This window comes from Acomys russatus, chromosome 2, assembly GCF_903995435.1.
Source record: "Acomys russatus chromosome 2, mAcoRus1.1, whole genome shotgun sequence".
Lineage (NCBI taxonomy): Eukaryota > Metazoa > Chordata > Mammalia > Rodentia > Muridae > Acomys > Acomys russatus.
In genome coordinates this window covers 96,906,009-97,194,366 of record NC_067138.1, presented here as the reverse complement: position 1 = coordinate 97,194,366, position 288,358 = coordinate 96,906,009, and the positions used below count along the sequence as shown (strand labels likewise).

The following is a 288,358-nucleotide window of genomic DNA, read 5'->3' as shown; positions in this document are numbered from 1 at the left end:
TAAACCAGAGCTCTCTCACTTCTATTAATTACTTGCATTTCTATTTGGGCTGCAGCTTGTTTCATTGGTTGTTGTGTTGCTTGTCTGCTTGTTCGTGTGTGGGGGTGTGTTCTGTCGTGTCTGGTTTGGGGGAGGTTCTATTCTGTCATGTTTGTTTGTAGACACTTCTCCTTGTCTGGGCACTCTCTGCTCTTTAGCTTTTTAGAGAGAAAGACATTGCCTTAGGTCTAAATCTGTTCATCAAGCTTCACCTTCTGACCCTTTGCTCTCTTTTAGTGAAGCTTTGTCTGAGGGAGATGTCTGCTGACCGCCATACCTTTGGAAGGGCAGGCTTGGGATTAAGACTTGCTTAGTTCTGTGGAGAAAGCACCACATCAGTAGCATACCTTTAAAAGCTTGCAAAGTTGGATGCTGGAACGATGACTCACCAGTGAAGAACATGAGCTGCTCTTCCAGGGAGTCCAAATTTGGTTCCCAGCACCCACACTGGACAGCTCCTAACTACCTGTAATTCCAGCTCCAGGAAATCTGACACAGCTGGCCTGAGAAGGCATTGCAGTTCATGTACAAACACCACACACACACACAAACACACACACACACACACGCACACGCACACACGCACACGCGCGCGCACACACACACACACACACACACACACACACACACACACACACCACGTACTAAACCCATAGCCAAACATAAGGCAGAGATTGGGGAATCCTATGGGAGAGTGGGAGGAAGGATTGAAGGAGCCTCCTCCTTCTCCCTCTTCCTCCTCTTCCTCTTCCTCATCCTCCTCTTCCTCTTCCTCCTCCTCCTCCTCTCTCTGTTTTCTGAGACAAGATTTCTCTGTGTAACCTTGGCTATTCTGGACTCACTTTGTAGACCAGGCTGGCCTAGAATTCGCAGAGATCCACCTGTCTCTGTCTCCTGAGTGCCCATCAACTCTCAATAGGAGAAGATGTGCCTAGTCTTGCTGAGGAAAAAATATTAATTATAATAAAAATTCATGCTAGTGAAAAAACAAATTTTAAAAACTTGCAAACAAGAGTCTCATGCTCTACCGACTGAGCTACCCTGCACTCCCTCAGTGGGGCACTGGGACAGATGCTGGGACTCACTATTGGGACTTCAGGTGAGAGTGGTATAAAAGAATAGGGAGACAGAAGGACCCAGAGGGTCCAGAAAACCCACAAAAAGACCATCAAAGCTGGCGGATCTGGACCCAGAGGGGCCTGCACAAAATGCTGTACCAACCAAGGACTATGCATGCAGTAAACCTAGAACCTCTATTCAGATCTAGCCAATGGACAGCACATTGTCCACAGTTGTGTAGAGAGCAGGGGCTGAATCTGACATGAACTCTAGTGCCCCCTATTTGACCACTTCCCCTTGGTGGGGAGGCTGATGGCACTCAGAGGAAGGGGAAGCAGACTACCAAGATGAGACTTGATAGGCTATGATCATATGGTCGGGGAGGAGGTCCCCTTCTGTCACAGACCTAGAGGAGGGGAATAGGGTGAAAGAGGGAAAGAGGAGGGAATGGGAAGACACAAGTTAGGGGATAACAATTGGGATGCAATTTGAATAAATTATGTAAAAACAAAAATAAGCATACCACTCACAAAGAGTAAACTGCCAGATTAGTAGCTTTCCAAATGAGAAGATGACAGAGACAGTTTGCTGCCTGAGCAGTCACTCAAAAGTCTCTATAACATTGGAGCATCATCTTGAGACTTCTGGCCCAGTATATCTGACAGACATATTTGTGAGGCAGGAACTGTTGAGGACTTGCTTAACCTGTCTTGGCAGAGTTTGGCCCTCAATTCTGCCTGCAGGTAATCAATTTTATTCCTTCTCAAGCCTCTGATGGAGTTGAAGACCAGATAGTCTAGTTTTACAATTAAGCTTAGTTGTTTAGAGATTAGGATGTTTTTAGGTCTAGATAAATGTTTTAAGTTGGTAATGATGAGATATGATAGATTTTTATTTACATTCAGAATTTTAGATGCACCAAGATAGGAAAGATGTTTCCTCCAAGGCTGCTAAATACAAATAGCCAAAACACTAAGAATATAAAATTTATATAATTCCTGATTGCTTCATGGTTCTTCTTGCTATAGGCAGTTTAGTGTGTGTGTGTGTGTGTGTGTGTGTGTGTGTGTGTGTGTGTAATAATATAAATGTATATGTAAAAAAATAAAAAATATTTAATAAAAAAGAGTAAACTGCCAAAAAACTTGCAAACAATACACCTAAATGAAGGCTGTAAGACCTTTGTGGGAGGGTTTTCCTATTCATGTATGGCCATATATGAACTCTGTACATGTGTGTTTATGTCTACATATGTGTGTTTATGTCTACATTTTTATGGTACTAAATAACCTATAAATGAGGGCTCACATAAATTTAAATTGTGGAATTGGTCCATATTCCTTTTATTCCTCATGTAACAAGAATTTTAGGGCAACAGCCCAGCTCTGAAAGTTGGCCAAGCTCAACTTGGCCACCTCTCAGTATCCCAGTTAACGAGATGTGTAATGGACAACAGCAAATAAGGAAAGCTTGATCAATGTGACCACATCATGGGTAATGCATAGGGTGGATGAGGACCTGTATGTCTGTCTTCAGGTAGTGTCATAAGCTGTGGATTTAAACATGTACTGGGAGAAAGAAACAAGGGATACACATAATTTACATAGTCCTGTTCAAGGAATGGCCTCCTTAGTCATTTGGTCAGTTCCAACCCTGTACATTTGTCTTAAAAAAATCTGTACTACTGGAGGGTACAAGCAGGCTCTTGAGAACTAATTCTTGCTGCCATAGGGTGTGGGTTTGCCCTCATGGATAGCCTTTCTCATATGAAGGATGGTCTGTCCTAGCTTTCAATGTTTTCAGAAAACGAAGGTGGATGCAGCTTTGGGATTCACCTTTGGCAATGTATGAAATGGATTGAGACAATGGTGACACCAGTCCTTTTAAGGAGTGACCAAACAATGCCTGGTGTAGCTGGAGGTCCACTCCACAAGAGGAAGCCCAGACATGCCATGGCCTGGATGGCCAGGAACTGGAAACTGGATAGCCCAGAGATGTAGACTAGAACCAAACAACTGGCAAAAGAAAAAAATAAGTGATTCCTAATTTTGCTATACTCACAGCTCAGTACCTTGTCCACTCATCATCAGAGAGGCTTTCCTGGCAGCATATGAGAGTGGGTGCAGAGACCTACAACCAGGCCTTGTGAGAAGAGAAAGTCTAAATTGGAGGTCACCATTGGGTTCCCCCCACCCCCCAGGAGATCTGGGATGCCCAGAGAAGACATGGAGGAAAGACTGAAGGAGTTAGAGGGCATGGAGAACATCAGGAGAGCATGGCCCATCAATCAACTAAGCAGGGCTCACATGGCCTCACAAAGACTGAAACAGCAAGCATGGGCCTGCATGGGTCCGCATCAGGCCCTCCATGTATGTGTTATGGCTGTTATCTTGGTGTTTTTGTGGGACCCTGAAAGGTGGGAGGACGTATATATCTGACTCTTTTGCCTACTATTAAGATTCTTTTCCCCCTAGTGGGTTGCCCTATCCAGGCTCAATATTAGGGCTTTGCTTTATCTTATTGTATCTTGTTTTGTCCTGTTTGCCTGTGGTCTATTGGGGGCCTACTCTTTTCTACAGAAGTAACAGAGGTGCAGTGGATCTGAGGAGAGGGCATGTTGGTAGTAACTGAGAGAAGAGGAAGGAAGGAAAACTGTAGTCAGGGTGTATTATATGAGAAAATAATCTGTTTTCAATTTTTGAAAAATGAGGAAAAAATCCAATCATTCCTAAAATTAGAAGTAGCTGCTGTACATGAGGCTACAGCTATTAAATCCTATCCAGGAGAGAGAAAAATACAAGCAATAATAAATTGTTTTAAAAGCTCCAAGTGTCAAATAAAATATTTGATAGAATACAAATGACTGTAGGCACTTGGAAAATATAGAGTCAGCCAGGTTAAAGAGAATGACTTTTTGTTAGTGGTGATGGTGGTTAAACTGCTAACCCCATCCGCTGCTGTTACTTCTTGAAGACATACTCTGTTCTTGGTTGTCTTAACTTTGGTGATAACACTCCTATTATATGTGATATGTAAATAGCATATCAAAACAGTGGCTAGGAAAAAAAAGCAGATATGATCACTACGAGTGTTAGTACAATCCAGAGGCTACTTCCTTAAAGACTTTACCAGCTACTTTACACTCCTGAAGACTGCTGTCCTGCCTACCCAGCCTCTCTCCTATCAGACTCTAGGAGCAAGACAATCTAGAATAGTACACAACCCCTTTGGCTTCTCTTCCACAGAATGTGATTGCTGCCCAATAGGGGGAGCCGGACGCTGAAGTTCCCACAGCAAAGTCATTCTAGTGTAAATTTAACAAACTCACTGACTCATTAGAATTTTGTAAATTCAAAAGGAGGAGAGATGGCTCGGCAGTGAAGAGCAGTTGCTGCTCTCTCCCAGAGGACCTGGGTTAGATTCCCAGGATCCACATGGCTGCTCACAACTAGACGCAACTCTCCATCCAGGGAATCCAATGCCCTCTTCTGGCGTCCACAGGCACCGTGTATAACAGTGGTGCAGAGACACGCATGCAAAACAAACAAAATTTTAAAGGTTTATTTTGAAGATCATGTAATCAAGTTATACCTGTAACCTTTCTGGGGTTGGTTGGCTATTAGTTTAGAACCTTAGAGACATCCCACTCTTACCGTGGTTTGCTATATGACTCTGCCAAATTTGTTTCTGGGAACTTCCTGTAGCTTCTGTGTCTGAGTAGTGTGTTTGTGGACTGCTTTCATAATTATAGAAATTTTCCCTTCTGTTTTCTATTCTATGCTTATGTTGGGCATTTATTTTGTTTTTATTGTAGAAGTGACAGAAGCCAAAAGATTAAATGAAACTACAGTGCAAAAACATTACCTAGGAAATCAAGATTAGAACCCAAGCTATGTAGTAAGTGACTGCCTAGCTTGAATGCTGCCTTGAATTTGATTCCCATTATTTCCCACACAAAAGGACGAGCACTCTGACCTCATTCGTCCTACTTGGATTATTCATGATGCACAATCTCTCTTGTAAGCGCATTCATTTCAAGCACAGTCACTTATATTTTAGTGCCCCCGTACTTGATTTCTAATAATTAATTCATGAATATTAATTAATTAAACTAACAAAATATTAAATCATAAGAACATGATTTTCTTTCTCCAAAAGTTGACATATTAATGTAAAATTAGGATTTCTAAAATTGACCATACATCTTATATTTCTACTGTAATTATTTTAAGATAATGTAAGTTGGAGTATTTGGAAAACAGATAAAACAACTAAATAACGTATTGTTCCTTTTGGCTGGCAATATTAGAACTCAAAATGTGAATTTTCCAAATTCAAGACCCCCTCATCCAAGGCACAGCCTTTTAAACAAATTTAGATTATTATGGAATTTGTTCTTTTTCATACCAAGTAATTTATTTCTATATTAAGACTGACATTATGAATCACAAGATATTTTTACCAAATAAAAAAATTAAATGATTGAATATCTCAACATTTCATTTTACAAATACAAAATGCAGATTTTAAAGATAGATTCAACAGTGTTTTTTGTAACTCTAAATGGTATTTTCTTTTTGATTTTTCAAAACAGGGAAAAAAAATTAAGTGAGGGTTTGTGTGGCACACAAGTGAACACAATTAAGGAGACCCTCATTGTTGTCTTCTGAATAGACTTGTCACATAACTATTCACAGCTTTGTCTACTGACAGTAGAATATCAAAAAGATACTGAATACTATAGCAAAAATCTATTGTGCCTCTGAGATCTAATCTTTGTCTGAATGTAATTGCCTTATTAAAAGATTTGCAAGCTTACTCTTTCTGTGATTCTAAAATAAGCCAAGAAAAACTATGCTGCAAAATTGCAACTGCAGTCTCCATGATATGACAGCAGCATGTAAGTCAAACTGAAATTAAAAGCCTACTGCACAGTTCCCCAGGAATGGCATGGATGCCTCTAGTCCTACAATTATCCCTGGTGGTATGAGTGGCATTTGGAAGACTTTCTTCCCATGAACTGAGCTTAGAATGCCCGAGGAACTGCCTATGTAAATATGAATATCTCATTTAGATTGTAATTTATGTTATGTGGCAGTTTCTTCTTCTTCTTCTTAGTACCTGTTCATTATAGCTAATGGATTCAGGATGAGCACTTTTGTCTTCCCCACTCCCCTCACCCTCAAACACCTTGCTACAAGCCTTCCTAGTGGCAAGAACAGATTCATCACTCAGTAGAAGAAATCGCTATACGTACTAATGCCAACATCACTCACCGATGGTCAGCTTTGGTCAGTAAGAAACTTCTTCCACTGCTGCAGCTTTCCCTTTCAAACAACCCCTCTGCTGATCAAACTGCAATGCTTTACTTTTATGACTTAGTGGAAGGCGATGCTTTCCACTTCCCTCACTCTCTCACCCATATGCAACAGTAAGATTTAGTGCCGAGCACCAATTTGCTTTCATTGGGAACTAAAGTTATCCAGGGGAGGCACAAGTAACAACCAATCTCGTTTTCCATAATTATCTTATTTAGGAAACAGTAGACAGTTCATTGTAATTCCTCCAATTACAGTGGGTTTGGGTAGAAGAAAATGGGATTGGGTGTTAAATCCAGACATGTTTTAACAATGTGTAAGTTCCATGACTTTTGTTGTTCTTCTTTCAGGACTGGTAGATTTGGGGCATATGTTACGTATGTATAAAGTGTTATGTGTGAAAATTAAAGGTTTTCTTTAACCACATTCTTCTCACTTCAATAACGTGGAAACACTCTATTCAAATACAGTGAATTTATATCCATTTGTCTGTCAACATGAAAGAATAACCTGGGTCCGCGCAGAAGCTATGACTTATTTCCATGACCAGCAGTGAACCCTGAGTTAGTGCCAAAAATTGCATTTGAGAGCATCATGAAAATACAAACATTTGGCATACCAGTTACATAAGATGGGACTGTCATTCAAAATGCTGCTGAAATTTCAAGAATGAAACCGTGTTTCTAAAACTAAGCTTTTTCTCATAAAGCCCATTGTTGATTTTACTGTTACGCAACATTATAACTACATAATTGTCTTTAAAAGAGCAATTTTACTCAAATTATAGGTGTTCAAATTAAGAAGACGACACCCATTTGTCAATAATTGGTATGTCTGTGGCCTCTCTAACAGTACTTCTCAGAAGGCCACTTCGTGGTACTTTTTCCTTCTTTAATCTTCATTCAGTTCCTTTCTAAGTCTTGTATTTTTATAGTTTATAGAGAAAGATAGGAGGTAATAAAAAAGTAAATTGTATTGAGTTACACAGTAAGTGTCCAGTGAGTGTCCTTGGACAGCAATGATGTAAATGGGAAAGTACAAATAACCCAAGTCTGTCAAGTGAATGCACATTGTTTGAATGATACAAAATTAAGGAGTTAAAATATTACAGGTCTAATCTCATACAATGCTAATATAGTGTTCTGGCTTAGCTGGAAGGAACATCCGTCCCTCCTGATTCTATTTTCTCTCCACCTACCCTAGCAGGATGGAGCAGTGAAAAGCATCACTCAATGCTCTAAGGTTTCAGGTCAAGATGGTGGCATTTTAATCATGAAAGGCATTATTAATATTTATAGTAAGAAAAGAAAACAATGTAAAGGTGTCTTTCTAGTTCTAATTCTGTCGTGGTTTGTTGTTGTTGTTGTTGTTGGTTGGTTGGTTTCATTTTTAGCAATGGATAAAATATATTCAATACTGAAAATATAAAATTTGATGTGAAGACCCACAGCTTCTTTTCCAAATTCTGGCTCTAACTATATATAAGTTTATTGTGTTGTATAGACTTTGGGTTTGGTTAATTTTGGTATATACTGTTTTCACTTATTTTTCAAGTTTCTTATAAGTTTTTTTTTTTTCACCCAAAAGAAGAAAAGTAAAACTTATCCTTAAACTCACATGGAAATGTAGCCTTCACCCCTCATCAAAGAAGCTTCTCATTGCAGCAAAGACCATTACAGAAAACCATTAACTGGTCCAAAAGCAAAGATCAACTACTTGTGGAGTGCTTACCGTCAAATGACACATCTACAACATGACTCCTGTGCCTAAGGACCAGGGGACATCACAGAAAAGAGGGCAGAAATATTGTAAGAACCAGAGGGCCAGGAAATCTGCTGTGAGATTCCATCTCCTAGAAGTGACAGGGAAAATTCATGAATCCTCAACAGTATGGCTGCCTAAGGAAGACCTGAGCAAGGACACCACCAATAGGCACTAGATAGACATACCAATATGAGAAAGAAACTCTCACAGAGTGCCACACACAGGCAATCCAGTACCAGATAATCAGCTCTGAAAAGCACACAAGCAACAGCAGACTCAGCAGTTTGTCCTTCTATCCATATGCATCTATATGCGACTGCAAATAATAATCAAAGAAAAAGAGGCCAAGGATTTGGAAGGGAATTGGGGTTGGGCATTGAGAGGGATTGGAGGGAAGGGACATAGGAAGAGTTGTAAGGAGGAAAAGAAATGGGGGAAATGTAGTTATTTTTAAGTTAATTTTTTAAGAGAAGACTGTAGAAATTTAATTTTTCAAGATTTTAAGCTTTTTCTTTTTTTTTTTTTTTTTTTTTTTTTTTTTTTTTTTTTTTTTTTTAACCCAGAAGCAGAAAGAGTCAAATGGTATATACTCACTTATATCTGGACACTAACCCAAGGGGCATGTCCCATGAAAGTATTCACTTAACAGGAAAGCTTTTTCAAAAAAAAAAAAAAAAAGATTTTAAGCTTTTCACCTTGAGGATAAAGATACTGGAATTGATCATTTCTGCAGTCTCTTTCATATTTAGAATTATCTTTCATGAATTTGAAGAATTGAAAGAAGGGGGAAACAGTAAATGTTACTTCTTAATATTAAAAGGTTGGTTATATTAAACATAAGATGGCTCCACTTTCTCCTCTTCTAAATGTGAAATACTTGAGGGCACTTTAGAATGGGCACATAAAGTTAGTTTTTAACTACTGAGAAGGAGAAAAATAACTTTTTTTACTAAAGTATATGAGCCAAAATTTTAAAATGCATTGTAAGTGATATAAATATTGTCATAAACCTATCAAGGTTTTAATATCTCAGAGGATGAGAACTGACAAGATAATTACACATGATTTTTATTTTAATCTCTTCAAAATGACACGGACATCTCTCCTCTTCTGGGTTTACTTCCTTTGGGCCTATTATACCTTCAGTTATCTATTTTCTCCTCCAGTTTCTGAAATAAATTATTTTATCTTTATGATTTTTAATATTTCTTCCTCAGCATGCTATATAGGTGTGATATAAGCAAAATCAGCCTGGTTAAAGTTTTAGTTGAAGGACATTTTGTAAAAAGATGTATGTGCCTTATAAATTTATTCACGTTAAAAGATCAGTTCAATCTTATGTTCATTCTAAATTCTTTCCATTTATTGACATCTCTCCTCTTTTAGTATTAACCTTGTGCAATAAAAGTGTGACTGTCTTCAGAATTTGTGCAGGACACAGTGTTGCTGCACACTGCTCTGTGAGTGTGACAGCTGTTAGGATCTGACTCAAAGCAGCTGTGACCACTCTCAAGCACCACAGAAGCTCCAGCTGGCTGTCAGGAGGATGGGCAAGGGAAGTTATTGGGCCTTCCCTTTAGATCTGGACACTTTTTCCTGTTCTTTCCTGACACAAATAATTCTGTTCCAGTGGCACGTGGCCTCAGCCTCAAGATCTGAGGGTCTTGAGATAGTCCTTTCAACATCTGTACTATTGTAAAAGTCAACAAGAGTGTTTGTATACCATTGACAAATTTTAATCTACATCTAATGTCAATGCCCATCTAAGAGCCAGTGTATTCCTTGCAAACGTGTATATTTTTCTAAATGAAAATCTGTAAAACATAAGTTGCTAACTTCAATATCTTGTAAAAAATGAACTCCTCTTTGAAATCTTGAGGTTTTTCAATACTATGTGATGAGTCATATTACTCTGCCTTTGTTTCCCCAGTATCAAGACTGTTGCATTAAGCACTCATGTGAGCTACAGTACAAAGCACATAGTCAGGGAAATGCTGCCTCACCTCAAGCTTCCCTGCAGACACCCAATACTCTCTGGCTGACTTTATAATGTATGTTGATGTTGCCATAAAAATATAATAATTTTATGTTCTCAGAAATCAATCCGAATTAAATATGAACATCACTTACATGTTCTTTAATTAACCTGATGATACTTATAACAATATTTTTAATTTTATGGTATTTTAAATTAAAGCTATATATAGAGCTGAGCTGAAATCACTTCTGCTATGGCTTTTCCTTTTAAATATTTTATCATTTTCATTATAATGTTAACACACAATTATATTCCAAAATTGTAAAATAGAGTAGTACAGAGATAAAATATACTGAGCATCCTAGCAAATAAAAACAATCTTAAGTATCCTTTTGGCAATTTTCCTTCCAGTTTTTATTCCATAGATTTTTCAAATATTATTAGTTTAGAATTTTATACATAAAGTCTCCCACTTGCTCCCTCCCTCTATCGTCCCTCCACCATTTCCCTCCCCAACTTTACGTACCTTTTTTAACCCCCCTCAGTCCACTTTGTGCTGCTTGTATGTGTGTGACTGCGGGGAAGCAATTTTTCCACAGATTTTTAAAAACTGGTTCTAATTATGTGCATAAATATATATCCTGAACTTGTCATTCAGTGTCATATATGTCTCATCTCAAACTATACTGTTCATGAATGTCAACTTAAGGAAACATGACAATTACATGGCCCTAGAATAGTTAGATCATGACATCAAGAAACTACATTTTAGCATATGCTTGCTAATAGCTTTATAATTTCTTAATATACCTTATTATAAAGCTTTATCAATTTAAATATGATTCTCTGATTATTAAAAGATAGTTAGCATCCTTTCTTTTTAGCCTTATAAGTAAATAATGCTTCATTTAATAAATGTTTTACATTCAGTTTTTGGTGTACCTTGCTATATTATTAAAAAAAAGATTTCCAGAATTGAAGCACACCAATGAAAATGGGATTTACATCGTTCAAGACTTGGTAGTTTTTATGAAGTTTTACTAGTTTCTTCTCTCACTCAGAGATGTAAGATAAGCTACAATGTCAATATTCAAATTTCTTAGTACAGTCTCACATTTTTTAATTCTTTTCCCAGTATAGCTATTGCTAATGTCATATTTTGTTTTTGAAGACTATATTTTTTGTAATTAACAGTAATGGAAAAGACAATTCAAACAATTCCCCAATACTTCTTAACGGATTTGTGGAGTGTTAACATGTAATTGCACTTACCTTATTTTTTGTGGAGTGTTAACATGTAATTGCACTTACCTATTTTTCTTTTTCTCTGTAGACACAGCCATAATTTTCCTCTGAAATGTTTGGGAGTAAGTTGCATAAATGATACTATTGTATTTCACAAAGTGAAAGACTATGCCTTATATTTCACACTGTTTGACAATTTGAAACCTCATTTATTCTGAATCTCTGCCAATTTAGTAGATGGAAATAGCATCTTGTTTAAATTCTCATTTTCCTGTTAAAAAATAGAGCATGCTTCCTTGTATAACTATGTCTGATCTTTGGTACTCATCTAATGGTGTTTGCCTGTCACCAACAACCTTTACTTACATATGCGCTCACCTCCCATGTAAGAGCAAGATAAAAAGTACTTCTTAAAACTGTAAACTTATGACCAGGTTTGAGAGTAAAGGTATAAGATAGTAGTAGATAGACATGTCTTATACATGTGTGTGTGTGTGTGTGTGTGTGTGTGTGTGTGTGTGTGTGTTATATATACGTACGCCATGACAACTGCAAATAAAATTTTACAAATAAGTACCATGAAAGAAAATAGATAAAAGAGCAGTGTCTCTTGCAAATAAGTACCATGAAAGAAAATAGATAAAAGAGCAGTGTCTCTTGCATAAGATGAACGACTCAGATGGCGCTAATTCCCTCCCCCTTTCTTTTCATCCTCCAGGTGAAAAAACTCTACACGTAAGCAAAGTATGTTAGTTATCTTTCTCATAGCTCTGGTCAAATACCTGACAAAGATAGCAAGTTAGGAAGAAAGGTTCTTTGGGGTCTTGCAGTTTAAGAAGGGATGTAATCTGTAACAAGGTGGTAAAGGCTTGGTGGCAGAAGCATGAGGTGGCCTGTCTTGCTTTTAGAGAAAGTGAGAACTCAGCCTCGTCTATGAAACCCCAAGGTCGGCAGGTCAGTGCTGTTCCCCTCTTTAAAGTTACATAGCTTTCCAAACTAGCACCATAGCACCACAAGCCAGGAACCAAGTGTTCAGATATTTCATGTTTAAACCACAAATGCAAGCATGGTGGCACAAGCCTGCAACACAGCATGCGGAAAGTAAGAGAATTAACTAATCCAAGGACACCACAGCATTCCAGGCCAGTCAGAGCTTCATAATGAGATATTGTCTTGGAGATTTTAAAAAAGAAAAGTTTAAATTTTTCCAATTGATTCTCCCTGGAAGTTGTTTGCAAAATATCAAAATAGAATCTTGGCTTTCTTTTTTGTTTGGTTTGGATTTTGTGTTTCTGAGATAGATTATGTAATCTTGATTGTTCCGGAACTTGCTCTGTAAACCAGGCTGGCCTTGACCTCACAGGGATCCTCCTGCCTCTGCCTCCAAGTTCTGGGATTAAAGAGGCGTGCCACATGTATGGTCTAACCTTCCTTTTTTTATAGTCAAGATAAAAAACGAAGTTTCCTTTACCAAAATAGAATCACAGATTTTCTTTCCAAATGAATATTTCTATTTTGTTCACAATGTTTCTAAGAATAAAGTTTATGTTCAACGGTGACATTCCTAAGAGAGTCATTATGTGATATTCTGCCTAATGGCATCTCTTTCTTTATCTCCTTAAATCATGAATACCAATTGTGTCAACTGAAATAATCTCCTGTGCATATGGAATTTTGCACATAACTATTTTGCCATCTCTTTGTCAAAAGTGAATAAAGAATAAGTAAATTATATTAGCTGAAATGGCCCAGCCTTCTTCCCCAAATGGCTGAGAACTAGATCCCACCTGGGAGTGGGAAGAGGGGGACATTCAAGCCACTCTAAATCCAAGTCTCTCTGCCAGTAACAACTTTTCATTGAGGAAATACTCTCCTGGTCTCCTCCAGGTTCACACAGCCCTCTTGTCTCTCCCTTCCTAAAATAATGTTGTTATCCTATTAAGACTTGTGCTGGTTTTATTCTCTAGGAAATGCTTGCATTTTTCCTTTTGGTTTCTCTGTCTCCATGATCTCTGCTCATAATAGATACACTCCTTCAAGGGCCACATCGATCCCTCTTGGAAGGGCTCTTCTAACAAAGCTAAGACATCCCCCAAAGTAATTCCCAGTGGGTTTTGGCATGCTGAAAAGCCCTCCATCAGCTTCCCGGTCTATTTGGTTTATATCCAGATAGCAGTTGAAATTCAGCTTGTACACAAAATAATTTTAAGTTTGAATTAAATATTATTATTTTATTTTCTTTATGGATGTGTGTCCTAGTTTGTGCCTCTGTTGCTGGGATAAGACACTGGCCAACACCATCTTGGGGGCGGGGTGGAATGGGGCATAGTTTATTTGGCTTGCATCATCAAGTGACATGAAGGCAGGGTTGGAAACAGAAACCAAAGAGGAATGCTGCTTACTGGCTTGGACCACCTTGTAGGGATGGCACCACCCACATGGGTTGGCCCTTCAACATAATTCAAAATTAATAAAATGTCCTACAGATATGGCTACAGGTCAATCCCCAATGCAGGCAATTCCCCAATCCAAGGGCACTCTTCCCAAGAGTATCAAATTGAAAATGTAGCTTAGTAAATGAAATATCTCTCATTTGCATTTTATAATACTATACATTTGTACTGACCATTCGTGTGTGTGTGTGTGTGTGTGTGTGTGTGTGTGTGTGTGTGAAGCAGCCATTCTTTTGCTTGTTTTTATGTAAGGTTATTTGGGAAATGTTTTGGTTGTAGACATGTTTATATATCTTAACATAAATTATCACATACACACAAACATACAGAGAAAGAGATCAACAAGGTGATTTCCCTCTGTGACTTTCCATTTTAATTAATGGCTGGTGATTTTGCTGAAATCCAGTTTATCATCTCTTCTTTTATGTTTAGTAATTGTTGTTCTCCTTAAGAGTCTTTGCCAGAGAGATGGCTTCGTGGTTAAGAGCACTACGGCTTAGCTGGAGAACTGCAATTCAGTTCTCAGCACTCACATGGAGTAGTTTATAATCTTCTGTAACCTCAGCTCAGGGTTCAAGGTAGGACACCCTCTTCTGGACTCTGTGGCCAACAGCACACATTTAGGATTCACTTACGAAGCTCACATAGGCATACATACACAGAAATAAAATCAATCTTTTTTCAGTGTTTAAAACGTTATCCTTTTCTGAGTTTATAAAGAAACTACCCTATGTTCTTTCTAGAAGTGTTGCATATTTATTTTTTACACTCATGTCTGTTATCCATCTGAAATTGATTTGAAGTACATTGTAAATTTGGGATTAAGCCAAGTTGTTTTGTTGTTGCTTTCTTTTGTCCTAGATATTTGTTCAGTTGCTTTTAATAGCACTGACTGAAAATGCTTCTCTTTCTCCCACATGGAGGACATCTTGATTCTATGAGAGTCCCCAGACACACAAGCAGTGAAACCTCCGGCCAGGTCAGAGGAAACAAAAGATACACAGATGAAATCAAAGCATAACACAGAGAAAGGTGGAGGTGGGATGCGGTATTATACACTCACATATCTAGGATGTAGACATGGGCATAACAGAAGCCCCACCCTGCCTGGACTTTCATGTTCCATCTCTCAGTCTGTGGCCCTCATCAGAATTCCTTGTTGAGTTTGAGCAGCTGATTCTCAGTTAGCTGGCTGGGGAAGGACTTCCATAGCTCCATGTGGACAGTCAGTCTGAAGCGCAGTGTCTAAATTAGCTCCTGGGATAAGGATACTGAAGTTACCTACATGTCACCAGTGAGTAGCCTGTTTACAATATCATGTTGCCTGGGCAGGAGGGCTCAGACCTGTCATCCCCGCACTTGGGAGGATGGGGTGTTGATTGATATTCAAGGTTACTCTGGGCTATATAGTGAGCTCCAGGACAGCTTGGCCTTGGAATAAGAACATAATTCAAGCAACCCAATCAAAATAAAAAGAAATTATTTCATATTTCAGTAGTTATACAGCTTGTGTCTATAATGCCTATAAAGATCCCATGTCCCTGTTATCATTTTAGTTTTTCTATCTATAAGTTATACACAGTCAATTCTTCCATCTTTTTTATATTCATGACATACCACACATGTTCCAGTGCATTTACTTTATTTTAACAAGCTTGTTCTGTATTTAATTTCATCTAGCCATTGTATTTGCTTTCCTTATGCTTTGATAAGAGGGATCAGCATAGCCCGCCATCTGTTTTTGTAAATTAATCTTAGCATAATACAGCCACAGTCATTCATTTCCATGTTTATAGCTGTTACAAATGCTGAGTCAAGTAGGATCAGTAAAGAGAGGGTAGGTGGCAATTCAGAACTATTTACTATATTGTACTTTAAGAAAAAGTTTCCCTAACTCTTGTTCTGTAGAGAAGAGAATGCTGAGTAAACATTTGTTGCAAATAAAGTTCACATCTATGGTCCGATTCTTGGACTTTCTAGTGTTTCTTGTTTCTCTAAAAATTTACCACTTGTACTGGCCCCATATTGGTATGATCACAGAAGCTTGAAAATGTCATTAAATCAAATTAGGTAGATGTAGCACCATGGTTTTCCTTTCTTATAATTTTTTTGTTAATTCTTGAAGAATTCCCTACAATGTATTTCGAGTTCATCTATCGCCTTCAACTCTTCCCCTTAGTACCCCCACTTATCCCTTCCCACCAACTTTGACATTACTTTTTCTTCTTCTTCTCCTTGTTCCTCTTCTTCTTCTTCTTCTTCTTCTTCTTCTTCTTCTTCTTCTTCTTCTTCTTCTTCTTCTTCTTCTATCACCTTTCCCAAGCAAGCCCAGCTTGTGTTGTCAAGCTAGTCTTGGCACTGGAGTCTTCTCTGTTGTGTGATCAGCCTACTGGGGAACAGCTCATTATTACATATATATATATATATATATATATATATATATATATATATATATATATATATTCATTCTCTTAGAGAAGCTATCAAATGCTAATAGCATCTGAGCTAGTATTTAGATTGTGTTTTATAGTTTCTGTCTTGGCCCACGGGACAAATCAAAACAGGGTTCACCTGAAAGAGGAAGTGGAAACCGGGCATAGTAGCACATGCCTTTAATCCTAGCACTCGGGATACAGAGGCAGGCGGATTGCTGTGAGTTTGAGGCCAGCCTGGTCTATAAAGGAAGTCTAGAACAGCCAAGGCCACACAGAGAAACCTTGCCTAAAAAAAGAAAAAAGCTGAAAGAGGGAGTGGGGATTGAAAGTGGGGTACAGAAATGCGAAAATATTGAGTGAAGTCTGGAGATTTCTGATCAAGACTCTCTTTAATGCAGGTGAGTAGACTTTATCTAGCAAGGCCACCAGGATCTATTACAATTTCACTTCCCCTAGCCCCCAGGCAAGAATACAATCCCCTGAATAGCTCCACCTAAGAACTTCCTTAATTCTCTGGGTAGTTCCCAGTAAGAACTTCCCTATTTCTCTGGGTAGTTCCCTGTAAGAACATCCCTATTTCTCTGGGTAGACCATCCAAAGATGTCTAGAACACAAGACCTCCTTCAGCAAGGGTCAACAACTCGAAGGTCACAGTATGCAGCCCAAGCACAGGATTTCTTTTTTTTTTTTTTTTTTTTTATTAATTTATTCTTGTTACATCTCAATGTTTATCCCATCCCTTGTATCCTCCCATTCCTCCCCCCCCCCATTTTCCCATTATTCCCCTCCCCTATGACTGTTCCTGAGGGGGATTACGTCCCCCTATATATTCTCATAGGGTATCAAGTCTCTTCTTGGCTACTTGCTGTCCTTCCTCTGAGTGCCACCAGGTCTCCCCCTCCAGGGGACATGGTCAAATGTGAGGCACCAGAGTATGTGAGAAAGTCGTATCACACTCTCCACTCAACTGTGGAGAATATTCTGACCATTGGCTAGATCTGGGAAGGGGTTTAAAGTTTACCTCCTGTATTGTCCTTGGCTGGTGCCTTAGTTTGAGCGGGACCCCTGGGCCCAAATCTGCCTATCATATTGCTCTACTTGTAGATTTCTAGGACCCTCTGGATCCTTTTATTTTGCTGTTCTCCCATGTGTCTCTCATTTAGAGTCCCAATAGGATGCCTTCCCCTCTGTCCCAGTTTCCTGGTAAGTGAAGGCTTTTGTGGGACATGCCCCTTGGGCTAGTATGCAGATATAAGTGAGTATATACCATTTGATTCTTTCTGCTTCTGGGTTAACTCACTCATTATGATCATTTCTAGCTCAATCCATTTATCCACAAATTTCGGGAATTCCTTGTTTTTAATAGCTGAGTAGTATTCCATAGTGTAAATGTACCACAGTTTCTTTATCCACTCTTCTACTGAGGGACACTTAGGCTGTTTCCATGTTCTGGCTATTATGAATAAGGCTGCTATGAACATGGTTGAGCAAATTTTCTTGTTGTGTGCTGGAGCATCTTCTGGGTATATTCCAAGGAGTGGAATAGCTGGGTCTTGAGGAAGCCCTATTCCCATTTTTCTGAGATAGCACCAGATAGATTTCCAAAGTGGCTGTACTAGTTTGCATTCCCACCAGCAATGAAGGAGTGTTCCTCTCTCCCACATCCTCGCCAGCATGTGGTGTCGCTTGAATTTTTGATCTTAGCCATTCTGATGGGTGTAAGATGGAATCTCAGAGTTGTTTTGATTTGCATTTCCTGATGACTAAGGAGGTTGAGCATTTCTTTAAGTGTTTCTCAGCCATTTGATACTCCTCTGTTGAGAATTCTCTGTTTAGTTCTGAGCCCCATTTCTCAATTGGGTTATTCGGTTTGGTGGTGTTTAATTTCTTGAGTTCTTTATATATTTTGGATATTAGACCTTTGTCAGATGTAGGGTTGGTGAAGATTTTTTCCCAGTCTGTAGGCTGTCGCTTTGTTCTCTTGACAGTGTCTCCTGCCTTACAGAAGCTTCTCAGCCTCATGAGGTCCCATTTATTAATGGTTGACATTAAGGCCTGGGCCGTTGGTGTTCTGTTCAGGAAGTTGTCTCCTGTGCCAATATGTTCCAGGCTCTTTCCCACTTTTTCTTCTAAGTGGCTTAGTGTCTCTGGTTTTATGTTGAGGTCTTTAATCCACTTGGATTTGAGTTTTGTGCAAGGTGACAAATATGGGTCCAGTTTCATTTTTTTACACATAGACCTCCAGTTAGACCAGCACCATTTGTTGAAGATGCTATCCTTTTTCCATTGAATGGATTTGGCTTCTTTGTCAAAAATCAAGTGACCATATGTGTGTGGATTCATATCTGGGTCTTCGATTCGATTCCACTGATCAACCAGCCTGTTGCTGTGCCAGTACCATGCTGTTTTAAGTACTATTGCTTTATAGTACAGTTTGAGATCAGGTATGGAGATTCCTCCGGAGCATCTTTTATTGTACAAGATTGTTTTAGCTATTCTGGGTTTTTTGTTTTTCCATATGAAGTTCAGAATTGAACTTTCAATGTCTTTAAAAAATTGTGTAGTTATTTTGATAGGGATTGCATTGAATCTGTAGATTGCTTTTGGTAGGATGGCCATTTTACTATGTTAATTCTCCCGATCCATGAGCAAGGAAGATCACGCCATCTTCTCAGGTCATCTTCAATCTCTTTCTTCAGAGTTTTGAAATTTTTTTCATACAAGTCCTTCACTTGCTTAGTTAGGGTAACTCCTAGATATTTTATATTGCTTGTGGCTAATGTGAAGGGTGTGGTTTTCCTAATTTCTTCCTCTGTAAGCTTGTCATTTGTGTATAGGAAGGCTACAGACTTTTTGAGTTAATTTTGTATCCAGCCAATTTGCTGAAGGTGTTTATCAGCTTTAGGAGTTCTCTGGTGGAGTTTTGAGGGTCACTTATGTACACTATCATATCATCTGCAAAGAGGGATAATTTGACTTCCTCCTTTCCCATTTGGATACCCTTGATCTCCTTTTGTTGTCTTATTGCTCTGGCTAGAACTTCGAGTACTATATTGAAGAGATATGGAGAGAGTGGGCAGCCTTGCCTTGTTCCCGATTTGAGAGGAATTTCCTTGAGTATCTCACCATTTACTTTGATTTTGGCTATTGGCTTGCTGTATATAGCCTTTATTATGTTGAGGAAAGTGCCTTGTATCCCCGATCTCTCTAAAACTTTAAACATGAATGGGTGTTGAATTTTATCAAATGCTTTCTCTGCATCCAAGGAGATAATCATGTGGTTTTTTATTTTCAGTTTGTTTATATGATGGATTACATTGATGGATTTCCGTATATTAAACCATCCCTGCATGCCTGGAATGAAGCCTACTTGGTCATGATGAATGATATCTTTGATGTGCTCCTGTATTCGTTTTGCAAGTATTTTATTTAGTATTTTTGCATCTATGTTCATAAGAGAAATTGGTCTGAAATTCTCTTTCTTTGTTGAGTCTTTGTGAGGTTTAGGTATCAATGAGACTATGGCCTCATAGAATGAATTTGGTAATTTTCCATCCATTTCTATCTTTTGGAGTAGCTTGAAGAGTATCGGTATTAGCTCGCCCTTAAAGGTCTGGTAGAATTCTGCACTGAAACCATCTGGCCCTGGGCTTTTTTTGGTTGGGAGACCATCGATGATTGCTTCTATTTCTGTAGGGGAAATGGGACTATTTAACTTGTTTATCTGTTCTTCACTCAACTTGGCAAGTGAACTTGATCAAGAAAATCGTCCATTTCCCTTAGATTTTCAAATTTGTGGCATATATGCCTTCAAAGTAGGATCTTATGATTCTTTGAATTTCTTCAGTGTCTGTTGTTATGTCTCCCTTTTCATTTCTGATTTTGTTCATTTCAATACTGTCTCTCTGCCTTTTAGTTAGTTTGGCTAATGGTCTGTCTATCTTGTTGATTTTCTCAAAGAACCAGCTTTTGGTTTTGTTGATTCTTTGGACTGTTTTCTTAGTTTCTAATTTGTTAATTTCAGCCCTGAGTTTGATCATTTCCAGGCGTCTACTCCTCTTGGGTGTTTCTGCTTCTTTTTTTTCTAGGGCTTCCAGTTGTGTTGTTAAGATGCTTATGTGCGATGTTTCCAATTTCTTTTAAAGGCACTTAGTGCTATGAATTTTCCTCTTAGCACTGCTTTCAATGTATCCCACAAATTTGGGTATGTTGTTTCTTCATTTTCATTGAATTTCAGAAACTCCTTGATTTCTTTCTTTATTTCTTCCCTGACCCAGGTGTCATTTAGCAGAGAGTTGTTTAGTTTCCACAAACGTGTAGGCTTTTGTTATTTCTGTTGTTGTTGAATTGCAGCCTAAGAGCATGGTGATCTGATAGGATACAAGGTATTATTTCAATCCTCTTGTATCTGTTGAGGCTTGCTTTGTGACCTACGATGTGATCAATTTTGGAGAAGGTTCCATGGGGTGCAGAGAAGAAGGTGTATTCTTTCTTGTTTGGGTGAAAGGTTCTATAGATATCTGTTAGATCCATTTGACCCATGGCATTGGTTAATGATGTTATTTCTCGGCTTAGTTTCTGTTTCAATGACTTATCCTTCAGTGAGAGTGGGTGTTGAAGTCTCCCACTATTATTGTGTGGGGATCGATGTGTGGTTTAAGCTTTTTTAGGAGATCTTTTACATATGTGGGTGCCCTTGTATTGGGAGCATAGATGTTCAGAATTGTGATGTCATCTTGGTTGACTTTACCTTTGATGAGTATGAAGTGTCCTTCCTCATCCCTTTTGATTAATTTTGGTTGAAAGTCTATTTGTTCGATACTAAAATGGCTACCCCTGCTTGCTTCTTGTGACCATTTGCTTGGAATATTTTTTTCCAACCTTTTACCCTGAGGTAATGCCTTTCATTATGGGTGAGATGTGTTTCTTGGATGCAGAAGAATGTTGGGTCTTGTTTATGTACCCATTCGGTTAGTCTGTGTCTTTTTATTGGAGAATTGAGGCCATTGATGTTGAGAGATATTAATGACCAGTGACTGTTAAGAGTCTTAATTTTGATGTTGTTTCCAGTCGAGCGTTTGTGTAGTTGTGTTTTTGCCATGGGATAGTTATCTATTTCCTGAGTAATTTTGGTTGTAGCTTGACCCTTGGGATGGAGTTTTCCTTCTAGTACCTTCTGTAAAGCTGGATTTGTGGATAGGTACTGTTTGAATTTGTTTTTGTCATGGAATATTTTGTTTTCTCCATCAATGGTTATTGATAATTTTGCTGGGTAAAGTAGTCTGGCCTGGCATCTGTGTTCTCTTAGGGTTTGCAGGATCTCTGTCCAGGCCCTTCTGGCTTTTATGGTCTCTGCTGAGAAGTCAGGTGTAATTCTGATAGGTTTACCATTAAATGTTATTTGGCCCTTTCCCTTGCAGCTTTTAATATTTTTTCTTTGTTCTGCATGTTTTGTGTTTTGATTATTATGTGGCGGGCAGTTTTTCTTTTCTGGTCAATTCTATTTGGTGTTCTGTAGGCCTCTTGTATGTTTATAGGCATCTCTTTCTTTAGATTGGGGAAATTTTCTTCTATGATTTTGTTGAGAATAGTTTCTGGGCCCTGGAGTCTGATGTCTTCTCTTTCTTCAATGCCTATTATCCGCAAATTTCTTCTTTTCATGGTGTCCTTAATTTCTTGGATGTTTTGTGTCAGGAGTTTCCAGATTTGGCATTTTCTTTAATGGTTGATTCAATATCTGTGATTGTATCTTCTAGCCCTGAGATTCGTTCTTCCATCTCTTGGATTCTGTTAGAGAAGCTCACCTCTGTGTTGCTCGCCTTCTTCTCTGAGGTCTCACGTTCTCGTTTTTCTTCTGTCTGTGTGTTTATCATTGAATCCATTTTCATTTTCAGATCTTGAACTGATTTTTTTATTTCTTTCATCTGATTTTTTGTATATTCCTGAGTTTCTTCCATTGCCTCTTTATAGGTCTTCAGAGCTTGAACCGTTTTAGTTATTTCTTTCATCTGGTTGTTTGCATTTTCCTGCAATTTTTCCAGTTCCACTCTATGTGCTTCTTTTATGTCTCTCACCTGTTTGTCTGCGTCTTCCTGCATTTGATTACGAATTTTATTTGTTTCCTCCATTATCATCCTCATTACTAAGGATTTGAGGTCATTTTCTTGTATTTCCGTTGTATTTGAGTTCTCTGGGTGGTTTTCTTTGGGATAGCTGGAAACTGGAGACGCCATGTTGTTTTGGGGTTTTTTGCGTATGCTTTTTCGTTGTCCTTTAGACATCTTGCCGTCTTTGTTTTTGTTGGGTAGCTTCCAGAGTTGAATGGAGGGTGTCTGATGATAGATTCACTTGTTTTCTTACGATTTCCCTAGGCTGCGAGCTCAAAGCTTCACTGGTGTGGATGTTAGGATGTTAGCCCTGTTGTTCTGGTCTCTCACAGCCAGTGATCCTCAGTCCCTCTCTGCTGTGGATCCTGCAATTGTTCTGGGTCTCTGAATGAGCGTTGGGTCAGGCCAAGGTATCCACAGCCTTCTGTGTTCCCTGCCAAGTCCAGCCAGGAGCACTGGGACCGAACCACGGGCAGAACTCAGCTAGATTCTCAGGGCCAGAACCGTCTGCCAAGCTCAGCTAGGGATTTTGGGCCCAAAATGCACACAGGGCCCAGCCAGAATTTTTGGGCTGGGACTACGCATCAAGCTCCACTAGGGCCTTTTGGCCCAAAGTGCGTGCTGTGGTCAGTTATTGACTCAGGGCCCGAACTGACCACCAATCTCAGCCAGGAATTCTGGATTCAAACTGTACACTGTGTCCAACCAGAGTCTTAGAGCTGGTGGAACCGAGAGCTCTGTCCAGCCTGTGCCACAGCAGGAGAACTGCGGCTGCTCTGAGTTAGCGCCAGTGGTGGAACAAGTGCTCCGCCCGCACTGTGTCCCCGCAGGGGAGCTGCCGCTGAGCTGAGGTGGTGCCTAGGATGGAACCGAGCACGTCACCAAGCCTGCGCCACAGCAGGAGAACTGCGGCTGCTCTGAGTTAGCGCCAGTGGTGGAACAAGTGCTCCGCCCGCACTGTGTCCCCGCAGGGGAGCTGCCGCTGAGCTGAGGTGGTGCGTAGGATGGAACCGAGCACGTCACCAAGCCTGCGCCACAGCAGGAGAACTGCGGCTGCTCTGAGTTAGCGCCAGTGGTGGAACAAGTGCTCCGCCCGCACTGTGTCCCCGCAGGGGAGCTGCCGCTGAGCTGAGGTGGTGCCTAGGATGGAACCGAGCACGTCACCAAGCCTGCGCCACAGCAGGAGAACTGCGGCTGCTCTGAGTTAGCGCCAGTGGTGGAACAAGTGCTCCGCCCGCACTGTGTCCCCGCAGGGGAGCTGCCGCTGAGCTGAGGTGGTGCGTAGGATGGAACCGAGCACGTCACCAAGCCTGCGCCACAGCAGGAGAACTGCGGCTGCTCTGAGTTAGCGCCAGTGGTGGAACAAGTGCTCCGCCCGCACTGTGTCCCCGCAGGGGAGCTGCCGCTGAGCTGAGGTGGTGCCTAGGATGGAACCGAGCACGTCACCAAGCCTGCGCCACAGCAGGAGAACTGCGGCTGCTCTGAGTTAGCGCCAGTGGTGGGACAAGTGCTCCGCCCGCACTGTGTCACCGCAGGGGAGCTGCCGCTGAGCTGAGGTAGTGCCTAGTGTGGAGCAGCGTGCTCAACTAAGCCTGCGCCACAGCAGGGGAGCTATGGCCACGCTGAGTTAGTGCCTCAGGCAGAATTGTTTGCTGGGCCGGGCCAATACCCGGGACTCTGGGGCCGAACTGTCCGCCGAGTCCAATCTGGGTCCAAAGGCTCCACGCGACCCAAATCCTGCCCCGAGTCCCCTCTCCCGCAGCAATTCCCACCAGCCACCACACCAATCGCCTCCACCGGAAGGCTATGAGCTGCAAACCTCAGCCGCCGCTGCTGGTGCCGCTGGTGCTGCCGCCTCTACCGCTGCCGCTCCGATCAGAGAAAAACCACGCTCCTCCCGTGTGCAGGGGCACGCATGTCCTCCGCACCCTGGTCCCTCCGAACCGTGGAGCACTCCCGCTGCCGTGATGTTCGGACCTCGGTGTTCCTGGCTCAGAAATCTGTGCAATTCCCTGAATTGTTCACTGGAGCCTCCAAACGCGGTCCACACTGCTCGCCGCCATCTTGGATCCTCCCAAGCACAGGATTTCTAACATGGCTGAATTTAGCATGGCTCCCCCACAAGTTCCTCATTCCACTGTGCTGTGCTGAGATTTTTATCTGGATTGAATTTATGTAGATTCAATTTTGTGACTACTAACACAAACACTGTGAGTTCTCTGCTGCCTTGTTGTTACAATTTTTCCATCTCTCTTCTGCAGAGATCTCTGTGCCTTCCAATGAGTCACAAAGGCCTGATTTGGGGTAATGAGCTCTCTAGGACCAATTGGGGTTTGTCTTAATTATGTTTCTATCACTGTAAAAAGACTTCATGATCAAGGCAACTGTTGTAAAAGAAAGCATTTAATTGGAGGCTTGCTTACAGTTTTAGAGGGTTAGTTCATAAGTATCATGACAGGAAGCAGACAGGCATGGTGCTGGAACACTAGCTGGGAGCTATACATCCTGATCTGCAGGCACCAGACAGAAAGAAAGACCCTGGGCCTGGCATGAACTTTTGAAACCTCCAAGCCCATCCCCAGTGACACACTTTCTCTAACAGGGCCACACTTCCTAACCTTTCCCAAACAGTTCCAATCCCTAGTGACTAAGCATTCAAATATATGAGCCTATGGGGGCCATCCTCACTTAAGCCACCACAGTAACTTATAAGAGAAAGCATTTCACGGGAGCTTACAGTTTCAGAAAGTGAGTCCATGGCCATCATTGCAGGGAGCAGCAGCAGGTTGCGGTAGGCATGACACTGGAGCATCATGAGAGGTTACATCTGAGGCACCAGCATGAGGCAGAAAGAACTGGAATGGCTATGAATCCATATGGATCTTTCTCATTTAATCCACCAGAGAGGTCTCTGTGTTAACTACCATCTACGGCAAGAAGTTTCTCTAATTAAGGCTGAGAGATGGTCTAACTTCATTGTTTTAGCCATCCTAAATATTTGTCATTTTAGAACCAACTTGTCAATGTCACAAAAGCAGGTCTTGGGATCTGACTGGGGCAGCACTCAATCTACGGCTAATTTGTGTAGAAGTGACATTTTAACACTATGAAACCCCTTATACACTACTTATCACTTTATTTCCCTAATTCCTAAGTTGTCAGCATGGGAATGCTACACAAATTTCATTAAATTGATTCTAAGTATTCTGTGCTTTCTGATACATTCATAAGTAGGATGGGCTTTCTTTTTTCTGAATCACTTATGCTAGATGCAGAAATGCAATTGCTTATGATATGTTGAACTTAGACCTACTCTGTTTGGTTATTAGTTTTACTGGTTGCATTGTGGATCATGTCCTTGTTAACTTTGTGTCAACTTGTTCTCAGTTTCTGACAGTAGCATTGATGTCTTCATCTTTGGTTGTGGATGTATCTATTTTTCCCTTTGCCTCATTTGGCTTTCTATTATTAGAAGTATACATGTTTATGATTGCTATGTATTCCAGATGAACTCACCTCTTATCGTAATATATAGTTTATCTTCGATAATTCAGGTTTCTAATCTTCTTACCTGATATTAATTTAGCTATACCCAGATGTTAGAGCTATTATATATTTTTATTTATATAGTATATATTTTCCTACTTCTTAACCTTCAAATTCATTACATCTTTATATTTAAAGATCACTGTCACTGACAAAATAAAGTTAGATCTTGTCTTTTATCCAGTAATCTCTACGGTTTAATTTTCTGTCTCAGAATTAGTATATATTTGCTACTTTTCTTTCTAGGACTCTCAGTTACGTTTCCCAGTTTTCTTCAGGGGTGAAACATGATGGATAGTATTGGACCAAAACTCTAAATTTTGTTACAGTCCTATAAAGAGTTTTGAGGGTTTTGTTTTATCTTCCTCCTGGCATAAAGTTAACTTGGTAAGATCTAGACTCCAAAAATCTCCCTGGGGACAGACAACAGCTTCACTCTTGCTCATGTGTGTGTGTGTGTGCGCGTGTGTGTGTGTCCCCGTCCCTTCCCAATTTGATACCCACCTGTTTGGAGTTCTCTTCATGCCTGTGTCTAGTGCAGAAGCTGACCTACAATGTGAGATATTTGAGGTCCTCTTCCTATTGTGAACTCCGCTTTTACCTCTTTCATGTCATTTAGCCCTTGTATTTTCTTTTCTTTTACTGAAAATAGATTGTTTTCTCACATAATATATCCTGATTTGTTTCCCTTCCCTCTAGTACTCCCAGTTCCTCCCCACTTCCCCTCCCATCTGACTCCCTTTCTGTCTCTCATTAGAAAAGAACAAGAGGCTTCTAAGAGATAATATTAAAATAAAACAAAATAATTAGGTAAAACATCAACTATCACATGGAACTTGGACAGGTCAAGCCAACAGAAGGAAAAGAGACCAAGAGAAGGCCTAAGAATCAGAGACCCATTCATTTGTACATTCAGGAATCCGATAAAAACAATTTTGGAAGCCATAATATATGCACAGAGAACTTAGTGAGGACCCATGCAGGCTTTGTGCATACTGCCTCAGTTTCTGCGAGTTCAACCTTGCTCATGTTGATTTAGAGAGCCTTGTTTTCTTGGTGTCTTCCATTAGACTTTGCAGTTTCAAGATACCATGCTGGCCTAGTGTTCCATCTCTAACACTCTAGCAATTATTCTCTAGGTTTTACTCACATTCTTGCTAAGCCACATTGTACAGATGAGACAGTCTTTAAAAAAATGTCTGCATGAATGTAATTGTTTAACAAACAAGTTTCTTTTGAGTTTTGTTGTCACTACTATTTTTTTCTTTTAATTAAATGCTGTATTCTTAAATATATGTGGATTCTTAATTTGAGTTATAGTTTAAAAATTACTACATGCAGACTGAATTCTAACACTGGATCCTTGGCTGTTTCTAGAACTAGAACTTAATTATCATATAAAACGCATCAAATTTTAAGGCAGCATTTTCCAATTTTTGTTTTGTAGGACACAGATGCTACCTTAAAGTAAACAACCCATTGGATATATTCCCAAATATTTCCTACATAATGCATTTTAGATATTTACAATTCTCTATATGCAATGAAGGACATTCCATGTCCATAAGTAAATCAAACCATTAAACTTCAACATAGTATTTCATTGATTTAATAAATATTTATGAAGTTGACATTTTGGTTTTTTCCAGAAATACTTCCTTTTTCATTTTTGTTTTATTTTTATAATTTTTGATGTTTCTTAATTTAGTGTTCTGTGCAATATTTGTTGAAATGCTACATAAGGAATTAAGGACTTCATTTTTTTTTTAAATTCTCTACTCCCAAAAATTGATCTATTACTCCTCTGAGAACGTAAGTAAAAACAGTGGCAATCTTTCCTACTATCTTTCACAACACCTAGTACTAAAATGATATCGCTTTTCCCACCACATTCAACTATACAGGTCATTCCCCAGAGGTCAACAAATGAGTAGGTCAGATCTTATAGGTTGAAAGCTCAATGTCACAAATGGTCCCCAGTCCAAATACCAATCACAAGCCCTGGGTTGTTTTGCCTTCACTTCTTATCAGTTAGCTATAAATTATCATTCAATGGAGCACCAAATTATAATACATTTGTTTACTAGAGTCCCTCACAGAACTGGGAAAAATATTTTCATTTATCGATTTATTATAAAGGATACATAGAGTATTCAGATAGAAGGTGAGCATGAGACAAACTATAGGAGAAGAGGCAAGAAGCTGCTGAGCCGTTCCCCAATATACTACCCTTTATGACTCGAATCCTCCTGTATCCAAATACTTGGAAGCCATCCACACCATTCCTTTAGGGCCGCATGACTTGATTGTACAGTTAGATTCTGGAGATTAACAATCTCTTTCCTGCCCACAAGTTAGAGTTGTGTCTAATCCTTCAGTTCACATCCCCAGGCAACCAACTCCTATCCTGAGCCCACCAAGAGTTGCCTCACTAGAACAAAGCTATTCCTAGCACCCCCGTCATTTAAGACACTACAGGAGGTTTATGATCCCTCGGCCAGAAATTGGGGGCAGAGATGAACATATGTATTTGTTTCTGTTCCAAAGCCCATAAGCATATCTTTTGTTTTCTACCTCCCTGATTTTGCATAGAATTATTGTATCAATCAATACATGTCTTCTCTAATGTGTAAATGTGTATTTATCAATTACTTCACTACAAAGACCAATCCTTGTTATTTTTAATACCCAAACCAGCATCCCACTAAGATCTAGGAATGCACATAAAAACATTTTTCCCATGAGTAGAGCAAATATTCACAGAGCATGCAGAATAGCAATGATACCAGAAGAGCATGTGAAACAAGCCGTCTTTTGTTTGTCTCTCTGTGACTATGAATATACTCTTAAAACTTTCCTGTCTCCTGACTAGAACAGAGTGACAATTCCTTCTACAAAGAGATGGCAGTTTCTAGAAAGGTAATGAAACTATGGTAGATGAGAAAAAACTTAAATGGTATCAACTGTATATAATGTATGGACTGAATCCTTATTACCAAGCATTGCAAAATGAAAAGTAGTATTGGAAGCAAAGGCAGGTCGATCTCTGTGAGTTTGAGGCCAGCCTGGCTACAAAAGAGTGCAGGACAGCCAAGATAACACAGAGAAACCCTGTCTCAAAAAACAAAAACAGGCCGGGCTTGGTGGCGCACGCCTTTAATCCCAGCACTTGGGAGGCAGAGGCAGGTGGATCGTTGTGAGTTCGAGGCCAGCCTGGTCTACAAAGTAAGTCTAGGACAGCCAAAGCTATCACAAAGAAACCTTGTCTCGAAAAACAAAACAAAACAAAACAAAACAAAAAAAAAACCCAAAAAACATAAAAAACAAAACGAAATTAAAGTATTATTGGAAGGAAAACAAATATTCATAATAAATTTAAGCAAATTGCTATCTTAGTTATGTAAAATTAAGAAAAAACCTTGTACTTTACAATATATACTGATGTATTTACGAGTGAACTTATAAAACATTTGGATTATCGTATCAAGAAAAGTGGGGATAAGGGGAGTCTATCACACAGTGAAAAACAAACGAGAATGCTGCAAACTGTGGAAGACAGACAACAGAGACATAGACGTTCATTAGACTCCTCCATCCACCCTTGTGTATGTGTGTGTGTGTGTGTGTGTTTTCTGTAATAAAACTCTAACTTGGAAAAAGAAAGCTTTCCTGGCTAAATCAGTAACATGTGATCATCTATCACAATTTTGGGTGTAAATTTTTCAGGCAGAATTTGGCTGTCCACTTCTCAACACCAGCAAGTGTTACTCAGGGATGGTCAGAAAATGTTGGGCTCGTCCATAGGCTTAAGTGAATGTACTTACTTCCCCTGTACCATGATAGGCGTAGCTGCAAACTGGGAGCCGCCTGAGCTTTCTCTAGCTCCTGTAGTCTCAGAGGTTCCCTGCAAGACATCACTTGCTTTTCTTCACCGTATCTGAGAGGACCAAGGGGGACTGAACTGGAAGTTTCTGGTTTCTGTGAAGACTCAGTTGTGTCATGTGGTGTTTTGCTGGAAAATGTCTCGCGAGAGGGCGTGTGATGTTTTGTTGGGAGCAGACACATGAGCGGGCACGTGATGTTTGGACAGTGGAGGATGTCTTTGCTTTGCTATGCCACCGTTCAACACTTCGGTGGTCTTTGTTTCTCCTCAGAGAGAAACATTGCAGAGAACTTCTCATGGTGTTCCAGCTGATTCTGGCTGCTTCCACAGACTTGGGCCATTTGGGGGGAACCTTGTTGTTTCTGCTGGATTGTGCCAACTCTAAGGATTTGTGTTGCTATTTGGTGTTGACTATTGGACTGGATGGCTAGTATTCTGACAACGGAGAGTGGAACTGACCCAAGAAACTACTGCTAAAAAGGTCCTCAACCCCTTTTTCCTTTTAACATTCTTTCTCCCCTTCCTCCAGTCGGTGGGTTAGTAGTGAGGTTGAAGGGTTAAGAACCTTGAATAAAGTAGTTTGAAAAATCTAAGCCTACGGGGAACTGTTGCTGCTCTTGGAACCAAAGCCCAGAACCAGCTAGTGCTCCTTTGGCCTAGTCCTACTTATCATACTTACTGTCCCAGATTACAGACAAGGGAATCTAAACTTCACACCCCACAGGAAGAATGTCAAAGAAGGTGTGATCACCTTTAGTTTCCACAGCATTCTCTGGTAGACATTTTGGCCCAGCAGACATTTGCAGAAAGTGCTATGAAAGAAAGGGATGTCTGGTCTATCCCAGAGTGAAAAAGATAGAGTCATTGAACTCACCAGCCCTGTAGTTATCAAAAAGAAAATGATTAGAGATAATTAAGGTACTAAATGTACATAAGTACATCATCATCAACTTTCTGATGAAATATTTGACAATTTAAATGACATTAAAGCATAAATTAAACTAAATTTTATTAAACTGATGCAGTAAAAAGAAAAAGATGAAATTACTATACTATTTTAAAACTCTTATTTTTTTTAAATCTGACCATGTAGAAATGTCTAGATACAAAGGGCACATGAATGAAGCAGGCAAACAAACATTTTGGGAGTAAACCTTTGCAATCATATGCAAGCTTTCCAGAGAAAAGCAATATAAGAAATAATCCCAACTCTTAGGTCAGGATTGATTATCAGCCCCTTGAAAAACTTATAGAGATGATTTCATACCAGGTGATTTCTATAAAAATATTTTCTGTGTATGATAATGTTAAAAAAAAAAAAAAAAACAAGGTTAGTATTTTGTTTCCACAAACCCAGGGTCTGGAATATGCTAAACGAGATCCCTGCCTTTGCACTAGGTCCCCAGACCTAGAAACAAGAATGTACTGTTTTCCTCTTCTTGGTATTGCTATTTAAAAAGTTTTTGTCATTGCCCTTTTATATTCTTCCCTTCACGTTTCCTGGTGAGAACCCCTGCTTCGCTGGAATTATTCTTTTGTGATGCAAAAGTGAACAAAGGAGCGGTCTGGGGCAGGAATGGAAGAGAGAGGCCCTACTGCAATTGTTACATCTATTTCCATAACAAAGGCCTGGAAAGGGCAAGAGTGAAAGATTTGGGCATCTGGGAAAGTTTGAGGACTTCTCAAGTGCCTTCTCCACAGAGACCACAGGGTTAGTAAAGGCTAAAGTGCAGTTTGTGAATTCACATTTGATTCTCCTATTTGAGCCATTCTTATAAGGAATGCTTGAAATTACTGTCTAGTGATTATTGTAGTAATAACTGTTACTACCGTGTTAATCTTTGCTGATTTTATCACACCTCAAAAATGGGTAATACCAAAGCACTGCAGCTATCATGATCTACTGTTTTACAGTAAGAAAAGGCTACTTATTAATCAGAATAAAAGCTGGAGAACTCATCCTTGTGAACTGAGAAAATCTGGCTTGATTTGAGTTCCAAAATGTAAGACTGTCAAAAATGAGAACTAATCAAAGAGTCGCACTCCAGGACCCCTCTGCCATCTTGATCCCTGCTGCTGTGTGTATACCATCTCCATGATATAAAACTTGAACATAGATATGAAACTCAAAGAGAGCATTATATTAGTATCAAGGATCCATGAGTTTAGCCGATTTTATTGACTTTGGGGAAGATTTGAGAAACAGCCTTATATACTCGTAGCCTACTACCAAGGGAATATTGATTCTGGATTATGTTTAAATGTTGTTCTGCCAGTCTTTTACAGTAATGCTATCCCAAGTGTTCTACATTCGTCTAGAAAGCCCTGCCTCCTTCCTTCATCTTTTTCTTGGGCATAGCAACTTTTCCTCTTCTGATAACAAAAACAACAATAGCTATATTTCCTGTTTCAGACACTATGCTGTTTTGTGGGCATTACCACAGAACTCAAGCATCCTTGAGTCATTAACAACTAGAACTATCATCCTATCTATAAATGAACAAGTGAAAAGGTCTAATAATGTTTCCATGATCATACAGCTAATGACGTAGCTAAAGTTTGAATTAATGTAGCCTGACTGTAGGACCTATCTGTTGAACCACCATGGCATCCTGCTTTTCACTGTAACCTCAACACCTTTGACACAAATGCATTGTATTTCAAATTAATTTTTACCCAAAATCTATTTCACCATGAAAGGAATTCTGAGTCCAGTTATTAAAGTGATAAAAATCTCTTGTTGTCTCATTCTACTTTTTTTTAAAGTGTGAAATAAAAAAAAAAATTGGCATAAAACAAAGTGAGGAAAATATTATTTGATCATCTGCTTATTCCGATATTCAAGTTATCACTCAAATCAAGATGATCTGTCTGAGAAAAATAGAGGGAAAGATGGAAAGCAGAAAGTATTTAAAATTGTCATTAATGAGGGGACAGAAACACAGATCTCAGCTGCCACCCTCAGTACCCTGAATAGTTACCCTAAGCTTTTCGAACCTGAACTTAGGCCAAGCCAGGGTTTATGGCTTTGAGTGGAAAGAATTTCATGATTAGCCAGTTCATGAAGTAGAGTTGTTTTTTTTTTTTTTTAAGTTTTAGATCGTATTTTGGATTTTTTAAAGTTGTAGATTGTATTTTATGTGTGTGAATATATTTTTTTAATGTGTTATGGGAAGGGCTTATTTTAGCTTACACTTCTAGGTCACAGTCTATCACGGAGAGAAGTCCAGGCAAAAACTCAAGGCAGGAACATGGAGGAACGGCTACCATTTTTTATACATGGAGGAACGGCTACCATTTTTTATACATGGAGGAACGGCCACCATTTTTTATGCAGTTCAAGACTATACTCTTAGGGCTAGAACAACTCAGTGTGCTAGACCCTCTCATTCAGTCAGCAGCTAAGCCAAGTCTTCACAGACAAGGCTACAAACCAATCTAATCTAGGTGATTCAATTGAGATTGACTGTTCTCAGTCGACTCTTGGTTGTATCAAGTTGACAATAAAATTAATTAATCAGCTTAATTTTTTTTTTTAGTAATGATAGGCCAAACATTATAAAATCTAGATGAAAGGGGTACATGTCAGAGGACACATGCAATCATATTGAACCATGATCACAGATTGTTGAAAGGTACATACGTGCATATGCATAATCAAAATACACATAAAACATACATATTCAAATATAACTATATGTACAAATGTACATATAAATAACCTAAGATACCTTTTCTTTTTACTGAAAATAGATTTTTTTTCTTCACATAGTATATCCTGAGTGCAGTTTTCCTTCCTCTCCTCTCTCCAGTTCCTCCCCATCTCCCATTTCATCCAGATCCACTTCTCATCTGTCTCGCATTATATGACAAACAGGCTTATTAAAAGATATAATGAAATGAAATATAAGAAGATAAAACAAAACAAACATATCAGAATTGGACAAAACAAACAAACAGAATATAAAAAGCCCAGGAGAAGACGGAAGAAACAGAAACCCACTTATTTGCATAATCAGGGATCCCATAAAAATACTAAATTGAGAGCTATAATGTAAACATGGAGGACATGTGGAAACCAGTGCACGCTCTTCAGCCTCATATGAGGTCTGCTTATATTGATTTAGATAATGATCCTTGCTCACTTGGTGTTCTCCATCCCCTCTACCAGCCCCCCCAACCCCCACTCCCAGCTCTTAAATTCTTCCTGTCTCTTCTCCTGCAGGGTTCCCTGAGCCCTGAGGAGATGGATGTACATAGGAGGAGAAGTGTATGTAAATTTATGTGTATGTCTTCAATTTGAGTCCATTGATGAATCTGTTTTGTGCCAATACCATGTTGTTTGTATTACTATAGCCCTATAGTACAACTTGAAATCAGGGATATTGATATGTCCAGCACTTCTTTTATCATTCAGGGTTGTTCTAGCTGTTCTGGCTTTGGGGTGTGTGTGTGTGTGTGTGTGTGTGTGTGTGTGTGTGTGTGTGTGTGTGTGTTTGTGTGTGTTACTTTTTTTTTATTTACTGGTCTGAGATTATTTATTCTTTGTGCTGTCTTGGGTGCGTTTAACCTTGTTAAGATGGAGTTTCTCTTCTAGTATCTTCAATAGGGCTGGATTTATATATAGATATTGCTTAAATTTGGTTGTATCATGGAATTTCTTAAATTCTCCATACATTGTGATCGAAAATTTTGCTGGGTCTAATAGTCTTGGGTTGCATCTGTGGTTTCAGAGTCTGTAGAACATTCCAGGCCCTTCTGGTTTTAGAGTCTCCACTGACAAGTCAGACGTTATTCTAACAGGTCTGTCTTTTTTGTTACTTGGCCTTTTTCCCTTGCAGCTTTTAATATTCTTTCTTTGTGCTGTACATTTAATCTTTTGATTATTATGTGCTGAGGAGACTTTCTTTCCTAGTCCAGTCTATGTGATGTTCTGGATGCTACTTGTACTCTGCTAGGCAGCTCCTTCTTTAGATTAGGAAATTTTTCTTCTATGATTTTGTTGAAAATATTTTCTGCTAACCTGTGGTGTGTGATGTGGTGGTGTGCATCTTTATTCCCAGTACTAGGGAGACAGGCAGATTTCTAATGAGATTGAGGTTTGAGCTACACAGTGAGTTTCAGGGAAGCCAGGGCTATGTAAAGAAACCCTGTCTCAAGAAAGAAAAAAGAAAGAAAGAGGGAATAGAAGTAAGGAAAGAAAAGAAAATAGAAAAGGTTCTGTCCCTTTGACCTGTCCTTTTTTCCTTCTATTCTTTTTGTTCTTATATTTTGTATTTCCATAGTGTCCTTTTTTTTTTTTTTTTTTTTTTTTGGAATGTTTTATGCCAGGCGGCTTCTTCTTCTTCTTCTTCTTCTTCTTCTTCTTCTTCTTCTTCTTCTTCATAATGTCTGGGATTCTTTCATCTATTTCTTGAATTCTATTCATGAGTCTTGACTCTGAGGTTCCTGTTTCAGTTCCTGTTTTTTTTTAACAGAGTTAATTCACTTTATTTTTCTTGTATAAAACCCCTATGTGGTAGCCACAGCTGGAGCCTGGGTCCTCTGAAGAGAGACTCTGGTGTGGGTTTTCACAAGATGATCAGTCAACTCTTGATAAGGAGACTTGGTGAACACAGTTTCTTTCCAGGGATGGGGTGTCAGGTAGCTGTAGGTCTTGGAGATAGCATCAAACATGGCCTTGGCAAAGTTGCCCAGGGTGACAGTACAACCCCTGACTAATGTGTAGCAGTCATCAATACCGGCACAGAAGCAGAGACAATGCCAGTGCCTCTGGAGGCAGGTTTGAGACGCACAGAAGCAGAGCCACAGGGGCAGAACAGTGTGTAGCTTGCCAATCTTGTAGCCTCTCCGCAGAGGGACAATGGAAAGCTTGGCAAAGATGATGGCTCCTCGGATAGCAGTGGCTACCTCCTTGGAGCACTTAACACCAAGACTAACGTGACCATGGTAGTCTCTAACAGCAGCAAAAGCCTTGAACCTGGTCCGCTGGCCAGACAGTGTCTGCTTCTGCAGAATCGTCCACGGAGGCAATCGCTGCAGCCTTCTAATCCTAGGCCGAAGTGTCCTCAGGGCCCTGCAGCTGTGCCGATGTCATCCACCATTTGATATTTTCCTGAGGAAGAAGAAGCAAGCCCTAAGGTTTTTTTAAATCTGAATTTCCTTCATTTTGGATTTACTTTATTGATTCTATTTCTCTCTGTTGTCTTCAATTTGTTTTTTTCATTTTGTCCCACTATTTGTGTTTTCATAAAATTTTTTAAAAGGGATTTATTATTTTAAGGATCTTTATCATGTTCATGAAGGCTATTTAAAGGTGTTTGTCTTATAAGTTAGCTGTTTTAAGACTTGGGGCTTGCTATGGTATTGATTCTGGGCTCTAGTGGAAACATATTGCCCTGGTTGTTACTGATCATCTTTTTATTATGGCATATTGCCTGGGTTGATGTCAACTAGGCACAAGCTAGTGTCATCAGAGAGGAAAGAACCTCAATTGAGAAAATATTTCCATAAGATCAAGTTTCTTAATTAGTGACTAATGGAGGATGGCCCAGATAATTGTGGGTGGTGTCACACGTGCACTGATAGTCCTGGTTTCTATAGGAAAAAAGATTGAGCAAGCCATGTGAAACAAGGCCAGTAAGCAGCACTCCTCCAGGGCTTCTGTATCAGCTCCTGCCCCCAGGTTCCTGCCCTGCCTGAGTTCCTGTCCTGACTTCCTTTGGAGATAAACAGCAATGTGGAAGTAAAAGCTGAAACATAAACCTTTTCTTCTCCAACCTACTTTTCAGTCATGGTGTTTCATTGAAACAATAGAAACCCTAAACTAACACATCTGGTGTCTAGGCATCTGGGTTTGGGGAAGACTGTAATTCTTGGCCCTGCTGTCTGGTTTTGTCTTTGGTGAGTGTTTTGTTCCTTAGTTGCTTTCTCTTGCTCTTAGGAGAGTGAGGTAGCTGTGGTTTGCCAGGTAGGAAATTCTTCTGGTCTCTTGATTGGTGTGACCACTGGGCTTTCCGGGTAAAATGTGCTTCTAGGTATTGGGAGCTGACACTTAGGAATAGGGATGGGCTGGGTGGGCTGCAGGTGGGCTGTGGGTGGGCTGCAGGTGGGCTGCGGGTGGGCTGTGGGTGGGCTGCAGGAATCCAGAGGAGGAAGAAAAGAAGTGTGTTCCACCAGGATCTGCCTAGTCCCCTGGGAATGGGGGCAGAGGGTGAGAAGAGGCTGCAGCAGGTGGTCAGCTACAGAGCTGGGGATGAGGTTGGGAAATTGGAGTTGGAGGAGAGGAGGGAGGGGTGGAAAATCTGCAGTCAGCCCACCTTCTTAGCTGCCAGAGCAGTCTGAAGGTTCCTGCTGGGGGTGGGAGCTGGGACAAAGCAATGATTGGCACAGGGGAAGAAGATTCACTGGGCACGAGGGCAGAGATAAAGGGCAGTCAGCATAGATGGTGTGCCACAGAGCTGGGCATCACACTGGGGCCAGGGTGTTGGATTTGGAGGAGTTCAGGGAGAGGTGGGGATCTGTAGTTAGCCTACCTGCTTGCTTAGCTGGAATAGTGTGTTTGGATATTTTATCTGCATGTATGTATGTGCACTACATGTATGTATACGCACTACATGTGTGACTGACATTGCAGGCGTTAGAAGAGGGCATCAAGTCTCCCGGAACTACAGTCATGAGCCAATATATGAATGCTGGGAACTGAACCAGAGCCTCTCCAAGAGCAACATGTGTTCTTAACTTATGAGCCATCTCTCCAGCCCCAGGATTCTTTTTAAAAGATGGTTTAATACAAATATAAGTATGAGAGGCACTTTGAAGAAAGTGATGCACTATGGGGTGTGTGTTTCCCAAGAGAGAATAGGGGAAAGTAAAAAATGCTGGAGTCTGATTGTGGGCTCCTCGAGGGAGAGAGAGCAAGTAATTGGCTTAGCATCAGCCATATGCACCATTTAGACTACGCTGAGGTTACATCTCAACCATCAAGTAATCTCACTAACCAGCTGAGCCAAGAGGCAAAATCAGCTCAAAAGGTTGCCAGAAACCGTTTTCTCTTTCTTTCTCTCTGTCAGTATCTATCTCTCTCTGTCTCTGTGTATGTCTCTGTGTCTCTGTGTCTGTCTCTGTCTGTCTGTCTGTCTGTCTCTCTCTCTCTCTCTCTCTCTCTCTCTCTCACACACACACACACATGTAAGGTGGCTCTGTAGGTGCCTTGGATGGAATTTATAATCTGATAAAAATAAAACTAGCATCCACTACAATTACACGAGGAGTTTAGAACATGTCCTTTCTCTGTAAATGGGGTTTCTGGTAAGACTCCCAGAAAATGACCGGTTTACAGTTGGGAAGGGAGAAAGACTTTAAGTCATCTTAATTGTGCTGGAATCCTTGCTCCCCTTCTGGCAAGAGGCTTTGTGTGGATGCCAGGGACCTGGGTTTCTTTCCCTTTCTCACATCCCCACGATCTTCCCTATCTTTCTATCCTGCCTCAAAATGATATGTGTAAAACAAATTAGATCCCAGGAAACTTGCCTTGGTTCCAAGTGGGAAACGATGGAAATAATGTTGAATTCTATCTGAATATCTTTGATATGCTCAACCTGTTCAGTGGAGATCAAATCCAAGACACACAGAAGCATCTGTAATTAGAAGGAAGAGTGAGGTGGTAAACTAGTAGGGATTCACTGTTTTATATAAGGCCAGCAGCGGAAACCATTAACATAAGATTCAAGGCAGGAGATAACTCAATTGAAGACATACACCCACGGAAAGGAACTCCGTGGAGTATAAGTATGTGAGCTGAAAATGAGAATCACACAGGCATCCAAGGGCATTTCAACAGTCAGGTTCTGGGGTAAGAAATGGAGACTGACTAATTAAGAGATGTCCTTACCGCATGGTAGGTGCTAGCAAGTTTAAAATTTGAAATCTGTACAACAGGTTGGCAGGCTGTAAACCCAAACATGACAACACAGAAAAAGCTCAGAACGTGCTTTTTAAATGCTAAATTAAGTCAAATCATCTAGGAAATGTCATTAAAATGCAGATCACTGCCTTGTTCATTCTCTGTATTTGTGAAGAAATCTGCATTTGACCCATCGCTCCAGGTGAGGCTGATGTTCATGCACGTCATACAATGACAACTGAGGAGAAAATGAAGCAAGTGACAGACACTTAGCACACGGCTAAAGAGAATATGCATTCCTAAACATAACACAGTCTCCACAAGGACTTACTGTCACTCACTGAAGTGACAGAATGACCATCTAAACCTGAACTGTGTCACCCGGCAGAATGAAGATAAGCATCATAAAACAAAGCGAAATGATAGCTTAGATTTGCCAAGCAAATTTAATTTGAGAATAGCTATCTCTGAGCATACAAATGGAATCAGAACAAATGACCATTGAAAGCCAATTCAGGATATGGCCTGTACCCACTTCCTAGCCCTGTTTTCTTCCATTTGTTTCTGTTAATGAAATTGGAGTGTATCGCAGAGAAAGAGAACAAACTGCAATGCTAAGTGAACAGTGTGTTCTCTGAGCCCACTTTTTCCAAAGTGCTGTTGTAGGCAGTGCTGTGCGGAGGGGGCTGCGTTCTTTTCTTTTTAGCAAATGATAGGTCCCTCAGCTTGAACGCCTGGTGTGGAGTGTAGCATCAGAATGCACGCATACCAAACAGAGCTTCTGATAGAAGAGAGGAGCTTGGAGCGAAATTTTAGTGGAATTACTGTTGAGGATAGAGAAGAGAATCAAACTTTCATCTTACAGTCCGAACCAAAGGATAGGTACTGTCATGTGCTTGAAATGGCTCATTCGGCTACTTGAGGAGAAAAATCAAAACTTCTCTCCTTTGAAATGTCATCTATTTCATAACTGCCTTCCAAGGCCCTACACCCAGTTTCTCATCAGTTAGAATCATGGATTTCTAGACTGTTCTCTTCATCGGTGGCTTTGCTACCAAACCCATTTGTTCATTATTAGCGAAGCAATCCTCCTATACAATAAACTGGCCAAACATCTGCCAGCCTGGGCTTTAAAAGTATGAACAATGGGAAAGAGTGACGCAGGGAAAGAGTCCTGTATACTGGCGACATTGATTTGGAAGACCCTGTGTTACATGGATCCCATGTTCCTCAGTCTACTTTCCCAAGGTAATCCTCACCCCTGCTCCACTTTACTCGCTCCTGCCTCCCCACAAACAGACAGTGATCCACACACACAAACACACGCATCTTTATTAAGTTTAGGATAATATTTTATTTACCATATAAAAATGACTTAGCCTACAGATTATCAGTAATTTCAGTCTTTGTTAAGAAGGGTCTGGATTGCTAGGTGTGGGTCCCATGCAGTATGGAGGCTGAGGAAGAGAGACAAAAAGTTAGAAAGACAGCCTAGGCTACACAGCAAGACCTTCTCTCCAAAGACAAGCAACAACCAGGAGGGTCGGGAAAGAAAAAAGAGAAGGAAAGAGGAAAGGCAGAAGAGGAAGAGGGGGAAGAAGAAGCAGAGCTGAAATTGCATAAGGAATATGTTTTCAAGTATTATGAAGTACTCCCTCAAAAAGAAGATGATAAGCTTGCTCAGGGGTTGAGAGCACATACTTCTCTTAGAGAACACCAGAGTTCTAATCCGAGCACTCCAACAGGCCCACAGCTGCCAGAAACCCCAGCTCCAGGACAGTGACAACTCTGGCCTCCTCAGACATGAGCACTCCTGTACACACTCACACACATAGCTACACTCATAAGCATAATTTAAAATGACAAAATACATTACCTTTTTTCTTTGTTTGTAGTACAAGCAAAAAGGCCCCGAGTAAAGGGCTCAGGCAAAGGCAGGCATGAGAGCACACATCTGCAGCGATAATGCTCCTTCCATCTTGATGGGTAGCAGACAAGGGAATGCCTGGACGCTCGCGGGCCAGCTAGACTATCACGTGCTGCTGTGAACAATAAAGAGGAACCTGCGTCAAACAATTTGAAAGGCAAGGATGGACACCTAAAGTTACCCTCTGACCTTCACACATGCACTCACGCATACACACACACACACACACACACACACACTGTGGCAAGTGCACACCTATGTATACACATGCACACACGTGCACACATAATACATACTTCTTTTTCTTCACCAACTATTTTGAAAGCATCTGAAAAAGTGGGAAGCAGAAATGCAAGTTGTCACTAGAATGAAATGGGTGTGTGCAGTGGATGAAAGCCCAGCTTCGTGGCTCCTCACTGCAGAGGGAAAGATTTTACAATGTAACCTTGTACAATTCCATTATTTAAAGTGGCTATTCTGACCCTACACATTTTATTACTGCATAAAATGTGACCTAGCAACTACTCAAGGTCTTTAGTACTTCCTATATATACTAATACCCCCAAAATACTACAATAGATGAGCTAAGATAAATAACGTTTAGCATTATTTTAAATGTTTCTGTATCTATATTTTCAGGCTATTCACTTACAAAACTACAGTTCCTAGAATGTGTAAGATTTTTAAGTAGCATAAAATAGTCCCCAAGTTTAGGGCTATTTGCTATTTTTACAAACTGTTCATTTGCCTGCTTGTTTGTTTGTTTGTTTGTTTGTTGAGATAGGATTTCTCTGTGCATCCCTGGCTGACCTGAAACTCTCTCTTTGTAGAACCAGGCTGGCCTCAAATTCAGAGATCCAACTGACTCTGCATCCCAAGTGCTGGGATTAAAAGGTGTACACGACCACCTAGCTAATTTTAGAGACTTTAACATTTTTCTAGCCTTACTGCCCATGAAATTTTTACTAAAGCATTATTTACAAACGTCCTTAGAGTTTTCTTGAAGGTTAGCACAACCACAGCATAAAGCTCACAATCCTATTTTCACAGAATCTATAATAGTGTAAAGTAACTTTACTTTGTATCAAAGAAACATGTCAGTGTCTTACCTACACTAGTGACCAGCTGTGCGAAGATGAAACATTGATGTCTCTGAGCCTCTCTTTTCACTGTACATATCACTTATAGTATCACTGTGTTATCCTATCGTTGTAAACAGAAATTGATATGGGTCATATAATAACATAATTGGCAAACATAAGGCTCAGTAAATCATAATATTGTTGTCTTTAGGAGTTTTTTGTAAAAATGCATAAAAATTTTTTAGAAAAAGTACTAACATTATCTAAGCTGGGGTGTAGCTCATTGATAAGAGAACTTGCCTAGTATGTACAAGAACCCAAAGTTCACACCAGAAAGAAAGAGGGAAAGAAAGAGGGGTGGAGGAGGAAGGAAGAAAGGAAGGAAAGAAGGAAGAGTTTGTTAGTGTCCATGCAATTCTTTTAACTATACAACTTATAAATATATAAGTGTCACAGATTTAATTTAATATAAAATTCTTAAAATTATTACAAATTTCAAAAAAATGTTTCTAGAATAATTACTGCTTTTTACATATATATAAAAATATGTTTTAAAAATATTTTATTAATTTATTCATATTACATCTAAATTGTTCTCCCATCCTTTATTTCCTCCCATTCCTCCCTCCCTCCCATTTTTCCCTTACTCCCCTCCCCTATGACTGTGACTGGGGGACCTCTTCCCCCTATATATGCTCATAGGGTATCAAGTCTCTTCTTGGTTGCCTGCTATCCTTCCTCTGAGTGCCACCAGGCCTCCCCATCCAAGGGACATGGTCAAATATGGGACACCAGAGTTCATGTCAAAGTCAGTCCCCACTCTCCACTCAACTGTGGAGAATGTCCTGTCTATTGGCTAGATCAGAGTAGGGGTTCGAAGTTTACTGCACATATTGCCCTTGGCTGGGACCATAGTTTGAACAGGACCCCTGGGCCCAGATCTGCCTTTCATAATGTTCTTCTTGTAGGTTTCTAGGACCCTCTGGATCCTTCTATTTCCCCATTCTCCCATGCTTCTTTCGCCTAGAGTCCCATTAGGATGTCCTGCCCTCTGTCCCTCTTTCCTGGTAAGTGAAGACTTTCCTGGGACATGACCCTTGGGCTAGTGTCCAGATATAAGTGAATATATATCATTTGACTCTTTGTGCTTCTGGGTTAACTCATTCATTATGATCATTTCTAGTTCAATCCATTTGTTCACAAATTTAGGGAATTCCTTGTTTTTAATAGCTGAGTAGTATTCCATAGTGTATATGTACCACAGTTTCTTTATCCATTCTTCTACTGAGGGACACTTAGGCTGTTTCCATGTTCTGGGTATTATGAATAAGGCTGCTATGAACATGGTTGAGCATATGACCCTGTTGTGTGGTAGAGCAAAAAAATATATGTTTTTACACACATATACACACACACATGTATGGGTATATGTGTGTGCACATGCTTGTGTGTCCTATGGCCTGTGTGTGGTGGGCAGAGTACAGCTCTTTGAAGTCACCTCTTTCCTTCCTTCCATACATGTGGATTCCGAATTGGTACTGCATCCATAAACTAATAAAATCAAATGTAGGGTCTGTTTGCTCAGGCATCCTCTCAAATGTTTTCCTTATTAATTGCTTAAGTTTAATATATAATCAAAATGGCTAGCCTGCTGCCACAGGATGCTGGCAGGCAGAAGACACACCCAGAAGCCTGCCCACCACCATGTGGTACAGATAGTTGCCACTATGATGAGCAAGTATGAGGTGGAGAAATGGGAGAGAAAGAGAAGAGTATCAGTTTGTACACTGTGAAGAGGAGTGGAACTGGAGCTGTGAGGGTGGTGAGGATCAGCTTGATGTGAGTAGCCTATAATGCCACCTGAGCCCATGGTGACATGCAGGCTTGTGCTGGCCCCGCCGAGGGTCATGCCTGAGTCTGTGGCCCTGAAGCAATGTGTGTCTATGTCTATGTCAACGTCCTTGTCCACATCAAAAGCCATGCGGACATCCCTGGTCTGGGCTGCCACCTGGGGCCATACTGATGTGTGAAGGCTGTGCAGAGCTGGCCCCACTCCTCTCCTGGGCAGTGCAGGAGAGCTGGCCATGGTGGTATGAGTGCAGGCAATAGCCAGTCCTGCCACCTGCCATCTACTACAGGCAGGAAAGCTGCCCCTTCCTTGGGCAAAGTGGGAGGTGGCTGGTTGACCAACTCAGCTACTACCCAGGCCCAGCTCCAGGGCTTTGAGTTGGCCCACCCCAACATCTTCCCCATCCATTGTCTGCTGGAGCATGTGAAGGGGTCTGACCTACAAAACTAAAGCTGCAGGATCTTCAGGACACAGGGCAACAGCAGGAGTCCTGGTGAGAATACAGTATTGACAGTGTAGCAAGAGCCAGAGACCTCGAACCAGACCAATGGCTCACTGTAATGAACATTTGCAAGCAAAGGCACGTGAACAAAGCAGTGTACTGTGGGATACATGGTGCCACTCCGCAGCTTCCGCAGTGAAAGGGTTTGTCTTTGCTGTCGTTGTTTTTGTTCGGTTGTTTGTTTTCTTTTGGAGAAGAGGTTCAAGGGTGGAGGAAGGATATGGAGGGATGAGAAGATGAGTGGGATGGGGACACATGATGTGAAATTCACAAGGAATCAATAAAAAATTTAAAGATTAATATGTAATCATTACATTTGCATATACTAATGCTTACACTCATATAACATAATGAACATATATACATACAATTACATTTATTAGGACTATTTTAGGACACAAATATTTGTACTGAATGCAACACATTCAGTACAAACAGAAAATGTTGTTTTAGTCAGTGTTCATTAAAGTTTGTTCTACAGTTCACTTTGTTTATGAATTGAATTCTGATTTTCTGTTACCTAGTACAAATAACTCAACCTGTAGTAATTCATCAAAAGAATGCTCTGCCCTTAAACTCCAGTTGGCTGGTGCATGAATGAAAAGCACTGGGCCCAACAGATAATCTGTTAAGTTCGCTGGAGAGCTCAATAAATACTTCACTATTTGACTGAGTTATCTATCCAAACCAAAGGAAATGACTGTGACCCTAGTTACATCCAAATGTTAGTGTTTTCTGTTCGTTATCTTCCAAAGCCATCCCAAGGAAAGACTTTCCTATTTAAGAGTGGATCTTAGCTAATAAAGCACAAAGCCTCCCCACTGGTTGTGAGCATTCGTGATAGGTAACAATGTCCCTCTCGTTAGAGATGCGTACAGAAAAATACTGAAGTATGTAAGGGTGAAATGGCAAATTGTAATTTCAATTAAGTGACTCCTCAGCAGATGCATGTCAGAAACGCACAAATATGCTGCCAAAAGACTTGTTCAGGAACACTGATGGCAGTCCTGTTTCTAATGTTACCCCTGGAAAAAGACCAATAAACAGTAGATTTTTGTACACGAAAATACGATATAACAAGAATGTGTGATTGCAACAATGAGCAGCAAGAGGGGTACAGTGCCTAATAACCATGCTAAACAAGTAAAGCCAAACAGAGACACACATGAGGGACCTTTTCATTTGTATGAAATTCCCCTGCTGTCCTGAATTGGAGGGTGATGGGTGATGACTGGGGAGGGGCAGGAGGGGCATGGAGGTGACCTGAATTTCTACCAGTGTTTTACTTATTGACATAGATGTTGTGGTTTTCATTTACATGTTCTTTCTATAACTCACTACACTTTCAAAGAGACCTCGTGTAAAATATTCTACACAGAACACTTAACATAACAGCCTGGTTGAAGTCTTAGCTGTCACAGAAACTGGATGACGCACGCATGGGGACTCATTTCACTTTTCCCTCTACTTTTATATCTCTGAAATTTTTTACATAAAAGTGTAAATATCGTGTGGGCACTGGTGGCACAGGTATTTAATTCCAGCACTGGGGAGGCAGAGGCAGGCAGATGTCTGTGAGTTCTTGGCCAGCCTTGTCTGCAGAAAGAGTACCAGGACAGCCAGGGATACACAGAGAAATCTTGTTTTAAACAACAACAAAAAAAAAAAAAAAAAAAAAGAAAGAAAGAAAGAAAGAAAGAAATATAATAGAGAAAATGCTATGTCATTAGGTGGGGACTCAATCCAAGAAGACTTAATTTATTACTCTTTGGATGGTGGGCTCAGTAGAATACTTCCCTGGTAAGCATGAGGTCCTGGATTTAATAGCCAACATTGGAAATTAGGATAGACTCATTGGCAGCTCCTGCATGGCTTCCGATATTCTAAAATTGATGGACTCGTCAAAAATACAGATTCAGGAATAAGTTAAGATGGTTAGGCATCATGGCACATGCCTGAAATTCTGGCATTTGAGAGGCTGAAGCAGATGCATGGCCACGGCTGCAAAGCTATCCTGGACTCCTTAACTATAAAGAAAGATTCTGTCTCAGGGGGGAAAGGGATAATGTAAGATAAACATATGTACATAAAGGCATATATATAGAGAGAGGTATAGTACACTGAGTCTTAAACATAACAAGCTTCTGCCCCAAGTGTTCTCCTACACGTAAAAGTTTAGTAGCTTTGTTTGGTTTTTTGTTTTCTGTTTTTTCTTTTTTTTTAATTTGGTGTTTAAAACAGGTCTCAGTATGTAGCCCTGGCTTCCTTGGAACCCACAATGTGGACCAAGCTGGCCTGAATTCACAGAGACACACTAGACTCTGCTTCCCAAATGGAAATTAAAGACATGTGCCACCACACCCTGTACATAAACCACTACTATTAAGTTAAGTTGAGGATGTTAGAGATGGGCAGGCTAATGCGTATGCAATCCATATGGATTCCGGTATTTTCTCATTCACATGTCTGAAGAAAGCAAGCTAATTGCCAACACTGTCAATGATGCGGTGCTACATTTTTAGTCTCTATAAGAGAGATAACTTAAGGAACTTCAGAGATAAATAATGAAGAATGCCTTACTTGGCTCACAGTTCCAAAAGATTCAGTCATGGGGCACCTAGATCCGTGGTTTGAGGTCTGAGGTGAGTCAGACCATAGTGGTGGCAGCGGTCTGTGCCTCAGGAGAAAAAGCGTGCAAGCCTCCTCCTTCTTCCGGTTCCAGCGTGGCCTCTTGCCCTTTGGATGAGGCTGCTCACATTCATGGTGAGTCTCCCCTCCCCCGTAAGCCATCCTCTCCTGGCACACCACCACAGGCTCACCCAGAAGTGATTACTTTAATCCCTTCTGCATCTCTCAAGGCAATCAAGTTGACAATCAGGATGAACTGTCACAGATGGGAATCTTCTCTGACACCTGGGTGAACTGTTGCTATGTCTTTGTGATTCTAATGTCCATTATGTGCATTCCGAAGACTGACTCTGAAAGGTCTGGAAGGAAAAGAAAGAGAAGGTGAATCTCATGGGGCCATCCACCTACCACTGTCAGCAAACAAATTACTTTTAAATTTCGCAGCAGAGTTGGACAAAATATCATTAGGCTATTAATTTGGGAGGTAAAGAAAACTTTAGCCAGCAAGGAACAGGGCAATGTGTCATGGTGTCAACATGAAATCTCAAAAGTTTGCCAAGAAGAAACTCTTGGATATGCACATTAAAGCCACTGCCCATCAAATTGGGCCATTTTTATGCCCACTATGAGAAGTTCTTAGGTAAGCCTATGAGTTTAAAAACATATCATGATGACACATGAAGAAAAAAATTATTTTCCTTGCTCTGTTTTATTTATATGAATATGCTTTTTATTTTAGATATAATCAGAAAACTTGATTTCTGAGGCAAGGCTGAAAGTTAAGTGCTCTAAGAATTTGCTGTCATTTTTGTTTGTTTTGTTTTGTTTGTCTTCATTTTGAATCCATTTGTCAGATTATTCGTACTTTTTGTGCCTAACTTGAAAAAAAATTTATGGCAACCAGTTACAATAGAAGTCAGTTTCTTCTCAAGCAAACTAGCTCTGCTTGTTGCTACTTTTTTGTTAAGTCTCAAAAGGATTTCACACCTAGTCACTGGAGCATGCATTGTAGTTAATAAAAATTTTAGTTTCTGTGAACATTATGGTTTTTTTACTATTCTATATTCCTGAAATTAATTTTAAAATCCCACTCCATTGAGTGCAAGTAAAATAGGCTTAACAGTGAATAATTGCTGATCATTTTTGCCAGATATTTTTATTAGAATTACATGGTAACCACTAACATGGGTTTGCATTTGCTTCAGGAACATTCATTTTCGGATTAAATAAAATACATGGTCTTATTTTAAATCATGCTCGTATTGTACAATAGACCAATTTTTAAAAATGAGCTACCCTACACTTAATGTCATTAGTAAACAATACGTTTAGTCACAGAGGAATACCAGGCTCATACATTTAAAACGCTTCAGCATCTCGTTACGCCAGCTGAACCCCTACACAGTGAGGAAACCTAACAATAGCTATCTGTGTAACCAAATGGGTACAGAAGCAAGACTTCCCAGCACAGATGCTGCCTCTTGTCTAAGGAAAAGTCAAAATAGCAGTGATTATTTTATATGTGAAATCTCCTTGGCACTCTTGAGGAAAGTAAAAAATTGTTACCCTTTTTTTCTCTCCTTTTTAAAATTTTTTTTCAGAATTCTATAGAAAGTCTTCTGAGGGAAAATGTGCAGTGTTTTTAGCTCCCTTGAGCTTCATCAAAGTGTGTCATGTGACTTATCCTAAATTATGCCTATTAAGCATAGAAGGAAAATTCTAAAATATTAGCATAACTCTGCCATCAATAGCTAGGATTTATTAACCACACACAAGAAATGTACTAAATCTTTCATATGCTTAATTTCACTAAAGACAAAATTTGTACAATAATTTAATTTTTGTTCGCTTGTTTTTTGTTTTTGTTTTGTTTTTTTTTTGTTGTTGTTTGTTTTTTAAGATAGGTTTTATCTGTGTAGCCCTGGCTGTCCTGGAACTCTGTAGACCAGGCTGGCCTCAAAGTAGGAGCTCTGCCTTCCTCTGCCTTCCAAGTGCTAGGATCAAAGGTGTGAGCCACTAGCACAGAGATAATTTTTATATATTTGACTTATTTGTGGGAGGGGGGGTCTTTGCTCATGGCATGCTTTGCCTTGGGTTGTAGAGCTTTGAGAACAGCTTATAGGATTTGATTCTTTCCTTCTATATTTGTGTTCTAAAGATCAGACTCATTTTATCAGGGTTGGTGGCAAGTGCCTACACCTACTAGGCCTATGCATTAAATTCTATGCCTTCCTTTTGCAGGTATAAAAACTGAGACTGAAAGAAAGGAAGAAAGAAAGAAAGAAAGAAAGAAAGAAAGAAAGAAAGAAAGAAAGAAAGAAAGAACGCTAGAAGATGGCAAACTGGAGGTGCAAACTCAATTTGGCAGAAAATGACGATATCCATCATTGTAGCCTCTGACGTCCCTGGCTTGGTTTCTCCTCTGTCTTCTTTGTTTCTCTAAAGCCTCTAAGGTCTTGGCATTTGCTGACACACCAAATGCTCTCTCACTGACTAACTCCACCACACTGAAAGCGTATATGCAAACTATCTGTAAGCTGTCGATTTTCTATGTTCGAAAGAATCATCTAATGGTGAAGCATCCGTAAGACCAAGCAGTAGTAGGCTTTAAGACTAAACCACTATAGCTCCCAACTGCATTGTTAGGTACTTAACTTTGTATTCACAGAAGAGTGTAGCCTTCAGCCTTCATCAGGGAAGCTGCTTTTTGTAGGATATGGAGAACATTACAGGAAGGCACAACTGGTCAAAATGCGGAGATCAACTGACCATGGGGTGCCTGCCTCATATTTAAAATACGTCCTCTATACCTAAGCTTAAAGAAAAGCTTGGTCTAGGAAGAGCTTGAACAATTGAAGGAGCCAAAGAACCCAAACAGGAAAATATGTGTGTGTGTGTCCCTGGGGGGGGGGTGGGGGTGGGGAATGGGTGGATCAGTGAGAAGTTGAGGGGTAGGAGCTGGGAGTGAATATTATGGTCAAGATATGTTGTATGAAATTCTCAAAGATTCAATAACCTTATTTTAAAATAAACAAACAAAAATTAGCAGTGCTCAAAATTGCGGTTAAATTCAACTTCTTAATTACTATCAGTTATCTAAAAATGGTTCATACCTTAAAGATTATATAGAAATAAACTATATATATATATATATAATATATAAATCAGAGACACATTATAGGTAAGAACATACAGGAATCATCTGGTCCCTTTCTGCTTCAGTCACACACACACACACACACACACACACACACACACACACACACACACACCACACCACATCACACGCTCTGTAAGCTCAGCAGGGTTACTCTAAGTGGACCATATTTGCTTAATTGCTCATTGTCTCAGACTGCTTTATGTTTCTTTATAATAAAATCTCTGAGCCTACTTTGTTCCTAAAGAGAATGAATGATTTGGCTACAGTTTTTGCTGCTGGAATATCCAAACAGCATGCGTGCTGCCTGCTGTCTTAGTGATAGTCCCATGGCTGTGGCAGGGCAGGGCCGAGGAACAGACAAGGAAGCAGCAGTGTGCAGAGGGCCAGACGCATGGGGCATCATCTCTATAACCAGTATTAATCTTGTAATTAACAAGACTCAAGCTCTTACAACCTAACTGCCTGCTTCCAGGCCTCGCCTCTGAGAGGGACAACACTACGCTGCAGACTGACTGGCCAGGCACATGGACTGTTAGGGAACAAAGCACATCCAAGCCACTAAGTACTCAACAACACACAAAAAAAGCTTTATCCATTTCCTGGTAGGGAGGCAGTTCTGATTGCCTACATTTCTCAAAAATTAGTACTTAATTCACAGTCTTACTGAGTCAGGTAGTTAAAAACATTTTTTTAAAAAGGTCAAAAATAGCAATTACATCAATAAACAAGGCATCGTATCACTCCTTCTTTTCATCCCTGTACATTTTTTATCTTTCTTTAACTTTTTAACTGTGGCTCAGATGCAGTTTTTTGGAAAGAACATGGACACAGACACAAGTATATTTTCAATGGATATATTTAAATGGGAGTTTTTCAAAACATGACACATGTATAGCTACCTCAAGAAGCGTCTTGTGACTTATGCCCTCTCTGGAGGTTTAACTAAAATATGCACAATCTGTAAGTATTTCTCATTAAACACCTCACAACCAGTTTTCCTGCAAAATGTCCAATTTTACATGAAGCATATTTGCATATACACATAGATTCACATGCAAAAATCATATCATAGTACAGGTTGCTACAGAGTGCAGGCTTATCTTGCGAAAATAAATCAAAGACCCTCTAACTCTCTGTTCAGAACTTTTAAATAATAATTAAATTGCATATATATTTAACAGGAAATAATTTAGTTCATAGATTGATTATGATAAATTTCTTAATGGCATGTTAGTGTGTTGTCATATCAAAATAAATCAGGTAATAGCAGTGATATCTGAGCTTTTCCTCAAAAGGAACTTAGTTGATATAATTACATACATTTGTGTTTACTTGTTTGAGTGTAGGGGCAGGGGGAGGAAGAGGGGCCTGGTATTCACATGCGTAGAACGAGTGTGGAGGTCAGAGGGCAACCTGTGGTGGCTAGTTCTCTCCTTGCACCCTGTAGGTCCTGGAGTTTGAACTCAGGTCAACAGCCTTGCCATCAAGTGGCTTTATTGGCTGAGCTATCTTGCGGCCCCTCATTTCCAAATCTATAGTACAATAAAAGATTGCTTTTTCATGTGTTTCTGCGAATTCTTGAGATAAGAAGGTGGTGAAAAACTGTCTTTGAAATACACTTCACACTTACATAGCAGACCTCAAATGCTGTTACAGAGATAAAATGTCTTTGCTAATAAGGCAGAACTGATTTCCTGGTCTCTTCATTTACAATATTGAAAGGCATTCTGTAGTCAAAGTTTTGGTTTCTTTTATGTGGTTCTTGGTTTGGTCCCAAATGTGGAATGTGGACATGTTTTTAGCTCATCCTCAGTTGAAAATAAACTCATGAGGGGACACATGATCTTGGTCAGCTGAAAACAGACTCAGAAGAAGCAGGTGACCTTTGTATCAGAAAACAGACGTGCAGAGGGCACGTGATGTTTTGCTGGAAACAGACACATGAGAGGGTACATGATATTTAAAAAGAATGTAAACAGAAGCCCACAGCTAGCGAGACAACATTTTTGCATCCCTATGCCTTGCAATGGTTTACCTCACTTCACTGGTCTTTGCTGGTTTTCACACTTCACAGAGAGAAATGCTCCAGCTGATATTCCGGCTGATTCCTGCCACTTCCGCTGGCTCAGGCCAGTTCTGCAGAGCTTGCTGTTTCTGCTGGACTGTGCTGCTGATCTTGTTGCTGTTTGATGTTTGCTATTTGACTGGACTGCTGGCATCCTGACAACTCCAAGTGGAACCGTCCCAAGGAACTACGTCTAAAAAGGTCCACATCCCGCATCCCTATTAACCTCTGTTCTCTCCTCCCTCTGGTCAGTGGGTTGGAAGGGATAGAGTGGTACATGCCTTTGACAATAGTCAAGAGGCAGAGACAGGAGGAGCTCTGTGAGTTCGAGGCCAGCCTGGTCTACAAAGTGAGTCCAGGACAGCCAAGGCTACCCACAGAAACCCTGTATCGAAAAACAAAAACAAACAAACAAACAAAAACAAAACCCCAAAAAAAACCAACCAAACAAACAAAAAAGAAATAAAGAAAAAAAATGAAACATGTAAGAACCCTAAATAAAGTAGATTTCTGAAACATCTAAGCCTACAGCATTCATTGCACAGTAGGTAACTGAAGAACACAGTCCATTAAATTATTTCAAAACCAGAAAGCAACTATAGTTACCGATAGTTCTATCTACATGTAATTCCACATATTTTTTCATTTTTAAACAAAATATACAATATTAGTAGAATAAATAGCTTAATTAAGATATTTGTTGTAGAAAAATATATTAATATTTAAATTTTTATTAACACTTCTAATTATTCTTGCTTATATAAATAAAAAATACTAAAAGTCATCAAAAAAATTTATGGGAGACTTGGAGAAATGATTGCAGAGACCCGAGTTTGTTCCAGCACCCACATGACGACCCTAGTCCCAAGGAGCTTGACACCCTCTTCTGACCTGCACAGGTACCAGGCACACATGTGGTAAACAGACAGTTATCAGGCAAAACACTCACACACAAATTTTAAAAATCTAAAAAAGGTCACATAAAAAAAAAAAAAAAGATACTCTCTGAAGTTAATGGTTTAAATAGTACCAAAAATAGAAATATTTGATCTGTTTAATTTTTGATGAAAAGTAATATGAAATAGTCTATCAATGAATGAATAATCCATTATAGGAAACTCTTTAAAATATAATTTAATTATGTAGATAAAGTACAACTATTTGCACTAATCCTCCTACAACATGAAAAACATTTTTAGTTAAATGTGTCTGCAGGATGCACTTTGAACTCTGAAGAATGGTGCTATCCAGTGCTAATTCAAATCTCTCAAATATAAAGTCACAGAAATACCACTGAAAATCTAAAATACTTTTATATGTATTTAAAATGTGAAAGATCCCCTGATAAGCAACTTAATGTCATATTCAGACAAACTTGAGTATGTTCACAGTGGTATGGCTATAGACCTAATGTTATAACCAAAGAAGAAAGAGAAGAAACTAAATCCAAACGTTTTGTACTAGGAATAAGAAAGAGTAGATCAGAAGTAATATGGCAGACAGCAAAGAAGAGGAGGAGGGAAAGAATAAAAAATACTTTCTTGAAAAGATATATAAAACTAAAATAACTCATTGCAATATCAGGAGAGAGAGAGAGAGAGAGAGAGAGAGAGAGAGAGAGAGAGAGAGAGAGAGAGAGAGAGAGAAGGAGGGAGGAATATAAAGGAAATACATTTAAATATAATAGAAAAGGAAGGAAAGAAGGTGCTAAGCGACTATTGTGAGCAATTACACGATAATAAACTAGAGAATAACCAAGAAGTGGATAAATTCATACACACACACACACAACCACACACACACAAACACACACACACACACACTTTCCTATCTTGGTGTGTCTCAAATTCTGAATGTAAATCAGTATCTATCATATCTCATCATTATCAACTTAAAACATCTACCTAGACCTAAAAACCTCCTAACTCCTAAACAACTAAACTTAATTGTAAAACTAAGCTATTTGGTCTTTAACCCCATCAGAGACTTGAGAAGGAATAAAATTGATTACCTGAGTATGTTGGGAGTACAAGTTAGTAGCTTCCCAAATGAGAAGATGACAGAGACAGTTTGCGACCTGAACAGTCATCCAAAACTCTCTCTAACATTGGAGCATCATCTTCAGCCTTCTGGCCCAATATATCTGACAGACATATTTGTGAGGCAGGAACTACTGAGGACTTACACTGTCTTGGCAGAGTTTGGCTGTTGACTCTGCGTACATCCAAGCTTGCTCTTTTTAAGGCAGAATTCTGTCTGTGGTAGAAATGAGGACATTTTTCCAACTGGCTTGTTTGCCATATTTGAAGCCATCTCCATAAGGAGATTCTTTGATGCTGATCACACTCTTACGGAATCATTGTTGTTTGAGTAGTTAACAACTGAGTGAAAAGGAGCACAGTGGTATGCCTTGTGTTTCTTGCCTTTACTAAGATTACAGCCTTTTGAGAGCTTTTGTGGTGGACATTGTAGTAGACATATACCTTCTTTGAGGGACAGTAGACAAAAGTTTCGCAGTTCCATCTTGTCAGGTTTGTCTCCAGTGGCATGGAACAGTGGAAGAGTTTGACTGTAGAAAGTTTGAAGCTGTAGGAGAAATGTGTGATATCTCTTCTGAAGACTAACTTTGGACCTAAAAATTAAGTCACCTTTTAGAAATTAAAAGCTTATAATTTTAAGATATGTTGTATTTGAAGTTACATGCCAAACTGTATACACTTAAAGTGATTTTTATGTTAAATTTATGGAAAGGTAAGTAGTCCCTTAATCACTGAAGGACAACATTTATTTATTACCTAGAACAATTGTATAACTTTTGGTTAGAAATTTAGGTATGAGGACATTGGTTACATGGGTTATTGTATAGTATAGAGTTCTAAAATACATGTGGGAAAGAGTAATTTCAAATAAAAGTAAATTTGAAAATGAAGGAGGGGTGAATACGGTAGAGCACCTCGCTTTGCAGCTTCCTTCCTCCTTTTTGCTAGGGGCCTGCATGGGTTTGTAAGAGGTGTGCATGAGGTCTGTTCATGGGCCTGTACACTCTGCATAGGTGTTACCGATACCAGCTTGGTGTTTCTGTGACACTCCGAACAGTGGAAGTGGGTCTGTTTCTAACTCTTTTTGCCTGCTCTTGGGACTCTTTTCCTCCTATTGGGTTGCCTAGTCCAGCCTCAATACGAGGGCTTTTGCTTTGTCTTATTGTATCTTGTTTTGCCCTGCTTGGCTGTTGTCTCTCGGAGGCCTACTTTTTTCTTAAGGGAAATGGATCTGGGGGAGGTAAGGAGGGGGAAATGAGAGGCATGGAAAGGAGGGGAAGCTAGGTTCAGGATGTATTGTGTGAGAGAAGAATCTATAATACACACACACACACACACACACACACACACACACTGTTAACCCCTCATTGGTTCCTTGCCAATGTCTTCTCCTGCAGTTGGCTCTGACGTCATTACCACTTTCCTTCTGAATCTAGTGGGCTCTTTTGCTTTTCTTTCTTAGTAAAGAATATCTTGTTCTTGATAGTATTCTGAAAAGACATGATGAGGCATGGAGTCAAGTGTGGAGATCACCCGGGCTTGCAAGAGAAGAGGTGGAAGTGGGCTGTTTGCAAATATGACCTCCAGGTGCTGCTGGGTGATGAGGCTGAGCTCTTCTGTTCACCCCACATTGCCGCCTCTGCATAGAAGTGTAGGGGTGTGTGACTCTGGTGGTGTTCACTGTCCTTCTTGATCTTTCTGATGCCACAAACATGCTGCTGCTGTCTCTACTGACTGGGAAATTTTTCACTCTATCAATCCAGGACACTGTTTGTAAAGTTCTATCCTTTGGTGGGGCTCCTCAAGTGAGAGCTGGGTGGGATGCCTGTTATTCTATTCCAAACAGACTTAACATAGAGACTGTTAAAAAAAAAAAAGGAAAAAAAGATATTTTATAACACAAAGATGTCTCTTCTGTTATCTCTATTCACCACAACAGAGGCAAACTTAGCCAGAAATATTAAAAAAGGAAAAAGCACCTGAAGTGAAAAGGAAGAGGTAAATTCATCTCTGAAGAGAGAAAATTAATATCTGCAGAAAACTAGAGAGCTTAAACACAACAAAAATATTAGACCTCATAAATGAATTCAGTAAGGACCCAGCACACACAATTATGGAGAAAAAAAAAAAAAACTACCAGTAACATTTCTATGTCCTAACAGTGAATCAGGAAAAAATTAACTAAATAATATTTTTTATAATGGCAAAATACAAAACACACAGGGATAAACTGGAACAAAGAGGCAATGGACTTGGACAATGAAAATTATAAAGCATTGAAGAAGAAAATTAAAAGAAGTCATGGGTAGCTGGAGAGATAGCTTATGCTTGTGAAATGGAAGAATTAATATTGTTAAAATGTACTGAATGTCCAAAATGTTCTATGGACTAAATGCAATCCCTATCAAATTTCCAATAACATTTTTCAGAGATAAGAAAACAATCTTAAAATTCATACAGAACACAAGGGGCAAAGGATAAGTAGTCTCAGTTATGCAACATGAACGAGTCTGGATATCAGATCTGCAGCACAGTGGCTGTAGTTAATACTGTTTTCTACACTTAGAAATTGGTTGTGAGGGTAGATCATAAATATCTCAAAATAAAGCATGTGGTGAGTGGATGAAGTCCTGAGTGAGTATGTAATGTGGACATAGTAATCCAATAGCCTAGACATATGTATTTGGAATAGTAAGGCTTTATCCTTGTCCAAGTACAGTCGATAATGTGTGTGTGTGCAGAAAGTACCAACCTAGACGACTAAAACAGGAAACTGACCCCCCTACAGAAAGCCTCTACAGAGATTAGCTCACCCACCTGCTTGCTCAACTGTATATAATACACACTTACACATAATAAATACAGAGTTTCAGTCGGGTATGGTGGCACATGCCTTTAATCTCAGCACTTGGGAGGCAGAGTCAGGCAGATTGCTGGGGGATTGAGGGGGCAGATTGCTGGTCTACAAATGGAGTCTAGGACAGCCAAAGCTACACAGAGAGACCCTGTCTCGAAAAACCAAAAATAAATAAATAAATAAATAAATAAATAAATAAATAAATAAATACAGAGTTTCTGGGCTGCAAATGCATCTCCACCAGAAGGCATGACTCATTAGAGTGCATAGCTTGCAAAATACAGCTTTTCTGTACATGTGTCTAATTGAAGAGGTTCTCTGCCTTTAATATTGTGGCCCTTTAATATATTCATGTTGTGGCGACCCCCAACCTTAAAGGTATTTTGTTGATACCTCAAAACTGTAATTTCCTACTGTCATGAGTCATAATGTATCTGATACACAGGCTATCTGATATGCGGCCTTTAAAGGAGTCTTGGCCCACAGGTTGGGAACCAGTGGTCTATTGTTTCTTCGCTCCCCGCTGCTCCGTTCAGGAGAGTCCCAAGGCTTTAAATTAGTAGCAATAACAGATAGAATGGTGGTTACTGGAGGCCAGGGAAGGAGCAATGTGGGGTTGTTTAATAAATCTAGAATTTCATTTATACAATAAAGAAAAGTTCTAGAATTTTGTTTAACAATAGTTGATACAACATTTGATATCAAAGTAATACATTTGATACTACAAACTGTACACTTGAAATGGTTAAGATGGCAAAATTTATTTGTGTTTTTTACAACAAAAATTCAGAACCAAATACTAAAACATTTAACTTTTTTTGAGTATTTAAAATCATTCTAGATACTTAGTACAAATTGGTTTATTTGAACCTTATAAAACAAGGATGTCGGGAGAGCTCACGCTGTTTTTCACCGTGGTCCGGAAGTTATGCTGCTCTGCACTGTGGCCCGGAAGTCATGCTGCTCTGCACTGTGGCCCGGAAGTCATGCTGCTCTGCACTGTGGTCCCAGAAGCCTCTCTCTTCGGTGGATAGTAGCTAGTGCCGAGATATGTAGCTTGTCAATGTGCTGAGTGTAACTAACAGTCAACGATCAGCTGTGGATGGGTCACTTCACACCCGGAGAAAGACACAGGGCAAGAATGTAAAATCCAGCAACGGGGGAGGAGAACCATGAAGTGCTCAGTCCCGAGCATGGCGTGGCTGTTACTGGCATTAGCTCATAGCAGCTGTGGTCACCTGCACATGGTCAACCCAGGCAGAAATCCAGCATGCACCTCAGCCTCACCCCTACTGGAGGAGCCATTGGCAACTGAAAGTGATTGAGGGCAGGCGAGTCACTCTCCTTTCAGGATGTGGCTACTGATAAGTTGCTCATCTCCCACTGGATAGCCACACCCCCATCTACATATAGGCAACGTTAACCGGACCAGGGTGGGGATGATATTTATAATAAAAAACAAAATGAAATGAGAACAGGAATCGGGGAGGAAGAGAGGATGGGTCAGTAGAGGGAGCGGGGGGGGGGGGGGGGGGGGAGGTAATGGTGGATAGATAAGATCAGAATACATTGCATAATCATATGGTATTTTCAAAGGATAAAAATATTATTTAAAAATACGTAAATAAACAAAAATGTAACGTAAAAATGAATTCATGATAACTAATGCTGTTATCTCAATTTTACAGAAAAAAAAAAAAACCTAACACTCAGAAAGTTTAAAAACTACTAACTAGCTTTTATCTTGTGAGTCACTTGCCTATTTCTAGAATCTGTGACTGAAAATGCAAGCTTAGACTCCTTTGTCTACTCCAAACCAGTCTAAGGATAAATGAATGTCTCAGCTAGATCAAGGCTGTAGAAATTGCTGAGCACTGGGAAAGAAGCAGTTTCCTAGGAGAAACATGTTTCACTGGTGTAAACGGGGTTTGAAGGATGCACATCCTCTGAGCCCAAGAAGAAGCAGACACAGATGAAATAAGATACTGCCATGTTTGATGGCTAGAAATATTACTGTTGTGTACTTTCGTTTGGATGCTTTGGGGTGGATATAGGTCTTCATTCTTAATTGAATAAATAAATGGAAACTGAAAAGTAATTTTCAGATGCTTATGCAGGGCCAGGGTCTAGGAACAGGGGTGGGGGGTTGGGGGAGGTATTTGCTTATGTAGGGTTTTGGGGATTTATTAATTTGTATTTTTACATGTATGGATGAATGTTTTACCTGCATGTATGTCTGTGCACCATATGCATGCAAGGCAATGACTATGGGAGAGACTGGCTCATATCTCATAGAATAGGAACCACAGACTGTGTGAGCTGCCATGTGGTTGCTAGTAATCGAACCTGGATCTATGGAAGAGCATCAAGTACTCCTAAGCCCTGAGCCATCTCTTCTCCCCCGCTAATGTATGTTTTTATTGGGTTATTAAAATGTTCTAAAATTCTGATTGTTGAGCTGGCAAGATAGCTCATATAGCTCATGAGGTAATCATGCTTTGAAATAAGAGTATCTGGGATTGATCCTCAGAACTCAAACACTGGAAGAAAAACAGACTCAAGTTATCTTCTGACCTACACACACGTATCATGGGGCACTTGGGCCTACATAGATAGGTAAATAAATGAATGTAGAAATTTAAAAGAAAAAGAAGGAAGAGATACCCTTGGGAATGGTGGAATAGCTCAGTAGATAAAGACCTAAATTTCATCCTTGGGATCAACATGGTGGAAGGAGAGAACTGAGTTCTCCTTGGACCTTTACACGCATGTTGCGGCATGCCCTCACAAATGCATGATAGGTGATAGATTGATTGATTGACTGATAGGTAATGGATAAATAAAGGATGATGTTGATGGATAGGTTAGTAGATAGATAGATAGATAGATGTAATAAAATTCTGATGGTTGAAAATTCTCAAACTGTACTAAAAGCCATTTAATTGTATATTTTTAATAGGTGAATTCTATGATGCCTGAATTATATCTCAGTAAAGCAGTAAGTGTAAAAATTTAAGAAGGTGCCCCAACACAGTAATCAAGATAAATAGTTTAATGCAAGAATTCTGAAAATAAAAAAATATTGTAAAAATAAATTATGCTGAACAAAATATCAAAACTTTAAGTAAAAACAAGCCAGGGCTGCGTGTGGTGGTGGATGCCTGTGATCCCAGCACTCAGGAAGGCAGAGGCAGGTGGATCTCTGTAAGTTAAAGCCCAGCCTGGTCTACAAAGTAAGTCTAGGACAGTCAAGGGTACACAGAAAAACCCTGTCTCCAAAACAAAACAAAACAAAACCAAGATAGACTTTGTTTTAACTTTCCCTGTCTCACTAGAATAGAAAAATCATTTCCATACAGCCCTGTTTTGGGGGCAATATAGTACTCTAGTCAGCATTTTGTCACTGCACCAAAACACCTAATAAAAACAGGTTCAGGGGAAAGAATTGGTTAGCTTGTCCTTTCAGACTATGTGTTTCATCGTGGCAGAAGGATGGAGTTTAAGCAGATTTCTTGCCTCATGACAGCCAGAGAGAGACAGAGAAGAATAAGAGCCTGGGAACAGTACAAGACCTTCAGTGTCATACCTCATGACTCACTTTCTACAACCCGTCACTGCCTCCTTTTTACTCCCACTGCACAATAATGCCATCAGATTATGAACCTGTCAATGGATTTGAGCATAGGTGTATTTAGAGGGCCCATGTTCCAGCCACTTTCCCCAAAGCCCATCAGCTGGCAACCAAGCTCTCGGTCCATGAGTTTTGGGCAAATACTGCACGGAGAAAACATGATGATTATGTGTCTCTACTACAGTCTATATTTAAAAAGGTTGACAGTGTTCCTTTGTGTATAGTCATTTGATATAGCTCCATGTGGAAATGTTTTGGCTTTTATTTATGTAGTTTAAAACATGAGAAACTGGTTTCTGTTTTGTTTGGGGTTCTTGTTTTTTTGTTTTTTGTTTTTTGTTTTTGTTTTTTGTAAATATGTGCAGGTGTGCACATTTTTCTTTTCCTTGGGGTGTCAATGTTGCTCACTTAGAAGGAGTTTTCACTGGGAACCCTGAGAGAATTTGAACTATTTTCTGCAGAGCGACTACACTCTACACTACACTAAGTTTGGAGTGTAGGAAAGAAGTAAACACATGGATAGTGAAAACTAAAAGAAAAAAAAAAAGTCTTCTGTGTTGAGAGAGGCTAGCATTCTGCAGATTGGATTGTAGGGCAAAAGATTTGAATCCACAGAACAGTGCAAATAGAAAAGAAAGCCCCAAGTACGTCTCTCCTTTGGTCTAAGATGATTGAGAGCAACTGGCAGAGAATGAAGTGACACACCACTGAGTCTCTTTCTAGACTCCACTGCTTGGGAGAGGGAAGGCACAATGAGGCAGGAAGGAGCCTACTGATGGAAAATATGGGTGCTGGCTGCATTTGGTGAGACATTTGAAGGGGTCTCTAGGAAACCCACTAGGGGAGTCCACCTTAAACTTATCAGCTCCATTGTGCAGGAAGGCATGACTCTTAGAAGTAGTAAGTCCAGTCTGGATATGGTGCTGTCCACTTACAATCTCAGAGCTTGAGGCTGAGGCAGGAAGATCACAAGATTCAGGCCAGCCTGAGCTACATAGTGAGACCATGCCTCAAAAGGGGTGGGGACACTAGCCCAAATGTCTTGTTTTTCCTCATCCTACCAACTACAACACCGAGGGCTTCAAACCCAGCACATCTTGAGGGGGTGCATGTGGCGGCAGAGGAGCAGCTCCCTAGGGAAGAAGGCCGTCACACCAGAATGTTCCCATTGCCCTCAACAGATCTCCAGGTTAGTTGGAGAGAAGATAAAAGTTGTGTGTCAAGTCCACTTTGAATGGTTATTGCCCAGATTTTGAATAATCTGTGTGGCAGGAATTCTCATGTGTTGTTGACAAAGTGACTATGGACTCTTGTTTTCTCAAAGGGCCTAGGACAGTCACAGAGGGCTTCCCTATAGGCAGAAGATTCCACCTAGGGACCGAAGAACAACACGCCAATAAGTAAACTTTAAAGGAACAGAGGGGGAAATAGATGATATTTTTATTTTTTCTCATGAGTCAGTTACATACTGATATAAAATGAAATATTAAGCACAATTTTTTAAATGTAGCAGTTGAATATGTATTTATATGGAATTACATTTAGACATGTACGTATTTTAAACATTCTAAAACTGTCTATACTGATGATACAATTTACATGAAAACTAAAACGTGATGTGGAAGCATAGATCAGTAGTAGAGGCTGCCCAGATGAGCAAGTGTGATAGATGTTTCATTTTCCAGCTCAGAAAAAGCCCGACACCCCCCCCTCTCTCTCTCTCACACACACACACACACACACACACACACACACACACACACACACAACCATCTCCTGAGAGAATCTTTATTGGTGATAAAGAGGAAGGTGAGATACTTGCTTTTCACATGCATACACACATTTGTGCCTTTTGCATTTTCTACGGTATAGTGATCATTAAAAAAAAAAAAAAAATGACATTTCAGCAGGTGAAAGCTCTTTGCACCAAGTCTAAGATCTCAAAGTTTGGTCTTTGAAACTCACATGATAGAAGAGAGAACAGATCTTTACAGCTTGACCTCTGACCTACACAGATACATGCCATGGCACAGACATGCACATACACATACTCACAAAATATAATGATTTTAAATAAATAAATAAGAAAAAATAAGTTTATGTTTACATGTAAAGATGATCTAATAAAGGTAAATTAAGAGACAACAAGGAAATAGAAAAACAATCTGTCCTCACCACCACCACCCCTAAATTATTTATGGGGCAGAGTGGAATGGATAAAAGCCATTTAAAGAACAGAGAAGACTTGAGGTTCAGCAGATTGTTGTTGGTTGAATGAGGACCTGAGTTCCTTTTTGCTAAATCCCAGACAAAAAGGCAGCATGTGTCTATAACTATAAAGCTAAGCAGGCTAGGATAGGGAGGTCCCCAGAGTTTACTGGCTTGCCAATTTAATTGATGAACTTCAGGTTCAGTATAAGACCCTGTAGGGTAACCACGTCCTCCTAGACTGAAGTCTTGCAGCCTGCATGGAAGCTCCTTAAGCAGGAAGGTAAACAAATCAAAAGAGCTTTAGGAAGTTCCTGAAACTGAACAGATTCTCTAGACTCCTTCCTCCAGACTAAACAATAAAAGCCCTTCTCAGACAAAGGAAGCTGAGCTGCAAAGAAGACTTCAGAGGGGTAAAGCTGTAAACAAGACTCTTCAGACCAGCGCAGCACCGGGAAGAATCAGAAACCAGCAGAGCTACCCAGAAGATGTTTACACCAACTGGCGGACCTGAAAGGGACAATGTCTAGCCTGTTGTGCAGTGTGCTCTAGGCTCCTGATTTTTGTGAGCTGTCACCCGTGATGGGGTGAGGTTTGATGTTGCGGCTGCCTTTGAGTCGTTTCTGTTCCTGGAAACAGCACCTCACCAATATTGTAAGTAATCCTCTCGCTCCTTCCCCACCCCCCAACAAAACCCTGATGATTTACCAAGTTGGACTTTGGTGTTATCTGTACTTTGATCTGTTGTGGGGTTCCCTATCTGGGGTGAGTAGACATGTGTTGTATCTCCAAAAAAAATTTTTTTTGTCGCAAAACAGACTCTGCCTCAAAAACTAAGATGGAGAGCAGTATTTAACATCCACAGGTACACACACCAGGGAGAAAAACAGGAGGAGGTAGAGGAATCTAGAAACAGTATGAATGTCTCAATCTTAACCGTAACGTAAAGTCTATTGATCGATGTGGTAATCTACTATTACAAAGTCTATTATTTATATTCTAATCTCATCTATGTCCACATAAAAATAAGCATCAAAAGTAGATGTCAGCTTTTCTTTCTCCTGACTGGCTAGTGGTAGAAACTAGCCCACCGTGCCTGTCTGCCCCGCCCCCCCCCCCCCCCCCCCCCCCCGGCTCTCCTTCTCTCTAAGAAAACTGAGGCCTGTACTGAGAGCCAACTAGCTTAATTCCAAGCATGTCCTCAGTGAGAGTGAACTGTGCATTCCTATAGTGCCTGGAAAGGCTTCCTCATCCCTGGTTCATTAGAAAACTTGTAATGAAAAGTTCAAAATTATGTCAGAGCCCTATGAAGGGAAAACAGCAAGAAAAAAAAATTAGTATCTAGTCACCAATGTCAGACAGTCCCTAAGCACCTGTAATACCAGCGTCAGGGCATCCAACGCTGCCTTGTGGACTTTGAAGGTTACCTGACTTCTAAAACCACACACACACACACACACACACACACACACACACACACACACTTCAAAAATAAAACAGCTTTGACCAAACCTAAGGAAAAGCATAATATGAGGAAGTGTTTCTCCATTTAAATTAATTTAAGAAGACTAGAACAAAAACTCAAAGATGAGTTAAAAAGTGGAAAATGGATAAAAAGTATTATGGAGTAAAGGAAACAGAAGGCTGGCAGAATATCATTAAAAAACTAGCAATAAACTTCAAATGCAAGAACCCCCTGAGATAACCAGAGTAAGAACAGAATTTTAAAAAGAAAAGACTGGGAACTACAGTGTGGAAAAATTCTATGTGCCGTAATAGGTGGAAAAACCCAGAGGAACACAGCAATGTGTTCAAAGAAATTCCTTTTAAGTAAAAAAAAAAAAAAAAAAAAAAAAAGAAAGAAAAAATAAATCCCTGATTGAAACATAAGTGTAATCTTCATATTGACAGTGAGTGTGCCTTTCAAGGTCATTTGCTTGTGAACATCCAACCTTGAGATCAGTCCTTAGCGAGCCTTCATCCTCAGTGAGATGAAGTGGTAGAAGCCACTGGAAAACATGTAACCATTATTAAAGAAAAGAAAGACTGTCCCACAGTATAACCTTAAAAAGTATGCAGAGTATTGCCGGGCATGGTGGCGCATGCCTTTAATCCCAGCACTCGGGAGGCAGAGGCAGGCGGATCGTTGTAAGTTCGAAGCCAGCCTGGTCTACAAAGTTACTCCAGGACAGCCAAGGCTACACAGAGAAACCTTGTCTCGAAAAACAAAAAAAAAAAAAAAAAAAAAGAAAAAGTATGCAGAGTATCATTGCACCAGGTTTATGCCCTGAGTGGAGCAGGCAGAAATCTTCACACTTAAAAGAAGCCTGAAAACAGCACCCTTTGCCTCCCTCCTTCCCTGCAACCAGGCCAAAGCAGACCTCAGCCGGCAGACACACACTGCCTATTAGGGCAAGAGGGCCAGTGGGAAGAAATGTGGACAGGCGCTGGGGCAAACAATGATATTAATTTTATGTATATTCAATAACTATAAGAATATGTTGGTGACATAGAAATATGAGCAAATATAAGAAAGAGGTGGGAGGAAGGAAAAAGAGGAAGCTAGGCTCTTTATTGGGGCTGTTACTGATGTAATATAGCAAAACGTTTTAAGACTAAAGTTATGACCTCAGTATCTTCATATGTCTAATAATCTTTTCTTAACTGTACATGAGTCTACTAGGAAGTGATGTACCTGTTCTGAATACAACATTAATTTGAAGTTTAATAATGTATTCCAATTTATGTCAGCTTAATTTGTCTTCTTTCTACTTTAATACTTATTCATAAAATAGCATGTTTATCGTAACATCTATATAATTCCTAATCGTGTCGTGGTTCTTCTTGCTATAAGTAGTTTGTTGCATATATGTGTAATAATATAAATGTATATGTAAAAATTAAAAAATATTTAATTTTTTAAAAAGTTAAAAAAAAAAGAATAACAACAAAAGTAGCATGTATATCAATAATGGTTAAATTATTTTAGGTAATTATTTTTTGGGATTTTGTTGTTGTTGTTGTTGTTGTTGTTTTTGGTTTTGGTTTTTTAAAACAGGGTCTCTCTGTGTTAGCCTTGGCTGTCCTGGACTCACTTTGTGGACCAGGCTGGCTTCGAACTCACAGTGATCTGCCTGCTTCTGTCTCCCAAGTGCTGAGATTAAAGGTTTGTGCCACCACGCCTGGCCTAGGTAATTGTTTTTTATAACCTCTTTTTAACTCTTCTGTATGACATGAACTCATCATAATGCAAAAATGTTATATTTACAAAATCAATAAAGTAATATTTTGTTTAAAAATGAACAAGAAAGATAAAAACAGAGACATTTATTTTCTTTCAACAAACGGATTTTTGAGCCTAATAAGCACAGAATTGTAATTTAATTATATCTCAGACTTAAGATTTTTCTCTGCACTTGGATACATCTCATCTCCAAATTCCAAACAAGAGCCTCCATTTGAAAATCCTTTGGTTCTGTAAACAGAATTTAGCATGCAGAATAAGTCCCAGCATTTAAATTACTGCCTTGGCTGCTAAATCAACAACATAGATGGGATCTAGGGTTGGAGCCAGAGAAAATAATGAAGATTTAAGACTGAGAATTATTACATTATTATAAAAGTTCAAAAGAACCCACTTTGACTTTCATAAGCCCGTCTTTTGTTCCATTCTTTTCTGCTTAGTCCTCGATGCCCATTTCATTTGTTTCCTGTTTCTTTCCCTGTACATGGATGTGTGTGCTGATGCCTGTAGGTAAAAGCCAGTACCTATAGAACAGAAGCTACTCACCCACCCATGCTTTTACAGTGACAGACATGCTTATACAGGCTATTGCATAGCAACACCTCTGCCCAGCTTCTCAGAACCTTTAGTAGAGTATGTAGATTTTCTAAGGACAGAAAACCAGGCATATTTTTATGAGTATTTTGAATCTTAGGTATTCTTTACATATACTGACTTAGCATCATAATCAGTTTCCTTGCTGTGCATGTTAGGTTTCTGCCTTAGTCTGTCTACCTGTGATGTCACTGCTTACCTGCCACAGGGGCGTGGCCCTGCCCTGGGCCATACAAAAGACACCCTCCATGTGGCGCTTTCTCTCTACCTTTCTACTGCCCTCTCCTCTCCCTCTCTTCTCTCTCTGGGGTACTCCCTCCCCCCTTTCTTTCTCCCCTCATGTTCATTTAATAAACTTTGTATAACATAGTACCTGCCTGGTACCTTGTATTCTATCACCTGCCTTAATCTTTAATTTTTATATATAACAGTACAAACTTGAGAAACAAAATAATGCCCCTCCCAGCAGTGTCCACCTTACCACCTCAAAAGTTTGTGGATGTATTATATGAATACAGACTAATTCAGGCTGTAGGCAGAATTAAAGGTGATGATAAGATGGCCTTGGGATGCAGAGATACTTCTGCATTGGGGTCAGTGCTATCCCAAGAGTCCTGTAAGTAAGAGGAAGGCTGTCACAGTGATACAATGAAAGAGAATCAGGCCCTTGCTCTTAGATTTGAAGAAGGAAATGGGCCCTAGCCAAGGTGCCCATTTCTAGAAGACATGAAATGTCTTACCTAACCATACTAGCAGAAGGCCGGCTGCTGTGATGCATGCCTGTAATCCCAGCACGCAGGAGGCAGAGGCAGGCAGATCTCAGTGATTTCAAGGCCAGCCTGGTCTACGAAGTGAGTCCAGGACAGCCAAGGCTAACACAGAGAAACCTTGTCTCGAAAGAAACAAAAAACAAACAAACAAAAAGACAAAACAAAAGAAAAAAAGATGGCAGAAGGATCATATCCCTGGCGGGGGGAGGGGGCAGGCGGGTGTTGCAGGGCAGGGGTCTGAATGAGGGCCCCATGGGATCATAGGTCTGAATGCTTAGTGCCCAGTTAATGTAACTGTGTGGGAAAAATTAAGAGGTATGGCCTGGCTAGAGGACATGTGCTGCCAGGGGTGGACTTTGAGATTTCAAAAGCCTATGCTATTCTACTTAGTTCTCTCTCTGTCTCATGGTAGTCTCAACATATAAACTCTCAGCTACTGCTCCAACTCCATGCCTGCCTGCTCCCATCCTCCCCACCTTGATGGCCATGTACTAAGACCCTGAAACTGTTAGTGAGCTCCCAATAAACTCTTTCTTCAATACGTTGCCTTGGTCATAGTGTCTCTTCAGAGCACTAGAAAACCTGCAGCGTATACATTAAAAGGGGATCCATTCAAGTGGCTCACAGGGCATGGCCTGAGTAGTCACACAATGGCTATCTCCTGATAGAAAGGCAAAGAGCCAGTAGTTGGTCAGGCCACAAGACTGGATGTCTCAGCAGTCCCAGTCTGATGCTGGAGCCCCAGGGAAGTCCGGCAGAGATGTCAGTTTTCACTGTGCTTTGGAATCCCGAGGAAGTAGATTCCAGTGCTAGCAAAGGAATGCCTTGGCAACAGGATGGATGAACTCGCCATTAAGAGTGAGGACAGGCAGGCAAAAAGCAAAATCTTCTTTCTTCCAATTGGTCTTTCCACCTCAAATGAGTTGTCTTAGTTATGATATTATTGCTGTGAAGAGACACCATAACTACTGTGGCAACTCTTATAAAGGAAAACATTTCCTTTGGACCTGGCTTAGAGTTCAGAGGTTTCATGGTGGGAAGCATGGCGGACGTGGTGCTGGAGAAAGAGCCGAGAGTTTTACATCTTGATCCACAGGCAGAAAGGAGAGTGTGTGTGCCACATTGTTTGTAACTTGAGCATAGGAGTCCTCAGAGCCCACCCCCACAATGACATAGTTCCTCCAATAAGGCCACACCTACCCCAACAAGGCCATACCTCCTGATAATGCCACTCCCTAGGGGGCCACGCTTTCAAACACATAAGTCTATCCGAACCATACCTCTTCACCCAATCACATGAGCCAATCAAGAAAACCTTTCACAACGGTGCCCAGCTCCTTGGGTCTTAGTTGATTCCAGATGTAGGCAAGTTGATGACCAAGCCCAGTCTCCTCGGTCTCCCCTTATGTAATTCTTTATGGACATGCTCTCAAAAACACACTAAGACCTGTGTGCTTTGCTCATTTCCTTGGCATTTCTCAGTCCAGTCAAGCTGACAATCAGGATTAACTGTCACAGCAGGCAAACCCTACAGGAGGAGAAAAAGGCATTCTCCAGGAAGATACAGTGCTTAGATTCAGGAAAGTGGAATGAATGGCAGGTATCAAACACAAGCACAGGGGATGAATAACAGCTGTGCGTGCCCATATGGATTAATTGTAAAATAATCTAATTAGCAGAGAAGAGGTAGTTGGTAAGGAGCCTAATTTGATGTGAAGTTAATCCACAGATGCTTCTTACCCAGAGCTTGGGCTCGTGAAAATAAGACAGAGCTGAATGATGTGCCCACCCAAGACCCAGGCCTGGCAATATGAGCAGGATGCAGGCTCATCACTATGTACTTGGCTGCTGTCAAAATCTAATTCCTCTGAGCTTTATTTAGTAGATTTTCTTGGGTGAGAAGAAATGTAAGCAGATAAACTGTTTCAGGCAGCATTAACACATTACAGATATATTTCTTAGCCTTCATTGTTGGTGGATTTAGGATGTTCTTCATTTGTTGTTTTTATCATACATAGTCCGTATTATGTAGCCTAAGCTGGCTTCAAACTTGTAATCCTCCTGCTTCAGCTTCTAAAGTGCTGGAGTTAGAAGCGTTCACCACGTGCCCAGTTCAACTGTTGCTTTGGGTTTGTTGTTTTAAATACCTACACAAAAAGACTGGACAAGATGACATTGAACCTTTCAGTAATAGTGTTTGATGCTAGCAACTGTTCTCATATGAAACCTTTGTCAAAGAGATTTGCCTTGAAGGTGTGGTTTGAAAACAAAACAGAATAAAACTTGGGTGGCTCTGTTATATGCTACCCCCTGACCACATTGTACTACCAGATGGATTGCATCCATCTACTGTGTTGAACCTGCTTACATAGAAATAACTCTGAGCATACAGCACAGTAAGAAACATGGACAGACAGTTTGTACTGAAGGGAACCAAAATCAGACTGAACACTGACGCCAAAAAGTAAAAGAGGCCATAGAAAACCACAGCCATGTGCTAGAAAATGCGTACAGAATCTGAGACGAGAAACAAGCCATGAAACCATGGGAGGCCCACTGCACAAGCTGAGTCCAGCATGCACCACCAGAGAAAAGCAGCTCAGCTTATGGGCGCAGCTCTAGAGGAGGAATGCAGGAGCCTAAAGTTGAAAAACTGTGGAATGCCCATCATCTCCCACCCCTGCCTGTGCTGATCAGAGTGTGGAAAATGGTACGCCATGCAGACCCACAGATGCGGAGCAGGACCAACTGTGGAGGTAGCAGCAAAAGTCTGTTAAAGGAATCTAAAGAGGGAATCCTAAACACAATCCCTGATAATATAGAGGAATATTAATCACAGGAAGTTTGTGATGGAAATTGATGCATTCCCCTGTGTATCAAACATATAGAGGGGCCCAAGCGAAGTGTGAAAGTATCTACTCATGCAGCTGACACTGGAAATGTTGACAAATCATTACAGTTGTTGTAGACCCCAGCTCTCCTCCTGAATATACATTCAAATGAAGACAACCCATTAGAAAGGCTGACCTGAGATACAATGTCCAAAATAGAGTGAGAATTATAAACAAGAAGACACATACACTTCAATAGATGCACAAGTCATATCTAAGAAGACAAAACTTATGAGACAACATTCCACTATGACACCACACAAGCTCAAAATGTCTCATAAAAAAATAAATGAATAAACAAAAATAAAGAAATGATTGGAGGGGCAGAAAAGTGTTTCAGAGTCCTACACTTTAAAAGTATCAAAGAGACAATACAAATGAATCCTTTAATTCAGGACCTAGACAAGAAAGTTACCAAAGTGGATGAAAGAAGCTGTAAGTCAGAGGAAAATACACACACACACACACACACACACACACACACACACACATACACACATACACACATATACACACACACAAACACATACACACACACATACATACACACACATATACCAACACACACACACAAACACATACACGCACACACATATACACACACACACACATATACAAACACACACACACTCACACACAAGTCAGCAGTGACATGGACATGCTAGAGAAGAATGAAATGTTTCAGGACCTGGACTGGAGAGGCGGCTTAACAGTTGAGAACACTTGAGTTTGAAGGAGCTGAGATAAAAATCAAGTAGCTTTACAATAAAATTGTAGAAGTCTATAGATTTGCAGAATTTTGCACCTACAGAAAGAAGCACAGATGGTATTTAGTACCCTAAATAGACCTGATCAGGGAAGAACCTCTCCACAACATACTATGGTCAAGATAATAAAAAAGAGGAGCTGAAGAAGTGGCTCCACAGGAAAGTAGGAGCCCATTGCTGCTCTCCAGAGGGCATGAGTTCAGTTCCCAACACCTACGGGATGCAACAGCCGTCCTCAGTTCCAGTTCCAAAAACTCTGACTCTCTCTTCTGACCTCCAAAGGAACTGCATGTGCATGGTAAAAAGACACAGGCAGAGTCGGACAGCCAATATTGTGTGTGTGTGCATGTGTGTGTGTAATATATATGTACAATATATATTATAAATATGTCTCAGCTGGTCTTAACTCTATGATATTGTAAATAAACACCAAAATAATCTTTAAAAATAGGTCACATATATAAAGAGCTGGAGACTTGGCTCAGGGAACAGATGGCCAGAGAGGTTGCTTTTGGAAAGGACCCAGATTCATTTCCTAGCATACTGGTTTATAGTAATCTGTAATTCTAGTTCCAGGCAATTTGGGGCCCACTTCTGGCCTCTGAAGGCACCAGGCACACACATGGTACACATACATACAAACATATAGACAAAAAAATTACACATACAAAATGAAAAATTTTTAATCACACTGATATGAAACAAAGAAACAATAATAAAATATGTAAGGAGAAAATACCAACTACCATACTTGTTTTAATAAAAGAATTGCCACACAAACCACTCAAGCACCAATCTCGGTGAGATATTGATGGTTTATTAGAATGCTACACCCCAAGACTGACCATGACCAGGGACACAGTGGACTTGAGCCAAACTGTGACCCTGGTCTGTTTCTAAGGCAGGTTTTTATAAGAAAAACCATAAGTAGGTAACAACCAGGTAACCACATGGGAAGCAAGGGGGAGGGCAGCATGATATCATTTTGATTAGCTTAACACAAGAAGAATCAATTTTGTTCCAAGCACATTGTATCCAGGTGGCTAGACAAAGCATTTTAAACTGATTGGCTAGGATGTAGGTTGGGGACTTTCCAGTTCCTCACTGTTCTGGGAGAAGGGAACATAGCAGGATGTAATAGTCATAACTGTAATAGAATATACATTTATATTTAACTCAAGCAAAGCATGCATTTATCATGTCATTTTATCCTGAGCAACAAGTGTTGAACCATCCTGGTCTCAGGCATGTAGGGCCTGAGAACTTGAACTTAATTTCACCTTATGATCAAAATGGAGAATTGGAGGCAAAATGGCTTCTGATAGGCTGAAGGCTACAGCAGGTGTTAACAGAGGAGGTGCAGTCATGCTAAGAACTAAAGTAGGTCTCAATGGAGGGACTATAGAGTTTAAGAAGGTGACAACATACTATCTTAGTTTTCTGTTTCTCTAGGGAACTCTGACTAGTCCATATACAGAGGCAGAGACATGAGAACAGCATCAGCTCTGCTCTCAGCAACCCTAAGAGCCCAGACATCTTGGAATCATCGATTTCAAACCCTAAGAGTAAGTAGCTGGCAACCAAAATCACTCTAGCCAGAAGTTACCTGTTAAAATGGCTGGAGAAATAAGGACTTTTCAAAACAAGTACATGTGCAATGGATCCTCTTGGTTGGCAACTTGAGTTTATTGGAATCAACTAAAACCGAAGCAGCTGGTCACACTTGTGAGGAATTTTCTTGATCGGATCATTTGAAGTGAGATGACCCAACCTAAATCTGTGCCACACCTTCTGGTATCGGCTTGCATAAAAAGATACGGGAGAAGGAAGCTTTTGTTTTTTTGCCTGTTGGCCCTTATTTCTGGTGATGAGTTCATAGACGCTGTTGTGGAGGCATTCCTTTGCTGGTATTAGAACAGGCTTCTTAGAATTTCTAATGTCATAGATTAAATCTCTATCTATCTATTATCTATCTAGCTATTGAATAATCTCTATCTATCTATTATCTATCTATCTGTCTATCTATCTATCATCTATTTAAACTATATCCTGTATGTGTGTATATAATATCTGTATAATGGCAGTCTGTTCTGTACCTTTAGAGAACTCTGACTAATACAATAAGTTAAGAGAATTCAGGACATCTAAGCCAGCATGCTAGATAAAAATCTTAAAGGAATACTGTACACGGAAGAGAAATAAAAGTTTCATCCATGAGAAGACAATAAATAATGCATTAGATAAATACAGGAGAAGTGGAAAGGAAGCAGCCCAGAAAGCATGTGTTACTATCACAAGTTGTAGTCATCCACCACATACACATATACATAAAAAATAAGTCCAAAAAACAAAAATCACCTTAGTGCTACCTTTAGGGATTCATTTCCAACCTTCAAGTAAAATCCTAAATAAAAAAAGCAAACCAAAACCTTAAGTGATTAAATAACTATTCAGATCACTCAGCTAGTTAGTAGTAAGGGTGGGGCTCAGAAAATACTCTGTCTAGATCAAGAGTTGACGTCATCATCTGGCACTATTTTGTCTAACTACTCTAAACAGCTGGTAAAACGTGACAGTACTACAGAAAGGTGTTTGACCAATTAGACACTCAGTATATTACAGACTAAGAACCTTAGGACAGAATGGCAAGGAAAAGGTGAAGATGGAACATCTGGTTTATTCAAAGAAAGCGTAGCTGAAATGTAGTTGCAAGATTGCCATGTTTGCCTAAGGGGGTGAAGGAATGTGGAGCCACCCAAGCAGACTGGGTGGGGACTCAGTTGAACTGCATCATTGTTGCCACACAGACCTCTTCAGACCTGCTCCAAGTCTAATCATTCTGTGTTAAGTCATTGCTTTATTTTAACAAAGCAAACAAAAGAAAAATAATCCATCTTATCTAGTTTGTGTGTGTGTGTGTGTGTGTGTGTGTGTGTGTGATTTCTCAGTTTAATAGATTAGACTCTTGTCTAATTAGATAATTCCCTACATCAAATCTAAACTTAGAGTACATACTTGTGAGCATTGCTATAATGCTATCATCTCCTATAATTGTGATTCAGGTTCTGAACAGAATTCCTAAAGAGAATATGAAAATGTATTTGGTGCTATGACAGTAAACTGGGGTAATTAGTGATAGTGTTTCATAGTGAATGTTTTTAATATTCCAATGTAAATACACTTCTACAACGAGTCTTGTTGCTTAAGAAAAAGAGCAAAGTTAAATAAGTATGGTGGTCCATACCTGTAATCCTAACATTCTGGAAGCCTAGGGTAGGAAAAGTACAAGTCCAGTCTCAGGTATAGAGGAAAGAAAAACAAAGGGGAAAAGTAATTGGATTAATATTTTGATTCAGTTTTAGAAAAATAGTTTGGACAAATTTACTTCCTAATTCAGTAGTCACCTGGCTGTAGGTGGTCTTTCAACCAGACTTCCATAGTGGCTGACATTCCAAGCCATACAAATAGTCATTTTGTATGATTGCAGATTGCTTTTAAAAGCATAAACCCTCAATAGCACAGACATAGTCAAGCTACAGACTATGGAGCTAAATATGTTATGAGTAAAAAGAAATGTCTTTTATTTTAAATATATAACAACAACAACAAAACAAAAACAAACTTACAAATAAACAGAAGGACAAGCCATCCAAACCCTATATGCTGAGGTAGATAACAGATACCCAGATAGTTTGTCCCTTTCCTCACCATCTTGCAGAGACTTGCTTTTCTCTTTTACAAGTACTTCCTAATTACAAGATGGCTGCCCCATCTCCAGACAGGAAGACAGGAGTAGGGCAAACAGAAAAGAAATGGAAGCCGTTATGTTTGTTCCTTCATCAGAAAGGGTAAAATATTTTCAGAAGACCCCAGTAAATATGTATTTAATGTGGCAGACTATGCTAAACAGCCACTACAAGCTGCAAAGAAAACTGGGAAATTAAATATCAAATTTCCAGTAACCAAATGAGAGTAAGATGAGAGAGGAGAAAGTTGAGAATTCATGTTGAGTTAGCCACATTATAATGTCTGTCTCAGCAGGCTGACATTTTACTAGGCAGTATGTTTTCACACTTCGCATCATTAAATCATCACAATTGTGGGAGTTGGTCTTTGTTCTTTTAGTTTTGTAAAAGTGGCAAGTGTAATCTAGAGTGGTTAAGAAAATTGCTGAAGGAAACCAGCTCATGCGCACTGGCATCAGTTTCAACAGGATTTAAGGAACAACTGCTGTCTAACGTGGGCAGAGAAAAGGATAGTATTCGAACAAGGGCTTTCCCAAGGGCTGAGCCTGGAACTCCCCAGAGGCAGCTCGCAGTGCTGCCTTTACATCCTACACACTGGTTGTGTCCTTACTTGGAGATGAACAAGGTCACTTGGGATTTGCCTCACTATTCCATTAGTCACCCAAGCTCTCTCCTGGAGCCCAGCATTCCCCTATTGGTGGGAGATTTATAGACAGTGAATTATTCACTTAATACCCAGTCTTTATTTGTTCCAGACTTGATTTGCTTTTATTGATCATAATGTAGCCCTTGATATATGCCAAAGAAACTAGTTTGTCCTCTCTTTTCCCCTGCCATGGATAGAGAGGAGCCTTAAATAAATTACACTAATCATGTTAGTGAAGACAGAAAATAACACACATGCTCCGGTAGTGAATATCTTCTTTTTTAAAGTTGTAATAACACCATATAGATATGACAGAATAAGCCTGATGCTTTGGTTAGGATAAAGAATTTCACAGGATTGTAGGAATTTTTTTTTTTTTTTTAAAGAAGGAATCATCTATTTTTAACATATCTGTGGTTTTTCTTTTGTCTTTTCTTCTTCTTTCTTTCTTTTTTTTTTTTTTTTAGGTTTTTCGAGACAGGGTTTCTCTGTGTAACAGTCCTGGCTGTCCTGGAGTCTATTTTTTGTAGACCAAGCTGGCCTCAAACTCAGAGATCCGCCTACCTCTGCCTCCCGAGTGCTGGGATTAAAGGCATGCGCCACCATGCCCAGCATCTGTGGTTTTTCTTTGAACTCAATATCACTTTTACCTCCTGGGAAACTTTCAGTTTACATTCAGATGTGTAAGTCTTGCAAATTCAGTACAATTATGCTCACACTATGCTCACCATCTCCTGTTGGAGTTCATAAAGCTTAATAATCTTCAACTGTGTTAACATCTCCCAGGTGCAACCTTAAGCTTCACAAAGTTAACACATTTAGTATGTAGATTTAGTGAGGTTTTTTTATTGAAATTTAAAATTATTTGATAAAAATTCTAAATTCATTGTTATTCTCTTTAGTCTACTAGTCAAAATATCAACAAAGCTACCAGGTTTTGTTTTTTTTCCTCCCTAGTAATTCACATTCCTTACTTTTATTTTCTCTTTTCCTCCTCACAACCTCCTTGGTCTTTTGAGACAGGGTCTCACTATGTAAGTCTGGCTGTCCTGGAACTCATTACAGGCTGGCCTCGAACCCACAGAGGTCTGCCAGCCTCTGTCTCTGGATTGCAGAGATCAAAGGCACGCCCAACCATACCTGCCTGTTTTCTTTCTTTTAATAACTGAAGTTCTATACACAAAGGACTGAGAAGGGAGATCAAACAAAAAGAACTTATCAAAGAGAGCGTTTTCCAGGAGGTCTTCAAAACTGTTGAAAAGTCAATTGCAAAATGAATAAACCACTTGCCAAGTCAACTGATGGTCAGTGTCCCAAAGTCTTCCTTACAGTTTTCCCTTCTGGAGACAGTGGTCTGAGAAAAATACTTAGTATCTTGCCTAAATAGGTTTAAAGGAAACGGAGACCTTTGCTAATAACCCTTTCTTGTTTGTTTTTTTGCTCTCAGTGAATAACATACATCCATTTCCCAGCTTTGCTCTCAAGTATTTTGTAAATAGAGGTACCTAAGCAGTACAACAATGAAAGAGGAGATGTTGAAAACAAAAATTTACATCTGCCCCTGAGAGAAGCAGGCTAGGGCTAGCGAGTTAGACTGCTAGCTGGTTTTGTTCTGTTTGTTTGGTTTTGAGTTCTGTTCCCTGGCACCCATGCTTAGGGATGGGGGCACTCACAACAGCCTGTAATTCCAGTTCTAGGGGATCACCTCTCCTCTTCTGGCCTTTGAGTGCGCCCACATGTGTGGGCAAATGCAAAGGACAGCAAGAGTGCACACACGTGCGCACGTGCACACATGCACATGCACAGTCACACACACACACACACACACACACATTAAATCAATCTTTTTTTTTAATGAGTAATTTAGTCAGGACTGGTGACACAAGCAGGAAGTGTATAAATACTTGGAAGATAGGGGCTTCTCTGAGAACTTGCTTGAAAGATAGAGAAGAGAAATTTACATAAAAATAGTTATTTTGCTGATTCCATATAATATAAGGAGTTCTTCTAGACAAGCTTTATTAAGTTTATGATACTGTTAATAAATTAATTTTTATTTTTATTTTTTAATAATTACCACTGATCTTCATGTCCCTCCCCATGCCTCCACTTCTCTATTCCTGCCACTATATTCAAAAGGAGGGGCTGGGGTTTTGGAGCTGGCTGCCTGCCAGAGCTTGAGAGGCAGAAGAATCAAGTGTTCAAGATCACCATAAGTTACAATGTGAGTTTGAGGCTAGCCTGAGCTCTGTTGAGATCCTGTCAATGAATACATGAACAATGGTTTTAAAAGAGGAAAGACTTCTATCGCCTTACAGAGAGAGGACCTGAGAGGTCATGTTATCAGTACCCCACTTTTCCTGAAAGTTTTTCAAGATTCTCTGTTTGCATTTTAAGGGTGGTTTCATAGCTGGGGTAGCGAGTGGTTTGTTTCTGTAATCAGGAGGCTGAAGACAGGAGAATCACAAGTTTGAGGCCAGCCTGGGCTACAGACTGAGTCTATGGTTAGGTTGAGGCCAGCCTGGGCTACAGATTAAGTCTATGGTTAGCTTAAGGGCTTCGTAATTTGTTTTAAAGTTTTGTTGGTTTTTAAAGTTTATGTTGGGAGCATTTAGCTGCTGATACTTCTCTTTCCCTTAGGACCAGAAGTTTTTTCAGGAGAGGCATAACATTTTCAGTGATTTTCCTGTGGTCTAGAACCAATAGAAAAACCCACATACACAGAGTTTAAGTGGTAAATAATAAATAAATAAATAAATAAATAAATAAATAAATAAATAACTGACATAAAGAAAAGGGGAGCCACTCCATTAGCCATAAATTCTGTTTTCTTTCTACTTCTTGCCTTCTCTTTGCTACTGTTAAGGCATCTGTGATTTTTAAAAATCAAAAAACAAAACAAAACAAAACAAAACTCCGAGGCAGGGAAGTGGTGGCTCACTAAACTCTAAGAGGAAGGAATAGATTCTCTCCACGAGGTTCTGCAGAAAGTGCTCACGGTGCTTGGAAGGTTCATTGAAGCTGCATCAAGATGCAGATTCACATTAAGTTAGAAATGGAAAGTTGGGTGTAAAACAGAAGTCTATTTGTCCACGCAAGGAAATCAAAGTATGGGTACGATTTTCCAGTAAGTGGCAACCCGAGTCTACAAACTACGGTCCTTAGGACCATTAACAAAACTGAAAGGAAAAAAGAAAATATAGTAGCTTGGGGGGGGGGGGTGTTTTTCACTTGAAGGGAGCTGATGGGAGGCTCCAGACTAGCCGGCCGGAGCATCTGCACCTAGCTACAGTGCCTGTGGCACACCTGCGGGCCAGGGCGGCGCCCACCTGTGGGCCAGGGCGGCGCCCCTGCATGCACTTCCCAGCAGCCCGAGCGGGTTCCCCCAGGGGGGTCGGCGGGCGGGGTGCAGACTTGCTGGAGCAGCTTTTGAGCACCTTCGCGTCTCCAGAGGGACAGGGCGCCGGAGTTCCAAGGCGCGCAGTCAGCGCGGGCCGGCGCCTCCGAGAGGTGCGCGGAATCGACCGAGCGCTCCGAGGACAGGTGCAAAGGTTGGCCCGTTCACTCCCGTGCGTCTCCTCCAGCAGCATCCCACCGTCCTCGCCCACCCTTGTTTCAGTTTTAGGGTCCTCTTAGTGTTTGGGTCGGGCCACTGTATATTGTGTTGCACTGAGAATGATCCGATGGGTTTTCTACGTCTTTGAAAGCTGACTGCAGAAAATGCCTTATAGGGAATTGGATTAAGAGGGACGACGGACGGACACACACACACACACACACACACACACACACACACACATACACAGAAAGAGAGAGAGAGAGAGAGAGAGAGAGAGAGAGAGAGAGAGAGAGAGAGAGAGAGAGAGAGAGAGAGATATGGGGGGGTGCTTTTTACCTCTAGGACAGACAGAATGATACATACTGTCATTAACAGTTTTGACCCACCCAGACCCCACCCTTCGATTGCATCCATCACAGTCATTACAAAGGGGCCGCTCTGTCTCGAAGCTTGCCCGGTTCCTGGGGCTCTCGGGCTGGCTTAATGAGGTGCACCCAGCCGGGGCTATTGTGCAGCGCGACCGAGACGGGAGTGAGACTGCAAGGATCCTAGCAGCTGCTTGCAGCAGCCTGGGCTGCAGCAGCCGCTAAAACCCAGACCTCAAGTGGATGGATGACTCTGGAAGTGTTTTCTTGAAGGAACCCGCCAGGCTTTGGAAGACGTGGCAGGGCTAGCGAACTTAGATGGGGCTTTCCTGTTGTGCACTTGAACTGGCTGGAGGCAAGTGCGGTCGCTCCGGTAATCGCGGGGGTGTTGAGGGCGGGGTTGGTGCTAGCGGTTTAAAGCCAGTCCTCTGTCAAAAGGGAGGCTAGGATCAATTTCCCCTCCAACCACTCAACTCTCCCTCTTACCTTTTGTTAGCTTGGCTTTCCCACCCCCTCCTCCTCCCTGGTGTGTTCTGAACCCTGCATCTCGCTCAGGGGGTTGATTGTGCATTTACATGTAATTCTGATTGGTGAATGCTCTCTCCTTTTTGTTGCGATTACTAGAGATACCTTAGTCCTGCCTTCCCAGTTCTGCGCCCAGCAAAAGCAGTTTTGAAAAATTAAGTGCAAAAAGCATGACAAAGCAATATGAGGTTGCTGTGGTAAGTGAACTTTTAAACCAAAAATTATCATTTTTTTTCTGGTATGCTCTGTCTGTGGGTGGTATACTGGGATTCACACACAAAGAGTTGGGGGTTGGGAAGAGGGGGTGACTGAACGGACAGAAAAAACCCCCACTGTTTCTGATTTCTTTAATTTTTTTTCTCTCTTGGCAATGGTCAGCAGACAAGTTCTGTGCTTTTTTTTTTTTTTTTTTTTTTTTTTTTATACTATTGGGTTGGCAATGGCCTTGATGCATTTAAAGTGGGTGAGAGTTGACAGTGTGTGTGTAATGGGGGGAGGCACAGGGTAAGAGTTGACTGTGTGTGTATTGGGGGGGGGGCACAGGGTGAGAGTTAATCCTGTGTGTTTATTGGGAGGGCACAGGGTGAGAGTTGACAGTGTGTGTGTTTGGTGGGGGGTGCACATGGAAGTATGATATTGTTTGTTTTCAAAAGAACCCTGAACCTCTGACCTAAAGAACTTAACAGACTCTGGGGCGATGATTCTAACAGAGAACAGAACAATAGGGTCTCCTACAGTCCCTGACGCTACCTCAGTCGCCTCCCCTGTGTGCTGCCCCCCCCCCCCCCCTTCTTCCTCAGGTAGCAACATCTCTCTTACACAGATGTTAAATCCTGAATAACAACAAATAATGCTTTTGAAAAGTTGTGGACTTAAAAGGTTAGGGAAAGGCTTTCCTTCCGCCTTCCTTGCCACAGCAGCCTTTAGTGGGAAAATGCATAGATCCTTTCAACACCATGTCCTGAGTTGCTTTTATTTATTTTCAGATTGGAAGTATATTCCAGGGAAGAGTTCTTCAGTTTTACTTTTTTTTTTTTTTTTTTTTTTTAAATCTCATTAATTTTTTGAGAATGGCTATCCAATACAGTATCTGTGGTGTGGCAAAGTTAGCAGTTTTCAGTTGGGTGAAGGCTCAGCTTCTACTCTGGGGAAGTTTAAACTGGCTCGATCTTCTTGTATGGGAAAGAAATACTAGAGCTAGTAGTCTTGACCCCTTTTTATTATTACTGATGTTGTTTATTTTGTGGGACGAGATGCTTTTTTGACTGAGATACCCTATATTGGTATGACCCTGTACACTGTCAGATAAGGAAAAGCCACGTATTTGAGTCTTGACATCTGAATGATGCCATAGAAACAAAAAATGCCTCTTGAAGGTTGTTTTTGTTTTGTTGAGCCTCTGGGCTTTAGTTTCTCTGTGTTGATGAAATTGCATTCTTATGATTCTCAAGATCTTTTCTAAACATCCTGTGAGCCTAGAAACAGCAACAACAAAAATGCTTTTAGCATGTATTATTGTACAGATGAATGAATTTCTGTACATGTCTTTAATAACTATTTTAATAAATGACTCCCCCCCCCCCCATTCTACGAAGTTCCTGTTCCTTCCCAGTAACTCTCTCTCTCACAGCAAGGAGCTTCCTTCCAAAGTCAGCTTACCAAGTCATCAATGCTACTGTTTTCAGTTAGAGCTTCTAAACTCAATAGCTAACTAAACTACTTCCCATGCCCCCCCCCAGATCAGTTCAGTAAATTATGTGGGGGAGAAAAAAAATCCCAGAAACTTAGAATTCGGGGTATTACATGTTCGGAGTGTCAGGACCTCCGTAGGGAAGTTGGCTTTTCTGTGGACCTGGAAATGGACCACAGACAGCCAACCAGCAGCGTTTTACAGACATAGTTCACTTTGGCCCTTACTATTCCCATTTCCTTGGTGATGTAATTATGTGGTTAATCCCAAACTATATTAGCATTATCTGGGGATTTTAAAGAAATATATTGAACTGTATGTATGTATACAGTATGAAAGTAAGAATCCATTATCTTCCAATGTATAGGTAATTGTAATTAAATATGTCTCCTGTACGTAGATAAAAATAGATCAGTTTGATACTCTAATTTAGAAAAATACCCTTAATTAAGAGTTCTTTTTAACAACATTCCATCCCAAATAAGTCTTCAGCTTTACTGTGGGTTCCCCACCTACACATTGAAAATACTGTTTCAGTTGAAGACACACAAAAATATTATTTGAAAGAGTTAGGTAACAAAATAATTTCTGATATTTTCTCTCAGTAATTCTGTAGTTCTTGTGCCAATGTTAAGGCTGCTGAATGCATATTGAAATTTCTTCAAAGAAGAATATAATATTATAATTTGCTGGTTTTTCTAAAAAAATCAAAATAGTTAAATATAAAGTATAAATATATTTTAATTAAATATAATGTGCTTTTAGGTATTATTAGCATATTATATATATAGATATCATATCCTAATATTTTTCCCTCAACCTTAGTCTATGCAAGAACTTTTTTTCTTTTGTTTTGCTTTTTTGCTTTTTGTTTTTGTTTTCCTTTTATTGTTGTTGTTGTTTGGAGACAGGGTTTCTCTGTGTAGCTTTGGCTGTCCCTGACTCTCTTTATAGACCAGGCTGGCCTCGAACTCACAGCAATCCACCTGTCTCTGCCTCCTGAGTACTGAGATTACAGGCATGCACCACCAAGTCCTCCTCCAAAAACATTTTAAAGTAGCAGAAACTTTATCATGCTCATAAGTAAAAAAAAAATCCCTTATTTTATAAGGTTTGTGTATTTTATGTATATGAATTTTTTCCTGTATGCATGCAGGTATACCACATTTGTGATTGGTGCCTACAGACGTCAGAAGTGGGTGCTGAAACGCCTAGAACTGAGTTAGGGATCGATATATGAACCATTGTGTGGGTACTGGGAACTGAACTCCGGTCCTCTGCAAGAGCCACACGCTGAGCCATCTCTTTAGCTCCCAAAAGGAAAAGTCTTAAATGCTTTTGAGTCTGACAAATAGTCACCGATTCTTTCAATATGGCTATTTTGAGTTATTATTTACATACCTTATAAGTAGATGAGATGTAGGAAGTAGAGATGGGTGGGCAGCTAGACTACCTCTTGCTACATCAAATACATTGGAATTTTGACTTCTTGTACAATACCTAGGGACTGTAATGTACCTAGGAGCAAGGAAGGAAAGTATGACCGACTCAAGTAATGCTATCAGTTCTTTGGTGCTGGGGATTGTACCTAATACATGCGAGACAAGATTTCTACCACTATGCTGTTTCTTCAGCAACACCAACATTTTTTTTTTCATTTATTTACTTGTATGTATATATGGGGATGCAGGAGAAGGATACAGTGTGCGTGCAGATGGTGAAAGACAGCTTTCATGAGCCGGTTCTCTCCTTCCACCATGTGGGCTCTGGGGATTAAACTCAGGTAGACAGGCTTGGATGTACGCACCTTTATACACTGAGCCATCTCTTGGGCTCCACTAAGGTAAAAAAGTAATCTTTATTATATTATTAGCATTATATTTAACATTTTATATATCTTATATAATCACTATGTAGTCTAAAATAGCTGAGAATTTATTAGTAGTCAGGATCCAGTCATATGGGTGATTGCTTTGTATACGTACGTGATCTCAGCTAGCGTTCAGAACTCTTGAGTTGCAGGTGTATATGGCCTTGATACTTACATATTTAAGGTCAGACATGTCATCAAACGTATTAGAGGATTTGAATTAAAACCTGTTACATTCGAGCTGGGCATGGTGGCACACGCCTTTAATCCCAGCAGAGTCTGGTAGATCACTGTGAGTTCGAGGCCAGCCTGGTCTACAAAGTGAGTCCAGGATTTTCAAGGCTATCCAGAGAATCTCTGTCTCAAAAAACCAAAAAAAAAAAAAAAAAAGCTGTTACATTCCAAACTTTGGTCCAAAGTGAAATAAACTGTTTATCAAACAACAGAAAAAAATATGAAATCCTCTACTAGACTTAAAAGACACTTAAATAAAACACATAATCTCTGATACTTGATACCTGATAACTTTTTTGTTTGCATGACAAGAACCTTTTTTCAGAAAAAAAACATAAACAACTCTGAAATACTTTTAACTACATCTCTAGCTGGTTTTAGATGCGGTAATGCCTAGTTTGGTTGGTTGTTTCTTCTCCAGAACTTTAGTTATGGAGAATTTGTTTTCTTTTCTGTCCTATCTCCCCACTCTGGCAAAACAACCAACCAAATAAAACAAAACCAAAAATAGAATGCTTAGTCATTTATAGTGGCAAAGTATCTTAAAATAAATTTCTACAATTCCTACTTAAATAAAAGGAAATAATAACTGAAATCTTAATTTTCCTTAAACTGAAACTAAGTATGTAAGGTGTTTTGTTTTGCTAGCAACTTAAACAGGATTTAACTTTTATTTTAAAAGACTGGAACATTGAGTTATGATAGTACTTTCTAAAGAATAAAATCCTATATGATTTTGTAAGTAAGAGGATTATTCTATGTTTAGTCATACTTCCTAAATTAGCATTTACCTTGACGTTGTCAGCCTTTGTCTCAGTTGTTCAGTGATAGCGAGCTCTCCATTTTATAAGCTGTCCTTGTTTGGTGAACTAAAAGGACCATAAAAGCAGAAAGATACACAAAAAGTTAAAAGTTTCCAATGGAACCTCATTATATAGTTCCTTTTTAAACAATAAAAGATGCTCAATCCTTAGCCCGATGTGATGTCTTGCAGACCCTAGGCAGCTGAAACAGTCATTGAGTTCAAACCAACCTGAGCTGTAGTGGACAACCCTGCCTCAGTCTACCCCAAGGCCCTCCAGTGGAGAGACTCTCTATAAACACCGAGAGAACGCCTTCACATTTGAAGTGCTTTTAAAAAATTAATCTTTGGTCCATAGATATTCGGTCTCTGTATTTGTTGCCTATATGGCTAGATCCATGAAAGTGGGGGTATTTGGATTTTATCAAAATAATTAAGGCAGGTTGTCCTGATTTTCATATTGCCCATATGGAAATATGTTTAAGGACATCCTTACAGCCAACCAGTAGCTGCTTAATACTTCATTTTTACTTGAAGAACAGGAGAAGCTTCCAGAGTAAGTCTGGTGACCTTATACAGTAAACAAGATCCCTAGCTTGTTTGGGTAAATACTTATTCTCTTGTAAAAATTCAGAGAACTTGTTTATTAAAAACAAACAAACAAATAAAAAACAACCATGAGACGGTGAGCAAGATGGTTCGTCTAGTAAAGATGCTAGTGATGAAAGCCTGGCGGCCCGAGTGTCATCACTGGAACTCATATGACCGCTGAGGGAAAGAAGAGACTTGACAAGTTGTCCGTTGCCTTCCACACGTGTAGCCTACATACTGTGTACACATGCACACAATAATAAATACACAAATAAAGCAGTTGAAAGTGGGTGAATTGGCACATACTTATAACACCAACCATTTTCAAGGCAGAATCACAAGGATCATAGATTCAAGGCCAATCTGGATGACATAATGACACTCTGCCTGCCTTAAAATCAGTTTAAAATTATACACATACACACAGGCCATTTATATTAGTGATCTGGCTAAGTGCAGAACTTTTAAAAAAATGAGTGATCTATCATTTACATTTCCAACTCTTTTAAAGTAGAATCATCTAGATTTACCACAATTAAAGCATATTATAATAAAATATCAATAGATGGTTTTCAAGTCAGATAATTGAACTTTAGGGAAGCAAGCCATAAAGGAGAGACTCATGAGGCTTGAATATGGATAATATTTATAATCCAGCTTTACCTTTTGGCCCTGGAGCACATATCTTGAAAGACAAAGACTAATGTTTGTACATTAAACAAATAAACAATTAAACAAACAACAACCTTACTAAAGTTTAGTCTCTGTTTTTAATGCTAACAACTTTTCATGAATTTTCTATTATATCCATATTTTAGAAATTTATATTATTATGTATTTAAATAAAAATTCTCTGTCTATCTGGGCAGTGGTGGCACATGCCTTTAATCCTAGCACTTGGGAGGCAGAGGCAGGTGGATCCCTGTGAGTTCCAGGCCAGCCTGGTTTACAAGGCAAGTCCAGGACAGCCAGGGCTGTTAGACAGAGAAACCCTGTCGAAAACAAACAAACAAACAAACAGAAAACAAAAAACTCTGTGTCTAGACAGTTTTTCTTTCCACTCAAATTCATCAAAATGCAAAATCTACCCATATAAATAATAAATACCTATAAGTGTGTATATAAAAGCTGTGGTTATAGAAATGCATAGCAAAAGAAAATTAAATTATTAAATTCCCTTTTCAGCTTTAAACTTAAAAGATAATAGGCACCATGAAAATGAGTTTTTAAATAACAAGACTATTTAGTATACTTAATATTGAACTAAACACTAGGACTATTCTAGGATAAATGTATGAAACTTTTCTTCTTAACCTCTCTGATACTGCATTCTCACAACTTCATACAAAGTTATAATGTCTTTAAAACAGGAGTTGGAAAAATATTAAGTATCTTTAAAGTAAGGAGAAAAAAAAGTCAAAAGTACCTTAAAATCCTACTCTGGTCCTGGGATCCTCCAGCACTGCACTTCAGGTATTCCTATAAATTCTTTGAAGAGAAAACCATTACATGTTGTGTTGGCTATGGTACATGTTGTGAACTTTCAATATCTCTCAGAACAGGAATGCTTTTCCAGGAACTCATTAAATAATGCAAACTGGATGCTACTACCATTGATAGATACTGGGAAGGCTTGAAACAGAGTGGCAAAGGCTTAAATTCCTTAAACTAGAGATTATAAAGTTAATAAGACTGAAGATCATTTCCATTAAGAAGGAAGAGTCCAACTTTTTGAACGTTTCCAGAAAAGTAGTTTAAAGAACTGATTAATATTATAAATATTTAACACCACCTTAAAAATTACCATTATCCTTTGTTAAAGATAATGAGAGCTGAGATTGCTGTAGAAATCTAGGCTTGCATCTCCAATATCTCAGGACTTAGTCTTTCAGCACTGAATCTGATTTTGTGGCACTGATTGTATTCAGTATATGTTTGATTATTACTGTTGAGGCCACAGTTGAGGCCATTGTACCTGAGAATACAAATGAATGAAAGACTTTGCTGCACAACTATTAGCACATGCTGTCTAGTTAAACGCAATGATAGAGCATCCATGAGCATGCCCCGATTGAACATAGGACCATGTCGTCAATCAGTGGGCAGCCCGTCTCTGAGAGAGATACCTCACCTAATGATTATGTACAATGATAGCAACAATGTCAGAAGTCTGGACAAAGTTCCTTGAGGGAGACAGGGTGGTTCCACCAGAATACCTACAGTTACATTACCCTGGCATTTGTGAAGGCGTCTCAGTTTTACATGTGGACTTTATGTTTTCTTTCTACTTAAAAAAATGAAATAGGGCTGGAGAGATGGCTCAGAGGTTAAGAGCACTGGCCATTCTTCCAAAGGTCCTGAGTTCAATTCCCAGCAACCATATGGTGGCTCATAGCCATCTATACTGAGATCTGGTGCCCTCTTCTGGTGTGCAGACACAAATGTGAGCAGAATACTGTACAAAAAAACAAAAACAAACAAACAAAAGACATAAACTTCCACTGGGCGCCTTTAATCCCAGCACTCAGGAAGCAAAAGAAAGTTGACTTCTGTGAGTTCGGTGCCAGCCTGGTATACAGAGTGAGTTCTAGGAGAGCCAGGGCTACATAAAAAAACCATCTTGGAGGAAAATCCATTTTAAAACAAGGATGTTTTGTATTAAAAATAAAATGGTGGATTTTCAAGTGATATGCAGGAAGATGGAAGTATGCATTTCTCTTGTCTTTACATAGATTTGTGCACTTATGATGAGGAAGAGCATACTTCCTGCATAGGAGGCTGTTTCAAGATTCATTAGTGTAATTCCTCAGACACACTGCCTTTGACAAATGTGCACAGCCAGGAAAGCCTTTCATATATTGATTATGTTAGTGTTTTGTTGTTAGTGGCATAATGGATTCAGCACAAGCTCCATTTTTATTCTTCTGTGTTCAACCAAAAAGGGGAAGAAGAGGAATAAGAAGAAGAGAAGAAGAAGAAAAAAAAAAAAAAAAAAAAAAAAAGGATCCAGCAAACTGTACAAGGGACTCACAAGGGAAGTGCTGAGGGAGATGACCTGTGAGCTGGGATGCGGTGAGGAAGGGGATGCAGTGAAGAGAGCAAGGGAGGGCAATTAATTTAAACAATGCTCTAAGGTGGTTTCCATTTCTTTGTATTGTTGCACATCTGCCTGAGAGGAAGGGAGCATTGCTATGTGAAAGTTTCCTTACTTGTGATTAGTTTTCACTGTTGGTCAAGTACAAACCATCCTGTTTCTTTCTGAGGCTCACAGATGTATGTAGTTTTCTGTGAAAACCCTTCACTTCAGACGAGTGTCCAGAGCATCGTATAGTTGCTCACTGATACTCCCAGAAGGCACTCTAGCCCTTCCTTCTGGGATTCTCGCCTGGTGACCATCTTTCATTTTATTTCCCTGTGTTCATTTTTAGGAAACTCAACATTGTTCTGTGCATTATTTTATAGGAAGGAAGTATGTAAAATACTCTTGAACTCACTTTACTTGTGAGCTTGAATAGCATTCAGATTAGAATGATTTCCCCAGAATTTTGTAGGCTTGCCCAATCCAGCTGTATATTTTATATGCTAATGTAAATTCTATTTTTGTTCCCCTTGGGGGTTTAAGTGATTATAATTGTTGCTCTTCAAAAGCCAAACAGATGATGATTGCTGCTTCAGGAGTGTACCAAAAGAAACTGGCTTTCATTAAACCTGCTCATCCACTTCATAATTATCTCCATTTTATCTAGCTAAGAAGCAGGAAAAAAATGGCAAGTACAGTTCATTGAAGCCAGTTCAGTTATTTAAACATCGCTTTATTGAACTAGCAGGAGGTGTTAAAAGTAGGGGGAATGTTTTCGTTCTAATGCTGATATGTAGCCAGTGGCTCAACTCAAGAGTTAGTGAAGCATCAGATGCCAGAGGCCACAGAGAGGGAGAGGAGTCCTCTAGTGGATACATTAAAGAGTACTGCAACAACAGCTTTTCTGAAATAATCTTTTCACTTGCTCTTCTTCCAATATGTTTGAAACGAAGTTCTCTATTTACTATCCCGTGAGAAAGACCTAACATGCATGCTAAATAATAGGAAAATATCCTATAGAATATGCAAAAAAATGGAGTTGACAGATTGTAAGAGTGTGACACCCGAGTCTGACATCAAGGATCTTGCAAGAAAGCGACACTATGAGCTTCCACATTGGACAATAGGTCAGAAGAGGCTGTCATTCAATGAGGGTGATCCTCTCAGGAGGGAGACCCAGTGAGTGTGGGCGTCTGCTTTGTAGTTCTAGGGTGGCCTAGGAGTTCTGTTGCACTGGACGACATTTCTGACCACATATCTTACGGAGCTGCTTTCCTGGTGGTACAGTCAGTGTGTCCTGAGCTCTGACCCCAGGAGACAACAAAGGCTACAGCTGATGCCTCCATCTGTGAGAAAACAACTCACTGCCGGTAACATGGAAACTCTCTCGCTTTATATATAGGCAATGGAACATGGGCCTATCAGCCCCTCTCGTCTACAACTTAATCAGCATCTCCTTGATCTATAACAGCTTGTCAGAGCATGATGCTAAATTATATCTAGACTGCAGAGTCATTCTGAAAGCCTGAAGGTAGTTTGCCCTCAGGGAGTAAGCATTTTCGCAGTGAGCTCCTAGGTAATCCATGTAATTTGCATTCTTACATCCAGGGAGAGTATATCAATGGCCTGTTGTCCGGAAACTCTGAATTACAAACTCTGGTAGTGTGATTACCCCAGAGTTTCCCTGAATTCCTATGTATAGGTATTCCAAGAGATATATCACTCTGGTTTAAAAGGCTTGAATCTGAGAATGTTCTAGCTGTACCCAGATCAGCTCTGACAAAGACAGGGTGTGTTCTCACTTTTCCTGCACCTTGCCTTCCACCTCTAGGACTTGAGGCTCTGTTTCCCCCTTAACTAATATCGTTAAAGCCCCAAATCTACTAGGAAAATATCTCCGTTCCTTCCACTGGTGGCAGGCAAGTTGCTAATCTAATAAATTCATTTAAAAACTAATGAAAAGGTATTAAGGGTAGTCTTGTTGTGTTTAATAAAAAGTCATTGTGAATCAAAAGTAACTTTTAGAAAATTCGTATCAGGATAGCATACAGGAGAGGGAGGGAGAGGGAGAGAGAGAGAGACAGAGACAGACAGACAGACAGACAGAGACAGACTGTGTGTGTGTGTGTGTGTGTGTGTGTGTGTGTGTGTGTGTGTGTGTGTATTTCTTTAGTGGTTGCTTATCTTAACTGTGTGGGTACCTTTACATTGAAAAGACTGTTTACTGATCTTGAAGTAAAACAGTTATAAATGAACTAAATAAACTAACTGAACAGAAAAATATGACTCTGAAAAAAATAATTTGGTAGTGTTGACTCATCTGCTTCTGTTTATTAAATAAAAGTAAAGCTACAAACATAGCTGGCACTAAAATATATCTTTGCTGGGAACGATTCTGTAATTTCCTGGGGTTATCTTTCATATCTGTTCATTTTACTAGCAGGAAATGGTTCTTATTTCATGCAGCCATGCGATATAAATAAAGCCTTAGGATATACCAATTAAATGTCCTTCAGCATCAGGAATAGCATCACAGAGAGAGCAGAGCCAGAATACTTCAAGCAACATTTTACAGTCTCCACAGTAATGGACCAAGGAGGTGAAATCTGTTTTGATTTTTAAAATTCTGTGTTTTTCCCTCTGAAGCAGTGTTTTATCCAAATCCCTTATGAAGTTTTTTCCTTCTTTTCTCCTTTCTCCCTCCCTTCCTCCCTCTCTCCATCCCTCTCTCTCTTCCTTTCTTCCTTTTTTCCTTTTTCAATAAACAAGTGTGTTTAGAACTCACCCCAAAAATTAATCAGTGGCATTTCTTGGGGTCAAGACCAGGAAAAAAAAAAAGCCTCTCCTCGGGTAGAAAGAGGCATAGATGCACAGACCTGGGAGGTGCAGTGGCAGACACTGTCATAAACAAAGACTTTTTTCTCTTTTATACTTTATTTTTATTTTTGGAGACAAGATTTCTCTGTGTAGCCCTGGCTGCCCTGGAACTTGCTCTATAGACCAATCTAGCCTCCAACCAGAGATGCTCCTGCCTCAGCTTCTCAAATGCTGGCATTAAAGTCCTGTGCCATGACACCTGGCCAGGGAACAAGGGTGTTTTTCATTTGGGACACTCACTGTATGCTGAAAATGGTGACTTCAGTTTTTCTCGTTTAATTATCCTAATAATATCCAGATAATATAGGGATAGTCTGATTTTATAGCCTTAGAAGAAAGCCATAGTATTCATGTGAAAAGTGACGTGGTCGAATAGGTAAAAGGAACCTTAAAATTATAAGTAAAAATGTTTTGCTTTCCTTATGTAAAGGTCACTTCTTAACTCAGCTCTTAATTCACAAATTCAAGAACCTGCTGTAATTTCCCTGCAGACTTTACTAAGTTAGGAGGCAAGGCTGGAAGAATGTGAGCTTTCTCCCAGGTCAATTCCTCATGAAAATATTAACAGTTCCCCCCAAAAATAACTTCCTGTAGATGCAGTTTCCAGAGTGGACTGCGCAATTTTAGCATCCTTTTCTTTCTGATTTAGGGATGACACCAATATTTTAAATAGTGATGACTCATGTCTAGGACTGGAATTTGTTTTTCATGAGTTTATCCATTTTTCCCCTTGAATTGCACCAAAAATGGTTTTTTAATTGGCTTTAACTCATGCCCAATAAATTGGATGAGAATTGATTGCTGCAGTCCTGTTTGGTTTAAAATTATTTAAGCCTGTGCTTTGAGTCAAATGAGTGCATGAGTGAAGGCAGCGGCATTTCTGGTCCTCTGCTTTGACAAACATGGCTTTGAAAATAGTTATAGTTCATAGCTAAAAAATTAATATAGATATGGTTTATAAAACTTTAAGTATAGTAACAGAGCACTTTAAAATACATCATATTACAAAATCATTTCTCTAATTAGGAATTGTTTCTTGATACCATTTTCTGCAGGCTTAACAGTACCACAAATTTAGTCGACATTCCTTTAAGATCCTTAAGGTCTGCATCACCTCTCTCTCGTTCAGAGCCATGCCAGTGGTTTTAGAATATTTCTAAATAGTGCAATGAAATAAGAGATGAAGCAGGAGCTGCATCAGAGATGCTGCATCATCCCACACAGACACACCGTGAGCCACTTTCCCCTTCTCTCAAGAGTGATTTTAAAGACGGAAAAATTAAACAGTATGAAAATTGAATTAACTTGGGCGATTGTTCAGGGCACTGAAATAACAATTCACTAAATGCTACCTGTCAGCAAGCCAGTTTTTGTTCAGTTTCGTTGTAATTACTTACTGTATTATGGTTTTCACTTACTTATGTACAATAGAAATATAAACAAGTCATTTTAAGGAATTTTTTTTTTTCTGGTTGGCAAAGATTTGTTTTGTGAGATTCTTTACCTGTGGTGGGAAAGTGTATAATGGGTAAAAGATAAGATTAATTAATGAGGAAAGAAATATCCCTTGGTCATAATTTAGATAGGCAGTAAGTAAAGGAAATAGTTGATTTTCCTTCTCCAGTTAGTACCAGTAAATTCTAACTGAATGGGATAATTATATGTGATGTTATCTTAAGAAATTGGGAGAACACTTTTATTTTACTCTGTCATACTTATTTTTCATCTGCATTAAATTTAAACATTTGATTTTTGTCAGTGGTTTTTGGTTGTTTACGTTGTTGTTTGTTTGTTTCTGCTTATAAAGCTCAAGGCTATAGGTCTGTCTGACTTCTCTCTGAATCAACGCCCTAAGGGACTTTTCTGGATCTTACCACTCTGTATATAGCGGCTGCCCCCACCTGGTGGCTGTAATGGCAGAAGGTTGAGTGACTGACTTTTACATTTTTTTTCTTGTTAACATCCCATGCTGTTTGTCTGTTCTGTAAGAGATAATGTCTACTTAGAATTTTTCCAAGAGCAGTAGTGCAGAAAATGTTGTGAAAGAATTAACTGTAAATCTAGAACTTTTTGTCTCAAATTGACTTCTGTTTAATGTTGCAGTGAGCATCCTCTATATAAGATTTAAGAAGGTTGGTATTTCAAGAAAATCTTCATATCTAATTAAACAATAAATATATAGCATCGTTTCAATGGCTTTATAGCTATTTACTATACAGTTAGGGCAAAAACTCCTCCAAATACAAAACAAAACAAACAGAACCCCAAAACCTAAACATTCTTCAAATTTCAAAGCAATATTGCCTGATGTTGAGAACATCCTAGGGCAGCTTATAGTTTTTAAAATTCTAGTAATATTTCTGAATCACGTTTACGAAGCAGTTATCAGTTTTGTTTGTTGTCTGTCAGTAATAGACAAATTGCTGCGAGTGTAAGGCATATGAGTATAGTTACTTTTGATATAAAATAGCTCTGCCTATTCATGTTAATTAAATATATATTCCTTGTAATTTGTTCTGTTTCAAGTAATTTGTGCTGTCTTTAAAGATGTTGGATTTTATATGTAAAAGATACAGTAAGGTTGTTGTACCAATCAGTATGAAAGGACTTAGGTTCTAAGGAGACTGTCAGTTTCTATTTGTGTATCTTGGGTAAATTGCTTAATTTCCTCAATGTCTTCAACATTGTAAGGGTGTTGTGATGCTGTCTGAGTTGGAGAGCCACAGAGCACATAGCTCATGTTGTTATCATTATTGCTTAGTACGGGAATCACGAGGCTTACATGAAAGGACTTGGTGAAGGGAAGCAGATAGTCAGTGGGATAAACAATGGCAGGACTCATGTTTCTTTTCCTTAAGTCCAGGAATTTTGGTGACCATCACAAGTTGTATCTGTATAGCAGAGTTTTTAGTGGCCTTCCCAGGCACAAAAGTGTTTTAGGGGAATCCAAAGTGAAGCTGGGTTGCTGGCCACACAGACTCTGGCTCCATTTTTCTATTGTACCTTTGGCTCCTTGTTGAAACATGTTCTTTGTTCAGAACTCTGCCCCTTTTCTCGGTTCTTAGTGGGTATTTTCTGACCATCAGAACACTTTTGTTCTTAGGAGTGTCATGCGCCCCTCTTCAGTACCTGTCAGCCTTCCCTTGCTGTCTGTTATTCTTTGATCCTGCCACTTCATTCCAAGAGGTTCTGAATTTCAGATGAACTTCAATTTATGTTCCTGTGCTTTCCAGCCCCTTCTTGTTCAGCACTTCCCCAGTTTACAGTAGTCAATGGTACATGGCTTGTCTTGGTACTTCTGCATCGGTACCTCCCTCAGTTGGGTTTCAAAGCCAGCAGGATGAGACTTAAGCATACTAAACCAACCTGATAGCTGTGCTTCCCAGCCATTGCGTACACTGTAGCTAGCAGTCTGCCCTTCACCACAGTGCTTTAATTGTTACCTCTGCAATGTCTTCCATTTATCCTGAGCAACACTCCCTACCCTCTGCAGTCACACAGTAGGTTTGTATAAAGATCCTTCAAATTGAGGATGAACACTGTAATGCCTATAAATAATTGTCTTCTTTATACAGACTTTATAAAGAGACTCAAGCTTTCATGAATTATTTTGATATGATTAAAACATAGATACGCCTCTTTTAGTATTCGTTTTGCATTTAGGAAATATTAGTATTCCAGAAAACACAGTGTTCTATGAGTCAAGTAATGAGCATTGACATAAAAGAAAGGCTTTTCTTTTTATTGTCTGCACAAGGAATCCAGAAATATCAGCAAGAGAAAAAAAAAAAGTAAATTGTGTCAAAATAATTCAAAGAAACGTCTATTTGTTACTCAAACAGCTTAAACAGTCTGTACATCATTCATTTATGTTATAATTTCCAACTTGTGTTTATAAAATCAGATACTTTAAACAACCATATTCTCTAATTCCTAATGCCACAATAATAGTGACAAAAGAAATGGGATTTTATTTCTGTTACAACAGTATCTTTGGATCCAAAATGTTGCTTGACCAGAAGAGCAGATTTTTTGACCTAATCATAGCAATGGGTGTCTTTAAGAGACACTAGTGTGAAGGAGCAGTGGGCTAGGACATTAGCCACTCTGTATATCTGTATACACATTTCTTCCTGGTGCTAATTACACTTCCTCAGGAAATCTGGTGGTCACATGACTAGGCTTGACCTTCAGTAGGTCAGTCTTATCAAATTATAAGAAAGCAGATACCCACTGAAGGTTAAAATAAAAAGCATCGCATCTGCTTTCCACTGTGCCCTACAATGAAGTAAGACCTCTAAAAGTTTACATTCATTCTATTTATAAAGCTGAAACATTTTGTTTTCTTCTCATTAATGACTCAAAATCCTCGTCTGTAACTGTATCTTTATCAATCCATATCAAAGGAAACCAGAAGGAAACTGCAAAGCTATAAAGCATAAGCGACTTTTATTGGTCTTCTGGTGGTCTGGTTTATGACGTCAACTTGATATTAATTCTCCACTTTGTTTTATTCAAAACAAATGAACAAAACCTTATTAGTAAAAGCTCTTTATCCAGTCTGTCTTTATATTCTTTTGGATATATATTTGTTAGATTTTTTTTTAAAGCACAGGCAACCAAAGACATCATAGCTGGAGTAGAAAGTCCTATTAGTCTACGTAAATTGAAAAAATATAACAGGATATAAAAATATATGTGGAAAGGGCGAATGAGCCTAGAGACAGGCTAGTACAAGTGCATTGGAGCCATTTTCTTTCCATGTCATAAATAACTAATAACTTTTCAAATTATGTTTTAGTATTATGTGTATGCATATATATGTACATATATATAATTGAATAATCAAGTGTTTCCACATTAAATCAAAATATCTTAAATTGGTTTAACTTCAATGGTGTATATTTGATTAAATGTGATTCCATCAAGTAATTAACTGAATTATAAGCTATACTTAATGCCAAACACTAACATTTGAGCCTAACTAAAGTAACAATAGCCATAATTAATGCCAACGAGAGAACAGACTGCAGGAGGATCAGCATTCAGGAAACCTGCTCTCTGTTTCTATTAACCTTAGAAATGTTACCTAAATTCCTCATGCCTCTGCAGTGCTCCTGAAAATGAGACATAATTTATGTCTCTCTCACCTCCGGGGGTTACCATGATAAATATGTAAAAGTGCATTGAGCTTTTTGTGATAAAAGGCACTATAAAAATCTAAGGTGTTTTTATTATTATATCAGTCAAATGGGATCTCAGACTCAGTTCCTTTTTGAAGACCCACAAGTTTTTATGGGTGAATCATGAGTTTGTATTGGGAAATATATTGAAGTCACAAAACAGGGCAGACAGAAGATTTTTATGTCTTCTGGACCTTTTAAAACTTGGTTACAATTAGAAATGTGAGAACATATTTATCAGAGAATATATTAGGTAAGACACTAATGAGAGCAAATGAAAAATATTTAAGAGGCCAGATGCAGGGCAGGAATTCTGGCTCTACGAAAATAAAGTGCCCGTGATTCTAGTGACTGTGTATTGGCCACTTCATCCATGCGGGAATTTTGACTCTTCTGTGCTTACGGTTATATTTAACCTCACAGTGATATAAATTGATCATCACTATCATTGCTTTAGAGATCAGAAAACCAAGGCTTTTAAAGGGCATAAGTGGAAGCAAGCAGCAGAGTGAAGTAAAAGTCAACATGTGCTGAAGACGTGGCTCAAGCTCTTAACAGTTGCGAAACTATAGCCCTCTACAAGGGAAGTATTACGGTACCTACTCCACGGAGAAAATGGTGATAAACTTACAGTGCACAAACATTTAGGAGACTAAACAGCAGTAACAAAGGACAAGAAGGCATACTGTGAATATGTTTTATGTAACACATTTACTGAGCTATTTAGGTTTTCTAATTTTCTCTTTTCCTCCTGTTTCCTAAAAGCTTAATCTGATTTCCATTAAACACTTACAGTGTGTAACCCTGTCCTGTTACTCTGGAACATGATGGGCTCTCAAAAGATGCTTGACTCAAATTGAAATGAGCCTTTTGTTAAAGAGGAGGGGTAAATATTTAGGAACTGGATAACTGGATGGATTGTCACTTATTTGGCACTTACCTTATGATAAATGCTGTAAGTGGAAAGCTGTAATAGCTCCCACTGATCTTTTTGGTAGCAGTTTCATGATCAGTTTGGTAGCAGTTTCATGAACAAATATATTACAGATTTTGGGTATTTTAAAAGATTCTAGTAGTTCTGCCTCTGGAGTCAAAGACTCTCAGCCTTAACTGTACGTTGTCTTATTTCCTGCAGAGAATTGATTCTAGAAAATCCTTAAAAAATTTTTTTATACGCTTGACTATTTTGGTAGTTTTCATCAGTGATAATGAATTGATAGTCCTTCATAAATAACACACACACACACACACACACACTTATTATTAGTAATCAGTGTCAAAAAAGAGACTGGAATGGGTTTCACATTAATTTCAACACTAAAACCTTTTTCTATTCAATGAAAAAACTTAGTTACCTTTTAGTTTTAAAATGTTATTATATTTTAAATTCATGAACTGTCTCACCTCATAAACTTGGAATTCATCTTTTAGCTTTGATGCAAATTCTTACCTTTAAAAAGTTTTACCTGTATCAATAAACAATAGTTTAAGCCATCTACTGTATATGTATGTTTGCATAAGAAAAACAAACAAAAAACTCATAGCTTAAATATTCATAAAATCTGGTAATTCAAAGTTGTCTTTTTGCAACAAGGCAATATCTTGTTTGTATGGATATTGAAATTAATACTGTAGTGCAGAAATACAGGAATTTATAAAAAGAATTTTTCTCAGCATGCTTATATAGTTGACATTATGTAAACTTCTATAACTTTATAGAAGAAGACACTGTGGAAAAGAATTGTTTATATAACCATACATTTCTGCCTTATTATAGATACCCAAATCTTTTAGTTGTTCACAGACACACTTGGCTTTTTAAAAAAAGGAACAACTCAAACATCTGTTCTCTCTGTTACGTGGCATAAAGGATTTATATATACAGGCATTCAACAGAAGTGTCTTTGAGATCCTGTGGCTGATACTGTATTTATTTGCTGATCACACAGAGTTCACTTTAAAGTTTAGAAGAATGCCTTCACATATGGAAAAGAATTTAGTAATTACCAAAACATGTAATAGTTTCTTTAGTTTTTTTTTTTTTTTTTTAGCCCCTTTCCTAATAAATTTACCTGTTTTTCCTCACCTCAAAGTGATTAAAACATGCCTTATATTTTCAGTCATGTGTACTCTGGCGTTGATCTAAATTTTAGGGTTAAACAAAATAAACACAGATTGATTTTCTGAATCTGGATCAGCTATGTGTTGTAACTTGCTGGTACTTTTTATAATGTGTCTATGACAGGATATAAATACTGTGGAAAATGTGTGTGCGTGTAGCCATCATAACTGGACACCCATGGCGTACTTACGGTTAAGACACCCAAGAAACAAAGCACAAGGTCCAGAGCCAGGCTGTTTATGGAATCAAGACAATAATACATCAGGGGTTATATGTTGGTCTTTATGCATATTAAACTGTGAGGTAGCATTCATTCAAATAATGTTTCAAACCTCATAAGCAGGCAGAGGGGTGTAGAAATAAAGCCTGCTGTGTTAAAAGCTGGACTCTTACAGCACATACCTGGCATGGACTTTCTTCAATTATCCTATTGTAATGAGCTGTGTAAAGGGGGAGGGAGTTGAGAGACAACTTGTTATTTCTGCAGACAACTAAGTGGATTTCTTACAGTATTTGATGATTTCTCACGCTACTCTAAAAGCAGGCAGTGTCCCCCTGAGCAGGGAGGAGGCCCTTCAGCTTAGAGACCAAAGGTCAGGTTAACGGGTGGCTCTGGGAAGTCCGGGATCCAGGTTGATGTCTTTTTCTTATAGTGGCAGCAGAACTTTGGAGCCTATTTGGAAGCCAGACCCCCGTGGTCCTCTGTCCCCTGCTCTGAGCTAGAGCCCACTGTCACCTTCAGTTGTTTCTAAGCTCGCACTCACCAACTTCATGCCTGAACACTTGAGTCTCTTTTCCACCACTGACCGCATCCCTTGCCAGAAAAATTTAAAACCTGTTGGGCTTTTCCCTTCCCTTCCCCCAACACGGTATTAAAAACAAAACAAAACAAAACACAATATCCCCACTGCAGGCGCCCCCTCTCTGCCTTCCAAAAGCATTTTAATGTCAGTTTGCTTTCGGAGTCTATCAGCAGCCGGCTGCCTCTGCCACCTGAATTTCAATTTCTTAATTCACAGCCCAGATGAAACAGAATGGAGCAGGATCCGGGCTGCCCTCTACATTGGGTTGCGCTTATCAAGCGTGAAGTTTGGCGCTTTGCAAACCTATTCAAGCGATTATCTGTTGAGGACCTCTCTAGCCATCTCCATCTCTGCGGCGGGCTGATAAGACAGCTGTTTCACTAGCCTCGGTCTCCCCGGGCCTCAGTCTTCAGATACAAACCCTGCCTTTGTCACCGTGCCCCGGTGCTGTCGCTTGCTCTGTGGGGCAAGGGTTGATCTGAACACACGTTGGGAAAAAATGTGAGTGTGTGTGAGAGAGAAGAGAAGGAAGGAAAAAAGGGGGGGGGGTTGGAGACCTGAGGGAGCTAGGGGCAGGGTGCTCGCCAGGCAAGCTGATGGCTGTGATTGACTGGCTGGTCAGCTCGGCTTTATTATTTCAAATTAGACGTGGATCGCACACAAGTGAAAACATAAATCTTCAATATAAGAAAGAGCCTCTGAGCATTGGAAGCAGAGAAACCGTTTCTTCCCAGGTCCGGGTAAAGGGGCGGGCAAAAAGACTGATTGCTACCATCTGAGACAGATGGTTTCCTTTAACTTTGGAAACTGCTATTTTTAATTACTTGTATTAATTTTGCATGAGCTGTATCGGCTGCAGGAGGAAGCTTAGAGAAGGCTGTTAACATCACTGAAACAAACGGACACGAGGCTCTGATAAGCCCTGTATCACCTCTAGTTTTTTACCCTCCCCTGTTCGCTTGGATGCTCCCCTTCACCTGGCAGAGACGCGAGTTTATTTTAAAAGTTCCTACTGAGTTAAAGACGGAAGAAAATCTGTGGATATTCGTGGGAGCGTTTTCGTAAATGATCTTTGATCGCAGGTTGAAACACAGAAGGGCACGTGTGTGACATATCTTGGTCTTAAATCGACAGGCAAAGGGCTAAAGGAGAATGTGACTCAAACAAGAATTTTCCCGGGCAGAGAGAGACAAGTGGGGTCACAATGTTGGATCATCTCCCAAGATTTACTGGAATGAATATGAAAACACACACACACACACACACACACACACACACACACACACACACACACACACACCACATGAGTGACTGAAACAATTTACTTATCTCTTAAGGTAAAACAGAAACCGGAGGGATTCGCCTGGAGTATGTTCTTGTATTTTGTAGTCTTTCTCCCTGAAGATGAGTTTAAAGACAAGAAAAGGCTGTTTGTGAATTTTGCTCCAGCGTTTGCAAAACAGTCTTGAGGCACTCAACTTAAGGGCAACAGACTCTTTGCCAGGGAGTGAAAGCACCCCAGAAAGAACTGCTGCTATTATCACTGGAAAATTTCAGCATGAAGAACTCTGGAGTAGGCTTGCCAGACTTACCCAAGATTACCGGGATTTGCACTTATTTTGCAAGAACACCTTGATGAAAGGAATGCTCCTCCCGGCCAGTGGGGGGAGGGTGTGTAGTAGAGGGAGACTGCACACAACCAGCCTCTAACTCGGGTCCGTCACAATGGCCGAGCCCTAACAAAAGCGAGCCTAATTCCAAACAAATCTGTTTCTACGGAGGGCAGCCACCACCTCAAATCCGCGCTATAAAAGGTTCCCCCGACGTGCTCATACCGCGTCTCAAAGGGAAGAACAGAAAATACTGTACCCAGCTTGCTTAGCAAGCTTCACCCTGTCTGCTAGCCTAGTCTCTGTCCATGGTGCTAATCCCTGCCTCATTCTCCTGTGGGCTCTCCGGACCTAAACTCACAGAAGTGTCCATTATTTCCACAACTTTTTCTGATTTTCCAACTGAAAAAGGCTGACATATTTCTTTCAGAATAGAAAGTAAAAAAAAAAAAAAAAAGTAGTAATGGGCAGGTTATAGAATATCAACACTTCCTATGCAGAATTTAAATAGCATATTTCCCATATTATGAATACAAAGGCTACCCAAAGCTCGACAATCAGAAAATAGTATTCTAATTCATTTGAGAAGGTACACTATTTAGAATTCCCAATCCAAATTAAACAGTAATTAATGCACATAACTGAACTACTCCATTCACTGCTTTAAAAAGTTACAAGGAGTTTGCAGAACCTTCGATTATGTTCCAATCAGCCCTTCTCCTATATAAGGGAGTTATTATTATTATTTTTTTTATCTTAAACAACATTGTCCACAATGGCTTCAAGTATTCCTGTGAGGGACATGTTCTTGTATGAGAAAACTTTAGTAAAATAGCCAGTTGAATTCTTTAGTTTTCAGTTTTGAAAAGCATTACTTTGCAATTTTATCAACACCCTACTTGTCTCCAAGCTTTCAGCAGCTCACCAAACTTGCCCCTGTCTACCTCAAGTCAGAATAGTGCTAAGGCTTTGGAGAGGATGTCAGAGCTAACATGACTTAGTCAGAATTCGAGTATCTTGCAAAGACTGTTTATATAATGCAGGTTCAGGGGCTGAGGATAATTCTTTTTTCTTAACTCTGAATCAAGAGGTGTTGATTAAAATTTGTGCTTAATTTAGGTGGGATGTTTGCACATAGTCTTCCTTAGTTGCTAGAAATACAGTGTACCTTTATGCCTCAGGGAACGACATGTGAATTTCAAAGTGAAGTCTATATCTAGGTACCACTGTCATTGAATTTTTAAAAGTTGAAAAACTAAATGTTGCTTATCTATTTAAAAATTTTAAAAATTAATAACTGTCTGATTTAAGGAGTAAACTACCATTTAAAAACATTTCAACTCCCTGAGTAATCTGTGTTATCTACAAAGCATAGACAACATGTTGAATATAACAATATTCTGAAAATATTTCCTCCTCTCCCATACTGAGAAAAAGCATATATACTGAATCTACAGAATTTAGTATTTTTTCATGTTAATGAGCAGCTTTATTATTTCCTATGTAATGTCTTTATTAGTCTCCACCCATAAAAAGGTATTTATATATTTACCAAGGTAAGGATTTTCTTCAAAGTGCTACAGTTACATAAATGTACAAAACTAATCAACATCGAAGTGTTAATATGGTCACAAGGAGAAAATACAGTTCATTTCATATATAACTAACAGAAACAGTACTATACTTTTGTCTAAATTATATTTTTTTGATACACAGAGCAGGTAGGTAGGTGAGAGGAGTTGAGGATTATATGATAGGAAACCCGGTCTCCTGTTATTTGTACCTCTATTGGAAATAAGGATCCAGTCTTTCTTTTATTTAGCCTCTTGGCTTCATTTCTTCAAGCTAATGTTTTGTTTTTCTAAATTTGTGTCTGTAGTTTCACTGGAGACTAGTTAATAGTTTTAGTTGAAATTAAGCCCCAAGGAGGTATTGCCATATAAAAAGTTGGACGTGGGAGCTAGGAAGTGATGATTATAAATGGTAATTATACATATAGATTTAGGCTTCTTGTCTAACCCCAGTTGTTGTTATGCAAAGTAATGTCCCTTGGATACTGTTTCACAGGTTAAAAGGGAGATAAACAAGTCCTCCTTCCTTCTTCTCATCAATCTTGTGTCAAGCTCAAGGACCCTGATTTACTTTGCACTTCCAAGTCGGTTTACTCTCCGACTCGCTTTCTCCTTCCCTTCCGACATCCCACCTTGCTACAGTCTTTCATTTGTCCTGGTGCCTTTCCTCTCTTAACATTATCAAGGACAGAGACTAGTAGCAAACAAACATGTGAAATGTTTTTTGAGAAAAGATAGATTATGTAAGACATGTATGTACTCTTTAGGAAGTTGATGCTGTCTGTCAGAACTGAACAGTTCCATCTGGAAATTAAACTAAGGTGCATATTGTTTATCCTTATAAACAGATGTAGGTAAAACCAGTGACCTCACTTTCACTTAAAGGAGGAAATAAGTATGAATAAACCTGTATTTCAGCCTCCTGAATATTAATAAAACATGAGCTCGGAATAAAGGAATCTTCATCCATAAAGCAAAGACATAGACAGCACTTGGTCTGCTGATAAAAGTTTTGAATACTCAACCCTGGTAAAGGCTGACCTGTCTTTACTGTCAGCAATCCATGTGTGGTCCAAGAACTGTATTGCCAGCAAATGCAGAGGAGTGGCTTGTTCTAATTTTATATGCAGCTGCTCTTTTTACCTTCAAGTAAAGGACCTCATTTCCACTCAATACCTGTTTTTCTGTACAGAATGTAGATGCTACCCCTTTTCTATTCTGACATGAACTGAAAGCTAATTCAAACAGTACAGCTTCAATTGAAACCATTTTTTATTTCATTTTTATGAGAGAGAGAGAGAGAGAGAGAGAGAGGAGAGGAGAGGAGAGTGAGAGAGAGAGAGAGAGAGAGAGAGAGAGAGAGAGAGAGAGAGAGATGTGCACACATTAAAACAGAGAAACATACATACAGTTACCTAATATTTGATATAGATTTACAGGAACACAAACCAGAAAAGGCATGCGGACAAGTAAGGGCTGTGCGTTCATCCCTCTCAGTTCAAAGAGAGGAGCTCTTAATGACTCATACATACCGGACAGTTTACTAATATAAAGAAATATGCCAGATGCAGCCGTGAGGGCAAATAAAACGAATCTTTCGGAAGCGGAAAGACTTTAGAGGAAAACAGAAGGTGCCATATCGCAAACTCTCATAGTACAGTTCCACCCTCCCACGTTGCTCTCTCCCATCTCCTTTTGCTTCTTGCATTTCTCTTCGCCACCAACGTTAAGTGTGCACCTCCCCGCACAACTTACCTTGAAACGGGACTCCATTGAGCTCTCAAGAGTGACACCAGTCTCTAGCCAATCGCCTAGCAGAGCTTCGCCTGGGCGGCCTCAATTGAAGCGTCTGGCCCAATCAAAAACCTGGGGCGATGAGCAAGTTGCGTTGTGGCGCGACTCGGCGTATACTTCCGCGCGTGCTGCCCGGGATAGGACTCTGGCAGAGCAGCTGCACACACGGCAGTGCGGAGGCAGAGAAGGGGTTGGTGATACGGTGCTATAAATCTGTGGTCCAGTCCACCTCCCTTTTAAGACGTCCTCCCCCTTTATTTCTGTTCTCACTTAGAGATGCAGCAGCTTACTCCTGTAGCGATCTACTAAAAAGCAACAAGGAGAAAGACATCGTCTTTTTGGAAAAAAAAAAACAAAACAACAAAACGTTCTTTCGTCTCTTTTCTTTGTTCCTTGGTTTGTTTTTCTTGCCCCTTTTTGTTTAGTTGAACGGCAGTAGGAGTAGTCTCTCCGTCTTTTTAAACTCTCTTTTTTTAAGTTTCCCCTCCCCTTTCATATTTTTTTTCACCATTTCTTTTAGTATTGGACTTTGGGGTCGAAAGCATTTCTTTTTATTTGCTTCTTTTAAGCCGAGCACAGTTTAGGTTTCGTGCTGTCTTAAGAGAACTATCCAGCAGCTTCTTGCTCATCCTTATTGGGAGAACTGCACCGTTACTTTAAAACACACATACACAAAAACCTTAAGGGAGAAAGGTAAGTTTCGGTTTGGTTTCTTTAATCATTAGTTGCAGCGATGCGCTGGCAAACCCAGAAAACCTGTAAGTGAGAGGAATACAGACTGTGAAGTTAATTGCACATGTTTGCCTCATTTCAAAGCGATTGCTTTGCTTTAAAAAAAAAAATTTATTTGATTTTTTAATTATTGAGAGCCAGACTAAAAGACAGTGGACGCATGCTTAACATACTGAATTTTCGAAAATGTCACTGGCAGAACTTATAACTAGTAACTGTGGTCAGGATACAGCAGGGCTACAATGGGAGGCAAGATGCTGAGTGAGCTTCGGGGTTGAGGCTGGAAGTTCATTTCGTGGGAACAGAGGGATAACTTGAATGTTGGGGGGATGCATGCCTCCACTTTCGCAAAGGAATCAGAGGACTGGGGAAATCAGGACTGGGCTTACTTGTAGATTAGACCAGGGGGAAAAGCCCTCAGCTTAATTGCATTAACCAGATAGCATGTGCTGGGGAGGTGGAATTGCCAGATGGAATTTATATGCTGCACCAGGCAGCGAGTTGTAGTTGACTGAAAAAAGTACATACAGCCTGGGGGCTGGGGCAGGGCTGGGGCGGGGGTAGTTTAGAAGCTGTCGAAACTCATCATTGCCAGGTACGAGGACTCTAATGGATGGATTCTAATGACCGTAATTCAGATTTAAAAGAAAATTGCCAATTTGGGGCCGAATCTTTGAGCCTGTACCGGATATGAGATTCCCTTTGTTCAGAAAAGCGTAAATAGAGATCCTTAGAGCTGTGTGTGTGTGTGTGTGTGTGTGTGTGTGTGTGTGTGTGTGTATTGGAGCTGTGTGTGTGGTGTGTATGTGGTGTGTGTGTGTGTGTGTGTGTGTGAAGTGGCGGCTGATCGGGAGCCTTGCTGTACTGGGCGCTAGGCAGTAGATTCCAAGCCCTGTCCTTGGTCCTACGCAGCGGAGCCCGCCTTCCGGGAGAGGGGGACTCATTGGCAGCCGCGAGGCATCGCTGCTACCCAGGGAGCTGAGTCGGCTGCCTAGCCCTCAGCCCCTCCTCGCAGCTCCTTCCTCGAGTAGCTATTGTTAAAACTGACGCCGGGAGAAAGATGGTTGGGGACCAGACGCTGGGCAGACAGGCACATGCTTCATTTTAACTTTTGTGATTTCTCCGGGTGCAGGGGGAAACCAGCCGGCTTTCTACTGCGAAAGAGCGAATCCGGGTAGACGTGGGAAAGGGGGAGGATGCTCGCCAGGCGGGGAGGGCGGGGGTGGTGGCGGACCCGAGGTGCTGGCTTTGCCTCGGAGAAGTTTAAATTATTGGCACGAGGGGGTGTGGGTGAGTGTGTGCGTGCGAGCGTTGAGTGGTGCTCGAGACGCAAAGTATTGGGGGGCAAGGTACAAAGCTGGCCCCGGGTGGTTCATTTCTCACTGCTCCCTACCCCACCCACACGCTGGTTCGAAAAGCCAGCGCTCTGCTAGCCCACCCCGCCCCCACCCCCTCACCCCCGTCCTCAGACTTGACTTGGCCAAGGGCGTGGGGCTAGGGATGGCAAGGTGGCGATGCCCACCCTGGAGCTCCGTGGCAGAAAGGACTTCTCGTGGGCATTGTTGCTTAATTTATGCCCAGCACGTTGCTACGGTACCCACCTATTTCATGTCTATAAAGAATTAATAGGAGAGCTGTACAGCTGTGGTAGATTGGAGGAGGTTTATGGTCCCGTTTTCCATTTTCAAGTATCTGTTATCAAAACTGACCTCGAGATTGGTTATCGTCTCTCGTAATTACAGCTTCAGATTTGGGCTTTATGGTGGCGAGGGTGAGAGAAATAATCAGCCGTTTAGTGTTTATTCTTAACGCTGCTGGGCAGGGATGAGAGTCCATGTACTTCAACCCTGAAATGCATGGGTCTAACCCCTTCCCACACTCCTGCCACGCATTCCATTTGGCTAGGATTCTAAGCCTTCAACCTTTCTCCACACCCCTGTTTCTTAGAACTATTCCCAGGATAGTGGGATGGGACACGCATGTGTTTTATTTTCGGGGCCTACTATCAACTGCAACCTGGCAAGGTGGGCTTAAAATGAAGGAGGGAGGGGGAGGTACAACATGGACAATAATTACCCAACAAATAGCTTCCCAAAGGATAATCTCCTCCTAAAGGTCAGGAAAAGGTTGCTTGCGTTTTTGTGGGGATAGGTAGGTTAGGGATGTTTGAGTTCCAAAGATAATCCTTGTAAAATGGCTTCTTGATGGGACCTCTGAGAGGTTTGTCAAAATTGAGCAAAGAAGTCTGCGAAGAAAGAAAAATGCTGAATGTTTCAAAGTCATCTTTAAAGAGATTAATTAAGAAGCATTTTCCTTTGGTTATCACTGCTGTTCCTTGAAGCTGTCTTGGCAGACCCTTGCCGTCTCCCACTTCTGTCTTTTAATTCAAGGGCTTGGGCATTCCCATTATAAAGCGAACGGTTCTGGAGTTCTGTAGGAGAAGGAAGATTGTAGACCGAAGCGGTTTAGCAGACTTGGAAAGTATCTGTTGAGAGAGGTCTCCTAACTCTTCATCTTCAGAAAGTAGAGTGAAGGGCATTGGAAGGGTTTCAGGTCTAGATTAGCAAATTGGGTAGGCCCATTTCTCTCCAACATTTCAAACCTGGCGTTCTTAGCAATAATGCATGCCTGGCACGGGAATATTATAATTAACTGTTTAGAGGGAGGTCAAAGAGGCACAGGCGCTTTGAGCAGTTTTCCCAGGAACCCGGCACAAAGTCAGTTAAGGTCACTTAATTCTAAATCTGATTTGGGGTGACACAGAATTGCTGGTATTGAATCAATTAGCTATTTCTGGTGTCCCCAACCAGGGTCTCCCAAACTGAGGAGGGCCTGTCTCCATTTTGACCCCCAGCTCTGGGTTAGAGGAGTCCTCCCTCCCCTCCCGTCGCGTGGGGGCGGGGAGCACTGGGCGCCCTTAGCGAACCTTGCTGCATCAAACCCGCATCATGTCCTTGAAGCTGTAACCTCCGTCACGTTCTTGCGGCGACACGATCGCCCACTGTTCAGTTCATTCCTCCTGCCTCCTGCAATTTCAGGTAGGTATGACAGGTGATGTTTTAAAATGTAGTTTTTTAGAGGGAAGGGTTAAAACTGAAACCTTTTCAATAATAGGAAAAAAAAAATCCCAGTACGACAGGTGCTCTGGTAATTAAGCCTCCAAGCAGGTGTAAAAAACGTGCTCTGCTCTGTCTGCCAGTCTTGGGTCTGAGTGCAGGGCAGACGCAGGTTTTTCTGGGAAAGGGGGATTGAGCCCAGTGTGGGAGCGGGCTGGGGATGGTCAGCATTCGGACGCCCCCTCGGAGGTGGGCCTTTTCTCAGCTGGTGTAGGGGCACGGGAGGATGTGGTTCACGGCAGGTGCATGCATGGTCGAGTGCAGGATGATTTCCTATTCACATCTGAAGCAGAGTATAGCACCTCGCACAGGTACTCAGTGCTTATTTAGACCTCCGATTCTGTCTAAGGAGGTGGGAAGGCACAGCGGGGCTAAGCTTTTAGTTTTCCGTCTAGGGTCTGCACCTTTGGAGACAGGGGGCGGGGGGAGCCTTTAAAAATTCTTGAAAAACACGTATTTTTTTTTTTTTTTTTTTTGTGTGTGTGTATCTAGATGTACACTTGGTGCACCAACATATGCCCAAAGTGACCTCTACACTAGCTGGGGTTTCCTGGGTCGGTTGCTCCGAACCTTTCGGTGTGCCTGCAAACTTGCTCTGGCGGCCCGGGGAAGCCTAGCGGTGGAGCCTGGCGGGAGTCTCTGCCCCTGAGGGTGGCGGAGCTGGGCACACGCGGGCCGGCCGGCGGCACGGCGAGCTCGCCTTGGCCCCGCCTCCTGGCGCGCTGCCAAGCAAGCCCCGCCTCCCCGCCCCGCTACAAACGGCGGGACCGCGGCGCCCCAGCGTCACTGAGGCAGCAGCCGGCCGGCAGGGCGGGGTTCCGTCGTGTTCCAGTCCGCCTTCCCGCCGCCGCCAGCGTGACTCCTCTGAGTGGTGCTGTCGGCCGGCGGCGTGAGCCGTGGGAGCTGCAGCCTAGCCGCAGCAGGCAAGTGTGTGTGGGGGGGCGTGGGTGGGGGCGGCCGCTCCAACGCTGCCTCCAGCCGGGACCCTGGGGCTCGGACTCGGTGCCTGTCGCTGCGCTAGGCAGCGTCCGGCTCGCCTCCGCCCCGAGCGCTGGCCGGGCGGGCGACAATCCCACTGGCGACAGCGGAGGCTGCACCCGCGAAGTTCCTGCAGGGTACCGGGCGCCCGGCACCGCCCCTCCCGTGGGCCTGGGGCGGCGGTGGGGTGGGGGGTGGGCGGGCGGCGGGAACAGAGCCGGTCTGGGAGCGGTGCGGGGCTGGTGGCGCCAGCCGCGTGCACGGGCGTGGACGCACTCTGCGCCGCGGCTTGTGTAGCGCCACCGGGAAACTGCGCCCAGACGCAGGTGAGTGCATTGGAGGGAGCGTGGGGGGAGGGGGCTTCCCGCCCCAGCGCCGGCTTCCTGTGGAGCCTCCGGCCGCCTTGCGGGAGGACGTGCAGCTGCTCTTCGTGCGGGAGCTCGGCGGTGGTGTCTGGCTGGTGCCCACCTGGGACGGCGCCTGGAGACTTGTAGAGGCCACGCGGTGTGCCTGGGTAGCGTGAGGCCGTGGGCGCTCGGGGCGGGAGCCGTGGTGATCCCTTTTGCGTGTTGGGCGCAGCCGCATCCCTGGTCGGCCTGCGCGCTAGTGGCGCGAAGCGCGGATGGTCTGCTCCGCAGGCTTCGGGTTTAGCTAGCTCGCTGGGTTTAGCTAGCTCGCTGGGTTTAGGTAGCTCGCGGTATTGCTGTATTCACTCATCCGTTCGCGGGGCCAAAATATCTGAGGCCTTAGTGCGAGACTGCTGAGCGCACTGGGGAGACTGAAGGAGCCTGGAGGACCAACCGAACTGGGTTTACCAGCAGGTGCGGCGGTGACAATGATCAGCAGTCATTCCATGGAAAAGCAAGCCTACCACTTATACAGGGCTGGAGCGCAAACACCGTGCCTCTAGGCGTGAGCTACACCTGGAGTTTTACCTGTCCAGTTTGTCACTTAAAATTGTATGCATACTTACTATGTCACCTTTATGATGAAAACTTCCATCTTCTCTTTACATTTTCTGAAATTGTACGAAAAGGTGAACTTGCTACCAATTATGTGCTTTCTTTTAATTTCTTACCCCAAAGAGCAGTGGTTAAGCCTTGCCCTGGGAGACAGTACCTTCCAAAAGGACAAAAGAGCCTTTAAAAAACAGTTTTTCTTTCCATCTTATTCTTAACCTTAATTCTGCCTTCACAAAAAATGTAGTCCAGTGTCACAAAAATGCAGAAAGTCCATGGACTTGAGTGCCAGTGGAGGGTGTTTTCCACATTCCCCTGTTTGGAAATGCTGTTTAGTTGTTTTAGACTGCAGCCTTTTCTGGAGCCGTTCGCCCAGATTCCCCGAGTTTCATATTTGTGCTAGGGGCTGATCTTTTGGCGGAAGCTGACCTGGAGTCTCCATTTTGGTGAGCCAGGTGAAAAGCTCTCCAGGATCTTTCTCTTCTTTCTCACCTGGCACTCTGGGAATGCAAATGGAGCCTGCTTGCTGGATGACTAGTCCTGTGCTTACTTCCCCCCCACCCCTCCAGGTAGAAAGATCCATAAAGAAACACTCTCAGCCCCGGCACCAGCGCGCAAACCCTTTTTTTTTTTTTTTTTTTTTGTGCAATTAAAGCTGGTTCCTTGTTGCCCATTTGCGTGACTGTGTTGTCACTCACAAGGTATGGTTTTGTTTGTTTTGTCCGTTTCAGAGGGACCCTTAGGTGTGTTAAGCCTGTAGTTCCTGGCCAGGTCTATGTGTTTCCTCCATAGTGTACTGCATGGTGTTGGGAATTAAGCCTGACTACTGGCTGGCTGCTCGCTCTACGTGTGTAGAGTGAATGCTCAGTACTGGCCAGTATCTGCCAGCCCACCTGTTTACCTGTTCACAGAGGGACCTTTTTATTTACTTAGCCCTAAGATACGCCAGTCATCGGAAGTCTGAATTGGTTTTGACTTTTGGTTAGTTATTTATAGTTCTCTTCAAAGAAACAAAGTTTAGTCCTGGGTTTTGTGATTTTAATTAAGACTCCAGGCCTAGTAGGTTAAGGGAGAGCTTCCGGAAGCCACAATTCTCCCCCCCCCCCCCCCAATGCCTTGGCCTTAGTCTCCCTTCTCTGTGTGGACAGGTGGCTTTGGCCGAACCCTAGGAACTACCCTCAGCTTTGGTGCTTTTCTTGTTAACATAACATTTATTTTTCCTTCCCCATTTTCTAGAAGCACGTCCCAAGTTCTCTTAAAGGACACAGCAGAGCCATGCAGAAAACCCTGACTGCTAGGTTAGAATCCAGTGTTTCTCTTGACTTGAAAAGGTTTTTGAGCCAGTGACATTTTCTGGTATTATTCATATAGAGTATGAGCATTGGCACATCACAATGCTGAATTAGCTTTCCGTCTTGGCCTTTCCCCCTCCCCTCTAAAGGACCATACACTCTGAGGCACATTGGTCGTCTTCCATTGCTCGTCTCACTGGGAGGGTCAGTTCTTTTGCTTTCATTTGAGGTTTTAAGTCCTGCCACACTGTCACATTCTCATTAGCACCTTTATCCACTGTGGGTTTTATTTGAAAGGGACAGAGAGGCTGAAGAAGCCTTAGCCTGATTGGGCTACTTTCCTGTTAGCGTTGTGTGGGGTAGTGTTGCCTCTGTACAGGTGGGCTTATCTTGGGCCTGACTGTTTGACTACCCTCAGAAAAAACGTGTAGGGAGTCCAGCCTAGTTCTTCCTGTTGCCCCGGACCTTCAGCCAGACAGAACACGTACCACATTTCTGACGGTTTTGTTTATAATTTAACATGGCGCTTTTTAAGAGTCATGGCTGCTTTATGCAGCCTGGGATCTGAACAGTTTTATAACTCCCTGTACTTGCTCACAGATTTTAGAATTAAGTGTTTTTTATTAAGGGCACTTTTTGTGTGTGTGTGTGTGTGTGTGTGTTGGGACCTACAGATTAGTTTACCCTGGTTAGGTGCTTTGTGTGGTCCTTCTATCGATAGCTGTTTGCAGGCTTTGTTTACTTAAACTGGGGTGCCACACCCTGCTCTGGGAGACACAAAATCCACAGACTGTTCACTTGCTTGGGGTCAGCTCCATTTACTGATGGTGCTCACAGAATCCACATGTTGTACATTAATGGTAGGTCCGCTATTGCGTAGTATTCTGATCTTGGAAGAACAATTGTTTGCTTACTTTCTTCAAGACGCCAGCGTGCTTATGGCTAGTTGTTATTATTTTCAGCTTTTAAGAAACACAAGTGGAAGTGGAAATGGGGAGCTACATAAGCTTAAAGAACAGTATTTTAAGAGTTTTTGCACATAAAAAATTATGTTTTAATGTAAGTTTAAATGACAATTTTCAGAGTCAGTAGTAGAAATTATATATTGTAAAATCCCAAGTCCTAACTAGCGTTTAGGAGAAACTTTGGTAAGAAATGAATGAATTCGGTATTTATTTAGCTTGGTCATGTAGTTCATAACTTTCACTGTGGCAAGGTAACTAGGAAGATGTCTCATTTCAAGGGAAAATTCCCTTGCCTTTAACCCATCCTTTGAGCCTGTAGTGCAAAACCCAAACGCAATTCTTGTGTGGCAGCACTATTCTCGGTTTATTCTCAGCCCACCCCCAGCACTAATTCTGAATTTCCGGACATCCGTGTTTATACAGATAACGTGCCTTCGACAGGGTCCTGTTTTCTGAAACTGTATGTGAGGCTTGGAACGCGTCAGTTTTACTGGTGCTCTTAACTCTGTTTCCTTTGTGGCTGTTGCTGAGTAGTTAGTGCAGTGAGAGGTTTCCTGGTACGACACCTTCATACTTAGAAGGAATGTCACATGGAAAACAGCGAAGAAGGTCATAAGAGTAACTGTCAAGGTATTAAAACAAAATCAGTTTATAGTTTATCTCATTAACAACAAATTACTGTGGTTTTCAAAAAATGTTTTTTTTTTAAATAAGAAGCTTTTTTTTTTCTTCTTATACATCTGTAGTACTAATTTTCATGGTATCACTTTCTGGCTGACTGTTAATAGCAAGTTTGACAGGCAGCTCCTATTTCCCACTCCTAAAAATTTTTTAGTTTAAAAAGTGATGTTTTTCCTCAGTAAATGTATTTGTATTTAAAGGGTAAAATGATTTTTTTTTTTTTTTAAAGAAACAAACTGCGTGTGTGCATTTCTCTAGTAAGATAGGCTTACAAGCTTCCTAAGGTTTGGTCTCAGTGCCATGTACAGTTTGGACTCATAGGTGGAGCTTTCATCTCTGTTTTCTTCCTACTCCAACTTAATGGTGATAGATTAATACCAGACTATTTTTTCTCTTAACTTAAAGGAGTTTGTTTCAATAGTTTAATATTTTAAAAAATCGAAGAAAGAAAGTTGAAACAGCTATCTTTTGTTGTTGCTTTTTTTTTGTTTTTGTTTTTTGTTTGTTTGTTTGTTTTCTCTTCAAGACAGGGTTTCTTTGTGTAGCTCTGGCTGTCCTGGAACTTGCTCTTAAACTCACAGAGATCCGCCTGCCTCTGCCAAGATTAGAGGTGTGAACCACCATCACCTGGCCGCTTTGCCTTTAAAAAAATTTTTAATACCATTTTTTTTAATAGTGGGAAAGAAATTCTGTCATTAAAGAAGCAAATTTATATTCTAATTAGTTCTTTTTCTTCATAGTTCCTCTTGCTGTGGGATGCTTATTATTTTACCAACTTTAAAGATTGTATTAGTGGGATATCACCAGTCTCTATTTCTATAAACACTAGGCGGGTAAGCTTTTTATTCAGGATGGCATCATAACTCTGTTTTTTTCCCACTTTCTTTGAACCATGGTCAGAGTTACTTTAATGCTTCCTTAGACACTTACTGATTTTACTTAGAACAGGGCCGTTTGTAATGTTTTGCCTTTTCCGTATGTCCTTATTGTGGAGTGTAGAACATGGCGATGTGAACTATTTGGTACCTGAGAGGAGCATTTGATCAAAGCTTGTAGGCCTGTCTTACTAGAGAAAAGCACACACGCAGAGGATATCTTAGCACTTCTACCTTCTTGCACGCCGGAGCAAATCGGAATTGCAGTACGCTGACAAGAGTGGAGGGGTCCATCTCTAGTTGAGGTGTCCCTGTGGGCCTGCAGCTTTCTTTGAAGAATGGCTCCGTTTGTTTTAGGGCCCGTCCTGTGTTTGTCAATAAATACGGCACACTGCTGCCAGCTTTCTGCTGAGCTGCTTTGCCTCAGTAGGTTTTGTCACTTAGGTTCAAATTCTTAGCTTAGCAGAGCCAGTGTTTGACTTAAGCGTTCTTGATTGTCCTGGATCTTTTAAACACCTCTTCCCGCCTGCCCAGCCTCAATTTCTTCATCTCAACGACCAAGATGAACGCATTAAGTACAAGTGACTAGTGAATTGTGAAAGTGGTTGTAGGTGATCACTCCAAGTTAGTTTTATATACTTTGGGCTTTCATTGTGTTGAAGCGATCCAGTGCCTCTGTTTTTGGTGCCTGGGATTGAACATGGTTTCACATATGTTCATAGTGCTTTTTACACTTGCTACATCTACAGCCATAGTACACACGCTACCGTGTTTATTACTTTCCCCATGGAAGAAAAGCAAAATCAAATGCTCCAGGATTTTATTTATGCCTTGAGTGTTTCGGTACAGACTATAATATAAATATATTGTTTGTGAGCATGGAAGGAGAGTTTAAAATGTACTTTCCTTGAAAATATATGCCAGGAATACAAATTTTAAAATGTAAATTTCCCATCTTTCTCTCAGTGAGAAATTAGATTGTTAAGCTTATGTTACGTTACGTTTTCCTGGTTTGAATTTGACTTACTTTCTTATTATTTCCTACATCACAAAATGCAGTTTATGGAGTACATTTGCCATGTTTCTTTCAGTTCCTCCCCATCCAAGTGACAAACCACTGATGGATGCCCTGCCAAGAAAGTCACTGGAAACTGATTACTGGCTCCATTCTTAAAGGATGCTTAGGACTTTTTCATTCTTCAGGCATCATTTTTGTATATCAGAAGTAACAAGAGATATTTCTCAAAGCAAATAAGTCACAGTGTATTTGAAAATAAATGCAGCGAACTGGGTAAAGAAGGGAAAATATTCTTGGAACTGATCACACTTAGTCTTGTTCCTTAGAACTGGTTTTCAAAATAGAAAGTATGACTTTTCTGTTTCACTGGCTGCTTTACTGTTGGGGCCTCTGGTGGCTTGGTGTGGGAGGGTCACCTACTTTTATTGTAGAGCGCTCCTGGCTGTGTAACATGTACAGTTTGTTACAGGTGCAAACACATTAAATGGCCCACATAAGGCATACTCCTGTAACCGTTTTTTTTTTTTTTTTGGCCCTGCTTTCCTCCCCAGGCACTGCTCACGGAGGCTTGTTGCCTTTGTGCTTAGGTCTGTGGCTGTGAATGCCTCATGGTCTGTCCCCAAGTCCCAGGTCATCAGGACATTTTGACTTTCTACCATCCCTTCCATTTTGGTAAATGAACCTGACCCAGCCCCACACCCTCTTTCTGTGCTCTTTGACCCTGTGCATTAGCAAAGGTCCCTTATTTGTACTTCTGAGCCTTGTTCTAGTTTTCCTCTGAGCTTCTTAATCTCGGCCAGGGTCACGTGACACTTAATTACTTGTTACTTTCTTCTCCTGTGTGTCCCTTTTTATCATCTCTGATGGGTGTTCATGCATTTCACTCAGTGAAGAATGTCTTCTGCGACTAACTGAATCTTGGCTGTGAGAAAGAGAAATGTGGATTGATGCTTGTCCCACACGTGGTGCACAGCAGGTATGAGCTGCAGCTATTTTCATTTTGCCTGTACTCTGTTTTTATTCTTCCTATTTTTGTTTTTTGAGACAAGGTTTCTCTATGTAGCCTTGGTTGTCCTGGAAATCCTGCTCTGTAGACCAGGCTGGCTTGATCTTAGAGATCCTCCTGCTTCTGCCTCCTGATTGCTGGTATTAAAGGCCTGTGATACCACTGCCCCATCAACCCCACCATCAGCACCACCACCATCATCTTCCTTCATCATCATCATCATCCTTTTTCTTCTTCTTCATCATCCTTTTTCTTCCTTCTCCTTCTCCTCCTCCTCCTCCTCCTCCTTCATCGTCATCATCATCATCATTTTAAATAAGGTCTCATGTATCCCAGGCTGGCTTCAAACAAATAAGGTCTCATGTATCCCAGGCTGGCTTCAAACTTTCTGGGTAGCCAAGGAACATCTGGTCCTCCTGTCTTCACTTCCAGAATGCTGGGGCTGTAGTTTATATGGATCCCCAGCCCCAGGGGGTGTGTGTGCTGGACAGACACTTGACCAGCTGAGTTGCATCCCCAGCCCATGAGTTGTGTTTTTAAAAGTTGAGTCCCCACCACCATCATCATTGTTATTACTTGAGTTTGGAAATAATCATATACAGACCTATAGCTAAATTCCATGGCCTCATGGGAAATGGAAGGGACCCATAGCTATATTCCATAGCCTCGTGCGAGATTGCAGGGAACTACACCTGAAGATTAAGCATGGTTCTGTTGATTTTGGAGTAAGTCACCACTTGCTCTTTGCAGATACTTGAGATTGTGACTGAAACTATGGCTCCCAGAGCCCCAGGAATTCAAAAGTCGACTCACATAAAGATTGTGTGTTCTTTTGAATTATTCTTTTTTTTTTAATGTTTGAAAATCTTTGACTTATGTTAGATTCATTAAAAATTTAGATCTTGTTTCTTTTAATTCAGTTAGAGACATCCTGTTTTAGTCTCCTTTGCTAACTTTTGGTTGAAACGCAGTTTCTCTTTTAGGAGACATGTGCCTCTTTCTTGCTGTTTCCTTTTTTATGTCCAGGGCTGTTAGAACTTAGAACCCTCTTGCCCGACGCTTGCCTAGCTCTATATTTTTAAGGATACTTTGCGGGCAGCAGAAGGTTCCTGGCATTGGCAAAGCTAATAGGATGTTAGGAGCCGCTTAAAAGAGGCTCCTGGCCTCCTGCTAGTCTCACTGCTGATGGTGTCAGCTTAGAAAAGGCATGTTCTCCTCTCAGATGGCGGCCAGAGGAGCTGATTGGACAGGCTGCCAGGTGTGCGGCTTGCGCTGTTCCCCTCCCTACCTCCCCCTACTGTTCTCAGCCTCTGGCCTCCCCCCCTTCCTCTAGAAACAGCAGGGCACCTCTAGTGTGCGCTCTCTCACGTGGGCAGTGGGGCAGGCTGGTGTGCCAGCAGAGTGGCAAGAGGAAGCACATGCCATGTCTGGACCAACGCTGTAATTTCATTTTACAATAAAGAAGGTGGATATTTATTAATCTACTCCTAAGCATAATAGCACGATTTGAATAGCAGAGAGCAACTTTGGTGTGTGCTAATGTCTAGTGAGATGAATGCAGGTGAATGCTAAGTAGGAAGAAAATGTCAGTGTAGAGGCTTCCTTTTGGTGGCTGTAAGTACTTATATTTCTAGCTAACTTTTTCTTCAGCCTGGCAAACAGATATGAAGGCCTATTCTGTCAAGCCGGCATTAATGCAGCTCCTGAGGATGAACAATGCCCACAAAGCCCTGCTCTCCTGGCAGCCACTTGAGCTAGGCCAGTTATAATAATGACTCAGAATGTGTCCCTGCGTTGAACATCTTAGAGAAACTCTTTGGAATAATAGGAGCTTAATGCTGGCAGTTTATAAATTGGTATAGCCTACGTGGACCAGCTAATTTTTTTTTTTTTATGTTATTTTGAATGCAAACAAAAGTATATAGCTTTACTTTAAAAGTGACTTTTGTATTAACTATTTAATTTTCAGTTAGTACATATACACCCCAAACTTAGCACTTAAGCCTTAATTAGCCATATTCCATGATGACCTGATTTGGAGATGAAATTGTTGGTTGTGTTTGATCTTCTCTGTAGTGTATAGTTGAGATGTCTGCAGGGTGTTTTGGCCATTAGGTGCTATAAAAGAATTGAAAATAGGTTTAACACCCCCTCTCCCAAACACACACCGTAAAACAAAAACCGCAGAGGTTTTGTCTCTCTGAAGGAAGGTTGGGAGGGGCTCTCACTGCACTAAATGACTTGGATCCATGTGAGCTGGTGGGTACCTTGTACTCCACCTTTATAAAGTGCATCTGAAATTTGTACCTTTGTTTTTTCTTTTTTTTTTTTATTAATTTATTCTTGTTACATCTCAATGTTTATCCCATCCCTTGTATCCTCCCATTCCTCCCTCCCCCACCCCATTTTCCCATTTATTCCCCTCCCCTATGACTGTTCCTGAGGGTGATTACCTCCCCCTGTATATTCTCATAGGGTATCAAGTCTCTTCTTGGCAACCTGCTGTCCTTCCTCTGAGTGCCACCAGGTCTCCCCCTCCAGGGGACATGGTCAAATGTGAGGCACCAGAGTACGTGAGAAAGTCATATCACACTCTCTACTTAACTGTGGAGAATATTCTGACCATTGGCTAGATCTGGGAAGGGGTTTAAAGCTTACCTCCTGTATTGTCCTTGGCTGGTGCCTTAGTTTGAGCGGGACCCCTGGGCCCAGTACCTTTGTTTTTATATTGGCAAAATACTCAGAAGCCAGGAAGGTTGTGTAACACTCTGTGCCATCCCGCCACCAAGTACTTAGATACGAGAGCTTTGCAGAAACTCATACAGTGTTCCTTAAGTGTCTGCTTAGGAGAAAAGACAGAAAATGCTAATCAATATCACCCCCCACAAGCATCTCCCAAGGCTCCAGGAATTTAGAGGCGAAACTGAGTGAGAAATCAAGAGAAGGGGGACTCATGATTGTGTTCTGGGCATCAGTGAGCAGATCATACTCTTGCACACCTCTCAGGGGACGGAAGTGTGGCTCTTTCAAGTCAGTTTTATTTATGTGTTTATTACCGTGTTTGCTCCCCTTTCTTCCTCCTATCGTTCTGCTCCATTTGAATCTCTCTTGTATGTGTGACTGTTTCCTGATTTGCCCAGTACCCAGGTATAGCTGAAAAAGATTTATGCAAAACCTGCCAAGTTTTAAGTTGTGGCTGCTGAGAATGTCTGATTCTGCTGTTGGCTCAGAAGAAAGGGTCCAGAGCCCAACCTTTCTCCCAATGGTCTCCCACCGTTATGTACCAGCACCTTTCTTTGGTAAATAAGTTTTCTGTTCTCTTAAAATAAAACTAGCTCTCTTGTTCCATTAAAATTTGTTTATCTATTTAGTGTGTGTGTGTCTCTCTGTGTGTGTACACGTGTACATAGTACAGCATTTGTGGAAGTTACGAGGACAGCTCTGTGTAGTCTGTCCTCTCCTTTCCACTCTTGCTGGGTTCCCAGATGGAATTCAGATGTGTGGCTGGTTTCTCTGGCCCACAGTTGTTTCCCCAAAACTTTTGTAAAAGCTATGTTTGGTACAGTCAAGAGACAAACAGTAGATCAAATACTCGCTTGCTTTATGGAGGAGGGATTTGCACATCTTTATGTTTTTCTCATGCCTCTTCCTCCAGGAGCAAATGTTGGGTGTGGCATGGGGTGTGGCTCCCTGTAGCCTTCCCCTGCCATTTTTTAAAAACTTTATTTTTATTTTATGTGCATTGGTGTTATGCCTGCATGTATGTCTGTATGAGGGTGTCAGATCTTGGAGTTACAGACAGTTGTGAGCTGCCATGTGGTTGCTGGGAATTAAACCTGGGTCCTTTGGAAGAGCAGTCAGTGCTCTTAACTGCTGAGCCACCTCTCCAGCTCCTCTCTTGTCATTTCTTGTCCTCCAGTGTGCACATGGTCTTTCTGTAGTAATAGCATTTCCATATGCCTATTTAATTCTGAGAGGTGTTTGGATGGCCTGTTGAGAGGCTACGTTGTATTCTTGCTTCTTGGTTTCACTCTCACTTGAGTTTGGCTGACTTCTAAGACTGCTCTGTGCGCAGTAGGGGGTCCATTCAACTTCCCCAAACAACACAGTGTTTAGGGTTCGGAAAAAGCAAAGATACCTGTTTTGTTTTTCCTCTTCTAGAACTGCTTTATTGCCTGTCCCTTAGAGCCCAGAGAAGACTTGGCCAGGTTGTCAGTGTTGAGAGATGGGCAGCAGGTGACATTGGGTGTATGCTTGATGACGTGATGTGCATCCCAGGAAGACAGAGCACCTGGCATAGCTCAGCAGCAGGACACTCGCCTAGTATGTAGAAGGCCCTCAGTTCAGTCACCAGTACAATAATAAACAAAACTATCTATTCTAGATAAAAAAAAAACCTCTGCAATCAACAATTAAAGGGTAGTAAGTCATTGAAAGTGTTTTTTGTTTTGTTTTGTTTTTGAGTCAGGAGGTAGATGGAGTGTTTTCAAGCAGTGATGAATTGGTGTGGAGCCTTGTCAGTGCTGCTCCGTAGGCAGGCAATCAGTCAGCTTATGACTGAGGAGTGTGAGGCTCCAAGAAAGCAGTGCAGGAGTAGGGAAGGAAGGTTCTGACTGACTCCCAAATCCAGGGACCTCCTCCCGCCAGTCACCCCTAGGTCCCCCCCCCCCCCCCCACCTGGCAGTTTTGCTGGCTCTAGTGCGGGAGGCCAGAGCCATCCACAGGCAGATTTAAAGCTTGGAGAACATACACTCCGCTGTGAGTGTTTGTGATGAAATGGGTCACCCAGCCGCAGTTGTGCCTCATCTTCGTCCTAATTGCTCTGTCCTTCAGTGGTGGGGCCAGCTGTCCCGGGCTTTGATTTCGGGTCTCTGCAGCACTTCAGAGGCGAACGACCACAGCTTGTTCCTTCGGGCCGGGATTCTACCCGGGGTTGTTACGTCTGAGACTAGGTGACTGCTGGAAACGGTTCCTGCCCAGGCTGCTCTCGCGCGTCTTGGTGCCAGCTGGCAATCCTGACTTGCAGAATTACTTTTTGGAACTGTATGAAGTAAGGATATGGGTTGTTTTCTATAAGTGAGGGAATGAAGCCATCGTCTGCAGACTTATTTTTGGATGCTGCTAAGAGAGAAGACTGAAGTGCTGTATGATGTGTTCTCAGTGAGAGCGACTTTTGATAACCCCGACCCCTGCAGTGATTCTGGGAGGTGAGAGCGACTTTTGATAACCCCCGACCCCTGCAGTGATTCTGGGAGGTGAGAGCGACTTTTGATAACCCCCGACCCCTGCAGTGATTCTGGGAGGTGAGAGCAACTTTTGATAACCCCGACCCCTGCAGTGATTCTGGGAGGTGAGAGCGACTTTTGATAACCCCCGACCCCTGCAGTGATTCTGGGAGGTGAGAGCGACTTTTGATAACCCCGACCCCTGCAGTGATTCTGGGAGGTGAGAGCGACTTTTGATAACCCCTGACCCCTGCAGTGATTCTGGGAGGTGAGAGCGACTTTTGATAACCCCGACCCCTGCAGTGATTCTGGGAGGTGAGAGCGACTTTTGATAACCCCCGACCCCTGCAGTGATTCTGGGAGGTGAGAGCGACTTTTGATAACCCCGACCCCTGCAGTGATTCTGGGAGGTGAGAGCGACTTTTGATAACCCCGACCCCTGCAGTGATTCTGGGAGGTGAGAGCGACTTTTGATAACCCCGACCCCTGCAGTGATTCTGGGAGGTGAGAGCGACTTTGATAACCCCGACCCCTGCAGTGATTCTGGGAGGTGAGAGCGACTTTTGATAACCCCGACCCCTGCAGTGATTCTGGGAGGTGAGAGCGACTTTTGATAACCCCGACCCCTGCAGTGATTCTGGGAGGTGAGAGCGACTTTTGATAACCCCGACCCCTGCAGTGATTCTGGGAGGTGAGAGCGACTTTGATAACCCCGACCCCTGCAGTGATTCTGGGAGGTGAGAGCGACTTTTGATAACCCCTGACCCCTGCAGTGATTCTGGGAGGTGAGAGCGACTTTTGATAACCCCTGACCCCTGCAGTGATTCTGGGAGGTGAGAGCGACTTTTGATAACCCCCGACCCCTGCAGTGATTCTGGGAGGTGAGAGCGACTTTTGATAACCCCCGACCCCTGCAGTGATTCTGGGAGGCCTGATCTTTTAAGCTTGCTACTTTTGTGAAACAAATGTGTTCCAAATCTGGTGGGCTTTTAGAAATATGACTGTTTTTATTTCAAGAAAGGGGGGAAACCCAAGTTGGATGTTCAGTAAGATGCAGGATGTTCAAACATCTCTTCCCTCCAGGAAGTATCACCATAGCCTGTTTTCATACCTCGGTCTGTTTGCAGCGGATACTCAGGACATCTTTGCCAAACTTGTGTAAACTCCAAGTCAAGAATGTAGATGATACAGAGATGATATGGATTTTCAGAATTACATCAAGGATGTTTCAATTGCATTTGTATCAGTATTTGATTCACTATAGGAGAATTTTAGCAAAAATAGTACTTTAACCAATACCATAGTTTACACCGTATTCGAATCTAACTTTGACATGAACTCTGGCGCCTCATATTTGACGACCTCCTCTTACTGGGGAGCCCTGCTGGCACTAAAAGAATAGGCAGGCTACCAAGATGAGACTTGATAGCCTGTGACCATAACATGGGGAAGAAAACCCCCTCATGGACCTAGAACGGGGGGATACAAGTGATGGGAAAACAATTGAGTTGTAATCTGAACAAATTAACTAATAATAATTAAAAAGGAATATCCATAAATGTGAGTTCACGTCCACCAAAGCTGTGAAGCTTTTAGCTCATGTTCTGAACCGAGAAGCTGAGGTAGCCGCGTGCTGACACGCTTTTTGGTTTCCACCTCTGTGTGTCCTTTATTGCTTCTGTCTGTGTGTGCCACGTGAGGCTAGTATAAACCTAAGTAAGGGCTTCAGGTCCGACAGGTGTGCCTCGGGCATAGCGTTGGCCCAGGGGGCGGGGCAGGAAGGTGCCCTGGAGTGGATGCAGCAGGTGGGGCCCTGCTCAGGAGGCTCCACACTGCTCACCTGTAACTTACAGCAGTACAAGATGAAGCACGAGTCAAAACACTTGCGGAGAATTTAAAGCTGGGTAGAATTTTACATCCTATTTTATAGAACAGGACAGCTTTACTTCTTCAGTTCTCTGCATGTATAGTTTTTTTTTTTTTTTTAATTAGCAAAGACTACCACAGATTTTAAGAAAAATATTTTTCTCTCCTTTAAAAAAAAGATTTATTTATTTATTATGTATACAAATCTCGTTATAGATGGTTGTGAAACAACATGTTGTTGCTGGGAATTGAACTCATGACCTTTGGAAGAGCAGTTAGTGCTCTTAACCTCTGAGCCATCTGTCCAGCCCTATTTTTCTCTTCTTAACTGTTTTTTTTTGTTGTTGTTTGTTTGTTTGTTTGTTTGTTTTTTGAGACAGGGTCTCTCTCTCTCTCTCTAAGGGGATTCACTTATGTAGATCAGGCTGGCCTTGAACTCAAAGAGAGCCTCCTGCCTCGGCTTCCTGGCTGCTGGGGTTAAAGGCTTGTGCCACTATGCCTGACTCTCTCTTCCTTAAGGAATTTTATTTCTTTTTCTTTTTTTCCCCACTTTGGCTGATAATGCTTTCTAGCTTTCTGTCACTGTAATTATTGAATGAGGGCTGTGGAGCAAACAGAAAGAAGAGAGGCTCACCACCTGGGATGTGAGGGTCTCCCACAGTCTCACATCGCATTCGCAGAAGCAAGACTTTAATGCATGCCCCCCATTTGGGCCTCTCGTGCGAGCCACAGCAGTAGTCACTCCTTGAGTTCCGTCCTTAGCGTTTGCTTTGTCGTTGGCTTAAAGAACCAGGGTAGATTGACTGACACTTCATTATGTAGCTTGTAAACGTTTGAAAATGTCCACTATGCCTTTTGGGCAACTAAAGATTTTACTGGTACCTTTTATAGTTTTGTGTTCTAGACAGAATTTGGGGGCGGGGGGAAGCTTTCCTCTTGGTCAGAAAAGATGGCTCAGCTGGTAACAGCGTTTGCCACCAAGTCTAATGACCTGAATTTGACTGCTGGGGCCCACATGACAGGATAGACTGTCACAAGTTTTTTTTTTTTTTTTTTTACAAGTTGTCTTTTCACCTCCACATAAGGTACTTTGCTTATGCACCCCTCTCCATACAAAATAAATGTAGAAATTTGCTTTAGGGCTCTAATTTTTTAGGTTTTAAGCTTTATGGTTTTCTTGTGGCTTCATGGCTTCTGAGATTTTTTTTTGCTGTCTCCTTGATTGGGCACCCATTTGTCCTTTTGATTGTTGACCCAATTTCATTTTGCTTTATATTAGTATAAAAATGATTATATACATGGCCAGTCTTTTGCTTGTTTCCTGGGCAAAGCTAATCGGTGTATAAACACTTGAACTTGTACTGTGTGCTATCTGTAATCTTAAGTACTGAGGAGGTCTCTGGTGACTTAGAACTCAGCATTTATTGCAAAGGGCATATATGTGAAAATTATTGTGCAGTTTATTGTTTACAGTTATGATTTGTGCTGTGAATGTAAAGAGGCTGTGAGGTTTCTAACCTGGTAGGTGGTGCTCAGGGAAAGGCATTTGCTGATGGTTCTCTTTTCCCTTGCTAGTCCTCTGGATGTACACAAAGGCAGACCTTCAGTTGAAAAAATGTGTTAAGTAGTAGGGTATCAGGAGTGATAGGGACCCTATACTTTTTTTTTTTTGGTAAATTGGTGAACTTAGAGGCCCAGATCTAGTTTGCAGCACCTGGTTTGTGTCCACTGTAGACCTTGAAATCTTTAATAGCTGAGTTGCAAATTTTAGCGTTCCTTTAAAGACAACACCATTCGGCAGCTGTTGCTCTAGTAACTATACAGTGAATACCAAACCTCTAAATCAGGTCTGTGTTCCTACATCTTTTACCCCTTCACTCATGGACCTGACGACAGGCTGTCTGTGTCTGATTTTGAAGTAAAATAAATGCTTTGTTTTCCTTCTTTCTCTTGAGACAGGGTCTCACATGTATCTCTGGCTGGCTTAGAACTCCCAATGTAGACCAGAGTTGCCTCAGGGTCACAAGAAGTTGGCATGCCTCTGCTTCTAGAGTGCTGGGATCAGAAGCGTGTGTCAGAAATGGCTCGAACAGCGCTTCTTAATAGTTGCTTGTTGAGGGTATTGATTCAGGCAGTAAGAATGTAAGTAGGTCTGTTGTTCTTGCTTAGCTTAAAAGACTTCATCAAATCATCCAAAGTTTGATATTGCCATTGACGGAATTGTTAGTTTATGAAAAAAAAAAAAAAAAACATTTTACAATCCCTCTCTTTGCCAGATCTTGCTTGGCTGGTCATTTTATTTCTTTAAAATTTTGTGTCCCTGTGTATGCTGCCACAGAGTTTGTGAGTGCCTTGTTTCCTTGGTGTCTTCCATCCACCAACTCTCTTTCTGCCTCCTTTTACTAAGAGTCCCCAGGGGAAATAGCCCCCATCCCTAACCCAGTAGCTATCTCCAGTTGGTAACCTCTGACAAAGGAAAAATTGCTTTTCTCCAGTGGAGTCTCACTGAGTGCTCAAGAGGGCAGAGCCGTATCCAGCAGTAGATGGCCCACACAAAAAGAACTCCATAGTGTTTTTGGAGGCTTTTGTTCTCACAGTGCTTTGCTTAGACATTTTTTTTTTTCTTGGAAATCTTTTGCTTATATATTAAGAGTTTAGTTTTTGTTTTTATGGGTTTTCTGTGATTGTGCAAGTGTCTCGGTGTCTGTATGTGCTTCTTGTACTTTGACTTGCGGCCCCCCCCCCCCCATCCTTGTTTTACTTTGTCCTATTCTAGTTTTTTATGTTATGGTTATAATTCTTATATGCTTGTTTGGATGCTAATGAGAGAAAAGGCTTTGGGTGGGTGGGAAAGTGGGCAGGATCTGGGAGGAGTTGGGGAGAGGAGACTAGTGAGAGTATACCCAGCATTCATTTACCTTTAGAGGGATTTACTATCCTTGTAATTGTCTTTGAAACCATTCCTGCAGTGTAGAGGCTCAGGCAGTATTGTTTGCAGGAATCCTGAAAGACTTTTTTCTTTCTCTGACTCTGGAATGTGTGTGTGTGTGTGTGTGTGTGTGTGTGTGTGTGTGTGTGTGTGTGTGTGTTAGTTACACATATTTAAGGACAGTCTTAATCAGTCACTTACAGTTGCAACCATACATTTGCCATAAAATGACCAGAGCGATGTCACGGCAGAAAGGACAATCAGAAAGTCAACCTCCCATGACTTCCTTTATCTACAGAGATCAGAAGTAAGCAATATAGTGAGTGTATGGCAAAGTAGTTTTCTGGTTTGCTTATCTTAACATCATATTTAGCTGAAATACTTTTAATTTCCTTGGAGAAGTTAAAATCGATTTCTTTAAAAAAAATATTACCTGGCTTTCTTTGGGAAGTAAGTTAAAACTTCGGATTTCTTTACTTTATACTGTCTGTAACTGATGTAACATAGTTATGACATTTTTTTATTTGGATTTTATTTCATCAACCTTTTCCGTTCCAGGCTTATTTTTCTTAGGCGTGCAGAAAAAAGCCTCTGAAACTGTACATACTAACCTTCATTCTTCTGGATAGTTCTAGCTCTATTTGTGACCTGAGTAAAAGAGGTGGAATAGGGGAGCTGGTGAGCTGGTATGTCAGGACTGCAGGCTTTAGCTGGCTTGGATGTCTGGACTGTTTCTAATGACTAATCGGATTTGAATTTTTGGGACGCTCCTCACTTGCTGGGCAGCCACTTCACCTGTATTGAAAGTTTTATCATTAACTCTGCCTTACACCTGTTTTACTCCTGAGGATTGAGCCTGCTGCTTGGCTTATGCTAGACAAGTGGGTGAGTGCTCCACCTTTGTGCTCCACCTTTGAGCCACACCCTAGCTCCTTGCTGTACACTTTTCTGTTTTGAGATAAAGTCTCATCCAGTTGCAGCTCAGGCTGACCACCTTGTTTTTGGAGTCTGGGCTTCCTGCCTCAGACCCTGGTTCTGGTTCTTTAGCGCTGGGCCTCGTTCAGTCTTGTTTCTTGGTCCCAGTATTTCTTTCAATGTGGTGGGTTGTTTAATTATTTTACTTTATGTGCATGGGTGCCTTGCCTGCATGTAGGTAGGCCTGTGTCCATATGCATGTAGTGTGTGCAGAGCACAGAAGGAGTTACAGACTATTAGGAGCTACCAGATGGGTGCTGTGAATTAAACCCATGTCCTCTGGAAGAACAGCTTAATAACTGAGCCACTTCCAGCCCTGGTATCTATTTCTCCAAGTAAGTAGGTAAGTAAGTAAATAAATAACTAAACAATTAAATAAACAAATGATGTAAAGTTACGTAAGGGTAAATATGTCATGTAATTTTAAAAACTAGCATATTCAACCTTGTTATTCTGTTTATTGTAAAACCGACATTACAGTATACATATTTGATTAATTACAGTTAATAAAGTCCTTGATATTTAAACAACGAAACATTTCTACATTTTAAAGGAACATGTGATAATAATTAAATGCCAGTTTCTGTGTAGGGTAATATTTTAAAGTGACTTTTGTGTTAACAGCACTGTTGGGTCTCATCCATCCCTGGGAATAATTAAAGCTTTACTCTCTCCCCTAGCTAGTGAGTTTGGACAGTTTACCTGAGCCACACAGGAAAGGAGCTCGTGTGATGGCTCTGTAAGTACTTTGAAACTTCGTCTTTTACATGAATTTATGACTAGTTTATACAGCTTCAGACTGTGCTATGTTAAAAAAAATATGGACAGCTTTAGGGTTGGATTGAAGAGGCTGTGTTGTCAGGAGTGTGGAGCAGGCTCCAGGGATGACCCTTGGGCCAGTCATTTAATAGACCTGTGAGCTTCCTGTGGCTGTTGGAAGGGCAGCTTTCCGAGCAGCACCGAGTCCATGTGCACGTAGATGGGAGTATTCTGAGGTGATGGTCCAGGTCGCCTCGTGCAGTACGCCTTGGTACACACATGTATGCACACAGTCTACAAAGCAGCTCCGCCTAGGATGTTGTAGGACTGCCCTGTCACAGAGCAGTGTGTTCTAAAGCATCTCATTTTAAAGCTGTAATAAGTTACACAGGCAGCCCTTTCTCCAGTGCCTCTGGTATGTTGGCAGTTTATCAGTCGCAGGGTTGTGATCCTGTCACTTCTCGTTAATGAAGGCTTTTATTTAGCTTAGCAAATCATATCTCCTGTTAACATCCATGCTCACAAACTGTAAACTCGAAAGAGATGTTTGTGACTTTCTATTAATTAGTAGCCACCAGGGTGTTTTGGCCCTTGCTTGTACCAATTTAGCTATATTTCTCTATTCATATGTGGTTTGTTTTAAACCAGGAAGCCCCTGGATGCCTATAAATCTTCATTTTTTTTTTCCCTTTTAAATAAGACAGGATTTCTTTATGTAGCCCTGGCCACTCCAGAACTCACTCTGTAGACCACACTGGCCTTGAACTCACTGCTTCATGAGGGTTGGGATTAAAGGTGTGTGTCACCACGCCGGCTTAAATCTCCCTCCACCCTCTCAGACAAGAGTTTTTCTTTGTAACCTTGGCTGTCCTGGGCAATCTTTGTAGACCAGGCTGTCCTGGAACTCACAGAGATCCCCCTGCCTCTGCCTCTTTCTTTCTTTCTTTCTTTTTGTTTTTAAGCAAAATAATCCTCTAATTTTTTTTTAAGCTTTTCAGTTAGGTGACATCTCCTGTCTCAGTTTGACTTCCTTTTTAGACTTCCAAGTGGGGATCTTATTTTATCAGAGCTCTGACTCTACAGAACAGCAGTTCAACTCTCTTAGCATTTGTTTATTCCCCTGTGTGGGCTGCCCCAAAGAATACTCGTTCTGCCATCATACTTAAAGCGTGCTTCTTACTACAGAGGGTTCAAGGACACGGACGAAGGTCCCAGCCAGGAGGGCCCATACCCACAGTGTTGAGCACCTTACACATTCTCTGTTGGTGCTGAGTTTCTCATGTTGCCTGGTGTCTTAGGATTCCTGATGGAGACTTCAGGCGTGTGCTGTTCACTGACTTGCTTTCATGCCTCCAGAAGGCCTTTCCCTTGGAATTCCTGCATGACTTCCTCTTTCAAAATGTGGGTTCATGCTCCAGAGGGATTGCTTATTTGTTTGCTTGGTTTTTTTTAACGCCCTGTCTGGGTATGGAGGTACATGCCTTTAATCTCACCAGTCCAAGGCTGAGGCTATCTGGTGAGTTAACCAGATACCAGAAAGTGTGACCTGTCAAACAAACAAACAAACAAAAACAAAACAAAACAAAAAACACCAGTTTTGACTGAAATATTGATAGCTTAAGGGTATATTTTTGTTCTCTTGTGTAAGATATTTTTACTATGAGAACTGTTTGAGATAGAAATGACTGTGAGTTGAGTTGTCTTGTTGTATAGTCATCTGTAAAGCAGCGACTCTCTAATGTAACACTATAGAAAGCAGAAGCTGCTTTGAGAAAGATCAGTGTCTCTGTGTTCAAGCGTTTGCTTTTTTGTCATTCATATACATAGACTAAAATAAAATCTCAATTTTTAAAAGAATCAAGTGTTTAAGTATGTCAAAAGTGCATCATAATGTAACCTGCTCCTACAGCAAAACAAAACTCCATTTTCATAAATCATTCCAAAAGCACCACATACGCTTACACTTGCTCTGAAGTACTCAAATTGTGAAACTCTCTGTTATCGCAGATATCAGTTAAAAGTTATAAACTTAAATCTCGTAATTTGTAATGGAGTTTTTGTAATGGGGTTTTTGTATCAAATATATAGTCCTTAATGGGTAAAATGGAATCATTAATTACTTCAAAAGTTAGTTTCCCTTGTAATTTTAAGGGCATCTAATAGATTGTTGATTTTTTTTCCTTGCATCTAGATGCTGATTAGTGCTGACTGCCTCTGGGGAGCTTGGTGTGGGTCAAGGTTTGGAAGGGCAGAAGAAGCAGGGTGTGGATGCCACTGAGTATTGAATCTAGCCATAAGCACTGATCACAAGAGGGGCTTTAAGGATAGCTGCCACAGTAGCAGGGAGAAGGCTTCTAGGGCTAGGTGGGAGGGAGGGAGGCTCTGCTGGAAGGCTTTATGTAAATGGAGTTTTGTTTTGTTGTAGGAGCAGAAGGTTAAGTATTATGTATTATTTATTTATTTATATTTTAAAGATTTTTATTGTCTTTTATAGATATATTTACTTATTTTATGTATATGAGTGTTCTGTTTTCATGCACACCAGAAGGACTCTCATTCCATTATAGATGTTTGTAAGCCACCATATCATTGCTGGGAATTGAACTCAGGACCTCTGAAAAACAGGTAGTGCTTTTGACTACTAAGCCATCTCTGGTATACTTTTGATATATTAAGCACTTGATTCCTTAAAAAAAAAAAAAAGTTTTGTTGTTTTCTTCTAAACAGAGTTTTCCTGTGTAGCATTGGCTGTCCTGGACTGTTTTTGTATACCAGCCTGGCCTTGAACTCACAGACTTCCACCTCCCTCTGCCTCCCTGAGTGCTGGGATCAAAGGTTTGCACCACCCTGCCTGCCTAAAAAAAATTTTTTTTTTTTTTTTTTAGATTTTATCTTGGACAATACTCCCCTGTGGTGCACAGAGACACGTTCAGGCAAATAGTCAAATATATAGACTAAAAATAAAATCTAAGCTTTTTTTTAAAATTAAAAATTAAAAAAAATGTTTTTTAGTCTGTATGTATGACTGCCTGAGTGTATGCCTGTGCCGCACATGGGCGTGGTATCCAAGGAAACCAGAAGAGGACGTTAAATCGACGTGGATAGAAGCCCCTTGTGAGCTTCCTTTGTTCATCTTGAGAATCAAACCTGAGTCTTCTTGAAGAGCAGCCAGGGCTATTAATTGCTGAGCCATCTCCGATGCTATCGCGCTCCTCCACCTGGTTTTGAGGCAGGGTCTCACTGCTCTGTACTGGCTGGCCTGGCACTCACTATGTAGATCAGACTGACTTCAAACTCAGACATCCTCCTGCCTCTGCCTCATAATCGCTGGGATGAAAGGCGTGCACCACCACACGCTTTTAATTCTTAAATTCTACGTGTTTTCTAGAAGGCCTTGCCATCCATATGGATTTCTTGTTTGAGAGACCCACACTGGAGAGACTTCTGTAGGATGAGTGGCTGGGGTGAGGGAAGAAAAGCGGCAAGTGTCTGACTGGGGCCTCCTCCAGTGATGCCCAGGGAGAGGTGCTTCTCAGCAGCTTACACTTAGGAGAGACCCAGAGAACACCTAGCATTTTAATAACTAGTGTATGCAGCGTGAAAGCATTTGTCATGGTTCTTTGTAATATCTTCCTTCCTTGCTCCCTTCCTTCCTTCCTTCCTTCCTTTTTAAAAGGTTTATTTATTAAGTATACAGTGTTTTGCCTGCATATCGACCAGCAGGCCAGAAGAGGGCACCACATCTCATTATAGATGGTTGTGAGCCACCATGTGGTTGCTGGGACTTGAACTCAAGACCTTTGGAAGAGCAGCCAGTGCCCTTAACACTCTGAGTCTTTCTCTTTTCTTGATCAAAGAAGTTGTGGTGATTCAGTTGATTTGTTTTTCACTTTTGCTTGTAAGTTAGTGTGTTAGTTGCTCAGGAAAGCAACAGTTAGCAGTCTAAGGTTTATGTGTGCTAAAGGAATTCACTAAAAAGAAAGAATATTTGTTGACAAGTTATACAAAGATTCACAACCCATGGATCTTTTAATATACTTAATTTATGCAGTCCATTGGTGGCCTTTTGTTTATGCAGGTTATACTTGTCAGTATTTACTGTACTAGTAAGAAGAGAAAGTTTAATAATAGGGAAAAAAAGAAGGCTAGTAAATATCAGATTTTTTAAAAATGGGGGATCTATGTATGTTTTTTCTCTCCTAAGACAAAATGATAAGGATAGCACAATTTTGCATTTTTAAAACCCCTTTAATTAAGGCCAAAGTGGAGCTCAGCTTTATTCTCTTATGGCTACAGACTGAATGCAGAAGCAATGGTCTGTGCATTTAGACCGTTCAGGGAGTTCTGGTTTTACATTTATTGGAATAAAAGACTTTGTTTCTATTTCTTAGATCTCTTGAAAATGTCTCAGGAAGGCTGGACTTGGTAGTGTACACCTTTTAGTCCCGACACCAAGGAAGAAGAGGCTGGTGGCTGATCTCTGTCCAGTTTGAGGCCGGCCAAGCCTACATTAGTGAGACTATGTCTTTCAAAAACCACTGCCACTGCAGCCCCTCACTCTAAACCCTGGAGTCACAGGGAAACGTTCTAGACTGTACTTTGAGGACTGTTGAGTTAGACGCATGGCTTCTTGTAAGATGTAAGGCCAGGCTCATCTGAGTCTTAAAGAGAAACTTAGAATTAGTATTTTAAGGGCACAAGTCATCTCTCAAAGGAGGAAATGCAAGAATACGGTGTGGAGTGCTGGCTAGATGCACCGTGTGGCCCTCCAGCCGGGCTGAGGCATGTTTAAGTGTGGAAGTGGAATCCTTGGGGGTGAAAATGCTGCAACTTGGGTTCTGTTCTGTTGCTGGTAAAGTCTGCATTGGTTCAAGTCTTAGGTATTGCTTTCCTTACCTAAAAATTGAGGCTGTGGGCTAATCTTAAAAGTGTGAATGTTCCGTGATTTATGCACATTTTTTTTATAGTGCTCTCAACACTTTCTTTCTATAAATACACACATGCCCACACATTGGCTTACACATACAAGGAGCATATTGGAAGGTCACATGAGCTAAAAATGCACCTTGGAGTAGTTCACCTAAGCATTTTCTTTTTTCCTTTATCGGCTTCATTGTCCTATTTTGTTTCTTAAATAGAAATTGACTAAATGGGTCCGTGGGTGTACACAGAGTCCCTATCTCCTTTGTTGGTTATTGCGCATTCCTGCAATTAAAAAACAAGCCTTACTGTGGAGCCTCCGCACTCCTCACCCGCCATTAGTCATGGGATCAAGTGGGAAAGGAGGAGAGAAGTAAGGTGTCAGTCAGCAAAACCCTGTTGTCAGATAAATGCTGATTCCTGATTGTTGGGAGAAGAAACCCCACCACCACCCCAGAGAGGGGTGGTGGCCGGGGACACACTGTTTATTTGTCTGTGGTTCAACATTTAGTGATCTGGTAGAAATAATTTCTTTCAGTTGCCAAAAATGTACTGCCTTAGACATTTTCTGCTTTTTGATTAGACTAACAATCTGAACACTATGTTGTTAAGTATTAACACTTATGTACCTGAAGCAGATTGAGAAATGTTGCTAATGGTAGCATCCAGAACTCCTGCTGATGACAATTTCTATTTAAAACGAAAGACTTCTGGTGAGGGTTCCTCTGCTAGGCAGGTGGGTGGTGGGGAGAAGTACTGACAGCCCGGAATTTCAGATTACAAGAAACTTACCACCTTCAGAATAGACACATTTTTATACTCTGATGGTTTTAGTATGTGTTGAATGGATGGCAGTAAAAATTCCTTCAAATTATGAAATTCAAGATAACAAACATTCCCACTTTTCCCCTTATAGCTATAAAAATGAAATCTTTAAACTGAGAGCTTCAGCCTCATTTAAAAAAAATGAGGCATCACTGAATTCTTAATTTTTTTAAATATTAAATTTGATACTATTTCCAGTTGTGCTGTTTCTTATTTTACATTTATTCATTTATTTGTGTGTGTGTGTGTGTGTGTGTGTGTGTGTGTGTGTGTTGCTCCTGCTATGACATGCATGTGGAGGTCAGAGGTCAGCTTTGCTGGGTCATTTCTCTCCCATGCCTACTCCCCTCTCCCTGCTTCCTACCTATCTACCCTGACCTGGGCTCTGGGGATTGATTTAGGTCTCCAGAGTGCACAGTGAGTGTCTTTTACCCACTGAGCCATCCTCCTTGGCTCTGTTTTGTGTTTCTCCTGGGTTTTGTATACATGTATGCACAAATATGGGGAAGTCTGAGGTCAGCCTTAGCTGGGCTTCCTCAGGAGTTGCCCCCCTTAGTTTTTGAAACAAGATGTCTGACTAGAACCTGGCTCTCTGATCAGGCTAGGCTGGCCAGTGGGCACCAGTGTCCTGTCACCTCATCACCAGGGCTGGATTACAGATGTGTGCCCCTACTGCCAGCTTTTTGTCATGGGTGGGGATTGAACTCAGGTCCCCATACTTGTGGGGCAAGCACTTTTTTGACTGAGCTATTTCCCCAGAAGCCACTTCTGGAGTTTTGTATGTGTTTCACACTTAAAAGTGTTCCAGGGTGGTGTTTTCAAAGGCAAAGAACTGCCTTGAGAAATGAAGTGTGGAGAGGTGTTGAGTCTGTCCTGTCAGAGAGGAGGAGAGATCGGAGGAAAGGAGACTGCCTTCCATTCACAGTGTTTGCGCTGGACTTGTACTTCTGTCCTGGGTCCAACTGTGAGTGTCCTCGTTATTAAGCATGCTCTTGGCACTCCAGAGCTAAGGGTTCCCCAGAACAGAATGTCAGCACTGTTCCTCCATGACTTCTGTTTAATACACAATAGTGGGATTAGCTGAGGAGATTTACAAGGTTATTTGTTGTCCTGGGAAGTACCCTATTGAATCAAGAGAGAGGGAAAGTCAGCATTCAAATTAAAAAAAATTTAAATCTTATATCCTATCCCAAAGTAGATGCGGGTTTAAATGTTGAATGTAAAATTTGACTTGTCTAACTTTAGAATTTCATTGCCAGGGCTGATGCTGTACCAGTAGCCTTCAGTGAGACCAAACATTCTGAAGTAGCTGTTGCCTCTGACACTTAAGCTAAAAGCAGTTACGGTTAGTAAAATGGGGAACAATGGCTGATCCATGTCCTTTGAGGGGCGTTTTAAATGTTCCTTTTAGTTGTAATCAGTAAACCAGAGACTAGTGGGCAATGGCATGGCGTCACACTTTTATAATTCATGTGCTTTGGTGATACTGGCAGGAAGATTATGAATTTGAGGCCAGCCTTGTGAGGCCTTGAGTATGGACACTGTGCCTATCTGCCCTCCCCTTGTTCATCACCAGAGAAAGAGGGAGAACGCGAGCGAGTGCGAGCACAAGAGAGCGCTAGCTATAGCTAGCGGGATTGTATACCACTTAAGGTTATCCTTGGGGAGAAGATGGAGCCTGGGGTGGAAGGAACGCCAAAGAACAGTCACCAGGAATTGGGTCACAGTGGCACTTGCTTATGCTAGCTGCTTTGGGCTCTGTGATCTTGGTATGAAGGGCCACTCTTGAGCCCCCGTGTGAGCCAATAAGACTGAGCATAAGGGATGGGTAACTGTTGGCATTCCATAACTTGGTGGTTGGCTTCTTCCTGGGTTCCTCAGCCTTGCCAAGCTCAGGATCTACTGAGGATGCTGACGGATGCGTTAAAGCAGTGGTGCTCGGCCTATTGCCGTGACCGTGGGAAAACATACGGTTCTGCTGGTCTTAGGAATGGAGACACCACTGCTCAGTAGCAGTGTCACAGTGAGGAAGTGGCAATGAAAATACATTGATGGTTGAGAGTTCCTAAGGTCGTTGAAAATACGCGTTTTCTTAATCTGAATAAATTAATAAAATATATTTAAAAAAAAAAAAAAAAAGAAAATGTGTTTTCTGATGGTTGTGACCCACATGTTGAGAACTGCTGCTTTGTAGGAAAGCAGCAGAGGTGAGGCTTCGTGTTCTCATTCCTGAATTGGAATATTTTACAAGACTGAGCATATGTTTGTTCGTTTTTTGTTTTTTGTTTTTTCTTCAGGAGACATTGCTAACTTTGAGAACTTAATTTATACAATAGAATTACTTAAACTTTGATACAAGGCCAGGTCTGTCTTCTGCATGCACAGAACCCTGGGACAATTACATTTTAAAAGCAAGGACTTAGTTTCCACTCGCTAGAAGACTTCTCGTAACTTTTCCAGAAGGAAAAATAGATTCAGCAAAATGCAAAAAGGCTTAACTTTTCTCTTTTCAGTGGTAGGAGATGCTTCAGGATTTTCTAACTGTTAATGGTTCCTCCACCCCAGCTGTGCCTGTCTTGTTTGGCGTATCATGCCTGTAAAGAATCTTGGTCAGGCCGGAAGGGACTTGGGTGTGGCAAGGCAATTAAGGGCTCTCAAAAGAAGACACACTAATTAGTGAGCTGTATCTCTTTCAAAGAAGAAGAGAAGTGTTGGCTGCGGGGAGTAGCAGGAGTTACTATTAAGGATCAGTGACTAAGAATTAATCTTATTTGGCTGCAAGTGGGGATAGATATTGTAATTAGATATGAGAGCAGTGGTAATCAGACTTGAAAATATAGGCAGTGAAAACCCTTCCATCTCTCCTCATCTGTGGGCGGGGCTGTTTGCCATATTGCTTTGGTGCTGGTTGTGGTTTTGACCAGAGTGTCTTGGGAGAGCGCTGCACTCTGCAGGGTGCTTTTCTCTCTGGAATGGGATGGGAAACAGCACAACTCTAAGGGCTGAATTTCCAGTTTAAACATCTACAGTAGACCGTAGATCCGGAAGAAGGTGTTGATCCGCAACTCTTACTTTCCTGCCCTGAGAGACAGCCTCCCCTCAGCCCTTTTGTTGTTGTGATGAGTCGTTGTTTGGAGACCCAGGTTGAAAATTATAATGAAAAAATTGCTGTGAATAAGATCACATTAGGTTTTGTTAGGCTCGGCATGCTCAGGTTATGGCTGTCATAATTGGGTGATAATTAGCACTTTAGGAAGGCTATTATGATAAGGATTTATTAGTTTTTCTGCTGCTCTTCACTTTATATGACCACCACCTGGGAGAAAATTTTGTGCTCTGATAAGGAAGAAAATGATCAAGTTTTGGATTAAGAATCTAATTGTTAAATCTTGATTAAATGATGCCTATTAGGTTGTAATTATATCTATCTATAAAAATGGGTGATATTAGATTTGATTGCTGGATTTCCTAAAGCAGCATTTTAAGATAATGAATTTTAATTATATGTGTGCCTGGGAACCATTTTAAGCCGTCTAGAGAGGGAAAATGGGCAAGGCTGCCTGAGAAAGTGCTCATCTTGCTGTGTAGCTTTCAGCTCGTGGCCTGGGGAAGGTAGACGCAGCAAAGTGTGCCTTTCTCCACTCTCCTTCCCACACAAAGCCTTCTGAGCCCACAGAATTAATCCTATTCAGAATACCCAAATAACATTCACCTGATGTCAGTGTCAATGCTATGTGGAAATGCTTATTATGTCAGCATCATTTAAAGGGTGTGTGTGTGTGTGTGTGTGTGTATGAATGAATGAATGAATTTAAGAATGGAGAGAAAGTCCGACCTAAAATTTTCCTCCTAAGCAACCTGCCTGCCTTTCCTCATGGTCTCACGTTTCCCTGAGTCCACATGTGCGACCTGCAGCATCTCAGACTAAGTGCGGGCCCAGAGGTGCTTGATGACAGGGTTAGAGCCTGCGCTCAAGAGCCCCTAGTTCTGGCGAACCAGCTTGAAGTCTAGACTTCTCTGTGTCCCAGTACTGTAGTTTAATTTTAGATTAATTAGTACAGTTGCGCTTTTGTAGCTTTGGGCACTAGGTTTATGAATTATCTCCTAAGATAAATATGACCTTGCAGTAATTAAAGGAGACACAGGCTGCTCACCCTTGCCTGAAGCTTTTAGTGGCTCCTTGTTGCCTGTAGAGGAGTTTTAAGAACTTTGAGGCATTCACAGTTCCCCATTTTTGGCTAGATACAATATTTTACTTTATGATGTAGCCAAGCAAATTTCCCTTTAGTAAGCCAGTCAATTCTTACCTCATGCTTTGTGGTCAGTATAGTATTTCATTATGGTAGCCCTAAATTGTGAAATTGTGACTTTTTTTTTCCTGTCTTCTCTCAGTCTCTCCCTCTTGGTGTCCCATTATCAAGCATTCCTCATTGCAGCACCCTGTTGTCATTTAAAGTATTTCAGTTTTTAAATTGTGACTATGTGTGTGAGGATCTTTGTGTGAGCGTGTGTACATGACTTCTGGTACTCGTAGAAGCCACAAGAAGGCATTGGATCTCCCGGAGCTGGAGTCACACGTGCTCGTGAGCCACCTTCCGTGGGTACTGGGAACTAAGCTGCAGTCTCCTGGAGGGCCAGTAACTGTTTGCAACACCTAAGCCATCTTCCCAGCCCCCCCCCCCTTTTACATACATTGAATCCCTAGGTGTAGTTGAGGGTCCTATAAACGTGCGTTGCACATGTTTTGTGACGGATGACGTTGCTGCTGCTGGTGGTGGCTGTATTTATTTATGCTGCTCCTAGTGAGCGGACACATATTTAAAGGATGATTATGTTTCATAATCTAAGAAGTTTTAGAAAACAGTTCTTTTAGTAATAATTTCTTGCAGCAATTTTTGGAAAGCATTTGTCATTGGCTTCTTTTAATGAAGGGATTTAGATTCACTCTGGGGTGTTAAGGGAAGAGTAGATTCTCTTTGGATTTTGGTTCACTCTTGCAGAATATCCTTTGCTATGGTTAGCTGCTCAGGACTTGCCTGGGCAAATGGTAGCTGTTAGACGTAGCAGAATCTTGAAGCTTGAAGGACAGGCTAATTCAGCTCATTTCCGCTTAGCCAGATTGGCTGCTATGTCATCAACCAGCTTTGCAGACTCCTGTCCCCATCTCATTCATTATCACCCAGCACCTCTCAAATGGCTCCATACCATTGGCCGTGTGTCATTTGGGGTTACAGGGAATGCTAGATAAGCCAGAATTCGTTCTTCTTGAATCACATGATCACGGGTACTGGATCAGTCTAGTACGCTGTACTGAGAGCCCAGGAAGGGTGCTAGAATCCTGTTGCATGTTTGAGATGGTACTCTTTGCTTTGGAGACGCTCAGTTACGGGGCTATGATAATAGTTTCTTGTGCAGTGTTAGTATTTATTTGCCATGGCCAGTGTTGGGGCTTCTTGTAAGGCTGGTAAACCCTGGGTCCTTACAGCAAGTCACTGCCCTCCTGTGGTAGTCACACATCTTTGAACCACAGTGACTAAGCAGTAGAGCTAGAATCTGGCAACTTGGTGGGTTTACTGTTAGAGTGTGAAGCTGTTTTTGCCTTTGGGCAGTACTTTGCTTTCATCAAGATGATCTCAGCTTTCATTAAGTTTTCATCTAATTGAAAAGATTGATTTTTGAGTAGGTGAGAGTCCTTTTATGTAATGTCTCAAAGGACGGAGTGTGGGTCAAATCAGTCTTCAAATGGATGGTAATTGTGAGGAAGAGGCTTTTCAAATGGAGATCGCAAGTTACCCAGAGCTTATTGGAGCTAAGAGCTTTTATACGTAATAAGCATCCACATTTGTAAATAGCAGGAACTGGAATAAGCTAGTGAAGGCTCCAGAGTCCAGGGGTGGAACCACAGTTATGAGATGCCATCAATCACCATTGTGACCTTGTGTTTAAGAGTAGGACCTGGACATTTGTCACTTGCTGTTTGGCTTTTGGGTCAATCCTTCCTTACATCAGGGGATTGATTTACTCTTCTAATTTTTGTGCCCTTTAAAAATGAGGCACAGTAGAGAATCCAAGAATAAATGGGTTCTTTGCTTTTTGTACGATACTTTAAAATCTGGTGGGGGGAATATTGAGATGAAAGAAGTCATCTAAGCATTCTTTTCAGTGTTTCAGTTTGTAAGGAGGTGGTAACACCACAGAGCAGCCTGTGAAGAGGAGTCAATACTGAAATGATCACTTAACTCTTGGAAATACTTTCTTGGAAGCACTAAATAGCAATAAATCAGCTTTCCAGGAGAAAACACATCTCCATTAAATGCCTTGTTTTTGTCTCAGGGTTGTAATGAACAAAGGAATATTCTGCTGGAGGAGGAATCTAGGGATTTTAAATTTTACTTAATGCCAACAACTTAGTTTCATCTTGGCCGTAAGCTGTATTGTCTTTTAAGGGTCATTTTATGTGATAACTAATGACTCTGCATGTTTTATTTCCGATTCTTAAAACACTGTTCTGTTTCCCACAGTTATTGGGATCATGTGCTCTTAGAAAACCTTCATATAAAATATAGAAAAAGAAACAATCCACTTCATTCAGGTTGGTGACGATCGCAGGGGCCATGTTGCTCGTTGTTGACTTTCAGCATATTGCCTAGAAATGTTTTACAGTGTAAACATACTAATTGTGCTCTGGTAGTTTGATAGTTGATTTGTAGCAGGTACACACAGGGGTGTGTGTGTGTGTGTGTGTGTGTGTGTGTGTGTGTGTGTGTGTGTGTGTGTGTGTGTGCTTCTGTGAGATGGAGATTTGGTTGAAGGAAGTGTTAATAGTCTTTTTAGGTTCTTTTTTTTTTTTTTTAAAGGAGTTGTGTATACTGGCCAGATGCAGGGCTGTACTCTGCTTGTCATTGCAACGACAGATGAGCAGGTTAAAGTCTGCTGGCGTGTTTATATTCCATTGGTCAGGGCTTTAGGGAGTAACTAGGTGGTATATTGGCTCTGACGAGATTACATTGCATTTAACTGTACTCACTTAAAAAATATTTTAACAGTGGACTTTGTCCATACAAGCTTTTTGCAATTTTAGTAATTACTCTTTTATGACTAATGTTCTTATTTAAAGGTGCCTGATATTTTGGAATTCTAGGAAATTGTAAAACTGAAAGCATATTATTCAGCCTTAAGTCTTGAGATAAAGGGCTATCTATTGTGCATTAGAATGCATCTTTTTTACCCCTTCCTTAAAAAAATCATTGTCCTCAGAAGCTTTTAAGAACTCTGGCAGGACAGCTTGCTTTTTCTCTTCGGGGCCTGCTGTACATGTGTTTAGCAATCAATCTGTCATAGAAGTGGGTGGTTCTTTCCCCCTCTTGATGGGAAGCCCAGCCCTCTTGGGCACTTAATGTTCCAGGAAATAGTCACAGAAGTCTCTGAATGTTACACTATTGGCTCGTGCCAGCTTCTGGGCCCTGTTGTGGATCCGCTGGCCCGCGCTCTCTGTTCTATCATACCTACAGTAGATGAAATCTGTACGTGCGTGCTTGAGTGCTTCTGGCTGTTTTTTATGGACCTTGGGCTACCTCTCCTTGCTACTGATAGGAATGTATTTTATTTTGGTCAGAGGGATGGAAGAGCTAAGGTTCTTCTAAAATTTCAACCCTCCATAGAAACTGTCATAGAACTGAAGTCCTTGTCAGGGTCTCAATGGCTGTGTATCAAAAGAGCTCTTTGAAGACTCTGCCAAATTTGTTACAGTGATGGTCATAAGTATGCATGGGGTCTAGTAGGGAGAAGATGTCAGCTGGAGAAAGCAGCTATGAAAGTGTGAGGCAAAGCCCAGGGAGTGGAGCAGAGGCTCTTCTGTCAACATGTAAAGCCTGCTGGAAGCTGTGGTGTCTTACTGTGTCTTGCTGCCGTGTAGTTTAAATATGTAGGGTCCAGTGTGATTATGAAGCTCAGTTACTGTCTCATAAAAAGATTGGAAAGGTTTGTGATGTTCTTTGCAGAACTGGTGGGAAGTGATAGCTGGAAACTGGAAACATCAGAGACTGCCAGTGGGAAGTTTTTTTTTCCCCTTATTTAATATTTTTAAAATTTTAAATAATTTATTCAGATTACATTCCGATTGTTATCCCCTCACTTGTATCTTATCGCTAGAATTGAGTGATAGGTTTGGGGAGCAAAGGTGTGAGTTGCTTTCGTGGCCTCCAGACCTTATGCAGAACTCCTGATGGGCTTACAGCATGGTGAAGCCTGTGAGATCCTTTGCGTTGAGTTAAAGTCACATCTCCCCAGTTTTCTGTGAACATGGGGCTGAAAAATTTCTAGGCTGTCACAAGTTGACATCCTTTGCCCTAAGATATAGCATCTGGTCTCTTTTCACAAGTGAGCCAAACCTTCATGGGTTTTCTGTTTCCCTTCTTTTAGAAGTCAGGGACGTGCTAGGAAATTCATGATTTTCTTTTTCTTTTCAGTTTTTTGAGACAGGGTTTCTCTGTGTAGCCTTGTGTCCGGGACTCACTTTGTAGACCAGGCTGGCCTCGAACTCAGAGATTTATGTGCCGCTGCCTCCCAAGTGCCTTAAACTCAAGAGCTCTGCCTCTTGTGTGTTGGGATTGAAGGTGGATGATTCTGTTTCTGCTCATCTGTAAGCAGCTGGCAGTATGATTTTGGTTGAAATCAAATGCTTATTCAAATAAAACCACCAGTGTATCAGAGAAGCCCTTGGGGGGAGTTTGCCATGGCCCCCTGTCAGAGCTTAACACTCCTCCGAAGTGCATCTCTTCAATCCACAACATAGTGAAGGAAATAAACACAATGGTTGTTCTAAATCATATGCCAATGAGAATAAAAAGCAAGGGAAAGAGAAATTGTAAGAGGTATCGATAGGGTGGTTATGGCCCCTTTTGAACGTGTTCAGGTTTTTTACATGGGAAGTTGGGGAGAAATACTAGGGTGCCTAAATCAAAATAGAAAAAGGCTCTTGTAGCTGGAAAGATGGCTCAGCTGCTAAGAACTTTTGTTGGTTTTCCAGAGTACTCAGGCGAGGTTCTCAGCACCCACATGGTGGCTCACAGTCATTTGTCACTTGAATTCCAGTGCCCTCTTCCAGCCTCCACAGGCACCAGGCACTCATGTACTGCACATGCATATGCGCAGACACTCACACATTAAAAAAAAAAAAAAAAGGCTACTGAGAAAGAATTTGGGGATCCTATTGGTCATCTTGGGCTTCTATAACAATACCAGTGGTTAGGTTGGCTAAGCATAAAAGTTCATTTTATTACAGGTGTAGAGGGTGAGTCCAAAGTCAAGGTACTAGGACACTGGTGGTGAGTAGAGGCTGCTTTCTTACTGTGGTGTGTATTTGTGTGTGTGTGTGTGTGTGTGTGTGTGTGTGTGTGTGTGTGTGTGTGTGTGAAAGAGAGAGAGAGACAGACAGACAGAGAGAGAGAGAGAGAGAGACAGAAACAGACTGAGAGAGCGAGAGCGCACATCTGAAGTCTCTTTTGTGGGAAGTAACTTGATTACCCTCTTTTTAAAGCGTTTGCACATATATAGTCAATTTGGGGGCCTAAGGCTTCTGCATCAGGATTTTGTAAAATGCAGTTCATCCACATACGGATATTTTAATCCTTCTAGAGACGAAGAGAAATGAGTGTCTTTTCCCTGAGTTTCTGGTCTCCAATCTTCCATCCAATCTCCAAGGGAACTGCTTTTTGTATGTTCACATTTTTACTCCCATCCAGCAGTTGGGTGTTTCCAACCTGTAGGTGAGTGAGTGTGTGTGTGTGTGTGTGTGTGTGTGTGTGTGTGTGTGTGTGTAGAACAGTTTCTGACCAACTCTGCCATTTAGAATTGATGCTGACAGTTGGTATACAGTTGATTACTTCTTTGACTTCTTCAGTGTTACAGTGTGACCTCTTGTTAGAAATTGGCTAAAAGTCTTCATGTTTATGCTTTAAAAGCTGCTTAAACAGATCAGGCATTTAAAAGGCACCGTGCTCTGCCGCAGGTGCTAAAGGGGGTCTTGGCGGTGCTTTTACAGAAGGTCTGTAGGTGTCTGCCTTGCCGAGCTGCTGGGCAGCTGCACCTGCAACCTGTGGTGTTTATGCTGACACATGAGGGTAAGGTGTTTTGTGTTATTTTTAGTCAGCGTACTTAGCCAGATCATGTCTCTGAAAACATGGCTCCTTAATAGAGCCCTGGTTTTCAAACCGCAGGGAGAGCCAGCACTGGGATCCTTGTATCTAAAGCACTCATATATAAAAAGCACAAAACCATCACTCTGGCTCCCATCGCTAATTAGTTTATGGTTACTGGTGCTAACCTAGTTAATGGCTACTTGCCTGCCTTTCCAGGGTAACCATGGAGTGTCCTTTGTATTTCTGAGGGACAGCAGTGGGTCTGGCAGCCTTTTTTATTTTTGTTTTTTAAAGCATTGAGTCCATAGGTGTCGGTGAGGTGAGAGCAGATTTCATTCTAGTTCCTTTAGTCAGGTTTTAGTGTGACCTCCTTTTGGTTCAAAGTGAATTCCCAGAGCAGCTGATGTGCCTTTAATTAATCTTAAGCAGAAAAATCCATTCCAAAGTACAGAAATATTCTTGTTTTACCTGCTAGGCATAGAGGGGTGTGTGGGCCCCTGAGAATGAGTCCAATGGCTTGGCAGAAATGCCCACTACCTTTTCATCCAACCTGGTGGTGCTGGGTATTTTTGTGTCTATCTCTCTTCCTCAGCCACAAAAGCTTATGAGCTTGTTTAAGAATTCCTCTGTGGCCTCTGACTGGTATTTATTCACCCTGTTAGATCTATTTTGTTTTCAGTATAAAACACAAGTAAGCAGGAGCTGGACCTATCACATCTTTTAGAGGCACGTCTCTAGCCAAAGAGTGTTGTCGGAATTCAAAGTGTCGCCTTTGCAGAAAAAGGCCTTTAAACGCTTTGATCCGGAGCTCCCATTTTGTGTCTGCGTTAGTGGGTTATCCCAGCATTCTAGATGTTCCCTTCAAAACGAAACAAAACAGTCTTCTGGTGCTGGAGTGTACATTCCAGGAATGTTGTGTACCTCTGACCTCAGAGTACAAATGTCTGCACTGAAGAAAGGGTTAAAGGAACAACTTAAGGGTATGGGGGTGAACACCTTTAACCTCAGGAGGGGCAGACAGATCTGAGGTCAGCGGTGGCTTGGTCTACATACCAAGCTCTACAACAGCCAGGGCCGTGGACAGGGACTGTCCCCACCACCACCAAAAACACTTCAGATCGTCACATAGCTTTAAAAAATTGTGATTTTTTTGCAAGGGCTTAAAAGATCCAAGAAATTATTTTTATAGTTTCCTTCCCTCAAGAATGTTTACTTTTCAAAGGGAAGGGAGGAGAGGCACATTAGTCTTGACTCAGGGTTCCACCGTACTGACTAGAAGCATTAGCTTGTAGACTATAGCAAGAGAGAGAGCCCCTCTTCCTTCTTACTTTATTTTTTTGGGGGGGGGGGGTCAGAAATAAACTAGGCACCGGATAACATGACTGCTTTGCTGATACGGCACAACGAACATGTAACTTGGAGCCTAATTGAACCGAGTAGGCAATCTTTTGCTGTTCTGGGCAAGTTAATCTCTTGTAAGCCCATTTCTTCATTTGAAAAACAGGGTTAAAACAACCCATTTGATTCAGTTGTGAGTATCATATGAGGCTAATGCTTCCCAAAGGGGCTTAGCACACTGCCTGGCGTATCCTGGCTTAAGCCACTAAGAGCCTTACCCCATCCAGCATTGTGGTCTCCGTGCCCAGATGCCCATGTGCTCTCTCCAGCGCTGCCCATTTATCGCCCTTTACCCATGTTTTTGAACACTTGTCTTTCTCGTTACAGTTTATTTACAGATCCAAGGGCCTCAGTGGAATTTTAGCCTATTGCATACTGAAGTAAAAACATACATTTGTCTCTTAAAACCTACTAGAGATTAAAAAAAGTTGCTTCTGAAAGAAAAATGAGAGAAACAGCATCAAAACTTCTTTGAATAGAAAGGTAAATGGAATTACGCGGGTGTCACTTTGGATTTTTAGTGTCATGGATTTCTAAAATATGCCTCGCACTTCCACTTCCTTCACTCTCTCCTCTCACGGTCTTCCCTCTTCCCCATTCCTCTCTTAACCACCGAGGCCGTACGTTATTGTGAAGACTATGTTTACCTCCTCAGCACCTTTCTAATTCTTTTATTTTTTATTTTTTATTTTATTTTTTGGTCTTAGTAAGCATCAGCCCTATGTTTATCTTGAAGGTTAATTCTTTTCCTTCCCATTTCTGATTTAATATGACCTTCTGAGTAACACAGTGTGTCACCAGTCATAAAGGCCAGATCAAGATCAACACCAGTTGAAATAGCTGTCTTTTGAATTTTAGGAGGTAGATTTTTATTAAAGGGTATTTTTTTTTTAAATAATAAAAGAGGCTGTCTCTCAGAATTTCCATTGCTAATTCTTCTAATAGTCCAGTAATTACCTTTGGGCTGTCATCGTCCTCCATAGCTCAGGGCCCATGTGCGTTTCTGCATCACTCATGTCTTAGAAGAAATCAGTGTTCACCTGAGTTTTTTGCCTAAAGTAGTCTGAGCTGTATTGCTTCTCTCAATATAAGTTAGATCTTGACGGATTATATCAATTTGATAAAATGAGGTATCAGGATTTTAATTGTCTTACAGCCCCCTTGACTTTCTTGGTGTATAATACCATTTTGTTGTTAAAACTGCATTTTCTTTTTCAAAGTACGTGCACTATGGGCTGTGACTGCGTTCTTTTGGAAGGTGACTTTCCTTCGGGAACAGAGATGAATGCTCAGGTACAGACATGGCTCTGATGTCCTTGGGAAGGTTTAGAAATCCCTCAAGTACAGCGAACTGGAGACAGTAGGTGTCTAAAATAGAGTGCAGCATCAGTGAGGAAGCCAGTTGGGCTTCCAGTTTATCAGTCAGCATCTTGGGTGACCTTATCTCTTCGTGGGTGACCTCATCTGTGACTGTCAAGGGCACATTGCAGTTTGGAATTCTTACTTGGGGAGTGGAACCTAGTCTTTGCACCTGCTCTGACAACTTCCTCAACACTGGGATTGTTTTCTTCTCTGTTGCCTTTTCAGTTTTGATCTATTATTTTTGCTGAGGCTGAAGCTGGCCAGTACTTCAGAAATGCATATTTACAGCTTGACCCAGACCCTGAGATGCTTCTGTGCTCTGTGTTGTAGCTGATTGGTACTGGAGGATAGGAGTTGAGGGAGAGGAGGCACTGGGGGTGAGTTGCAGTGGCTTCACGAGATTTCTCTCTTGTTTTGACTATTTCTGCAAAATACAATGCAGTTTTTGGGAAAATATGTGATTAAAGATTAACGTTTCCTCTTGACAATATTTGATTTTTTTAAAGGGCAGTTGTAATTGAAAGACCCTAAATCCGTTTCTTTGTTTTCTTTTTTTTGGGGGGGGGGTCCCCTAGGACAGAATTCATGAAAAATTCATTGCATACTTTGCTTTATGCAAGGCCTTTCTTATTTTGTGGCTGTTGGATGGAGGTATATTCCTGTCTTCTTGTTTTCAGTGGTTGGCTTTCAGGTACAGTGTCTCTGCGAATCCCACTGGTGGCTTTCTTCATTCCCAGCTCTTAGTAACAATTGCTCCTCCATGCTCTTGTTTCTCAGGTGGGTACAGTAAGCAGTAAAAGTGGTATGGGGCACTGTGTGCCAACTCTCTTTCTCCAAGGAAAGGCAGTCCGTATATCACCATGACTCCCTGGACTTCAGACATCCAGAAGGACGCGTGCAACGTTAGAATAGAAATGGAATGTATTTTATTTTGTGATTTTTGTGAAAAACTTAACCACATTTCTCATCTTACCTCAAATGTATGAAACTGTTTTTCTGTACATTCTAGTGAAATGCTTGGCACCTAATCTGTTTTACCAGAAGTTAGCAGGTGTTAATTATTTTTTACCTACTTTCCAAGCTCCAGCTTTTCATGTGAATTATCTGATTGAAGACCTAATTGGCAGTTGCATGTCATGGGTGTGACAGGCAGGAGCATCCTCTGCCTACACCTGGTTAAGGGACACTGAGCCAGTGTCTAGGCTTTGTTTCCTTCACGTCAGCAAAGAAATGACTGGACATGGATGGTTTCCTGCTTTCTAGCTTAATTTTCTGTAGTTGTGACAGCTCTGTCTATAGAAGCTAACACATGGCATGCGGCCAGTCTTGGAACAGACTGCTCAGGCCTCACAGTTCATCTTGCCCCTTCCCATGGTGCCAGCATGCTGTGCCCCCAAAGGTGAAGTAGATCTAAGATGTTTCTCCTTGGGTCAAGGCCTTGGTTCAAATGTCACTGCTCCAGAGTCTGTCTTCTTGTCACTCTTCTTGTTTCTGTAGATTTACTGAATTTCTTCCTAACCTTGGAAAGGGAGTGGAGGCACAAACTGACCTTTGGCTTGTTTAATACCTGTGCCTCCCGCTACATTCCCTGCGTGCCTGTCTTGTTTCTGCTTGCAGTCCGCCCAGCCCAGTGTCTGAAACATGGCAGGCATGTATGGAATGGCTGAGTCTGTACAGACCCCATCCCCGCTTTGAACAGTGGGCAGCACACAGCTTTCTGCACATGTACTTGCTCTGTTAGGGTTTCCTCATATCACCCCAACATCATCCCCCTTCACACTGCAGCCTGCACCCTGTGTTGCGGTTCTATTTATGTGTTCTGTTCTTTGCTAGAAAGTAAGTAGGGACTCCTTGTCTGAGTCATCCTGATACACAGCATGTTGCCCTCTGTATTATGAGATTTACCTATTCGAGGAAATACAGATGCCTGAGTCCTTAGGATTTATTGATATTTGAAGCACATTATTTTATTTTATTTTAATTATTTATTTATTTATTTAGGTCCTTTTAGTTGTGACTAAAGCATATTTGGAAGCTACCATCTCCCAGGTTCTGTGATGCCTCATTTCAGTTATGAACCTACTGTTTTCAGGTTTAACTATGGGCAGCTCTGTGTCTGCCCAGAGCTGTATTGGTTTGCTGCGTATTTCTTCGGTTTAGGAGCTGTTGTTGCACATGTAGTTACGTGGTCTAAGTGGTTCCAGATTGTGGAACCACTTGCTGCCCTTTCTTCTCAGCACTTTGAGAATTTCCTTTTATGTTTACCAGCTATTTCTGTTTTAGAGGGGTGTAGTTTAAGAGATGAAGTTAAAAGTCATTATGCCCTATGAATCAAGTGGAATTAGGGCAAGTCCATCTCATGAGAGAGCAAAGGTCAGCTACCTTTTACGACTATGGACTGATTTCTCCGTATTTTCTGCCCATGCCTTGTGAGTTTGTTGATTGCCTAGATGAGGGGTGCTTTTCTTTGGCTAGGTTAGTCTCTTGGGCTATCCGGAAACTCAGCTGAACTCTCAGATAAGAGAGAGCATGAGAGAGATTGGTGAGCAGTTGAGGTGGAAAATGAGAAAGGAGGCTGATGTTCGAAAGCATCAGGATAACTGGGATTCCTTCTGGTTTTCTTCATGGTTACCTTGTCCAACCTCCCTGTTGCCACCACCGCCCACCACCTTGGCATCACCATCTTTGTGCATTTTCTTTGTGCCCAGGTTTGTTTACCAAACTGTGGTGGTTAGGGTGGTTTTACGCATAGCGTTTCTTTCATCAGTAAACACAGACAGAATTGTCTCATCCAACTATACCAAGAAGCATTTGGCTGCACAAAGCGATTTTCTCAGTGTGGGATGGTTCAAACTAGTTTATCTTCAGAATTAATCTTAGTTCATGGCTTAGCTCTCTAAAATGGCTTAATCTCCTGAGTGACTTTAAGAGTACCAGGCAAGTAGTATTAATCACAGCTTACTGACAATTTGTTGACCCTTCTGAGACCCCCTGTTAAGCACTATGCTAAATTGAGCAAAAACGTCCACTGTGTACTTTGAATTCTTACATAGTATTATATATAAGGTACGTTTCTTAAAATGCCATCCAACTCTCACTGTTAGCTGATCAGTAATAAGGTGTTTTGATTTGGCTATCTGCATGAATATTTTTATGCTAAAGGCTTTTTTCCCTTAAATAATTGATGGTGTGTGCTATAGTGGCTTAAATATTTTGTGCTTAGAATATGGCATTTGATAGATGATAAATGGTCTGCTTGCTAGTCAGTAAAAGTGTTTTTTTGAGTAAGTGAAGAAAATATATCCTAGTCTGTTGGCATAGTTTATGTACGTGTGTGTGTGTTGTATTGTGTCACATACACACCATAACAATACCTTACTTTGTATAGTACCTGGGTTCTTTTTTTCCTCTCTCTCTACCCACCCCCACCCTTTTTTTTTAATCTTACCATGCAGCCGGGCTTGCTTTGTAGCCAGGCAGTTCTGACTGCCACTGAGAGTTTCATTCCCCTCTCATGTCTCCAGAGGACTGGGTTTATAGTCATGTACCACCACACCCAGCTCTGACAGTTTTATGAGTTGTGTTTCTTTTTTCTTCTTTTAAAAATATGACTTTTAGTCAGATATGGTGGTGCGTGTCTTTAGTGCCAGCACTGGGGAGGCAGAGGCAGGTGGATCTATATGAGTTTGAGAACACCCTGGTCTACAAAGTGAATTCCAGGACAGCCAGGACTAATGACACTGAGAAACCTTGACTTGAAAAGCCAAATGTATATATTTTTAAAATATTTATTAAATATTAAACATTTAATATTTAAATATATTAAAAACATATATGTGTATATATTTTTAAAACAAAAAATGAAAAAATACTTTATAGATAGGAGAAATTACCAAGCTTAAACATTTTTTTCAGAGGTCACCAAAGCACTGAGGTGTAGATTCGGAACTGGCCACAGTTGTCCTTGGACCTCCTGTAGACTTTCACTTCTCTCAGGTCTGTTGTCATTGTCTGTTAGTTTCAAGCTAGGGGATTGAGCTCAGGCTGTTAGACACTTGCACAAGTACCTGCTGAGCCATTTCACTGTCTAATATGAAATTTTTAATTCTGATGAACTGAACTGATGGCTTCAATTTAATTTTATTATTTATATAATTTTGGTTTCTGTGATTGAAACTAGAGACTTGCACATGTTAAGTACACTGTCTACCATTGAACTGTATCTTCCAGCCTTTGAAGCTTTTGTTTTAACATAGATGCATGCAATCACAATCTTATTTTCTTAATATTTATTTAAAAAATTTCTGCTGTGTGTATGCTTGTGTATGGGTCTGTGCGTGTGAGTACAGGGGCCTGAGAGACGAGTTAGCATCCTGGGGTGGATGGTAGGTACTGCAAGAACAGCTCTTAATTATTGAGCCTTCTCAACCTCAACATCTTAGGTTTTCAATATTGCAAATAGTGGCTATATTTGGGAACTGTACTGTGTTACATGTGATTATTTTGATTTTATATTGATACAGTATATTTGCTTCTCTCACCTTGGTCCTTAAAGTAATAAGAATCTTTACATGGACAAGATAGCTATGAATATGAATCAAAAGTTGTCCCTGTGTGTGATATATACATATTGTAGAATTTAACACAAAATGGCACACAGTAACTTGACCAAAATATAGCATAAGAGAGTGACTATACTGAGCCATATTAGGACTTAATATTAGTAAACTGTATTCAGTTGGAGGTATTCCTTTGTGGAAAGCCAGACCCATTCTTACTAGATTAGAAATTTATCATAAGAGTTAATGGCAGCCTTGTACTAAGAGACAACCATGCCTGTGTGCCTGCGCTTAAGTGAGCATCAAACACGGCAGTTCGTTTTAGTATGTTCTCTTCTGTTGTGTAGAATTCTGTGTTTGAATCTCACATGCCAGGTTAGCAAGCGGCTGTAAAATGTTGGAGCATATCAGTATTTAATGCCAGTGCTAGTCCTTCCTCAGTTTGTAATTGGCCTAGGAAGAGAAGACAATGTGTATCCATTATGAATATGATTTGGAGGAGTGGAGCCTTGCTCTCTACACTGGGAGCCATGTTTTTCTTCAGATAAATTGGACAGAAAACACATTTTTTTCCTTTTTTCTTTTAAGGAATAACTATAGATTGGGGGTGGGCTGAAGACAATAGGTTTAAGGTAATACTATGCAACTTTAAAGGTTCACAGTTGGTGGAGAATAATTTAACATGCCCCATAAAAACTTTAGTTTTGGAGTTTGTCCAGCTTTTTATTTTTAGCTGTGGCTTTTTAGTTAATGAGAGGCAGTGAAACCTATAGTTTCCTCTAGTCTTTGCCTGGAATTATGGAAAACTTTCAATGCTGTACAAGTTTAAGAGATTCTTGGAGACCATCATTATTTATTGTGTGGTGGTGTCTTCTCTTTGTTCAAATCTCTATTTCTAGAAAATTCTATTTCCAGAAAATGGTAAATAATAACTTATATAGGAGTTAACAGCAGATTGGAGGAGGCGTACAGAAAAAATACATTCACCTCCAATATTGTCTACACATACTGCTGTACAAAACACGGGCTTTAGGCAGGGCTTTGCCTTGGAACCACCTTGGCTTTGTGGCCTGCCCACTTTGCTGTTCTGAAGCAAGCTTTCATGGCAATCTATTTGAGTTAACTAAAGGCAGGAGAAAAAAGTATGAATTAACATTCTTTACACTGCTACTCTGTCTTTAGGTACCCTCTTCTGCCTGCTGAAATATAACTTGTAGTATGTCATGAGCAGCTTTGAACTTGAGACACGGCCATTGTGTGTAGCGTAGGCGTGAGAGGCTGAGCCCTCTACACCAGTCTCTCTAGTGCTGAGGATATAGCTATGAGCTCCAACGCCCAGGTAGAAGTGTGTTTAATATTAGCTCCAAGGCATCTAGTATATGTGAGATGATTATTAGTTTGCCAGGGAGGGGATAGTGATTGGGGTCAGTTTTCCTCTTCCCACCTTCCATGCTTGGGAGAAAGCATTCCATGCACGCCTCTTTTTCTGGTATTAAAATATTTTGTTACCTCTGAATTTACTTTCTTCTTAGCCCCTGTCTTTTTGTTTTGTTTGTTTTTTGTGTTTGTTTGTTTGTTTTTTAGTTTTTCTCTGGATATTCGTGACAAGTCCTGGAACTTGCTCTCTAAATCAGACTGGCCTCTAACTCAGAGAGCCACCTGCTCCTGCCTCCTGATTGCTTATGTCACCAACCCCTGGCCCTTAACACCTTTCCTAGTTCCTTTTTTCCCCCCTGTGAAGTGGCACTTTGACCCAGGAAACTTACAAAACAGAGCATTTAATTGGGGACTTGCTTAAGATTTCAGAGGCTAAAGTCTGAAGTGGCCATCATGGTGGGTAGCCTGGCAACAGACAGGCAGTCAGTCATGGCACTGGTGCATCTTATCAGCAAGCATGAGAGAGGCAGACACAGACACACAGGCACTAACTAATTAGGAACCATGTGGGCTTTTGAAACCTCAAAGTCTATTTGCAGTGACATATCTGGCCAGCTAGGCCACACCTCCTGATCCTTCTTAAACAGTCCACCAACTGTCAGAATAAGTGTATTCTCATTCAGATCACCACAGCTTCCTATAAGGGAGAAGACATTCCTAATTTGTATGGACAATCTGGGTGTCTCCCAAAATCCAGGAATGCAATAGTATGCCAGTGGGTCATATTTCCAAGTGCATTTAACACACGTTGTGGTCGTAATAGGATATTGGTAATATAGAATTGATGCCTCTGTTTTGCGTGTTCCATGGAATGATTAGACCTAAGGTTAAAAATCCCTAGTTTAGGCAATTAGGATATGTCTGAAGTGCATGGAATAATTCATTCTCCCCAGCTCACTGTTGATATATCTCTGCGCTGTCTCTGTGGTATAGTCCCAGGCCTTTGATGCTGGAGGTACCTGTACTTCCTTCCGATTCTCTGGTCTTCTGGGCCTGTCCATGGTGCACACTTTAGGATGTTTTTGCCTCTAGGCTATGGTATTATTGTAATTGGGACCTAGCCTTAGCGGGGTAAGCTGGAGAGGACGTCTTCCATTCATGAGCAGCAATGGTGTACAACAGTTCTGTGGGACTGTGGATTCTGTTACAGACCCTCCCTGTCTTAGCCAATGTTCTATTGCTGCGAACCAGGCATCTCATCTGGAGTTGCTTACAGTTTCCGAGGTGTAGGCCATTATCGTGACAGTGGGGAGCGTGGTGGTTTGCAGGTCGACGTGGTAGAATAGAGGTAGCTAGTCTACATCTGGATCTGAAAGCCAGCCCCCCAGTGACTTACTTCCTCCAACAAGGCTGCACCTCCCAATTTCTCTTGGCCACTCTCTACTGACCATGCATTGAAGTCTGTGAATCTGTGGGGGCTGCTATTATTCCAAAGCCTACGCTTCTGTAGACCCAATCTTTGTCTTATTTTCTCCTTGTTAGGAGAAGGAAAGGGGTGAGAGAGACTTAGACCAGGCCAGTGAGAGAGTTCAACGGGCAAACATGTTTATAGCTATGCCTGAAAGTTGTGCTTTGATGGTAGATGTATACAGACACACAGTAAACAAATAAACAAAGCCATTTTTTGAAAAAGCGTCTTCTGCACAATGGCAGAAAATAAGAGGAGAGGCCAGTGAGGTGACTCAGTAGGCAATGCTCCTTGTGGCCAAGCCTGAAGACCTAAGGTGTTTGATCCCAGGAACACAAATGGTGGAAGAAGAAACACAGCCTCGGTGTAACTATTCCCTTCACACAAATAAAATCAGTTTAAAAATAAGTAATGTTACAGAAAGTGAGCATCTATTTTAAATGTAATTGGTGAAGTCCTAAATGTTGGATATGACTAATAAAAAGACCAAACACCAAGTTTGCTTCTTGTGCCTCTGTCTGGCCTGCACGTCTTAGAGAGCATTATGGGTCTGTCTGGCCTGCACATCTTAGAGAGCATTAAGGGTCTGTTTGCCTGCACGTCTTACAGAGCGTTAAGGGTCTGTTGGCCTGCACGTCTTAGAGAGCATTATGGGTCTGTTTGTATCTTTCTTCTCATCTTGGTTTCTTATCCTCTTGGCTTTTCCCCCAGGAGACATGTGTATGATCATAGGTTTTTACCTGTGACTTTTAAAAATTCTCTTTACAGCCCTTGAAATTTTGCAGAATCTTTTAAAATTTGTGCATGAGTTATTTAAGAAGATATTTTTATTTTTGGTTTCACTAACTGGCCATCTAAACTGCCATTTATTTGAATGCATAATATATTATATCATACTATATTAAGACTGTTGATTCTCTCTTGCCCTAATGTGAGCTCATTCTTTTCTAATTGCTGGTCAGGGCCGTGCTTGGGTGTTATTTACTGTGCTGTTAGATGTGTGATGGGCTTTCTAACAGCGACTGTTTCTGTTGGTGCTGTTTAGCAGGACTTAGCTAATGTATAGAATACAGTGCCTTGTATTTTAATTATTTTTGTTTGTTTTAATGATTTTTGTTTATTATTTTATAAAATATATTTTTATTTTATTCTTTCCTTCCCACCAGCTTCTCCTAGACTACCACTTCTCTATCTACTCAACTTTATTCTTTCTCCCTACAGTCTCAAACAAACAAACAAATAAACAAACAACAAACACACAACAAAAACCCCAAGTCAAAACAAACAAACCCCCCAATAAGATAAGCAAAACAAAACAAAAAGCATGCAAAAAAACCATTGTTTTAGTGTTGGCAAACTGCTCCTGGGCTTGGGGCCTGCCTTGGGGTGAATGATCAGTGTCCCCACTTTACAGAATGATATTTTTCCCCTGCAGGTATTAACTATTAATAGTTTCTTGGTTAGTGGTGGAACTTTGTGTTTACCTCTCTGTCTCCAGGTTGGGAATTTTTCCTGGTTTGAACCTGTGCAAGTCTCTTATATGCTGTCAGTATATTCATGTGTTATATTTGTGTTTGTATATTCATGTGTTAGCAGTCTTTTTATGTTTGGAGTCCTTGGAGTCATTAATCACCAGTGGCTTTCTTTCCACCCGTTCTTGCAGGTAAATCTCTGAGCCTTGGAGGGGGTAGGGGTTTGAGGAAGACATCCCATTTAGGGATGTGTGCTCCAAAATCTGTCACTCTCTGCCTGTTGTCCAGGAGTGGGTCGCTGTGCTATCTGCCATCTATTGTGAGAAGAAGCTTCTCTGATGAGGGTTGAGTGAGACCTAATCTATAGGTGCAGCAACATGTCATTTGGAGTCATTTATTCTTGTGCTCTTTTAGCGGTAGTCCTAGATTTTCTACTAGGACCCCATGACCTATCTAGTCTCAGGTTCTTGGCCTCTTTAGCAGTGTCAAATATGGATTCCACCTGATGGAGTGGCCTTAATCCAATCAAAAAATGGCTTGTTACTCCCATAACATTTGTGCCACTAGCTTGTAGGCAGTTGCTGATTTTGGTGGCAGGGTTTGTAATGGGGGGTGGTGGCGGGTATTGATGATTACTTTTTTCTTCAGGTAATATGCAGAATACCTTACTGCACCACGAATTCTAGTCAGTAGATTCCAAGCTTCTAGTTGGTCACCAGCTCAGTTTGTCCAGTTTAGTGTCATAAGTAAGTGTTGTCAGCATTAGAGCCTTACCATCAGCTTGTGGAAGGTAACCAGTAACCTTGGCAATAGCCTGTGGTTTTTAGGTTCAGTTCTATGGGACCCTGTTTGACCAGTGACTCAACAGTATGTAACCCATTCCTAGCCCTGGGATGTATTTCAGTTCTTAATGTAGGAAGCTACTTCTCTTTAGTTCCAACAAATGAAGATGTGAGTAATTGTCAGTAGGACAGAAAGGTGCTGGAGAGGGTCTCCTGAGCCCCGCACAGTGATGCTGTGGAGCCTGCTCTTTACCTGACTGTTCTGCAGCTCTGAGCTTCGGTACTGTTACAAGTTTCCCCCTGTATTCATTTACTGCTGTTGCTTCTGTCTCCATGACCCTTTGTGTGTCCTCCAGGCTCTGTTCCTATAGTGAGTGCAGAATTCTAGCACACGCAGTCTCTGTGTTTTTGGAGTGCATCCTGGGTATATGCTTGGCAAAGGTGGGGCAGTAGATTTATAAAAAGTGGTATGTTCCCCGAACACTGATTCTTAACAAGAAGTTGTCAGAGGAGTATATCTCCACTGTGTTTACAGAAGTGAATAAACATTTTGAGACGAAGTTGGAGACATAATTCTCTTCAGAAGAATGCTTAGGCTCTTTTTTGCCAAGTTGTCCAGATTAAAGTAATAGGAGATGGTGAGAAATCTTCCTTCCAGGCAGGGTTGGAAGAGCTTGGAGCCATAATTGCTCTAGACTGGCATATTACCTGGTGCGCAGTGGGGCCTTCTGAAAGTCTTGTCAGTGATGAAAGACCAAGTGGTTTGCATGTGCAGTCTACTGTTCTGCCAGAATTCCTTCACGTTACATAAGGCAGGCTTGTAGCAGGGAATGACTCTCAGAAGCCGAAGGAGAAAATGTTCGGCCAGTGGGTGCCGTGTGCACGCTCCTGCTACTCTCTAGAACTTTAAGCACTGGGAAGCAGGTGCCTCATTCCTCCTTGATCACATACATGTCTACACTCAATTGTTTAAGTCAGAGTTAGTTTCCGTAGCAGCGGGTGAGTTTGCCCTTTTATGCTTTTCTTAGTGAAACACTTAGCATAGGTGAGCCAGAATGGCTAGGTGTTTTGGAAAGTTTCCTTGTATTCCTTTAATTTCTTGGGGCTCAATGCTACTCAGGAAGAAGGGAGTTGGGATGGTTGTACTTTGTGTGTAGCTCTGTCACTCCCATCTGGCATAGTGCCTGGTTTTACCCAGGCTTTTGGTACACCTGCTTTCTGCCTCTGAGTGCCTTTTCCAGCCGTCTTGGTCAGACCTTAGCTGAAGGATGCGGGCATTTTAGTTCACATGTGGTGTTGGCTTTATTTCTACATCTTTGTTGAGATCTGCTTACTTTGGATTGTGATGCAATGGCAATATGACACATGTACCTGTCCCCTTGGCTACTGAAGAAGCCTGGGTTCTAGTGAAGCCTCACAGCTAGCTTCTTTTATTGTCAATATCTGTTCTCCTAGGAGCTTGAGCTTATACTGCATAGTAGTTACTGAAGAGGATACGTGTATGTTAGTCGTGGGCCATGGCAGCCTTTCCTTTAGAGACAATCTAAGATGGCTTTGACTTATGCAGGTGTATGAGGCTGTGATAGAGAATCTTTTCCTCTTGGTAAGGAATGCAAACCTACATAGTTAAAGGAATGAGTGTTTGCCTGCTGCCTTGACTTGTTTTCATGGCTATTGTTCTGCTTTATGTGATTTTTTTTTTTTTTTTTTTTTTTTTTTTTTTTTTGTGCTATGACGAAAAGACAAAGGCAGGTGAGGTGTATACAGGACCTGTGGACTCCTGGAAGCACTGGGTGGTAACTGGCTGGCCGAGCTCAGTGATCCTCAGAATTCTTGCTGAAGGCAGTGTGTCCCCTCCTCTTAGACTGGCACTCCTTTTAGTCAGAAGAAAGGCAGTGCGGATGTCGCGGTGAAGAAGAAAGGTTGAGTAGAGGCAGAAAGCCGCCTGGGAGTGGGTGGGACTGTGGGGGATTTGTTACAGTTTGTTGTGTGCCATGGGAGCGGTGGGCATGTGATGCAGAGGGATGTGGGAACAGGTGCAGTGGGAGGCCTCGCTTGGGAGCTGAGACATTGCTTTGTAGACTGCATGGCGTCAGCAAAAAGCCTTGCAAACACTAGCTGTGGGATGGGCGCTGACTGTTTGGGGGAAGCTCCTCGTAGCTGGGCACTGGAAGGTGGATGGCAAGAATGGAAGCAAAGACAGTTAAGGGCCTTTCGATGGGCTCCTAGCCCTGGTTCCAAATCTCGGGTTTTTTGCCTCGTGCTTGTGTATATTGCTGGGTCTGGTGGTTCAGGCTTGCTGTCCTAGTTCTTTGGGCAGTGGAGGCAGGAGGATCATAAGGCCTGCCTGAACTATAGTATGAGTTTCAGGGCAGCCTGAGCAACTTAGAATAGACCTTGTTTCAAAATGAAAAGTAAGATGAGGGTTGTGGTACAGCTCACTTGGTGCAGCACCTCCCTGGGAAGCACTGGGCCTGGTCTCCTTCTGTTTTACCAGTTTATAAGTTACTCATTTGTAAATGGAAGATCATAGATAAAATTTATACTGCACATGAAGATTAAATGAGATTTTATCTTTAAACTATTTGGCATAGAATAAGTAATCAATAAACGATTACCTCTTTTTCTTTCACTTTTCCCTCTTTTAGTCAAAGAATTGAATTCTACAAAAGGCAGTCAAGTTCCCCAACAACCTCTTTTGGTACCAAAATTATGCAGATTCTGTGGATGCCTTATTTTTCTTTTAATTAAACATCTCAAAATCACAGTTAATTCAGGCTTATAAAAATCATGTTTAAATTCATGTTGGCTTGACAGAAGAAACATCATGGTAGAAGAAACATGCTGAGGGGATCCAAGTGGCCCTGTGTGATCGTGTCATTTCCCTAGTTGAGAATAGTCACCCCTCCAGCACCACACGACGAGCACATTATCTGTTCCCAAGTAAAATCCTTGAAATCCTTACTTGTAAAAGAAGCATGGTGGGTGGTAAATTCTGTGTATTAAAGTTATAAGAGGCTAAGCAGTTGAGGGTGAAAACACCAAGGCTGGAAAGAGGAAAACCAAGTGCACTTTTTTCTTAAAGGAGGGAGGAAGGAATGCAGTGTTAAAATTAAGGAAAATTATTAAAATAGATAAAGCTGTAATTCAGATGTGAAATGCTTGAGTTATCGGCACCTTATATATTTAAGTATAGTGTTGGAGATATGAGGTTAAAAATTGTAGCAATTTAAGTAAAAATTCCCTTTGTTCTTAGTCACAGTTTGTGGCTGTGCTAAATGTAGTTTAACAGAGCATCTGCTTCTGAGGCCCAGGGCAGGCGACGGCACTCATGATTAGGAAAAGGGCTTTCTGTCCACAGTATTCCTGTTTCATATGAGAGTCTTCTGAAAGTCTGAAATCATACTGCCCATTTAGATGTTGGGAGTTGCAGAAGGGGTTATCCGAGCCTTACCCTGAAAGACTGACAGATTTCCTGTGATAGCATTTGAAAAAAGCATTTGCCTTTGTCTGATGGTAATGAAACCAGCCTCATACTCATTAAGCAGTTTAGTTTGTAAAGTGCTTTGACATGTTTTCTACTTAATATTTGTACATAGCGAAAGCTTTTAAGGAAAGTTGGCCTGTTTACCCATCTCCCCACTTCTCTCTTTCCAGAGTATTGATAATTCAAAGACTAAATGTGTTCATGGTTTGAGTCTCGGGGTACTTTTCTTAGGTTTAAGGAACCTGTGATTACGTCTCTACCTTCTTTCACCCCTTTCAGTCACCGGGCGACAGATCCCGTTCCCACTGACTTTTGGGAATACGTTTGTGTATAATTACACAAGTGATACTGCACAGAGAGACTTTTACGCACTTGTCCCATTGCTCAGTTCTATCCCTGTGAACTTGGAGTGACCCCAAGCATGTGTTCCGAGTGTACTTTGCACTACTGATGTGGAGAGAGCAATGGCATTACAAAGTCCACAGACTGGGCTTGGGCGTGGAAGCTTTGCTCTGTGAGAGGGCAGAGGGCATTGGCATGCCCTGAAGCACCTTGACTTGTTTTCCTGTGAAGAGGGATCTCTGGCCATGTGTGTGGTGGGGTTAGTGAAATGTGACGCAGAGAAAAGCCTTCCTGCTGGTGGTGGTAGCGTTAGCCTTTAGAGCTTTAACTGCTGTGTGCATTCTTAGGCATCCTGTTAACTCTACAACCATCTTTGGGATGCTGGCCTTCTATACGCTACTCTCGTTGGAATTACAAACAAAAATACCTAGTTAGTTGATTGCAAAGTTTTGAAATGTACTCAATAACTAGGATTTTAATTACCATAACAAGTCACTGAAGTACCTAAGCCATTTTTCCTAGCTAGGATGTAGGTTTTAAATAAAACTGCCATTAGGGAAGAGAGCAGCAGAGCTAGACCAAAAGAAATAAAATAACTTTTCTTGGTGATGAATCTTGTTTTTAAAGATGCCCAAACTTACCTAACTAAACAAATCATAGTTATGTGTCTAAACTGAATGCACTTATCCTTTGGGACTTCACACAACTTGGAAGAAAAAGTTCCGTAGGTAAGTAAATACCAGTAAATGACATGGTCCACTTTCAGAGATTGGGGTGTAGGTTACCATGGACACAGAAGAAGAACGGCATGACTCTGCTCGCCACAATGCCTTATTATAAGGCTTATGTGTCCTAGGACTTTATCTCTTAGTTTTCAGTTTCTTTAAAGTCTTAACAGAAATATTTGTAACCTTTCAGCATTAATAAGAAAATGAATATACCTTCTTCTATAAGCTGACATTTCAGATGCCTTTATTTGATTAAAAACCATTTGGGGTTAAGCACTAACTATAACATTTGAGCGTTTTTCCTCCCCTCTTTTTTCCTTTTAAATGACAGTGAAAACTAAAATGTTACCCTAAGTGGCCAGATGGTGGACCGTGGCCCTTTTTAACAATTGTGAGTTAAAAAGTGGTATTTCTGTCCATAAGTGATCCTTGTCTTTTATATTCCCTTTAAGATTAAGCATTCCTCCTGTTCTGGTGCTTAAATATGACAAGAGTATTTTAGTGTCTCTATCTTGCAGAGGAACCATGTTTTTAACCTACCTTAGGAACACACACACAACTACTGCCATTAATTTGAAGATTTCCAATCAGCCTTCAGCAGCGTGCCCTGCCCTAAGGGAGTTCCTGATAGCTGGGATTTCTGTAGAAGAATGTGATGTTAGTCCAGCTTCTGTGCTGATTACTATGTGAGGTGTCCTAATTCAGCGGTTCACGTCTATCTGCCTGTATGACACAGCCCTGCTGCAGAAACAGAGGCAAAATTGACTTTATTCTCATTATACTCATGCTCCCTTTTAGGTTCTGCAGCCAAACAATGTCTTGGAAATTAATTAGGCCCACTGAGGGTGGGATGAAAGAACAAGATGGCGGTGATTCCTCACCAGAAGTTAATAGTTTAGTATGTTCCATGCTGCAGCCAAGACCCAGCCAACCCAGAGCTCCATTTTGCTGTCCACAGTAGGACCTATCTATGGTCCTGTTGAAAAAGGGTGTACTTACCTTTTAGAAAAAAGACATTTATTAAATGGTGTCTTTAAACTTCTGTGGGGAAACTGAGACTTTGCTTGTTTTTGAATCTTGTATAATTTAAATGGACTCGTAGTACAAATCAACTTTTTTGGGGGTGGTGGCACTTCCCCTCTCCTTTTTCTTCTGGTTTTTTGAGACAGGGTTTCTTTGTTTCCTTGGCAATCCTAGATCTAGTTCTGTAGATTAGGCTGGCCTTGAACTCACAGATAGATCTGCCTGCTTCTGCCTCCTGAGTGCTGGGATTAAATGCATGTACCACCATGCCCAGCTGGGGTAGGGGGTGCTTTAAGACCAGGTCCCATGAAGTAGCCCAGGCTGGTTTTGAACTCATCCTAGTCCTTACACTTAGCCACATACATGGGCTGGGTTTGCAGGCATGTGCAACCATGCTGTAAGGCTTCAAAATTAAGTGATTGTTGAGTTTTGCATGTCCTGTTAAGTGAATTGGATGCTGAATTATTGTTTGAAGAACGCACTATAAAGAATACTTGGAGAGAACAGCTTCATTTAATACCCAGTTTTTAATGCTCGGTTTCCTGAGACTCTTTACCCCTCTCTTTAAGGTTCCTCTGTATAGAAACCTTTCTTTTGTTTATTCTTCTTGTATTCTTAGTCCCTGGCACATAATAAGTGCTTTAGTGATTTGTTTGAATGTAAGCAGTTAGGATGTAAACCAGTTTTGAAAAAAATTTTTTTTCGATGGATTTTGGCAGTTGCTGGTATAATTAAAGTGTAGCCCTTGAGCTATGTGTGCTTCTCCTGAGCATATCCAGAATGTGATGGTGTGCCCCTGACAGCACCTTGGTCAGAGCCATTGTCGTCCTTGTGTGCCTGGGCTGCTGTGTCTGCCTGTCCCCTGGCCTACCTTCTCCCGGAATTGCTGAGCGCTCCTGTTGTCCCACAGGAGCCACAGACTGCTCTTCATTTTGAAGCTTTCCCGTGGTTTCTTTTCTTGAGATGGAGGACTTCTGTGCCCTCTTCATCACTTTACACAGCAGCCCAACCTTGTCCTGCCTGGAATATTTCTCTTGACGACAGTCCAGCGGGGGCTACAGTTGTTCTCTACATGCCACACTGCCGTAACATAACAAGTGCATGCCACGACCTGACAGCGCTGTAGGTCACATGTCCATTCAAAGTAGGCCCGAGCCAGCCAAGATGAAGTTCCCCTCCGGAGGCTTGGAGGCGGAGTGTGCCCTCATCTGCTCTGCATGCTAGAGGCTGACTGTGAAGATGCTGTGAGTTCTGGACAGGGGGACTTTCCCACTCCCTTCATTGCAAGAGTCATTGTTAACCCTCTGCACCCACCTGGGTGATACAGGACAATCTAATGTTTAGAGATAAATTGGTTTGCAATCTTAACTCCCCTTGCTGTGTAACAGGACAGACGCACAGACTGAGAGCAGTGGGGTGTGGGCATCTTGGAGGGCATTATTCTCCACACACAGCAGCCAGGTCACTTCTTTTTGAAATCTTGGCTTAACACATTTTTTCTTTGCAGTGAGATTTGCTGTTCATTACTTGAGACTACCACCATTGCCCACGTTCTCAACACCACGCCCTCTGCTCTACGTTTCCTTAATTTCAAAGGATGCTTTCTCTAATATACCACTCTCCTGTATGTCCCCTTCTGGCCCAGCTCTTCATATCTCCTGGTGTGTGTGTGTGTGTGTGTGTGTGTGTGTGTGTGTGTGTGTACACACACGCACACGCCCTGGTACTTTCTTCTTCTTGCAGTCACTTCCTCCAGTGCCTAAAGCTTTCCCTAGATCCTAGGAGATACTTGCGGCTGTCTGTTGGATGAGCAGGATGGAAAGGGTGAGCAAGTCTTTCTAATTGGCTCTTTATTTTCCCACTGACTAACATGATTGACTGTAATAAGCTTAGAACAAAGGGATGGATTTGGGGCCCTGCACTCATCTTAATCCACAAACCTTAAAGCCTTTAATCCTGCCCGCTCCGGAACTCCAAACCTACAGACTGGCATCTAGAGAGATTTAACTTGTGTATTGAAGCTGTAAAGGGCCAACAGATAGTCCTAGCTGCTAAAGAAAGTTTCTTGTGGTATTCCTGTAGCTGGTTGGTCTTCTGTTACCCTTGAGGCCAAATATCTGAGTCTGACATTGAGGAATTCATGGAGCTTATGAGATAAAGTGGTGGGAGGTTGAGTAGAGAGTTGTCTGGAGTTTTCATGATCCAGGGGATTCCATAAAGCTTAAAGACCAATTACTGTTTAGGACCTGTGAGAGAAAGAGGTTTAACGAGAACATACCAACTGTTTATCCTTTTACCTCATGGGTTCTTTCTGTGACTTAAAAGCTTGACTGAATATTCTCTTGTTGACGTCAACAAATCCAGCAATGGATCACGAACACGTCACTGTAATGATTACAACAGGAATGATAGTGCGTTCACTGCAGGAATGGTGACCCCTCCATCCTCAGGCTCGTTACTCGGCTGTCATCATCCTACTTTATGTGTTCCAGTTTCTGATGCTGACTTCGCTGAAGGGGGAGGTGTTTGGTCAGGATTGTACCCTTGCCCCCAGCTTTATCCTTTAAAGTTTAGAGATACGTGCCTTCTTTCCACCTCGTAACTTGAACTTGGTGCTTAGAGGAAATCTTAATGTACCAAGGGAAGAGGATACCACATGGATTCTGCCCTGGTGGTGCACATCTGGAGGTATTGAAATCTCCTAGCCCCAAGTGAGTGCGGAGTCCAAGGTCATTGTATCTAAGCTGGATACTTTAGTCTGAGAGAGATGCTGGTCTTTGCCTCTAGCCATGATTTTTTTTAAGAGACAATCATTTTTATTTACCTAGCATTCCTAGCCAGTATCAAATTAAAACCATTTAAGACCTGTAACTTAAGAATAATGGGTTACTGCGTTTCCTCTGTATCAAAATCTATTTTCTCTTTGCATTTACTCTTGGCTTTTGACCATTTTGCTAAGTAGTCCCTAAATCCCATATGGTCTGTCTCTATAACTGTACTGCACAGAGGCATGGAACTTACCTGTGCCATGTTTCAGGCTTTGTTTTGACTTTTGAGCTTTTATAGGTGGCAAGTTGAAATGACAGGTTCTTGAGACAAAAATCACACAACTGATCACTTCAAAGATAAATGGTTTCCTTTGCTGAGCCCTGTAACGGGAATTTGGATTTCAGTGGGTGAGGGTGGCTGGTGAAATGTATCCAAAATGGAAAGTATGCTTTCATTGTTATGTTTATTGTGAAATACTTGAGTTGGGGCAGAAAAGCAAGCTATTGAATTTGCCCATGTTAAGGATGGTGTGTACCCTTTCAGTCCCTAATTTTTGAAGAAAGTGCTCTTGTTCTTTCCTTGTACTGATCGCTGGGATTTTAGAGAAGACTCATGAGCAAAGGAAAAGAGTAGGGCATTGGGCTTGTTTGGGGGGACAAAGAGGCTCGGATGCTCAAGGCTGACAGTAGTAAAGGATGCAGGGTGCTCACCGTCTGTATCTAATATCTAGTGTTTGATCTGACAGGCAGGAGGCAGCTGTTGGTGGTTTAGGTAAAGCTCCCTGGGAAAGTTAATGTGACTTAGGATGAGGAAGGACCTTTGGAGAGGCTGTAAGTAACTTAGTGCTGCTTTGGGGGAAGTATGAGCCCAGGTCAGGTTTACTTAGCTCCCAACCCCCTTAATGCAGTGGTAGTTACTATATCTCCAGGCTTAGCTCATGATAGACCAGTGCTGTACCACTGTGCCAAAGTTCCTAGCCTTGCAACTGGTATGAGGATGGTAAACATAGCAGTGGAGTGGGATGTTAGGGCAGACTGAACCAGCGCACTAGGAGCTCTGGAATGGTCATTTCAGCATGATGCTATGCCTGACGTGCACAGGTCTGGTCTCCATATCAGGTGGTATTTAGACATCAGAATCCTTTTTTCCCAGCTCAGTCATAACACCAGGTGAACTTAAATGAGATTCTCAGGATTTTTAAAGTTTTTTGTTTTTTGTTTTTAACTAGAGTCTGTCTTACATGGTGGCTGTCTGGAAGAGGTTTTAAAATAGCAAAGAAGCTGATTACCTTAGTTTACAGAATGTTTTTGCTGTTGTTTTGTTTTTACCCGGGGAGCTGACAAAATGGAGACGCTTCATGGTTTTCTATGTGGTTGTGAAACGGTTGGGCCAGTTTGACTTTTCATCTTCTTCCTGTTGCCAGATAGCAGAAATAAAGGGATAGTTTTGATCTCAGATCTCCACTACTGTAAGAACCTGTTGGTGCAGAAGTACACAGTAATCTTAGCATGAAGTACATATAATTGAAAGAAACAAAAAAAGGAGGAGGGGAGAGAAAAAAAATAAAGGTGGAAAGCTTTAGTGCGTGTTGTAGCTAAATTATACAACCATGAAAAGATAAAGCTCCCTTCTTCCCTCCTGTGTGACCCCTGCTCCTGTCAAAGTGTTCCTCACCATTATCGCTTGTAACTCAATGCGCGTATAGAATATTTTGGATTGATCTATGAAAGCGCCTTTTTGTAAGTTAGTGTGCTGAGAATAACAGGACAAAAGCAGTCTGGATTGGCACAGTTGATGTCTAAATTAAGAGGTGAACATATATGAAACATTATTTTTCTAAGCCTCAGAATTAATGGCTCTGTTTCAGTGGAATACAGCCTTTCCCCCCCACTCCTTTCCAAAGTGCCCCAGAGCCAGTGGATTCTATAAATAGTGCACAGCCGGGTTGTCTGGTAGACTTGAGTGGAGCAGAATCACCTGTCCTTAAGTGAAGGGGAGGCAGCTTTGCATTTTTAGTAACGGAATTGTTGGCCAGCATAAAGGTAAGGGCCATGTGAGCAACTTATTTATAACTTCCTATAGAGGTGTGCGAGAGGAGAGACTGTCTGGGTGCTGGGAATGTAACTGCGGTGGAGTTGGTTACCATCAGCAGCCTTCCCAGCTCAGTCGGGGTTCAGTAGCGACTGCTCATGGCCCTGGGGCCTTGCAAAGGAGGGGTGTCAGTGGATCAGCTCGTTAGTGCCTCTCTCCTATGGAATATAGGGAATGAGGCCATTAAATCAGGCTTTACCCGTGACTTTAGGTAATATTTGGATATTAACTCCTGAATGGATCCCGGACATAACAGTTGGCTTGGTTTAACCTGTTGGGTGTGGTTGTCCTGCCCAGAGTTGGGCTCTTGGCAAACTGTTTCCTGGACATAGAGCACTTTACTCTGTCTTAGGTTAAGTTTAACTGTAAGATAAAGACAGCAGGGTCAGAATGAATTCCCTGGCTACAGTGCGGGAAAGGAAGAGCAGTGAGGCATTTGCATGCATCGTCCACCAAGGGGTCTTTAAACCTTTCCACAGGTGCGGGAGTCTGCTCCGTGGTCACAGCCCGTGTGATTGATGTACACAGTTAGGCTCTTAACACCGACATTGAAGTGGTAGATTACTAAAACAAAAGGAGATTTTCTTTTTTCAGCCTTGCTTTGTTTGTTGTCTCTGACCCGAGCTTTCCTATTGTTATGCTGGTCATATATAGCTAAAAAGTAAACTTTGGCTTTTGGGCCGCTATCAGTTTTGTTCAGTTTCCAGGCAAGGTGAAGGCAGGGATAAAGGACTTGCCGATGCTATTGGAGGCCCCGCGACACACTCATTCCAAAGCATGCTGGGCCCACAATTTATATGTTATAAAAACGTTCACTTGATTTCATTCACGGACAAAGCTGACATCCCATACAGTCATTACTCAAAAAAAAAAAAAAAAAAAAAAAAAAAAAGCTATTTATTGGTCTAGTTATTTCACTTGAACCATGCTGGTTTCCTGCTTCTTCCCTATACATGAACAGTTCTTGGGGAAGCTGGCAGACACTGATTTGACTGTAGTGGCAGAACAACTTCAGGGGTTTTTGATTCTCTTTTAATATGAAGTCCCAGAATTAAAGGATCATTTGCAGTATATAATGTAACAGTGTGGGCAAATACAGCTTCGCTTAATGCCCCTTTGATATTTAGGAGAGAGGGTGCTTTTATGCAAAACAATCACTTTATGAAGCGCTTGACTGCTTTTCTCACTAAAATCTCACATTTCCTCCCTTCTCCCACATTCATAAGAGAGGACTGCATGTAGTATTTTCATTTTATTTTTTTTCTTTAATTTTTGAAGCGGAATTTAGGGTAGTTTTTAAAGATGGATGCCAAGATAACTAGGTAATACTGTTTTAAAGTCAGGCTCTTAATTATAAATACTTACATTTATGCAAGAAAACTACATGTTAAAATAAAATTGGAAAGATTAGATTGGAATTGCCTCAAAATTCAATTAAGCCCCACTGCATGGACGTGCTGCGACTATGAAGACATTCACTGTAATCTGTGCAAGCTGACGTGTTGCATTCATTACCTTGCTCTACTCTAACGTACGGTACTTTTTGTGTCCATATTGCAGACGGCAACTCCAAACTAACATGGCAGTCAGACTGTGTGATGTGGCCTCTCTGCTTAGAAGCGGTTCGTGGGCAGCAGAGCCTTGGACCGGGGTCTGTGGGATTTTTCTTAAATTCTGTAGGCTACTTTTTTTTTAGCATGTTGCAGAAGTGCCGAGGCCATACCAAACACTTGAACCTTTAATTTGGCTACTCATTCTTGCCTACTATGGTATGGCCATCATTAAGGATTGAAAGCACATTGCAATTTTAACTGTGGTGGTGTATGTAGATCAGAACCGTGCTGTTATATGTAACTGAAATGATCAAAATTAGGATTTTAGTGCAGACTCAAAAGAGTGACAAGCTTTTTTTAAAAACAAAAACAAAAACAAAAACAAAAGTTTTGGTATGGTCTGAATACTAAGTTACCGTAATTCTTTACATTCTGTTTACTATGTATTTTTTTGGTTACTACATTTTGAAGTTGTTTACAATTCCTGATGCTAAAAAAATTTTGAAATTGTAAATCTGGCTGAAAAATATTTGCCCAGTAACTGTTGGAAGACTGTGTATTCTGTGAACAGTTGTGTTGAGCCTATCAATGGAATATGCATTATTTGGAAAATATAGCACATTAGTATCGTTTTATTCAGAGCAGATGGTCCTATAGCTGAGAGATGCTGTGATTTTCAGTGCACACAGCCTACTACAGCTGTTCACTTGAATGTTGGCTTAGGAGCTCATTCTTGCCACCTGAACATGGAAATAAATGTGCAATTAAGTGAGAGTGTTTGTTGTCCTTACTGCACCCTGCTAATTTCAGTCAGTGAACATTGATACTTCACACATCATCCCGATGAGCTCTAGCCCAAACCTCACATTTGGGCTTCTTGTACTTTGTGTGCGTACCCTTACTTTTGAATGGTGGTTTATTTTAATGGGCCTTGGCCCTCCCTCTTGTAGTTCATTGTTTTTATAGTTACTGAGCAGAGGTAGCCTTACGGGAATTTTGCTGTGAAAAGAGTAATTTACAACTAACCCACAAACTGGAACAGTCACACTTTTATTAGAAAATCTGAAGTCCCCCTTCTCATTTTTCAAGTAATTTGTCAGTTATAATCTCTTGAAATATTTTGATTATTTTTATTTCATACAGATGTCCAAAGATTTCTTTATTATCCTTTCCTTTCTTAAGTATTCACTGAGAATACCTGCCCAAGAATAGTAGTTTAAATCTTGAGGTTGGAGGGGAGTTTGTTTCTTTGGGAAAAAATTAAAACTATTGAAAGGTTATAGGTTTTCTAACTCCTCTGGCCTGAGTCCATTTTTATCCTTATCGCACTGCTGGCTCTGTCCCTCACCAGTCTGAATCTGGTCAGGTGACCGGTCTGTCTGGTGCTGCTTTCTTATGTAAACATCTCTTAGCAATAGAGATTTTGTATCCATAGTTGTACCTTTTATTTTTTTCTTAGGCAATTTGCTTTTGAAAAGTCTTTTTCCCCATTCCCTTATAACCATCCCTCTTTCCCCTCCACTTTGCTTTTTTCTTTAATCAAGTTCTTTGCCTTTCCCACATTAAGGCCTCCTGAAGCTAGCATGCCATCACTTGGAGCTGTGAGGGTTGACCAGTTCTTTGGGGAGCTGTGAGGTGTATTGGATGAGACAGAGTGCAGTCTTTCTGTTGATGCTTTGATTTTGGATTCCCCCATAGTCTTGATGTCCAAAGTGGGACAGTTACTGGAAAACACTTTTGGAAAGTTTTGGGGGCTGTAGTTTGTGACTCTTTTGTTCAAAGCCCATCAGATTGCTTTTTAGGGAACTATATCCAAAATTGTATAATAAGTGATTTTTAGAGTAGTTGGAAAAGTTTGAGACAATTTTTCCCAACTCTCTTTATTCTTCTGTTGTTTGGTTTATGGCACCTTATCACTAGCATTTTCAACAGTCTTGGGCTGGCTTGTTTGGAGAAGCTGGTGTGTTTATACTGTTGCCTTGGTGTACTGGATATTAGTTTTTGGTCTTGTGTTCTTAAAATTAGAGCCATAGCAAAATATTATCCTGAATTGTTTGTGGATTCTGCTGTGATGCTTTAGATCAGTTACTTGTTGGTGGTCACCAGCTGCCAAATTGACAAGAATGGTTGAATAGAGTATACAAACGCAGATGGAATATTCATAGTTTTACTCCCAAGTTAACCTACCCTTTCATTCCTGAATATATAACATCTGTAATTTTTTAATTCTTACCAATGATAGAGGTACAAAATAATGTTAATCAAAAAACATTTCAGTATGTAACCAAAACAGTACATGTTGACAAATTTTTATTTTTGAAAGTACCTTTGCTCCTTGATTTTGCTAATGGATGCCTGTCAGTCTTAGATAATTGACTCTTAGGAACTGAAGAATCCTTTTCAGACTTAGTATGTCTTTTTTTTTTTTTTTTTTTTTTTCATTGTTTGTTTTGGCAGCATGTTAAGCATTTTTTATTTTCTAGAATGATTTTTAGTCAGGACACAGTTCTGTGCCCTTTAATATTAAATTGCTTCCTCTGTGGACACTGCAGGTGAGTGAGGGTGTATGTCTAGACCCAGCATATGATTCTAGAAAATGTTTCAGATTTAAATTGTGCTTATGTGCATGTATGGAATATGTATGTGGAAGTATAATTGTAGCCTTAAGTTGAATAGCTTAATATAAAGCACAATTAGCGTGGGCGTTGCACTTTTTGTTGAAGCTTTATTGTACTCTCAGCAGAACGACTGGTGTTTAGTGACAAGTGTTTAACTCATAGGTGGAATCTCTAATAGGTTGTGAAATATGAATTCTGACATTTCTTATTTTCTCTGTTTTTAGCAGGTAATTGCTGCCATGGAAACACAACTGTCTAATGGGCCAACTTGCAATAACACAGCCAATGGTCCAACCACTGTAAACAACAGCTGCTCCTCACCAGTTGACCCCGGGAACACAGAGGACAGCAAGACCAACCTAATAGTCAACTACCTTCCTCAGAACATGACACAGGAAGAACTTAAGAGCCTTTTTGGGAGCATTGGTGAGATAGAGTCCTGTAAGCTTGTAAGAGACAAAATAACAGGTATGCAACTTTCTGTGGACGGTGGACATTTAAAGGAGTAGGGGTCAGGATGTGAGAAAACAACTGTGTGTGTATAAACCATGCAGTGTTGATGCTTTACATGTCTACAGTCTCCGTTCCTGTGTAAGCAACAGGAAATGAGTTTAAAGTTACTCTTTTAAACCATAAAATGCTTTTGGAAGCTCTGATGTATTTATTTTTCCTACTGTTGTTTACAGACAAGGTGTCACTCTGTAGCATGGGTCAGCCTGCAGCTCACTGTATCATCAGGCTGGCTTTGAATTCATGGCAACCCGCAGTAGCCAACTGAGTGCTGAGATTGCAATTGTGAGCTACCGTGCTTAGATAGCAGCATGTGTTTTAACTGACCACTGGTTATATTCTGAGATGAAGGACACTGTTCTTGGGAAAATGTGTGTGTGATAGCAAGTTTCAGGTCAGCCTTTGTTTTTTCAGTACCCCTGAGCTTGCGTAACAGAACATGTCAACAGTGAGCTATAAGGAGAATATTTTGTTTTAGAAAGAGGCGAGAAAACCCCTTACAATAGTCTTCCATTTAGTCACTTTGGTCCTTCTATTTATACTATGTAAGATGAAGTGTTGGCTACCGTTTCCCAGGTATATGCAACTGCACTGATAGAGAATAGTGGTCCTTCATGTTCTGTTTCTCAACAAGGAAAGGAGATGGGCATGTGAGGATCCCTTTGATTGTAAAGATGAAGAGGAAAGGATGGGAGATTGGACCTAAATGATGCCCCATTTGTCCAAATTTGAGTACTAGGTAGTTGAAAAATCTTAGTATGCATTTAAAAAAATCTGAGTAAGTTTTTACTTAAGCCCAGACCTACTTAAGGAGCATGGTCCTATGACAGGAGTTAGTGGTTCCTGCTGGAATGGTTTTAAAACACTAAAACCATATGACACTAAGCATAGCTAGACCCTGTGGGCCTTTCATGTTGTGAAATTTGGTGGAGCATACAGCTGCTTTATACAGTTTATAAGCAATTGTATCAAGCTAAGTTTTGAAATGAGTATTGGTTGCTTAACAGTGGCATGAAGGGTGGGGCCAGGAGCTTGCCTGCCCACCTGAGCATGGAACCATGGCCACGTTAGTTCCTCAGTTTAATTGATATTGAGGGCAGAGATCATACTGGGGTCATTTAGGACTTCTGCCTAGATACTTTGAGCAGCTCTGTAATTGAGGCTGAGTCTCAGTTTTTCAAGCTCTCTAAGTGCCTGAAGCCAGCGTCTGTGCTTGAACCTCACTGTTCCCTGAAGCTACAGATTGAAGACCATAGACGGCTCATTCTATTCACGTCAGGTTAAAGAGAAGCTTTTGTCTCTAGGACATAAAACAGACTGAATAATCCCATCTTTAGCTAATTAACGCTGCTTCTGTGTTCAGTATCTTGCCAGGATGGGTCACCTTTTCCTCCAGCCCTGTGTGTGCGAAGGAGACCCGGGGGGGGGGGGGTTGAGCGTGTGTGTGTGTGTGTTAGGAACAGGGATTGAATCAAGGTCTGCACACAAACTGTAGGCAGGGTTTTATACTGAGCTGTATTCCTGGTCATTTTTAGGATTCATTTGCACTCCAAGGACTGGCAGTAAATGAAAGTAATAGAGCTTTTGAAAAGTTGGGAAAGGTAGAAAACAGTTCTGTCCCCTATACTGGATTTTACCTTTAATTTTTTTTTTTTAAGTAAAACTATTTTTTGCATGTGTGATAAATGGCCTATAGGCTATAACATCAATTTCTGTGACTTTTTGTTCCATTGCTTGGTGGCAACCCCACTGTTGTAGGGTGGAAATGCTTGAGTAGTGTGTAAAAATCACTTTTTTAAAATGATAATGGGAGTGGTAAGCGAAAATATTAAACAACTCATCCATCTTTCATATTAGGCATTTATTTGCTGCAGAAAATATCTTAGGGGACTTTCCATATCTTATCACTGACTGGGCAGACTTGCATCATCTTATTTTTCTATAAAACCCTTTACAGGGCTGTTATGAGGCTATTGTGGGGGTAAGTTAGAGTTCTCAGTCTTCGTACCTATGGGTTCTTCGGCTTCAGTGTGGTGAGCAGTGGTAATGAAAACATACGGCTTAACTTAGAGACACAGTTAGATGCTGACATGGGACTGATTCTTGATGGGCCTTTGCTTTACTATCTTTGCAGTCGTGGAGATTTCCAGGACTGCATAATTTCTATTAAAATACCAGGTAAGTATATGAACTCACAAAACCAGTGCAAGCCCAAGCTAGATCAAAGCCAACATGGCAAAGGGAATTGGGCACACACTCCCACCTTTAACTGGAGCTATTTGCAGTTAGCTGCTGAGACAGTAAGGGTCAGTTTTCTCTAAGAGGGTAGCTCCCGGTAAGTTGACTGTATTCCAGTGGAAGACCACACATTCAAGAATATTTTGGGCAGCACATATTGGTCTTAAAGGGTTTTGAAAAGGATACAGAGTTGGGTGGATAAGAGAAGTCAAGGCATGGATCTGGGAGTGCTTAGTGGGGTGAATATGATGAAACGCATATGAAGAAACCTGCCACAAACTAATAAAAACATAAAATCAGAGTTGGCCGTGGTGGCTCATTCCTTTAACCCCAGCACTCATGAGGCAGAGGCAGGCCAATCTCTTGAGTTGGACACCAGTCAGATCTACACAGAAAAAGTTTCAAGACAGCCAGGTCCACACAGAGTATTCCAGTCTCAAACTCCTTTAATCTCCCCCACCCCCAACAAATAATAATAAAATAAAATTACAAGACCCAAGATATTTTATTATGGAATAAAATAAGCATCTGCCATTAGACATCATTCTTTACACGCGTTGCGTGTGCTCATACGATGAACATGTGCTAGGGAGTGTAGGGTAAGAAGCTGAAGAGCCAGTCGAGGGTGGCTAAGATCCTACTCTTCTCGTTACTTGCCTAGGCATTTTTTCTTTGCCAGCTCTCGATGGCAAGAGCTCACTTTGGAAATTAACCACAGACCAAACAAACAACAGCTAGAATACAACTTTTACTGGGCTACCAGTGGGACATCTTGTGGTGAGGGTATGGTGTTTGGAAAGGGAATGGAAGGTTTTTGAGGTCAACACTGAAGGCTTTCCACAAGGATAAGAACACCCGTGCGCCTCTCACAGTTGGATGTGTGGCTGTGTGCTTGAGTGTTTTGGATCAGTGATAACCCACATCTGGCAACAGATTTACCCGAGGGAGTTAAAAAGAAAAAAGCAGCCAACCTTAGGCTGCGGATGCTTTGGATCTGAAGCCAAAGACATCCACCACAGATTCTAAAGCCTCAGGAGCTTCTTGAACTGTGGATACCTAAGTTGTGGAGATTCTAGAAAGCTGCAATTTAGGGCCTCATTCAGACTTCCTGACTAGGAGCAATCCTGAGGGAGGTTCAGAACACTATAAAAGCCTGTGAGTTACCTGTGGAATGTTCTGTAGTTCTTCAGGAAGACAGAAACAGGAGTTTGTAGGCCTTCTACTTGGTTGGACTTAGAGTAGTTGAGTGAGGTGCTGCAACTGAGGTGCCTGCTTCATGGCTAGCTTCAGCTTCAAGGGTCTCTTCATGAGCATTGATCTCTGATGAGTTGAGATGTTAAGACTCGAGATTTGAGGGCTCTGTCTTTACTGACCACCTGCCCCCACATGTACCCCTCATGAACTAACTTTTCAAAGCGCTAGGATAGTTCTTTCGTAATCATGTTTCCTTTCTTAGAAAAGAAGGGCTCTTAGAGTTGCAGTTAGGGGCCTCAACTGATGGGGGCTGCTTGTTTTATCTTGGTGTACTGCCTCACTCTTACCCTTGTAAGAGGCGACTTCTGTGCTGACTTCATTTGCATCCAGTCGGAAGCTTTTGCACGGACAAGAAAAAAAGACCTGATGCAAAGCAAACAAACAAAAAGTCCAGAGACCCAGAGTCTTTGCAGGTGTTAGTCACACATGATTAGGTATAAAACACTGACTGGTACGTATCCCTTGGACTAGTGTTTTGATATAAGTGAGTATATACCGTTTGTCTCTTTTTGCTTCTGGGTGAACTCACTCACTCATGATAATTTCTAGATCAGTCCATTCGTCCACAAATTCGGGAATTCCTTGTTTTTAATAGCTGAGTAGTATTCCATAGTGTAAATGTACCACAGTTTCTTAGTCCATTCTTCTACTGAGGGATACTTAGGCTGTTTCCATGTTCTGGCTATTATGAATAAGGCTGCTATGAACATGGTTGAGCATATGTCCCTGTTGTGTGGTAGGGCACTTTCTGGGTATATTCCAAGGAGTGGGATAGCTGGGCTTGAGGAAGCCCTATGGGATACGTACCATGAAAAACTTTACTTACCAAGAAAGTGGGTCAGAGGAGAGGACATCCTATTGAGACTTTAGGCAAGAGTGGCATGGAAGAATGGGGAAATAGTAGGACCCACAGGGTCCTGGAAACCTACAAGAAGAACTTTATGACAGGCAGATCTGGGTCCTGGAGTCCTCCTCAAACTAAGGCACCAGCCAAGGAGAATATAGGCAGTAAACTTCGAACCCCTACCAAGGCCTAGCCGACGAACAGGATATTCTCCACCATTGAGTGAAGAGTGAGATCTGACTTTCACATAAACTCTGGGCCCCTTTTCTGACCATGTCCCCTGGATGGGGAAGCCTGGTGGCACGCAGAGGAAGGATAGCAAGTTACCAAGAAGAGACTCGATATTCTAAGAGCATATATAGGGGGAGGAGGTCTCCCTCAATCAAAGACATAGGGGAGGGGAGAAGGGGGGAAGTGGGAGGGAGGGAGGAATGGGAGGAAACAGGGGAAGGGCTAACAATCGAGATGTAATATGAATAAATTAATTAAAAAAAAAACACTGACTGGTAATGGAAGGTTGTTTTCTTTGTGGGGGTAGTGGGTGTAGACAGATTCTTAGCTTCCTGAGAACTTTAAAGCTGGTTTTTATCTTTGTTTATTCTATCAGAACACTGTGATTTTCAAATATTTTATAATGGGAATATCCCCTCGTTTTAAAATAAATGCAATCTTAACTCCTCAAGATTGAAATAGATGAGTGGAATTTTATTAGTCTAATAGATACCTTCGAATTTAATAGAATTTGTCTGCTGAATGAAGTTAGTCATGGCAGACACAGGCTGTTTTGACGAATGTTGACTTGAAGATCAGTTCTGTATGCAGTTATTATTTGGAGCCGATAGAGTGTCAAGTGATCAAGAGTCTGGACAAGTAGTTGACAACGTCAGGTGGCCAGACAAGTGGCTTGGAGCCTCTGGTGTTTAATCACAAGGAGAGCAGAAGGCTGCATGTGTTTCCAGGTCTGAAGCGGGGATAAGCACTTTGTAGGCACTTGTCTAGCCTATGTAATTTCTTTCCATGTTTTAGAGTTAAATTAATATGAAATGAAATTTGCATCAGATTTATGGACCTATGGTGAAAATTGAAGCATCTCTTGTGGATTTTATCAGTATATCATTAGACCTTATTATTTTTCATGTACCTCTTTCCTTTCTAAAGGTTTTAGTTAATCCGTTATCTCAATTTAGGAGATTTAACACTACAAAAACTTGTAACATAGGGTTGGGGAAGGCTTTTGAATTTGTTCTAGATTCATTTTTGTTGTGTTACTCAAAGTGTGTGTGTGTGTGCGCGCGCATGTGTTGGGGAGCATGGTGTATGTGTGTGTTCCTGAATAAGTATGAAGGGCAGAGCAGGATCTTCTCCACAACCAGAAGCTTGTCCACCAGCCTTGGTGGGCCAAACGGGGAACTCTGAGGATCTGCCATGCCTGTTCCTTTATGTGGTTTGACCATGCCAGGCTTTTTAACATGGGTGCTGGGGAATTTTAACTAAAATTCAAATCTTGCCTGTTGAACCATCTCTGCAGCCCTGTCTGGCCTAGGTAGTTTCAAAATACTGATTTTTAACTCAGGTATATATGTATGCCTACAGGAGTTTATGCTCAACCATGTGCATGTAGGTACCTGCCAAAGCCAGCGGACTTTGATTTCCCCGGCGCTGGAGTTCTAGGCAGTTATGATTCACCTGGTGTGGTTCTGGGAACTAAACCTCTGGGTCTTTGAGAGAGTCATAAGCACTTTTTACTGAGTGATTTCTTCAGCGCCTAAACTAAGTATTTTTATAGAACAATTTTTAGTGTCAGTGTTGGTTAATGCCAGTACAAGATTACTGAAATATATATTTGTGTGTGTGTGTATGTTTAAGAAGTTAGATAGACCATTTTACCACTGTCAGAGAGGAAAATCTTCTCATTTGTTAGGTTTAATGTATGAATACAGGAAATAAATGAAATTCAAAGAAGTAGCCAGACAAGGGAGTGAACACAGTATTTTTAGAAAGGAAAATTTTGGTCTTTGAAAAATGGTAAATTACAGCACAGCGTCTAGGAAATCTATAGAAACAAAATGGAAGAAGAGTTGTTTTAGCAGGTATGTTTATGTGCACTGTCTCGTGTCTGCCATCTGTATGATAGCGGTCATTCCTCTGTGGGATGAGGAACACACAGCGCCTGGGGGCGGAGCTATGCGAGAGGAGAAGAGACCTCTTCTTGCTTACCTATGCTCAGCTTACATAGTGCCTGTGGAAGAGGACTGTTCTGTGAAGATGATGCTCGCTGGGCTTCCCCTCAGATACCAAGGTGAATTATCTATGTTAGTTACTTTCCTATTAGTAAGATAAAACACCATGAAGAAAGCAGCTTACAGAAGGAAGAGTGTATTCTGGCTTGTCGTTCCAGAGGAAAGTCCATGATAGCTGGCAAGAACAGTATTGCCACAGGTGGCTAGCTGATCACATCTTACCATAAACAGGAAGACAAGAACCAGCCGGAAGTGGGACGGGGTTATAAATTCTCCAAGTATGCAAATTCACATCCAAAAAGTTGATAACCTCTCCATTGCCATCAAATACATGAGTCTGTAAGGGACATCTGTCATCTAAACCAAACCTGCCCCCTCATCTCTCTAAAATCAGTCTATTTTCTCTCATTCATTACCTTATGACTGGACTATTGTAGCACTAGCCTTTGTTTTCTTAAACTTTGGAATTGACTTGCACATTTTAAAACTTCCATCGGAATATTTCCATTGAATATTCCTAAGAGGACTACTTGTCACCAAAGCTGGAGTTGTGCTTCAGAACTTGCCAGCTTTGTTCAAGCTCCTTGTACACTAATTGACTTTGACTGGAGCGCGCTGCTGCTGCTGCTGCTTTCACTTGGAGCACGCTGCTGCTGCTGCTGCTGCTGCTGCTGCTGCTGCTGCTGCTGCATTCTGTTGTGAAAACGCTTTGTGAAAAGGTCAGCTTGAACAACTATTTCCTGGCATTTTATTTGTGAATGGCACTTGACTGGTTAGTTCTATGTACAGTGACTCACTTTTATTTTTTTACTCCTTTTCTTATGCTTTAGAATGCTAAATTTTGACATCATTATGGGCCCTCTTTATTGGACTTGCATACACACAATTTTTGTAGCCCCTACTGGTCTTGAACTCATTGTGTACCCAAGGCCAGCCTTCACTACTGTAATCCTCCTGCCTCTGTGTTTTGAGTCTTGGGGTTACAGATGGTGCACCACCATATCCAACTTTGTAGTCAGGGGTCTTGAGGGCTTTAAGCAGTCGAATAGCACTGGTAGACCTTACGGGTATTGTGAAGGAACGGATCTCAGTGACAAAGATACATTGGGCTGTAGCTGCACAGTGACCTCTTAGGTGAAGGACCGCCTTCACTCCAGTCGCGTTTGAGGGCTGACCATAACTATAATTTCAAATAAATATTCCTATTTGGTACTTTATACCTCCTCAAAGGACAGGTTTTGCAAGGTCCGGTTATTTAAGCTGTTAGATGGGTGTGATGTGGATTTACCAGAACTTTCTGAACACTAACATTGTTCACCTTGGGATTACTACTAAAATGTTGCTTCTTGCCAGAGAAGGTGGCTTTATTAATGCTAGTTTTGAAAGTTTTAGCATATAAAGGCCGTTCTTGTGGGCTAGGGGGATGGGTTAATTGCTGAGAGCACGAGCTGAGCAAGTGTAAGAACCTGAACTCAGTCTGGATTCCCAACACTTACGTGAGAAGGCTGAGTGTGGCTGTTCACACCTGTCATTCTGGTGTCCTGGCGTGACATAAAAGTATTTCAGGATTTGAGGGGCTCACTGGCCACCCAGCCTAGCTAAAAATCAGCAATCTCCAGTGAGAGACCCTGACTTGAGGGAATTGGGTAGAAAGTGATCTAAGAAGACACCAGACATCGCCTGGCTTCTGTACCTGCACTGGGCACCCAAACGCATGTGCACACATGCATGTCCTTACTCACACTACATTTTTTTTAATAGTTTCCCGTGGTCTGGGAGGACTATAAAGCTTATTTTCTAGCCTCGGTGTGATCAGCATCACTAGGACGTTGGACAAAGTAGGAAAAAGAAGTTAAAGGAGCTAGGTAGGTGACTGATGACAGTATGCCAGCCTTGATGAGCTAGATGCCAGCTGGGTAGGGGCCACTCGTTGTGGGGGGTGTGTAGGGGGTGTGTGCGCGCACGCGCGCGTGCATGCTCATGAGTGTGTATGTGTTGGTGAGTGATGGTCTGACTTACAGCTAGACTCTCCACTAGGGCATTACTGACCTGGAAATTGAGTATTGGTCACATTTAGCTGAAGGGTGTTGGTTAGTAAAGTGTCAGGAGTGGCTTGCTTGCACTGTTATTGATGCCTTGTTCCTTCAGCTGACTTCCCCTTTAATGTAAATCCTAAGTACCATCTTAACATTCCGATTTCGTCAACTAAGGCATTCCGATAGGGAAGTACAGAGCACAGTGACTTGGATGTGAAGGAGCCCAGTATTTCTGCAGTGTTAGCAGATCACAGGACTTAGAAGAAGGGGGAAAATATGCTGTCTCTTTGTTTTCTTTTCTGTTGAAAGAAACATTCATTGAAAACATTTGAAGCATTGCTTCCTTCACTCACAGATTTTTACAGATTTCCATTTGTGTGGGGAGGAGGGGTGATTTCTGTCAGGGCATGGTTAACTTAGCAGATGCAGTTTTACATCCTGTTTTCCTTTTTTGTTAAGTCCTTATGCATATTGTGAATTAGAGTTTATTTTTAGTTCTTAATGAGTCCTTTTCTCATCATTGTACTTTCTGTTGGAATTCTCAACATTGTGTGCTTTGATTTTGAAAGGAGAGAGTGTGTATGACTTACCAATTTCATATTACACCTCCTCCAGCTCAATTATAAACGTCTGTTTCTTGGTGTACGGTGATAGATGCGCTTGGTCCCTTCTAGCTTGTGTGACCTTGGACTCCATCTTTAGGAAGTTAAATTGTCCTTTTAAGGAAAAGAGTAAGGGAGATATAGACGCAGGTAAACAGTAGACCGGAATCACTGTGTGGTCCTCAAGGTTACTGGAAAGTTTATGTCCTCCTGTGTTGGTGCTTTAATGTCCTCTTGAAGCACTGATCATTAATGGCAGGTTCTGCAATCTGCTGTCCTCTTAATTCTTCCTGACCTGGGTCCTGGTCTGAGAGCTTTTCATCACACAGCTGGAATGAGTGCGAGTTGCTCTTAGTCTGTTGGAAAAGCATCCAAACAGGCTGACTGTGATGTCAGACCTCTTCATAAAGGAAGACTCCTAATGGCATCACAGGCTTTTATCCCTTGGAAATCCGACTTTTCCCTTGCAATCCCTTGCAGCCTCCCTACATGTAACGCCAAATACTTCTGTTCTGTTGACTCACATAGCACTCACCTTCTCAAACAGGACAAAATGAGATTCAACATGTTAAAACCTCAATGTTTCAGCCTGTGAGTTTATTTAAAAATTATTTGGCTTTACATTTAATTAAGATAATGTTGACTAGTGACCCAGAGCCCTACAGCTTAATTGAATGTTTGTGTAAATATATTCATTTTATGTCCCCTGTTTACATTTGTTCTGATAACAGCAACAGTGAAAACTCAATAGAAAATATGTGATCATGTAGAAGTTCTCAGAGAACAAGAGCCCAGGAGCCACTCTTCTCCAATTAGATACCTGGCCTTTGCATCTATGTGGACTTTTTCTTTTTTTTACTATAGTGCCTATTATTTTCTGAGTGACAGCCCTTTGGTGACTGTTCATTTATAGACAGATATACGGACAAATGCTGAACTGATGGATACTTAAGACTTGCCTACATCCTGTAACATTCCACTTCTGGAAGACAAGAGGCACCACTGGCTAGCATCACGTTCTTTTTCAAGGTGTCCTCTGTTAATTTGAAATAAAACACTTTAAATAAATTCAACTCCTTATGTTAAAAAAAACCTCAATGTTGCAAGTCTATTTTAAATGTCTAAATCATTAGGGTTGCAAGGGTCTTATTTGAGGGATACATTCCTAAGTATTAGAGAAGATGAAAATACAGAAGTATTAATGCTGATTTGTAATATATATATATATATATATATGTATATATATATATTTCATTTCTTTTTATTAGACATTGGAAGTCAAAAGCTTTGACAGAAAGCTAAGGTAGCATTTGGTAACCCATATTTTCAGGTTCAGAATATCCAAATCCAGACCTGGTTAAAAGTTGATACGGAGGGGCATAGCAGTTAAGAGCACTGGCTGCTCTTTAAGAGGACCTCAGTTAGGTTCGTGCCTGCATAGTGCGGCACAACTGCCTATTTCTTCAGTTCCAGAGGAGCTGATGCCCTCACCTGGCCTCCAGGGCTACTAGGCAAGTTCGTGATACACAGACAGAATACCTATAAACACAGAATAAAAAACAAATAGATAACAAAATAGAGTCAGAATAATGTGTGCTTGGCTTCCTTACTGCAGAGTATATTTTAGTCCTCTGGGTATCTGGACCTGGTCTTCACACAAGGCTGCCTCATGTTCTTCCCTGGCTTCGAGCCCTCTTTTGGTTGTTAGGGGTAGTGAGGTGTCAGATTTCCCCAATGGGAAGGGGCAACTATGAGTGAGAATTTCCTTCTGTCATTTGGTTTCCCTGTTTACAAGCCCCTTTTTCCTTCTTTCTACCTTTCAAGAAATCTCTCCTAAACCCTCAGAGCGGACCCATTCCCACTCCCTCAGACAGTAGGGGCAGTTCTGTAGTTCCTAATTCAGTATCTTCTTGAAGCTACTTTGGCGAGGCAAATGCTGATATCTGTAACCTTAGGAACATGTGGTCAGCGGCCAGTTTGCATCATGCTGACTTCTGTCACTGAGTAGAGCAGTCTTCCTTTTAGGTTTTGAGTCTCTGCCTTTCCACTCCTCATCAGCTGTGTGCCGCCTGCTGCTGCTGCTGCTGCTGCTGCTGCTGTGTCATTCCACTCTCAGTGACTCCCTGTTCTCGTTTTCAGGAGTTGACTATGGACAGCTGAAAAGCAATTGCATGTGTTGGGGCTTAACAGAAACCCCTCCTCCCATTGTATGAATCAAAAATAATGATAGTAAAAATCTAACACTTCTCAAGGTTAAAGTCTTAGATTTTTAAAAATTAATTTCCCTCTCATGCTGGGGATTGGAACCAGGGCTTTGCAGATGTTACCCTTGGGCGAGGGAGGAAGAAACCTGTTGCTGAGGCTGTCTATCATGTGTCTTACTTGGTGAGGAGGGTCCTGCCGAGTCAAGTAAGCTGCTGGCCTTCAGCCTGTGTGAGAAGGTCGGCTGTGCGTGGGAACATCTGCTCTGCCGCGCTTCTGACTCTGGGCTAATGGGAAGGTCAGGCTTGGGGTAAGGTAGAGGGCAAAGAGCGTTCAGAGGAGGAAGGGTATATAGAGTGTTCCAGGCTTCTGTTTGCTGTGCTGAGCTGGAGTGTGGCAGCAGCCTTGTGTGGTTTGCTAGTGACCTGCTTATAACAATGGCTTTTGGTTGTAGTCCTTTATGTAGAGGTGGATTTCTGTTTGGTTTAGATGGAAAGATTTTTTTAAGGAACTTTGTGTGTTCAAGGCCGGGTGGCCTCATTCTTTTCTTTTAATTAGGGCCATTCTACCTGTGACTTCTCTTTCTGTGTATGGCGGGTGGCTGGCATGTCTTCCCTGAGTCCGCTACAGAAAGCAAGGCCAGGAAAGGACTCAGAGTCACTTAGGCAGTTTGCCCCAGCATCCAGGTTCCGTTTTGGATTTTGCTTTTGAAGACACTGTGTCACTCTGTACCAGGCCTGAGGCCCAATCTAAGAGCAGTTCTCCCCAACCCTAGGGGATGCTGGGATTACGGGCAACAGCAGATGGCCTAGCTGGACCAAGGCATTTGAAGAGTCAGTGAAAGGAGAAGATTGAGGTGGACACACTGTCTTCCTGGTTTGATGTCTCACTAACTCCGGAGGCTGCTTTATAGCTGCCTCCTCTTCCTCCCAGACACTTCTGTGTCTATTCTGGTAAATTACCTTTTTTGCTAATTAGTTAGAGTAGATTTGTAGCTCTTGGTTTATGCTATAATGAAACGTGCTGTGTAATGCATACGTTTGATTCTGTCAGAGTTTGGCTTTTGAGTACACCTTAAAGGAAAGTTGTTTACTTCCTCATCTACTGTGAGAGTAACTTATAGTTGTGTAACTTATAGTTGTGTAGCCTGTGTGTACCTTACGTGAACACCTTAAACATGGTGTATTCCATCACTCCCGTTTTTGCTTCATATTGCCAGTGTTGTAATAATTTGGATAGAAGAAGCCGTGTTTGGTGGCACACGTCTTTAATTCCAGGACTCAGGAGGCAGAGGCAGGTGGATTGCTGTGAGTTCGAGGCCACCCTGGCTTACAAAATGAAGTCCAGGATAGCCAGGACTGTTACACAGAGAAACCGTGCCTCAAAACGCACCCCCCCCCCCAAATCGGATAGACTTAGGCCAATGCAGAAGAGGTACAGTGAGGAAGCTCTTTGTCCAGGATATCTCATGGACACCATCATCCTTGCTTAACTGTGTGTTTTCATCCTGGGTTTCATCCTTGAATATGAGCACTAATAACCGGAGGAATGAGAGGGAGTGGAGTCCGCAGACCTACAGGTCATTTAGAGTGTGGTTTCTCCCCCCGCCCCCTTTGTTCAGAGGTTAGCAAAGTTTTACAATTTCTGTTGCTTATAGCAGCTCCCGGTAGTAAAACCAGACTACACCTCTGGATCACCTTTATTCCTTTTGCTTATTTACACATCAGTAACTAAAGCCTTTCTGTAGCTATGCACTGGAGGAAATGTGTACACTCGAAGGCATTACATTTCTCTGTCCCTTGGGTTTGGTGGTATATGTCATTGTTATTCATTTTAAAAGTTTTTAATTGGTATATATTGTACATGGCAGTGGATTTCATAGGTACATTTACAAACAATATATGACTTTGGGCATATTCCACCTCTATTTACCACCTCTCCCCTTCTCCCACTCCTTCCTCTCATTAATTTCTTGTTCCTTAGATGAGTGTATGTGTTCATAACATATATACATACATGATTTTATGTATCTGTGAAATCTAGAACCTACAAGTAAGAAAAACTTGCAATTCTTGTCTTCCTGAAACTGGTGTAATTTAGTTTCTGTGTTTTCTTCAGTTGTGCCTATTACTCTGGAGATGATACAGTTGTTGTCATTGTCACCTGAGTCCACCGTGGTTGTCCCTGTCTTTCAGTCAGGCTTAAGTTCTCTTGGAAGAGACTTAAGTCTTACTTTATCTGCAGTGTGCCTTTTCCTCATAGGTCTCTACGGCCCAATCATCAGCATAATTGTTTAAAAACAAATTGAGTCAATGTTAAGCTGTCACCTTGCAGTTTGTGTGAGTTTAAAGAAATCAGATAACCTGTTCTGATGGCTTTACCTGAAAAATCATTTGGGGTTGAGGAGTGGGAAGGCTGGCCAAGGTGACACAAAACTTTTGGAGGTGGGGAAGAAAACCGTGCAGAAAGCCTCACTTAAGTGATAAAATTTTCACTTTAAAACAAACTGACAAACAACGGAAGTTCTTTGCAATTTTGAAAAATTTTTTCCTTAGCTCCTAGTCACTTAATGAGTGGGTTCTTAGTTGCTTGTTTTTGAAAAACTTATTTTACTTATTTTTTCCCAACCTCAACATACAGCCAAGAATGACTCTAGACGTTTGACCTATTTTCTTTTTTTGTTCCTGTTCCCAGTGTTGGAATTACATGTGTGTTCTTCCATAGCCATTTTAACCTTTTTCTTTTTAAAAAGAACTTACTTATTAAATGTTCATATGTGTCCGCATATGGACATGCACATGTGAGTGCAGAAGCCACAAGAGGGTTTTGGATGCTCTGGAGCAGGAGTTACAGGTAGATGTAAGCACCTGACCAGGGTTGTTTTCAGAACAGTGCACTCTGCTAACACCTCCCTATCACCCTCTACTTTTCTTTTCATAATACTAGGTAATGGTGCCAGAACAAGTTACTTTTGTTAGGGATAACGTAATCAAGATTTGGGGGGTAACAGTCAAGACTGAAAAGTGATTGTGTTCTGTTGCTAAGATTCCACATTCCACTTAGGACAGTCATTGGATAAATTTTGATGCCCGAGATTACCTTTAGGTTTGGTTTGCTTGTTTGTTTCTGTTTAGCCCAAATGCTGAAGAATGGCTAAGAAAGTGAAGAAATCCTGGGTTAACTCCCATGTTGTGATGAGTAGGAGAAATAACATTGAAGTTGTTAAGTGTTATGGAATAGTTGAATTGAATATAACTGTAATTTGTCACATGCTGGAGACTTAAAGTCTAAAGAATGCCATGCTGTTGCCTCAGTTCCAGAGCTGGAGGAAGGAAGACCTTGCACTCAAAGCCAGCTTTGGCTACAGTGGGACACTGTCTCAAAATAAGTAATCAATTAGAGGTCAATCAGAGGTTAATGGCTACTAAAACAACCTTTATTTCCATCTCAGCTAATTAAGTCACACCTGTAGATGTGCCAGACAGCTTTAGCATGCCACAAGTGCTTGATACTTTTATTGGCTGTGATTTGGGTGTGGGTGTAGATAAAGAACCCTATACAGTTTATGTGGGTTTTTTTGTTCAGATCCTTTTTTGGTATATGTGTATGGTTTTGTTTTGGTTTGCTTTGCTTTTGCTGTAAAATATCTTGCTTGAGAAAAACTCAATAAGTATTCTGAGTGTAAGTGAAATGGCTTAATGACGATGCTAACTAAAGAACCTAGAATCAGAACTTTATAGCTTGTATTGATTTGAGAGTAGGACTCAACTGATAAGAGGTCTGGCAGTATCACAAATTAATTCTGTCACCCTTAAATTTAATAAAAATCATTTTGTAATCATTCCTGTTCTTTATTGGTAGCATATAAGAATTTGTCAGCAATGAAACCAGAAAATTGCCTGACACCAAAGGTGGTTGAGTCAGGAAAGACTGGAAAGATTGGCACTTAGTAAACCCATTAGTTCTTTGAGTTTACTTGTGCTTAGTTGCCAAATGCTTTGTGTGGTGTTCTACCCTGTAGAACGTTCTTTAGCAAGCCTCACTCTAGCACATAGAGCTAAATGTATTTTTGGAAGGTAATTTGACAAGGAGTAGGGCAGATGGTGCCATTGTGGGCATAATCATTAGAGAACACCCTTGGCGTAGCCTTTGCTCACAGATGAGATGTGTTCACTGATGTAGGCACTGAATTCATAAGAGTCTTTAGTAGGGAGCCTTACATTTCTAGCTTGAGAAAACCCACCTGTCCTTGTTATGCTCTTGAGATACTTATTTTTTGCAGAATTTCCATGTGATGTGATCCAAATAGCTGGGCATAGAAGTTACAGCACATAGAGTAAATAAACCACATGGCTTTTCTAGTGTCAAGTGAGCAGAAGCACTCTATTTCATACTCTAAGATGACTTAAGATTTAGGTGATCACGAATAAGCCTCATCTTAATTTCTATCCGGTTGTAGATTCATGGGTGTACTTGAGATGATAAGGTGACAGTATTCAGAGTTTTCTTGTTTCATAGGGAGTGTAAGATTGGAATTACCAGTAGTGGTTGAATGCACTTCATTCTGGCATGAGATTAAAATATTTCACTGTCACCATATGACTAAAAGGTAAGCCTCCTCCGCTTCTGTACTTCAGCAAGGGTGATTTACTAGGATGTGGCTGTAGACACAGCCACAGTACTCTGTGATCTAATGAGTTATACCCCCCCCCCCCGAGTGTTAGTTTCTTTATTATAGTACCTCTGTGGATTTTAGATTTGGAGGTTTACAATGCCTCCTCTTTCCACCTTATAAATGAGGTAATTTTGGGGGGAATGTGCAGTCATGGTAGGAACCGCACCATTTTGTATTTCTTCAGAAGCCATCTGTTGGTTGATGGGCGTACTGCCGCGTGGTCTGAGTGGTTTGCTATAACCTAAGGTGGTCCCTTAGCAAAGACAAAATGTGTATGTATTTCCATCAGGGTACTTCATTGGCTGAGTTTGTAGCCATTTTCATCTGACCCACAGACTTCCCCACTTACGAGTGAGTACTGCCAACTTCCTTGACAGTTGTGATCCACTGGGGTTAGTCCCCTCTGCTGCTTCAGACACGTTTTTCCTGAGCTCCCAAAGGCTGTGTCTGCAGTATTTAAGTAGGTTTCCTTGTACTCAGTATTTATACTCCAACCTTCTCAAACAATGCTTTCATTGGGGGATTTCTTCTAGATATAAAATTCAGTGCTTTTGCATGACTATTTTAAATTTAAGGGAAGGAAAAATAGGTTTCTTATACTCCTGAAAAATGTTAGCTGTCTTTGTTGATCAAATATAAACTAAGCAAAATGTTCCATACAAGAAGGAAAATCATGTTATTTATGCCTAAATCTTTGTGTTGCGTGAGGACAATGACAGTCCTTGGGAAACTTACTTCTTTATCTTTGCTAAAAATATCTCTAATTGAATCCTGCTCTTTTTGAAATAAAAGGAACTAAAGTGGGCACTTATCCCCAGGTAGAGCTTGGCATATGTCACTTTGTAGAGGTCACTTTAAGGTGAACTGAGGCTTCTATTTCATAAAATTGTCTTAATTGTATGATCTTACCCATTATTTCTCCCGTAACCACCCTGCCTCTTTCCATCTCTAACCTGTCTTGACTTGGCATCACCTCCTTATTTGTGATGAGCTTAGACTTGGGTTAAGTATAATTTGTCATTCTTGTATGCAATATCAAAATAATGTCTTCCCACCTTCTGTCCACTCAGAATAGCATCGTAGCTGGTTGTGGGGAACTTCCACATCCACGTAGTTGGACATCTATATAAAAGAGGCTTCAAAAGCTCTGCCCAGGGTAGCCATCTTTAACTTTGCCTTTTGCAGACGTGTTGTCTGTCTCTGAAGGATACATGATGAGAATAGTTGCACAGCTGTGATAGTAAGCTCTACTCACTCACAGGTCAGCAGGTTTCTTGGTGTATTTCAAATGTGAGATGTTGCAGGGAGGTACAGATCTCTGGGAAGGATTGGCTTCTTAGCTTCAACTGGATTCGAAGGCGGTTGCAGGACAGGGTCCTGCAACCCAGAAGTTGAGTGTTCAGTGAAAGGAGGCTTGTGGAATAAGTGTTTTTGTAGACGAGTACAAGGTCCTCATGTAGGCCTGGGAAGCTCCTGGAGACTTGGGGAAGAAGGGTGGGTTTTTATTTTTTTTAATTAATTTATTCATATTACATCTCAACTGTTATCCCATCCCTTGTATCTTCCCATTCTTCCCTCCCTCCCATTTTCCCCTTACTCCCCTCCCCTATGACTGTGACTGAGGGGACCTTCTCTCCCTGTATATGCTCATAGGGTATCAAGTCTCTTCTTGGTAGCCTGCTTATCCTTCCTCTGAGTGCCTCCAGGCTTCCCCATCCAGGGAACATGGTCAAATATGGGGCACCAGAGTTCATGTGAAAGTCAGTCCCCACGCTCCACTCAACTGTGGAGAATGTCCTGTCCATTGGCTAGATCTGAGTAGGGGTTCGAAGTTTACTGCACGTATTGTCCTTGGCTGGTGCCATAGTTTGAGAAGGGTGGGTTTTTAATCACTCATCTTAGATCAGCGTTTTCCTTGCGACTGCTGCAGACTGACTGTTCTCAGGTCTCTTTCAGTGTGCATCAGTGGTCAGTCTGGTGAGTCTCGAATGCTATTCTTCCCCAAGGCTAGGTCTGGTTCTCAGGGAGAGGCAGTTCTCTCTTGTCTCTCTATGTTTAGTGTGTGGTGTACTTTTGTCCCGATCAAATCTTTTATGCTTCTCAACAAATTTCCTCATCTTCCTCTGTGTGCTTTTCTTTATCCCCTTTCATTTCTTTGTCAAGAAAACCCTGACTTTTACCTGTCTTTAAACACTAGACTTCAGCTTTTCAGGTTAATCATTTGTTAAGTAAAACTCCAGTGACCAATCAGACTTGCTCCCTGTTCGTTACTGGCACCTGCTGCTCTTCTATTTGTGGTGGGACTTTAGATTTTTAAGTGTATTAGAGAGCAGAGGCGTTGCAGAATTGATCCCACCTTCTTTTCTATAGCCAGGAAACCATACTCCCAAGTATGGAAGCATTTTAAGCAATCTGCTGAGGAGAGATGTGTCTTGTGTGGGAGACAGTTTTGGCAGTAACAAGCATGTTTGGCTTTAGTCATAAGAATTGCTTTCTGAGCTTCTGGAAGAGGAGTGTGTAAATCAAGCTTCATTTAAGATGAATCTTGTTATAATGCGGATACCTCTCATCTATCTGCTTCATAATGATGGATTTGTTTTGAGGGCTTAAGTGGTTTCTGCACCTGCAGGATGCTATTCCTTTTCTTTTGTGTCCCCCCCCCCCCCCCCCCCCGCACGCCCCTTTCTCTTCCTTTTTATATGTGGTCTTTTGGATGGATCAGGAAAGAACGGTAAAGTTTCAGTCAGTTGATTACACAACAAAGGGCAGGAACTCAAATGCAGGTGTATTTGGAGATGGGTTTTCTAGTTGGAGAGTTGTGATATTCGGATGCACAGGGTCTTCGAAGTGATGCCTAGGCTCCTGAATGCTGCAAACTCGGAGAAGTTGAATTGGGAAGTCAAACTGGTTTCCTAGCTTCCCATATCCATTTGAGCAAGTTAGTATCATCTCTGAACTCCACATTCATACCTATAAAATGTCTGTAAATGTGTATACATAGCATTAAATGCAATGAATCTGTGTCGTGTGTGCTGCTGCATAGCAGTATTAGGCAGTGCAGTATTCTTTGTTTCAAGGCAGGTAGGTCAGTGTTCTTAAGGGCTATTGGGAATGGACTTTGCCCTTAAAACTTACAGACCTCTCCACAGTAGAGAATTTAGAGTGTTGACACTTTTGAATAAGACGACTTTTTTACAAAGTATGTGTTCATGAAGAAAATTTATCTCCAGAAGAATCCTTTATCACACAGACCTGGTATGGTTTGCATAATCTGATGTTCCTTACAAAGTTTGTATAATCAAATGTTTCTCTTTGAAAATTTGAACAAAACAGCCTTCCTAGTAAATTGCAAGGCTGACACAATGTCAAAGAGGTTTCTGAAATAATTATAGTGCTTAGGGGCTTAAATTTTTGGGGGTGGAGGGTGGGGTGCGGTATCTAAATAAAAATGCTATCTTCCTGAGAGTAAAAGCCATATTAGGAAAGCTGCATTGCTTCTTGGTGGACTGCTCACGGGTTTCTTTGTGTGAATGTGTGCATGCACCCGTGCGAAGATTGACACCAGCTGGTAGAGCAAGCAACAGCAGATGCCCTTTTTACTACCATGGTTGTTAACTGGCTTCCTGCTTTGCCACAATACTATTTTGAGGAATATAGTTCCTCTGCCCTCATCTCAAATGATATTTACTTGAACAACCCCGTTGCCTTTTAAGCAAGCACAAGAAAAGCTTGAACGGACGTCTGCATATGTTAATTATAATGAAGAAGGAGAGGCTATTGCAAACCCACGCCTTTAACTGGGAGTACATCTGACATTAGCTCAGAGCTGTTGGTGTCCTAACTTTGAACTATAGGGCCTGAGTTTTTGGCTACCTGCCAGTGTCTGCCTTTTGCTCAAATCGCAGCAGCAGCCTTACTAGTTGAAGGTAGAGCTACTGATGGCTCTTTTTGAGCAGCTACCAAAATGGTGAGTGGGGAGTGCACTGGCTTTTGTCCTCCCTGCCCAGGTGCTCTACCATATTACTCTCTTCCACACTGGAAAACCTTTTAAAGATGTGGAACACGAGGAACCCACTAATCTTCTGTCTTCAGATTGAGCTCATTTCCCCCTAATCTTTCCTGTATTAGATGCGAGACAGTCATAGTACTTGGTGCAGCATTTGAATGTTTAGAGGACTTAATATTCTCTCTCTGTTCTCCATAAGCTAAGAATGAATTGTGTGGGAGTTCTTAATGCTGTCTGCAAGGGTGATGTATTCAGAACCCACACTTTCGCCAACTTAAACAAGGTCACACTGCATTGCCAGCAAATTCATAATTACTGGGACTGGTACTGTAGGAAAATAGAGCTTTACTAGTTGTGTAATCAGGACAGATATGGCCATTAAAATTAACTCTCAGAGAAGATGCCCTGGTGCAGAGGACATTAGCCAATCCCCATAGAATTAGGCTGTTTAAGTAATATTTACCAAATAATCACTACTTACAACTTTGATTTCAGCAGAAAAGTTACAATTTAAACTCTTTTTCTTATTATCTCCATCTATCTGAAGTTTCAAAAGCCATTTAAAGTATTAGGTCCTTTGAGTCTTAGGCCAGCTTTATTAGCATTTGGGGAGAACACGAGTTGTGGAGCGACCCATCTGTTCTCTGCTTTGTGTGAACGGCTACGTTAAATTCTCTGTCCTGGTGCTAATCCTTGGTAATGTCCTTTGGGAAGCTGGTCAAAATGCTCAGTGTGGTGAGAGCTGGCTTGGACTGTGTGACAGGATCCTGCCAGCGGCCCCCTCCGCATTTGCTCTTACTCATCAGAGGGCAGCAAGGAGCTTTTTGGTGTGACCCAAGTTAGTGGGTTGTCCCAGTGGAAAAACCTGGTGCATCTGGAGGGGATGCAGGGCTGAGAAAGGGAAGTGACTGGGAAGGATGGCGTCCCTCCGCTCTCAAGGTTCTCTCTTCCCTTTCCGGGCTGTGTGGCACCCATGCGGGGAGATATTAAGAAAGCATGTCAAGTCTGGAGTTTGCCACTCTGATGCCAGGGTTGCAGCACACAGCCTGTCTGAACAGACACACATGATGGGTGCCCAGGAACAGAAAGTCCATCTGAAGAAAGACAACACATTTGCAACTTTATTGTGTATGGAGAGGAGGAAGGGAGAAGGGCAGAGAAAAATCTCCCCGTTAGAATTCAAATTCTCCAAATCTTGTTTTTTACTTTTCCACCCCTTTTAGTTAAGGTGTTCAATTTTACACAGGAGCTGTTTAGAGAGCACAAATCTGTTTTCTTTCTTTCTTTCTTTTTTTTTTTTTTTCTCCCCAAATGTTTTATTGTTAGACTTCAGGTTGCAAAATGCAGGACCATCAGCAGCAACCCGTTTCTGATAACTCTGGGATTTTAAAAAAGATCCATGCTGCTTTTATTCTGTTATTTCATAAAACATTACTACTTCTCTAAATGAAATAATAGATACACATCAATCAGTGGAGTCACCTTTTATTGTTGATTCAACTACCAGGTTTTTACAGAATTCACTCTGCATTTTATTTGACTCATTCATGAATAGTCTCAGCAGACTTAATTATATTAGTGAAAAAGCACTTTCAACAAAATTATATGCTGACATCTCATAATTCATACTTACAGATTTGTGAAACAGATTTATGTAAATCTATCAAATTACTCTATATAACATTATTTTTTAAATTGAGATTTCATTTTAATGGTATTTATAGAAATTTTTCATGAGAAATTTTACATGAACTATTTTAAAAAAATAGCTCATATGACTCCCTTATGAAGACAGAATACAGTAACATTTGAGCATTTCATCTCCGTGTTCAGTGGTCCATCTGGTACAAGACGGGGCAGAGGAACATGCTCCTAGGGGCAGCTCGATTCCTAGCCACACACTCGCGGAGTGCGGATACTACTCTTAGTAACTTCATCATTTGGTCGCTGAACATTTATTTATAATTTATTTATAGTATGTGTTTAGGCCTTTGTCAGAAACTGAGGTCCATTTGCCCTATCTTGCGCAGTCCCAAAGTGGAATGATTTGCCTATATTCAAATTAGCCCAGCATGCATCCAGGTTGGCGTGTGTGTGTGTGTGTGTGTGTGTGTGTGTGTGTGTGTGTGTGTGTGTGTATGTATGTATGTATGTATGTGTGTGTATGTATGTGTGTGTGTATGTATATCTGTCTATCTATAGAGAACTACTAGGGAGAACTAGTCTTCAGTCCTAGTGATGGACACTGCACATTAGGAGCCAGGCATGTGATAGCAGGAGGAGCTTAGGAGCTTTCACAGATAGTCTCAGGCTTCTGGAAGTGTGCTCCAGCACTGGCACCCGAGTGTGCGTAGCTGGGCATACCTGTAGGACCAGCAGAAGCCCAGCTCTGGTGGAAGGAAGTAGGAAGACCGTGGTTATCTTAGAAACCAGGGCATGGTCAGGTTTGGTCTTTTAGGAGGACACTATGACAGTAGTGGAGGGTGGCCTTCATCTTGGATTCCAAAGCCCTGGGAAGAGCGAGCATAGAAACAATATACCATGTCAGAAAATTAATAACAAAGGATGCCCAGCTGAGGAAGAGAGGCAAATTTAGCTGTGCAAGTGGGCAGCATGCCGATAGGAGGGTCATCTTGGTCACTGGTCCAGGCAGGACCTACTTCCTACTGGTTGTGTATCAGATAATACTGTCAGGATGAGGCCCACTCTACTGTGTTTAAATTGCGGAGCTACCTTGGTCTCTGTCAGTGTAACCTCACTTGCTGTTTCTCCTTATTCCTTTATTTTGTTCTTGTTCATTTGTCTCCTCTCAGATTGGAGACCTGTGATGAGGAACACTGCCTTATCTTTGCATACTCCAAGGCCTAGCAAAATGTGGGCTTCAGTTGTGATTGAGTGGATACCTAGTTTCAGTGAGAAATGCTTAAGTATAACTCTTTTCCACAAACTCTTTTCGGAAAAGGCCTCATTAAATAATGTCTGGATAAAATTGATGTGCTAGGTTTTTAATCAAGAGTCATGGCAGTCTGTTGCCTTTAGTTTTAGACCTAAGGGGTAATTTGATATTTCGAACACTGGTAGTAATTTGAAATAGGAAGAAGAAGGAGGAAAAAAAAAAACAACAACAACAAACAAACCCTAAATATAGTGACCTTTGAATGAAACAAGTCCAGAAGATTGTGTGTTTTTAATTAAAATATGCAATTAAGTTTTTAATTAAAGTATGCTGTTAAAAGCATTGTCAGTGACGAGGGAGTGGCCGATGCTTTGAATTACACACCATTTGGGGTAAATTGGCACTTACTGCCTACAGTATCACTTCAACACTAACAGATTCTCTTCCTGTTTAGCTGACCTTCACACCGTGTGTGTGGTCCCCTGTCCCTTCAGGGCCAGCTGCAGTGTCTCAGTTCTGTGCCCCAGGTCATTGACCATGGCTGGAGCCATTCGCTCATGACTTCTCTCTTATCAGCTGTATTTTAGACATGGTTTTTCTATCTCTTGTGAAGGAAGGGATCTTTTTCTGTGGTGTGTATGTTCAATTAAAAAGCAGGCCAATAAAAAAAGACATCTTCTACTTGCTGGGCCATGTGGTATTGGTCCAGAGAGTTCAGCAGGCCTGTGCGAGTGGCTCTGTAACTCTCCATCCAAGCTGCTTCCATAATGAAGTTCTAGAACCCTTGCCTTACCCGTGGGTGCAAAGCTTAGATTAGAGGCGTGTGAACCCTTAAGTGACTATGGACAAGGTAGTGTGGGAAGATAGCTGGGGACAAGTGATGCCAGCTTTGTTTTTAAGAAGCATTTTTCTCTTAAATGTGTTGGCATCCATAATCAGCTGTACTTGGAATTTCAATATGGAGCTTTGTAAGACTTTTTTTTTTTTTTTGTAAGTGAGTTTAGGTTTGGGGGTAATTAATGTATACATTCCAAATTCAGAGTCACTTAGAACATTTAGGCAGTACAGGGAAAGAAAGGTGCTTGGTTCCCTTCCCCCATAGCTCCTGCTGCTAAGTAACCAGTGAGCACAGGAGTGGAAAGGCTAGGTCTTGGCTCAGTAGTTTATTTCAGTATGTTTTCTTTTCCTGGTGCTTGGTTTGCTATTGCTTTTTTTTAAACAAAAACTCGTTAACAGAAACATAGTACAAGGTAATTTTTTAAAAGCATAGACATAAACATAAGTAAAGAATAAACCTATTTGCCCAAATCCACAGAAACGAGATAGTAGGCAACCAATAAATTAGTTAATCTCTCTCTCTCTCTCTCTCTCTCTCTCTCTCTCTCTCTCTCTCTCTCTCTCTCTCTCACACACACACACACACACACACACACACACACACACACACACGGTCTGTCAGACAGTGCCCGCGCGTCCGCCTTGCTGCTTTCCTCCCCTGGTTCTTATGGTGGTTGCCAGGCTGGTTGCCAAGCTTTGCGTGTCATCCTTAACTGTACGCGAAAGCTGTGACCATCAAACAGGACTACTCTGAGTTTGTACCTGAGCAGTAAGTTACCGCATAGCTGAGATGGGGCAGCAGGGAGGCGCTGTCCACATTCGTGATGCCCTTTCTTACCGTAAGCTCCAGTGTGTACTTGCTGACCTGGATAATTAAAGCACTAAAGTTCCTATTACTCTTGAACCTTTCCATTGTTTTTTTTTTTTTTTTTAAATCAATTCTTTGAGAATTTCATCCAGGACATTTGATGGTACTCTCCCCTCTCTCCAGATTGCCCCTAGATCCTCCCCTCATTCCTCTCTCTACTCACCCAGCATGGTGCCATTTTGTAAGAAAAGCTGGTCAAGTCGAGTTTGTGCTGCCAGTACATGCTTGGCTGTGTGGCCTTCCCCTGGAGCACAGCCAACCTACCAAGGCGAGGGCTCTGAAGAAGACTGACTCCCCCTCTTCCAGAGAGGGGTGGGCCTTCATGCCCAGCACCCCTCTCCGCCCTGGGAGTTTTGTCTGACTTGAGTGCTAATGGTCCCTGAGCCTTGGGGGAGGGGCTCCTGTAGATGGCACCTTTAAGGCAGACAGACTGCCTCCCTCCCGTTCTCTGCACCTTTACAAAGTATGGACCACTGTGTTACTATGTGCTGCAGATAGACACTCCTCAGATAAGGGTTGTCTCTTGTATTGGTACCCCAACATCTCAAGTGGACACAAGAATGTACCTCTTAGGAGGATAGCCCTTACATTGTTTTACTTTTAACAGGAAAATCCACTTACCTTGAACGCATTCTAGTTGGCAGGCGTCACTCTTCTCAACAATGCCAGATCAGAACCTTAAGAGGTTATCTGCAAGTAAAAATGTGTTCAGTTTTAGTCAGTCGTAGTGAGAATTTTATTCATCATTGTAGCTGGCCAGATTGCATTGAGTGTCAGGTCATATTCAAAGAATAGGTTCTCTAATGGGTGAGGTTCTCTAATGGGTGACATATATCTTTGGTAAAGTAAACAGACCGTTTAAGTCCTCCTGCTTTCATTTTGCAAACCGTCCACTGCCTACAGCAGTCCAGGAGTCAGGACTCCGGGCAGCCTGGGTGAGAGGCCAGTAGAACAATCAGGACAGTCTTCTCTGTGCACAGCACTGGGCATGGAAGCACGGCAGCCCCAGACCCACCTCAGGAGGCCTGTGGTGGGTAATGTGGCACCGTGGAGGAAGTCCACTGCATCCTCTTCACAGTCCATCTGTAAAATGTGTCTTCCCTGTGGAGACATTGCACATGCTCAGTCCTCATCGTAGCTTCCAGATGCTCTATGTACCCTAAAACTCACCATTAGAACTTGCTTCCTTGGGTCAGTGAGATGACTCAGCAAGAAGAGGCAGTTGCTGCCAACCCCAATGAGTTCAGTCCTGGGATACACGCATGGGGGAAGGAGAAGACTGACTCACTCCTCCTCTAAGTTGTGCACACACGCACTTTTTTTTTTTTTTTTTTTTTTTTTTTTTTGAAGCAAGTAAATAAGTATTTCTCAGTCTGGTTGTATCATAAAATAACCAAACTTTTGGAAAGCTGTTTTTAGTGCCTCAGAAGAGACTGACAAAAGCAGGAGTTTGGAGAGTGGGGCTCAGGCTCCCTAGGATCTCTACGTGATTCTAGAATGCAGGTCAGGTTGAGACAGTAAGGGGTTTAGAAGTAGCTGGTCGAAAAACTGCCTGTAGGAAAGAGTACTTGCATTCTTGTGATACCATTGCTAGTTAATTTTATCACCGAGTTGTAGGGTGACAAAACTAGATAGTATGATGCTTTGTCTGCTTCTCCATTTTCCACATTTTAATAACTTCCTGATGTAACCTTAAAGGAATGTACTTAAACCCCATTAAGTGTAGTATGTGTGCTTTTTCTCCTTGTAGCCTTTTGACTAGGATGGCCACTGCTCATCAGTAATGACTGTCATCATCATTGCTCTAGCATTCTAGTTGTGTAGGTGAGGGAGCTGTGGGTCTGAAAGGCTGAGTAACATCTTCCAAATCACACTGTTGGCAGATAGCAGCGACAAGACTGCAACTCACATGCCAGGCTCCCGAATCCTGTATTTGTTCCATCGTAAGCTGCTTTTTTGCACAGATTTTTTTTGTATTCTACCAGCTTGAATCACGCTCAATGACGGTAGAGTAGCAGTATTTTCTCTTAAGAGGGCATTCCACACATATCCACGTGCTTTCCAATTCGGTAAAATTCTGAAGACTTCATTACAATGATTTAACATGTGATTTTTTTTTTTTTTTTTTGTAGATTTATTTAATGTGCATTAGTGTTTTGTCTGTTTCAGTATATATACACATGTGTGCCTGGTGCATTTATAAATTTGTGGGTAAAATAAAGACCCAAATTTAGTGTGAAAGAAACTAAAGGGCCTACTTAATTTTTGGCTCTCTTCTTTAATTCTTTGTTCTCTGAAGTGCTGCTTTTTTGGCCGAGGGCCTTGCATATGGTAGGCAAGCTCTCTACCACTGCCTTGTGCCTCAATCCCTCCTTACTGTTTGTTCTTTTTATTACAGTTAAAAACATTTTGGTAAGAGAGAGTATGTTAGCTCCTGTTTTCTAAAATTTTGATCATGGTCTCAAGCATATTCACAAGTTCTCATGGTTACTAAGTTATATCTGGTCATCTGTGTTTCTCTGCCCATTAGCAAGGAAGTCGCACATTAGAGCAACCAGAGTGGCCATCTCCCATACCAAAGTGTTCAGTAGCATTTGGGGGAGCCATCAAGAACAAATTCCCTACTTCCCTATGAAACTGCTAGAGAGTCAGGGTTTTAGTAAAGCATTTGTACTTTGCAGAGACTATCAGCTCTCTAATCACTTTTTTATTCGTGTCACCTGTCTCTTCTCAAATGGAGAAGCTTTGGCTCACTTGCCATTTGACCTTGGAGCAGCCTGGCTTAGGCCAATGCAACACATCATGGCACCTCTATGTCTTCTAGAAGGGCACTGCTGAACAACAGTGAGATGGCCAGCAGATGGGGCTGCCAGGAAGCCCGAGAGTTGTTTGGAAATTTTTGTTGTGCAGCCTTTTTTTTGTGTGTGTTTTTTTGTTTACTTAAGTCTTCTCCTTTTCTGGTCATTACTTATGCTATCCTTTCTGTAAATCCCTTTGTTTTGGTGTATTCCTCTTCTAGATCAGAATAATACCTATAGAAATTTCTGTTACATTTATCAAAAAAATACTCTTTTTTACATGAAGGTGTGTGTGTGTGTCACATGCATGTGGTCGTACATTGTTTCATTGTTTAACAGTTCATTCTGAGATGTGCTGTTAGTCTATTTTTTCATCTATGAACATTATAGCCTAGATGAGACAGGTCCATCACCTGGTATAGATCTTGATAAAAATCAAAATATGTATCCAAGGGGGCTATATACAAAACACGGCTTATTTTTGTATAGCACACTTTTAAAAATGCATATGGTTAAATGCATAATAGAAAATACATTAATCTGTAATAGCCATTATCATCAAGTATCCATGATGCAAACTGTGTGTGTCCATTCTGATATGACCAGCTCAGTATATTTGTTGACCTCAGTATTGTCATAAGCACACGACTATGAATTGTGCTATGAGTCACCACAGTGATGATGTCACTAGGTGATAGAAATGTTTCACTTCTACTAGACTTGACCAAAATGTCATTTTGTGGCACATTTCCACTTAGAAACATCATCTTTACCACTTTATTATCTGTAGTAATTATAGTTGCAAGATGCTGTAAATCTGTCAGTACAACTCAGGCAACACTGATAGGTTCCTGGTCGCTGTTACCACATTCTATCTTCTAGGTGAGGCAAGGGAAATAAAAATAAAGCTCACGGCTTTATCTGTTCCTTCAGGAGCTCAGCATACAGATGCGCCTAGATGTTGGAGCTGCCGCCCAATTCTGGGTTAGGCATGTGGTGTGCGATGGGATGCCCTGGGCCTGCGTGGTGTCCTCAGCAGCACTGCTTGCTGGGTTCGAACTGGTGTATAAATTTGCAAATGACGGGAACCTGTGCTAAAACCGAAGTGAGCTCCTGTCAGCGGGGTTGAACTAACATGCGTTTCCCCTTCCCTCTCCTTACTCAGGGCAGAGCTTGGGGTACGGATTTGTGAACTACATTGATCCCAAGGATGCAGAGAAAGCTATCAACACTCTGAATGGATTGAGACTTCAAACCAAAACAATAAAAGTATGTTCGCTTTTTTTCCTTTACATCTACTTGTAAAATAAGGATTTTTTAAACTAAAAGTTTATCTGTAGTTCTTTTTTCATTTGGGCCCTGTAAACACTTCTGGGAGATATGATGTAATATTTGTGCTTACTGCACAAAGGAGGCAACTTTATGTAGACACTGATATTGACAGACAGAGCAGCGATAGATACCCTCTGATAAGTACTCTGTGAATCCCCCTCAATTTAGTCCTTGTCATAGAGACAATCCTTGTCCTATTACTTGAGGGATTATTGAACTTGTCTAAACAGCAGTAGTTGGCACTTGTTTTGTAAACCAGTAAAGCTTAGTCATGGCTCGCACCTCTGCCTTGACATAAGACTGTGACTAGCTGCTCCATATACAGTTGGGCTCTGGTGTGATCTAACGCAGCCTTTTTTATGGACACCGAAACTTAAATTTTATGCAATCTGTTAATAATAAAGTATTACTTTTTCCAGTTTAATGTTCAACACTATTTGTAGTTAATGTAGAAGCAAGCTGAGCTTGGTAGTTGTATTTTTGCTTGACTCAGTCTAGCAGATCTCTGAGAAGATGGGCTCTCAGCCGTACGTGGTACACAGGTCATTTTCCCTTTGAAGATGTACAATAAGTTATTTTATGGATACTTTTATGCAATGTTTTATTTTGAAATACTTACCTGAATTCTGTGGATAAGAAGTTGATCCAGTATTCAGCACAGACTTTTCTTTTTCTTTAGCAAATAAAGCTGATGTTGCCTCTGTTGAATCGCTGGCCTTCGCTCCTGCCAGTATAGACACCTCACATCAATCATGGCACACTTCCTTGATGAATTTAGGCGTTGCTCTGAAATGTATTTCAAAATAGTATTCTAGACAGTCTCTATCAATTGACTCAAGTTGGAACCTATTTTCTAACCATGATTTAAGAAGCGAGCCCACACTATAGCCTTAAGAGAAGAGAGGAAGTTGGTTAAGACTGACTGACATCCATCTTGCTTAGACACCTGTCCTTTTTTTTTTTTTTTTTTTTTTTTGGTAAGAGATCTTGAAGTGCGGTGTCATCTTTGTGTTTTAAAGTGACTTCTCTTAGGATTGACAGTTAAGGTGATTTGTTAGCCATGGGTTGTTTTGACACCTCGTTTTTTATATTTATTGGCCCATAAGAAAAATTTCTGTCAATGCTTTTCATCTAAAGGGAAGTGCATCATGGTCTCTAAATACACTTAAATGTGAAATGTCCAAGAATTCTGGGTGTTTGTAATAAAGAAAATGTCTAAGGAAAAGATACATCCTATAATCAGAAAGGAACTGCTTATTGTATTATCAGAATTCTAAGAAAACTCTGAGAAATTTGAGATGATAAAGATTTAAGTTGGTTTTGATCTTTTTTTTTCCCGATGTGAGTTTCTTTTGTACCTAGCTCTTCACACTTGCCTGCTTAATCTTTCTTTGTGTCAAATGCTCAGTCTCTTAATAGTGATAATACAATGCCCTTAACAATGGTGCCCACTATCTAGCTATCTCCAGGCGTTTTATGTGTTCTATGTCCTATGGATTTTTTGTAGGCTTCCTCTTAACTTAAATGACCAGCAATCCTCCAAATCAATTGCTCTTAGTGCTGAGAGCCCAAGTTGTTGTTAAAAAGAAAACGAAATGTGATTGGGATGGCTCATCTCAGCAAATGACCCTTTTCCTCGTTCCAGAAATAATCACCATTCTTTCATTCTTAGTGAGTCACTTCTTCTGCCACACATACTGCATGCTCTGAGATCCTGAAAAAGGTAGAAATGCGGAGGAAGCAGGTCACCACAGGATAAATGGACCCAGCCTTTGCAGAAACCATTGATGACAGGAGCCCCCTCACTGCCAGTGGTCCAGCCTTCACTCCTCAGGGCCCAGCTTCTTGGGCTGAATGGACAAGAAAGGACAACAGTGTTTTGTGGCTTTTATACTGTGACATCTGCTACTTGTGCCTTTCTGAAATTTGGGACGGGTGATGGGCAGGCAGCAGGCTACTTCTCTCCCTGCCCCCATTTGGTTCTTGCAAAAATATCAGATAACAGCTGGTATCCTCAATTTGGCCCAGATTTCTTCAAGAGCCAAAGCAGACCATTTTCCAGAAGTAGATTGCACAATTTTTGCCCATATTTATATTTCTATTTTTTCTTTTCTATTAGACAGGATTTGCATTCTTAATGTGAAATCTCGTGTGTGTGTGTGTGTGTGTGTGTGTGTGTCTGTCTGTCTTTCCATTCTCTGGAATACTATTTCTTCCTCCTTCTTCCCCTCCTCCTCTCCCCTCCTCTACCTCCCCCCTCCTCCCTCCTCCTCCTCCTTCTTGTCCTCTAATTTATTCCTGATGTTGGCTTTCAGACTGATCTTCCCGGTTGGTTCCTTCTTTTTAGAGAGCCTCTCTGAAACCCTCCTTTGCTGCTGCCTTACGGGTTTGTTCCAGCTCATGTTGAATTGTCCCCTGTTTGAACTCCATGCTCTTCCCCAAGTAACCACAGAAGTTGTCAGAATGACCTGGATATAATTCAGACTCGCGCGCTGCTCTCTGTCTCCAGTAGGTATGGAGACCTTGGTACTCGCACAGCTTAGCCACGGTCGCATAGTTGAAGACAGCAGTGACTCCAGTTCCTGCCTTCTGGTTCCCCACCAAACACTCACCCTTACGCAATGCTTTTCTTTAGAAGAAAATATTTACTTGTATACAGTTGTTTGTATGTGACATTTAGGTTTCTTCAGTTTTAGTTCCCTTTGGTTTTCTAAGCCAACTGTCGTATCAGCATAACTTAGGTAAATGCCTGTTTTTGTTTTTGTTTTTTTTTAAGTATTGAAGCAGCGACTGAAGTGCTGTGAGAGATGGCGGACTTAGAAGTCTTTCTCGAGGCTTCCTGATAGCATCAGCCCGGGAGGGCTTCGTGTCATAGTTGGGATGCCAAGTGGCATATACATGTATTCCCTGTTTCTTCAAAGAGTTAAACTCATGCAGGCCCCGTGAGACTCTAAGGTAATTGTTGCATTGACCAGTGAGGAATGACTTAGACGCACAAACTGCAGAACCTCAGGTGCATGAGTTCTGTGGCCCTGGGTGAGATTCAGCAGCAGCCTACGCTGTGGTGAGCCCCTCTTTTTGATCTGCAGTTGCTGCTTTGCGCATGCAGTTCAGTTTGCCTTGTAGCTTCTACTTTGATCAGCCTTTGTGGTCAATGTCTCCTTGAGAATGCTGGTTAAGTGGTCAGCATTTGGAGCTTACTGTTTAGTCTTCACCTTCACGAAGAACAGTTTACAAACAGGAAGTCCTAAGATGCTCATTTCAGGTTACAGTGGTATTGCTTTATTTTGAGCAGCACTGACATGCTTAGCCTTGAGTGACGTTAGTCATGTTTCTGGGTCTTTCTGTGCCTGCTGGGGAAATGTGCTTACAACATCCCTTGCTGGTAACAAGTGATGGATCCCCTCAGAAGCGAGGAGCTTGCTAGCCCTTGCCCACACTGTTGCTTACATTGTCATAGTAGATGAAATGCATCTGTTCCCTGATGTCAGTGTGCTATGTTGGGGAGGGTACAGGGGAGAAGCAGCTTCTCTATGGTTCAGACAGTGGAGATCCAACATATTCTGAGGGCACTGTAAGAACTTACATGCTGGTGCAGTGGCATCTTCCGTCAGTGGCTCTCCATTGCCGGTGAGCGCCGTCTATGGCCTGCTCAGGGGATCAGGGCTTGTTGACTGTCAGTCGTCATGCCCTTTGCTTGTGTATGGACAAGATCTGAATAGTTTGTAAAGCACAGTTTAAAGGCGGCACGATTGTCCTTTCGTCTAAATTCATGTATCAGAAGTAGAAGAAAAATGATTATTTTACAAAGTAAAATTACTCATTCCTGAAGTGCCTGCATATTCTTTCGACGTGTACTCAGGAAGGGCAATTGTGCGCGGTGATACACACGTCTGACTCAGCATGCCTCCCATCTTCTCTGGAACATGTGAAGGCATGTGTAGCTTTACTTTCCAGAATATGAGCTCTGTCGCTGGAAAATAACTTCTTATTGTTAGGTACTGCTCCTGAAAACCAATCTCCACCCCCAGAGAAATTTGTGGAAGTATGGCTAGCATGGAAGTGTGCCCCTGTGTATTCTTTTTCCCTCCATAAATATTAAAGCATATAGCAGACTAAAAATTGCTTTTGCCTAAAAATTATTAACTACATCTAGAAATATGAAATATCTTTATTAAAATAATTAAACTATTTAAGCACATATAGAAAATTGCATTATAAAAATTAGAGTATTAAATATTAATAATACCTATTCCTTAAAGTGTTTCAGTTTGGCAGTGATTAAGGTAATTTAATAAACCTTTATTCTGAGCCCCTATATTGCTTTTCAATTTTTTCTTAAAGATTTATACTTTTGACTTTCTCAATAGGAAAATTAGAAAATGTCACATTGAATTTTTCCACCTGTTTAGCTGTGAGTTGGACTCAGCATGGAACTGTGAGCCTCTACTTCTGAAATATTTTCTTGTCTCACCTGGCTGTGTCACCCTGGAGCCAGTCCTTCAACCATTGAGCTTCCTTCCATGGTTGCCTGTGAGTGACTTGGATGGAGCTTGGCCTCCCCAAACCAGGAAGTCTAACTTGTCCAGAGTTTGAGATGGATCTGCACCATGACACTATTCCGTGCACAAACTTCTCAGAAACAACGTACAGCATGCCCTTCAGACTGTTGATATGTGGTGTATATAAAATGTAAATGAGCCCTACTCCCAAGATTGCTTACTTGATTGCTTTCCTATACACATAGGAAGACATTTACGAAATCAGGAAAAGGCTGGCATCCAAATCACTTTTCTTTGTGTGCGTGGTGCTGTGTGTAAGAGTGTGTGTGTCTCTCCTCTCCTCTCCTCTCCTCTCCTCTACTCTCCTCTACTCTACTCCTCCCCCTGCTCCCCCCCCACCCCCCCCCTCGTGCCCCATCTCTCTCTGTCTCTGTCTCTCTCTCTGGGGGATGCCGGGGGTGGGGGGATGAATGAATATGGATACTTGAAGTTTATGTGAGGTGCCATCCTCAACCCATACTCCCTTTATTTATTTATTGAATCAGGGTCTCGTTGAACCCAGACCTTGAAAATTTCATTAGTCTTGCTAGCCAGTGTGCCTGTTGAGTGCTGGGGTTACAGGTTACCTCTGTGCCTGCCCAGCTTTTTACGTGGATTTCAGCAAACCCAAACTTAAGTCTTTTGGTAGCATAGTTAGTACTTATCACTGAGGCATCTCCTCAGTCCCCAAAACACTCTGACCTGAATAATTTTAGGTAGGAGATATTCAACTGCAATTGATAAGATTATGTTAGTAATTTATACTAATATGTGCTGACTGTGCTTGTTTAGGAGAAATAAGGAATCTTTTCATAGGCTGTGTCTAGTAGGACATTAAGAAAAGATACAACTTTGTTTCATTGTTCTGCTTTTGGAAGCACAGTCTCTGTGGCCCCTTGAGATCAGAGTATTCATGCCTCGGCTCCCAGTTTATTTTCTAGTGAACTAATGCTTTCCTAGGGGATGATTTGGTTAGGGTAATCAGCATTCCATTCTGAGGGCTTGAAAGTTTTGACTCCTTTTTCTCCATCACTTGTTCACTTCAGTGCAGTTTGCTCTGGAAAACCATTTATTCATCCAGCTTCATTTTGCTACAAGATGTTTGGGATGGGCTTAGGTTTCATTGTGATTGTTGTAGGTTGTTCTATAAAATTGAATTAAATATTCCATATATTGCATAATCTAATCTTACTGTAGAGTAGGAGGAGAGGGCATGGAAGCTGTGCTAAGGACTTGCCAGTTGGTAAGTGCTCTGATAAAAAGGCTGGCAGCATAGTTCTAGAAGGTGATTGCTTACAAATATGTAGGAAGTGGAAATTTGAAAGCAAATGTTAAAGGAACCACATAGAATCTGCTAACATCATGCACAGAAGAGCCTGAAAATGACAAGGGATGCTAAGAAGTAAGAGAACTGTACAAAGGAGACATGGGATTGGGCCTTGATGGTCATTGTGAGAGAACATTTGTTCTGTGGTTTTGTGTTTAGAATGTACATGTGTCTGAGCATTTCAACACACCCAGCATTTCTCTGGCTGGAGTACTTTACTTCTGGTGATAGTTGAAGTGTAGAATTTGGGAATCACATCGTGCACTGCTCCCTCATTTCAAAGCATATCTATAGACCATTATTTGCCCCATCCTTGAAATGACTGCGAAACCTTGCAGAAAAGTATTTGAAGTACAGTCCTCAAATTTGCTGGCCACTTATGAGTGCTAGGCTAAAAAGCGTCATTTATTTAATCTGTCAGATCTCTGTCCAGTGCTAAAGCCAACTAAACAATAAGAAAAATCAAAACTGGAAAAACTAGAAGGAGAGAAAGAGTGCACATCAGAAATGAAGCAGTGATGAAAACTTAGCAGATGGACTAATAAAAACTTAGCAGAGAGACTTCTTTGCCTTTTACTATATACAGATAGACATAGTGTGTGCTTTCCTAATTTTGCTTACCTCATAGAATGCTATAGTGTAGAGCCATGTTTCAACTTCTGATGGGCTATTTGCTACATCTCATTCCGTCTATATTGAATCTATTTTATAAAGCTCTTAGATAAGGCAAAATAACAGATGACCTTATTAATGAGTTATTTATATGAGATCTCCTTCGTGTCTTTCACATTCTGCTTCATCGAAGCCCATGCATGATTTCTTTATTGCCCAGCTTTGCTGAAATAGCCAGAAGAGCCCAGACCTGGTTGTCATCCTCTGGCCTTTCAAGGTCCCCCTGCTTCTCCCAGCTGTTCAGTGGAAGGTTAGATGGACATTTGAGAATTCCCAGAAGGCAGTAGTTTTCTGTTCTTTGAATAGATTTTTTTCATTGGATATTATCATTCTGTTGTTGCTGGAGTGGAAGCTGTGCTCATACAGGCCGTGGGTGGGGAGTAAGACCCCAGCTCTTTTCTTCCACGTGCCCCTTAGCGGACCATAGGGTGTGGTGATGGTGGAATGGTCATCAGTAGATGGAGTCTGTCTTCTTCAGGAGGAAGTTGTTGAGTCATTGTGTTGCCCAAGCATGCTCTCCAGGAACACCATGACGCTGGGAGATGGCTCCATTTATTCTAGCTCAGAGCATGCTGCCAGTTTCTCTCTGTAACCTGCCTGGTTAGGGGCCTTTTGAGTACACCTGTCTGCAAGTGATACTTTTGAGCACTGGCATGGATTTAAGAAATCGCTGCTGCTGCTTCTATTGTTTTTTTTTTTTTTTTTTTTTTTTTGTTTTTTGTTTTGTTTTGTTGTGGGGGCGGTTGCTTGGGAATTTAATAAGTCATAGTTGACCAGAACTTTGAATCATTTGACTAGTGCCTTTTTAATACCTAAAAAGACGCAGCTACGGAAAGCACTGGAATTGTAGTCCAGTGGATCTATCAGGGATTTGGGCTTTAAACTAGAAGTAAGAGAGGAAAACCCGAATCTGATCCACAAGGCCAGAAAATGCCATCCTGAGCAGAGCTCTCCCTCAGTCCGCCTCCATGCCTGTTGCAGATGTGTGCCTCAGTAGAGACGTTTCTGTAAGGCCTTGCTAGCTGTGGCTGCTGTTGTGTCTGACTGCTTATGGGCATGGGTGGGTGTGCTTTTGTCTAATCATGAGCCGGGAAGGCTGATGCTTGATCTGTTTGTCCTGTTCTGCGCAGCTAGTTAGACAGAATTAGGTGCTACCTTGAGGGAGTCCATCCACCCTTCTTTGCCAGGCCTGCTTCTCAATGAGTTGTCACAAGACTCTTAAAAAAGTAACTTGTGAATGAACAGTAGCAGTCTCAGGGAGGCAAATGCTTATTCTCTTTCCCTGATAAATTGGAGCCCAACAACAACAACTTCTTCTTCTTCTTCTTCTTCTTCTTCTTCTTCTTCTTCTTCTTCTTCTTCTTCTTCTTCTTCTTCTTCTTTGTCATTAGTGTAAGGTATGGGGGCAGGGTGGGGTGTTGGGTATTAATCCTTCCCGCTTAGGTAGCTAATGAGTCTCAAGTGGCCTTCAGATGAGTGACAAGAAAGAAGAAGCAAAACTTCACTGGGTCCTAGAAACATAAATCAAAAAATAATAATTTCCCATGAGTTTTTTTATTTATCTGTATTTGGAACCTTAATGCTTCCTGCCTATTTTATTCATATATGTCTCCTTACATTCCTAGAAAGGCTATGAAGACATTGATCGAGCCTCCCACTTTATAAGGTTAAGTACAACAGCAATTTTCTGATTTCAGTTTCCCATGGTCTGATCAGGATCTGAGGTAGGCATGTTCTGGTGGTCTGAGTTCCTGGAAATCCTTAGAATTCTATGGAATTATCATAACTTCCGCAGTGTTGCATTTGTTGGTGATTTATATTCCTAGAAATGCTTCTAAGACAAAACATGGGAATTGTCTCATTCAGAAACTAACATTATAATATGGCAGAGCTCTGGTTTTTATGAGCTCACCAGAAAACCATAACAAACAAGGCCCAGGGCTTGAACATTATAGATTTTAAATCTGTCTGATGAGGAATGTCCAGACCTTCTTTTGCTCCTCAGAATCACTAGGATGGAGTGGCTGACAAAACATATATAGCCACCGAGAGTTCCTGACCTGATCACCAGCAGACGCAGGCCAAGGAGAATGTTCTCTAACAGCTTTCATGAGTGGTTCTTAGACTGTGATCTCACCTAAGCAGGCAGGCTAGTGATTCTTCATAATTCATGCTTGGGTATACTCAGGCTTATTTGCAAATAATGTCTCTTATGCTTTGCCAGTAGAACAATGTGCATTCAATGCTAAAATGCTGGATTTAATGAAGAAGCAATAAATGTATTCTTCCTGTGTAGTTAGCTTCTTTTCAGGGCATTTGTAGATCATCAGGTGCTTCATAAGATGGTACTCACGACACATGACATCATTTGCTGTCTGTATCCTGTATCCTTTGTGCTTGCTTAGAGCCCATGCACTGAAGATCTTCATGGTGGTCAGTGTAGATGCTCACAGTATAAAAAGTAATTTGATAATCCATTGTAAATTGATATCATGTCCCCCACCATCTCTTTTCACCTTTCCTTAGTATCTTATTGTTAATCTTTTTGCCTAGGGCTCCCCCAGAATGGTTATTTGTTCCATTATCATAAGAACCATAGCATGCCATAAATAGTTTTTAAAGAAAACATTTCCTGTCTGCAACCTTAATTTAGGACCATTTGACCAGTAAACTGAATGTTGTCCCACAGCCATATGAAAGCACTATATAGGTTTGCTAAAAGCAGGCTCAGATTTGCAAAAACAGGTTTCTAAGAAATTGTCACAACCAAAGAATATTTTTAGTGTTTTTCACTAAGCGGTGTCCTGAGGGAATTGTGAAGTTTTGCACTGTCTGCAAACTACCCTGGCCCACAAAGTCAAGTGAACTGTGAAGGTGAAGGCTAAAACCACCTCTCACCTCTGTGCTTTGTTCTTGGAGTAGCAGAGAACATTGATCTACCAGCAGCAAAGCGGGTACTGTTTGGAGGGTTAATTACAGCTAGTGAGTGTAACTGATGCTATCAACCAGTGAGAGCCAAGGAAAGGGCTGGTGCCGGATCATTCCGGGTAATTAAATAACTACCGGTGAGATGCTGCAGGGGAACTCAGGTCTGAAGAACAAACATCAAGGTGGCTCAGTCCCTTTTCACCGTCCCTTCTTAAGTTTCCGGAGGTGTTCTGGAAATGTCTGTGATGCCATCTCTTTGTTTTGTCCTGTGGAAGGCTGTCCTGCTTTCTGTAAAACCTCTTATAAGATCCTTACAACTGCCACAGGAAAAGCTTTAGGAGTACAGTGATTATTTTTTGTTAAAGCGGTTTTGGGGCATGGGGGGGTGGTAATCTGTAGCTCAGGTGCCTGATAGACATTTGGAGAATGGAGGATCTCATTTTTGAGTGAGTACATTAGTCTTGCACATAAGTTCATTTAAAGAAAGCTTTCCCGTGATTACTCTCCGATGTCTGATTGTGTTAGAGAGCGCTTAGTGTTTCAGGTTATCCCATAGGCACTGAGTAAATGTCTCACAGTCATATGACTTCAATCACATCTACAGAGCACATGCTGGAGACCCTCCCATAGCTCCTCGGGGAGTGCTTCGTATTTTACCTAACAGTCCTTCTCTGTTCATGCACATGTATGTCTTCCTCACACAGATGCTCACTGTGTCATAGTTAAAGGCTAAGTATTGTAGGCGAGGCCAGAACGTCTTCTGCAACTGATGGGTGTTTGCTGTTTATTCATTTCCTTGGTGTTGTTTTAAGTGATTACACAGCTTGTACTGATTGACGCTTACTACAGACAGACTGCCCTTGAAATTAAGAAAATTAGTTTTGTACCTATTAGCATGAAAATGTATATGCATGTACCCATAAACTGGGTTGCATAAGACCCCCAAACATTGTCTTGGATGTTGTGTACTATTTACAAGAAAGATAGGGGGCTGAAGTTTTATTTATTTAACTTATTTTGTATATACAGATACAATTAATGTGTGTTGGGAAGGAGGCATGCACATGTCACAGCATGCATGTGGCGGTCTGAGGACAGTGTATAGGAGTTGGTTTATCACTGTTCACCATATGCATGCTGGGGTTTGAGCTCATATCTTTATCAGCAAGTGCTTTACCCGATGAGCTGTCTCATTGCCCTGGGTTGCAGATTTTAAAATAGGTATTGTCATATGTTCGAGTGAGGAAAACAATTTGTTAGGAAATTGTCTTTGCATGTATGAGATAACTCTAAATGTACATCAAGGTTGTGGTGGTTGTAAGGGTCTTATTATATAGCACTAGTTGGGCTGAAAATTGCTATGGAAACTACTAAGCTGACATTGAACTGGAAAAAAATCCTCCTGCCTCTGGTGCCTGAGTGTTGGGAGCACTGAAAGGCTTGGTGGAAAGAATTATAATATGTTCAGGAGTCCTATTCTCTTAAGCACTGTAGAGGACTGGACCAAGACCAATACCTGGGTGAGGGAGTAGTGCAGTTTTCTAACATCATTTATCAGCGTCATCGGGCCTCATGTCGCTCAGCCTAGTTTTGGGCTCCTCATGTAGCCAATGGCGTGGATTTCTGTTCTCCTGTCTTTTCCTTTCAAGTACTGTGCCTTCAGGAATGCTCACAACGTCCAGTTTATATGGTACTGGGGGTCCATGCGTCCATGGTAGGGTCTCATGCATGTTAGGCCACCACTCTGCCAACTCCCTCTACCAGTTATCTATCTGTAGCCCAGGTTGCTAGCTTCAAATGTTACCTTTTCCTACCACACATTACATATAGGCAGTGTATCTGCTACCCACACCCACCCCTGAAAGGGCAAAGATGAACAAATGTAAAGTCTAAAAAATTAAATAGAGAAATAGTTGATCATGTATAATCATGGCTGTGCTGTCTTAGACAGGAAATATCTGTGACTAATTGAATGTTTTTTGTAAGCATTTTGAGTGTGTAGGGTGCTCTGTTTAGCTTTGCTAAATGTTGGAACAACTTAAGAGTAAGGTGAGGCAGTCCTAAGCTTGACAGGGTTACTTAGTACAGGAGATAGCAGTTATTCTGTATGACGGTTGCTGGATGTAAGTTAGTGGATGCTTTCTAGAGGGTTCTGTGGTGACTGCTGAGGTGATAGGCTGCTACAGAGTGGTTCCATTTCGTGAAGAAGCAGGAGAGTCACACAAAGGAGTGTCTCAGGCACAGAAGCTTTAGTATGACGACCCCTTTGTGAGAAACTTAAGTCTCAGAAGTACACAAGTGTATGTATTCTTGCCAACCGATCACCTTTGACAGGATAAATTGGTAGGAAAATTCTACCAGGTCTAGCTGTATGTTCTATATCTGGGCCCCTTTAGCAGCAGCACGACTTTTGACTCCTGTTTAGTGGTTTGCCCTTTGGGGATCCCCATCAGGAGGCATGCTCATATGCTCAAAAGTAGAGAACCCCACAAGTTTAAACCAAAACATTTCCGGATACTTTAAAAAAATCCATTTCTAATGTTGGGTGGACGGTGTATAGCTTTGTCATTTTCTGGCAGACATCGTTATATGTTGAAGACATGGTCCCACAGTGGATGTCTGAAGGATTTATGTTTTTCTGAACATTTAGCTGAACTTTTTACTTTAAGTGAGATTTTCCATATAAGGTCTGTCAGCCAGTCTCTGCTTATTGCCCATGACTCTTTCATAGCTTCCTCTCTTCCTTCAGACCTTAAATAGAGATTGTGAAAGCTTTAGGCTATCACTTGCTAATAGTGTACTAGAGCCGCAACTAGCATTCATGTGCTTATGGCCTGAGATACTTGAGGAGACCGGTCACTGCAGTTGGAGACCCCCTCTGTTCAAGATTCAGGATCTTAACAGGACTCTTAAGCCGTCACTGGAAAACGACTCCCTAAGAAGTGGAAGAGGACATCTTTCTTTCTATAAGCCTGTTTAACCCATGTTGTTTCCTGGGAAGCATAAATGCCGGTTGTTTGGCCAAATATCACAACTGTAATCATCAAGCATGAGAGGCACTCTGTAGGTAGCTCCTGCTCGAGTCCTTGGGCTACCTCCACTCCTCATACACTGGAGCGCCTGCTTGGTGCGTGGGCTGTACAACAGGCACATCCCGAAGAGTCAGTTTCAGCCCAGTAGGAGCTTACAACGTACAGAAGCTAAGCAGCAGTGCTGTTGCCCTGCACGAAGCCCTGAGGCAGCTGACACGTGACAGCATTGACGCCTCACACAGAAATCCTGACTACTGAATACCAAGGGTTCCCTTTACGTCTCTTGAACATTGTCATAGCATATTTGTTCTATGCACTGTGCCACATGCTAGAGTCAGACTGTTGGGGAATTGGATCACATCGTTAAGCATCTGTTTGGGTAGTGACTTGGAACCAAACCAACACACACACACACACACACACACACACACACAAATCTGGAATTGGATGTTCTTCTTTTAAATTTACTTATTATTTCTGTCATTGTTGCCCTCTAGTGTTACCCTTTGTTTCTTATTTTTTTTTATATAGATGTTAACAAATCTGTACTAGAGAGACTAAGAAGAGGAGATATTTAATATACGATAGTTTGGTTAGAAATATGAAACTGACATAGGCTCTTCCGTTTGCTCAGGTAGATTCTGCATGTCTCGAGTGGTGATGCACACATGCAGTGCCAGTCCTTGGGAAGCTGAGGCATAAGGCTAGCCTGGGCTACATAGCAGGATCCCTGATCTCTTCCACCCCAGGCTATCTTTCCCCCTCTGCTCCCTGCAAGGGATTCTGGATGACGCCTCTCCTTCTGAGAAGGCAATTTTCTTCCCTACATGTGGCTTTTTGTCTTCAGCCATCTTATGAAATGCATGCAGTGGTCATGCAGGGAGTGGAGTAATTACAGTAGATTTTGCCAATGTCATATTTTGTAATATTTGAATTGTTGTCCTCTTAAAACGTCATATGCCAAGTTGTTCTCACCTGACTGCAAAGCTAATAGTAATTCTTGAGCCTTTCTTCCATCAATTGGGATGGCAATATTGGTTTCATTTTTACTTTGTTTTTAGATACAGAAATGCTTTGAGAACTTGGATGGCATGTTGTTTTGTTGTGTCCCAGGACTGCCTCTGTCATATACACTTTGTTTGTTATTACTAACATGAAGAGTGCTTGTTAAGCTATTTGCCTACTATAGGCAAGGAAAAACAGTGAAAGGGCCATAATTGTATACCAGCTATCATACCTGAGAAACCAGAACCATGTCCCTCACCACAGCCTGTTTGGATCCTTTGTTTAGCCGATGTGTGTGGTGTCATGTTCAGAGGCTAAGTCTATGCCCTGTGCGGAAGGAAAGCACATTTAGTCAGTTCTGCGGTTGTTAGTTTCCTGTGCACAACACTTACCGCCAGTATGCTTTTGTTTCTCTTTGGCTGTTGAGGGTTCTCAGTATTAATCTTTAACAGTGTCTTAGGATCCGTTATTCTTAATCTTAGCTTCATCTTTAGGTGGGATCTAAGGTCAATTGCCTTGACTTTTTTTTAAACTCAATGGAATATGAAACTGCTACAAGGCTGAGAAGCCTCCACAGTGGAAGCAACCAGCTGTCTTTTTCTTCTAAATGGTGTATGATTTTCAAAAGAGGCAGAAGCACTGCACTATAGGAGAGCTTGTGTTGTAGGTATATTTCAGTTGGTGTCAATTGGTGTAATGTCAAGATTCTTCATTTTCTCTTTATTTTCCTGGCCTGCCTCCAAAAAGTAACCCCCCCAACCTAAATAAATATTGGACATTAGTAATAGAAGAAATTCTGTATTTGTACTAATCAAGTCACTCACTTCAAGTGTTTCGTATTTAAAAACAAACAACAAACTTTAAGCCGGGTGCTGATGGCACACACCTTTAATCCCAACACTTGGAAGCCACAAGTAGGTAGATCTCTGAGTTCGAGGCCAGCTTGGTTACTGTTCAAGCTCCAGGACAGTTAAAGCAACACACAGAGAAACCCTGTCTCAAAAAACCAACCAACCAGCCAGCCAGTACTCTTTAAAATGTATTATCATCATCACTCTGTATGTGTGCACACATGTAGAGATGGGGACAGCTCTGGGTATGTTCTCCCCTTCTGTTTGTGTGTGGATTACAGAGATTGCACTCATCAGGCTTGTGTGGCACATGCTTCACACTGAGCCCTGGCTTTCATCCACGGTTCATAGTTCTTACATGTACTTAAGAGGATGTTTTAACTTATCAAAGAATAGTGCCACAGCTTCTTACACTGTCTCTTCAAGTATCCGTGGCAACGGCTGCTCATCCTCTCATTGACTGTTATTTCACTAGTTATTTGTGAGTTCAAAGGCCATGTTTCAGCAAATAGTATAATAAAAAAATGGATGGATGGAAAAGCCACATCTCTGAATGGAATACCTGCTTCTTTTCTCTGTGTCTTTGGACAAGCTACTTGTTTGTTTTTGTTCTTTTGGTTTCCCCCCACCCCCCAGACAGAGTTTCTCTTTATTAGCTGTAGCTGTCCTGGAAGTCACTCAGTAGACCAGGCTGGCCTTGACTCAGAGAGCCACCTGCCTCTGCCTCCTGAATGCTGGGAGTAAAAGCATGAAACACCAATGCCTGGTGCACACTTTTGTTATCTTTTTATTCCAGATTTAAGTCCATTCCCTATTCCCACCCCAACCCCACCAGTACTATATTATTCTGTTGAAGATTGTTTCATTTAGGGATTTAAACCCTCAATTTAAGAGCCAAAACTCCCCATTAAACGTGTTTAGAAGAATTGTCAGTCCCTTCTGTTGACAACACTTTGAACTTTGGCATTCCGTATCAGGCTTGTGGCTTGTCCTAACTTTTAAACAAACTTTTGTAAGCTTTCCACCTTAGTGCGTGATCATCACACACTGTCTTCATCACAGTAAGTGATGAGGGCTACACCAATGTACGCCAAAGGCGTACGGCAGGTATTTCCCTATTTCAAGGAGTTTTGTCGCTAGCCAAACAGGATAACGGTAGGTATGCCCTGTTGCAATCCCAGGTTAAGAGCAGCACCATCGGTGCACTGTAGGTACAAGAACAGAGTCATGGGATCAAACAGAGTGGGCAGGACTGGCAAGCATTGGCGGCATAGAGAAGTAGACTAGCTGATGTCGGCAAGAAGTTGGGAATGACTGAGTCAGAGCAGCAGCTTTTATTTAGCAGAGGAAGAAGCCTAGGGAAACTGTACGTTATTTGAATTTATATAGAAAAGGTGGGCAATACCCTAAGCAGAAAAGTCCAAGAAAGTTTAGGTTACTCTAAAAGCAATTGGAAGCACTCAGGCATTTTGATCAGGAAATAACACCATCAGAAGTATTTCATGGTGGTCGGACAGGGTGGCACATACCTGTAATTCCTAGCATTCTGGAAGGCAGAGGCAGGTGGAACTCTGAAGCCAGCCTGGTCTACAAAGAGTGTCTGGGACAGCCAGGGCTACCAAAAAAACCTATTCCATGCTATCTCTGAACTCAGTTGCATTTAAGCAATCATTATTAGTCATAACATTGAGCAAATCTACTTGAGGTACAGCATGAAGGTCTATTTTTTCCTCCAGCTGTGTTTTCTCATTTTTGTATCCTGGAATATCAAAAGAAAGTACACTGGAGTGTAAACTTGTGTAAGCCTTTTGCTAGAAGTTACTGTTTGCTTATCCCCCACATCTTTGCTGGGGCCAATCTTTAGTTTGCATGGTTCTCTCAGCCTTTCTCATTTGCCGCTCATGGGAAAACACGCCTTTCCTGAAAATGTAATCCAGGGCTATGATAATGCATATGGCTTGATGTGTTCTGAACATGCTCCAGTAGTGCTTTGCGTTTGGAAGTGGATCAAAGTGCAGCTCTTTCCTTCGGGTACATTTTAAGGTCTGTGGCCTAAATTGTGTTCTGAGGCTAAATTCCTCTGTGTGTGTTCTGAGCCCCTCTGGAAGCTGTGCAGCAGCCAGCTGTGGAGCCATGGTGCTGTCATAGGACCTTTGCTTCCACTCTACTGAGTGCCAACTTGTGTTTAGTGGTAGTCACTTTCTCAGATAGTCTCAATCAGGCCTTCACTTTATGACATGAACAGCAAATAACTTTCAGTGTAAATGGGCGTAATTATGACCTTACCCACTCTTTTCAGTTAGAAGAAAATGAATAAAGCTTTAAAAAAAAGTCTAAAATGGCAAGTATATAATTTTCAAGTTTAATGTTTGGAGTTCTGGGTCAGTAGTTGACAAATGATAAAAGTTGTTCATTGGTAATCTTGTCAGTGGGTGACTTTTCACATGTTCATAGTTGAAAGAGAAACCGCTTACTATGTTCATTTGTGAATCATAACCACTTCAGTCTGTCAGTATTAAAGCCACTGTTTCTGATGTTCCCATTGATGAGTTGGAGACAGGGCAACAGCGCTGCTGGATAGACTCATTTCAGACACGCTCCTGTAGAACGCAGTGATGGTCTAGGGGCTCAAACTTCATGTTTAATGAAGTACCAGGTCTTATCCATAAGATATTAAAAATTCCTTGTAACTTTATGAATTTTGATTAACCTGTTTTGATAACCCACTCTTGGTGTATGCATTACTCATCTTTGCATGTTTAATTTGTAATTAGTTTTAGCTGATGATGAATAAATAGTTTTTTAATTACAAAGAATACAGTTGTTTTGGAGTATTCCATTTTTGAGACCTAATTACTCTGGTAAGTTTCTCTCTCTCTCTCTCTCTCTCTCTCTCTCTCTCTCTCTCTCTCTCTCTCTCTCTCTCTCTCTCTCTCTGCTTGTCTGCTGTAATAGCATTTGTGAAGAGCACTTCGGGAAAGCCGTTGGCTAGAGGGTGTCTTGGCTGCTTCTCACCCCCCCCCACCCCCCCCTTTCTTCCCTCAAGGAGTCTCAGTATTGCTTGCCTTGGTTTATTATATCACTTGTAGGCTTGTGAGAACTTCCAGAATAAACCTGAGTTTTAAATTGCTGTCTTGGAAGCAGATTGGTGTTCAGTTTTTGTACTCCCTGTATCATCTTTAAATATTTAAATTGCAGACGCTCTGGCTGCCTCTTAAATTAGATCCTTCACTTAGTAGTTTTGACATTTCATAACCTTGCTCCTCAGGCATTAAATATTCACCTGTTTAAGTGGCAGTGAAAATTTAAAATCCAAACCCATATATTAATCCAGTGACTGCAGATTGGAAATCAGCTCACTTTTGCTGAAGGAAGAAGCTATTGGCCCCACTAGGACGTGTACTAGAGATTGATTGTGTTGAAGCATTTCTAGTGTAAAATTTATCATGTAAAGAAAATCCTCTTGAGTCATCTCTGAGGGAGTCATCTCTGAGGGTCCCTTGTGGGTCTTTAACACTTGGAAGATGGAGACAGCCCCAGTGTGGTTCTCAAGGTGGATATTGATGCAAAGCACCCACCCACACAACTCCAAATCCACAGCAAAATCAGAGTGGTGACCTGTGCTGATAATTGCTAGGTAGAGAGATTGGGTTGGTAACTGATTTAAATCCCCAAGGTGAAATCCTCATCCTTCTGCAAGGCTTCCTTCCCACTGTGGTTTAAAGTCTACTTTGTATTTATAATCCTCTGAGATTGAAGAACTGTTTTCCTTTTCTTGGAAGACAGGATGTCATTGACAGTGGTATTCCTGACCAAGCAGAGGAAAAGGGAGGCTACTTTCATTCCGGGAGACTTAAAGGCATAGGGTGGAACCTGGTGCATTATGGGAGAAGGGCCAGCACAGGTGCTGTTTCTTAGACGTTCTGGAAATTCCTGGGGGTAGAGTTCTTTATTTCTATGGATTAGAGTGTAATAAAGCTTAATTATGATGTGCAGTTTCTACAGTTAATCTCAGCTAGTGACCACTATTCTTAGGAAATGCTGCTTTGAGATAAAGTAGTGCATGTGACATAAAAATGAGCTTGGTTTGGTGACATCTTTTTTCTTTGCTTAGTTTATATGAGTGCTTTACGAAACTGTCTAGAGTTTACTTAGAAGTGAACTGACAAGCTAGTTCCCATGTTGTGATACTGTGGAAAGAAAGCTGGACCAAGAGATAAAGGCAAGAGCGGCTGGTGACTCCAGAGCTCAGCGCTGGCTGTACATGACCTCAGGCCTGTGACTTGCTTTCTTTACCCCTTGTGCCAGCCATAGTTTCTCTTTGTGTGTGTCCTGCCTGTCTCACGAGATAGTTGAAGACACAAAAATAAAACTCTGTTTGATTATGCTTTATAACTGGTAAAAACCTAAACCCGAGTGTGACTCTATTGTTAAGCAGTGTGCGTTACTGCCATGGGCTTTTGTGTCACCCTCATCTCTTTTCTACGCACAGCAGTGGAAAACAGTTCTTTGACAGTGTTTTATGGAAATGCTGTTTTGAGATTTGTCTTAGCGCCCTTTTAACACGACTTGGAATTAAATAATGTGAATTTAAGTTTCTCTATTAAGCATGGTATGGATGTTCACACCTGTCAAACCAAGCACCTACAAGGCTGAGGCAGGAGGATTGCCCTAAGTCTGAGGCTAGCCAGGACCATATAGTAAGTTCCAGGCCAGCTTGAACCAGAGTGAAGTCCTATTTCAAAAGCCAAACCAAACAATGGCAAAGGCAAGCAAGCAAACAAAAGAAAGGACATTGATGGGAGGGCAACTGATCGCAGTGTGCTTTCAGTTTTTACATAATCACTAAATATAAGCCCTTTATTCTAAATATATTTCAGGATAACTTAAAACACCTCACCCACACATGTCTGAAATGTACAAAGCACTGAATGTCACTGCATGAGTAAATGACTCTGGAAAGCTATGACAGACTCAGTTACTCTAAACTTAATTATGTAGGTCTTTCTTGACATACATATACATGTAGAGGTGAGTAATATTTATAACGCCACTACCTTAATTTTTAGACTCTTAAGAATGTCATGCATGCTAAAAAGTACTTATTTACTACTGAGAACCACTTTTAAAGGTAAAATTATATGGTTTATATAGTGTAATAGGATTAAGGAGTTTGTCCCAAGTTCACAGGGTCTGTAATGAATTGAACCTGGCTTTGAACCCAGGTTCACTGGTTGGAGAATTGTCACCTTCGCCACTGTGACACTCCCTGCCATATATGCAAACCTTGAGCCTCCTGCCTGGTTCTGCTTGCTTTATCACTCACTGAGAATGCGTAAATTCTTACGCTTGCCCTATAGCCCATAGCAAGCGGCTCTTTCACAAAGAGAGCACTTTAGTCACATGGTCCAGAGCAAAGTGACTGCTGACTGGCTTCCTGCTACAGAAATAAAGCCATGAAATCCTCAATATAGAAGTGGGCCAAGTGCCGGATTGTGTAGCTTCCTTAGATGATTGCAAGTCGGTCTAAAGAATGTTCATGTGTTCACAGCACTGGATTCAGACATACTGTGGTGGCTGTGGGATCACACATACAGCAGTCCCAAGACTAGATTGTTGCCTGTTACTCTGATTACTTCCAATCTTCCTCTTTTTTTATTTTGTATTTAGAAGTCTTCATACTAAGTAGCTAGGTATAGCGAGAAAGAAGTATACATGAATATTTTCTCTTTGCTACTGCCCCAGATTCCTTTGTGTAGGACAGGACACTGTAATGTGACTTTCAAATAAGCCCTTGGAACAGCATCTGTATTTCCACTTGTTAGTGAGCAAACTGATTGAATAAGGGTAGGAGTATTAAATATAAGCCCTCTTGGGACAAGGGTAAAAGTTACCAAGAACTTCATAAATTAATATAAAGCCTGGCCCATGTTTTCTTATTTTGTTTTGTCTCCTAGAAAGTTCTTAAGTCCTAGAAAGTAATAAAGATCTGCAGGCATAAACTGAAAAAAAAAAGTTTGATGCTTTAGTTTTTAAGACATTAGTTTTGAGATGATTAAAGGTAGTTAGAACTAGGTAACATGACCATGCAGAAGTGATCATCCTATGCTAGTCCCACAAGTTAATACCAGTTTTATTAATGGTGTAGAGTATAGGCTGTGTTGCAAAATGTCCGTTCATGCAGAGTTGGCCAGTCCTGAAGAGATCCCAGGTAACCCAAAGGGAGTACGAATGGAATCCCTTAAGGGACCTACAGCTTATACAGATTGGACAAAGCAGGTAGAAATCTAGATGAGGTGATGGACTGTGCCACAAATGCTGTGGTCCAGTTTGTGGCTGTTGACTGAGGTGATCAATGACGTATTAGATAGGCTTTATTTGTTACATATTTTTGTTTGTATTGATCACATGCTAGACGTTGGCTAAACATTGAAGATCAGCAATGAGCAAAACTTGAAGTATTGATTATAAACTAATGTAGGCTTTTTGTCTTCCATCTAGTACAATTTGGGATACTTTCATTAACAGACCTTTTCAGGTGTCAGGGAGGCAGAAAGATTGTAAGAGCCAAAGGAGACAGACAACTCCAGGAACACTGTTCTCCATGTACCATAGGGCTGATAGCACTTAAGAACTCACAGGTCGTAGAGACTGGGACAGCATGAACAGCACCCTTACAAGTTCAACTCAGACAAAATCCCAGCATGGAGAAAGGGAAGTAAGGACAAGTTCCGCCCCTCACCAAGGAACTACCCGTGATTGATACCTTCTGGGAGTGAGAACATCAGTTTTATACAGTGATTGACGCTGGGCATAATAGCCACACACCAGAGCAGGCTCAGTAGCATTGGCTGATACAAAAAGGACTTCGTGTTTATATTTGTGAGCTTTTTTTTTTTTTTTTTTTTTTTTGGTTTTAGTTTGATGGGTTTTGTTTGCTTGCTTTGTTGGGCGAAGGAGAGAGGACATGAACTTGGGTGAGTAGGGAGGAGGCAAGAATATGATGAAAATGCATTGTATAAAGATTTTTTAAGGAGACTTTGAAAGAATATTAGCAGATAAAGTCAGTGCAAAACTGTGGATGAGACGACAGTGGACGAAGAGGGTTGTGACACATTACTGTATTTAAATCTCCAGGAGATTTTGTGCGAGTAGGATTGACACATATTATGAAAGATTCACTGGTAACAACTACATGTTTTTAAGTGGATACCACCATCTCCGAAGATTGTGAAGGATGGAAAACAAATCATAAAAATGTATCTGATGACTTCAAATTACGTAAACTTGTCATGATTGCTCCCAAGTCTTTTTGTTTCTTGGTTGGCTCCACTGAGGACAACCTACTTCCACCAGTGTTCCATGGTGTGTGTACCGCTGGTTTGGTTTAGACCTCACAGATAGCCTAGGAGCAGATCTTCTCTCCTCTTCATACACAGAAATGTCTTTTCCCTTCTGTCTGAACCCCAGTGTGCAAACAGCGCCCACTTGTATTTAGGGCATTATTTGCTCTCTGCCCCTAATGGAGCATCATCAAGGTTTTGGAAGGAGCGAGTATACTGGTGTGCTTAACCTTATTCCCTTTTTCAGGTTTCCTATGCTCGCCCAAGTTCAGCTTCTATCAGAGATGCAAACTTATATGTCAGTGGGCTTCCAAAAACAATGATCCAGAAGGAGTTGGAGCAGCTGTTTTCACAGTATGGGCGCATCATTACTTCTCGCATTCTTGTCGACCAGGTCACTGGTAAGTAGGCAGTGGGTCTGGACAGCCTTGTGCTTCCTGACGGTCAGATTGTCAAATATTCTGTCTTCTCACACAGCAGTCTTGCCTCTAGAACACATCAAAGGTATATGTGGGCCAGAAAATGCAATTTTCTGCTGGAATTGTTCATAAATATGCATGGACAGAAATAGATTGTGGAGTGGAGTGAGCGAGCTTGAGTCATTTCCACCCTGAAGGTGCAGGTTTGAAGCCTGTTTCATGGCTTGTAATAAATTTATAGATGCTATAATCTTCATTTTCAAGCCTCTGTGTGAAAAAAGCCCCTATCCTCCTCATAAACAATCTTATTTTTGTGAAAAGCAAAATTTACTGCAGCAGCATGCAGCTGGTTCTTGTGCAGGGATGACGCTGGATCCGGTAATTGCTGGGAAGGCTGTTTTCTGTGGCTCTGCTGTGCCATAGAGGCACATGTAAGAGGGTGAAATTCTGAGTGGTAGCAATTTGTTTTATGCCTAATGTAACTTTTGACCAAATGAAACGGGAATAAGATGTTCATTAGACCTTTGTAGGTAAGGAGCACTTCTGCCAACACTGTAGGCTAATGGAAAGCTGGTGATACAGGTTTGATTACCAAAATTTTTTTTTTTTAAGTAAAGTACACATACATTTTTTTTTTTTCTATTGTAAAAGCAATACTTGTCCTTTTTAAGACATTTTAAATGTAGAGAAACATGGAAAGGAGGAAGCAGAAAGCTACTGGGAGTGCCTTATTTCCAAGCCAGCCATACTGTGAGATGCTGTGTTACAGTATGTGAATTTTTATTCTAACAAAAGTCTAACCATAAAATCAGGCCACATTTTTAATATTCAAGTGGAGATCAGTTCATTTGTTGTGATTCTTGAGCAGAGCAGTCTGCTTTTCCAGTCTGTGTTAATTACATTCACAGGAAGTGCTTTGTTCATACACTTCTGGGTGGAAGCACTAGTGTGTTCACTTGCCTGGGAGAATGGCCTGTAGACAGTGCTGCAATGAGAAAGTCTGAGAGCGCATAAGACCATTGTACAGTCTAGCTACAGTAGCTATCCCATGATCCTCCTGATGCATTCTGCACACTGGTGTATTGCACACTGTTTGTTAATGGGGCTAAATAGAAATCACAATTTATTCTAAGTAACAGAAATACCTTTTTTTCATAGCATTGATTTTTTTTTTTTTCCTTTGTAAAGGATTTGTTCTGAATGAGAGTATGGTAGATTGAGAGTAGGTTTCATCTGTGAAATAGAAATTATGTCTCTTCCCTTTAATGGTGGCCCTTCCAGAGCGTGAAGGATAATGGGAATAGACTCTGTTTCCTGAGCGTGGCCCACACCTCTGGCATGTACAGCCTGCTGGAACTTCGCTAGAACTGTAAATCCTGGGGTCCTAACCCAAATGTTCTCAACCCTGAGGACAGACATTTTATTCCTCCCACCCCCACTGCCTGTATGGATGCCATTTTAAATATGTGCTTGCCTAAAAGACCAGCCAATAATTTTAGTATTTTTTCCTCTCTGTGTGCATGCCTTGGTGTTCGTTTTTTTCTCTACATTTCTTTCTTTCTTTCTTCTTTCTTTCTTTGTTACTTTCTTCTTTCCTTTTCTTTTTTTCTTTTTCTTTTATTGAAATTCAAGGTGTTGCTCTGCGACCAGGCTGACACCTCACACTTGTAGCAAACCCTCTGCTTCAGCCTGCCGAGTGGCAGAAGTGTGCTAGCTGGAATGTTAGTTCTTAATAGGATCTAGTCATAGACGAAAGGGGAAGGATGTATTTACAAACATTTCTTCTTCATACCAACAGCTTTTTAAGAAAAATGTACACTTTTCCTGAAGCAGAAGAAAGTCAAGATCAGCAGCTCTGGTGCTCAGTCATTGGGTGTTTTCCCTGTACGCTGCGTGTACTCAGCCATTGGGTGTTTTCCCTGTATGCTGCATGTAGCTTACGTAGAAAGGGAAAAGCGGCAGTGCGGGTTAGATGAAGCAAACATGGAGAAAATGCCCTGTCTACCTTAGAAAAACCCGAGCCATGTCCAGGCTTGGCTGTAAGGCAGACAGGACACCCACCACCAGCCCAGTTTCTTTTTGAGGTTCCTCTTAAGTCACGATGGTCTAGGTTTTCTTAGTAGCCTCTCCGTTTTTCATACCTACCAGTCCACAACTGGTCCTGTGAGAACCAAGTTCTTTGTCAAGAAGGTATTTCTCTATGGCTGCTTACCCTGTGGTGATGACCTGCCCACCTGCTTGGGTCAGCTACATGTGATAAGCTGAGATCCACACTGCTGTGTCTAGTAACCCTGGAAAGGCCTGGCTCACGCCCTCCTCTGTCGTTGTGTCGAAAGCAGACGGGGAATGGCTTTCCATGGTTAAGAAGAATGCTGGAGGTTCTGGGAAGCTTGCACCTCTACTGGATTAATTTTCAGTCTGTGCAACATTACTTCTGTGGCACAGTGAAAGAGAAGTGTAGGAGAGCTTCAGAGCATGGAGACTCTCTTCAGAGTCTGTTCTCTCGAGAGACCGTCATGCTCTAGATATGATTAAGATGAATGTATTACTGAGAGTTTCAGTTGAGCTATGTCTGATCTAGAGTGGTTTTAGCAAACGCCGGGAGAAGGGGCTGCTTGTATGGAAGCATGCTTTGGAAAGCAGAACTTGGGCACACAGTGTTACTACAGAGGCACAGAAGGCAGGAAGGGATACAGGGGAAGGCTCATGTACTTTGTACTTTATTGAGTTTTTGTTTGTTTGTTTTTTGACAAGCACATAATCAATAGTGAGACATCACATTTCGTGCATTTTTAAAAGGTGGAAAATTGAGATTCTAAATCAAATTGCTAAGGTAAATTTTCTTCCTGATGTGATTTTTGTTTTGTTTTTTTGGTGGCAAATGTTATATGTGGGTGAAAAGATGTTCACGAGAAGGAAAAATTAATTTATCCTTTCTTCTCTTCTTCCCCTTTCCTGCTCCCTCTTTCCCAAATCTTTACTTAAATCTACCTTAGGCATATCAAGGGGTGTAGGGTTTATTCGATTTGACAAGCGGATTGAGGCAGAAGAAGCTATCAAAGGCCTAAATGGCCAGAAACCTCCTGGTGCCACAGAGCCAATCACTGTAAAGTTTGCTAATAATCCAAGCCAAAAAACCAATCAGGCCATCCTTTCCCAGCTGTACCAGTCTCCAAACAGAAGGTACCCAGGACCGCTAGCTCAGCAGGCACAGCGTTTTAGGTAAGTCTGCTCTAGTTCTCGTGCCCAGCTCCTAAACTGGAGGAGAATGTGCAGGTTTACTGTCAAGTAATTGTATCAACAAGATCTCTGCTTTGAGTTTGTCGTTACCGTTGTTTTCTTTTCCTTTTTTCCCTTTAATGGGCACACAGAAAACGTATGTGGGGAAATAGCAACTTTTGCTATTACTGACGGTGAAGGCAATTAACCGTGAGAGCAGTTCTCCTCATGGACTGACTCTGCCTCCAAGAGACGTTTGGCAAAGTGTAGTCATTTGTGATGGCATAATTTGGGTGGAGACGTGACTCACATCTAGTGGGTAGAGTCCAGGGATGCTGTTAAGCATCCAGAGGCAAGCAGGATACACAGCAGCCACAGGTTACTGGTCTCTATGAGAAAACCAGACCTACAGAGTGAGGTCTGGTGAGCTGCTTTCTTTTTATTGCTCTTTTCTTGCAAAGAATTTATTTTAGTGTTTGAGCTGTCAAGTCGAGTTCTTTCGGTTAGCTCTGTTTTATAATACAGATATTGTTAAAGATATGTGACCTATGTGAATGCCCTAAGTGGGCCCTCCCTCCTTTTGTTGTGTTTCACAGTATAGAAGTTGACAAACTATAGCTGTAATGGCTCAGAAAGGAAATACATAGAATTTTCTGGGTCATGGTTTTTGCAACTGTGTCTCCTCTTCCTCCTTTCCCATCTCCTTGTCATCTCTCCTCTCTTCTGCTTTTTCTCCTCTTTCTTTTCAGCTCTTTAAAAATGTAAAAGCCATTAGCTGCTGTGCCATTCAGAAAGTATTAGCAATCTGGATTCTGTGTCGAGGTGGCACTTCACCAGCGCATTACCCAGAGAAGCCACTGTGTTACCGATGGGCACAGTTAACCCACGTTCTTGTTATCTAGTCCCTGAGTAAACATCCAGGCCAGGACGCATGCAAAGCACGCCTGTGCATGTGAAAAGAAGAGTGACTTGAGGTTCAGTTAGCAACAGAGAAGGTCTGGTTTCATTAGCAAGTCACCTAGTTCTTATTTCCCAGGATGTTGTAAATGCCATTTACCCACATGGTTTGGTATAGCCATATTTGCGTCTAACTCCTGAGCTAGTTTCTTATAAGTACATGTAAACCTTCATGCCTTCCTTCCTGAGACAAAACAGCTAATTAACAAAACACATCATTACAAACTTAATAAGCTAGAGGACTTACTTTACATGTTTAGTCCCAGTCACATCATTTTCTCTGTTTGGCATATTTGGGGGGAAAAAACAACTCCTTAAATATCTCTTTCTAAAACTACTTAAGTATGTTACTTAGGTATGAAAAGAAGTTTCTATTGAATAACTGCTTAAGTTGGCATTCGTGCTGGAGAGTGATGGCACTGCCAAAGGCCATGTTGACAAAGATGACCAGCTCCCTGGTTCACTAAGTTCAGCTGCTATAATTGTGGGAGAAAAAGCATTGAGAAGAACAAAGTGTGTGTCACCTTTGACCTTGGTGACAAATAGTGGCAGTTGAAAGAGAGGAAAGGCACACGAGCTACTTGATTATTTCTTTCTGCGGAAAGAAATCTCAGTGCTCTAGGCATACCCTTGCTCTGAGATCTTTCCTGGCTTTATTCACTTGTTGGTATCGTTAAATACAGTACAGTTGAACCGCAGTGAATTTTGGGTGTGTTTCCTTGTTGTCCTGTCCAGTTAGTTTTGGTTTGCTCTTGGAAAAAAGCTACACTGCCCTAGGTTGTTATTGTTGTTTGGTATTTTCTTCTTCCTTCTTCTTTCTTTCTTCCTTTCTTCCCTCCTCCTCCTCCTCCTCCTTCTTCCCTTCCTTTTTTTTTCCTCAGATGGTTTCTCTGTGTAGCCTTGACTGTCCTGGACTCACTTTGTAGACCAGGCTGGCCTCAAACTCACAGCAATCCACCTGCCTCTGCCTGCCGGGTGCTGGGATTAACGGTGTGCGCCACCACCACCTGGTTGGTGTTGGTGTTTTCATTAACGCTTTCTGTTTGGTGCTTTCTATTTATCAGAACAGTGCTCCTAGACTCTCAAGACTAGGCCAGAGGACCCAGAAACAGCACCTGATCTCTGGCCAGCACATATGTGGGCGGCATGTACTGGATGTTAGGTGCCACAGCAGCCTCACCAAATCTTCCTTTTCCTCTGTACATGCCCTGTGCCTTTTATTTTTCATGGGTAAAGTTTTCCAAGGTTGTCCTTGTGATTAATTTTAAAAATTTTATCTGGTGCCCATCCTACATTGCAAAAAGTCTTGTAATAATATGTTACAATACTTCTGAGATTTATTTATTTATCTATTGGTGGAGGGCTTAGACAAAAACATTGTGAAAGAAGAGAAGGCTGGGAAAACCCAGCATTAGTAAGTGAGGTAGGTTATGTGTATGGGTGTTTGAGCTTGGAGTGCCAGCTACTCTGGAGGCGGACACAGGCCGATCTCTTGAAATTATGGCCTGGATTGTGAAGTGTTAGTCTTACTGCACTGTTTGACATCACCTGGGTAGCTTCAGAGGAGTAGCTGCTACCAGGTTGACCAGTGAGGGCAAAACAAAGCAATTGGAAAATAGGCAAGATTTTTCTTTCCTCAGATTCGTAACTCTCCTCTCTCTCACCTCACTGCTCATCCCCAGCTCCACCACCCTTGTCTGTGTGCTAAAATGTGAACTCCAGAGTTTGCTGCTTCCCAGCATGAGTTTTAGAAAATTCATTGTGTATTTTATGTTATCGTGATACCTTGGCAGCTGAGAGAGACTGGAGAAGACAAGTTGTAATAATGGTGAAAGGACTTTCAGTATTCATGAAGATTAAAAAAAAGTAAAATTTTCTGTTGTAGGGATTAATTTTAAAAGTGGGCTTATGAGGTTTATGGGTCAATGTATTGATAATTAGAATTATTGAAACACAAACACTGCTAATCTGATGGGCTGGCTGAAGTGTTTACAGTTTTCAAAATAAGACAGACTGTTTATTTGGATGCATGATGTAATTGCAGTTTCTTAAGGATAGTCTTAGTACAGGATACCCAAATTAAACTGTAAACCAAGGTTTCTCATTCATCCTTGTGAGGCCGAGCTAACTGTATTGAGATCGAGCAGCGGCCTGTGCTTCTGCTTTTGTGGGTACCACAGCATCTTTGAAGAGCCTCTGCACGCAGCACTTGGCTTGAGTTTCATCCAGGCGTGTTGCTGGCTGCATTGGCTCGCTTTCATGCTGGAAGACACAGGAGTCAAGCCTCATGAGTGCCTTTCCTTATTCTTTGCCGTGACATGTGATTGGCTAAGGGAACATGCCATGACATGGGATTGGCTAAGGGAACATGCCGATGAGCTTTGGAGAGGCTTGATAATTCTTCCATGGTATCCAGAATTGCATTTTCTTATTTGTTGTCTTTTTCGCATATTATGTCTGATGTTAGTTGATTTTTTTTTTAATTTCTCTTTCAATATGGATCTTTCTCTAATCTACCAGCTGACTAGCTTGGAAATTCGGCAGGTTCCTTAGTTTTATGCTTTATTTGTAAACACTTTGCTTTTAAGTGAACATGCTGGGGCTCTTAGATGTTTCAGTAAAAATAGTACCTTGTAATAATTTGAATTACATAATTCTGCTGATAACTGTTGCTAAGTCTCTTTGTTGTGTACTTGTTGTATGTGCACATGGCTTGTGCTTCTATAGTCAGTGAACTTTAAATCCTGAATTCTAATCAAATACACAAAAATAAAATAAAAATGAGATATTACTCTATCATTAAATATACTAATGTTTAAATATAGTATAATTGATGATATACTGATATAGTTACTTAAAGTTATTTTAACACATAAGATCTTGCTTTAGGGGGATGGAGAGATGGCTCAGTGGTTAAGAGCACTTGGCTGCTCTCTCAGAGGACCCTGGTTCAAATCGTAGCACCCACATGACAGCCCACAACTATCTGTAACTCCAATATCTGACACATTCATACAGATATGTATAGGCAAAAAAAAAAAAAAAAAAAAAAAAAAAAACCCAATGCACATAAAATACAAATAATAAAATTTTAAAGCAATCTTGCTATAATTAAGAATCATGAAGTATTAGTATTCATCACTTTGAACTTTTTTACTTCATGGAAGAAATGTTGAATTGACCTGTGTCTAGCCTCTTGGCGTGGTTTCTGTGAGAAGTAGGGGAAAGAACTAGTTTATTTTTGTTGTTGTTGGTTTTTTGGGTTTTTTTTGGGGGGGTTGGTTTTTTTCCCATGTATTTTCCTCTCTGGATCATCCTCAGCCCAATTTCCCTTCTTCTTGGGGGATCCTTCTTTAAGTAAAGGATGTCTTATCTGAAGCTACTTTTTTTTTTTTTCTGCCTAGTCTTTCAGATCCACTTAATGTGTGATTTGTAAGTGGGATCATACACCAACTGAAGCTTGGGTAGGAATGACATCGGGCACCCTTTCCGGAAAGCTCAGACTTCCTCAGGGAAGCCTGTGATGCCCTAGAGAGTGACTGCAGACACTGCTGCAGTCCACATGTTAAATATGATTTAAGAACGTTCTGGGTTTAAGTAGAAATACACCTGCGATTGGCTCCCTAACATTTACTCCCGTGATATGGATGGAGCCCATCATCCACATGTCACTCAAGATTACCGCAGAAGCCTCTAGCCTGGGCTCCTCTTGAGTGTAGTGATGTTCATTTTTAGGTGCTCACATAGGAAGCTGCCCTCGAGCTGTGGGACATAGAGTGAAGGTAGGGCCGCTTTGTCAGGGGCACTGTGGCATCTCCTGTGACTGCACAGTTCATAATTTGCTATCTGCCACTGGACAAAGGCTGCTTGATGGCCATACGAAGTGTCCACCACCTTCTCTAAATCCAATGGGACACACAGATGTGTGGCAGTGAGAGCAAGGGAAACGGGATCTGCTCCCTGGAGTCAGTCAGCCAGCAGCCATGCCTGGGCTGCATCCTAGAGCGGTGTTCCACTCTTTTGCTGGTGGGGAGAAGAGAAAAGTAAGTGCAGAAAACTTGGTTGAAATCCTCCAGGACTGAATTTCCCCTAAGATTGGGAAAAGAATGAATGTCAGGGGGCGACCATATAAGACCCCACAGGCCGGGTGGTCTGAGGTCTACTTAGGGTCTTCAGAGACCTGATTGCAAAAGTCCCAGATGCCCTGAAGACTGTGGGATAGGGTGTAATTGGGAGCTCTCTCAGTGCTTGTAACTCACTCCCATGGCTGGTTTGGTTTCTATCCTTTCTTTAAAACACACATTATTCAGGAAATTCTATGTCTAAAGTTTGGTTGTTCTGCTAAGTGGGTGGAGGGTAAATGGAGCTTCTGAACCTCATCCTTAACCACTTTGAGCAGAGACTTCAGTATGTTCATGTGTCCCACAGGTACCATGTGTCAAGTGCATTCCCTATCTGTCATTCCAGCAAGTTGATGACATTTCCTGTACCAGATCACTTTGTGATTGGTGTTGCGAATCTGCACTCATTTTTCTCCGGTGTTTGTAACCTTGGTCTTTGTATAAAACGGCATGCATCTTTACTCACCTTCACTCTGTAGAACGCAGAGTCCCTGGCGTGCTGTACTGTTCACACCTGCTCTATGCTTTGCGTGTGCAAATATTCTCACCCAGTCAGCCTTCTGGGTAGTTTCCATCCTGCATTAAGTGATGGGTGATAATTTTGGTAACCTTTGCTTTTACATAATCATAAAGGTTTGTGTTATAAAACTGCAGTGCCCAGGCTAACGGTTGGTGCTAAGCGGTACATTTGAGAGAATTGTGGAACACAGCAGACCCAAATAGATGAAAGTCTAGTGTCACCATGATTTGTTCTCTTGTCTTACACTTTGCATTGCAGCAACTCATCCCTTGCCTTTCACTTTTTCAAAAACACATACATGCCCAGTGGAGGCTGAGATCAGGGACGTGCAGGGACAGCAATTTTTCTTTATTCATATCTGAAAGACCAGAAGATATACTTTGGCTTTTTTAAACTGAGAGGGGTTGCTTTTCTTGTGTGCTCTGCTTTGTGTTTGGGTTGGACACTAAAAGCTGATACCCACCCCGTCCACACCCCACTTAGCTTTCCACAGGCATTAGAAGACAAGGTAGTTGTGCCTCACTTCTAACCTGGGCCTGTCTTTGGAGATTTGGGAGCATTATGACAGTTATGTGGCTATATGGCTATGCATTGCAGATGTCTGCTCCTCGTGTGTAATTTATTGGTAAATTCTAGGAACTTGAGGCGCCCGTAATAGTCTTTCTTGACACTGTTAAAGCAGGGCAGCACAGATTCTCTAAAGCCAAGTTTCCCCATAAACAAAGTAATTGGGCATCTTTGTCATTCTGTATCTTTGATTTTACATGACCAAACTCCTCTGCAGTCGCTAGCCCTGAGGGCTGAGGTTAGCTGGCTAATCTTCGTGTGCTTCAGCAGCCTCAGGAGCCACCAGAATTGTCCACCATCGATGTGGGAGTCCGGAAAAGTGCTGCTCAGTTGCAGGCTCAATTTCAGAACTTCCCTCGTGGGAAGTCAGATGTCAGCTGTTCTAGCACCTTCACATTTTGTTTCTGGATGTTTCCTCAGATGACCACTGCTTTTTTTTCTTTGCTGCACTGAACGTGTAGAGATAGCCAGTGTTCTACAACAGTGGGTGTCCATTCTCTCAGGAATGGTAAAAGACCGACCCAGTGTTCTGAAACAGCTGGTTTTATTTTTTGCACAATTATCCCCATGGAAGGTGGCAGTAATGAGCCTAGCTTTCATGAACTTCAAGGGGGAAAATTAAACACTGAAGTTTGCTAAATGTGTGTTTTGCAGGTTGGACAATCTGCTCAACATGGCTTATGGAGTGAAGAGGTAATGACACAGGTTCATGACTCTCGTAGTCCCTCCCACAACTGACTGATTTCTTTGATTTGGGGAGCAATATTTCCACCCTCATCAATTTGTGTTTTTTTGTTTTTCTTCTTCTTCTTGTTTTTGCATGTGTAGCCCATCTTGAAGCTGCTTTTGAAGTGCATTTGACTTGTGGGATATTTTATTCCGCTGTGCGCCACCTAGTCTTTTAAAACGCCATTATTTATTTCAGATTGCATCGCGACATTATAGCATGTTTATGTTCCGTGTTGGTTATTCTCTCCTCCCCATCCTGTTTAACCCAAGAAGCCAGTTTGTGGATTTACTTGCCATTGTGTAAATCGTTATTCAGTGCAGCGGATAATGGTCATCTCATAACCTATCAGTGCCTGGGCTGTTTGTCTGTCACTGCAAGACACAAACAGAGCCTTGCTCGACACGTCAAGTAGCTGTATACATCTGTTGAGAAAGGGGAATTGCTAAAATGTGGCAAAGGGGGAAAGAACTCAAACCCATTGCTGTAACCAATCTGTATTCCTTTTGTGTGTGTGTGTCTGTCTGTTTCCTATTTTGTTTAGTAGGTTTTCACCAATGACGATTGATGGAATGACCAGTCTGGCTGGAATTAATATTCCCGGGCACCCTGGAACAGGCTGGTGCATATTTGTGTACAACCTGGCGCCTGATGCAGATGAGAGTATCCTGTGGCAAATGTTTGGGCCCTTTGGAGCTGTCACCAACGTGAAGGTCATCCGTGACTTTAACACCAATAAATGCAAAGGTTTTGGATTTGTGACTATGACAAACTATGATGAGGCTGCCATGGCGATAGCGAGCCTCAATGGATACCGTCTGGGAGACCGAGTGCTGCAGGTCTCCTTTAAGACAAACAAAACGCACAAAGCCTAAATGAGCTCTTGTCCTCAGTCCATTTATATATGAAAACTATACAACAAAAGCAAGTTAAGAGAAACTTTATACATTAGTAAATGTCTTTGTAAGTCAGTGTTGAGATGGGGATAAAATGACTACTTAGCATCCTAAGAAATATGTGAGATTTTTTATTGCTAGTATTTGAATTAAAACTTCTTAAATATCTTTTATGTTTGAATATGGACAAGAGGTACAGGGTTTTTACCTGTCACACTGCATTCTATTGCCTTCTTTGAAGAAGGTGGACCTTTTAAAGTGTTTCAGCTAAGGGAAGACATTTTTTTCTTTTTACATAACTGCCTTGAACCTGTGAGTAAATACTGAGGCTTGTGTTGTAACTCTTCAGTTGGTTGTGTCTTTCCCCACCTCCTTTCCTTTCCTTTTTTCTTTTTGTTGTTGGTTTTTTTTTTCCTTTTTGTTCTCTAATTAGCTTTGTGTTCAGTTTACATTTAAAGCATTGCTGTTATGTCTCAGAAAAGTATTTTGAAGTTTACATTTTTATTTATGAAGTTACAAACAGTATTTATTTTGTAATTCTGATTTGGGCTGGGGAAGGGGGGGCGACATTATAAACGCTTATTGTAAGAATACTGGAGAACTTTTCGTAAAGCAGTACCTTGCCAAAGAGATAAGAGCCTCTTTGATGTGGGTTTAAAAAAAAGCATCTATTTTTATAAAAAAGAAAATTTGGAGAAACTTTTTACTGGTCCTGGAACAAATATTTTGACTTGAATACTTTGAGAAATCTCTTCATATGACACCTAGTGAGCTTTTAAAATTTACCAGGAAATTTGCAACGGTTGGAAAATTTAGAAAGATTTATGATGTAGAAAACTACTTTTGAGATCTTTGTATGAGAGGAATTGAGTCAGTGAGGGAACACTGCTGGTTTCATTTTCGTAATCACCAGTGGGGCGTCTGCTCACCCTGGTTGTTATGTGATAGATGGCTCACATTGATTTGTGATTTTGAAACAAATAAAAAAAATTTACAAAAGAATATATAAGAGCAGGCAAGAAATTTAAATTACCAAGAGATGGGGGAAAATCCGTTCTTCCTAAAGAAATCCCTTCAGATAGAGCTCATGGTGTTTAGTGATGTACTTGCAGTATCGTTTGAAGAATTGTTTTGTCTTAAGGAAGATAAGATGTTGCACATGATTTGTACTGCAGCGAGTCAGCAAAGGCGATCTGAGTTGGGTATAGTTGAAGGTATTTTGAGAGTTACGTTTAAGGCTAACACCTGAGCTTTGTGTGATGTAAATAAGACCTTGTGTTTATGAACCTTTCAGCTAATTTTATTTCTCCCTTACATATCAAGTGACGTTCAGGTTTTGAATGTTTTGTATCAGTTTTTTCCTTTGTAAATGGCATTAACATTGTTACTTGAGGTCTTGCTTATTCACTTCTGTTGTCCTGAGGACTTGAATTTACAGTGCATCAGATTCGTTGCTAATTCTGTCTGTAGATAGTCTAGCTTCAGCTGTTTATGGTGATGCTACATTTTCGTTTATAAATATGTTTGTGGTAAAAAAAAAATGAGTATAACCATAGGTTTTGAACAAATTTCCTTACATTTTTCATACAAAAATCATAAATATCTGTATGCTATTGAAATTTAACTTTGTATGATGCTTAAACCACTATTTGGGGAAATAATAAAATAAGTCTTTACCATGTATGAAAGAAATTTTAAAAAATACAAAATATTTTCTGATTAGCATCTAGCTTATAATAAATTTTCAAAAAAGCTGAAGGCAACTCTTGCCTTCATCAGGATGCACTGAGAACTATATAGTTACGTCCTGCGTTTTGTATAAACTGAGATGCTCATATGCTTCCCCTTAGAACAGGCAATGTGCTATGCATAACATAGTTGTACATTATCTTTGCAGTTGCTTTGAGTTTTATTTTTTATTATTTAAAATTGTAGTTATAAAAATTTTCAGTATAGTACAGTACATATACTGTGAGGCGCGTGCTAAAGTGAATAAGGCGAGTTTTCATGCTGACCCACTCAATGCTGTTCAGAACTCAATTGGCTTAGCACTTTCTCATATCCTTAGGTGCATTTAGATTGTCAGAGTTAACCTGCGTTTAAAAAAATAAAATAAAATACATGTATATATTTAAAAAAAAAATAAGGTTTCCCTTGTGGGAAAACAGCAGCTACACGCTTCTTTCCTGTATTACTGTAGCAAACCAAGGCATTGATGAGAGGGCATGCAAATTGTGCTTCACTTTACAGTGCTTATCAGAGCACTTAATAAACTGTAAGGCTGGTATTTATTTGAAGTTGTACAGTATGACTTAATTCACATCTGTTGGAATAGAGAATATATTCTGTTGAGTATTTAGGAGGCTGTACGTGTTTTCTTTTGTGTTTGGATTCTCTGTGCTCTTTCATGTTCAGTACATCAATAAACAGAGTTGAAGGGAAAGAGCTGTGGCGTGTCTGTGAACACACGTGGGTTGATGGGGGCCTATGCTCAGACTAGTTTAAAAAAACACCTCACTCTCTATGATTAAAAGGAAGATTCTCAGAGATCTAGTCGAAAACTGTGTTGTCTAAAGGAATTCAGAAGACAAGTTAACTGAAGGGAGAGTGTGAAGAAAAAAGACCTTAAAAACAAAAACTGTGACTGAGTAATACTCTGGATTAGTCAGCTTTCCAGTGCGTTAGTAGGTGACTCTCCAGGACATGTACTTTCGTTGGTTGTAAAAATCTTGAGGGCTCAGTAGCTTTTATTCTGCCACTGATTTAACCTTCAGCCACTTGCACACATGCAGGGATTGACACCTGTTACTTGAGCCAGTGCAGGAGCACTTGAGGGACAGTAAGGCTGAGTCACCACAGCTGTTGGTGTGTGATACTTTCATTGCACAGTTGCTATCTCATTGACTTGGTACCTCACTTTCTGTTAACATGTGTACAACACACATGTGCAAATTGTGAACTGTGCCAGCTCTTCCTGTGCTCCATTTACACGTTTCATCACAACATATTCCCAGCAGATAAATAGGTAGAAAAACATTTCTTGCTGCACTGTCTGTCGGTCTGTCTGTCTGTCTGAGATAGGGTCTCACCGTGTAACTCTGCCTGGCCTGGAACCCACAGAGATTTGTCACCCTCCTGAGTGTTGTGACTAAATGTGAGCACCACTGTGCCCGGCTGTCCTTGTTGTTCTTTTCTGTAAGAATTTTACTTTTATAAAACTTAAAAACACTGAGTATGTTGAACCTTTTTTTTCCCCCCCCAAGTATACTGAGTGACTTTTTTGATTGCATCAATTTGTTGTTTGTATTTTGCTCTGGTAAAAAACCATTTTAAACTTATTCTGAATTCACAACCTAATAGCCAGGAGTGTCTGAGTGGCAAGGCACTTCCTCTTCCTCCAACCTGCTATTAAGCCAAATTCCCCCTCCTTCCTATTATCTGAATTTTAGCTTTTTACTTACATGATGTTGGAACACACTTCCCACCCTCTCTCCTCTCACTTTATCAGCGTTTTGATTGTTTTGCATTCTTTTGCATTTGAACAGAACCTGTAAGGAGGGTTGTGAGCTACTGGTGTGTTTGTGCAGCAGTTACAGTTCCCTCTTCAGACCCTTCTCCATGTGTGCTTGTAGATCACGTGACCTGTACTGCCATTCACTGTCAAATTAACTGATGACAACTCTTCATTTTAACATTATTTAAAATTAATCCGAGTTAAAGAGAAATGCAATCTTCCCTTTTAAAAAACATAAATGAACTATAAGATTCTACTCTTTATAAGATGTTCCAGATGTGGAAATTTACAACTACTTTTTCAAAGTATTACCTAGAAAACAAAATGCAACTATCTTAGCATTAAGTGTGTAGGAATTGTAATCAATCCCTGGGTTTCAAAATGCACTTTCTAGTGCATTATCCATATGTCACCTTAGAATTAGAAAAAGACAGCAGTTTTCATAGTCATGTCTCTGTAATCATATTAGAACTTTGATCAGTAGACGCTAACAGAAATGCAGATAAAACCATGTGTGTTTGAATAACAAGCATTTGTAGTCTGTCATTGCAGGGCATAGTCCTTTATTATTTTTTTTTCTACCTATAGTTCCTTTACATTCTTCCCCTAAAATTCCACAGAGATTCATTTCCCTTCAAAGTGGAAGATTAAGCCCATACCCCATTAATTCAGGTAGCTGGTCAGAACCAGATGGACCTTGCTGAAGTTAACAGTTCCAGAGTTCCATTTCATATAATTATCAGGGGTGTGTGTGTGTGTATGTGTGTGAGACTGCACACATGTGTGTGTCCACTGCCTGCTATACTGGACCCTGGGTCTGTGAGGATGAGCTAGTACCACTCTTCCCAGAAGCCGTAACCTAGAAGGGAGAACAGGTCATGACTGTAGTGCCATCAGACACAGTCACTGAGCTAGTATTCTGTGGCTTGTACAAACCCAGTCACAGCTCAAACCTGTGAACCCACTCTGTGCTCTGTCTGTGCAGTGGCCAGCATGCCCCTGTCATTCAGTGAGTCTTGTGAAATACAAACTCTCTCAGTTGCCCAAGTCCTCTGTGAAGCAAAATGAACAATCTTAAGCCACTGCATAACCTAATAGTTGGGTAGATGGAGGAATTGGGTATTTTTTTCTATAAATGTGTCATATAGAGTGACAGCTTGGAAAGCACTAATAATGGTAAAATAGCCTGAATATTAAAAAGATGTTTTAGTGCTTTTTATTCAACTTTGAATAAGACAAAATACAATCATGGGCCTGAAATTTGGTATTAATGTTATATTTAGTTTAAAATAGCCAAAGATACAGGTTAGGACTGAACTGATAGGACACTCAGAAACACAAGTGTCAGTTTTTAAAATGTCTCTTATTGCCAGCCATGTTCCAGATGTAAATGCAAACATATGTTTGTGCTGACATGTTTGGGAAATATACCTCACTGCTGCCCAGGGCATGCCACTTAGTTCAGAAGTAGGACACATCACAGATACACAGAGAAAGGAAAGAATCTGTGATTGTAATAAGGAGGACACCTAGTTTTCCATGTGTGTGGGTCTCTGGAGTAGTGGGTTAAGAATATTAAGCCACACCGAAGAAGTAGCAGTTGACCAGGTCATTAAAAGTGGACAGCACTTAAAAGCTGTTGGAGGAAGAGAGGATTCAAGAAGAAAACCCTGCGAACAGTGCATAGGTAAGCCTCTGCCTGCTTGTAATGTTCTGGAAACATCCGTGTCTGTGTCTTCATTTGTAAACTCTGTGACCTGTGAGTTCCGTAAACACTTGTTTGCATAGACTAGTTAAACTTCAGATTAGCCTGAAATTTGAGGAAGTCCTTACATATTAAAAGTTTGGCAGTTGAGACCATGGTACAGTACAAAGTACGTAAACACTGAAGAGTTGCCCCTTTTTTCTCTTGCCCATTTCCACTATGACCTTGAAGGTATCTGGTGTGGTAGACTGTAAAAATCTGCAGTGTGTCCAAGTCACTACTGAGGGCATCGTGCCCTTTATGAGATGTGCAATTGAGGCATGGTATTGCTGTGTCTGCAGAAGCAATAAACACAACCGTTTCCCTGGTAATAGGATGCTGTGCTAGTCTACTGTCCAAATGTGCACCTTTCGCACTGGACAGTGTGATTCCCTCTTAGCACTTAGACTATTCGGGTGTTCGATAGCCATTCCGTGCCTCTTGAGACAGGAGCTTCGTGAAAGGCCCCTGACACTGCCCGTCCCTGACAAAGGCTTATGGCTTTGTTTATCTTGTAGGATTCTTGGATCCACCAGCTGTTAGTAGCTGTATTTATTCTTCCTCTGCTACTTACTTTCGTGATGTTTTCCTACCATTCTTCTTCTGTGTAGCTAAATGTGTTTCAGAAGCAACCATCCGATCTGTGGGTCTCCTTGAAGCTGTGATGACACCAGCTGCCACCTGCAAGTGACTTACTCTTTGAGATGAAGTGTGGTTGGTAAGGTGGCCATCTAAGCTTTTTGTTGCAGGGGCGGTGAAGGTGTAGCTCCTGGCCCTGGGAGGTGATAAGACGGTTGCTTAGGCACCCAGTAGCTGGAGAGCTTTGGTTTCTTGGCCTCCGAATTAACGCCAGCATAACTGGAAATAACCAAGCGCAGCGTATCAGGAGGTAGCCTCACACTTTCACGTGTGTGTTTTTGATCTTCTCCTTTTTCAAAGGGTAAGCTTTGCAAACATAGATAGTAATAATGAATAAGACAGATGTCCATCTCCAAATGTCCATGTCACTGTCAGAAAGGATGCATAACTCTTGCCTTACTGTCAAGCCAGAAATTAGGGTTTTCCTGTAAGATCTGTTCTTTAGTAAAATTCTTCCTCATGTATGTTGGTTGCTGTGTGTTTCCTCCAACGCAATGAACTGCATCTTAACATCGTTCTGATTCTCAAATTGTTCTTTGAGAAATCCCCTCATACCCAGATACTGTACTAAAAATACGAATGGCCCCTCAGGCAAATTGCGGTACATTTCTGTGTTAAGATATATGGCCTTGGGTGTGAGACAAGGCAGTGGTAAGGTAAGGCTTTCTTTTCTAAAGACAAACACTTTGAAAACTTCCTATAAGTTTATCCTGAGCCTTAAGGAATTGTTTTGTTTTATGCTTGTCTTGGTTGTTGTGTATTTTCAAAGTGGTTTCCCTAATTTTTTCATTCTATTGGCCTCTGTCCTGAAGAACCAGTCCGTAGTATACTGGGCTACAGGTTTGGGGCCACTTTAAAATGCGTGCTGTATACTTAATTGCCATTCTTTCACTGAAAGTATATCAACCACCCACTCTGTACTAGTCACGGGCTGTTTCCAGGCTGAAATTTTAGTTTATATTTTTTACCCTTGTTCTGAGGTGGGAAATCCTTGAGGGAACTCCTTCAGCATCTTACTTTAGCAGACACATGAGCCAGGTCTCATTTGAGACGTGGTCCTGGAACCCAGCTTTCTACCTCCTGTGGTCCTGTCCTTTGTTGTCACTGAGGCACTAAAACAAAGCAGGATTGCTTCCTGGTGATGTGCCTGGCAGAATCTAATTTTTGTCATCTTGAAATAGGTGTGCCATGTAGACAGACAGATGTAGGACAGAGGTGTGTGTGTTCACACTTATATTGTGTATTTAATACAATGTACTTCAAAATTTATGCTTTGTCTTTCTTTGTGGTTATGTATGTTAATTGTTTCCATGTATTTTTTCAAACATTCAAATTTGCTTTCCCTCCCCCACCCCCCCTTTAATAGAATGTTTTTTACTTTTAAAATTTCACTAGGTTCTTAACCTTCCTGACCCTTTAATCCAGTTTCTCATGTTGTGGTGACCCCCCCAGCCATAAAATTATTTTTGTTGCTATTTCATAACTCTGATTTTGCTACTGCTAAGATATGCAACTCCTGTGAAAGAAGGGGTCATTCAGCACAGCCTGCTCCCTCCCAGGGGTTGTGACCCATGGGTTAGAACCAGTACTTTAGCATAAAGGAAACATAAAATGATACATGTCGATTGGCTTAAGGCAGATCTGAGGAAAGCTGCTTTGTGCTTTTTATTGTATTGATTGCTCCTTACATTATTTCAGGAAGGAGTGAAAAATCAAGAATTCTACATGCTTTCCCATTACTGTATTCCCCTAGAGTCGTGTGAAGGAGCTGAAGACAAATTGAAAACCTAAAACTGGGGCTCTCTCTCCAAAGTAAAGCTTAGAGGGAGTGTCTGAATGCTTGCCCTGGCGGTCACTTGGCAGTTTGATTGCAGTGTTCTGTGTAGCAGGGTCCTGGATGAGAAGACGCAGAGTCTATAGCCGTAGAGAACAGATAGATAGCCTAGGACCAGTAAGTCAACTATGCCTATCCTTTATTTCCTTAGCAATAGAAAATGCTTTCTTCTCTAATGGGGCCCAGGAAGAGGATGTCTGGGAAGCCAATTGTAGGTGAGTAATTTTTTTTCCTTCTCATTCTCTAGGTCTCTGATTGCAGTGATCTTTCCTCTTGCACGGGTCTGGATAAATACTGGCTCTTACTGCATGTGCGCAGACAAGTTGCTGATGGAGAAGAGCACTTTTTAAAAGGATTGGTAAGCTTAAAAGACACTCGTTAGACTGCACCTGGATCCTGCCATGACATCACAGGCGAGCCATCAGCCGCGCTCTGGAAAGCATGGCAGCCTTTTTTCACCTCTTTCTTAACAATGAGACATAGATTGGGCCTGCTCTCTATTCAAGCATCCTTATGAGTAAATGTCTATTTTTACGATAGAGCTGCTCGTTAAAAATAGCTCCAATCAGTGTGACTCTTTTCCCCCATATGTTAAAAAGTTATACACGAGTTAAAATATCTCAGATTGCTTAAATTCCTTCAAATGCAAAGCACATTCCTTTTTCATTTTGAGGGGGCTGAACTGGGTAGAGGGGAGGATTAAATACAAGATATGTACTGTGTGGGGGAGGGGGAACCTCCTTAACTCTGCTTGTTATTTGATTTGAGACTCAGTAGTAGCAAAGCTTCTAAACTAAATTTGAAATTTCTGACGGTTAAAAAAATGCATTAATATTTGGTGGGCACAGTGTTCTTCCTGGAGTGATTGTTTATTTTTGTTGCTGAGAGCAATTAGCTAGAATAGTCACAGTTGCAGCTGTTAGATACTATAAGCTCCAGTGGCGAGCACAATGGCCTTGTGCACATTTAGAGTCTGTATTTGGATTGGTTTTAATGGGCGATTCTTCTGGAGTCGACTGCGTTAACAAATTTGATTGGGTGATCCTGAGCCAAATTGAGTGTGCAATGGGATCGTGAAGCATGCTGTGCTGATCAGAGTCACGTCAACACCTTGCTGGCGTGTAGAAACCAAGATGGCTGCCCTGGGTCTCTGCCCTTTCTGTCTGCATCCTTCCCATGCAAGCCTGAATGTGACTCATCAAAATGTTACTCTGATTTTTTTAAGGGAGTGTTTCCTTTTATGTGTACTTCTTGACTTGTTGGGCTTTTGCATGATGTAGCCTGCTTGTGCAACTGCGAGAAAGATTTTCATACAGTGTGGTGCCCACTAATTTGTCTTTTTCTCAAGTAGCTCACTGGAGGATCTTGATCTCTAGTTTAATCCCTGACACCTTAGAAACGGCAGCTCAGATGAAGGGACTGTACACTAGTTTGATAGCGTCTGCGCGTTTGCCTTTCAGCAGCATTTGGAGGGAGGAGTATCCACCTGCCTCATAGCCATCATGCTTTAGGATTTACACACTATTCTCTTTTTAAAATATATTTTGTTAATTTATTCATATTACATCTCAATTGTTATCCCATCCCTTGTATCCTACCATTCCTCTCTCCCTCCCATTTTCCCCGTACTCCCCTCCCCTATGACAATGATGGAGGGGGACTTCCTCCCCCTTTATATGCTTATAGGGTGTCAAGTCTCTTCTTGGTAGCCTGCTATCCTTCCTCTGAGTGCCACCAGGTCTCCCCATCCAGGGGACGTGGTCAAATATGAGGCACCAGGGTTCATGTGAAAGTCAGACCCCACTCTCCACTCAACTGTGAAGAATGTCCTGTCCATTGGGTAGACCTGGGTAGGGGTTCGAGGTTTATTGCATGTATTGTCCTTGGCTGGTGCCATAATTTGAACAGGACCCCTGGGCCCAGATCTGCCCGTCATAATGATCTACTTGTAGGTTTATAGGACCCTCTGGCACACTAGTCTCTTAATGTACATTTTCTCCCCTGGGTCTCAAGGACACCTGTGAAGCAGGGAATTCTGCATAGCCCTCTCTTTACAGAAGAGTAGACGAGTTTAGAGTTGATGAATGGCCAGGCATCTGCATATTTTCTGTGCTTACAGCCGTTGGTCTTCATATACTGTGTATCTTACTGCTAACTATAGTATCTTGGTAGACTCAACTCTATATTGTAGGCTGGGAGAAACTGCTGGCAGGTACAAAGCTAGTTTACAGTGTGTTGGTAGAGGAGACTCAGGGTAGATTAGATTGCCTTTTGGTGGGGGTAGTATTTGGGGTGAAGCGTTGAAAGGGTTTGGGGATTGTATTCCAAGTGAGAATTTTCAGTGAATATTGAAATCTTGTTTCCTACTAGCTACCCTAAATCAATTCAAAGTCGTCAGATGTTAATGAGCTCTTCTAGACACTTAAATGTAGGTATTTTTAAAACAGCCTTTTAAATGGCAATTGATTGACCAGGTGACCGTCTTTGTAGTCAGCCAGGTGGGATCCGTTCTTGCGATATCAACCCAGAGGTTGATATTGGGGATGTCCCCTGTAGCTCTCCACTTTGTTTTCTGAGGCAGGATGTCTCACTGATCTGAGAGCTTGCCTACCCAGCTTGTGTGTGGGTGCTTGTATGGCACTCACTTTTCCCACCAAGCTCTCTCCCCAGTCCCTCTTGATGGATTTCTTGTTTCTTCGGGCTTTAAAATTTTCTTGGAAACCAAGAAATACACTTAAGCATCAAAAACAGTACATTTGAAGAATGTATATTAGAGAGTTGTTTTAAATACCAAGATTTGGCAATAGTGCAATATTGGTGATACCATTTTAAGTAAATTAGTCAAGAGCCCAGAAGAAATGTGGGTAGGCAAAGTGATAATGACGAGGGAACCATGAAAGGCACCAGGGCCAGATGTGTGGGCCAGAGAGCACTAGTACATCTTTTTTTTGCTCCTCTTCCTATAGGACGAAGTAGTAACTTGATGATCACAGTATTGAAACTGCAGAAGCAAAGCCATAGATCACTACCATGTGTGCCCCTGAACACAGCACAGAACTTACCTGAGTAGCATCTAAGGCAAAACAAAGCACCACAACATCACAGTGATTCCCTGCTTAGGTCCGTGTGGTACTGACCTTGGGAAATTACTGCCTGGGATTGAGACTTTAGGCTCAGCTCTTCACTCTGATGCTCTGGCTCATGACAGAGCCACACTGGGCTAGTGTCTGGAACGAGCTGGGAAGGGTGGACGGGAGAACTCAAGTGTTCCTACTTTCTGGTGTGTCCCTCAGGTTCCAGAGACTCCTGGTGCCACCTCCTACCCCAGCTGCCACTGAGAAGGCTTACATGTAACAGCATATTGTAGATAAGGCATTGTGCTATTTCTTACCTGTTACGTATTAAAAATTTCCAAGATTTCCTCCAGACAAACATACAACGCCACCAACTGGGTAAGCAAATATTCAGTACACAAACTGGCCAAGGTCGTTGTCTCTTCCAACCTTAGTACAGAAGCGTGCTTGTTCGTATTTTGGCATTCTAGATGGGAAAGTTTCGTGGTGTCTTATCTTTCTGCATAGCTGCCTGTTTCTTCCTCTGCTGTGTGTCTGTCAGTCTGTCTGTCGGTCAGTCTGTCAAAGGGACTTGTGTGTCTTGATTATCCAGAAGGTTATTGTTTGTCTGTTTGTAAAAGAAAGGTGAGGTCTGCAAAACTGACATTTACTCAAAATTCAGACTTATCCTGAGCTTTACTTTCTCTATCATAAGATCTGACAAGATCTCTGTAGAGTGGTCCAGTTTCTGTTGATAAAGCAAAGTATTGTCAACAGAAGTTATAAAGAAAAGAGGTATATGTTAGCTCATAGTTCTTTCCCAAGATAAAGGGGCCACATCTGCCATTTGCCTTGTTTCTAACAGAGTCCCAAAGCAATGCAGGGCATCACGTGATGGATAGCATGCATGTATGTGTAATCTCCATCCCTCTTAGAAAAGCATCAGATCAAGCATTCCAACTGATTCCATCCAACCCCAGTTAAAGTTTAAGGCGTCTAGACTTGGATGATCTTGGTATCCCCTGAACCCCACATTCAGATGGTTTCCACCTTTCTACTACCTTACAATGAGGATTATATTCCAACAGTATTGTCTAGATGATAGCACTGTATTCAATATTCCAGCTTCGTTGGCTTGCCTTGGGGGTGGGTAAAGATCGAAAGCAATTGCAAATTACAAAACAGCAGTTCTAGGAAATGTGTAGAAAGGGAGTCCATATGTTCCAGGAGAAACTGAGTTAGCATGCCTACTGGATGTCACACACATCTGTCTATATTCTTGAGTAGTTTCTTTTTCATTTCCCACCTAAAATTGGGGATCTGAAGAGTTAATTGTACTGTATTTTCTGTTGGACATCATATAAACCTTTCTATGACTGTTGTGTGTGGGGTGGAGATCTTGTGTCCCTGTGCGAGGCAATAGTAAGAAAAGCACTGAGATGGAATGTTGAGCTGCTGTCTTTGACACTGTCTCTTGGGGGTCCCAAATGAACAGTGTAGTCATAAACAGGACGCCTCCTCAGCTCTTTTCCTTTTAGTGGGAATGTTGTGGTTGTGGCCGTAGGAATCCAGCTGCTTTGCAATTGCTCAAGCTAGAGTGGTGGACTGTCCTCTGCTTAGAATGTATAGCCTAGATTGCACCTTGTCTTGACCAAATCCGACCCCAGGAGGGAAGAACAGGACAGGGGCTGCCCTTTAGAGTTCTGATGCACACTGGGGCAGGGATCGCTAACCACTCTCAGGAGCCATGACAGTTTTCCTGTGTTGAATTTTGACCCAGAAGCAAGTCACTATGCAGGGCTAATTTTAATTATTCTAAAACACATGTACTGTATCTACTTACATGTAGGAAAACCTTGAGTTTAGAACAGCAAAGCAATTGCTGGTGGATTACAAATACTGTAACATCATTAAACAAAGTGGAAAGGGGGATTGTTCCCAGGTAGGCACAATCACTGGTGAGTGTTCTATTTGTCACTAATTATAAACAGGGAACTAAATTTGAAACTAAAACCTAAGTCTTGTGTATGCACTTTGGAGGTCAGGAAGCTTGTTTTTGTTTCTGTTGGCTTGAGAAGCTGTTGTCTGACAGCTTTCTGTGTGTAGACTGTCCTTAATCACTTGCAGTCCTGGCTCTTCTGCTGGTGGACCTGCATGGTATTTGCTAAGAGCGCACACATCTATGGTCTGGTTGGTATACGCTCTGTCACTCGGCAGGTAAGGAGCTCAGGTAGAGCAGAAGCGGCCAACCAGGAGGATGCTGACCCGTCTGTTGGCGTGAGATTGCAACTGCATACCTCCAGGGAAGATACCTAGGAATACTCAAATACCTGTGCACGAGTACGGGGCTTTTGTTTTTTGTTTTCTTTTTTCCTAAAACGAGCTACACTAAATACATTCTGATTACTTACCACCACTGCAGCAGGGGCCTCAACACCGTGTGAACTTAGTTCCCAAACCCAGTTGCTAATAAAATATAATAGTACACAGAATAAAGGCACTGGTTCCTGTTCCTTAAGCCCTGTTGCTCTAAATACTACCTCTAGATCAGCAGCATCCATGCCACACAAGAACTTACTGAAAACTAAACACTTTGGCAGCCCACAACTGTGTATAGCAGTCTGCATTACCCCAGAGTTTTCAGGTGCTCTGTGTGCTCACAAAACTTTGAGAAATACTAAAAGACAGTGTGGTGGTTCCCAAGCTTGAGTGTACGTGAGGCTGACCTAGAACTTGCTAGAACGAAGATCCCTGGACCCAGAGATTGGCTTTGAGGCTTGGGTGGCATACACATGCTGGGAGGTGTTCTTCCTCTGGGTAGTTTGTAGCATTGCTGGGGCTGTACCCAGAGCCCCAGGGTAGTCCAGCTGTTGTTTGGGTGGCTGAGTTCAGTGAGATTAAGATCTCCATGCCAGACCCAGGTCTTTTGAAGGGCTAAGGGTGGAGCTTTGGAAGCATGCAAAGACTAGGGTGATGCAAAGTGTCTATATCAATAGGAGGAGTGCTAATCTATAGGAAGATTAAGTAGGACAGTACAATTGTGTCTGAACAGTTTCCAGCAAGCTGTTTAATGGGTTGACCAGAGTCTTTGCCCTCTTTACTTATCAAAAAGAAAAAAAAATTGCACACCTCAGCTTTTCTTTAAGATTCCACTTCCTTCCAAGAAGCAGCTCAGATAACTTTCACCCCTCCCCTGCCAAGCACTGAACAGCAAACATAGACTGGAACTCAGACACAAACGTCCTGCTTTCCCCTTTTTAAGGTGATTTAGAGCAGTTCTTGGCAGCTGGCTTGGCTGACCACTGCTTGCCTTTAGGCGGTTTTTGTGTGTCCATCCATTGAGAGTGTAGCTGCCTGTGAGGCTCTTGAACAGTCTGCTGACCAACGTGGTTAGGAAGTACAGGCTCAGAGACCCCAACTCCTGTTTCCTTGCAAAGTTGTAGGGTCTGGATTCTGGATTGGTGGATTGGTGTTTAATGAGGATTGATATGTGTTCATGCCAATATGAAAACTCTGTGGTTTGAAATATATTTTTGTTTGTATTGCAAAATTTTGAGCAACAGAAGAACTAGAAAATTCACTGTAGTTCCCCCCCCCCAAGACTTTTTCCTGATAACACTGAAACCATTATTTCTCTTTTGTGTTGGCATCACATACATGATCTGTTTAATGGGGAAAAGTCTCCTCACTACTTAGAGTGGGCACAGTGTTAACAACCTTTGCGCTTTGGAGAAGCTTGGGTACATGAGATCACTTCATTTTACTTTTCAGCTAAGAGCTTAAGACAAAGCACCTCATTCATAGGTAAACAGAGGATTTGCTAGGAGATGACAGTTTTTATTTTGTTTTTATTCTTATTAAGTTTATTTTGTTTCACTTTATATAAGCATGATTTTTAGGACAATAGTCAAGTTAAAGTTGTAAGGATATTTTCTGAAAAACATGTCCTAGGAGTTCCTAGATTTTTTTGTTCATTTCAGGGTTGTGTGTGTGTGTGTGTGTGTGTGTGTGTGCGCGCGCGCACAGGTGTACATACACATACTATAGGATAAGATTTGTCAAATCTAGATAACTCTGGAGGTGTTATTGTAAAGGACCTATAGGCTGAAAGAAAGCTAATTCTTCACTGAAGATCCTTGTTTTAAAAAATGTACTAATTCTTTGCGAATTTCATAATTTTATTTTGATCATATTTACCCCCCATCTCCCAGATCCACTCCCACTTCCATGTCCACACAACTTTGTGTCTTCCTTTTTTTAGAAGCTCGGTTGAGTCCACTCTGTGTTGCCCATATGGTCTTGGCCATGTGGCCATCCACTAGAGCACAGTCACGGTACCAAGGACTTCTTTTATGCCTGTGTGAAGCACCTCACACCTCGCAGTTCTAGAAAACAAGGTGTGGCGTTCCACTCTATAGCTTCGGAAACAAGAAGGTCACCTCCCAATACTTATTTGCAGAGCTGTGTTTGAAATTTGGAGTTTAAACATAGGCTGCCCAAACCATTTTCAACATGAAAATGTCAAGGCTTGACACAGTGAGGTATAGAGGGGTGTGTGTGTGTGTGTGTGTGTGTGTGTGTGTGTGTGTGTGTGTGTGTGTGTGTTTTGCTGGCACTTGGGAGAGTAAGGGACTGGTGAGTGGAAGCAAACCTGAGCGAGGGAACCTCTCAGCGAAGGGAGGGAATGAAAGAATGAGAATCATGCATGCCAGATGGAATGGATGGTTGTGAATAGCGGACTTGTGGGTGAGATGGAGGTGAGCAGGCCTGAGCGTAGGCTGAAGGGTTTGCTCCATGTACAAAGCTGGTGAGTGGCAGGGCACGGGGTGGTTGCACTTGGTTCTCTTGGCTCTTGTTCCCTTGTAGCATAGTGTGCTTTTTCATGCCTGACCAGGCAGTTGGTTAAAATTTGTGTTTGAAGGAAGCTGGAGAGGAGGTGAGTTAGCCTCTCTGAGGATTCTAACATTTCACAAAAAGGGTGAGCATGTATCATCCTACTCGTCCTTTCAGAACGGACAACAGGAAGCTCTATGGCGGCTGAGGACCGCCTACGAATAGTTGGTCTCTAATGATACTCAAAACCTGTATCTTCGAAGCTTAACTGTTAGATGAGTAAATATTTATTAAAGCCTTGCCTGCTCTCAAGTTAAATATTCTTGTTAGGAGATGGACGGATAGGTTGTACTCATTACAGAAAGACCTGTTGGCTTATGTTGCAGCTTCGTGTTGGTGTCATTGAGTTTTGGTTGTGTGGAGCAGGAGGTTTCATTTACTACTGAGGGGCTTTTGGCCTTTTTCTTCTGGAGACGTTTGGAATCTAAAGGGTGAATCAGGTGTGAATTCCACGGCCTGGTTGCTGCATGCTCTTTTCTCTCTGGTGGGTGACATTGCTTTTGTGGTGACCTGTTGTTCTTGTCTGGTTATGTAGCCGACTGTTCATCCTGCCTGGCCTACCCAGGCTTGGGAAGTGATTTGTCAACCCTGCCCTTAGAGCCTGCTGGAGAGGGCTGGCAAACTCCTGCTGTGAATCCCTCAGGCTTGTGAGGCTTGACAGATGGTAGGGCTAAGCTCAGAGCCACCTCTCTACGAAATGATGAAAAATGACCAGCCTTCTGGTAGGTGGAAATCGGGACCCAGGCAACTTTGGATTCTGGTAAATGACTTTGAACTCAACCCAGAGTGAAGGAAGAAGTTGTTTTCTAAATTAGCAGTCTGCCCTTGTTATGTTTTGCCCTTGAATGGAGGAAAGGGCCCCTTCGTTTTTGCTCACCTAGCTGTACACTATCCTTGGACTGCTGGGCCCAGGAGATCGTCCTGTGTGGTCTTTGGGGTATAAGTAGTGTCTGTAAATGCCAGGAGTGCATGGCCGGATCCCAGGAGGAAGCAGAATTGCTCTCTGTGGAACATGGGCATTGTGAGGCTTACTGTCCACATAGCTCTCTCCAGACTTGCCTGGCTCCCCCATTACTCTTGCCTGCAGGCTCTTGTGTCTGTCTGTAGCCAATTGTATCATTCAGACTCCAGGTTAGCCAAGTGAGTTGTATGAGCCAGTTACTGAGGGGAAAGCACGTTAGTTACAGCGTGTCAGCAAAGCACTGAGTGGCTCAGTAGTGGCACTGGCAGTAGTGTTTTCTGTGACTCTGGTGCCTGGAGTCTTTCTGTTCACGTTCCCTCCATGAAGCGTGAGATTGGGGCTCTTGTACGATCCCATCTTACTTCTCCAGGTCTGCCATCTTTAAGGTGAGTCAGTCCGTTTGTACTCCAGGACCCCACCCACAGAGGCAGTTGGTCTAATGGAGATAGTGGTTTGGCTTTCATCCCTGTCCTACCTACCCATCTTGCCCGTGAGTTATTTGACTGAGATTTGCAATCGCTATAGGCATCCATTTTTTATCTCCTATGGTACCTATCTGAAAATGTAGATGAGGCTACTAGCATAATTCCTGGCCCTGGGTACATGCTCAAAACATGTTAGCTGCTGGGGCTGGAATATAGCATGGCAGTGAAGAGTACTGGCTGCTCTTCCAGAGGACTTAGGTTTGACTCCCAGCATATACATGGTGGCTCACTACCGTCTCTTAACTCAGTCCTAGGAGATCCGGTGATGACTTCTGGCCTCCTCAGGCACAAGGTATGAACATGGTTCATGGCCACACATGCAAACAAAACACCCACGCATGAAATTTTAAATAATTGACAAAAGATGCTAGCTGCTATTTCTCTTATTACTATTGTTTCCCTAACCACACAAGGAAGAAAATAATAAATCTCTTTGCTGAAGGAAGTAGATTAAATAAAAAGTTAGTCCTGTGGCTACCGGTGTCTTGCTCCTGACCACTGGAGGCTGTGCTGAGTTCATTCAACAGTGACATTACAAGACAGAAGGCTTTTTGCTTGGAACCCTGCTGTGAGCTAATTGTTACCTACAAACCTAACGCTGTCTTCAGCTCTGCCTGTTTGAGAGTGAAGAATCCAGTCTGCACTCTCGTGTTCCTGGAGGGTTGTAATACCAGGATGAAAATCGCATGTGTCTGATCATTTCCTTTAGTAGTCTGCTTTTTAACTAATTATAAGCAGAAAAGGACTCTGCAGAACGCTGCCACGTCTTCTTTTGTTGTGTTTTAACACAGAGTCTCACTACAACCCAGGCTAGTCCTGAGCAAGCTATGTAGCCCAGGCTAGCTTCAAACATCTTGTGATCCTTTCTGCCTCGGCTTCCCGAGGGCTGAGATCACGGGCCAGAGCCACTGCACCTAGCTACGTGTCACGGTCTTTTGGCCAGACCTTGCCTACTTTGATGACAAAGGCCCTCTGGGATCTCCTCTGCCAGCAGCAGCACCCCCAGAAAGTAAACAGAGGTGGCCTCTCAGCTTTGGCCTGTTCGCCATGTTTTGTACTCTGCCGTTCCTGTTCAGAGAAGAGAAAAACTCATTATTAAGAGAACTTCCCTACCATCCCTGCTGCGGCTCCCTCCTCTGACAGGCAAGTTCTTAAACAAGCATCTTGATATTTCAGCAGATGGTGCCTGGGTTTGTTAACGCAGCCTGCGGTATTCCCAGTTCGATCCTACGTTTCTGGATTCTTTGTAATTAGCTCACAACATGGGTGAAAGTGAGCTCAGTGTAATCTAAACCCAGGGAGCTTGGAAAAAGCAACATCTGGCAAAGGAGGCAGGGCAGTTTTGCTCTGCATTCGGGGGGAGTGGCCCCAGAGGCAGGCTTCCTGAGATGAACGGCAGCAGCGAGAAGTCACTGCAGCTGGGTTCTGTATTCCGCCCTGGCCCCCCATTTGCTTCCAGCAACAATGCAACCAAGTTATTAGCTTTCATTTATAAAACCCTTTGTCCTTTTGTCCCCAACCCAGTCTCATGAAAATCAAATCTTGGTTTCTGCTGTAAAGTATGTTCCTTGTCCCTGAGATGGTTAATTTAGATTGCCTGGGGAGTTCTTAACCAAAGGGAGAAGGCCCATTCTGAATATGGGTGGCATGGTCCCTCGGCAGGGGTCCCGATCTGACCCAGCAAGCTGAGCTGAGTGCAGCCTTCACCTCTCTCTGCCTCCTGACCTACCTGGATGTGAGCAAACACCCTTCTTCTGCAGTGCCTTCTTCCCTGCCGTGGTGAGCAGGGATGTCTAAAGAAGTCTTTGCTCCCCGAAGTCGCTTTCTTCTATGTACTCTATCAAGGCTGAGAGCAAAATAACGAATGAAGTCCTTATCCTTTACCTGTGATTAGAATTCATATACGGAAGATTACTACCATTATAGAAAAATATAGAAGCAAGGTTTTATAAGCAACTAGCATTTGTGAGTTGGGTGTCTTAATGTGAGTCCGGGGCTTTGCCACCTTAAGTTCAGCTATATGATGCTATGTTCCTAATGTTACAGCAACTGGTACTTTCTTTGTAGCAGGAACTGTTTATAACCTCTGGGTAACAGCAGGTGTGTGACCCATTCCTAGTGGACTGATGTGATACAGCGTCATCTGCAGAAGCCTCCAGTTACCTGAGGTGGTGATGTCATTCCCCATGATGCAGGAGCTGGGAGAGGCAGGGCAGGATGGCCTAATGGTCACAACAGGCCCATACACGGTTTGGGGCCCCAACTAGGAATTCTAGTATCCCCAGGGACAGGAAGAGTGTGTATAGAGTATAATCTTCCAGAACTAGACTTTTCCTTTGTCTTCAAGTACATGATTTAGAGGAAAGATAAGAGAGACTTCTTGTGGCGTCTTCTCTAGTGCACCTTTGTGTCTGCATCTAGCAGCGACTGTTTGCTTAGCAGGCACTTTGCTCAGTATTGATTGTTAAGTTCACATTAAGGAGTCACCGTAAATCACTGTAAAAAACGGTTTAATGACTTACATGTTTTCACCCAATTCCCACAGTGATGCTACAAGGAGCTCGGTTATTTTGTTTTATAGACCGGGACTCTGAGATTACCCAGGTAGTAATAGTGGAACAGGGGTTTCACACCAAGTCCATGAGGTTTCAGAGGACTGTTGGCTGAGACTAAATGAAAAGAATCTGTCGGCAGTTGCTTCCCTTAATACCTCTGCTTCTGGTTGTCTAACTTTACCCCTGCATATAATCTTAATTTTAGCTCTTTGCCATTTTATATGCTGGCATTCCATGCTCTGAAGTATTAGGAATGGAATAGAGCGAAAGCTCAAATCGGAGTTCTAATTAACACTGCAAATTTATGGTCTGTTGTTCAGGCAGAAACACCCTTTGGCATAACAAGGACAGGAAACCAAAGATGAGTTAGGATGGTTAGCGTAGAAGCCCTGCTGCCCCAAGTGCAGGGAAGCTGCTGTTTAGCAGGCCAGACAGGAAGGAAGGGTCTGCTCCCGGGTGTGCATGGAGGACTGTCAACGTGTTTTTCTATACTCCAGGAAATAGTCACTGTCAGGAAACTAAGGGAGTTCTCTGAAATAGGGCCCCTGAGTGAGGGAATATCTCTGTCTTCATCCTACGTCTCCTGCCCTTATAGCTACCTGAGGCTCCTGTCTCAGTGGCCAAGGTGGAAAGCTGTATTGATATTTGTGTAATAAATGCCCGAAGATTGGGCACTGGGACCCAGGATTCCCTTCCTGAATGTTAGACAAAGGTACTCCTAAGGAATCCTCATTGGCCAGATGGACCAGGGACGGATTTCCAAAATTAGTACTGCACAGAGAATTCTCTCTTGTGGACTAATTCTTCTCCCCCTCTCTGAGGACCATCTGTCTCAGGGGCACAAGAAAAAATAGGCATCTGTTCAGATCTGTGGGATCGCTGCCTGGACCTGTTCCTGTAATGCTTCGAAGCAGAGGACAGGGATATCTTTGGACCAGCCCCCCAAAATGTAAAGTTCTAGGGTCTTGGTAGGAGTTGTAGAATCAAGACAAAATAATTTGGGTGTGAGTGGGCTAAGAAGGCAGCTTGGTGGGTGAAGGACTTGCTGAGCAAAGGTGAGGACCTAAGTGCAGAGCCCCGTGGTGGTGCGTATCCATAATCCCCATGGTGGCCGCAGAGAGAGGTGGCTGGAGGTGACCATTTGGCTTTCTAGCCAGCCACTCTAATTAGTTGGTGAGATCCAGGTCCAGTGAGAGTCCATTGGCTGAAAAATAAGACACCAGATATCAGCCTTACATGTATGCACATAAAACCTACCCACACCCAACATACACATGAGCATATTTATACACAACACACACACACACACACACACACACACACAGACACACACACGTTACTTTTTAAGGACCTGGCGTTGTAGAACAAAGCATGTGACCCACAATTCTTAGAGCCAAAGACTAAAGTATTTCCTATAAAGATATAGTATGTTAGGCTTTGTGGCAGTAGGATTTATACCACAACTACTCTGCTGTTCTGTTACACCAAAGAATCTCTCTGTGGATAATATATGAATAAGTGATATGGCTATATTCCAATGAAACTTTATTTACAAAATGGTGGTGATAGGCAGGATTTGGCCTGCAGGCCATAGTTTATAGATGTTTGCGACTGCTAGTATTCAGTATACATGGGAGATTTTTTTCCCATCTAAAAATTATTAAACAGTATTATTGACATATCGGCTGATCCCAAATCTATATCCTGTTTAAACGTGTGTCTAGAATATGTATATATGTGAACGTGCATCCTTGCAACTATGCACGGCAAGTGTGGAGGTCAAAGGACAACTTTGTGGAGCCAGTTCTCTCCTTCCACGCTGTGGATCCCAGGGATGAAGCACAGGTCATCAGGGTTAGGGACAAGCACCTTTTTCTTCTCCAAAGCCTTGCTGTCCTATCCCTTGTTTTTAAAGATTCTGCTTAGTGGTTGCCATCCTCCACCACAATGCTCTCTGTTTATTCTCAGGCCTGCTTATGTGGAATTCATTTTTAAAATCAACACAAAATAACACTAAGAAGCTCTCAAGGTGATTGTCCAGGGTAGCACCAGGGACCTTTGACTGTCATTCAGAAGCGTTTAGATGTGACGGCTAACTCGGTCTTGGGCCTTTGACTGTCAGTCAGAAGCGTTTAGATGTGACGGCTAACTCAGTCTTGGGACATTGCTGAGTGAAGAAGGAGTTAACAGTGCTGAATAGACTGTTCTTTCCTTCTAGGCTTTTCTCATATGTGGGCTGGAGTTAGTTGTTGAGCATGAAACTAACAACTTCCTTCCTGAGATGCTGTGGGTGGCTCAGCATATCACAGGCACAGGGATGGATTCAGGCCCAGTACCTTTGTTCCCTTTCCTGGTTTGGCTCTGAAAGGATACATTGGGAGAGAATAGCTGCAGATGTGAAGTCACCAAAATAAACACACTTATGACAGAACTGATGCTTCCTGTTTCTTGGTTGGGCATAGATTCTTTATCTCCAGACCGATGGTTAGCTGTCTCGGCAAGTGAATTAAAAAGTGTTTACAAGCTACAAAGTGACTATCAGTCAAGTGTTCTAAGTTATTTCATTTCATTTCCTATCTTTCCATTCTTTGTGGGGAGGGATAGTAATTGTGCCCATCTGACAGTTCTGCTTTTAGTGGCCAATTTGAGAAGGCATTGTTCTGTTAGGTCCACTATTTGCCTTTTTCTTTGTGATTAGGACTGTGCGGAAAGGAGAGATGCCTGTTGTTGTTGTTGTTGTTGTTATGGTCAAATCCAATGTTAATGAACATCTCTACATCATTACCTTGAGCCAGTGAGCAAGCTGCAGTTTTCTCTACTCCCCTTATATGTTTCGGTGTTGGACACAGCATATGCCAGCAGTGTCTTTATGCACCCGGAGAATTTGTTTATACTAGAAGTCATTGTCAGACAACAAAAAGAATGAATGAAAAATAAAGGAGTAGAAAGTGAGTGCTGACTTTTCCCTCTGACTCCTGTCCATCCAGTTACCTCATAGCCTCTAGGCAGCACTTGATAATTAATAATAATTAATGATAGTTATGTAGGAGTCTCATGAACAATAGTAATTGGAATAAATGTCTCTAATCCTCACTGGCTATATTATCCACTACCATATTTCATATCAACAGAAATGTGTAAAGTCCTACTGAGGACCAGCAGCCAGGACAAGAGCACAAGAAGAGGAGAAAATAATTCTTTTTGAATCTAGATTCATTTCTTTAATGTTCAGAATGTGAAGACTCTTACTACTATAGTTTTCCGCAGAATTACAGAGAGAGTTAAGAAGGTGTATATGTAAAATAAAAATCAGAAAATGAACTTGCAGCTATGCAATATAGCAGTATTTTCTGTTTATAGAAAATAGTCATCTTTTTATGCTTCCTAAGCATGAAAAAAGTCTTATTGCAAGATTTAATAAGTTCCTCACTAGCCTCTTAAGAGACAAGAAGGATAGTCAAGAAGGAATTGCCCATAAGAACTGATGAAGGCAAGTCTATCAGGAAGCTGTGGAGGATGAAGGGAATCTCCTAATTTAGAGCATGGTGAGAGAAACCAGCCTTCCTGGCAGAAACAGTAAAGAAACCAAGACTCAGAAAGAGAGGGGGACATAGGAGAACATAGCTATCAGCAGGGAGAGGCTTTGCAAATATTTGCAGACAGCAAGAATGAAGGAAGAATATGGAAGTTCAAGAATATTCCAGTAGTTTGTTTTAACCGTTGTATAGGAGGAGGACTGTACTAGTGTATTGTAGGGTTCACTGTGTCTGAACAAGAACCAAACCCTGATGGGCCCTTTACTCTGTGTGAATCAGTCCATCACTGGAAGGCCTTGTACACAGTGTCAGTCAGACTGCTGTCCTTTTGACAGATACCTGAGAGAAACAACTGAGGCAAGGGAAGAGTCATTCTTTTTATTTTTTATTAATTTATTCTTGTTACATCTCAATGGTTATCCCATCCCTTGTATCCTCCCATTCTTCCCTCCCTCCCATTTTCCCCTTATTCCCCTCCCCTATGACTGTTCCTGAGGGGGATTTCCTCCCCCTGTATATGCTCATAGGGTATCAAGTCTCTTCTTGGTAACCTGCTATCCTTCCTCTGAGTGCCATCCCATCTCCCCCTCCAGGGGACATGGTCAAATATGAGGCACCAGAGCTGGCGAGGATGTGGGGAGAGAGGAGCACTCCTTCATTGCTGGTGGGAATGCAAACTAGTACAGCCACTTTGGAAATGTATCTGGTGCTATCTCAGAAAACTGGGAATAGGGCTTCCTCAAGACCCAGCTATTCCACTCCTTGGAACATACCCAGAAGATGCTCCAGCACACAACAAGGAAGAGTCATTCTTGAGACCTATTTCTGAGGTTTCAATGCATCATAGCGAGGGGCGTATGACAATTTATGGCAGCCAAGGAGCAGAGAGATAGAATGTCTTCTTTCTGGCCCTCTATTCTATCTAGGGAAAGTGGACCTTCCCTCACAGACACACAAGGTCCCTCTCCATCCAAGCCATCCAATAAACAGGTTATCATATGTTAAAAAGACAGCCCCCTGCCACCACCAGTGCGATACTTTTAGCAATTAGAAAACAGGGAGGGATTAAATTTGATCATTTGGGGAAATCTTGGATGATAAGGTTGTAAGAAAGTTAAGGCTGGTGTCAAAGTTAGTGGAATGGTTGCTGTAGGTAAGTGGGGATTGCTGGAATCCATTTCTAAAAACCTATTTAATTAGGGATCTCTCAAAATTAGAAGTAAAGTAGAGTATGGGATGAGACGAGGTGGTGAGGCTACCAGGTTGGTTTTGCCATATAAGCCACTCAGCTGTTGAGCCATGGATTCCTGAAAAACACAGCAGGTAAGTACTTTCTCAACAAGGCCCCTTTAGCTATTTGGGATGAGGACCAAACTGAACTTACGTAGGGCGCATGAAGAGCTGAGGCTTGGGTCAGATGGTGGAGGTCAGGGAAGGCGCCGTGGAAGGCTGAGCTTGCAGATGAGAAAGCTGACAGTAGCCTGGTCTTGAGTTCAAGAAAGGTAGAAGAAGGCTGAGTGACGACTGCAATATGCCGAGTGCACGTGGACAACTCCTGTGTACAAGAAGTTGCCTGGTTCGGTTGTGTTGGAACTTGGCAGTGCTGTGGAGGACTTTAATTCCAGCACAGTTCTCCTGTGCGATTGACTCAATCGCCTCTTTAGTCTACCTGCTCCTTTCACATGCGTGCGTCTCAGCGTACCTGGACTATTCGCAGTTCCAGCAACTCTCAGGTGGGCTGCATCTGTGTTTCACCCCCACATTTCCCCTTTGGTTTGCCTCTTCTATCTATCAATCCTTGATATGCCTGGAAAGGAGACTACAGTTTTAATTAGGAAAAGTAGGCTTTTGCTCATCCTAAGTTTTACTTCAGATAACTTCTCTGTCATCCTCTGTTCTGCTCTAGTGCCTGCACGGTACATGTGGCTCATACATCTGCCTGTACCAAGCCTAAAATTAACTAGCAATTTGTCTTCCTTTATCCATGTCTGTCTCTCTCCAGTATCTCTCGTAATTACTGTGTAAAACTCTGCACATGGCCTACTAGAGTCAAACAAGCCCAAATCTAACCTGCTCTGAACTTTTAACTGGCTTCCATACCCAGGGCGTGCACGTGGGCATGTTCTGTGTTTGCGTGTGCATGCTCTTGACCTCACTCACTCAAAGCTCTTCATGTGTGTGGATGTGTTGTGTATGGATGTTTACAAAGAAATCATTCATAGGAATCTCATAATCCTTCTCCCTAAATTTTATTTTTTATATATTTCACTGAAAGAGATGGAATCTGCCCCACTTTAAAAAACCAATAGGATCTCGGTTACAGAGCCCACATATTAGATGTGGCTGACTTTTTACTTTTCTCATCTTACCTGCTTTTTTTGGGGGGGGGGTGTTGGAGGGTGTTGGTCGGTCTGTAGATGTGTTCCACATCCTGGAAGGTTGGCATCAAATACAATTATTTCAAAGTGAAATGTGTTTGTTTTTAATCCACACAGGCAGTTTCCCATTACAGTAAAGCTTTCACAGTTGAGTACCACTGATCTCTTGTGTTCTTGAAAATGATTGGTGATTAAAATCGCCCCTTTTGCAAGCAGCTACCCACTGCTGCTCTCCACAGAGGATAATAAACCACCATGCACAGAAATATTAAGATACCACTTAGAGAATTAGAATTTTAACCATTTCATGTGGCTGAGGCACAGGGGCCTGTTCAGCCCACTGCTAGTCATCTCACTATTGGTAATGCTGCCCAGCTTAACTCCCTGCTCCCCTGGGGCTGGCTGCCTCCTGCAGTGCGGTGTGAAACTTAACTGTAATTTGTTGTGACTGATCCCTAATGCAAGTGTTAACAGTGGCTACTTGCCATGAGAGTGAGAGTGAGAGTAAGTGTTGTTTATCCAGACAAGAAGTGATACCAAAATGAGACTGGAGGTGTGATTCTAATTTGCACCTCCATTTCATTTGCCTGGAGGAACTACATTTCTTTGTCATTATTTCTGAATATATATAGTGACAGGGGAAGGCTTACCAAATGCATCGCTAGCAGATGTGGGGATCACACTTTTCGCCAGCCCCTCGGTTTTTATTCATTCATGCTTTCATCGGATCACTTTGTGCTCAGAGGAAAGGCCCTTACCAGAACTACTAGAGGTAGCAGCCAGATAGGACGCAAGGTGATGCCAGAGCCTGCCAAGTGCCCCATGCCTTCCCTGTGGCACGACAGTGTGCTTTACATTGCATTCTGCAAGCATATCTTTGTATTAGGAAGGTAGAATTTGAAAGCCTACTCCTGAGGTGCCAAAAGTTAATTCTGTGAGATGCCTGCCCTACAAAATGATAAATACTTCTTGATTAAAGAATTCAGTGAAAAGGCTTTAAAAGGCCCATGAAGACTCAAGAGTTCTGGAAAAAAAAAACATTAACCCACTTTACTTTCATTCTCAGCATCTATGCTCATTTGTTGATAGAAAGCCTCACCTTAATAAATTTTGCTTCTCATACGCCATGCTGCTCTGGGTGTCACTCGATGCTGCTCAGTTGTCCTGCATTCTTAAAGAGGCCAGCCCCGCAGGTAGAGTGCGGTGACTTTCCACAGAGTGGTTGGGACTCTCCTTGTGTTTTGCTGTTGTAGTTAACTTTTAACACCTCTGTCCTAAAGAAAACCAAAGCTTAAATTTGGGGAGTCAAGCTGGGCCCATTGCATTTTTCACACATGTGGTAGAGGAGAGAACAGAAAGTCCTGCTAGAAAGCTAATCTCAGTAGCCTTGGGGGGCTGCGCTAAAGGCTGAGGAAGCCCTTTATCCTTTTACCGTGCTTATTAGAAAGTCGTGTCTGAGCTTGATAGGCACGTTAGATGCTTCCTCGGTTCTAGTGCATGCCATGTGCTGTGGAAACAGAGCTGATGGTCACATGTCATCCTCCCTCTGTGACTCTTAACAGTAACTCACAAACTCAGGCTTTGAGTCCGATAACAAACTATTGAGCCTCATTGCTTCCTGAAAACTGCATGGCCGTGAAATGTGTCTGTAATGAATGGAGAACACCATCGGCCTCGCCAGCCAGCGCTTGGTCACTTTAGAATGTAACCTTGTGGTTGGTTTTCTTTGCTGCCCTATGGCAGACAAACCACCCCAACTTTCTGGCAGCTTACTGAAAAATTGAATCGCCTGTGTAGTGGCGTGCGGTCCTGCAAAGAATTAATGGCTGCAGTGTGACTCTGGCCACTGCCTTAAAGGTCACATCGCTTTGTGAAGGGCATCATATTCAGAGGGAAAATGCACAGATGTAAGCCAGGGTTAAATCAAGGACTGTTCCACAGCATCTTCACGAGACATCACCACTGATGGAGCTGCCTGCCTCTGTGAACAGAAAGCTGGAATACAAATAAACACCGTGTCTCTCCAAAGTTAGCCCCCCGTACAACATGGATTCTTCAGGGAGAAGTGACAGGATTGAATCACTCAGCCGAACACAAATAAGCACTTTTCTCACTGCTTACGAAAAAAAATGGTTGTATGGAAAAGCATATTTCATAACTAGTCACAGCCCCTGAGGTTAAGAACTAGGTGAACGGAATCCTGGCCTACCCATATGTAGCTCAAAGGTCTTTTAGAGACTGGTTTTTCCCAGAGATGGAGCCATTCCAGGCAAGGAAGTGTTCCCAGGACTGGGTTTCTTGATTTGCTGGCAGGTTTCAGATTACTGTGCCTGGCCTCATTTGGGGACTCTGAGGTACAGGAAGGCAAATGCTTGTAACTAGTGCTGACAGGTTATTTTATCTTCAATTAAGTTGTAGCCAGTTGCACCAAGATCAGATTGTTCTACCTAAATTAAAAGTGTTCTTTCTCATATTGCGGCCTCTGAAGCAGGGGAGAGGCCCAGCAAGAATGGAGCTGCACAGGGCAGCAAGGAGCCAGGCAGCTTCACACAGTGAGCCACCAAGCCAGGCAGCGCATCCTGCCCTACTTTCACTCTGCTTCCTGGACTACATGGAAGTCCAAGCCTCCCCACCACCACCACCATCCTCCACCGCGAGGCATAGAAAGGAAGCAGTCGCCCTGCACACTCCTCCAAAGGCAGTCTTCAGTTATAAAGGATTAATTTTTTACCTGGGAAATGGACATGATGCTGCTAGGCTCCCAGAGTTCACTCTTACAGATACAGATGCTTCTCATTAAAGTTGGCTCCTGTGTCCCTGACACTGCTCCTCCATTGTTAACCTGGGATAAGCCTAGGATAAGCCACCAAATCAATGAGGCATTTTAGTAAATAATCAGACTCATCTAGCAAACCCTTGAGCGCCCTCTCCCCTCATGCTCCTAGGAGCTAGAGCTACTCCATGCTGTGTGTTTGTCTGAGATGCTCACTCACCTGTTGGCCTGAATCACCACTAAGAGCACAGTTGCATAAGGTGATGCTGTTTTGTGAGACCTAGTCCCTGCTTCTGTGACAGAGAGCAAGGGCAGCAAAAAGAGGCCAAAGGGCTTCATAGGCATCATCCACTTCTAAAAGCCGCCATTTTCTAGCAAAGTGAATGGAAGGAAAAGGGTAGAGTAATAGGCTGGGCTATCCTATCCCACATCACTGCTTAGAACGTGTGGTAAAAGGCACTGTCGTAGTGAGCTCAGGCATCACACACACATGTGGTGCGTAGCCTACCAAAGCACTCCTTCTAGTTGATGGAAATAGGCACAAATAAGTAAATGCTCAAAATAGTTCTAGATCTAACCAGTGTCTTAAAGGAGACATGAACAAGAAGCTGGAATAAAGAACCACTGGTGGAGAGTGGGATAAAACCATTCTTAAAAGTGGAAATTCAACCTGACAGTTGTGAGAACAGAGACTCGTGAAAACAGGAAGCAGTCAAGTTCTAACATGGAGAGAGCATCCCCAGTTGTACAGTGTGACAGTTCACAGCTGGGCGAATCAGGCTTCTCTTGAGAAGTGGGACCAGTCAGGTGAGAGTGTATGAGTGTGTGCGGAAGAGGTCTCTTCATTTAGGGAGATGGGAACATCCCCAAACTGAAGATGAGTCAGCAGTCTTGAGAGCCAGCCACGTAGCACAAACTGAGCCCCAATGCTTGAGGAGTGCAGGACCCACCACCTGGCCAGTGGCTGTCAGGCTTAAGACCCAGGAAGGATGGATGCTTCCACTTGCGAGAGATCCTGGTTCAGAGGAGTCAGGCAGGAGGACGGGGTGCTGTTCCTGCCCAGTGGAGGTGAACTTCCGTGTTCTATACAGGGCTCAACCGGATGAGATGATGGCATGCTGGCAAGGTTGAGGTGTCCTATCGTATGCGTAAACTTGACTGTGCATCTGCTCAGATAATTTCGTTCAAGTGTGTTACCAAATGTGTCAATGTGGGTGTTTTAAATAATTGGCTAAGAAAGCAAATTGCCCTTCTGTGTGGAAGGGTATCACCTTGACCAATCAATGGTTGGGATGAAAGGATAGCAGGTTTCCAGCCTTACCGTGCCTTACTATATGTGCCTACCTGCCTGAGCTGAAATAGTCTCTTTTTGCATTGCACTGGGGCTTAAACCCCAACATCCTTGGTTAGTTCTTAGGCTTTTACCACCATATTATAAAGCCACCAACTTTCCTGGGTCTCCTGGCTTGCAATCATATGAGCCATTTCCTTAGAATAAGTCTCAGTATAAGACATAGCTTCTCCACAACATTGATCCATTTTTCTTAGGAATCATAACTAATACAGAAGATGGTCTCTTTTACTCAGTCTCCCGTTCAGAAGCATCCCTTGCGGATAGACTTAGAATAACCAACCCATGGTGAGAAACTTGGGCATTCCTCACCCAGTCAAGCTGCCACATGAAATCACGTGCAGGCAATGCCAAGGAGAGAAGCACCTGAACTTGGGCCTTGGCAGAGCCTTGCAGCAGTCAGAGATTCGGAATTTAGTCTCAGTATCTTGGCTGAAGACTTTGAAGGAGCTTAAATGAAAAGCAGTTTGATCCCACCTATTTTAAAATGCATAGCTCTTGGGGCTCAGTGAGATGGTTCAGCGGATAAACACACTTGCTAGTGAGCTTGATGACGTGAGTTCAATCCCTGAGACCCGCATGGGGGAGTGAAAGAGTTGAGTCCCGCAAGTTGTCCTCTGACCTACACACACACACACACACACACACACACACACACACACACACACACACAAAACTAGTTTAAAACCAGTTACTTTTTAAGGATGGGAGTTGTGGAAAATGAGACAGCAGCTGTTGGAGTGAGACAGGGGAGGTGGAATCAAGGGAAAATTGAGGAGTATTTTAGAGGTTTAGGGTAAATCAAGTATTAGCAAGTTTTGTAGGAAGGCTTTCTCTTTGCATGCCTGCTGAATCAGTGTCTCAGCCAGCAATCAGCAGCTCTGTCCTGCTTGTTCTGTGTGACTTGTGATCTAACAATCGTTTTGGATTTTGGTTTTAGTTTTGGTTTTCAATAGTTAGAAGAACATTTTTAAAAGAATGCCTCATGCCCCTCAAAATCTAAAATATTGATTATCTGACATTTACAGAAGAAGCCCGCTGGCTTCCTTCTTTGGAAAAGCATATTGGTATTGAAATGCCCAGGTCACCTCACTCACAGTCCCTATTGGCAGCAACCTATGGAGTGTCAATTTCTCTTTCTGTTTGTTGGCCAAAGTCAGCCATCATTAAAGGAACATTTTGTTCACTGGCATGAGCCCCTCAACCTGTTCTGACAGCCACCTAAGCACTCGCTAGAGCCAGTGCTATCATGGAGGTGACCTCAGAGAGGAGCAAAGCCACCTGCTCGACATTTCCTCAGATGTCGCAGGGGCCAGCTAGGCAGTGCTAGAGGAGAGATAGGCTGGGTGGCCTTAGCTCCATGCAAGGAGGAGAGCGTACCGGCAGAGGAAGTGGAGGAAGGTTGTGCTGAGTACTGACTGCCGTTCAGACCTAACTGGTTTTGTTTTGTTTTGTTTGTTTTGTTGTTATTTTAAGCTTATGTTCTACAGAGGTTGTCTCCTGAGTTTAATCAGCTCCTCTGGCCCTGACATGTCACTCAGGTGACATTCTGTGTTAGGCCTCAAGCTTTTGGGCCTCCATGCAGGTCTGGAGGTCATTTTCTCCATCACTCCTTAACGTGGCCACGTTTTTGTACATAGAGAAGCCCATTAACCAGGGGTGAGAACAAAGCAAGCCCAACCTGCTTCACAGAGGCAAAGGAGCATTTTGCAGTCATCTTAGGCATTGTGCAAGTGGGTGTGGTAAATATTCCCCAATAAGCCTGAGGCCTGCATCACTTTTCTGTTGGGAAATATCTGAATGCTTTTGATTGGGCCCTACTTTTCTAAAACTGATATTTTACTGTAACTTATGTTGCTAGACTGTTGATACAAATGTATTGAAGACCTCATGATCTAAATCATACAATTTCAGAACAACTTTTGAGTTAAGAATTTTCTCCGGGACCCAGGCAGATTGCAGCCTTCCTGGAAGACTTAGTCCCACTTGGAAGGGGTGAAAGCAAAGCAGAGGGCTCCTCACAGAGGCCACGGACTGTTGACATGAGCTCTGCTGTCGCTAGCTATTCAGTTGTGTCTGAAGGAAAATTCGTAGCCTCCATGCACCTCCAGCTTTGTTGATTCACCTTGTATGACAGGAAATCAAAAGTCCAGTGCCACAGGAAGGTGTGGTAGATGTGAAGATGGCTGAGCTGGTGTATATATGTAGAGCCAGAACGGAGCATTCCAGGGCAATTCCTAACATGAGACATACAGATTCTCTCTCCGGCTCAGTGGGCTTTCTAGAACAGTAGCGTATTCAGTGAAGAACATTCGGTGTTCCTTTCTCATCGTTGTTTACTGACTGTTTCCATCTTCATGACCTAATGTTTCCTTTTACAACTGTTTTTTTTTTTTAAACCTCCTAGAAAATTATGAAAAGAATCCTGAGCAGGATGTATTCTTTAACTATAAAGAAAAAATCTGCTGCTCCAGCATTATTTTTTCATACTATGCTAATCATTTTTGAATACACTGTACAGATGGTAGGTTGTATTTTTATGGAGGGCTTTTTTTTTTCCAAGCCAAGTTCATAGACATGATCTTGAATTTGTAATGCTGTATTCTGAAGTGTCTTTTTTGGCTGTCAAAATAGTACCAGCTTTAAAAAGTACATAGACACTCTGGGCGAGGCTGATTATTTCTGCTTGCTTTATACAAAATAAGTATTTTCCCTTACTGAGGAAAAAAAAAAACCACATTGTAAAAGACTAGCAAATAAGAAGGAAAAAAGAGGACAGCCCATTGGTTTCAGCACGACCCCCATAAACCCTCTCCTTATCTTCATCCTCCTTGCCTTTTGGGACATAGAATAAGCAACATTATTCATATCCATTCAGTTCAGTATCCTTTGTCCATGTCAGATGTGTGGGGAACAAACAGCTGGCTTGGAGAACAAGTTGTTAATACAGGTTATCCCTGTGTGGAATTTAAATGATGAAATGGGAGGTCTTGAACTTGTGGCGCATGGAGTCCTGGGTTTTGATTGCAGAATTGGTCAAGTTGTACATTCCCAGAAAGTCCCTTTCCTGGGTTGTAACTGTAAGGAAAGTTCGTGTGGAGATTTCCACTGAGCTTCAGTTCCAGGTAAGGGCAAATGGCGGTGATGGTGCTCCCCTTTGGAGCACCTGTGTATAGGTCATGTACTTCCATGAAAAACTTCAACATGGTCACATAGTTTGTTCACATTTTAGGTTTTGCAGGATGAGACAAAAATCAAGGGTAAGATAGGTAACATGTAGCCCCTTAACATGTGAGCATTTACAGTGAAAGGAGAAGATCCTCACTGCAAACAGGCAACAGATTGGGTTTTGTTAGTTCATGTATTACAATCCTCCCAATCCTGTGTGCAAGTTACTCTTCAAATGGATGGTGGCCCCCAGGTCCAAACTGAGGTAGCCAGAGCCCTGAGCCCACCCCCACCTCTAACCCACTGAATGTCAGCCTTAAGGTCATGTAAGCAGTGAGCTATCTTTGCATGCTGTCCACTCTGTCCCCTTTGCCATGGCCCAGCCCACTCTGATCCTTGTACAGCTCTGTCCCTGTGCTGCAGCCCAGCAGGTCTGTCCCTCCTCGGGACCTTTCTGCTGCGCTCTGCATGTTGCTGCTTCCCTGCTTGCTTGGCTGACGTCTTACGGTTCATATCTCAGTATAAGGTGTACCTCACTTGATGAATCCTTCCCAATCACTTGTTCCTATGCCCTGGGCTTCTTTCTAACTTCTGGCCTTTGTATTCATCCCCTTCCCTTCCCTCTGAGCATCCTGTAGTTGTTTGTTCATGCGTGCACGTGTGTGTGTGTGTGTTTCTGCTATATAGAAAACAAATTCATGAAGGGCAAAATGAGGGCGCTGTGATATACATTAACACATTCCCAGTTCAAGGGTAGCAGGTAGACCACAGTATTTGGCAGATGTTTTAATTTGTCTTGATAAGTATCTTTAGAAATCAGCTGAAGATTCCATTGTGGACTTTCATGATTCCCAAATCTCTAAGATTCTTATGGCGCTCTCTTCGCTTTGGGGCTATCAGGCCTCCTATAACTGCCCAGCTCAACATCCAAGACGGAGACTCATTGTCTCTCCTTTGGAGGGACAAGGGCCACACATGTGAGACTCAGGAACCCACAGCAGCTGGGTTGCCTGCCTGTTTTGTAGTACAAGGAGGGATGGCATGAATCATGTCTGGCAGGGAGACTGCCTCAGTGGCTTCCATGGGCGATGTTCTTACATGCACAAGAGATGCCTGGGAGCTTGTGCACCTTGGATTTAAATACCAGAGCGCGGTCATCAATCTGGATCTCTGACCTACTTTTAGAGGCTGTTTAAAGACCACCCTATTAATAACACAGGCTGGGCTGGGACTGCTAAACCTCAGATATATTGACTGGGGGGACCAAATTATCCACTATTGTCTGGGTTGTTGTAGCCATTATAAAGTGTCGAGCACCATCCCATACCTGGCCCTTAATCTTAGATGCCACTGGCACTCCTAAAGTGAAACACTTGGATCCGTCTTCAGATGTTAGCTGCCGCTTTCTGGGCCTCTGAAGTCCTCTCCATCCACTGCCCCTGCAGCACTCTTCAGCCCGTGGGCATCTCTGCGCCAGAGCTATCCTTCTGCCTGAGCTATTTCCATTGCATATTTATGTCTTGTAATTAAACCCTGCAGCTTACATTCGTGTGCTGCTTTATTTGTGTGCTTTTGTACGTGCTGTCTTTGTACTCTGCCAAGTGCCATGGAAGCGCCTCCTTGGTGTCTTCATTTTAATGCTGTGTTTTAATACTTAGCAGGTAGTCTCATCTGTGGGAGGTAGTCGATAAATGCTGTCTGAATGAAATTCTGCAAGGAATGTGGTTAAATGCTTTCCTTTCACTTTTGAGCATATGATCCTTTTTTTTTTTTCCTTAAAGAAGTTTTGTTGAAGGATAATATAGAGAGTCCCAGAAAAGTGCTCTGAGTCTGCAGCTTGATGAAATTCTACATTTTGGACATTCCTGTGTTGAGGCTAACATCAAGAACACAGCATGACCAGCATCCCCAAGCTTCCCCTGTGTCCCACTTCTACTTTATAGTCTTTTAAATTTTTCCTTCTTTTCAATAATGAAAAGGAATCCATGTTCACTGTTAAAAAATTTAAAAGTAGAGAAAAGCAAAAGGGAAAAAACACTCCTTTTTAATGCATACATTCTAACGTTTTCACATTCTTTCAGTGTTCCCAGTGCCTGTATGTGCACATAAATGTATTTTTAAAACTGAAACAAGATGGTAAGATCCATGGTTTCTGTGTCTAGCTTTTCTCTGTCATGTTTCTTTGTGCATACATGTATGTATTGCTAACATGTTTCTTTATAGATAACATGTGTGTGTATAATACACACATGGGTACACATGCATGCACATAGCCTATTTTGGTATATTAAGGACAATGAGGCATTCACTGTGTGCATAAGTTGTTTCCTTTTATTGGGAAACTGGGTGTTTAAGTCGTTTCTGGTTTGTTTTTTTTTTTTTTTTCTTTAATAAACGCCCTTTCAGTACTTAACCATTTTATGATTCTTTACCATTACAGTTGGTGAAACAAATGAAAATGAGCCCTCAAAAATGTATAATTTACATATATTTGATTTCTAGAACCATCTTTTAATTAACAAACTTAAAAACGGATATGCATGAATCCCCACATAGAGAGAACCTGAGTCCAACATTTATTCTGAATAAAATAGTCAATATAGACAGGGTAAAATGAAGATGAGCTTTTCCTCACATCTTTAGGTTCCTCAGAACAGGTGTCGAGCATCCTCATGTTTCACAGTTCTCATGTGGGGACATTAGTCGATAGACAGGGCCTTTGAAGTAAAAGCAATAGAAGTGATCTTTACTTGGCTTCCCTCAGAACAACAAAAGCACTTGCTAGATGACCGACTTCCTACTCCACATTGGGGTCACCAAACATTCTCGTGTGTAAAGAAGCAGCTCAGTGCTTCAGCCCTTACTGACTGCACAGGTCTCCATTGTAAGCCTTCAGCTCTGTGGTGGTGCTGAGGCTGACATGGGTAACGCAAACACATGGCCTAGCTGCACTCCAAGGAGAACGTGTTTACCACAGCAGCAGGAACTGAGGTCTACTAAGTTGTTAACCAGTCCATATCTGGTGTCTTAAAATGTGAATATTGAATATGAATGCTAATTTTACAGTTCTGAGAATGGAACATCATAAAAACTTTAAACAAGTTGATAAAAAAAAGTAGACAGGAAAGCTAACTTTTCTTCACAAAGAGCAGGTACATATGACTCTTGGGCATCTGAAAAGACCCATTGTCATGCACTAGTTGAAAGGCAAAGCAATAGAGATGGGTTCAGGCCTGTTAGAATGGCTAAAAGTCAAAGGCGTGGTCACACCAAGTCCTGGTGAGAATGTAGAGCGAGAGAAATACTGTCATCACTGGCAGGAATGCACGCAGAATAGCCACTTTGGCAGACAGATGTGCAGATCGTGCAGTGCTGAGCACGGTCAAACCATGCAGTCCAGCAATCACTGTTCTAGTTATTTGCCCAAATGAGTTGAAAACTTAAACATCCACCCAGGAAAACTGCACATGTGTCTAACAGCTTTAGTCATAATTGGCAACAATCGGAAGCAATCAAGATGCTCTTCAATAGTTGAATGGGTAAACAAGCCGGTAAGAACATACAATGGGGTATTATTCAGTGCTGAGGAGAAATGAGCTATCTAGCCATGGAAGACACAGGGAACCTTAAATACAGATTTTTCAGTGAACAAGCTTGTCTGGAAGTCTGCACAGTTGGTGGGACATTCTGGAAAGGGCAAACTGTGAAGGCAGTAGGAGGAACAGTGGTTGTCAGCTGTACAGAACAATAGAGGACACACAAGTAGGAGACAGGTGACAGGGCTGTGAAACTCCATGTGATGGTATGAAGGCAAACATGGCATTGTGTATTTGCCAAAACCTACAGCGAGGGCAACTTGGAGTCCATTAATCTATCAAATAAATACATCACATTGGTGTAAGATTGATAACATGGGTACCATACTGTATGTGCAGGCAGCTGCTTAGAGAACTCTGCATATTCTACAGGCTCTCAAGATTTCTATGTAATCATTATAGTGTCTAAAAGAAGAAGTCTACTAATTTTGAAAAAGTTTTGTATGCCACCTTTTCTGTATATTTTTGCTTCCATACAACTTGAACTGCAGAGATAATATTTTGAGGTTCTTCCCTATGGGAAATGTCCCATGTCTGGCTGTCGTCAGTGTGACATCTCTCTCTGCTTCTCTGAGGCCTTTTTTCCTTTTTGATGGCTCTCATGGGTATGATTGCTTGACAGCCAAGCTCTGAGGAGATGTTATGTTACTATGTATTTATTCTCTATCCTCTCTCCTCTCTCCTCTTTCCTCTCCCCTCTCTGTCTGTCTTCCTCTCCCCTCCTCTCCTCTCCCCTCCTTTTCTCCCTCCCTCCCTCCCTCCCTTTCTGTTTATATGATACTAGAAAGATTTCAGAAATTCCCTATAAATATATAATACAAATAAAATATAAAACAGCTGTTATATTTATAAATAAGGCAGTTATTTGCTCCAGTAAAAGACTATTTTTTGGAAAAGACTATCTTTGATATGTTTTTAGAAAGTAGATTAATAATCAGGTAAAGAACCTTTGGTTTGTGATGCAAGGGCTCAGGTTGCTTATACATCTACCTATTGCCCGGTCCTTGGCTTCTTTGCCTCTTCAAACGCTAAAGCAAAAGCCTGTCCTCTACATAAGTGCAGATATGTTCCCAGTTCATAACTTAACTCTGTGTGACTTCAAACCTACCAGTGACTTCACGTTACCTTCAAGATGAAGTACAGCCTCCTTAGGAACAGTACCAATAATGTTGGACAGCAAATCCTAACGTAAAGATCAGTGTGAGCATACAGAGCCTGTGGTGGCCACCCTCCTGCCTGCAGAGCCTGTGGTGGCCACCCTCCTGCCTGCAGAGCCTGTGGTGGCCACCCTCCTGCCTGCAGAGCCTGTGGTGGCCACCCTCCTGCCTGCAGAGCCTGTGGTGGCCACCCTCCTGCCTGCAGAGCCTGTGGTGGCCACCCTCCTGCCTGCAGAGCCTGTGGTGGCCACCCTCCTGCCTGCACATAAAGCCTCAGCACATGCTACAGGCCCCACTCCGGCCGAAGGGGCCCCCAGTCTCTGGCATCTGGCAGCTTTTGCACCATGGTTTGGAACTTCTGCTACTGCCCCTGTCCCTCAGTTGTCAGTTGAGGTGTTCTGTAGTGGTACTTTGAAGCCCTATTTCCACAGAAACTTCCAGACCTCCACACATGTTTTACCTGCAGGGCACAGGGCTGTATATTGTTCAGTCGTCACTTGATTTGCTTCCTGCTTTTGAGCAGCTTTCTAGGATTTCCTTTGTCCCCTTACTCTCTGGTTCATGTTGAGTGTACTGTTGCTTCCACTGACTGAACGTAAGTAAATGAGTCTAGCTGAAGCACTGAGTTAGCAAAGCTCATGTCAACTGCTTCACTAAAAAATATCGATAGCTTTCTATTACCCCAGGCTCCTTCCACTTTGTTGCTTTGCCAGCCTTCTGTATCACAAAGCGTCTGAGGCTGGTCCTGGATGGGCAGGAATGTGGAAAGCAGTGTCCATCGGGCTATCTGCATTTCTGTGGCCCTAGCTGTGTGTTTAACTCTAACTGTTGAGGAGGCTCCGAAATCTCTAATCCAGCTCTACATCCATGGAGAAGATCCAATAGTTTATATATCCACGGAGAAGATCCACAGAGAAGACACAATAGTTTATACATCCACGGAGAAGATCCACAGAGAAGATCCAATAGTTTATATATCCACGGAGAAGATCCACAGAGAAGACACAATAGTTTATGCATCCACGGAGAAGATCCACAGAGAAGATCCAATAGTTTATATATCCACGGAGAAGATCCACAGAGAAGACACAATAGTTTATACAACCACAGAGAAGATACAATAGCTTATGCATCCTCCATTAAGCTTTCTGATGTTGGCTTTCTGTGAATTACGCTACGTTCATATTTTGAGTTTGCAACACCTTCTGGTGAGATCACAAGCTGCTTTCATGCAGAGAGTGTATAGAGGGTGTAAGGGTGACCCCCTAGTGGAAAGTGAGTTGTTTAGAATCTGTCTTCTTCCCACATTTTGCCATGTTAATCTGTCTGCCCTTTACCATTTTACAAAGGCACATTTTGCTAAAGACTACGCAGCACCCCAGTGTTGTGCCTGATGGTGCCTCCGTGTACTGCCATACGACAGCATGCCCTCACCTCATGCACTTACCCTAACCCTGCATGCTTGCTTAGAGAGTTAGGGCAACCTTGCACTTGCAACATGTGTCTCGGTGGTCTGCTGTTTAAAGGGGATGGATTTTTTTTTTTTTTTTTTTGATTTAGCACAGTAAGAGAATTAGAATTCAAGTCAGTGTGATAAATCACCAAACATGCCACTGAAAGGCCTAAATTTAAATTAAACCTTTAAAAGCAATAACCTCTTTTCAATTCTGGTATTACCAGGAGATAATGGAGCCGTTAAGTGGAATGGATTTGATTTACAAGTACTGCAATTCTTTCCGCAATTGTCGATGTTTTCTACAGTGTATATTCTGTCCTTGAAGAATGTAATCAATAACTAAGGTAAGTGGCCTGTCTCTTTCTCCCATCAGCCGTACTGAAAATGCCTTCCGATATCTGAATCTGACATTACAACTATGTGCATACAATCATGTCAGGTGCATGTTAAATAATTACCTCAACAAAGAGCTGATCTTTTTTTTTTTTTTTTTTTTTTTTTTACATAAACAATCTCATAAAATTAGCCCTTAATAATAAGTGGGCATTATACTGAATCATTGTCATATGCTCACGGTCTTCATCAGTGCAGCTCAGAAGTTTTGCTTCAGGAGACCCTAGCCAGTGGCCTGGCGCGTGATACCCACTCTTACAACCTAGATGATTGTGTTCATTTTTCTTGCCTTCACAAATCATCAGATGAAATTTATACTGTCCCAGTTCTGAAAGACAGAGTTCAAAGTTAATATATCACCGTGCTAAAGTCAAAATACCCACTGAACTGTCCTCAGCTCTGGAATCCCTCGGGGACTATCCTCGGCTCTAGAATCCCTCGGGGAGAGTTCATTTCCTGTCTGCTTCATATCTCAGGCTTCTTATCTGCCTTGGACTGTGACCACATCTCTCTACTTTCTGACTCTGTGGCCAAAAGCCATCTTTCCTGCTGCCTGTTGTTACACATCCCTCTGCCAATTACTTATGATTATGTAGAATTGGATTTAGGGTACACCTGAGTAACAAAAACAATCTCTTCAGTTCAAGATCCTTAAATTAATCACATCTGCAGAATCTCTTTGTACCCAGTAAACTAACATTCACAGACTCCAGAGATTAGGGTGGGTCAGTCAGCTGGTCGGTCTGTCTGTGTGTGTGTGTGTATCTCTCCCTCACCCCCACCCCCTTCTACCTCTGGCTCCCCCCATACCGTGTGTGTGTGTGTGTGTGTGTGTGTGTGTGTGTGTGTGTGTGTGTGTGTGTGTGTTATGTAGATCAGGCTGGCCTTGAACCCATAGAGATCCACCTTCTGGTGTCTGCCAAGGGCTAGGATTAGAGGCCTTAGATGACTAGTATTGCGGGATGGCTCCTGTCACAGTAGCTTCCTCCTAGAGCGGGGCCGTTGCTCACACTGTCCAATGGACTTGGAAACATCATTGCTACTGTCAAGTACACCGCCAGCTGAGGAACCAGAGCTCAGTAAGGCTTGGAGTCTCTCCTCAGTTAAGACTTGACCTGAATTTGATTGGGTATAAAAAGGGCCTGGTGCATATTAGCATCGACTTAAAAGGAGGCCCATCAGCTGTTAGCATCCACTCTGTCTGGTGCATCTGAAAGCCACTTCCTGGCATGTTTAGTAAACACAGAACCTGCAGTATTTATCAGGGAAAGGAAAGTCATTCATGAATAGTAAAGTTCAGGACATAATGATTACTTAATGTTCATTCTCTCTTTGTGTGTGTGTGTGTGTGTGTGTGTGTGTGTGTGTTTGTACACCTGTGTGTGTATGTGGACACGTGTGTGTGTGTGTGTGTACGTGTACACCTGTGCTTGCATACCACAACTCCATATTGTCAGATGATGATTTTCAGGAGTCATTATTTTCTTTGTGGGTTTGAGGTTTGAATTCAGGTCATCTGGCTTGCAAGGCAAGGACTCTTACCCTCTGGCCATTTCACTGGCTCCGAGCTCATGTTTTAAAGGTCAGAGTACTTATAATCAAAGTGTCAGATTTTTCTAAACTAAGGAGTTTGTTAAGCCCAGGATGATTTAAAAGAAGCTTTTTGTGGAACACAATATTCATAAATAAGGGTCAGGGACTTCGAAGCGTTTGGAGTATTTTAGCACTCTCCTTGGTGGAAAAGATGTGTGCGTCTCCACATCAGTGCCGTTATCACCTGCCTGAGCCGGTAGCTGAAGACAGTTCATCTGGTGCTGCCGTCACCAAAGGCCTCCTTCCCGACTCTTCACGTTCTCGTTCATTCAGTGCCTTTTCTCTCCCTCGAGGGAACCGGGGATTGAAATCAAATAATAGTATCGAGCAGAGTGAAAGTTCAAGAGAAGAGTGAGAGATTTGTGGTTTTTTAAAATGTAGTGTGAAATCTTCCCAACCTCTCCCACCACGTGTCATTTTGGCCTGAAGCTGAATTAGTTCTCATCTGGTTAAATCAGAACCAAATTCAGCTATTTCCTAACTGCTGTGAAATGCAGATTTTAAGATGTGTCAAAAAAGCAAGAATGTAATCCTAGTAGGCAATGGCTCTCTTTTAAAAGAGAATAATTAGCATTTCATTTATATCATCATCTTACGTTTCCACACACAAAAATATTCATCATGTTTATGGAGCGTGATTATTAAATGCCTGGCCAGAATATGCACATTAACTTTGAAATTTGATATTCTAAATTTATACCCATGATTTCCATGAAGGAATCTTAGGGGCGGGTAGCAAGCTATGTCAGTGTGCATGAGCATCTGCCAGTTTTTCAGAACACTGATCCCGGAGGCTTCTCAAGGACTATAAACACTTGATACTTAGATGTGATGGATGGCGTGAGAGCTTGGGTAACATGGAAGAGCGGCTTAGCCAGAAACTGCTTGTTTGAATTTAGACAGCAAACACAGGCGTGCATTTTTATATATCCTCTGTACATGTATTTATCCCTGAAATACTAAGATTCAAAAAAATAAAATAAAAAGGTTTATCTGATTGGAACTTAAAGGGCAGCTGGGTCTAGTGGCCTACACCTGTAATCCCAGCACTTAGGCTGAGGCAAGAGGGTTGTAAATTCAAAGCCTGCTTGGACTAGAGAAAGAGACAGAGTTGCTGTCTCAGGCAACACAGGTGGACGCAGAGCAAGAGCGAGGGGGTTGGGGGGAAGGGGAAGGGGAGAGGTTGGGAGGCACTATAACTGAAATCCCTTCGTTAGTAAGTGATGTTATTCCTCAGCTAATTTGTTTTCACAACCCTTTAAGTCAGCCCCTCTCAGAGGACTGTGAGAACTGCAGCACAGCACGGCCCCACACAGCCCACACAGGGTCACTGTCGCTGGTCTGTGATACTCAAATGTCTACATAAAGGCTGCTTTAGATGTTACTGTGGAGGTAAACTAGGAAATACTCCATTGTCCATCATCATCCGAGGTCTCATTTCCTCAGCTGAAGGCCTCAGATGATTAAGCTCTCCAGAAGAGGGCAGGAGGAGGGTTGTGTTCCAGGCTACCCTCAGGTTGGTGGCATTGGCTGCTGCCAAGTTTCCAGCTTGCTAGCCTACCCTGCCCACATGAGACTTGGCAGGCCTGCTCTCCTGGAAGCCAGTGCCTAAAATGTCAGGTGAAGTTCAGTCTCCTGCGCTCTGCTCTGCTCTCTTTATGCTCACTTGCTTCTGTTTTTAGTACCATCCCTTTACAGCCAGCATTGGTTAGAAGAGCAGGGTTGGGGAGTGTGTGCACATCTCCAGGTGGAGACAGAGATCTACTCAAATCAGTCTCTACCTCCATCTGGTGCTGATGACCCCCATGCTCAAGCATTGCTACAGGTCAGTATAGAGGCCCTATTTGAAGCAGAGAAGAAAAAGGTCTCACCAGCTAGTAATAATGTGGTCTAGATTTATTTCAGGTGCTTTCAAATAGATGAAGCAATATTCCTTAGTGTCTTGCTGACTTTTGGACTGATTATCCCAATTCTTCTTTTTTATTAATTTATTCAGATTACATCTCAATTGTTATCCCCTTGCTTGTCTCCTCCTGTTCCTCGCTCCCTCCCTTTTTCACCCTATTCCCCTCCCCTAGGTCTGTGACAGAAGGGGACCTCCTCCCCCACCATATGGTCACAGCCTATCAAGTCTCATCTTGGTAGCCTTCCTATTCTTCCTCTGAGTGCCACCAGGCCTCCCCACCAAGGGGAAGTGGTCAAATACCTGGCACCAGAGTTCATGTCTGAGTCAGTCCCTGCTCTCCACACAACTGTGCATAGTGTTCTGTCCCTTAGCTAGATCTGAGTAAGGGTTCAATGTTTATTGCATGTATTGTCCTTGGTTGGTACAGTATTTTGAGCAGAGCCCCCTGGGTTCATATCCGCCTGTCATGATGTTCTTCTTGTAGGTTTCTAGGACCCTCTGGGTCCTTATATTTCCCCATTCTCCCATACTTCTCTCACCTAGAGTCCCAATAGGAGGTCCCCGCATCTGTCCCAATCTCCTGATAAGTGAAGACCTTCAGGGAACATCACTGTTGGGCTAGTGTCCAATTATAAGTGAGTATATGCCATGTGAGTCTTCCTCAGTCTGGGTTAACTCACTCAGGATGATCATTTCTTAAGGAAGAAAAAATTCCTGAAATAACTGTATGCATTTGTATGTGGTTCTGAATTGTAGTACTAATAGTTGTCTCTTCTCTTATTTTATCCAAGAGAAGAGCACATTGACTAACTTAAAATTAATAGCTGTTTGGCCATAACTTTAGCTCAGAGCTTGGACTTATCTTGTCATTGTCAGTATTTCTGTGCTGTGGTGACACATCTAAGTCAAACGCAGAGACATTTGATGTTTTAATCAGCCTATAAAAAAGGCACTGGCTCCTTTGGGCATTTTGAAGATTGAAAATAGTCTTTCATTATTTTATTACAGTCTGTCAAAGCATCTCAGAGACCTCTGGTTGGACGTCTTTGCACTGAAGGAGATTTTCACAGATAGAAGTTTAATGCTGCCAGGTAAGTTACTAGGATAGCAGGACATATACTAGCCATATCTCCTAAAGAGCAAATGCCCGAAAAGTACATCACTGTCTTGATCCGGCAGTGGATATTCTGTTGCAGGTGGTGCCTCTCCTGTGACTGACAGAGCTTCTGAGAGAGGGACAGCCCATGGAGGTTTGCCAGGCTTGTTAGTCAGTCATAGGAGCACACCTCTGAGTGTAAAGGATGCTGCTGCACTGCCACTGTGCCCAGGAACAAGATGTGCGTTAGGTGATCAGCTTTCTCTCTGTGCTCCCTGGGGCTCAAGTGTGAGTTAGTGCCACTGCCTGTGACTGATTCATGGTCTGGTGCAAAGTCTGCTAGGTGTACAGGGTGGGAAGAGATGGACACTGTAGTGATTGATGCCATCTGACCCTGGATTCTTACTAGCTTGTGGGAGCGGAGTCACAGAAATAATTTTCCTGGCTCTGGACACCTTTAGGCATGATCTTCTACTGCCCCTCCGTTTTCTTGTCCTTACATGCCAGAGGCTAACAAGCTAACCAGATGGTATACACCATCTTTGGCCTGACTCTCATGTACACGTCTATTCCCAATGCTTAAAAGTTTGCTGCCTGCTTGGTCACCTAAGGACATCCCAGTACCCCTGCTGTGCCAGGAATCCTGCCCTTCAGGTTCCCCAAAGAACTAGAGGGTGATGTTCTTACTGCTCAGGGCAGCAGCCAGAACACCTATTGTCCCTTAGTTGTTGTTATGGACTAAGTAATTCCCCAAAGTTGCAGTTTGTTCTTCACAGTCTTTGTTGGTTTTTTGTCCAATTCTTCTGTCCCACACGCTACTAACTGGGGTTACTCCAATAGCGAATGCAGCTCAAACCATTAGTTAGCACAGATTAGTCCCAAAGAGCCACTCAATAACTCTTCCGCCCCAACCCCCCCCCCCCTGCCCAAGCCTCCCAACCTGTGGCCCTTTCTCCTTCTGTAGATTTCCTTGGGCTTCTTAAGCTCATACAAGTCTCAGAGAACTGTTTCTGAAACCTGGTCATTCATCTCAGCAAATCCTAAAACCAGCCCAGGTGGGCCCTGTGTAATCAGCAATGGGAAGAGCTGTTAGTGGCTGTGTCTGGCGCTTACTAATATGTCTTTTCACTTTGTCCCCTGTGTCTTAAAGCTGTGTTACCTGCCCTGGAGTCTGTCAGAGTCAACACTTCGTTCATTCACTCACCTTCATCTCATGACCAGTGTGACCTTCCTCTGGGAAGGTGGGAGGTACACAGAAGACGTAATGACTGAGGAAGTCTGGCTGGAGAAGTTGAAGAATTAAGCAACCCTCCAAATTTACACTAACGAGTCAGAGAGCCTTGAGCCAATGGTGATAAACTGGAGTTGTATTTAAGCAAGATGAAACTTGCCATGGGTCGCAAGGAGGATGGACTAGCGACGGCAGTGAACAGCAGCTCATTGCATACTTGAAGTGTGCAGAAAGAGAGCAATGGAGGGTGCATGATAAAAATATATTCATGTATGCTGACGTTCTGATAGGTTAATAAACTACAAATGGAATTACATAGTGTCCTTTTTATTGCGGAGTAGTATTCCACAGTGCAGATATACCAAAACTCGTGCAACCATTCATCTGTTATGGATTAATTCTAGGGTTTGTTGTTGTTATTTCAAATAAAGATCCTATTAACAAAAGAAAAGTACTGAAGAGTAATTATTTTTTAAAGATTATCTTAATTTTGTGTATGTGTGTATGACTACAATTGCCCAAGGAGCCCAGAGGCATTGGATTTCCCCTTGGAACTGCAGTTACAGGTGGTCATAAGCCATCCAACATGAGTGCTGGGGACTGAACTCTGGTCCTCTGGAAGAGCAAAAGCTCTCTTATCCAATGAACTCCTGTCCCAAGAGTAGGCTTTCGGTTTTCAATAGACAAAAATATATGTGAGGTGACACATTTATTGCTTCATGTCTACAGTGTATGTTTGGCACATCGAAACGTCATCATACACATGCTAGACATATTCGCAAATTATTTGTCAAGATAAAGTTTAGAATGAAGGCCAAAGGTAGTGTCACTGTCCATGGTTAGCAGAGGCTGGGTATGAAGTGAGCTAGCCTGGAGTACAAAGAAGGGCCTGAAAGAGACAAAGGCAGACAGGCAAGTCAGCCAGAATCAGCTTTGTGTCCTTTCCTTGTTGGTACTGAGTATAGAGAAGCAGCTCTTTCTAAAAAATGCCTCTCAGGAGAGGAAAAAAATGTGAAAGCATGGGGTTAGCTCTTCAGTCTTCTCATTGAGAGTCACACATGTCCCTTCTGTCCACATTTGTTTTTATCAATCAAAGCATGTCTCATTGTTAACCCTGCTATCTATCAGGACAAGAATAATACCCGTCCCATAAAAGGAGACTCCTAGGAATAGACAGCAGATATTTTTAGAATAAATAATACAATCAACCACATTTGCATTTTTATCCCTTTTATTATACAAATAACAAAAAAACAGAAGATACTAAAAAGCACATGGCAACATTGCCAATTATTTTACATTTTTTTCTCACTAAAAATAGCTGCTGATATTAACTATCTCAGTTTCCTCTGAGAGTTTATTGAAGAAAACTGTTCTGTCTTATATTCTGGCGATGAGCTAGTGATACACGTTGAACATACTACATGAAGAGTACAAGAGTAAACACCTTCTCTCACGCCCTGGGGTCCCAGCTTGTGACTATGCCAAAATGTAGTCAACAAGTCCTGAGATCTTTGAACTGGACTCTTGTACACAGTGCTCATATAAGCATCTCCGACATCCTCGTTCATATATCAGACGGTTTTGTTGGGCAAGTTGCTTCTGACAAATATCATAGCTTATTTCTAAGATCCACCTTCCCTGCCCTCCTAAAATGGAGTACTGTTACCATAGCAATGGGGAGGGGAATCAGTGCTTTCTTGGAAGTGCCTAGTGTGTCTTTGTCTTCATTTTAGCTCAGCAAGTTATGTTTTATGCCCCGGTTAGCACAAAAACTACCTGTGCAGAGCCTGGGCGGCAGGTGGGGGGTTGGGAGGGAGGGTAGGAGGTTGGTGGCCTCTGGCGGGCAACCTTTCCCTTCTCTGGTTACCCTGTTTTACAAATTGGCTTGCTTCCCTGGTGTCTGCTGGGCCATGCTTTGTCAGGCACCATTGGTCAAAGACAGAGCACTGAATAGACAGCGCAGCTGATGAGAGTCCTGGAAAGCTGTCCTTCATAATAAGGACATTCATGTAGAGATCATTAGCTTTTAAAGTCTAAGGTCGATTTATGTGAGAATCTAATATGTCTCTCAAAATGGTTAGAAGACATCATGTAAGCCAACTGTTAGCTAATTTTCTTGAAGAAATCAAGAAAATCCTCTTTGGGCTGTGCTCTCAGGGAAGGTTGCTATACTGCTGAGAAAACGTAAGCATGACGCTGATCTGAAATGGGGAGTTAAATTATGGTGATGATTAAAAGATGGTGGAAAGTGCTAGAATGTCTGCATCAGTGGGGCCTGCTGAGGGACTTAGGAGATAAAGAATGTGGGATATGGGGAAGGCAGAGAGGAGGAGAAGAAAAGCACCTTCCTTGGAAAGCTGCCCAGCCAGGCAACCTCAAACTAATTAATGGAGCCTCTGGGAGTGGTAACTAAGAGAAGTTGCCTAGTTGTGAAGTATAGAGTTTCACACATCATGAGAATAAGAGCCATTGGAGAACACGTGCCATCTACTTGCTGATTTCCCCTAAGGAAAGCAGGGTGGCTGTAGTGTGACAAAGCTTTTCCTGGGGAGACACAACACAGCAACATACATATCTACTCATCCCAGATAGGGAATCCATAACAGACCGAAGTCCAATGAGTTTTGTTGGAGTTAACTTACAGGAACAGAACTGACTCAGAGCAGCATCACCAAAGCCCACCTCACCATGGGTAACACTGCAGTCTGTAGGCAGCTCAACAGCTTGGAGGTCCTTTGCATGAGCCACAGTGCTAAACCTCGCCCAGGTCAGCTCAGCTGGTTTCTGTTGCTTAAAGGTAGCTGGTTTGGGCTTTGCAACTTTCTCCTCTGAGAGTCTTATTTTCAGCTCAGCTTGTCTGTCATCTTGACCTCTCAACTTCCTTCTCTAGGGAGGAATCTCAGCTTTTACTGCTCACTCTGGCAGAGAGAGGCCTAGTGAATTTGGTCAATTTCAGGAAATTCCGGAAGCTATTTTGAGTTGTTTACCTTCCTGCTTAGGAAGCTTCCTGAAGGACTGAAGTTTCCGTCTAGGAAACTGGTACACAACAGTGGCGCATGGCTAAGACAGAGCTTTGGCAAGAGGAGACCTTTTGCTGTGCTACTTTCTAGCTGTGCAGCCTGTTTACTGTGTGGCCCAGGATTTCTTATTTCTAAGAGGAAGCATGATGGTCCCTTGTGGGCCATTTACAGGAGAAAAACACAGAAAACAGTAATTCCTGTCAAAAAGTAGCTATATTATACATACAATACGTACCGACTAGTCTCCAAAAGCAAAAACTCTGCAGTGTTGGGTTTATATGTTCAAGGGGCAGCCCATAGACTTTACTGCTGTACACATATGGAGTGATTTAACTATGACCTTAAATGTTTTAAGATATTCTTTTATAATGCTTTTTTGCATTATAAAAAAAGAAATTTTCAATATTTAAATCTTACAGTAGGATAAAGGTTTTTAATTGGTCTTTTAACTTTTATATTCAATTTTCTTAAGTTTTGTACGTTTTAAAATTCTTTTGACAATTTCATAAATGTGTGTTCTGAGTTTTCACCCACTACCATCTCTCATGCCACTTTCTGCTGAGAAGAAACCCTTCTTCTAAGCCAGCTCCCTCCTAATTTGGTATTTATCTCTACCCCCACCCCCCATTTGATTTGTTTGACCGACTAAGTATAATTCGCTTTGCTTTCATGAGCATCAGTTGAAGATTATTTAGAGGAGCACGAACAAATTATTAGTGGCTCCGATACAGAAGAAAATGACACCATCCCCTTCTTTAGCGTCCATTAACTGCCTGTAATCTCTCAGTGAAGGGTAGGACTTCATAAATCCTCTCACTCATGCATGGTGAAAAGTTCAGTCTTGTGCACATATTGTTCATGAAACCATATCTGCAGTGAGGTCATGACTGCAGTGGATTGTCTCATCGCATCCGTCCCCAACCGCTGGCTCTCACGTTCCTTTGGCTACATTTTCTGCAGTGTTCCCTGAGCCATGGAGACGGTGATATAGCTGTCCGACTCAAAGCTGGAACTCCGGTCACTTATTCTACATGCTTTACCTGTTTTGAACCAGTATCACCTGTTAAATGTGGGTGTGGCAAGACAGAGCATAACTTTCTTATCATTGTATTGCAGGAACCGAGATTCTTCTATCTTATACTTCTGTTACTTAACTCCCCAAGTTTTATGGCCAGGAAAGAAGCAAAAACAGAAGAGGGGTTTGTTAGGGAGATTTCCACAGGCTGGTCCTAGCTGGGACACACATGCTTTCTACTCATGTTCTGTGACCCAGAACTATCACCAGCCCTTTGTTTTCAAGGAACAAGTGTGTGCTCCACAACTGGTGTGATGGAGTTCTGGAGGGCGGCTGGCCAATTCTGTAATCCACTTGGTTCCAGAACAGGGAGAACTTAGCTGTTTGTTTCTGTCGATAGTAGTGGGAGGGAAGACATGGTGTGATTGATTGGTGAGAGAGCAAATGAAGAGGAGTAGAGAGTGGTTTGAAAGTTTTTAACCAGTGAACCAGGTGGACCATCACAAGCTTGTAGGAAATGGCACCGTGAGCCAACAGCCCATTGAATGGAATGTTGGGCTTTAACATTTTGAGCCACTGTGAGATCCACCAGAAAAATCTTCCCTGACACTGGGAAGAACAAACAGAGTGTAACCAAGGCTATCTTTCCCAAGAAGGACAAGCTACCCTGAGTGGAAGTTTTCCTGTCTCCATTTTAGGCATTGAGCTGCAGAAAATGATTCTTGATCTTGTTAAATACATGACCTTGGAGTGGCGAGGGAACAGGCTTCTGTCAGATATAGTTTTGGCATGTGCAGTTTTCAAGAAAAACGTGCCTAGGAAACATTGCTACTTAAGCCATCACGTGCTTATTCACTGTGACACTGCTGCCTGGGGAGAATGAGGCACCCATCAGTTCGAGAGAGCTCAGAACAAGGATCCAGAAAGCTTGCAGGCCAGCAAGCCGACGAGTGGTTCCTGTAGCATCATAGATCTGATGGCTACATACTTTTTCTATTCAGTTTAAATTGTCCTCGTGTGGAGCAGGATAACTGGCTATTATTCCTTTAAGAGACTTCATCGACCTCACACGTTATGGGGAGATTCCTACAGCCCTCTGGTTATGTAAAGAAGTGTTTATTACCCACAGCAGCCTTCCTTTATAGTTTTGCAGCAGATGCCTCACTTAATAATCCAACCAGAGGGAACATGTCTTCTAGTCTAATGTTTGCTTCCTAGCTGTGTATATTAAAGTGAGTATTGCCTTTGGGGCAAAGCATGTGTGAATTTTTTCTGTCCTCAAGAATTTTCCATCCTGGTGAAACTAGGCCATCTTCATCTCAGTGAGTCATTTGATATGTGTTGTAGTCAAGTTGCCTCTACCAAGCAGTAGTTTTTCTCTATATGGAAATGTAGCTAGTGGGACTCAAGATTTTCTTCAGACTTGACATATAAGAAAAAAGAGGTACAGATTGATCCACATTACTGCACTCTTTCCTTGCCATGATTAATATTCTGGTGATTTATTTCTTACATATTCATGACAAATTTACTTTACCTTGTCCTCAGTGACAAGGATGCAAACACTTTGCCACTTGGCCAGTACCCTCAGGTTGCTTATGGTTTAGAAAATAATCAAGGGGAGGCGTTTACCTTCAGGCCACTGTGTACAGCCAGTTAGCGACATGACGGGGATAGGAGTTAGCACAGGGTATGGTGGGGCTTCAAAAGCTGTGCTTCATTCTGCTTACAGAAAGCATCAGAAAGAACTCACTCCTAGTAACACTCTGTGAGCATTTTATGCAGTGTAGAGGCTATACACATTTCAGGTAAAGAACTAGTGTGAGCAAATCAACACCATACTCATTTACCTAATATTTATGGGAAATAAATAGCTGGCCTACTGGTCAGCTAGTCAGAGAAAGCATGCCTGGCGATGCAGTGAGCTGTGGAGGCAGGGCCCTCCTCCATCCTGAGGAGTCTTGACATTTTCTTTCAGGAACCAGGAAGCCACTGATGGGTAATAAGTGAAGGAATGAAATTACTGACGTCTGCATTTCAGAAAGATCATTGTGGCAGGTCACAGAGGAGTGAACCTGAGGGTTTATGTTATATTTCATTCTGGACTGTGGGGGTTGCGGCATTTATTTCTATGGCTTTCAAGTGTTATCAAACATCTTTCGAGGATCACTGTGACTCTGGTCTGTGAGTTCATTCATGACAAAGTACAAAAAAAATGATGAATTCCTTTGCTCAGCATATCAGCGTTAAATGCTGACCTGAAGAAGAGTGAGGTCACCAGCTGTCTCATCCCAGGGCACTTGCAATCCCTGCAAAAGGTATTGGTAACACTGCAGAAACCTGCCCTTGGGTTCTGCTTTGACCTCATACTGTCAAATGATGTATCTTACCAGAGAAAATACACTGCTGGCCCCCAAAAGGGAGTGGGCCTCTTTTTTACTTTTAGAGAAATTTAAGAAAGATGTTGCATCTTTATTAGTTTTCTTGTGTGTAGAAGTAAGGATGTTTCCTGGCAAAAAACGCCCCATCAGTTCTTAAACCATGTTTTCAAATCAGTAACTGGTTCCAATCTGACTAATCTATGAGAGACCGTATTATTACAGCTGTCTCTCCAATTTCAGATGACTAGCCATCTTGCTCCTGCTTTATAGGCCCATCTCTCACCGGCATCACAAGCAAAGGCTGGTATTCCTCAAGGTGATTTTCATGTATTTTTACTGCAGTTGTTATGTATTTCTCAATCACTTCATATGTGTGAAATTGTGCTGCTATTCCTACTAAATTCCTCTGCCTCAGTTAAACAAACAAACAAACAAAACAAAGCAAAACCTCTATGAGTGACATTTCTCTAGCACAAATTTTTCCATAGTTTCTAGGCTTTTGGGGAGCATAGTGATGTTTTGGGCATTTATGATGCATGACAACATTAGAGATGAAGTGTTAAGGTATGCATGGTAAAATTCTGTGGATAGGAGTCATACACTCTAGGCATCAATACAGCCACTCAGTAGGGACCAGATCAGGTAGAAATGACTTTTGTTTGTTTGGCTGGTTGGTTTCAGTTTGCATTATCATGGGTCATGCTTCCCACTGGTCACAGGAACAGGTGAGCAATGGAGAGCTCCTAAGCCTGCTCTGTCACTCTGTTTTCCACTGTGCCCACATGCAATGTGTGCCAGAGAGTATTTGCTTTCTGTGTCCAGTTTCATAACAAGCCCTCTGCTAGGCTCTGGGTTGAAGCTGTAAACCCCTGTGCTGGCTTCATAGATTATACCACCCTAGGCACTAGAGCAGGGCTGGAAGGTTGTAGGAGTGCAAACGTGTTTGTTCCTTCCTGTGTTTTCTGTTATTGTTTCCACTCCACCTATTGGTTAGTTTTGTTCTCTGTTTTGCTTGGTAAAAGATGTTCACCACCACCAAACAGCATCTCCTCTTCAGAAATCTGCTTCCTCTCCAGGTTTCTGGATTCTAATTACTACATATTTTTCTGCGTCCACTAATGGCTATTGCTGTTTCCTGGTGTGTGTGTGTGTGTGTGTGTGTGTGTGTCTGTGTCTCCTGGTAACCTTTCCATTCAATAACACCTATTTAATATCTCATATTAAGTTCTCCTCTGTAAAAATTTGTTGTGATTTCTGATTTCCCCCCATGATCAGGACTGGTATAGGATAATAATCACAACATAATTAACAACATGATTAAGATCAAAGGATAGAATGAATTCACAGAAGATTCAGATGGAATAGACCTGACAGGAGTAGAAGCACAGAGATGCCAGAGCAGGGTGCTGAAGGAGGATGCCTGAGGCAGGGAACTTGGCTCCTGGAGTCTTCACTCAGCCATTCACTAAGTGGTTTTTGTTAACAGCTTATTCAACTTCTTTATGTGGAAGAGTGCTGTATAATAGTAGTTTGTGGTTATGACTCAATGAGATGATACTTACAAGTGCTTAGTGATGGTCATCACAGGAATGCATGCATGGCTAAGAGTTTCAGATTTATTTTTTTCTCTTTTGCGTGTGTACGTGCATGTATGCGTGTCTGTGTGGCCATAGGTCAAAATTTCAGGGAGCATCTACCTTTTGTCAGTTTTTTTGCAATTTAATTAAAATATAATTACATCATTTCCCCCACTGTCTCCTTCTACCCATCCCATGTATCCCCCTCATGCACTCCCTCCTAAATTAATGGGGCCTCCTCCTCTTCTTTAATTAATATTAGTATACATTCATATAAGTGAATAAATATGTAAATACAACTGCTGAGTCTGCTCAGTGTTGCCTGCATATATGTGTGTGTGTGTGTGTGTGTGTGTGTATATATATATATATATATATATATATATATATATATATATATATATATATATATATATATATATGTTTCTAAGGGTGAGCACTTGGTGTTGGATAACCATCAGGAGACTCCTTCATAAGAAAGACTAGTTCTCCCTCTCTCTCTGCAGTTGTTTGTTGCTTGTACTTCTTCATCTGGGGGGGGGGGATCCCTGTGAGATTTCCCCCATCTATGATGTCAAGTCTTGTTGGCAGAGTTCAGGTCTTGTTTAGGCAGCCATGTTATTGAGATTTCATGGGTGTAGCTTCCTTGGTTTAGCTAGAAGACACCATCTCACAGCTGGAATTCTAGCCCACTGGCCCTTACAGTCGGACAACTCATCTTCCAAGATGTTCCTTGAGCCTTACGTGCAGGAGTTAAGCTATAGATGTATCAATTGGGGCAAAGCATTCCAAGGTTAGCACGACTCTGCATTCTGAGTAGTTATGGCTTTCTGTAAGGCACTCCTAATGCAAAAGAAGCTCCTCAGATGAGGGGTGATGCCTACACTTATTTTTGGGTATCACAGTTAATAAATTATACTGGTTTAAGTCAGGGACCATCTACTCCTTTTCTGTTGAAACATGACCCTTTTTGGCCTTCAGCTCAGAGACCTATTTTTCTCCACTCCCCCAGTGCCTCACCTTTTTATGTGGTTTCTAGGGGCTTGAACTCAGGCCCTCCCACTTGCATAGCAAGCACTTTATTCACTGAGATATCGGTCCTGCCTAGGTTTTCCCATTTCCATGATGAGGGCGATGGTACCTACCCTTCTCTAGTCATCCTTGAGGTTGCCTTTTCACAGCTGCAGCTGTCAAAAGCCTTTTACTGTGAAAGACACTGAAACACGGATTATAGTGCATATTTTCAGTATTGAAACATACAAAAAACTATTAACTTTCCACCTATGGAAAAATTTTTGATGGAAAGTAAGTGACTTAACATTTCTGAAGTTAATTTTAAGTAGAAGGCTGTCAACAATGACTTAGCATAATGGTAAGTCACTTCATCGTGGCCTAGAACATGAGATACAAGATAGAAGACAGAGAAATTCCAAACAAAGGAGGATACTTCCATCTCCTTGCACCCAAGGATAAGAGCCCTCCAGTGAGCTCGTGCTGATCCCCCATTGGGATAATGAGCCCGGGTTTATAGCATTTTGGTGCATGAATGCTATATTCTTCCATTAGTCAAAGCTCAAATTGGAACCAAATTCCTTACTTGTCAAAGCAGAGGACCACATCATGCTTCCTGTGTTAGTCAACGTTCGTGGTTAACATGATCAAATGCCTGATGAGAAGCCAATTAAGGGAGGAAAGATGCATTTGGCTTCGTTTGAGGGCATGAAACATGCCATGGAGGAAAGGGTAGCCATGGTGGCAGGTGATTTGTGGGTGACAGGAGTAGGGAACTTGGGCCTGTCATATCTTTCTGTGAGAAGCAGAAAGCAGGTGTGAAAGGAGCATGGGTGCTGGCTATGAAAACACAAGACCTACCCTTAGTGGTGCTTCTCTCAGCATCCTAAAGGTTCTACACCCGTCCAGAACAGCACTGCCATGTGCTCAAATACATAAGTCCATAGGGAGCATTTCAGATTTAAACCACAGCACTGTCTTTCTGGAGATTTACAAGAGGCCCAGAGACCTTAAGCAGTTTTGACATTCTGAGATATGTCTTTTGTTCTTAGCAACATGGCTGCCATTGACAGGTTATTATTTAAGTCAGCATGGTCCATTTCAAAGACAAGTTGGTCACAGAGAACATCTGTCAAGACTATAAGCTGTAGGAATTGGATCGCCCTTTGCAGGTACCATGGAGCCTTACTTAAGAAATTCTCTTAGTCACAGTGTTCTCACTGAAGGAAGGCTGACCCTCCCAGCTCCCAAGTAAAACCACCTATCCTCTTTCA

At 41.7% G+C, this 288,358-nt stretch overlaps 1 protein-coding gene across 21 annotated transcripts; it reads left to right on the top strand.

Annotated features, from left to right (window-relative positions):
- The first annotated feature begins 79,962 nt into the window (after positions 1-79,962).
- Positions 79,963-235,202, top strand: Elavl2 (ELAV like RNA binding protein 2). 21 transcript variants are annotated; one of them, XM_051164158.1, is made up of 8 exons: positions 79,963-79,984; positions 167,692-167,782; positions 170,527-170,770; positions 199,474-199,577; positions 221,587-221,740; positions 224,755-224,980; positions 231,797-231,835; positions 232,414-235,202. In XM_051164158.1, exons 2-8 carry the CDS (start codon positions 167,711-167,713, stop codon positions 232,742-232,744), a joined length of 1,170 nt encoding a protein of 389 aa, XP_051020115.1. In that variant the 5' UTR covers positions 79,963-79,984; positions 167,692-167,710; the 3' UTR covers positions 232,745-235,202. The 21 variants fall into 21 exon arrangements, with proteins under 21 accessions (XP_051020115.1, XP_051020096.1, XP_051020065.1 ...); XM_051164139.1 differs by lacking the exon at positions 79,963-79,984 and adding an exon at positions 104,379-104,706; XM_051164108.1 differs by lacking the exon at positions 79,963-79,984 and adding an exon at positions 104,379-104,706 and having other exon boundaries at positions 167,692-167,807.
- The last annotated feature ends 53,156 nt before the right edge of the window (positions 235,203-288,358 follow it).

Excerpts from the sequence above, each read along its gene's own strand:
- Elavl2 (XM_051164099.1), top strand. Across the intron at positions 167,783-170,526 it reads CAGCAGAGCCTTGGACCGGG|CAGGTAATTGCTGCCATGGA; the intron begins GTCTGTGGGATT and ends CTCTGTTTTTAG. Across the intron at positions 221,741-224,754 it reads TCTTGTCGACCAGGTCACTG|GCATATCAAGGGGTGTAGGG; the intron begins GTAAGTAGGCAG and ends AATCTACCTTAG.